This window comes from Ambystoma mexicanum, chromosome 1p (genome assembly GCF_040938575.1).
Source record: "Ambystoma mexicanum isolate Mex_15411 chromosome 1p, UKY_AmexF1_1, whole genome shotgun sequence".
In the NCBI taxonomy this organism is placed as follows: Eukaryota; Metazoa; Chordata; class Amphibia; order Caudata; family Ambystomatidae; genus Ambystoma; species Ambystoma mexicanum.
In genome coordinates, this window is record NC_090921.1 from 784,362,482 (window position 1) to 784,650,839 (window position 288,358).

At 46.6% G+C, this 288,358-nt stretch overlaps 1 protein-coding gene across 1 annotated transcript; it reads right to left on the reverse strand.

The window, feature by feature from the left end:
• Positions 1-71,852: 71,852 nt before the first annotated feature.
• RAB13 (RAB13, member RAS oncogene family) lies at positions 71,853-236,707 on the reverse strand. The gene is made up of 8 exons (XM_069651559.1): positions 236,544-236,707; positions 139,548-139,608; positions 137,816-137,876; positions 126,337-126,414; positions 126,019-126,108; positions 92,062-92,127; positions 91,270-91,320; positions 71,853-76,927 (listed from the first exon to the last, which is right to left on the reverse strand). Exons 1-8 carry the CDS (start codon positions 236,665-236,667, stop codon positions 76,850-76,852), a joined length of 609 nt encoding a protein of 202 aa, XP_069507660.1. The 5' UTR covers positions 236,668-236,707; the 3' UTR covers positions 71,853-76,849.
• Between the last annotated feature and the right edge of the window lie 51,651 nt (positions 236,708-288,358).

The following is a 288,358-nucleotide window of genomic DNA, read 5'->3' on the forward strand; positions in this document are numbered from 1 at the left end:
GAGTGTGGAGAGCGGCTATGTGCAGAGAGCGGAGGCACGTGGAGAACGGAAGAGCGTGCAGAGCGGAGGAACGTGCAGAGTGAAGGAGCGTAGATAGCGGAGGCGTGTGGAGAGCAGAGAAGCATGAGAGTGACTGAATGGGGGAACGACTGAGCGGGGGGAGTGACTGAGTGGGGAGAACGACTGAGTGGGGAGAGCGACTGAGTGGGGAGAGCGGATGAGTGTGCAGAGCGGTGGGGGGAGCGACTGAGTGGGGGAACGGATGAGTGTGGAGAGCGGATGAGTGTAGAAAGCGGATGAGTGCAGAAAGCCGAAGAATGTAGAGAGCAGATGCGTATGGAGAGCGGATGAGTATGGAGAGCGGATGAATGTCCAGAGCGGTTGAGTGTCGAAAGCTGATGAGTGTCGAGAGCGGATGAGTGTCAAGAACGGATGAGTGTCGAGAGCGGATGCGTGTCGAGAGCGGGTGAATGTCGAGAACAGATGAATGAGGAGGGCGGATGAGTGCGGAGGATGAGAGAGCTGAATAGGAGACCGAATTAATAACGAGGCTACGGAGAGCGGACGAGTGTGTGGAGAGCAAACAAGTGTGTGGAGAGCGAACGAACGTGTGGAGAGCGAACGAACGTGTGGAGAGCGAACGAACGTGTGGAGAGTGAACGAACGTGTGGAGAGCGAACGAATGTATGGAACGAACGAACGTTGTGGAGCGGACGAACGCATGGAACAAATGAGTGTATGGGTGAATAGTGCATAGAGCGGATGTGAACCAAAACACATAGAACGGACCTGACCGCTCAGAATCGCGCGACATGCTTATTTTGTTTTGGAATGCAAGGAATCTTTGAAAGAGCATACTGCATATCACAGCCCACGCTTACTCTCTCCTTACACCACCATTCAACTAGAACACAGAGATACTATGACACCATTCGGTATAACTGTTCTCATATCAACATCTGCCGCTCACCCCCCATCACTCTAAGTAAACATGGCTGGTCTCACACCCCCAGCCAGGTGTATCTCCTCAGGCCTAACGCCGCCACACTCGGTCTGGATAATTTCAGCCAGACCGAACACATATCCCTGATCTCTCAACCAGCACACCTACCGCTAAGAAGCAGATACCACATGAATTCCGCACCAGCTGCACACATACCGGTGCGCACACGCACCTTTGGACTCTCTCTAATCTTTCCACTGACCCGAACTTCGGTTCCCAAGGGCGTTCAACCTAACAGCGTCTTCAGACCATACCAATGGTATATAAGGCGCTATACAAATGCAAAATAACAATAACAATATGTTGTGGCCTTAGGGTGGGTCTAAATGTGGTGATTTGGGCGGGCATTGTATAAGCTTTTATATGGAGACTTCCTTGGCGCCGTGTAGTGGCTTGATGCCATGTGGCAAAGTCATTTTATGTTCATTTTTGGATGCAGATTTTGAGGTTATGACGTCATGGTTTTGGGCCATCATCTGAGTACCGGTTGCTGCGATAATTGCCTCTGGTTTTGAGGGGTTTCCATGTCTTTTCATTAGGGCTTCTTAGAACAGCCTCGGTCGCAATGGTACGTCTCCTGGGCAGTTTGCATGGCCCCGCAAAGCTGAGGGTCGGCTGCGAGCCTTCCTTGATAGAGCGCCCCCTGGTGATGCCTCAGGGTCTCCCACATCGCTGAGACCCAGGCTATTATCAACCACCTTTCTGTGCCCCTAGGCTGTGCCTGGTGGATTGTTTGACCCTCCATAAGGCAAGCTAACCATCTCGCTCTGTGTGCCCTCACATTTTAGGCCCGACACACTGGGCATTTGTCCTTAGCATTGTCACCGGGCAGACTTATTAGACATCCGATTGAATGTCCTGTGCATCATGCTTGCTCTTACAACTGAGGCAGCATTTGAAAGGAGTATGTTCCAGAAGTATAAGTTATCCCTGCTAAGCAAGAGAGAGAAGGGACTAGTCTCCTAAACATGATATATATATATATATATATATATATATATATATATATATATATACACACTTTGTTGAGGGGACGTTATGGTTAAGTTGTCCTACCAAAAACCTGTGTACCTCATTAAAAAAAAAAAAAAGAAATTCTACCTCCCCGTTATGGTTCAAAATAAAACCGAAAAAACCCTGAAATTCGCCAGTTATGGTAAACTAAGCCCCCATACCTGCCATTACCACTGTGCACTGCTAACACTAACACCCTTTTTCTATATAATTTTTTTTTTTAACAAACAAAACTAAAAAAATATATATAAATACATTTTTGTAAAAATTCGACCATTTTTTTTCTCCACCATTTGGTTTCGACCAAATGGTCATTCGATCATTTATTTTCGACGAATTGACGGGACACCATGTTAAATATGTAATAACTAGATAACAATTCAAGACTTAATACACACTTGTGCTAGTACAAACAATACATATGAAGACCAAATGCATACAAATCAAAGGCACATACAGGGAAACTCAAGTAAGGAAGAAAGAAACAGCATCATCAGAAGGTTTATCTTCCTGTATACAAATTAATTGAGAGTTTGAGGCCTGCTATTGCCCCATGCATGTGCATTATGAGCGCAGACCACACCCTAAGGAAAGTACTTTAAGAACACACGACAAGGTTACCGTTTTGATATACGGCACCTTTTCAATTTTTATATTGTGATTGTCAGTGAATAAAACCACCTGGCCTAGATTTTTCAATGCACCAAAATAAGTGAGGCAGGCATGTGATGTCATCAATGATATTTGTGATGTCATCTTTGATGTCCTGGGTGTTAGTCTTAGCAATGCACATAGATGCTGAGAGTTATGGTTGCTGAGCTTACCATAATGGGGGAATGTTCAGTGTTTTTTGGTTTCACTGTGAAGTATAACATCCCCGTAACAAAGGTTTTTTTTACTGAATGTACACATATATATATATATATATATATATTTTCAAAGAAACTGGCTTGTTGTCAGTCATTTAAGGAGCACTCTCCTTCATACCAGGCTTCAAAAAGTAGACGGTTACCAGCGTTCCATTAAAGGCTTCTTTATTTGTTAAAATACATCTTTCATTCTTCCCAAGAAAATCGACGCGTTTCGCAGCATTACTTGCCGCTTGCTCACAACACCATTTTGCCACCACCAGATTGTTTAAATACAAACATGTGCCTATAGACATAGAAATGGGACAGGGGAGTTCTACTCCAGTAAACATGGAAGATGGGACTTAACGTTGTTTAAATTGCTGTCGGACATCTTTAAAGGGTTTTTAGTCCCTATACATTTGAGTGACATCAATCGCGATCAAGTGATCAAGTCGACATGAATGCTAACCTCAAAGTAAATTGTCCTCATGATTAAAGCATTATTTTGATTTTAACAAAAGTCCTGCATTAAACATACTATGCTTAATCGAGTTACCATAAATATACACGCAACCTTTTGCCATTCTTTAAAATGAGAATGTACCTTTTCTACACACATAAAGTGCAAAATGCATTATAAAGTGACTAGTGCTAGCAGCTCACTAAAGTGCCTAGTGCTTTAGTGTATTTCAGCCTCTAATTTTCATAAAGTGCTTAGTGCTAAAACTTCTGTTGAGTGTGAAAATCTGGTTGAATATTTTAGACTGAGTTGCAACTCCCATTTTCTCATAATTGTCAATAGTCTGCGGCAATGTTTAATTTAAAAATACAATGATCAATAGTTAAAACTACACCTACGTGGTAAAATCTAAAATAGAGTGCCTATAAACCCAATTAACAACATACTATAAAAGTGCTTTTTTAAAAAAAAAAAATTATTGTGCAACAATTCATGGATTTACACTTATTTAAACCCAATTCATGAAATCACTAATTTGCATAAGTCAATCTATATAGGTAAGAGGTGCCAAGTGTTCTTATATAAGGGGACGATGCTTGTATTAGTGCCCTAAAAAAGTGTACAGTTCTTCATCTATATTGTGCCCTTTTGGCTGTTTGGTTTCAAAATCTAAAATGCAGCGGGTTTCTTGTTGTCTGAGCCTTTTTTCGCGATCACCCCCTCTAGGGCCATTCTCAATTGCACAAATTCCAAAGAAAGCAAAACTCTTCATATTGCTTTCATGGCATTCAGAAAAGTGTTTTGCCATAGGATAGTTCGCGTCTTTGTTTTGTATGGCTCTAACATGTTGCTGGACCCTTATTTTCAATTTGCATTTGGTACTTCCAACATACCACTTTTTGCATTCGCACAATAAGACGTAAACTACGTATTCAGTGTCACAGGTGATTTTTTCATTAATGTATTCGGTCGAACTTGTTACTGGATGTTTAAAGGTAGCGCAATTCATAGCAAATTTGCATATATTGCATCTTGTGCATTTATAAAAACCTTTCTTCCGATTACTCAACCAGGCACTTGCATCTTTGGCTTCCTCTTTACCCATAAAGCTATGGACCAATTTATCTTTGATTGAAATGTTTCTTCTATAACTAATGTCTGGATATTCTTTGAGCAAACCCCCGATATCCTTGTCGATGGTTAAAACTTTCCAATGTTTCTTTAACACCCGTTTGACCTCAGTTGTTTGGCTGTCATACGTTAGTATGAGGCGCACTTCCTCAATTTGTTTATTCGTGATTTCTTCTTCTTTATCAACCAAGAGTTTAAGTCTATCATGACTTCTAGCTTTTAAATATGCTCTTTCGATGACTCTTTTGGGGTAACATTGTTGTTGAAAACCTCTCGCCGTGATTTTGCTTTCTTCATCATATGTTTTGAGAGTTGTGCTGTTTCTTCTTATTCTTACAAACTCTCCATACGGTATACTCCAGATTAAACTCTTTGGATGCCCACTCTTGGCATGTAGTGGCGTGTTAGATCCCGTAGGTTTTCTGTGTAATTCACACGTTAGATTCTGTTCCACTATTCTTAAATTTACATCCAAGAAGGTTATAAATGAATAACTGTGGGTTTCTGTGAATCTGAGATTATTTTCATTTTGATTCAATAGTTTCACAAAATCACACCAGGCATTTTCAGTCCCTTTCCAGATTACAAATATGTCATCTATATATCGGAGCCAGATAACCACATTTTCAGTTTGTTCATGATTTTGTTCTGTCCATATTTCATCAGCTTCCCAGGCACCCATAGTCAAGTTGGCATAAGATGGGGCAAAAGTTGTGCCCATAGCCGTGCCCTGTATTTGCCTGAAATATTCTTCATTAAAGACAAAGATGTTATTGGTGAGACAGAGGTCGATCATAGCTATGATCATTTGCGTGTGTTCTAGATAATTAAGAGATCTGGTGTTCAAATATTTCTCACATGCTTTTTTGCCAAAGTTATGGTCGATTGACGTGTACAAAGACACCACGTCCATTGTTGCCATCATAAAGTTGGATTCCCAGGGTATATTGTTCACTCTTAATAAAAAGTCCTTTGTATCTTTGAGGTAGGAAGGTAGTGAAGAGACGAAAGGCAGAAGGATTTCATCTACAAATTTTGACATATTTTCCAATGCTGACCCTACCAGGGAAACAATTGGTCTTCCTGGTGGTTTTTTACTGTTTTTGTGTATTTTCGGTAGAAAATATATAGTTGGTGTAATGGAGTTGGTCGTTTGTAGGAATTTGCAATTTTCTTCGGTCAGCATACCTTTTTGTTCCCAAACTTCTATGAAATTCTTTATTTTGTCTTCTAATGCTTTTATAGAATCTTTTCCACATCTTTCATAGCATTCTTTGTCATTTAACTGTTTGTAAGCCTCCTTCACATAGTTTTCTCGAGTCATAAGGACTATATTGCGTCCCTTGTCTGAGGGCTTGATCACACAGTTAGGTAAGTTGCTCAGTTCTTTAAGAGCCATCCTGTCCTTCATAGTCAAATTGCTTCTTTCTTTATGATTTTTCTTTCGTCTCAACTTTTTTAAATCCTCAATCACGAGTGTTTGGAACGCTTCTATGTTGTTGGCAGTATTTACCATGGGATTGAATTTAGATTTTTGTCTCAATCGACTTTTTACTGTCCAATCAGTTCTTATGTCTAATTCATTAAAATCAATAGATTCGATCTCTGTATCTTCATTGGTTCTTCCACCTTTTTGGAGCTCTACTAGATCAGCAAGAACCCCCATTTCAGCAATGGTGATGTCAGTTTTCCCCTCAGATGCAGATTTTTTTTGTATCTTAAAATCAGTGCTGGCAAAGAATTTTTTTAGACGTAATTTCCTGATGAAATGGTCGAAGTCTATCCGAGTTTGGACATAGTTGAAACTTGCTGTGGGGCAAAAGTTAAGACCCATGCGTAACAGCTTAGTTTGATTATTGGTTAAAGTGTGGTTGGACAGGTTTATGATCTTAAGACTTGTCTCAATATCTTCACTTTCTTTTCCTACTTGCCAGAGCGTAGCAATCTGCCCGGGGTAATCTTCGGGGCATTTGTTTCCCCTCTGCCCCCTCCTCGTTTTCTTCGGCCTCCTCCGCCTCTGCCTTTTGCTGATGTTCCACCTCTGGCTTGTTTTTGCTTTTTGCCATCTTCGCAGAGCAGTCTCATTTCGTCTAAAAAATTAAGCCTAATACTTGGCTCTTCGTTTTCACTACCAGTCACATCCGATTCGGATGATGAGGAAATAGATCCACTATCCCCATCTCCTGTTGCTGATGTTATCTTTACAACAGGGATTGATGTCTGTCTTAGTTGTTCAAATCTTTTGGCGAACGTATACACTCTCCCTTTTTCATAATCTTCCTTATCTCTCAGGAATTTCCTTTGTTTCCTTTGTTTTATCTCTTCTTCATAATTGGCCATGTTTTTCGTCATGCTGTTTTTTAATTTTTTTGCCTCCTCACTCTCAGGTATCAATTTCAATTTATCTTCCAATTTCTGAATTTTGTCCAATAGTGTAGCTCTATCCGTGCCGGCATACTTGACTAATAACTTGAGAAAAGTCTTAGAGCATCCGTTGGTCGCTTCACTCCATTCAAGGAGCATTATATATATGGGGCAAGGAACGAAAACAAAGGGGCTAAACATGTGATGTCACCAATAACATTTGTGATGCCATCTTTCATGTTCTGGGTGTTAGTGTTAGCAGTGCACAGTGGTGATGGCAGGTATGGGGGCTTAGTTTACCATAACTGGCGAATTTCAGGGGTTTTTCGGTTTTAATTTGAACCATAATAGAGAGGTAGATTTTTTTTTTTTTTTTTAATGAAGTACACAGGTTTTTGGTAGGACAACTTGACCATAACGTCCCTTCAACAAAGTTTTTTTTGTAGTGAATTTTTGAGGTTTTTGGAACGGGAACTTAATCATAACATTGTGTGAATGAATTTGTTGTGCTGAATATACACGGTCATCATGTGATTGTGGGAGATATGTAGTATAATGTACATACTTGATATACATTTAACATAGAACATACAGAACCCCCTCCCTATTGATATTAGAAAGGGACGGACTGAGCGCCTGTTTGCGGACGGGATGAACATTACCCAAAGATGCAGGGGGTATCTGAAAATGTACTATTGTCTTACACAAAAAATCTGCAATGTAGAAGAAGGACATAAAGACATTATAAGTAATAATAAGTAAATATGGAAACCTAAAGGTGTGAAATGAAAACGACACATTTAATAACCATGTAGAATGAAATCGATGGTACCATAAATAAAAAAGGATGCCTCCAGCGTAAGCACTTCACAGAAACTCTGCAGCCTGGACCGACAGCGGACGGATGCAGTAGGACGAAGGTAAATTACATCAAAATAGTGAGTGAAGGTCATTTTTTTGTATCTGTGTGTAATTTTTTTAGTATGTGGTGTAGAAATAATAATTTCTTTCTGTTGTTTTGACACAGAAATGGCTAGTACTTTGGAGTGGCTGGAGGAGAATTTTCCGCATGTGAAATGTCTGAAGACAGCGACAATAATGGTACACACTGCTCTGCATAGGCAAAATACTGATCAGTATTTTATAGGCATTTAATATATGTATATTTCTTTTGTACAGACTAGGAAAGAAAAGAAGAAAGGCCAACAAACGAGACAGAAGAAGACAGGATGAAAAGGATTGAGCAGAAAAATTGATGTACTGAATGACCATTTTAAAAGTTTAAGGGAGTTTGTGGAGGACTATGTAAGAGGAAAAGTATGTTACCATTGTCCCATCTGTACCTGCCCCGCTTCTCCATTCCCTAGTGAACCATCCCCAAACCTTCAAGAAGAAAATAGACGTTTTGACGTAACATCCATCCCATCCTCCCCTCAGAAATCATCTCCTCATAACCAGCCCGTGTTGAATCCTAATTCCCCTAAATGTGTGTCAGTATCTGCTTCCCCCGTTATTTCTTTGGATTGAAGTGTGTGTTTGTCTGGAATGTTTTTGGATAGTAATTGTAGTTATAGAGTTTTGTGGAAAACATTTTTTTTAAAAAGACTTAAAATGTTGGCGAACAGCGCGCCTGTTCGATCTATCCGCAAGGAATGGAATGTGGGTGTTGTAAAGGCAGTACACCTACCCTTACGAATGTCAAGTAAGATGGAGTTGATGTTTGACCGCAACATCTGTTCAAGTTGTGTGCACATAAACAGAAAGGGGCCTCCTAAGGACATTATACCTCGCTGTGCCTCTTACAAACGAGATGAAACATGTTCATAGAACACACCAGGTGTCCGGGATGGTTGTAAATGAGCAAAATGGGAGTGTGTTAAGGACAGTATACCTGTCCGTATAGCCCGCAGCCAAAATGGTGGCGTCCGTAGAACAGGCACGGTGGCCAGAAAGTTCTAAGTCAAACAAAATGGAGTTGTCCTAAGGACACTGGACCTGTCCGTACAGTGAGCATGTCATGTATACACATGCGCAGTACAACCGTAAGTATAGCGAACATCGCGCCTGTCCCTAACTGTCTGTCTCACTTGTGTCGCACTTTGAATTAGTTTGAGAACCCGAACACTGTCCGTAGGACATTTGCGCACATGCGCACGTTTGTTACTCTGCATTTGCTGTCCAGCAGAATCCCATTTCTGTCGCAGATGTTTTCAGGACGTCATCATGGGACCGCACCCACGCTGAGCGTGTGGACTAATTTGCACAGTTTGTGTGCTTCCGCAGCAGTACAAAAGAACGTGTAGACACAAGGCAAAATGTTGTAGAGTGTAAAAATATAATTTCACATATCCCAGACAATAGCTTACCTGAGGACTTATGGTGTAAAATGTTCGTACTGCTTTGCAGGGATGAAGACGGTCACGAGGCACAACCCTCCACCTCTATAAATGGCCACACCCCCGAGTGCATCTTCATTGTCCTTCTAGCTATAGCAGATTGAGGTGTATTGCCTTTACTGCTGTAGTGACCAATATAAAAGTAATTGGCATTGGCTTCCATGGTTGCTGTTGGTTCATTAGCCTCTGCATTACCCCCAAACTCCCCCCACCACCACCACCTCCCCCAAGGGCATGCAGAGAGATATACGGGTGAGGATGTAGACAGCGAGGAAGAAGAGGAGGAAGAGAATGAAGGGGAGGAACTCCGCACTAGGAGCACTCGCCGGGAGTCGTGGGTGTGGCAGTTGTTTTCCGTTTATGGGAACGTACCAAAAGCATGTGCGAACCTGGTGAGGTGTAACCAGTGCGAGGTGGTGCTGAGTCGCAGGAGACCTGGTGCGTACAGCTTTGATACGACAAACATGAAGCGACACTTCACTTCGTTCCACACTGCGGACATTCGCAAGGTGGTGCCATATGAAGAGATGGTCGATTGAGTTCCTCCACAGCATCCTCCGAGTCCGATCCTCCCACCACAAGAGACACTCCTGTGGGGGAGCGCCTCCCTCCAGCTGCCTCACAAGCCATTCGCAATACTGTTGACCCTTACCTTTCAAAGGAGTTTGTTTATTTATTTATTTATTTATTTATATAGCGCACCAGACCCTGGAGTAAAAAGGGCGCTTAAAGACAGGTTACAGAAAGTACAATATATATAGAATTTGCAGTTATACATTATGTAGAAGTAATATACAATATGTACAGCGGTGTTAGAGCATACAATTAAAACATTTGGGTAGTATGTACAATATATACAGTAATCGTGGTCTTAGTCGGACTTGGGATTGGTTTTATCCAGTAGCCAATCAATGACTAGTTTCCTGAACAGTTGGAATGATGCGGCCGATTTAATATTCAGCGGTAGGGAGTTCCAAAGTTGAGGGGCAAGGATCGTGAAGCTTGAGCCGCCAGCTCTTTTAGAGGTGAATCTAGGCACAGTAAGACAAAGAGTGTTGGCGGATTTAGTGATTCTAGTGTTCGGCTTCAGAGTGAGTTTGTTGGAGAGATAGTGGGGGGCTAGGTGGTTTAAGGCTTTGTAGGTAAGGCAAAGAGTTTTTAGGTCAATTTTCTGTTGAATGGAGAGCCATTTGCAGGAAATTCTGATGGGGGAGATGTGCTCTCTCCTAGGGATGTTTAGTGCTGCTCGCAGCGCATTGTTTTGGAAAACCTGAAGTTTATTGATACCTTGGTTAGCGCCTAGGTAAAGGCTATTACAGTAGTCAAGCTTAGATTGTATGAGCGCCCTGGCCAGTGTGAGTCAGCTGTTCGTGGATAGAAAAGGTCTGCAAGCTCAGGTCTGCAAGCTCTAATTAGTTTCCCAAAGTAGGCGGTAGTTGAAGCAGTCATGTTGACTTGTTTAGAAAGGTTAGTATTTGCATCAAGATGATGTTGGTGTAGTCAGGGCTGAGTTTCTGTAAATTATTGGGAGAACCGAGCAGGAGGAGCTCCGTCTTCTCATCGTTCAGGCAGAGGCCATGTGTGGCCATCCATGTCTGAATGATGGAGAAGATTTTGTTAATCTTGGTGACGTCAGCTTGGTAGTTGCCAGAGATGGTGAGGAGTATCTGGGTGTGCATGTATTGTGACGTAGTACTCTGCAAGGGGGGGGGGGAGTAGTGCTTTTGAGGCTATGGCCATGGAGCGCCAGAAGATTTGCTCCTTACCTAAGTGAAGCTCACCCTATATCTTTCTCTGTCCACTTGCCCTTTCTTATCCCCGTGGCTGGTGTCCCTTCCTTACCCTCCTTTGGCCTCCTCTCCTAGTGTGTCGTGTGCTGAGAACCAATATACGTGAAAACAACAAAAATTACAGAAAAGGCTCTTTTCAGAGCCGCCTTTCTCAGTTTAACAATAGAACTATGAAGTGACCGTTGTAGAACCCCGCAAAGTTGTGGAAAAGTTTGCGGACAGTCGTAGGGAAAAAAAAAGGAGAGTGCAAGGGGAGCAAACACAATGAAGTGTACGCTGGTGAATGAGTAAGTGGTGTGTTGTGTGGGTCAAAAACTGTGGATTGGAGAAAACGGATTGTCACATAGGTTATTGTGAATCCAAAAGAGGTTGCAATGCATTTTGTACATTGCGAAGAAAAATCTGATTGCCAGCATATGTGAGATGGACTCCATCTGTGTGGAAAATTAAAGAGCTGCGAAACAAAATGTTTTCATTGTGGAATGAGGACATGCCAACATCTCTTAAACAGGCACAAACAGCCTTACTCGCATTGCGTCTCGCTTTCTCCATTTGTGGACCAAATGCAGAAGAACGCAGCCGTCTTTGTGTCATACGGGAAAAAAGTATTTGACAATTTGGAAAAATGTCCATGAGCTTCGCAAGTCCCTCCTTCATTGCAAATTTCAAAGAAATTCCAGAGACATGGCCTAAATTGTTTCCTCTGCAATTAATGATAAATATATCTGGAGGACGCTTTGTCAGTAAAGTAGCACAGAGAGGTATCAAGTCCAGCCACCTCATGCCACGCACGCCATGCCAGTGCACATCCACATGAGGAAATCCGAGATCTGCAGATAAACTGCATGCACCATCAACCAATGTATCCATGAGTCTCCCAAAATCCAGATCATCTGTTTGCGAATACACAAAGCCATGGCTGTGTGGCCTCCTGTCAGGGAGAAGACGGTCTTACTAAATCTCACCGTTCAGAACACACCCACTGAACTTTATTGACCAATCCCTAGGTCTGATCATTTTAATTTGCATGCATCTCCACCCCAGAATTCCCGTTGGTGATATGCGCTGGCTGCAAACTACCGCCATGTCGGCAGCCATGACGACGGTAGGTTAAAGTATTATTCCCTTTTTCCCCCTTTAAGGTGTGCTCTGAAAAGAGCCATTTTTTTAATTTTTGGGGAGACACCTTACAGACATCTGTTATTTTGTTTATTTTTTTGTATTTTTTTGTCCTTACTTTACTCCTACAACCATTACAGAACATTCTCTAAAGCAAGCCTTACGTTCCAAAGTAACATCGCATTTCCCAAAGAAGATAGCGCTTCAAAATAATCCACATTACTTGGAACAATGTTTTTGTGGCTGCAGAAAAACATACCAGTGCGTAACATAAATGCATGCATGCCGCGATTAATGATACACCTCCCAATACTTTGATCGGGACAGAAAAAATAATTGTTGTCCCATTGTACTCTACGGAGTAAACCGCCTTGAACTGCACCGTCTGCCGCTTCTGATTTTGCCGGTCTGCGGCCCTCCTCTGTCTCACAGTGCACCTCATCTGGTCGGCCCACTGCTTGCCTTGTGCTGCTTCGCTGGATGGGTGGATTTGCTGAGCCCCCCCTGAACAAGACAACTCTATAGGTGTGGACCCTCTTCCCCGATACAGATACACCCAAGGAGTCTAAGAGCCACAGACTACACGCCCTGCAGAGCTTGCCCCAGAATCATTCCATTACCCTTCTGAGGCATGCCAAATAAATCGCGTGGGGCTAACAAGGCGGGGGCAATGGACAAATATGCTAAGTCGTTTCCCAGACCAGAGCAGGGAGGGACTGCCTCAAGCCAAGACGACTCGGATCCGCCTTCATGCCCTCCCCAGCCCAACTTGACGACACTAATGGAAACCATGGCGAAGAATTTTGTGTCATTCCACGAGAAGCTGGATGACATTAATGCAAGTGTGGCCTCCATGAGGACCAAGCTTGATCAACACGGAACTAGACTGACAGAAGATGAGACTAGAATCTGGGCCAATGAGGATGAGGTACACTCTCTCCAAAACACAGTCTCTGAACTAGTGCGCGATATGAAGCAAGTCAAAGCGAAATGCGATGACTCAGAGTCCAGATCCCGGAGAAACAACATTCGCATCATGGGGGTCCCGGAGTCCGCCCTCAAGGGCAGAATGGAACAAACTTTTGAAAACCTCCTCAGAGACCTTCTGGACAATCTCCAACTCTCTCCGTTCTGACCCCCCACCGTGAGCCGGGCGACTTCCCTAGGCCGATCATCACTTAGGTCCTTAGCTATAGAGACAGGGACCACATACTACGCCTGGCCCGTGAGAAGGGGGAGCTGAAGCTGGAGTCTCAAACTATTTCGAATCTTTCCGGACTTTTCCGTTAGTGTGCAAATGGAGCGCAGGCAGTTTAATGGCGTGAAAAAGTTGCTCAGAGAGAGGGAAATTGAATATGCCATGCTTTTCCCGGCCCGATTGAAACGTACTCATCACAATAGCTATATTTTTTCACGGTGCCGGATGAAGCGGTGAAGTTTATCGAATCCCACATCCAGCTTCCTGATCCGGTGAAAGAGCCAATAGATAACGCCTGAGGGGGTGCACGGCGGCCTTCATAGGTGGGCCCTATTGGGCACCACCACTACACGCCCTGTCTAATCTCCCTCTTTGAACTCATGGACTTTTGCATCCTGTCTATCCCTTGCTAATTGTAACTCAATACACTGGTTCCCTTGAAATTGTAATGTCATGTATCGCTGCATGATCTATGGTGCACTGCACCAGTCTCTCACTTAAGTTGGGTTAACGGCAGTGGCGACCCCCAGTGCAGCTGCAATGCCATGTTGGACAGGTTATGACCTTTGGTTGTGCCCCAGTTGGGCGTATAGGCAGATGTTGCCTTATTGGGTATGGCACGCCTGTGTCAGGTCTTTGGGTGGGTTTTCTTGCACTGCTGGGTTGGGGTGGGCAGTGAGGGGGGTAAAGTTGTGGGACGTTATTTCAAAAATGGCAAGGAAGCTGTGGCTGGGAGGGCGGAAGGGTGCGCCATTGCATTGGCAACTACCACATGGCCAACAGGCAAGGCCACGCGGTGCTGGGATACCCCATAAAGTAGCAATATGGCCATTAGGCTAATGACATGGAACATCCGGGGGCTCAGCAATTTCACAAAGGCCCACAGGATAACAGCATACGCCCAGAGGCACGGGGTCAAAATACTCCTCTTGTAAGAAACCCACGCCCTCGCACATCTCTCATCCTCCCTGGCACCGAAATGGGGCTCCAATACATTTTACACTGCCTACTCCTTTCAGTCCAGGGAGGTCCTAACCTTGATTCATAAATCAGTGGAATTTTCCTTATGCACAAGCCACATAGATCAAGGGGGTAGATATGTGATCTTTCGCTGCCTGCTAGCTAATACAGAATGTCTATTGGTGAACACATATGCTCTGAACATTGATGCTCCCGAATTTTTTGATGACATCAACACCCTGCTTATGAGATACATTGGGGTCCCCATCATCTGGGGAGGGGACATGAATCTTATACTAGATAACGAGCTGGATATATCAGGCACTGCACACAGGACGATGTCCAGAGCCGGCCGCCGGCTCCATGCACACAAGGCCCCTGCTGGCCTTACCGATGCCTGGAGAGCGCTTTACCCACTTGCTAAGGAGTACACGTTTTACTCTTCTGTACATGCCATTCTAGAATTGACCTATTTATCCTGTCGACTGGGCTAATGGGGAAAACTCTCAGCATGCAGATATTACCGCGCACGCTCTCGGATCATTCCCCAGTGACACTGGACATTGCACTGAGACCTGCCCTCCCTCACCATTCCTACTGGCGCTGCAAGTCAGAGGCATTGCATGACATAACTTTTAAGGCCGACATCCTTGCAGATATTAATTCCTTTTTTGATAACAACAAACGCCATGACACAACTGATGGGATTAGGTGGGAGGCATTCAAGGTGTTCATCAGAGGGATGTGCATCTCTAGGGAAGCAGGGGTCCTAAGAACTCCCTACAACGCTCTGAGGCCAAACTTAAGGAACTAGAGCAGGAATAGGTCTCCGCCCCCTCCCCACCCAAGCTGGCGCAGATACGAGCGGAATTGGAATCCTTCAACTCCCTTCGAGGCCCATGCCCTCAGGGAGATACGATACTATGCCCAACCCATCGCGACGCGGAAATATGGTGAGGGGGAAAGACCGGGGCGAACCCTGGCCAGGCTGGCCCGAATCAAGGGAGGTAGAACCCGGATCTACAGTATCAGGGACAAGAACGGAGTGCAGCATTGGTCTGACCAGTCCATTTTGGAGACCTTTGCGGAATTCTACGCTGCTCTCTACGCCCCTCAGCGCGAGCATAGCCCGCAAGACCTGAATCTCCTCCTGGACCGTAGCCCCATGTCCTACATATCCCACCCCACTAAAGAGCAGCTGGACACTCCCATGACCCCCGATGAGATAACCACGGCCATCTCCGCCCTCCCTAAGGGCAAGGCTCCCAGCCCAGATAGCCTAACTGCTGAATTCTATCAAGAACAAATTGCCCTACTGTCCCCGCGCTTACATGAGGTGTGGACCGAGTCGCTCCGCCTCGCTACCTTCCCCCAGTCCCTGCGTGAGGCCATTATAACCGTGCTTCCCAAGCCGGGCAAGCCCCCGGAGGAGTGCGGCTCCTACAGACCCCTCTCCCTTATAAACACTGACACCAAAATATTCACCAAGGTCATTGCGAACAGGTTCCTCCCCATTATGACACACTTGATCCACCCGGACCAAAGTGGCTTTGTCCCTGCCCGCTCCACTGCTTTAAATATCCGGCGACTATTTAATGTTATCTCTAGAATTGATCCAAAAGCTAACGCGGTTGCTGTGACACTCGATGCCCAAAAGGCGTTTGATATGGTTTCATGGCAATACCTTTGGGTGGTACTGGAAAAAATGGGAATTGGTCCACGCATGCTCTCCTACATCAAACTGCTGTATACAAATCCAGTGGCCAGAGTCCTGGTTAACTCTCGTACGTCAGCTTCCTTTACCCTCCATAGAGGAACGCGTCAGGGATGCCCATTCCCCCCCCTTACTATTTGCGATGGCTATTGAGCCTATGGCGGATAGTGTAAGAGACAAACACACCTGCAAGGGGATACGCCTGTACGACACGCCCAAAATCATATCGCTGTATGCGGATCATGTGCTTCTGTATGTCAGGGACCCCTCGGTCCATTTAGACCCAATCATCCGCGAGATAATTAAAATAGGCACATTCTCGGGCTTCACTATAAACTACACCAAGTCAGATATCTTCCCTCTCACACCCACAACTCCCCAACCGACGTGTGAATTCCCACTTCGGTGGGCCCCAGAAGGCATCAAGTATCTCGGGGTCCAGGTATCCCTGTCGAGATCCTCCTTATTGGCTGATAACTATATTGCTGTGGCGCAATATGCAGAAGCTATAATGGAGAGGTGGTGCAACCTCCCCCTGTGCCTCTCGGGAAGACTGTCGCTAATCAAAATGATCATAGTTCCAAAGCTCCTATATATATTCGCTAATGTCCCACTCTGGCCCGGGAAACGCTATTTCACAGACCTGCACGCGGGGTGCGCCTGGTTCCTATGGCATTCTGGCACCGTCCACAGGAAGTGGCAGCACATGACTCTGCCCTATGAGAAGGGGGGTTTTAATGCCCCTGATCTAACCCGATACTGGATTTCCGCACAAGCCCAACATGCAACACACTGGTACAAACACATGGACCCTCCTCCTCATGTCAAACTTGAGATCCTGGCAACCGAGGAGGTGAATGTTATGTCCCTGATCCTCTTCCACTCGTATCAATCTGACACCCCGGCTGACCCAGTGGCCACCACGATCATGGCATGGAAACTGATTCTGCAATCCCACCCTGAACACCGCCCGTACTATAAATGGTTGCCCATATGGTCATTCCCAGGCCTTGCCCCCACATAGGATAAACTCCTTATGCAATACTGGCTGCACCTGGGGTATCGGGCGCTCTCCGACTTGTTCCCCGAGGGGAAATTCATCACCCCGCAGACATGGGGGCCAGGGCACTCCAAATCAGCACTGGAGTTTCTGGACTACTTTAGACTTAGAGCGGCTGTGCAGGACATGTGGCCTTCATACCCGGACAAACCCCCGAATCCCCGGAGATCTGCTACATTGCTAATTCTGCAGGGGGCAGGGGCATGACATCTGCCCTGTATAAAATGTTGATGGCACAGTCTGCAGAACCATTCCACAAGCTTCGGGACGCATGGAGTCATGAATTGGGGTTGGCAATCACTGATGTGGGCGAAAATGTGCATACACACACGCAAGGCCTCTCTCAACTCTAGATTTAGATGCGTGCAATATAAACTCCTTAATCGCCTGCATTATACTCCTCACGTGGTGGGGAAATTCGCGCATAATCAAATCCCATGTCTGCCAGAGATGCAGATCTAGTGGGGCGGATCATGCCCATATGTTCTGGTCCTGTGGGGCGCTGGCCCGTTCTGGGAGGCTGTGCTCGAGGCCCTCTCAGAGATGGTGGGGTTCCAGATTAATCCTGACCCCCTGGCTGTGCTGTTCGGACTGTGGGAGGGAACCGGGGCAAAACGGGTTGGTACATTTTTTAATGTGGGGGCTATAGTGGCTAAGTGATGCATCTTGCAGTGCTGGAAACGGCGCTAGAAATGTGGTTAAAGGCTCTTACCTGGACGCAGGTGTGTGAGGAGGACTATATCAATACACTACCTGTGAATGCTCACCCAAAAAATGTGTGGACAGAGTTTTGTAGCTATTTGAACAGTAAAGCTGACTTGGAGCTTCTATCCTTGCCTTCGTCACCGAATGAAGTGGATGTGCAACCCGGACTATGAGCAGCCGCACTAGACCTGCTTTGCTCTCGGAGAATGTGCCTGTTGTATTTCCTATGCACTGCTTGCCTTTTTCATTTCTTTTTCCTTTTCCATGTTCTTAAGCATGAAATGCGGATTGTCGATGTAATGTTTAATGCACCTGCTACTATTCCTTGCCAATAAAGAAAAGTTAAAAAAATAATATTTTTTTTAATGTTTGTGGTGGTGAATGGAGTCACAACAACCACAGAACGATATTTTAATGAAGAAGCATACAAACAAAATCAACCAAACACAATTGCCATCCATAGCAGTGGACGAGGGTATGAGAAAATCAATACTACCATCATGGAACAAGAAACACTGCTTAGAAAAGTATCCTCTGTAAACTCAGAATTACCTCTCAATTCAGCAGAACTACACCATCCAGTATACAAATGGCCGTGCACATCAATGTGTGCCATTCCAAACAAAGCTTTCAAATCATTACGTCAGTTCCTCAATCAGTATGTAAAGGGTAAAGATAAAAGTAAAAGGAAAGTGCTGCAAAATATGGATATTTGTCCAGTGCGCAAATACACAGGACTACAAGGACATTCATTAGCCTGAATTTCTGGGACTATTTCCAAAAGCACCTTCCATGATATCAAAAGGATATCAATACATCATTCAAGTGTAAGAAATCTAGTGTATATAATTTACTATGCAAAAACTCCAGCTTCAGAATTAGGCAATTTAAATAACACTCTTCTGCATGGTACACCCAAATACTTACAAGAAGAAATTGACTGTATTCAGAGAAAGTATTTAGAAAGTGAAAGCCACTTACAAAATGCAATAGTAGCAACAATTCTGCACATAGCAACCTTCTATTACACATATACAGAAAAGAAATAGTCAAATTTAAAAGGTCATTGGCTGAAGTACCAGATTCACTTGAAGGAGCGCTTTGTGGACTGAACGTGTAAACGTTCCAACGTGCGTGTATTTTCTTTGTTTCCCTGCAGCACTGCGAGCTCTGCTCTTGCTGCTCCCCCTGCTTCCTGGAGGAGGCGGGGACTTCTGCGCACACGTGACGCATCACGTGACTGGTACCGGCCACAAATTGCCGGCCCAACCACCCTTGCGGCGTTAAGCCCTGGAGGCAGTAAGGGCTGGAGAAGCTGTTTACTGTTTGGTTGTGACTTGTCCTTGCCCTCGTCCTGCGGCCGTGTGAGTACATCTGACTAAGCTCATACTCTCCGCCATCAACCCAATTTCAAATTGCAACTAGGGTAAGGGGGAGAGTCGGACTCTGGCCGCTCCTCGAGCTGTCGGGCGTTCCTTACCCTATTACTGAGAGCTTTTTAGGATCATCGCTGCTTGTCTCCCCTTTTTAAACAGATTTATCAGTACATATACTTGCTCCCTTATCCAGCTTTGAATTTTAACCCTATTCTTTGAAAGAGACCCAGATCTACTGCATTCTAGTATAGTGTTTCAAACTGTTCTTGTGGTGTTATTGTATGTATTTTTGCTAATCTCTGGGTTTAGTGCATTTTACACATTGCATAGCATTTTACTATAAGAGTGTACTTTGCCCCAGTTCCAAAGATGTCTAAACTTATTAAGCGCTCTTTATTGCATAGCAATTCTTGTAGCGCTTTTCAATCAGTGTTTTGAAGTGCATTTCTCTTCTCATTACTTTCACCTGCGCAGTCTATAGTGGTACTAGTTGCCCGTTATACACTCCAAGAAGTAGCCAAACTAGAAGGCTACTAATGTCTCGCATGCTGTATATGCTAAAAACAGACATGCCAGAGGTAGCCGCAGCAACTCACACAAGTAACACTTCGGGTGTTGATTAATAAAGCTACCTCTGAGACTGTGGCATCAAAGGTAATGCTCAAAACTCCAGTAAATGGTAATAACTTCAAATTGAGTGAGGAAAAAAAAGAGTTCCTCGCGAATTTCCAAGAAATCTATTATTCTAACTCCTGTTGTTAAAACACCCTCCTTAAATCAAGACATTAGGCATTTCTATGACAAAATAAATGATCCTGCAGTAGGGATCCATGCTCAAGGCCCGTTGGAAAGTGCGCTGCCGGCAATGAACAAACAGCCATGCGATTTCAACAACATCCCATCTTCAGGCCTAATTGAACCAATCCCTAATGTGATCATCTCTGATCAAACCCTACTCACCCTACATCAAACTCCCATTAAAACTTTTCAGGTTAATCAAATGGTAACTGTAGTCGAGGAAGAAAACCTGGACGACTCGGTCGAACTTGTTAGTGCCACATTTCAAACACAGTCTATTATCGAGCCTGGAACAATTTTGCAGCCCCAAACCTCCCACCCAACAGTAGGTGATACAGCTTGTGTGGATGTGTTTGAGATTATTGACGTGAATGCTAAAGATTCTGTAACAATCAATACACCCTCGCGTCAGTGTAATATTGACCTAGAAAGTTCGAGATTGTCTGTCATCACAGACTACAATCTTCCTGGCTCTATGGACTCTACAAGGCATGCAATTGAAGAGTCCTTTATACAACCAACCCCGAGACGCTGCTTGTCAGCAAAAACCCCTAGTGACTCATCTGTAAATCCGGCCCTCTTACAGATTACCTTAGGGGCCGTGAACACAACAATATTAAGTCTCCTCAAACTCTGAAGAGTTGGATCGAAAAATAGTGCTCCAAACAACTAAAATTGATCAAATTGGGGAGTGGATGCAACGATGCTCGCAAAATCCATCCTCCACCCCGACTTTAAACCTTATCATGGAGAGACTTACCACTTTAGAAAAATTGACCACCTCAAGCCTGTTGGCCTCAGCCCCTCTCAAGTCTACCACTCTGCAGAGTTCGTCAGGTCCGGAATTGAACAATAATTCGAATCCACGGTGCGCTAGAACCGTGTTAACAGTGGTTCCATCATTTGAAAAAATAATTTGTCCAGTGGGGTCCATAGATGCCATAACCATCCAACAAAATGATTCATGGATTAGCGTCGATTCCCCTCAGTCTTTTCCACGCACTAATGCTGCTAAAATCAGTAATACCAATGAAGGTCAGTCTCTTTCTCAGAAAAACAAGAGGAAAACCACAATCTCAAAACGGTCTAAATCGACAACCAAAGTAACAACAATGCGTAAGTCCGCTAAAGAACCTAATCAAAATCTACAGGTCACATGTCCACCAACTAGTTTGGTGATTGGTGCCTTAGCGCCTATAGCGCATCCCCCTCAAGGCTTGGGAGGAGTTATAGATCTTGTAACCCCCTTAGCGGTAACGGTTGCCTCCGAGGTCGCATCCAGTTCTGTCTCGCAAGTCCCCCAGGGTGACTATGCGCCTTTGAATGAACAAGTGGACCTTTTTGAACGCGAGGCTTCTTCTACCTTGCCCCCTAAGCCCTTTACTCAAGGCAGCACGACTCACTCCATCCCGACTGGTACTGATAGGGGCTATTCTGGTCCTCAAATACTTCCTATTCCATCTGCTGGCTTTGAAGATCGTCTATCCGCCCTGAAAACGGCGGTAGATGCCTATCTTGGCAAAAGACTGTCTGAGGCACTACCAGAGCCAAATCGAGCGGCTGGAATTCTAACCGTTCCTATCTTATCCAATTCTGTCAAAGCTCAAGAGGAGTGTCACCGTCATGATCCGTCTCTGGCCCGCCCAAGTAACGTCCAAGGATCAAGGGCCCAATCTAATCCTTCTTTCTCTTGCCCAAACATGAGAGATCCAAATGAGAATCCTGGTATGAAGTCCAAAATTCAAACTCATAACCAAAAAGGCATCAAAACACAGCGTTTTAATTCTTTCCACACCTTAATCTTAAAATGTCGTGAGGGCCCCTTTCCGAAATATGATTTGTGTCGCTCTAGTGTTTTGAACATCTTTGGAGACATTCAGTCCCTGGAGGACTTGTCCTCGAGTGATTTTGACCAGATTGAATTTATTTGCGAAAATAATCTATCAATTGTAAGATTATGGATCAAATCGGGATTGGTCCGGAACGCTCTATGGAAATCAAAAATGGACTTATTCAATCTGGGCTTTTTGCTTGCATTAGACCCTGCCCGTCCACCGACACAAGAAAATACAGTTCAAAACGAGATACCAGTACAGGTTCCGACCACAGAATGCTCTTGCACCTTTTGCACGGAGGTAAACTGTCCACAGACCAGATTGACATAAAAAAATATGTTATAACCATCAATAGTTGAGAAGAGAGAAACTATCTCTCTTGCTAGCTGGAATACTAGAGGGCACTCACATCTACAGTGGTCTGCGAATGCTCAATTAAACAGTTACGATATTATAGCCTTGCAAGAGACGTGGCTGGTACCTCCCCCACATGGGATGATCATATTATTTGTTCTCTCCCGGCAGTGTTTTCCAATAAAGGTAGACCAACTGCGGGCTTATTGGTGGCCGTTAAATCTAGCAAAAATTTCCAAATTGGGGAATGGCTGTCGCCGAATAGATTCATCCAGGTGGTCAAAATCACTCATGGACCGCAAGTATTTGCTCTCATAAACCTTTATCGTAATCCCGCAGGCATTACTGATGATGCTTTTTATCTTGCCTTATCATCAGTTTTTGAAACTATTGCTCTACATTCGATTTCTGGCTTAATGGTGGTGGGAGACCTAAACTTTGCATGTTTGCCTGCCCCTAATAAGGGGTTATGCAATGTAAGTCTGAGATGGAGCACCTTTATCAAAGATCTCAATCTGAAGGTGATGAATGGTTCAATTATGGGCGACATCCCGCCGCAAAACACGTGGAAAGGGGAAACTCTAGTTCCATCATAGACTACATCTATGCAAGTGAAAGCATATATGCTAACGCCATTAAGTTCAAAATCATAAAACAAACATAGTGATCATCACATATTGTTCCTGCAATGGTTGACTCCCTGTCAGACTGTCTCCACTACTAAACATTGGTGTAAACAATCACTGATACTTAACAATGGTAAGAATCGTTTTCATTGGTCCCCAGTTTTGTTGCAATCACTAAACACAGCTATTTTACGACACCAAAGCACAAATTCTCTATCATCTTATGTTGAGGTACTTGACACGTTCAGAAATGGTGAATTTTTACACATTAGATCTTCTCGCTTCCATACTCACGGCTTTGATTTAGCTTTACACCATTGTAAAGCTCAATTAAGAAAAGAGATACGTTACTCCCGAATCCTGGCGCTAAAAGAACAGTTCCAAGCAATCAAAACAGCGAAATGCTCATATCGCAATTGGACATGTGCTAGAAAAGCGCGTTTATTTCAAGTTGACAGTGAGAATTTCCTGTCTGCTTGCTCTTCGAAAAACTCAGCACAAGTGTGGCAATTATTGAACAAGTGCAATACCTCTTCCCAACTGGAATCCCAAATAAATGGTGTCGCAGAAACGCAATGGATAGAACATTTTATCCACCTATATGCTGACCATAACATGTCCAAATATGAATATATACAGAGATCTTCTGCTATTTGGTCCCTGGAATGCTCGATGGAATCTGTGAGGGATTTCATTAATAAGTCATCCTCCTCACGAGCGGCTGGGCCGGATGGTCTTACGAATCATATGCTTAAACAGAACCCAGAAGAATGGGCTACTATCTTGTTTAATTCATTTCGTCACATCTTATCCACTAAGATAATTCCAAAATCTTGGGAGTACTTCTCTTATAGTTCCCATCTACAAGAAAGGTGACCGTAAAGACCCAAAATGCTATCGCCCCATTGCCCTCCTAGACGCGCCGGGAAAACATTTTTCACGGCTGGTGTTGAAGGAATTTAACCAATGGACTGCCCAAACAAATCAGCGTGATCCGGCGCAGACAGGCTTCGTGGCAGGTATGGGCACTTCGGTAAATTTAATAACTCTTCATGCCATTAAACATCAGGCACAGTCCGTTAAACAGCCCATCTATTTTGCGTTTGTTGACCTACACTCGGCATTTGATTCAGTTTCTAGACCCCGACTGATGGATACATTGTTAGAGGCTGGGTGTCCGTCAACTTTAAGTGACATCATTTTCGCATTACACTCGAACACCTCCATCCGGGTAAGATTGAACTTTGAGGGGCTTCTATCATCGGACGTCCTTACCTACCGGGGGCTGAAGCAGGGGTGCATTCTCGCCTCGGCGTTGTTCAATTTTTTCATTAATGATGTTAGAAGTGCACTTGAAGAAGTACGTGCAGATGCACCAAAATTGAATAACATCGAGGTGAAAGCGTTATGGTACGCAGATGATTTAGTACTAATATCTAAAACTTCCATTGGCCTGCAAAATCTTTTAAAAAGCATTATGTCAATATTTTCGAGTGAATGAGTTGGTAGTAAATGACAAGAAAACCCAAATCGTAGTCTACACTCCGAAAGGCAAGCGCAGTCATCGCATGACCTGGAAAATAGAGCACATAAATTTAGAGGTGGTTCCCAATTATACATACTTGGGTATCCTATGTGACGGATCGTCAAACGCTCATTCCCAGTTAATGATAATTGAAGTTAAAATTCTTGCAGCAATCCGCCAGACTCGTCTAATCATGCATACATTTGGGAAATTCTCCATTAAACCTGCTCTGATCTTCTGGATTCAGAATGTCATCCCTACCATCTTATATGGTCTAGAGACATACAGTACAAGTGATCCAGTATTGCTACATGCTTTGGAAGCAAAATTTTGGCGTGCTATTCTACATCTGCCACAATGCATTCCAGGCCCGATCATTCGATATGAAGTAGGTTTGACCTCACTTTTAGCAATGTATAACTGGCGCTTATGCAGCTTGTTTAGAAAATGTCAATTATCTGCTCTTGATAAATCAACTTTAGCCACAGTTGCCAGCTATCTGATGTCTTCCTCTCATCTGTTTCCGAAAACATGGTCTAAAAACATCCTTACCATACTACTAAATGCAGACATTTCCATTGAAACTCTTGTCACCGATCCTGATAGAGCTAAGAAAAAACTCTACATGATGGATTGGATTGACACTAGAGATCTGTGTTTGAAGTATAAAGATTTTGATCCAGCTGTTTTCTCAGCAAAGTGTTATAGAGACATGGCCTTCTATTTATGCAAATCTCTTTCTCCTGCTGTTAGGAATGCTTTGTTACGCATGCGTTTTAATTTATGTCCTACCCGTGAAATTCAAGTCCGTAGAAAAGAAATCCCACGGGAATCTTCAGGATGTCGTTTTTACAACAATGCAAAAACTATTGAAACTTTGGAGCATGTTATTGTGGACTGTCCTGAACTTATGAACTTAAGACAAAGGGCCTCATTCCGAGTATGGCATTAAGGGATAGCGGCCACCGGTAACGAGACCGGTGGCGGTGATCCCTTACCGCCATACTCCGAGTTCCCTTTGCGCCCTCGCCCTTAACGCCTGCTTTGAGCAGGTGTTAAAGTCGAGGGCGCAAAGGGGCCTCCAAGCCAATAACGGTGACCGTAATGAACGGTCACCGTTATTTGCATCTTCCCCATTCCCATTGAGCCCTATGGGGGCTCATTTGGGAATGGGGAAGAGCCTTGGTGAATGGGGAATTACCGCCCCGCCAACCTTGGAATGGGGCGGTAATTCCGCCATCCACCAAGGCGCTGCCGGTCCGGGTACGGCGTCAACCAAGGCGTTAATAGCGCCATTGGTTAGCGCCGTACTCGGAATGAGGCCCAAAGTCACTTTAGTAAACATTTGCCTTACTTTAGCCAGATGAGACATGAGCATAGATGGCTTGCTATTTCCACTACCACCTGCATGATAAGACTGGTCACAATTAACTTTCTGCAAGCCTTAAATCTACTAAAAAAGCTTGATTCCTAACAATATCTGCTATATGGAACAGTGATTGTCATACCTGTTCATTGCGTATCAATCATTTAATAATGCAAAACCCAAATGTAACTATTATCAATGGAAGTGATGGTATGACATTTGGGGTGATTTGTAGGGTTTTATGATTGTATGTTTTATAATTCACTGTGTTTTATATGTAAACCTTTTGATAAATTCCTGTTTTAAATTGTAAAAAGTTGATTAAATTCAACTAAATTCATTAAATTAAAAAAAAAAAGAAGAAGTACCAAACCATGTGTGTGTGTGTGTTGCCGCAGAATCTTTTACAAAAGGAACACAAACTTGTAGACATAGCATACAAAATAGAAGACAATGAAGACTCTAAATGGTTTGAATTAACCCTCTTGCTTTTAGCAGAAAACAAATATGAACTAACTGAACGCCTAATATGTTGCAGTTACTGTACTACAAAATTAGACAACAACCACACTCCTTCACGTGCTATTATAAATTATTTGGAATTGTTCCCACTACCAAAAATCCTGCAACAACTCAATTTGTATGAGAGCATAATAATTCAAACAGTTCACCCATTTCAAGCAATTATACGCCAAAAACAGCAAAACTACCTTCCTCTGCATTGGTGAAAGGCATTTGTGGCAAAGTACTTTATTTGCCATTAGATCTAACGGAAAATGTACACACTCTAGGAGTGCAACGTTCAATAGAGCATTCTTTAATAGTCTTGGTAAATGGTGTACCAACAAAGGACAAATAAATTTGGCAGCAACTGGTGGATTTACATAAAGTTATACAAGCATTGCAATATCTAAAAGACAATAACGAGTACTACAAGGAAATATATATTGATGAAAGCTTAAGGGAAACAACTGAAATAATTGAAGAGCCATCAGAGACTGGACAATTTGAACTTCTGGATCCTGCTACAGTATCCACTTTTTTGGACCCTTACACAATTCATCCATTGCATTCCAATGAAAGCATAGATGATGCAATAGAAACTTACCAAATGCAACAAACCAAAGGGTCACCAATGAGTATAGGGGAAAAAAGTATAGAAGCACATGCTTTTCCACTGCTATTTCCTACTGGCAAAGGTGGAAGATACGATGATAGACACACTTAGATTGGAGCATCAGAATACAGATTGGAGCATCAGAATACCGCTCTTTACAAATGTATTTGCAAGATCCCAGATTTAGACAAAATATGGAATACATATTCCACCTACTCTATGAAAGTGAATTAGCAACACTATGTTACGGAGTTGCACACATTTTGAAATCTGGAACCTACTTTCAAAATATGTCAGCTATGCAGTTAATACAAAAAGTACAGGAAAAAGATGAGGTTTTACAAGCAAGTATAAAAAATGTGTTTGCAAACATGCGTGGTACAAAGGAATACTGTTTCCGATGGCACAGAGACGTGCGTTGTATGATCAGAAACCTTGGACCATCGACTTGGTTTGTTACGCCAAGTTGTGCAGAATATGCATGGGAAGATTTACATGAGTTCCTACGCATTGCAAACAGCAACAAAAACAAGATAGATATATTAACACCTGGAGAACTTTGCTCTCTAGATCCAGTTATGGAGAACTTTGCTTTCTAGATCCAGTTAATGTGTCAAGATATTTCCATCATCGTTTCATTTCCATGCCATACTTTATTTGCAATAAAACTGTTCCTCCCCTTGGAGAAGTACAACACTTCTTTTGGAGAAAAGAATATCAAGCGAGAGGAGCACCACATATTCACATGCTGTTATGGATCAAAGGTGCACCGAAATTTGGTCACGACAGCGATAGCACTGTTTTGCAGTTTATCCAAAAATATGTCACTTGTGAAATCCCTTCACAACAGACACATAGTGAGCTGCATGGGCAGATTTTACAATTTCAAAGACACAAATGTGGCAAATATTGTCGCTGCAAATACAAAAACAAAGGTAAATGCTACACCAAATGCTGCTTTGGTTTCCCTAGACCAGTTACAGAAACAGGTGAAGTAAACAACTTCATGTCTTCAGTTTCACATAGTGTTAAAGGTAAATCACCTAAAAACATGCATTACATAAAAATAAGGGAAGAATCAAAATATATCAATGATTACAATGCAATCATTGCCCTCTTATGGAATGCAAACATAGATGTGCAGTACATTGCAGACAATTCAACTGCTGTTGCACAATATGTTACAGCCTACTTAACAAAAGCAGAAAAAACAGAGCTTCAAGACCTCTGGGATGACCTCGCATCAGACAAAACATTATCACAGAAGTTGTATAGCCTAGGCATATAAATGCTCTCTCATAGAGAATGTGGTGCCTATGAAGCAGCAGATAGTTTAACCGGTACTGCTTTGTATGGTAAATCAGACAACATAGTATGGCTAAGTCTTGGTCCTGCAAAATCTAGAAAAAGAGTGTTGAAATCATATGAGGACATAGAAACAATTGCCAGAAATGATCCCAACAGCCAAGACATTCTAAAAAACAATTTACTGGACACATAGTATCTGAACAGGAGTAGCACTTTGGAAAGCATGTGTCTATACCACATAGCTCAAAACTGTGCATACAAAAATAATGTAAAACCCGATGAAGGCAAACGTAGATATAGAGTGACCGATTGTGAAGGGAGCTTAGTGAAACTTACCAAACGAAGCTTAATTAATCATGTAAAATTGTCATTAAAAACTCCTCAACAGAAAGAACTATATTACATTTCTCTGTTACAACTTTTCAAGCAATGGAGAAAAGAGGAAGACATACTAGAAAACTATGACTGCTATGAAGATGCTTTCAAAGCAAATGAAAGCGCCATCACCGATGTGAACTTTACGCAGTACAAAACAATGTTACACAATGAGCAGCAACAGGAAGAACTACTGCAGGCCCAACTAGATAAGGACTCTTCCGACAGTAGACAACCTTCTGTAACATGAAGTCAAGAACCACAAGGACAACCACTAATAGAAAATGAGGCTGAAGTAGCTATGGCAGAAGTAGAAAACACCATGTATCAGTATCAGTATCAAGAAGACTTAAATGTACAACAAGCAAAACTTAAAGATCAACGCACCAATTTTGAAGATGTAACAAAACAAATTGTACATGGTGTACACCACGAAAATAAAGAACGTACCTGCCAAAATTACAAACCTATACTGCTTCAAATACTCCTTCAACAATTGACAAACCAACTGTCAGCTGTTGTAATGACCCCCACAGGTTTCGCTGCCTACAACATAGGCGGTGTCACTTTACACCAATTACTACTGCTTCCAGTAGAGCATCAAAATAAATTAGACTATTACAAACTTTCTGCAGAAGCTGCAATGGGATTACGCAGAGTATTAAAAAATATGAAAATGCTACTAATAGATGAAGTGAGCATGGTCTCCAACCTAATGTTAGCTTTGAATCACCTCAGATTGCAAGAAGTACTTCAAAGTAACAACAAAGAAGTCTTTGCAGGGAAACACATTATAGTTTTCGGAGATCTTCTACAATTGACACCAGTGAAAGGTGAACCTTTACAACAATAGGTATAATTTACCATGCAGGAACTACAACCAATGCATGTCACTACACTGCATACATTAAAAAGAAATGTGGATGTTTCAAATGTAATGACAGCACCATTACTCTAAAGCAAAGATTGCCAGCTAACCTTACAAATGCCTATTTAATCTTCTTAAGCCAAAGATTTATAAATAATGTGTACTTCAAGATAGCCAAAGCATTATGTGAAAGACTACCAACAGTTAGAATACGCCAATAGGTATATAACTGCCGAAGAGGATATAACAATGACACAAATAAATGGATATCACAGATTTGTGGGAACAAATGCACAGTTAGAATACGCCTACAGGTATGTAACTGTTGTTAAAAATCGGAAGGAAGGCAACACATTTAACTTTAATCAGAAAGATGAAGGAAACACTCAAAGAAAACAAGGAAGTAGTTAGTACCATAGCAAAAAGGATTTTTTTTCCCACAGACCCAAGTATTAGAAAAGCAAACACAGAAACTGAGCACAATGCACAGTACACTGGTTTGTAAACTAAATATGAGGGTAAAAAAAAAGGTCAAATGACTAGTATGCAATGTAGTAAGTTTTTATAAAATGCAAAGACTAACATACCTTTTTCTTTTATCACAGAAATTAAAAAAGCGATACTTCCGCCAAGTACGAAAAGCATTAAAAAAATATATGTGGATTCTGAACAAAGTAAGGAGTAAGTATATTGGCAGTCATTTTGTACACATGCAAACGTACACGTCTAATCTATGTTAGTAATATGCTGCAGTGGCTGGAGGCTGGCCCTTGCATCTTCAGTGTGTAATCTGCGACCTACGCCTTACGACCAAAGTACAAAGAGTATACGTCCTAGCCACAACCATTGCTGCATATCGAAACCATGGTCCTTGTAAATTAGCTACTTATAAATTTACTGTTGGGACCACCGTCTGCAGCCATGCAGGCAAGACATTAGGGCGTACACACAACTAGCACATTACACCACTCCCATATTCACTTATAACTCCACTACTTATGACTTCAGTCTTGGGTGCATGGCCTTTGGGCATGCAGTCAAGACTCTGGGTCCTGCCTAGAAACACCACAGCATATCGGAACCATTGTGCCTTCTCATTTCACTATATCCAAAGTTGGTTTTGGGAGCATGCCTTTTGGCCATGCTCCCAAAATGCTACGCCCTCCCAACAACCATCTTAATGGTGTTGCATAGTACAAGTGTACCAATAGCTGTGATATGTTGCAGTAGTTTGTAGCCACAGGCTACAGACGTGAGTTTGAGGCCATAGAATTATCAATGTATGGGTGTACAGTATATAAAATGCACAGTTGCTTACAACTGCAGTTCTTATTACTTTGTTCAAATACTCTGCATCCTGGCCACTACTACCACACCATATGACAGCATATAAGTACACTACATTCAAATGTGCTTTTGGGGGAATGGCCTTCGGCCATATACCTATGATTGCAGCCCCTCCCTACATCCACCTGAGTGATGCACTACCACACCATATCACACCCATTGTGCCTTGTAAGTACACTACATAAAACTGTTCCGTTTGGTGCATAGCCTGCGGCCATACACTCATAACTGCAGACCCTCCCCACAGGCACCAGACTGATGTTGAATACTAGGGGTGTCTCTGTAGCTCTGAAATGCTTCACTGTTTGTGGGCAGGGCCTAAAATCTTAGGTGTATGTCCATACATTTCAATATATGGTTGTGAAGTGGCTTATAACTGCAGTGCTTACAAGTTCCCTTTTGGGTGCATGCTTGGGTGTTTGGCATACAGCCTGCAACCATGCACCCAAAAGTACACATCTTGGACAAAACCACCACACTAGATAAAACCCATGTGGGCTTGTAAGTGAAGAGGTTATATGCACTCAAGACTGCACACACTCCCCACAACCAGGCAATCGATAAGCATTACTATGGGTGTATCCATGGGAATGACATGCTGCAGTGTGTGTGGCCAGGGCCTAGAGTTTTGGAAGTAAGGCCTTTGGCCTTCAGCCAACAGCTATGCATCCAAGACTCTAGGCCCTGGCCACAAACACCGTAGCATGTTACACCCATGGCGGCGTACTAATGAATATAATAATACCCATAGGACAAAGTATTGCAATTATGGCATGTTGTCAATTTCAATGTTCGCTACCACTACGCGTCTCCTTACAACAGTAACAAGTTTCCTGTGCACTGCATGTACTGAAATGCTACCGTTATTACACCCCTCATTTTCTGTGCGTACAAGGTGGCCATAGAAAATACATCGTGAAGACTGACCCCAAGAACAAATGCATTGATCACCCATGTCTTACTGTCTGAACCTGTCCCAATGCTCTGTGACACAGCAAAAGAGTTTTATAAATATAGCATGTGTACACTGGTTGTTGCTCCGCTATCGGCGGATCCAAGATGTCGGGCGCAGCCAAACAATCTGACGCAGAACACATCTCACAGCAGCCAATCGGCAGAGACGTTGCGTGTCCGTGGTCATGACGTGAGCCCATAAGCCAACCGCGGAGCGGACATAGATATCACTAATTTTTTTAAACATACTTTTTGGTCATTTTAAAGAAAAATACTGCACGGATTGTCACCAAATTTACAAAAGCATATCTGCCACAAATTTAGTGAAAATCCGTCCAGCGGTTTGACCTGTAGCCGTGCACAAAGTTTTTCCCCCATTCAGTCTATGGGGAAAAAAAGACGTTTTGGAACCCCCCCCTATAACTTTTCCCACCCTGGACCAAACATCACCGAACTTTGCAAAAAAATTCAGAGTGGCCAATATACTTTTTTTTGCAAAGTTTGGTGAGGATTCGTCCAGGGGGAGTGGAGTTATAAGCCGCCCCAAAAGAGCTCTTCCTGTGGAAACAGCAACTTAACCATAACTACACGGCCACTACCATAGCCGTGTAATATATATATATCCTCCTTTGGCTCTACTTTGCACAGTCGTCGCTGAGGCAACAACTGGCTCTACTTTGCACAGTCGTCGCTGAGGCAACAACATCTATCTATCGTTACATTTTAAAGTCGCAAGGTCTCACTCGGATTGAGAACGCGGTGAAATTGAAGTAGGCGGAGACAATTTGGTTTCACTCATGACCACGCTAATGGCAGAAGGAAGCAGACATCTGAGAACATCAATGTGCAGGGCATCACCAGTACACGCGTAGCAGAAGGACAGTGTAGTATCACTGCCCATGTTTACGCACTTTAACTTTGGAGGCAAATAACGAGTAGTTCTCTGCACCAACTACCAGATGGCAGCCTATGAAAAAATGGGAGTCTAAACCGACGCAGCTTCAGAAAAGGAAACATTTGTAAAAATCCTGCCTCTGTTGTGCTCCGGGGAGCGCTGAATCTTTAATGCTTAACGGGAGGGTTTTTGCCTCGCAAGTTTTTTTCAGTGCTGCACTGGCACCATATCAAGCAGAGGGAACCATTAAAAACGAGTTGCCTTGTTAATAAGACCTACATGGGTAGATAGCAATCCACTGCATCCTGCTCAACTGACCGAATCCTAAGGTGAGACTCCCAAAGAGGCCAGCTGGGCTACTGCTATGCCTGGCCATCAGGACCAACTCATGTTGTCTCTGTCAATGGGGCATCTGGTAGAGGGGTCAAGAACAGCTTTGTGCCCAGAACCATTGAGATGAATGTGATGCTCCAGTGGCGGAGACAGCAGGGGAGTTCAGTCTGCGTGTCTGTCAGGTTGGCACACAGGAGCATTGAGACCAGCATGCCGTCACAGTGTCACATTGCTGAAGACAGCTGTGGATGCCCTGTGTGGCAGTGCACAAGTTGAGCCTTTAAAAAGTGAATTCCAGTTATTTAGAGAGCCGGTGCAAGCACTAGGCAAACTAGGTAGCTGCCTACGGTGCTGGCCAGCAGAGGGCGCCAAAGAGCATGTTTTTCCCTCTGCTTGCCTTAATTACAAAAGAGTAAATGTAAACCAATCTGAGTTAAAGTAGCTGCATGCTATTCTCCTGCAATTAGAAGGTGCCCTGCAGCAAACCACAATGCTTGCCCACATTTCTAAGGTCTCCAACATGGCAGTGGAAGTGGGATATTGCCTACATGTTGTATTTCTTGAGCTGCACAGCACGATTGCCTGACGCAAAAGCACAGTCCTAGTAGCAGGAAATGTTGGTAAAGCAGGGTCAGGACCTTTGCACGCCCATCACTTCAGTCAAGAGTCATGGAAAAAATTCTCCTGGGACTTCTGGAGGCAGAGCATAGCAGACGAAGTACATCTCATTGTTAGGTGCAGGAGTGAGATGAGGTAGGTTTAGGGGTCTCATGCAGGTTCAACAATGAAGAGTCAAAGGGCCGTATCCAAGGAATCTCAGAATAGGACAGTGTGCTGTGCTTGCAGCACATTTACTCTGTGCACCACCTAATAGATACAACTTTACAACTACTGCGTGAATAAACTATTTTGGCACGCACGTTATTTGAAAGTTGAAATTCTTTGTGTCTGGATGCAAGCATTACCTAGTATTTCTTGGAATGTTAAAGAAAGGATGCCCAAATAATTAGCAATTTTCTATGCTAACTTTCAAAGCAACACTGAACCGACCGGTCAAGCCATGCTGTGTTTGCCACTATAAGTATATCGGGTGCAAGTTATAAATCAAAGATGAGAATATCATAAGGGTCAGCGGTCGTCTAACAGCACCAAAACCATCACAGTGGCGCTCCAAAGTGGGCGCAAAAGTAGATGCACTTGTCCTTTATAGTCCTCAACCCCAGGTGCAATCAAGTCTTTAAGCGCACTGAATGCTAGTCTGCACCACAGCCTTCTTCACCATCCCTGTGGAGCTTCAGAATCAGGCAGGCATCTTGTGCTGGCTCTCCTGTGCCCCTGCCTCAGGAACTTTGAATACAACTAGGAATTTCAGACTAGGACAAAAGATCCTGTAGACTAGGCCCTCTCAACTGTGTACTTCATTCCCGCCCTGGCACTCCTATACTTTGACTGCCTTTCCTGCTAATTCGTTATTGTTATTTAGATAGCGCTTTTGCTGTATAATACAATACCGGGTCTGTGCTTTTGCTTTCGGGGGTAGGGAGAGGGGCGCTTAGCATCTATTGGAACGGCTCCATTCAGTCTTTTGTCTTGTGAGTCAGCAACTCCCACTGTGGCGTTAGCACCGACTCCCTCCCCTGTGCTTCAAGAATCAATCCCAATTCCATCTCCTCGAGAATAAGCCATGTGTATATACTGTGCTCGTTTGCCCTTCTTTCTGAGCCCCAGGCTTTCAGTCAACTGATACGTTGTGGTAACTGTAGCTTTTTTTTAATATTTTTTTTTGGAAGAAAATGCATTTGGGCTGAAGCCTGCCACAATGGTGGGGGAGGTGGGCAGTAGGGGCCGTTGTCCTTCAGTCCGATGTGAGCACTTATTTTTTGTTTTGGAAAGCACAACCTATGATCCGAACTATTGCATACGAGTACAACTGAGGAGCAATGGTATATGAGGAGGGACACAAAGGTGGTCAGTGTTTGCTTATTGACCCACCCATTGAATACCCAAGATCATGCTAATCCCTATGGCCATTCCCACCCAAAATGCATCCACTCCTGGGATGCCTTTGAGCTTGCTTTAATCAAGCCTTACCATACAAAACTCAGCATACCGCAAAGCAATCAAAACAAAACTCTTCATCTAATGCCACCCAATTGCTTTCTTATGTCTGACTAAACTTGGTATATGTATTACTGCTGATTTATGTACCTGCAATTAAGAGACCATACAGTCACATGTAGCCTTCCTACTGAAAAATGTTTATACACCTCATGTAACAGCGCCACAAAGCCTCTGGGCTGCAGGTGCGCTATACAAATGCAAATAAATAGATAAATACAATCTTGCCCTTGCAGTGCCTGCCAACTGTTTTTCAAAGCAGTCTTCTTAGAGTTATTCACTTAATTTGATGCGTACATGCACTACTGATATAATAAAAATGACTTACCAGGTCTGCATACAGCCACTAAATTTATAAGCACTATGCTGTCCTTCACTGAAGTCCTGTTAAAAGCAAGCATTGGCAAAGCCAACAGTTTTGACTTGTGCATAGGTATTAGGCATTTGCTAGGCACTGCAGTATTATGCCCAGGTACTCACATCATTTTGCACCTGCTACCATCAATGGGCAGTTAATATGCCTTTCCCATGCCTACAAAAAGGCCCTGTTGGCATTGCCAATACTGGTTTCTTTTATTTTGGTGATGTGGCACCCAATCTGGCAGGGCACCTGGAGCTGCTGTTTTGAGCTGCGCCACATTAGTTTGTTGATTTCTTTTTATGCTTGCTGGCCTAGAAGACATCCCTTCCTCCAGGGCAATTCACATCTCATGAACACAAGGCTGTGGGGGGTTTGGTTGGTGGGAAGGAGGTAATTCAATGAGAGTGAAGCCGGCAAGTGCCAACTGCTGTCTCCAGGCCTTAAACATGGGAACATGCTTTACATGACTCAGCTCATTAAAAAAAAAAAAAAAAATGAAACGGTTCATTATTTTTGAAATGTGGAAGTGGGTTTTGTTTAATTAAGTTGATCTACTTCTCAAATCTTAATTCTCAGCATGTGTCCTTCCTCGTTTTTGACATGCCACTTGGTAGAGGTACAGAGATATGTTTCTAATGTTTTGAGCAACCTATTTTACTGTGTTAACGTTTGAAGATATACATTTCCATCTGTGGTAATTTCTCTTCTAAAAGTGATCTGGGCATGTTTTGCATAACATGTTTCCATAACCTTCTATATTGTACATTCCCAGATTCACTTATGAGCCGGAGTTGTTTCCCAGAAAAGCCAACCAAATGTTTTGCTATGTTTGCTGTGGGAGATTTTCTGTAAGGTGAGTCTTCGAAAGGCAATGCCTCCTATTTGGATGGATCAATGGGATATTTGTGTCAAACAGTTGAAGGTGTATGCATGTAATTTGGCAACAGGAAAACTGGATCAGACAACTGGATGACCCATTTTGCCAAAATTGTGTGATCCTGAGCAAATCACAGTTGCTTTCGGACGCTCAGTCCACTTAAGTGTCTTAATTGTGAGTGCACAAACCCAGAACCTACATAAAAAAATATTTAGATACAATTATTACCCCACCTAAGCTGGTACTCATTATTGTCCTCAGAAGGATGAAAGTCTGAGTTGACCAGGCCGGAATGCCAACATGCACCTGCAGATCACACACATCGCAGCAGCGAGCGGCCAACCCACTGATCTATCTTATGCTTGCTTTCCTATGTTTTAGTTGCATTTCTAGGAGGTTATGTAGATGTTTATCCAATCCCGTTCCCAAAAGCATATTCCCCCATAGCCTTCAAGATGAAACTAGGACGGTGGGGGTCAGGGTTGGGATTTCAATAGCCTTCCCAGGAAATGCGGCAAGGGTTACTTTTAAAACTCATTTATAAAATCGGTAGATAGCTGCCGCAAATCCGATCTTTACACAGCTCATCAGATTGAATGGAAGAGGACTTTGTGGCACTTTTTCACTGAACCAAGCCATCATGCACAAGAATATAATGGAGTAGGAGGTGCTGTACAAATAACGCTGCCCCCAACACCTTGCATAATCTGAATGCAAGGTTGTTGGACTGACTAAATCCTACTTTAGCAAGACCCTTCAGAAGACTGTAGAGGGAAAACTTCAAGTTTGTCAACAACTTGAAAAAACATTGTGATTCTCTCCCAACGGCTGTTGTGCTTCCCCCATCCCACCGACCCACCCACCCACACAGCAGAGAGATTCTTTTTTTAAATGTCCTTATGGGATGAATGTGGATATATTTAAGAATTGTCTTAAAAGCTTAAACTTCCCTTATCATTAGCATAATGAGTTTATAACATCACCACATGAATGTAAGTACTGGGGTTTCTGCAGGATGTGGTGTATGGGGCTAACTTTGGGAGTTGGAAAGGTTGCTTTTTAGCAATGCTAATGAGTGTAGAGAAGATAGGCTCCATGTGGTGAGTCATTTTTATAAATGCCATGCCACAGAAAGCAATGACTATGTGTGTATGTTCTCTTAGAAACATGGGGAGAACACTGGATGGTTAACTTTTATTTAATGGAAGCATGAGTAATCAATTGAGTTTATATTTTTTCAGCTCGTGTGCATCATGGCAAATAGAAATAAATTGTCTGGGTCACAGTATATAAAACTCAGAAGAAAAAAGGGATAAAGCAAAACAAGAAGTATTTTCTTAAGTATTTTCGAGGTGATCCACTGCAAGATCAAGATCATTCAAAGGATCTCCCTGATACTGAAGTTGAGATGGCAGATACAGCTACTGCCTCACAAGTGGAAGAAGAATTGGAAGTGCAAACTTGCAATGTAGAAAATGAACCGTATGAACAATTGCAGGTTCAGATTTGAGAAGATTTGAAAGTGCTGCTGCCTCCATCAGCGTGGGTTATAGTGATCCTGCTACCTCTGACAATTTATGATCATGTCCGACAAATCCTGGTAGAACATGAGCCAGAACAGGATATGCACTTTCCTTTCCCTAAAGATAGAAACAAAAGAACGTTTTCCTCAAATCTTTACAAACGGAGGCTTCCCAACAGAGATTATGTGCACAGTCAGTGGCTACATTATTCCACATCAAAGGACACTGAGTTTTGCTTCTGTTGTAAGCTGTTTAGCAGCAATCCAACCAGTACATCATCTCTAATCAAAAGGCTGGAAAGACATGTCTACAATTCTAGCAGCACATGACAAGAGGCAGGGAGCATTTAGAAAATATTAAACAGTGGAAAGAACTGGCATTGCAAATGAAAAAGAAGGAAACAATTGATAAATAAAATGTGCACCTAATTAAGCAAGAAGAGAAGTATTGGCAGCAAATCTTAGAATGACTGATTGCTTTAGTAGAGTTCTTGGTATGCAAAATCTGTCCTTTCGTGGAACGCGTGCAAAACTGCATACATTTGTTAATGTAAACTTCCTGAAATCTGTTGAATATCTACCCTTGTTTGACCCACTCTTGGATGAGCATCTTCGTATATTACAGACCAAAAGACACACATTCACTCCCTTGGGAAAGAAATACAAAATGAACGGATTCAGCTTTTAGCCACAACTATTCAAGAGGAATTCCTAGCCTCAGTTTGGGCTGCCAAGTACTTTACAATCATTCTAGATTGCACACCAGATGTCAGCCATGTTGAAGAAACAGACAACAGGGGCTAGTATGACAGACACTTTTCTCCACCAATTACAAGACATGTCCTTGCCCATTGAAATCGTGCGCGGCCAAGGCTATTAACGGAAGCAATACGAAGGGGAAAGAAAATGGTGTACAAATAACTTTGGATGTAAATCCATGTGCTTGGAGTGTTCCTTGCAGTGCACATTCTTTAAATTTGGTTGTTAATGATGCAGCTAAGTGTTGCTTGGAGGCAACTGCTTTCTTTGACATGAAACAACGTATTTAAGTGTATTTCTCTAGTTCAATACTCCATTGGTAAAGTCGGGTTAACAATCTTACATTGAAACCACTGAGTAACACAAGATGGGAAACTCAAATACATGCCTTGTATCCTCTCTGCTATCAGCTGAGTGATGTGTATGATGCACTAGTTGAGATATCAAGGAACAAGTTACTTACCTGTAACTGTTGTTCTCCAGCATGGGGTCTGGCATGGATTCACATGCTCATGAATATTCCCCGTCGTCAGGCCGGGAATCCTCAGTAAAGAAAAAATCAGTATCAGTTTTGTTTCTGATCTGTCTTTCTCAGTAGTAACCAATCACTGGTCTCTGGGTCATACTGCCCCCAGCCAATGACTGCCCTCTCCCTACACCCCGCCTCTGGCAGCCATCCTCAGATTTGGTAGCACGCAAAGTGGCAGTATGACCAAGTGAAGAGCGGCAGAGGGGTAGGAGGGAGGGTTCGCATGTGAATCCATGCCAGACCCATGCTGGAGAACAGTTACAGGTAAGTAACTTGTTCCTTCTCCAGCATGGGATCTGGCATGGATTCACATGCTCATGAATATAAGAATACATAGCAGTACACACATGCACAACCAACGGGAGGTGGCAAAGGCTCAACATTAAGCCTTACATAAAAACTGCATACATTGCAGTTTTTGTGTAGTGCCCCCTTGTGACTGTCTTTTTTTAATAAAATGGTTTTGTAGCCAACCCATTAAGCAATTCTTACCTCCTTACCAGGCTCACCTTAGGCGAACAGGTTGCGCAGCACTGCTTGGCTGACCCTGGACTCCTCCCTGGAATCCCTGTTGACGCAGTAGAATCTCGTGAAGGTGTGCGTCGACCTCCACATAGCAGCCCTGCAGATGTCCAGCAGGGGCACACCAGACAAGAACGCCCTGGTAGCAGCGATAGCTCTGGTCGAATGGGCTGTCGGACGGCCAGGCAACGGTCGCTTTGCCGACCGATGACAGTGCAAGATGCAGCCAGAGAGCCATCTGGAAATGGAAGCCTCCGAGAGAGCCTTCCCTTGGTTCACAGGTCTAACAAGTTCACAAAAGTTCACAAATAGCTATGATGTCTTCCGAAAACTCTTCGTGCGGTCCACGTAGAACTTCAGCGCTCTAGCCACATCCAGCGAGTGCAAAGTCCTCTCGGCCGGTGACGAAGGGGACAGGAAGAAAACCGGTAACACCAAGGGCTCGTTGAGGTGGAAGTCCGACGGCACCTTGGGCATAAAGGAGGGGTGCGTCCTCAGCACCACCCTTGTGTCGTGAAAAGTCAAGTATGGAGGCTTGGGCCTGGATCTCTCCCACTCGTCGTGCAGAGGTGATGGCCCCAAGAAACGCAGTCTTCCACGACAGGAACTTCAACGATGCCGAATGCAGGGGCTCGAATGGTGCCCCCATGAGCCTGGACAGCACCACGTTTAGCTCCCACGCCGGGGCAGGGGCCTTCACCGGCGGGAACGATCGGAACAGTCCCTTCATAAATTCCTTCACCAGGCGATGTGACCACAAGGACGCCCGTCCTGTGGTTCTGGTGTATCGGGAGATCGCAGCCAGATGTATCTTGATGGAGGCGTGAGCCAGTCCAGCCTTGGCCAGCGACAGTAGGTATGGTAGCACTTGAGGGGCCGTAATCCGTAGAGGGTTAATCTTCTGTGCTCGGCACCAGATAGAGAACCTCTTCCACTTATGTCCGTAGCACTTGAGGACGCCCTGGCCTTTGCAAGGACCCCTCTGCAATCAGCCGGGATATCATACCCTCCAAACTCTAGTGCTGCAGGAGCCAGGCCTGCAAGTTCAGTGACTCTGGGTCATGATGAAGTATGGCGCCTCCTTCTCTGGAGAGAAGATCCACGTCCGTCAGCAGCTTGACTGGTGGGCATGCTGACAAGTCCAGAAGGTCCGGGAACCAGATCTACCTCGGCCACGCCGGTGCGACGAGGATCATCCTGCACCGGGACCTCTTGAGCTGGTTGACGAGTCGGAGCAACAACGGCAACGGAGGGAACACATATTGGAACAGGCCATCCCAGGGGAACAAGAAGGCATCGCCCATGCTCCTCGGCTGGGGGAACCTGCTGGCGAACCTCTGGCACTTGGAGTTCATCGCCGTCGCGAACAGGTCGATCTGCGGTTTTCCCCCATCATCGGAAGAGTCGATCCACTTGATCCTGACGTAGTTCCCACTCGTGGCACGAGCGCAGCTCCCTGCTGAGTGAGTCGGGGATGGTGTTCTTTATCCCTGCCAGATGAAAGGGCACTAGAAACATCCCTTGGGCGACGGCCCAATGCCACAGATCCTGAGCTTCCTTGGAGAGGGCTGGGGATCTGGTTCCTCCCTGCTTCCGGATGTAGAACATCGTGGTGGTGTTGTCGGTGAAGATTCTCACCACCTTGCCCTTGAGGGATGGGAGAAAGGACCCGAGGGCCCAGAACACTGCACGGAGCTCCAGGATGTTGGTGTGAAGCGGTGTCTCCTCCGGGAGCCAAAGGCCTCTCGCGTGAAGTTCTCCGGTGTGCGCTCCCCACCCTTCCAGGGAGGCATCTGTCATCACCGCTATTTGGTGGGATGGGGTCTGAAAGTCTCTGCCCGCCGTCAGATGAGCGCGGGTGCCCCCACCACATGATCGCTCGTCGGAAGGTGTCGTTGAGCGGGATCCTGTCCTCGGAGCTGCCCGTCGCTTGGATCCAGCGGGCGTTGAGGAACTCTTGCAGAGGGCGCATCCGAAGCCTGCTCAGGCGCACGAGATATATGCAGGAGGACATCATCCCGAGGAGGGACTTGATGGAACTCACCCTGGCCACGTCCGTGGCCAGCAGACGCTGCACCTTGCCCAGGATGGCCTTCGTCCTTTCCTCTGACGGCGAGGCCAGACGCGCCACTGTGTCGAGCTTGGCTCCCAGAAACAGTGCGACTTGCGGTGGGACCAGGTGGGATTTGGGAAAGTTGATGGAGAATCCCAGGTCCTTGAGTAGCTGGACGGTCTTCGCTGTGTGATCTACGGCGAGCTCCCTTGTCCTTGCTCGGATGAGCCAGTCGTCCGAGTAGGGGTAGACGTGAATCCCCTGCAGGTGCAGCCGCGCTGCCACCGGTGCGAGGCACTTTGTGAACACCCTGGGTGCCGATTTCAATCCGAATGGGAGGGCCTTGAACTGGTAGTGCCGTCCTTGGACCACGAACCTGAGGAACTTTCGGTGTCCTTTTAGAATGGGGTTGTGGAAGTACGCATCCTCCAAATCCAACGACGACAGGAAATCGCCCTCCTCCAGCTGTCCCAGCACGTGCTGGAGGGTGACCATCCGGAACTTCTGTGCCTTGATGTACTTGTTCAGTCATCACAGGTCCAGGATGGGGCGCCATCCTCCGATCTTCTTTTTCACGAGGAAGTACCTTGAGTATACTCCGGGATGAGCTTGATGGCACCTTTTTTGAGCATCGCCCTTAGCTCCAAAAGCAGTTGAGGGACGTGATTTTCTTTCCTGGCCACGGGTGGAATGCGGGGCACTTTTTTAAAAATTCGAGTGCGTGCTCCTGGGCCAGGGCGTCCAGCACCCAATGGTCAGTGGAGATGGACTCCCACACGCTGACAGACTTCGCCAGCCGGCCTCCCACCGGGGTGCTTCGGTGGGGGCCCCGACACCGCTGGCGGTTCAATCCTGCTTGGAGGACGCCTTGCTGCATTGGCCTCCCTGGCGACGAGGGCGGGGTCCACCCGACTTGCCTCGTCCTCTATAGGCTTCCTGAGACGAGGAGCGGGCCGCTTGGCGGTACGTAGAAGAGCCACCGCCGAATCCCTTGGAGGCACCCGGCTTGCCTCCGGTGCTCCGAAAGGATGGCCTTCGTTGCTGGAGAACGCCTAGGGCCTTAGCGGTCTCCGTGTCCGCCTTGATGGCTTGGAGGGACTCATCCACTGTTTCCCAAACAGATTGTTCCCGTCGAACGGCATGTCCAAAACCTTGGCTTGTACGTCCTGGCGGAAATCCGTCGCCTTGAGCCACCCTCGTCGTCTAAGGCAAACGCTGTTGCCTAGCTGGCGGAAACCGGTGTCGGCAATGTCCGTTGCCACCGTAATGGCGTGATCCGATGCCACTTCGCCTTCTTGCAAGATCTCCAGGGCCTCGGCCCTCTTGTCATCCAGTAGGAAGTCCAACAGGGGGGCGGTCTTGTACCATAACTCCCTGTCATAGCGAGCCACGATCGCGAGGGCGTTGGCCGCCTTAATCGTTGTTGCCGCCGACGAGATAACTCATCGTCCCATTGCGTCCAGCTTCTTTCCTTTGCCCTCCGGTGGGGGAAGTTGATGTTGAGGCCGATGCCCCCCACCGCTTTCTTCTTAGCCGCCACTGAGACGACCGAGACAGGGTTCGGTTGTGCCCTAAGGCACAAAGGGGCCGCGTCGGGGACCCGGTACCTCTCATCGTACCAATCCCTCTTGGCAGGCGTCGTAGACGGGTTCTTGAGAAGGGTCAGACCCTCGTCCCAGATGTCATCCAGCAGAGGCACGGCAAGGACTGTCTTCCTCTTGGCCTTGCGCCGTTGGTAAAGGAAACCTTCCTTCTCTTCGGGGCAGAGCTGAAAAACCTCGGATGCCCTGGCGATCATTGCATGGAAAGATCCGATTTTGTCGGGCGGGGAGGCCCGGGCTGGGGGCGATGGGAGCTCCGTCCCGTCATCACCGCCATCGTCGTCGGTACCTGTTGTGGCTGTGTCCGTTCCTGTGTCCTCCCCAGGGACGGGGGACGTGGGTGAAGGCCGAGCAGGCCGCAAGGGCTGAAAAGGCGGGGCTGGAGGGATCCGTCTTCTCTTGTTCAGGGGGCTTCCCGCCGGGCCTGGTTCTGGCTCCTCCGTCGAGCCTGGTTCCGGATCCTCCGTCGGTAGTAAGGGCAATCTCGTCCTTATCTCCGAACATAAGGATTGTATCGCCAACAAAATGGCTGCCGAGTTATCCGGGAGCGACGGGTGACTAGGACCCTCGCCAGTGCCGCCGTCACTCTAGTCGTCACCTTCGTAGGGATACCTCCCGTGGGGACGGGCCCCTTCGACGCCCTCGCAGAGGCCCTCTAAGACTTCTACCAGCTTCTCCTCGGATGCTGTGTCGGTGTCCACAATGGCCACCCCCCCTCTTTCTGCCAGGGTCTTCACGGGGGTCTTTTTGATGGGTCTGAAAGAGGCTTCCCTCCGCGGAGGCAGGGAGACTCTAGGCCCCGAGGTCGCCTCCACTGGTGTAGCCTCCACAGGCTGCGCCAGGGCCATCGCGACTTCCTCGATAGAGGCCTTGGCCAGGTGAATCAAGGCCTTTACCACCTTGTGTGGGCATGTGGCCTTCACCTTGGGGAGCGGGGGGGTCACCGCCTCGCTCCCCCTCGGCCGGATCCTTTGAGCTCCACCGGGGCCTCTCCACAAGCTTCGCCAGGTTCTCGGCCTTCCTCTTCCCTGAGCCAGAGCGTTGGCTCGTGGTTGATGCCGCTGGAGAGGGTGCGCCTGCCTGGCAGCCAAGGAGCACGACCGTTCGGTGCTCCCGGTACCCGCTGACTCACGGTGCTTTGCCTTCTGTTGGGCCCCCGTCGCCGGGGCGCCCTCACAGGACATAGAAGACCGCTCGGACTTCTTCTTCTCACCTGACAGGCTCTTTCCTTCCAGCCAGTTGGAGAGACAAAGGTGTCGGTCCCTGATGGTCCGTTCCGACATGTTCCCGCAAAACGCACAGTCCTTCTCCACGTGCGTTTTGTCCTCATGAAGGCAGTAGATACATTTCGAGTGCTCGTCCTCCTTGAACACATTCTGCAGCTGGCATCCAGGCCAAACCCTGAACAGCTTTCTGGGCGTCGAGCTTCCTTTCTCCTGGGCCATGTTCGGGTAGGCTGCAGAAACATCTGGACTCCTCCAAGAAGCGTAACTCGACGAAATCTTCACCCTTGAGGGGCGTAGAAAAATCTGACACGGATCCCCGTTACTCGGATGTAGAGACGGTGGAGCTTGAGGCTCTATTTGACCGAAAAATGAGAAATTCTCCTTGAAAAAGCGCGAAAATGCAGCAAAAGCTCGAGAGCTAAACACGAGGACTCCCAACACTTGAGCGTGCGGTAAAAATCTGAGGATGGCTGCCAGAGGTGGGGCTTAGGGAGAGGGCAGTCATTGGCTGGGGGCAGTATGACCTAGAGACCAGTGATTGGTTACTACTGAGAAAGACAGATCAGAAAGGAAACTGATACCGATTTTTTCTTTACTGAGGATTCCCGGCCTGATGACAGGGAATATTCATGAGCATGTGAATCCATGCCAGACCCCATGCTGGAGAAATTACATTACACAAACAGGATCATCTGGTAATATCTCTCGCATGGATGCCTTGCAAAGCGTATTTCTGGCTTCTGGTTTGTAGTTGCCCTTGTTGTGCAGCATAGCGTTCTCTTTTGATCTAAATGTGACAAGCAAACAACATCAGGCAAAAACATTTGATGTTCGTGATGCTATAAAAAGACTGGAAGAAACCACGAAGTTTCTTAGTGGGTGCAGGAGTGATGAAGGGTTTGAGAAAGTACTTGTCGATGCACATAAACTTGCAGAAGAGTTGGAAATTCCTTCGTGCTTTGAACCTGATCATTCTGTCTGTGTTCGAAGAAGGAAGAAGCAGTTCACATATGAAGCAGATGATGAGCCTATTGAAAGCCCCAAGGAAAATTTCTAAGTGAACTTTTGTTTTGCGATCATTGTCACAGCCCTTCAATCTGTAGAAGAGAGATTTATTCAAATGCATCAAATTAGTTCTGTCTTTGGCTTCCTCTATAACATGCACAGTTTGAATACTAAGGCAGCATATCAAATCTTTTACCACTGCTTGAAGCTAGACAAAGCTTTACAAAACAGGGACTCAAAGGACGTTTCTGCATCAGATTTGTGCAATGAATTGAAAGTTATTGCAAATAGTAAATCACCACAGGATGTACTGAAATTTTTATACAATAATAATTTGGCAGTGAGCATCCCCAACACACACACATCGCTCTCCAGATTCTCCAAACCCTGCCTCTTTCAATGGCAACAGACGCATTTCAAAGCTAAAGTTGATCAAAAGTTATATTTGATCTTTTATGATGCAAGAAAGACATGTTGGGCTAGCAGCCTTGTCAATAGAGCATAACATTGCTCAACACATTGATATCAAGAACCTGATTTCCATTTTTGTGAAAATTAAAGCTTTGAAAGTTTATTTTTAATGTGTATTTTCACTTGTTTTAACACACATCTAGTGCAAAGTAACATGCAGTCCTAGATATATGGTGTTTTAAATGTCTGGGTCACCAAAGCCATCATGTACAATACATGATGGCTTTGGTGACCCAGACACGTTTCATGGTTTGTCAACAGGTGGTCCACCACTTCTGCTCCTGTTTTTCTTGGGTTTTTGGATGGTTTTGGAGAGTCACTCACTGTTTTTAACTTTTGTAGGCATTTTAAAAATAATAAGACACATATTGTAAATTACTGTTGAATATGGGAATAGTTTCTTACCTGTAACTCCATTTCTCCAGCATTGGTATCTTTCATGGATTCACATGCTTAGAATATTCCCCGTCGTCAGGCTGGGAACCATTGGTACATTTATAAAAACGTTTCCCATGTGTCCCATATACGTCGTTTTGGGCCGCTTACGGATTCCCAAATAGGACGTAGCGGTATAAATGCCCCGCCCCCGCAGCTCCCTTCAGATTTTGACCCCCCAATGTAGGATGGGGTATATATTGTTTGCATGTAGGGGAGGCCGGCGGGCGCATGTGAATCCATGAAAGATACCAATGATGGAGAAATGGAGTTGCAGGTAAGAAACTATTCCCTTCTCCAGCATTGGATCTTTCATGGATTCACATGCTTAGAATAGATTGCATAGCAGTACTCCTGATTTGGCGGCGTGAATGCAAACCAATAACATACCAACCACATATTTTCTCTTTTCTTTTTTTTTTTAAACTTCAGCGGTTACACGTTACCTTAAAAAGAATAACAACAACCATAATATATTACGATATATTGATTAATGGCCATTCCCCTGAACAGGGCTTACCTCACTGAAACAGATGACGTAGGACTGCTCGTCCCATCTGTATATCGTCTGCATGCTGCCGTTCGAGGCAATAATGGCAGGTAAATGTATGTGGCACTGACCAGGATGCCGCCTGACAGATGTCTCCCATCGGAATCCCGGCCCACAACGCTGCCGAAGATGAAGCTGATCTCGTGGAATGGGATCTCGGACGCCTTTCCAGCGGCTTCCCCGCTTTCGAGTGACAAAAGGCAATTGTCGACGAGAGCCATCGAGCCAGTCCTTGTTTTGAGATCGCCTTTCCTTTTGCCGACGGCCCATAAGCCACAAACAGTTGTTTTGTATTTCTAAATTGCTGAGTATGATGAAGGTAAAACTTTAGAGCTCTTTTCACGTCCAATGTATGCAGAGCTTTTTCGACGACCGATGAAGGAGTCTCGAAGAATGTAGGTAGTACAATCGACTAATGTTTATGAAAGACAGTAGGAATTTTCGGTATGAAATGAGGGTTGGTCGCCAGCACCACCTTGTCCTTAAAAAATCTCAAGTATGGAGGATCTATGACTAATGCTTGCATCTCCAAGAGTTGTTGTGCTGAAGTGATAGCCACCAAAAAAGCGAACTTCCACTATAAGAATTTCATAGATGAGGAAGCCATAGGTTCAAAGGGAGCTTTCATTAGTTCCGTCAACAGTAGGTTAAGACTCCAGTTCGGAGGAAACTTCTTAATTGGTGGAAATGTGCGAAATAAACCCTTCATGAAGTGCTTTATCAGCCTATCACTAAACAATGGTAACGAATGCCTTCTTCGTGTAAATCTTGAAATGGCTGCGGGGTGAACCTTTATCGATGAAAAAGATAACCCACTCTCTGCTAAATGCAGCAAATATGGCAGAAGCTGTTCCGGAGTTATATCCAGGGGCTCTAACCCTGGCTGATCTTCACACCACATGCAGAATCTCCTCCACTTGTATGCATACGAAGTGTTCGTGGACGGAGCCCCGCGGCTTGCAAAATTCGACGGCAATCCGATGAAATAGTTAGGGTACCAAACTCCGAGAAGTCAGGAGCCATGCTGTCAGGTTGAGACTGTCTGGATCGTGATGCCACACTATTCCCTTGTCCCAGGTAAGGCGGTTCGGAACCTTCTGAAACCTTACTGGCCGCGCTATCGATAGTTGTAGTAGGTCAGAGAACCACACCTTCCTCGGCCAATAAGGAGCCACTAAGATCACTCGACATCGGTATTTGTGAACCCATTGCAGGGTCCGTCGTATGAGAGGAAACGGGGGAAAGGCGTATAGAAACTGAGGAGGATCTTGACAGGTCTTTTCTCTCCTTCTTTGACGAGGAGGAAGACAACAAAGTTTTTGTTTTCAACAAAGATTCTCTCGTGGAATGTTTTTCCGATGAGCCTTTCTCCATCGAACGCACTTTCTTCGCCGGAGGTTCAGCCGATACGGAATGGCGGGGGGGCTCTAGAGATTTAGCTATTGAGGCCAAGCTATGCGTGAAGCCTACCTCCGAAGGTGGGTACGCACCCGCTCTGTCATTCAACCAAGCTACCAGCCACCTATTCAGGTCTTTGAGGGTCTTCTGAGAGGAGCTTTTATAGATGTCACAATTGTCTGCCGAATGGTGAGGGTGGAGGCAATATATACAGTCCATATGGCCATCTCCTTCTTACACCTTCTTTAATCCGCATGTAGCACACGGACGAAAATGAGCTTTTCCAGACATTAGGAAAAACGAAAAAACAACCTAGCAAAAATAGTAGATGACGCGAGGTGATCCCACTACTTTGGAAGACGGTTGAAATCTGAAGGGACCCGCGGGGGCGGGGCATTTATACCGCTACGTCCTATTGGGGCATGCGTAAGCGGCCCAAAACGACGTAGATAGGACACAGAAGTGTCAAATCTTTTCCTATGGGAAACGTCTTTATAAATGTACCAAGGGTTCCCAGCCTGACGACGGGGAATATTCTAAGCATGTGAATCCATGAAAGATCCAATGCTGGAAAAATATATATATCATACTAAGTACGTATTTTGTACCAGGTAGTGTTGCTTATGTGCCTACAGGTGTCCAGTATGTATCACCAAAATCGTTTTCCTACTGTTTGTATTGTGTATTGCCTATATGTAAATTACAGAAATTACTATATGTGCATGCCTCACCATTACATTTGTTGTTACTATAGTATCATTGACTTATTTAATAAATCTGTATTTATAAAACACAGAGGCTTTAATTTGACTTCTGAAACCTAACACTCCAGTAGATATGAGGGTAAGGAAAGTGCAATGGGATCCTTCCACAGCAGATGACGTGAGCAATATGTTAGGTGGAGGTAATGGGTTTGCGACAATCAGAAACAAAATGAGGATGGTTGGTTGAGAAAGTTTATGATCTGGAGTGAGTGGGTGGGGGCGCGCAAATCTGAGTTTGCCTAGGGTGCCACAATATCTTGCAACAGCATTGTTAAAGCAACTAGGGTTGAAAGTGAACATAGAGGACGCTGATGATACTTTAACTGCAGTGCACAGGTGCGCCAAAGGGGCCACATATGCTCCTACCAAGCTGCATTGCCATGATGTTTTAGGACTTGCCCACAGCTAATCCCACCCCCTTCCTTGAGCAGCTTGAGATTGGCTAGTGGGCATACTTGGGGGTGGAGGGCTGTGTGTGGTGTGCAAGCCAACAAAAGCTGTGCTTACCACCCAATCTTCTTCACCTGGTCCTTCCACCCTCACAAGCATGTCCGGTAATGAGCTATTGACGAGTGCACCAAGCAGGCAGTTTTGCACAGTGCACCCCTGTACCAGCCCCACTCCCCAGGCAGCACATGATAACCAATAGGAGTTCCTGATGGGGGTACAGTGGATCTAGAGCTCATGCTGTACCTGTTCTTTGAAAGTGAACCACTGTCAATGTCTATGATGTGGAGGTTGTCAATTGAGGGAACTTGGACTGGCAATGGCCATGCTGCACCTGTACTAGTTTAAAAGGAAAACCTGCACTGGCCGTATACAAGCTGTACCTTTCCCAATGCAGAGGGAAGCTTGCAGTGACCCAATTTGTGTGTGTGCCATAAATGTACCAATTTGAGTGAAGTGTTCACAGGCCCTTTCAAACAGTTTCTCTGCCAATGATGTTCTTGAATGTATTTGTGAGGGAAACTTACACTGAACCTGGCATGCTGTGCCAGTACGTACATGCATGGAGCTTGTGCTGACTGTCCATGTTGTGCCAGTTTGTGAGGGAAGCTTCCCTGGCCCTACCCATGATGTCCATGTACCCAGGTAGGTAACAGACTTGTCTATGATGTACTTGTATCCCACGTGCGAGGGAAGCATGCTCTGACATGTCTTTTGTAGCCATGTTCTTGTTTGTGAGGGCAGCTTGCATTTACTTTTTTGTGAGGCAACTTCCACTTGAGAGAAGCTTGCTTTCATTGTATGAATGATGCATCTCAGATGGAATATTGCACTAACCCTGTCCACATAGACTAGATACTTGTTTGTTAGGGGGGCCTTTAGTGACCCTGCACATGCTGTACTTCTGGAAAGCCTCTACTGCCCCTGAAGTACCCGATTGGTTTTGAGGAAAGCCTGTGCTGTATCTGTTGTGGAAAGCGTCCACTGCCCCTACAGTAACTGATGGGTTTTGAGGAACTCTTGCAATACCCTAGTGTATTTTATACCAGTTTGAGGGAAGCCTGTGCTGGTCCTATGTATATAGTAACTGTATGTGCTGCATCTGTGAGTAAAGCTTGTATTTTGTAAGAGATGTAGCACTGCTGCCTGTGAACTATGGGTGCTTGTGGGAACTGCTGCTTTCCTTGCTGTACTTGTCACTTGCTCCTATAACCGTATTGTAACTAACCTATCTCATGTGTTGTACCAGGAGGACCTTCTTTGGGCAATTTGAGAAATGGGATATTTTAACAACATTGGGCCCATACAATCGGTTAAAACTCCCACCTGGCAGTGCGCTAAAGCCTTTTTATAGAAAACCTGGCAGAACTTTCACCATATTCGTTTTTGTTGTTTTGAAATCACCCCCGGTTCCTTAGAATATCTAGTACACACTCAGCGCCTGCTTTCTTCTTCCCTCCAGCCCACCCCCCCTCCTTGCCACCTTCCCTTTCCCAAACTGCCTCCTCTCTCTCTCTCTCTCCCTCCCTCCCTCTCTCCCTCCCTCCACTAGCCGATTAGTTTGTTCAGCCTCAATTAACCAGAAGCTGCCTTAGTTTAAAAACTACTGCAGCTGAGCCCTTAAGGACTATTTCTGCATCAGGTGAGCATCATCAGAGTGCCCTAACGATCTCATTTTCGTAGAGCCTTAAAATAAATTTGTTTTTGTTGTTTTAAAAATCGCACCTGGTTCCTTAGACATATGGTGTGCACTTGGCGCATGGTTTCTTCCTCCCTCTGGCTCCCGCTCCTTGCCACCTTCCCTCTTCCTCCCCCTCCCCCAATTGGCTTGTGCAGCCTCCCCCTGTGACCTAGAGCACCATTTCAGCAACACTCCCAGGGCAGCCTCCTGCGCTGCCAGCCCCTCGGCTAAGGACCCAGAGGCAAAGGACAGCTCCTGCAGAACCAGCTCCACAAAATGTTAGACTATGGAACCTGTAGCCCAACAAGAAATGACTGAGTAAGTGCGTTTACAGGCAGGGGGTGCAGCCTTTACTGCTCCCCACCAAACCCACCTTATCAACTCTCTAATAGTATAGGGTCCGATGTGGAAAGCCCAGAGTTTTTTAAACTAACCTATTACATCTAGCCCGATCGTACAAGGCAGCCTTATTTCAAATTGAGCCTGATTGTGCCAGAGCCTGATTGTGGGAATTCGCCTTTTTTGGATTTAACCTGAGTGTGCAAGATAACCTTGATTGTTCAAGTTAGCCATATTTCACATTTAGCCTGATCGTGCCAGATAACACGATTGTGTGAATTAGCCATTTTTGCATTTAACTTGAGTGTGCAAGATAACATGCATGATAGCCAGATTGTGTAAACAAGCCATATTTCGCATGTAGCCTGATTTTGCCAGACAGCCTGTGTAAATTCGCCACTTTTGCATTTAACCAGAGTGTGCAAGATAACCTTTATTGTGTAAGCTAGCCATATTTCGCACTTAGCCCGATTGTGTAAGCTAGCTGTATTTCACATGTAGCCTGATTGTGCCAGACAGCTTGATTGTACAACTTAACCATATTTTGCATTAAGCCTGATTGTGTAAGCTAGCTGTATTTCGCATGTAGCCCAATTGTGCCAGACAGCCCGATTGTGTAAACTAGCCACTTTTGCATTTACCCGAGTGTGAAAGATAACCTTGATTGTGTAAGCTAGCCATATTTCGCACTTAGCCTGATTGTGCTGGATAGCCTAATTGTGTAAGCTAGCCATATTTCGCACTTAGCCTGATTGTGCTGGATAGCCTGATTGTGTAAATTAGCCATTTTTGCATTTAACCTGAGTGTGCAAGATAACCTTGATTGTGTAAGTTAGCCATATTTCATCATTCCAATCCTAGGGGTAACTGGTTGTGCCGTAGTGCACCAATCTTAGGCCCTTCACCCTCTACCCTGGTGTCCCAAGCCTGAACTTTGCTGTGTTTGTTGTTGTGCACCATTCTAGGTCCAGAAACCCCAATTCTAGAAGCTACTTGTTTTACTGTTGTGCACCAACCTTAGGCCCATCTCCCTTTACCCAGGTGTGGCAAATTTAGGTGACACTGCCCTTGCATGTCTGCCCCCACTTTAAATCCTCCTTCCCAATCCAGACACACTAGCCACTGTTGCCTCGCGCTCCAAACCGACTACCCAAATCTAGCCCTCACATCTAAGGTAGTACCTCAGAACACAATCATCCCCGGATTTACCCCCACCAACCCCAGTGCCACCTACTCGCCCACCACCAGCCGCACCCTTACACGACCATGGCACACAGCATACTCCCAAACCTGTCACTCGCACTACCTAGTCCCCCTCCCCCTCACCTTCCTGTACATCACCACTGCACTCACCCAGACTAACTGATGCACACGCGATAATTCACTGCCACTCCCACATACACAAGCATCTCTCAAGCACTCTAGAACACACTTCCACCGTACACCACCCACTCTCGCTCCCTCATTCTCAAACCAACTATCACACTCTGCTAGATTCACCTTCCCCAGATCTTACCACATCCGCCCTACACCACCTATCCTCGCACTGTTTCCCGAACCCTGTACCACACACACACAGAGCCCCCACATACACTCCCCCCAAGACACACTACCCATCATTCAGTCAACGAGCTACAAAACACTCCCACTACACTCTTTCATCCCCCATGCGCACATCACACACTCAGTCCTGCTGCCACTTCAGACCTCACAAAACCTCACCACCTCTGAGGCTCTCAATCCCATCCCACACACCATTTGACCCATCGCAACCACCACCCACTGGACACACCCCAACTCACTGACCAGAGCAATTCCCTGGCCCACTTTCTCTCACCCACTGAATACCCACCTACCAATAACCACCGCTGGCTCCCATCCACACTCTCTGTAACAGCTGCCCTCATTGACAACCCACAGCCTCCCACTTCCTCCCAGTGCCGACCCTCAAACTCTCAGACCAAAGAGGCCCACTGGCACGCCCAGAACCCACAACTTCCTCCCAGTGCCAACTCTCAGACCAAAGGGTGCCCAGAAGCAACTGACCCCTCACTTCATCCCCGGCCCACCCCATCCCAGACCTCCTCCCCTCTCCACTTCCCCTGGCAGCCGGCCTCCTTCCCCCACAAAGCGTCCCACCGATAAGCATCCAACTCTCTGTCCAGAGGAGTTCTATGGTGCTACCAAAAATATGGCACCTGTCTGTTCACCCCTTGCGCCTTCTTTCAGAAACAAACCTTGCTCCTTTCCCACTGTCCCCAGTCTCCTAAAACACAAACGCAGAGTCCACAAGACCCCAGCCTCAGCTCATCTCTCACACAAAGGGAGGCGCCCCCTCAACCCAACCACCCCTCCATATCCCAAGCCCCTTCCGAACAGACACCCCCATCTCACACACTCTTGACCTGTCCCTCACTCTCGCCACTTCCACCCCAGAGGAACCTCGGGGGCGCTGGAAAAGCCTACGCCCTACCCTCTCCTGTCCGGCACTCTCCTGTCCGGCACTTCCTCCTCCTCCCTCACCCCATTCAACCCCACCTCCGCAAGCATTGCCCACCCACCTACCACCTCCTCCATCGACCACCCCCAAATGGCGTCACCTGGCAAGCCCCTTCCCTTCACGGAGCGTGGCACATCTTGGCTTCTCCCGAACCATCGCCTCTACCCCCTTTCCCGCTGACTCCCCCACCCTCTCCCACACGCCCTTAGCACCTAAATGAACAAAAGTCAAAGAGGTAGATGACCCTCTACTCTGCATGCCGCACCTGCCTTTCACATCTCAATCCACCCCCCTCCTGCCCACTCAACCACACCCCTTCTCCTAAATTGCCCTCCTCACCTCCTTAGATACCTCCCCCGCTTCACCCTCCCTTCCCAGCTCACCATCTCCTATCAACACCTAGCCAGACACCTCTTTACTAACCACCTTGTCCTATCACTCATGAAGCTTTCCCAACTGACTACTCACTCATCACACACAACAGACCTTTCAGAGAATGCAGACTAGCCATACTGCACAAACCTCAGATCACCTCCACTGAAACAGCACAGCCAGCTCACTGCGAATCCCTCCTAGTCAAACTCTCTCTCTTCCCACACAGCTTCCTACTCATCTATAGGCCCCCGGGCTACAACAGACACTATGCTAACAGCCTATGCGACTCTCTAGCAACCATTCTAATTACCCACCTGGCACTCACCCTACTGGGAGACTTGATCTGGTTCAAACTGACTCTGCCACTGGTCGACAGGCTTGAGGCACTCAACCTCAACCAGCATATCAGATGACCAACGCACACTGCTGACCACATGCCCAACACCATTTTCAGCTCTTCCCACCTCACCACCACTTCCACGCCTAATCTGGACAGACCCTGCTGCCATACCTTTCTCCATCCTCACACTGGTGCCACCTCCCAAGCCATCCTCTACCCAGTCATATCAGATCAAGTGCTGGAACAAGGTCAAGGTACTACCGGACAGGGCCGCTGAGCTACTAAGCACCCTCCTGTCACTCCCGGCCACAGCAGGACTCATACCCATAGATCTCTTCAACTCCTGGCTAAACAACTCCCTCATTGGCCTAACCTCCCTCCAAGTCTGCTCCCTTCCGCATAAGACCTATGCCTAAATGGTTCGACCCCCTCCTGAAGACTAAAAACTCACTACTACTGCTCCCTTGAGCACAAATGGAGAGCTTCCAGAGCCCCACAAAACAAATCAGTACTCGCCTGCCACCACAGAACTACAAATCAGAGATCCAAAAGGCCAAACGCATATTAGAATACAAGGATCCTGAACTGCCGTAGCAACAGAAAAGAGCTCCACAGGATCATCACTGAATTCCTGAACCCACCCCATCACTAACGCTCTGACATTCCCTGTCTGAACCCTTCCACAAAACAGCCCTAGACAGGGCGGCTACCATCAATGCCAAACTCTCCCTCTTGCCTGTCCACCCCACTCCACTCTAACAGACCCCCCCCCATCCTTCCACACCAGAAAACCTTCTTTCTGCTCTTTCCACCCTATCAAGTGTGGAATTCGTGAAACTACTATCCACCACCCAACCCTCCGGCTCACCACTGGACCCTTGTCCCACCACTCTCTTCAGAGAAATCTTCACATCCACCTGTGTGGGAGAACTGGCAAGGTCCATCCTCAATGACTCCCTCATCTCCCGCAAGTTCCCAGACTCCTTCAAAACTGCACATGTCAAACCTTTGCTTAAAAAAGAACCCTCGACCCTCTATTGTCAACCAACTACAGGTCAATCTCCAACACCAGATTCCTGGAAAAACTCGACCGCACGGCTACTCGCAGCTCAATGACGTTGTAGAATCTAACAATCTCTTAGACCCTGCACAATCAGGGTTCCGTCTGCACCACGGAACAGAAACCACACTGATCTCTATCTGGGATGACCTGAAAGTGACAGACTCAGAGGAATGCGCAGCTCTAATTCGTCTTGGACTCTTGACAGTGTTTGATACCATCAACCAAATGATCCTCCTTGACAGACTGCGTTCCTTAGGAATACGTGACTCAGCTCTCTCCTGGACCGCTTCATTCCTCTCTGCAAATAACCCAGCTCCCCCCTTTCCTCTCTGCTATACGCCAGTAAACACTGGAGTACCGGGGGGGGGGCGTGGCCTGGAGCGCCATCGATGTGGCAGCTCCTCTGATGGCCTCCATGTGAAGCCTGCATAATACACCTGTAAGCTGCCGTTCCTGTTGTCATTCATACAAAAGAAAAGGACTCTCTAAAACCGGAATGCCTGCGCTATAACCAGCTATGTTTTGAGCCTCTAAAGTTCTCTCGGCTCCGAGTTTGAAGTGCATTCCTGAAGGGTCCACCACCTTAAGTGAAGTGATCCAAGATGGCGATCGGACCAGAGGAAAGCAGCTGTCGGGACCTGAAACCCAGCTAGACCCAGCCTGGGAGTGCCAGGGGGGCCAAGCCCTGACTGACCCGCCAGCGTTCTGTGCATAGAGCCATATCACAGCTCTGGTCCCTACACACCCAGCACGAGTAGCTGGAAAAAGACCTCCCCCAGGCACAGAGATCTCACCTCGGCAGCCCATAGCCGACCGACCGGCCTCCCATCTGGGACACGGACTTCCTTCGACTCCCCTCCCCTGTGGAGAGGAAGGGAAATCGGAGGATAGCTGGTGGTGGGACCTGCCCTCACCGACGCCAATCCGCTCCCACAACGGGGGACAGAGTGCAACCTCTCAGCTGTGCTGGTGCGTGTGAACCCAGACCGCCATCTCTTGCTCTACTGCTCGGGTGGCCCTGCAGCACTGTAGACCCGAGGATCTCTCGCCCAGACCTCCCACATCACTAGCCGGGCCCAGAGTGGAAATAAGGTACGTGGCCTGGACGTAAACCTGTGCTACTCCAGAGAGGAGGCTAATAAAGAAATCTGGCTACCCACTACAGCCTCTGGAAAGCTACTCCAGCAGGTTAACCTCAAGCCCTGCCTCCCCCTACTTGGTGGGGGTTCAGCACTGGTCCTACCCGCCAAAGGTGTTCCGGATAAACTCTCCTTCCACCCCCTTCTTGGCAGGGCTCTGGGAGCCCCCACACGCTCAGCCGCAGCTGGGACCCCACGTGGACTCGCGCCCCAGTCTACATTGGGCACCTATAACACCACCAGGTACTGCACCACTTGCAACACCGATCCCTCCTGCTATCAAAACTGTCCAGTGAACTCAAAGACCGCACCACAGCTCATGCACGGAAGGGCTCCGCATCCCACACCCTAAGGAACTTTACTCCACTGGGGGCACACTGTGATAGCTTTGTTCCCCCCTCCCCCACCAGCCTCTCCCTGCAACACAGGCTCTGAGGAGAACCCACCTCGTACGGCAATACGCCAGCGATCCCTTGGCTTCCCGCTCCTTCGGACAAAGGGTTGGACCTTGATCCTTGGAGAAACTGCAACGCCGGTACTAATACCTGCACAATTTCTCTAAGCCTACCAGTCCCTCCAGGCAATTAACGCCCGCCAGGCCCCTGCTCACATTCTGCATCTACTCAATGCTCACAACTCGACGCAAGTGTCCCACACTCGCCTGCACTGCACTAGGAAATTGGATCCTCGCCGACTTCGCCTCAATTGGGAGGTCACAGCTCCATATCACAAGTGCTGAAATTGGCTTAAACATCCTCATCCTGAGTCCTAAGCAGCCGCCATCTAGTATATCGACCCGCCTATAGAGCCAAGGAGGTTCCTGTACCCCCCCAACCAAGGCAAGAAACATCACTGGACCCCCCCTCCCTCCCTCCATCCCCCTTTATCTAAACACCACCAGAGACGACTCAAGGGGTTCTGGACCAGAATTCACAGAAACGTCCAAGCATCTTAAGCCTGCCAAGGACTCCGACATCACCACCATGTTGCTCTCAGCTGACGGGGAGAAAATCGGATGCCCCAAAACTCACCTCAAAAGACCTCTGAAGAACGGGGACGGCTAGAAACCAAAGAAGACATTCAAGCTTTCATGTCAGATATAGAACTCACCACGAAGCTGGAACGAACAAACAGAACACAGAGTCACAAAAGCAGAACAAAGACTAAAAGAAATGACGGATCTGACGCAAGAAAAGTCTGCAAGACTCCTGGAAGTACAACGCTCTACCCAATCTACTTACAGAAGCAAACTTCTCAAATTCAAACAAGAGGACCTCGTAAACAGGGCCTGACACAACAATCTGCGGATTCATGGGTTTCCCTCCTCGTTCCTGGATAAAGACCTAGCCGAATACGTAGGTGACTTTTTCCAGTCACTGCTGCTGCAGTTGGATAAATCACAACTTATACTGGACCGCACCCACAGACTGCGCCCTCGCTGAGGCTTGGAAACAGAATGTAATAACAAGGGTACACTTCTACACCACCAAAGAAGCCATCTCTGCAATAGGGCGATCCCGAGACAAGCTGACGTTCCAGGGCTCCTCTCTCCAAATCTACCAGAATCTGTCCCTTGCAACGATACAAAAAAGGAGGGCCCTCAGACCTCTTTCACTCTTCCTTCAAGACAACCAAATTCGATACTGATGGCTGTTCCCCGACGACCCTGCAGTTCACCTATAAAGGAACTCCCCATAGGATCAGCCACCTAGAAGATGCCGCAGCAATCCTGCACCCCGACTCTCCCCGGGGGGGCGGAAGAAGCCCTGACTAATCCCATCGCTGATAACTCTGAGAACCCTCACGAAACCAAGGCACTCGGCCTGGACGATATCACCCCGGTCCAATGGACAATGGATGACGGCAGAACAAGGAGATGCAACGATACGAATGCGGGCTCCACACGGCCCATGGCCAACTCCAAGGTGCTTGTCACCGGGACACCCTTGGAGTGGGATACAAGGAAAAATTCTACCGACTGTTTTGGCCCCGCTGGTTATCGGACACGCCGATAAAATAAAACCGACTTCCTACAATCAGCCTTTATTGACTGTTTTAGCCCTGTTGGCTAGGGGAATGCCCGATAAAAAGAAATCAGCTCCCCAGGTTAATGTCTTAACCTCCCGTTGGAGGCTAATGTTAAAACCCGGGCCACATGATGAGCCCATTCTGATCAAGCTTCCGGACGATGACTGGGCTCTGCTCTGCCCAACCCCCACCCAGGGACCCACGGAAATCCAAGTCGCACCCCTTCTGTGCCAGAAACTGAAATTCGCTAAATGTCAGAGGTTTGAACCCCCACTCCCCAAAAGGAAATCCACGCTACAACGTCTACAAGACGGGGAATGCTCTGTTTTTTCTGCAAAAGACTCACTTAATCCCAGCAGACTTCACCCGCCTTCACAGCAGATTTTTCCCACTGACCCACTGCAATTCCTGGCCTCCAATGGCACTAAGAAAGGGGGCACTGCAATTCTCTTCGCAAGAGGGGTTAGACCACAAATTCTGGAGACCCTGCATTACCCAGAGGGCCGTTTTATGGTGGTCAAAGGTCTCATTTTTAGACAGCTTTACTCACTCATCTCAGTCTATGCTCCAAACGACAAACAGGAGGGGTTCTACAGAGAATTGGTGCCTCTAGACTGGCGGCAGGCCTTCTCCACCTATTACGGACCCTAGATGTAGTGGACACATGGAGAGTGCTCTATCCCAATTAAAGGGACTACTCCTTCTACTCATATGTGCACAGAACCTTCTCCCGGATGGACCTCCTGCTGGCCTCCCCCCAAATTTTAGCCTTCGTTGACGACATCATCATTGGCCCCAGGGTGCTTTCCGATCACGCTCCAGTCACCCGGACGTTCCCGGCCCACGACCCCGACTCTCCTCCCCGACACAGATGGAATCTGCATGACTCCATCCTTGACAATATGTCATTAAGAGACTCCATAGCTAAGACGATAAAGAATTTCTTATGGGGAAACCTGACTGAGTACACGTCCCCAGCTAACACCTGGGATGCTATGAAAGCTGTGGTGTGAGGAGAACCGATTGCCCAGGGAGCAGCCTTTCACAAACACAGGCGAAAAACCCGCATAGACCTGGAGAACGAGGTCCACGAAGCTGAGGCCGCCTGCAAACGCAAAGGCTAGACCCTGAAATCCCACCGGGCCCTACAGGCTGCGCAAAAGAGACTGGAGGCACATTACGCAGAGGACACAGCGCAGCTGCTAGCTAAAACCAGGCATGGGTACTATGCCAAAAGTAATAAGGCGAATAAACTATTAGTTGACAAACTTGCCAAAGCAAAAAAACGGTACACTATTGTGGGCCTACGTGACCCCCATGGCAAAGTCCAATTCGCAGAACAGGACAAGCTACGACTTGCGGTCGCACATCTCTGGGAAATAATGTCGGCACCCCCTAAGAACCAAGCAGAACAACAGGACTACCTCCGAGGTGCTGCTCTTCCTCACCTCAAGGACTCTATGAGGGAGAGCCTGGAGACCCCTATTTTAGGTGAGGAGGACGATGCAGCTATTAAGAGTCTGAAATCCAGAGCCCCAGGCCCAGACGGTTACACAACACTGTTTTATAAAATTTTCCGGACCCAATTTATAGCTCCCCCGACAACCCTTTTCAATTATTTTGCTACTTCAGAAACCATCACCCTCTCTATGCAGGAATCAATCACAGTTCTCATTCTTAAACCAGGGAAAGACCCCAGGGATAATAGCTCATACATGCCTATCTCACTACTAAACCTCGACGCTAACATATATTGGAAAATGTTGGCAAATCGCCTGGCAGGCGTCCTTCCCGATATTATAGACCCAGATCAGACGGGATTTATACTGCACAGGTCGACTGGGGACAATATTCGTAGATTCCTGAACTTAACAGAAGTCACAAATCAAGATTTGCGGAAGCTTGCTTTGCTGGCCCTAGACGCAACCAAAAGCGTTTGACAAAGTGGATTGGGCATTCCTGCGACTCTCCCTCGAAACCTTCCACTTTGGGCCATCCTTCCGAAAGCTTGTGCTGGCTAACTACCAGGCCCCAAAGACGCTTCTCAGAGTCAATGGCCTCCTATCTGACCAGATTCATTTGACCTGTGGAACCAGACAGGGCTGCCCCGTCTCCCCTGCTTTTTGCCCTGGCCATGGAAACCCTCAACCAACAAATCCGTCGAAACTCACAGATTAAAGGCCTCCAAGTGCCGATGACGTGCTACTTTCTATTACAGATATCTCTGCTTCACTGAAGCCAGCCCTTGCTGAGATTCAAAGGTTTGGGAGGGTAGCGGGCTTTTACCATTAACTTCGGGAAATCAGTGGCCCTGGGGATGGGGTGAGGCCGGGGGAGCGGGAATCCCTAGAAACGCTATGCCCGATTCAATGGAGTGAAAAGCCACCCCCCCCCTATGTTGGGGTCCAGATTACTGCCCGCCCGGGAGACGTCCACCAGACGAACTTCCCACCACTTCTCAAAGAGCTGGAGAGGGATCTTGTTGGCTCTCGGAGATTTCACTTCTTGGCTGCATCACCGCCTGCAAAATGAATCTCCTTCCATGGTTCCTTTACGCATGCTCATCCCTCCCCACCACAATCCCTCTACCACTGCTGCGGCGCCTGCAGAGGAAAATGTTGCGGTTCATTTGGAGGGTTGGAAATCACGAATCCCCCAGAGGACCATGATGGGCAGTTCCAGACTTGGGGAGGGGGGCGGGGCTTGGGGGTCCCTGACCTCCGGAGGTATCAGGTAACAGCAGAGCTGGCCCACATTCAGGCTTGGGTCATTGGCTCTGGGTGCCCAAAATGGGTAGAGATAGAGAAGTCTCGCCTGCCCCTTCCTCTGCGTTTCCTCCTATATCCCCCCCCTTGCGCCAGACTTGGCCGGGAACTCTGTATTCCACTAAACATACCTTGAAAACATGGGACTGGGCTCTGAAACATAAGGGCACCCGAGGGGCCTGGGCCCCTCCTCCCCAGTTTTTCATAACCCAGCCTTTTCACTGGGATCCTGCCCTTAGGAATTTTAGGAACTGGGTTGCGGGAGGCCTTGAATCCCTTGGTCAACTCTTTGAGGAGGGCCAGCCGTGCTCCTTTGCAATGCAAAGCAGCCTTTCAATTGGCAGAAACGGATAGGTTTGCCTATCTCCGACACTGGTGCTCCCATCCACTGACCCGATCACTGGCTCTGTGCGCACTCAGTCCCCTTGAAATCTTTGGTGGCAAAAATGTTGGCACATTCTGATAACGGAGAAAATCACTGCAGCCAAAGCTGGCTCCCTTCCCTTGCTTTTCGAACATTTGGGTGCCTTTCCTAGACTATGACCAGAACTTCCCGGCACCAACCCACAATCGCAGCTGGTTGCAAGCACCCTTCAGTCAGATTGCGAACAGCTGGCGCCTACCCATGCTCAACCGGATCTAGATGAAGGCGGATCCAGAAAGGGATGGGGGAGAAGCATAGGGAATGCTTGTAATTTGAACTGGAGTTCTTATTTTGTCTGTGGTCTGCTGATTTTATTGTCATCTGTGTGCTGGTTTAAAATAAACAAGTGTAAATAAAAAACATTGGAGTACCCCAAGGCGCCTGCCTCTCTCTGCTTCTCTTCAACCTTTACCTTACCCCCGCCCGCATCATCCGCTCACACAACCTCACTTGCTACAACTATGCAGCTGAGACACAAATCATCCTGAGAATTCCTAAATCTACCACCTAACCCAGCCATGACCTAGCAGCATGTGTCTCGGACATCGACCACTGGATGATGATTAATCATCTCCTCCTGAACCCAGGTAAAACGGAGATTATGGTATGTGGAAAATGTGCCCTATTCCCTTACCCGACTGTGGCCAGCCTCACTCTGCCTGCTCACCTCAACTACGACCACTGTAAAAAAAAACCTTGGCTGCACAATGGACTCGGACCTAACTCCGTCTCACCAGATCAACAATACTTCCAAAGCATGTCACTTCCACTGTATGCTCCTTAAGTACATCTTCCCCCACATTAGCTTCACCAACAGACTTGATGCAATTATGTATATGTCATTTATAACACACCTATACACAAGTGTTTCTAGGCGCGAATGTCCATCGTAATGTCCAGACTTGACTTTGCAAACTCCCTGTATCTTGGTGCACTGGCATAATTGTTAAACTCCAAAGAGTACAAAACTTTGCTGCCAGAATGCTTCTCGCACTGAGACGAAGGGACCACCTTCAAATTTCTATGTTTTACCCACTGAGCAGTACACAAAGTGGCCCCAAATTCCTACATAAGGTTACGCTTATCCACCCGAATCGAAGCCTTAGGTCAAGCACTGCCCTCCTAGTGGTCCTGACCTCAAATACAGCCAGGATCTGAGGGTCAGCCTACTCAACCCCGGCGCTGACTTTGTGGAATTCACTGCCTCCCCACATTAGACATAGCAGAGACTACATGACCTTTCAGAAGGCCCTCAAAACCTAGCTCTTCGCCTAAAATAAAAATAAATAAATTCAAGGGATTGCAGAGAACCACATGACCCACCACCGCAACCGTCACCTGGCGTGGTAACCTGATGATCACAGACCCTGCCTTAGACAGTCAGCCTGACGCTATCCAACTCCGCCTCCTAAAGCCTTCGCCCAGCCTTGGGAGCCTAACCAGCTACACTCCTCGAATTTCAGCCAACCTGCAAACAACATTACTCTCAAGCAACCAGCGCTGCCAGAATGCAGATACCATAGTCCATTGGTCTTACTGCACACATTCTACTGCCCTTACACAGCCACCGCACCACAGCTAGAGCTAGTATGGGCCTACACATTACCTATTACACTCTAGCTGCACACATAACGAGTGCGCCCATGCACATTGTACTACACTACTCACTCCCTTCATTGACCTGGACTGCGGTCCCCCGAGGGCGTTCAACCCACAGCACTTTGGAATCATAACAATGGTGAAAGGTGGTATACAAATGCCAACTAACATAACATCTCCACTCCTTCTGTTGGTGGAGGAACAACCACTGCCCCATTTTCATATCTGGTCCTAATGGCAGCCCGTTGGAGGTAATCAGCCTAGGCAAAGAATTTTCAACAGGTGGATTTCCGGAAACACCAGATGGTGCTTTGGGTAGTGTACCACCCGTTTGAGGCTGGCCCACTCCTGTTCTCTCTATCTCCGAGACACCAAAGGAATTCCCTTTGTGGGACTGTGAATGCACAATCAAGCAAAGGTCATTCCCACATCCCTTATACCTTGAAAGAAGATGCAATGGGGGCGACCACTTCCCAGAGCTAGAGCTGGTGGTAGCAAAGCTTCTGAAAGCCAGACACCCTCTCACTTTCAGTGACTCAAGCAGTAGTTACGGCCAATTCTCATTATTGAAAGCTTAATGGATGCAGCACAGAGGCAGCGATACAGCAAGCAAAGCTAATGGTAGTTTAGCCACCAAATTGAGGGTGCTTGCAGAGTCAGTGAGGTTGGTGGAAGGAAGCAATAGAGGGACACCGAGGGTCATGATTTTCAATTCTATCGATACATATTTTCCATGATTCTGCCTATTGGTATTGCCAAGTTCCTGGTCTGGATATAGCTCCTAATCCAGCCTGTTTTTATTTTATACTGTGTGTGCGTGTAAAAGAGAGCGATTCAGTTCTACCTGGTTAAGAAAAGGTCTACAACATGATTGAGAAATGGAAGCTTGTGAACGTAGTGGGCAAGACATGCATGTGAAGAGGCGAGGATACATCTGGGATAAGGAAATGGTATAAGGGCACATGGAGTTGGTAGTGGGGGCAGCAAAATTACCTTTCACAGAGTGGCAAAAAGCCTAACCCCGCCATTGGTTATTTAACAGGTCAATGTTGATATTTGTTCCATTTTTGTTAGAGCCAACATTCACAGTGCTTATATTTTTTTTGTATTTGGTTATTGTGAATGCCATTCCCTCCTGCTATAGACTAGCAGTCCGTTTATATGCAGACAGTGATGGGATGGAGGGTCACCAGCTGTCATGCTCCTCGGTTAGTTGTGTTTTACAAAACCACATTCTTGACACTAAAGGATGGGATGGAGGGGGCGAAAATCCTGGGGCACGGGGACTGCCAACCTCTCTCTCAGTGATGCAGGCCACAGAGGAAGTATAAGGATGCCGTGGTAAAGCTTCCATGCACACCGTTGTGTGGTTTCTTTTCCATTTTGTTTTTTTATTTATTTTAAATTGTTTCTTTTTAGTGTGTTTGGCTGTCCTAGCCGGCACGGGTGGCTGACCGGACACCGTTTTTCTCTAGCACTCCAATTCTTGCTTTAAATATATTTTTTAATCTGTTATTTGATTTGAATTATTTTCCTTGTATGCCGCTTTGCACAGCGCCCAGGGGAGACGGGTGGCTTGTACTGGCGTTTGCTTCCATTCTATATTTAATTTAGTTCTCCACGTAAACATTGGCTGGAAGTCTTTTTTCCATCTTCATAACGAGCTTTTGCTCAGGCTGATCTCGCCAACACTGCGCGAGAATCTGTTAATAAACACCTTAGGAAGCGCCGAAATCCTGCCAAAGTCCTGCTCATCCACGCAAAGTCCGAGTTATGGGGCTCTAAGCTCTGAAAGTCCATCTTGAGATTTGACTCCGAGTAATACCATTTTCCCACAAGGCTGGGTGACCAGAACTGCTTCTACGTTGGACCGTTCTGCTGAGTCCACATTATTTGCTTGCCTGCTTAATGCACACTCATTGGTGGCTCACAAATTTGATATGTTCACTCTGTTACAGGATACCGACCCAGACTTGGCGTGCCTGACGGAAACTTGGTTCACAGCTGTGCCTGGTCCAGAGATGGTCCATATCCTACCGGAGGGATATTCTTATTTTACATGTGAATCATAATGCTGCCCACCCCAGTGGGGGGCAGAGCGAGTTGCCATAATGTTTAATAACTGTAGTTGCTCTTTGGTACCATGGTCTTCTGACATTGGTACGAGTATCAGTTGATCCATCCCGTACATTGCACTTTCTTATAGTAGATCGACCCCCTTTCACTAGTTTAATGGGGTTTTCCCCCCGATCATATCAGCTACAGTTTTATCAAATAATAATGTGTGCATTTTAGGGGATTTAAACATTTGGGCAGATTCTAAAGATTGTGTAGCAGCAGCCTCAATTTGATCTTGTATGGAAAGTCTTTCCTTACCTCAACTAGTTGTGGAACCCACACATAAAGGGACATTTTAGATTTGATGTGTGCCATGCCAGTGTTAGACCGTATCTTCACAAGTCGGATATTATCGTGGATGGATCACTACTTGATTCCATTTAAAATCCTTACGGTGACCACTAGTAGTAGAATATCTCTGCTTAAAACACTGCAGAGAAGATGGCATTGTATTGATCCGTCAACACTTGCACAGCAAATCACATCGAATTGTCAAGGATGGTCTGAAACCCTTACCCCTGCAGTTGATCCGGCTTGTCACGGCCTGTATGGACAGAGCGGATTCCTTGGCGACCTTGAAGCTGGTTAGAAAAACTACTCGCCCCTCAGCCCATGGTATTCTTTGGAACCCTGCACAATTTGCGCGACAGTTCGGAAAGCAAGAGCAGCATGTAAGTTATGATCCATTGCTGAAACTCTCTTTTAAAATAAAAAGCTTGCCTCCTACCACTCAGGATTTGATGGCTGCCTTTAAAGCCGCCTTGGGGAAGCCATTCAAATGGCTACAAACACATCAAGAGAACAGTGAAGCATCTTTTTGCTCCCAAATTAGCAGCAGCAGCATCCCAAAAACTATGCAATGATTTATCGGATTACTTTGTACAAAAAATAGAGATTATTAGAACAACATCAGTAGCTATGTGCCCTATACACCTGTCACAAATAGAGTTCTGTTTTAGCGGGATTCAATTATTTTCAGACCATCAGTCCATCTGAAGTTGTAAAAACTGAAATGCAACTAAAATCGGCCTAGGAGGAGATTCCACTTTCTCATTTCAAATTGATAGCGAAAGACATACATGAAATTCTTGCAGAGGCTTTAAACACGTCCCACCAATATAGTTTTATACATGCAGTCTTAACACATGCATTGGCTATTCCACTGCTGGAAAAACCCACCTTGGATGCTGCTTTATGAAATTGCTAGAGCTTATAGTTACTCCTCAGCTCCAATCTTTTTCGGCAGATCAGCAGATCTTGGATCCTTTTCAACTTGGCTTCCGCCCTCTCATTGGTACGGAATGCGTTTTGGTCTCAGCTCTGGAGGACTTCGCTTGGATTAGTGATCAGGGCGGTGTGGCAGGTCTGATTTTATTGGACCTGTCCCGACGCCTTTCATACTATTGACTGCACCATTTTTTTGTCCAGACTGCAAAATGTTGGTATTGACGGCCAAGTAATGGAATAGTTTCAATCTTTCTTGGACTCATGCTGACAATCTATTTCTGTCCCCTTTTAGATCAACCCCAGTTGCTGGCACATGCAGGGTCCCTCAGGATTCAGTGCCTTCTCCTCTTCATTTTATTGTGCATGTTTAACCGCTTGCCCATCTTATTCGCTCTTGATTTTTCTTTTTTCTGATATGCAGATCTTATTTTCAGTTGGACTTGAAAGACGACGGCACTGCAATCCGGTTGAAAACCTGTCTAGAAGCAGTCAGTAATTGGATGGGTCAAAACTGGTTGAAGTTAAATGGTGAAAAAACAGAGAAGTTAATAGTTTGTTCACCTGCTTCCTCTCTGCTCTGGAAGCTGGTTTACTGGCCATTCGATCTTGGTCCTTTACCCACCCCAGTGAAAATTGTCAAAAATCTATTGTATTGTTTATTCATTTATAGAGCGCGCCAAGCCTGTAGGCACGAGTGGATCTCTGCAACGTTTTCATTAGAGGCACAGGTCAGCTCCATCTGTAGCTCTGGTTTGCTAAAGCTGAAACAACTGAAAAAAATACTTCCCTACATTCCTTCCCAGTTTCAGGCCGAGGTCTTTGCTGCCATGATAAATGGCAGCCATGACTATTGTAATGCCGTTTTGTTAGCCCAACCAGCATACCTACTAAGAGGTTACAAGTGCTACAAAACACAGCAGTTCGTTTAGCGAGGGGGAAACCAATATGTCTGCCAGTTTCAGCTTCATGTCGAAACCTACACTGGCTCCCGGTTGGAGCATGGACTGAGTTAAAATCTCTGTGTCTGAACCACCAGGCGCGCTATGCCAGAGACTGTCGTGCCTTGCAGGATAAAGTTGCTCCTTATTGTCCTGTTCGATCCTTGAGCTCAGCTTGAAGTTCCGAAATACTATCCTGAGAGATGTGGCGGACAAGCCTTTTCCTTGGCTGGTCCCAAATTATGGAACTCTTCTTCCATCGCTGGATGTTGATCTTTTCAAGGCACATTTGAAGACTTGTCTGTTTCCCTGAAATCTTTCTCACAGTATTCTTCGGTGCCCTGATGCCAATAGTGAAGGTTTTGCTTGCGCTTTACACGCATTTGATTTGATTGATGGCTGAACCTCCAGATCCCTCGCCCCATCGCAAGCATGGTGGGTAAGGCGGCTCCTAATAGCATGACATTTCTATGGCTGCATGAGAAACATAGGTGACGGGGAGGAAGCACAGAATTGGAACGAGAAGCAAGGTGCACGCAGATTTGCCCCTCCAAGCCATGCAGTACCGTTGGAAAAACATTGTTGTCAGGGCACCAGAAGTTCACAGGGATCATTTATGGGAAAACCTTCAGGACCCCACTTGTACCATCTTGCTGGCTCCTGCAAATATCAAAATAAAGTAAGGAACAATGCTGTACAGGGATTCAGGGTAGAAGTGGAAACAGCCTTCAGAGAGGTGCAGGATTCATTATTTTCTATTTTCTTAAATCACTGCATACCCAGAAAGGTAAGATGCCCGCAGAATGATTCCAAGACAGCAGACATTGTTTTGTAACCTCGTCTAGCAGAGCCAATGGGGGAGGTCAGATAACCACCACAAATCACCTGGGGAATCAGCAGTGTGCATACACAGTGCCCAATCAGAGGGCATGCTTGCACAAAACACACATCTGACCCCAGTTAGATAATTATAAAAGGATCATGGTCCTAAGGTGGTTTTAGAAGATTCAGAACTTGGGAGTACATACATCCTAACCTGACTGCCTGTTAACCAAGTAAACCTCTCTGCGAACCGTTACATGGTCTCAAGTCTTCCGATGATAGCTTGGCTTTGGGATGCCAGCTCTGTACTGTTAGATTGCATATCTCCTTGCCTGAACCCACCGTCAGGCTCCAGAGCCGTCAACAGTGTTTTATGCCACTAGACTTGTGTCCTCTGAGGAAAAGTGTACTGTGCTAACCTGGCAAAGTGGCCATCCAGCTGGAAGAGAAGAGCAAATCCAGAACATACTTGGCACATTGGTGATCCTGAAGACAGACCTTTCCATTTCTACAAGGGCTTATAGCAGGCATGTCTCATTTCACAGAGAAGCTTTGATAAATCACCATGAACTGCAAACAGGCCCGGACACGGACCCATATTTCAAGACATACATACATTATATTTCTCTCTCTAACTTTTAACATGTAGCCAGGTTAAGTTCAATGGTAGTATGGAGAGGCCTACATGCGGTTGACACGGCTCAACAAAACTAAGCTTGGCTACTCCATACCGCAAGTATACACACAAAGCAAGTAACTCTTCATCATCCTCAAGAGCAACTGTTGCCTTAAAAACTATGTGACCAAGAAGAATCAGGCAGCTTGGTACCAACTCTTCACACCACCTACGATAAAGCAATATTTCCCCAAAGACTGCAACAGAACCTTAAAAGCACTATTCTTCTACCATCTTGATCTGGAAAAGCCCTACCGTTCTATGTACCAAATATCAGACCAACCCCAGCCCGAAGTAAGGGTTCATTCTCACCACTGCAAGGTTAACCAAAGAAGCAGGACCACAGAACCCCCACATTGACAGATCTTCATTTGCTGACACTAGAAGTCTGCATCATTTTGAAGGCTTATTGGATCACTTACAAAGCCATATCCATCAAAATATCTGCCCACCAAGTAGAAAATCTCATCTACGGCGTCAACATAGCACAAGATGATACATCACCAAGCTGGAAACCAAGAAAGAAAAGAAGAAAAAGACTGTAGAAGAAAAGTAATTTTAGGTTATGGCCTTGGGATAACATCCACATCTACACTGGATTAGAACTGAAAAGAAGGTCATCAAGTAGCAGAAGTGCCTGCGCTTGGGCAGCACAGCCCAGCCTGTGCTTGCCCTCCAGACTCTGTACACCTGTATTGTCCTATATCTTTAATGCTCACAATCTCAAATCATTCCCCTTCTTGACTGTATGGTATGCACTTCTTCATAGGTGGTTTTGAGCTGGTTAGACATGTGGAGTGCGTGTGAGCCTTTACTGCATTCAGGAGCTGCTGGTCAAGAGACCAGGCCCTGCTACTCAGCTGAGCGCCCCACCCACCACCTATTTTACTAGTCCTCCTTGGCGTCCTCATTGCCAGTGTCCTCAAAGAGCAAGCTATCACAAGGCCCTAGTCCGTTTGTGCCTGCTCAGGCCACAGACAGTTCTTGTGACACACCAGGTAGCCATCACAGCCAATCCTCTCCAGGGTTCGCACAGCCAAGCGTCCAAGGCAGCCCCTTACAGCTACCTTGACGAACCTCAACATCCCCAGTGAACCCCTACAACCAACATGCACCCACTACCCGCACTTATCCCCTTCTGCTGATTAACACCCATTCTGCAGCTGATCACACCACATACATTTCTGACCTCCTATACTAGTATTATTGACACCCTTTTTAGCTCAGAAACATGGTTCACACCCACCTCTTTAACATCCCCCTACCTCATGGTTGTATCAAACATAGACCGCATGGGGGAATCTGGATATTGGGGGGCAGTCATCCATAAGATTGACTGGCCCTGTACCATAATCCAGACACCTACAACCAGCTCTTGAATTCCTCTTGTGCTGGTTCTCCTAACACGTAATGATCCGGTCACCTTCCACCTCATCTACAGACTATCTCCGGTGTGGTGACTTCATCAATGACTTCTCCAACTTTACTCTCTTCTCCGTAACCGTTTCCTTCTCCAATAACATCTTTCGCTGAGGCTTCCATGTTCTTGACTCTTACCCAGCAAACTCCTTTGCGACTCACTATTCTACGGAACCAACACCATGGACCTCAAAATAATCCTACACTCCCCCCACAAATGTCAAAGGACACATGCTCTACCTGGTCTCTGCTTGCTCCCCACGCATTTCCTGCATGGACCCCGCTCCCTCTTAACTGGACAAACCACACATACTAAAACACACATCATTGCCACATAAATCCCAGTCTAAACGCCCAGTGAGTGAACCCAGTCTTTCTAGAACTTCCTTATAGACACCCTATAGGCAACCTTCCCCATCACAAGGGTTAGCGCAGCCCTTCTGAAGTCATTCTGCCAAGGAGGTTGTCTATGCCTAAGAGTAGCAGTACAAAAGCCAAACCATCTGCACTGTGGTAAACACCCAAACTCGCCTCCAATAAACACTTGCGCTCTATCCGATCCTTGGAAAATCCCCTCGGCTGCATTGAATCCTTTTGACGATCAAACACTCCTCGCTGACAAGATGGGGTTCTCTAGTACCACCCCAAAAGGGTTTGCTTCCTATCTATGCAGCGGACACCAAGCAGCACAGATGGGTCCATTCAGATCTAAATGACTCCCAGTCAAGTGTGCCCCCCACTCTTCCCTCTACTACTCCCCACTCTCCTCCTCCCCCTCTACTACACCCTGCACCCTCCTCCTCCCCCTCTACTACAGCCCCCCACCCGCAACTCTCCTCCTCCACATGATCCTTGTGCAAGATAGCAGATGACCGGGAATTCACAGTTATGTCACAATAAACACACTCCACACTGCAGGTTTTTATAAAAGTTAATTTTAAAAAATACTGCAATTATATCTATGGGCCCACAATCCTACAAAGATGTGGGGCTCACAGTCCCCTCCAAACAAAGAGTCACACAGACAGTCATGTGAAATGGTATCAGGCACTTCAGCACTTAACAAGAATGCTTTGCAGAAATGTGAGGCAGATTCCCAGACCCCGAATTCCACACCACCAGGACCCCTTGATTGTAGGTTGGTTTCCCCATGCTGCCATCGAGCCACTTCAAGATACAATCGTTGGCTACCGCTGTGAACTTCCCTTATGCAGGCAGTGCCAACAGGTGTTGGCTCGTGAGCCACATGGCTCTTGGCACTGCTTGCTGGGCCTCATGCCGTCATCACAGACTGAAGCACTCAAAGGTCCCTTAAAGGATGTAGGCACTACGTAAAATCGCACATTCCTCCTCTAATTTACTCAAAAGTGCTCAAACTGTGTTGAGCTGACGTCAGCTGCTCTAAGCCAGATCGGACAACAGATACAATGGCACCTCTGTAACTCCCTTTTTTTCACCTCTGCTTTGCCAAGTTGAAAACTGTGAGTACCCAAGAGCTACCTTAAGAGGCATCAGGAACTACGGATGCGCGCTCCTACAAATAAAAAAGTTAACTCTTGGGGTGGATATTTGCTCCCAAAAGATTGGACTGTTACCCTCGCCTCGTTAGGTGGGGTAAACGCAACTTCTAAGCTCAGCTCGGCTACTGAAACGATACTCTGCTTGCTAGCTATCGCCTGCTGCCCCTTCCAGCTTTGATATACAGCCAAGGAGAGTGGTCATATTTGACGAGTGAAGCAAGATGGTTACAGACGGAGTCAACATACCACTATGCAATGCCGCCTGATGCTTTACCTTGCTTCATACCACTCCCCTCTACCCGACCCCCAATCCCCCTAATATCAAAGCAGTGAGGACGAGATGAGGGAGTAGATGGAACTCCCCGTCCAAAATGAAAGGCTGCGTTCGGGAATAGCGCGTGGAACCAGAGGCCTCCTAGCGACGAACTTATCCAAGCTAGAAGGGCATCCTTGCTCGACAAGGGGGCGGCCCCGCTTTACACAACGATGAAATCAAGGGGAAGCCGAAGAGGGACATTTGGGGCCTGGCAGTGTCTGCACCGAGTGTGAGGCGGGCAAAAACACGGACAGATGGCCTGCTTCTGGCCAACGCGTCCCTATTCATCCATTCTCAAAAGGCACTCCATGAAACGAGGCTTCTGTGAACGGGGAAGGCGCAGAGCCCAGCAGTTACAATGGGGCCTGGTCCGTCCACATTCCTGCGCCGTGAGATCACAACTGCAAATCCCTTCCTGAACCAACAAAAAAGTAACTCCCCGCTCCCAGCCCACAGCAGCATGATAGCCAAGAAAACATTGATTCGGACCAGGGTGCAGCCCCCGTTTGACAACGCTAAAGTCATCCTTACAACATACAAATATAAAAATGGCATATGGACACTTGTTAGCACATAATATAGCACCCCATATTTTAAACATATTAGATGTCCATTTTATAGACTGGGGCGCCCCCCCATGTGTTACAGATAAAGGGAACTGCAACACAGGGAGATAAAGTGACTTTCTAAGGATCACAGAATTTGGTCAAATATTGAAAGTGGGATTCGAAATAGTTTCTGGATTCCACAAGTGCACAACTTGCACTAAACCAGATGCGCTCCAGACATTGAATTAGTGATCCCCAAACACATTAGTAATCTTCCATTAGTAATCTAAAAACAAAAAGTTAGTGTTCAAGACTTACAAAGTCCTTACAAATTAACGTCTAGAGCGGCTATGCTGCCATATAGTGTCATGAAGCCCATCTCACACCACAGACTGCACTAGCGAGCAGAACTGCATCTCCTGCATAGTCCAGCTAGCTCTCGAAGACCAACCCCACCACAAACTCCAGACCTCCAGGAAAAGGACACATTGGCACTCAAATCCTTGCAGTGTTGAAGTATAATAATATGGGCCATTTGCATCCAGAGGAGAACAAAAAATGTCCTATGGGGCGTTACGATCACCCATTTTAATGAACCATGGAAAGTTGAAAGACAGCCAGCCCAAAATGGACACGAACGTGATGGATCTCACATGCCGCTTACAAGTGGTTTCTGCAAGCAACGACTCGAGAGGCTTCGTACTAAAACTCCCATAATCCCTCAACAGACTATGTGGACTACGTCTGATGGAAGTTACAGTCAAAGCCATCTGGAGGCCAAAGTTTACATATACCTAGCCAAGCAAGTTGCAGCTGCACGGGCCGCTCTGCTCAATATGCCATAAGAATTTGCTTATTTGGGCTGGTTGCACATTATGCTCACAACCTACAACTGGAAACCTAGCCATACAATTTCAATATGCACAGTCAGCTTTGCACCCCTGATGGCCCTGCCTCCCCTTCCTTCTCTCCAGATAGACAGTGGCCTTTGGGCCACCAGACACGTGACTGGCAATGCCCTAGTCCCAGAAGCATTCTCCCAACACCAACCTGTCTGGCATCCACAGATTCACCTTTGGATTGTGTGCTACTGTCCCCAGCATTAACCACTCAAAAATCGGAAGCACTTCCTTGGAGCAGAAAAAGTGCCTCTTTGGTCCTACACGGAGTCAAGAGCCACCATAAAGACGGACAACACACAAAGTGGTCAATTCGACCCCAGGAATGTTACAAGTTGTTCAGTCCTAAATCCCTACGCCTGGTCCATTAGGAATCCCACAGTTTCCCTCAAATGTCCAATTTCTATGTAATTGTTTAAAGGTGGACGATCACTGCTGCCCTATGCAACGTTACTTTGCAGAGCCAAGAGATTACTGTACCTCTTAGGTCATCCATTGTGGGATTTCCCCCCTCCCCCCTTACTACAACAACATACATCAAAATAAAAATATAAAAATCACAAGTTACTGATGAGACTTTTGTGGGGGGTGGTTGGGGAGGAGGACAAGTCCTTGGGAGTTGGGGAAGGAAAGTATATGGTCACATGATGTGAAAAGGTCAGTATTTTCAAGCGTATTCATGCCACACAGACAAAAAAGAACTCCACACCAGAAAATCACAACCCGGATTACAGTTCCCGAGAATGGCCATACTGGGCTCGGGCTTCACAAAGTTTCCAGTCCACCTCTTGGTCACCCCCTCAGTTCTGGCAGTGATCCTCCTTTCAACTAGGCTCCCACCTCTGCAGCCCAGGTTGCCTTTCAAACAACCAACAGAATGACCTCTTCCTTGGTGCTTAATTGCTATTTGACACGTGTACCCCACCGGGATCCGGGTCTGAGAGTCAATACTTCTGAGTATTCTACATAGCAGATACCCACAGTGCTTGGACATCCCAGATCCATAATTGCTCACATTTGCAGCTCTAAATCCGGAAGTGCTTCTGAGCTTTCTTCTCATGCACTTTGCACCCATGACAAATCCATCCTGTGCCGCTCGATTGGGACATATGGCACACAGAAGGAAGCCATCATTATTGAATTTGAACAGCGGGAGGCACGGGCTTGCATTTTATAGAAAAATGGCATCATGATTAGCTAGGGCTGGCATCTGGCAGTTCAACTCCCCCAACCGGACCATTAGTTTTATATATAAAGGCAAACCTTAATAAATGTCAACTAAATCTGGGAATTCTATCAGACTCCCCCTAGCCCCCAGAAAACCAATACATCTGAACTGAAAATAAAATGCAAAATTTGCATAGGTGAGCTGAGGCCGGGGAAGCAGCAGCGCCTTGGCGCACTTGGCAGGCACAAACAGAACAGCATCTGCAACAATTACAAGTCCAGGGAACTGCTGGCCGAGGCCATTGCATACATCAAAAAATGAATCCGTGCCTAGGGGTTTCATTCTTAAAAAGGTAGCAGTCACTGCAAGTGCTTTGGTCCAATGCACAACCATCTAACCTGGCGTTTGAGGGCTTACCTGGAAAAAAGAGTGCATGGATAATACTCCTGCACTGGCCACGTGTTTGGGCGATCAGTTGCAACTGATCCAAAAACGTACAAGACCAGTTGATTTGCAGGCGGGACTATGCCTCTCAGACTGCCTGTGCTGAGCCAATCACATGGGAGGCTGCTCCAGACATACCAATGACCCTTCCCATGGTTACCGACCTTCCAGAGACACGGTCCTGTCAGAAAATGTATATTTTCCTCATCGGACCTGTTCCCTCTGGTGTTGAAATTACACTGAAAAGAGAGGGGGCAGTTTTTAATCGTGTCCACTAACAAGTGACAAGGCCACATCCACATTATCGCCACTCCTATAGAAGATCAGCCTGAGGAGGGCCTCGTCACTCTCCCACTGACACCCCCGCACCTCGGGCCTGCCTACCAGATACCTCCGGTATTTGGCAACCCACCAGCCCCAAAGTGCGACCAGTCATGCAGACATCATGCAATTATAAGACACAAAGTAATGCCGTCCCTAGAAGAACTGAACGACTCCAGAGAGAAGGCATTCACAGACACTCGAGAGGTTCCTGTCCGCGGCTGAAGTCAAAGAATGAAGAAGGGTTCATGGCTGGACACAGTCCTTGGAGACACAGGGGTTCCACTGAGGGTTGCAGAGAAGGTTCCCATGTAGACTCAAGGTGGCATTCCCAAGAGGAGGCCCAAACTTCCAGAAGAGACTCAAATGTGACGCTCCCAGACAGAGGGAGCAATTACTACACAAGGTCAGCCACTAGACGTTCATCTCATACTTTCATCAGGTTTTTCCTCCAGTTGGTGCTTGTACCCTTCAGCTCTACCTTGGGCTCTTCCAGCAATTCAGGCTAAGCAGAAGGCGGCTCCGGGCTTGTCAGGGCTTCTAGAGACACCAGGTCTATGCAACCTGCTGTCCCTTTTGGAATGAAATGGGGATAATGGGCGTGACAGATCTGGCACAGATCACCGGAGACGGTGGGGCTCCCCACCTGGTCCCACCGTTCACAAGTTGCATCAGTCTTCTCCGGCTCCATGCCACAGCCTCAGACTAGCGCACATTTACCACTGCTGCTCGTCTTGCTAGAATTTTTTAAATCCACATGACCTTTTTGACCATGACCCTGCAACAACAACAAAAAGAAAGATATTAATGTAAGCTTTTGCATGAAGACGCGAATACAACTCAGTAAAACTAGATCATATGTAAATAAATGTATTGTATACAAGTCTCTTTCACGGCTTCCGCTAGGTACACAGTGTTCACTGCCCAGATCGCTTGGAGTGTCCCATATCAGTTGCGACTAGCTCACCCAGTCCTGGATATCCTCTTACATTCTGCGGCCTGGAGTTGTGTTACCTCCTGTAGAAACCTAGGACTGCGAGTACCAAAGCACAAAGGGAACAGCAGGTCTAGCCGAGTTCTCACACTGATCATGGGAGACGAGAGGTTTATTGTTGCGTGATTTGGGATTACTTTCCGCTTGGACTGCCACCCAGTTAGGGCCAACTCATCCTAGTTTCTACAGGCAACGTGCTACAAAATATCCAAATAAAGTACAGGTGGTCAATTCAGGGTTCATTTTATCGACTTAGAAACAATAAAATGTTTTGCTTGTCCCACTGGCATTTAAACCTCGGACCTTCATGCTGCTAAAATATTTCCCAAGATGATGCATTAGCGAGGGGACTTCGAGTAATGAGTGTGCTCCATAACTTTACCTTTCTGGCATTTGAGTCTCTCAGAAACGGAGGCTAGAGGACACCTAAAATGCGGCGAGGGCTTGCCGAAAGGGAAAATAGGCCGATGCACCCAGGAAAAAACCCAATCCCTGCAAGATCCCTTTCCATGGGCGCCATAAGTCTCACAACATGAACTCCTAGCATGACCCAAACATAACTTTCCAATCAAAAGCACACGCTCACTGCCCTCTCCACAGCCAGTAGTATTGTAACAGACTCCAGCCATTCTCCTCCCACCATAAATTCTTAACCATGTGTGACTCCTTTTCTACTTATTCAGAATTGTATTCTAGCACCATCCGAGCAGGAACCCAGGTGTCCGAGCACTTCAGCTAGGCCATGACAGATGGCCCTACCTGCACTCGCCGTTTGTGTGATCGGCAGGCCTGTGTAGCATGCGTGTTATTGACAAGTATACGAATAGGATATGTGCATAGGATATGTGCATGGATAACGTGTTGGTGAAACAGCCTGGAACAGTCCTTAGCGGGTTTTCCTTTTTTCCCCCCAGAATGCTCACTTTTTGCAATGGCTACATCAGAGCGGTAATAAAATAAAAAATAAAAAAAGATCGGGTCAGCATTGTGTAAACCACTCATTCACACCTTTTAAAGAGGTTGTGGAGGTCTGAATGAACAGATTTAGGTCACTACATTTGGCTGCAATAACTTCCAGAAAAAGAAAGTTTCGCTTGAACGAGAAAGGTTTGGAAAAGCATTGGTTTCCCACCACGGGAAAAGCTCAGCCAACCGGCTTGTTGCACCTGGAGGGGTTACGAGTCAGCTAAACAAAACTCTCCAAGAAAATCCAGCCAACTGAGAAGTGAAATGGTTTGCCGGGCTAGAAGACATTTAGACTACTGCAGGAAGGGGTTTCACACCTCATTTTGACCTTCTTTGTTCTCCCATCGGTACATGATACAATGGAGTAGGACAAGCAAGGCACTTGGCAGACATCTATGTCAGCATAGCACTCAGAAGGGTGGGTGGTGGAAAATTAGAGAATGTAGTCTGGGGGTGGGGGCGTCATACTGGGAAAAATCGTTGCAGATGGAGTTTGTGGCCTCAGGTGGAGTTTGAGTCTGGTAAGAAGTAAATTTGTTTCCAGAACTAAGAGCACGTGAATTGTTTCCCCGTAAGGAGTCTGGATAACCTTGAGGCTGTAACGACAGATGGATGGCTAAATTGGTGGATATCCTTAGTATTGTTCCGTTATGTCATGGCCAATCTTCCTGCCACTGTATATATACACACTCGCCAGCTGATGGGACATAGGTGCCCCACAATCCTTTGCTCCTCCTTGTAGCCATCAGTTGCCTTGCCAGTGGATTTCTAATCCAAGTGTTCTCGCATGCAGTGGAAAGAGGAGGTGGTTTATGCTGTCTGGCATTCTCCTCCCCTCAAAGGAGGCCATCTCTAATTGGCATCTTGTTTTTATCTGGAAAGGGTCATCTTCCAACTAAGAAAGAAGGGACGAAAACGGAGGGTCTAGGTTGACAGATAGTGACATTTGTGGTTCTTTGCCAGAGGGAAGGACGAAATTATAGGAGGATGTCAAACAATGCCAAAAACCATGTTTCTAGGGGTGTTGTTGTTGGTACTCTTGCTCCGAGGAGAAGTCACTTGCATTTTAGGGCTGGGCTGTCCTTGTGGGTGAGAACAGACAAACGCAAATGGCTATTTCTCCGGTTTCAGACCCACAGGAGTGGGAAGCATCCTATTTGGCTGGGTTTGTTCTCAGTAGATCTGCCACAATTTTGGTAATGTGGCAGCTGAGGCCCAGAATTGAACTCGCTCACGGGTGGTTTAGAAATCTTACTGGAGTCGTTCTTTAAAAGGGGACTTTGGTAGAGAGCCAAACTGTCTCTTCGGTACAGACCAGAGACCAGCATTATACGTTTGCTTTCCTTTAATCTGAAAGCTCAAGCAGCATGATTTTAACAAAAGTAACTACATTAAATGAGTAAAACTACATTTCTTATGCGCCCAGGGAAAATTAAGTAGTCCATTGGCCCCTTCCTTGTCCCATGTGAACTCTTCTGCGTCCTCGCCGCTTCCTCTTTCTTCACGGCTCAAGCAGCAGGTGTGTCACATTTTTTCTCGCGTGTATATTGCTTGAATTGCGTGCGTTTAAAGTATTTATGGGTGCAGACTATTCAGTCCAGACTGAGGGCAACTGTGTGAACTGTCACGTAGAGCATTAGAGGTGGGGGTGGGGACGATGCGTGGTGAAAAAATGGCAGGTTCCGATTAGGGCTCCGTAGCACAGCGACTGCATCCTGATGAGAGATCTTGCTGCAGCGTTTCCGGCCACTGAAATTAGACAAGAGTTCCACAACGGAACGAGAGGTGCCAGTGCCGCGGCCATTGCAGAACGCGGAAGCCCCCCCCCTCCCCTCCTGCTCCACTGGAATTTCGCTGTTAAGTGTAGAGGCCTGTAATGGCTGACCTGGGTGGCGAAGGATGAAAAGGGCAGCCGGTACCGTCTAGAGGTGGTCCGATGCGGTATGGGTGGAGGGCTGCGTGTCCGTGGGCAGTCGAAGGCGAGTCATATGCAATGAACCTTGGAGGCACGGTGATCCTGGTGGCATGGGTGCAGCCGGCCTGACGGGTCCATATGATATATATGTTTTAATTGCATCCAGTCACGACTGCCTCAATAAAAACAAAGGGGGGTCTGGGAATCTCTCTACCAGCACGAACACAGCCCAATGACTTGTTCTTGGGTGAATAACCCCTGGGAGAGACTCAACCAAGTCTTTAGCTCACTGTCCTTTTCACAGAGAAGAAATTTCCTCGCATATCAGCCTTTGTCCTGCCCAGGGGCAGTCCAGCGCCGAAATGCTAGGCAATTCTCCTCTGAACAAGAGTACCATCAGTAACCCCATACACGTGTTTCAGCCTTGTTGGGCATCATCAGTGAGGTGAAACTGTTGCCTCTCTAAGAACAGTGAGCAAGGGGTCCACGTCTGGATTGCCCTGTTAACTTAGGATGAAACCCAAAGTTAATGCATGCAAACAAAGGGGGAGGGGGGTCTGGGAATCTCTCTACCAGCACGAACAGGGCAATCCAGACGTGAATCCCAGTGTGTCTGCCAGGCACAAATCATTCCCGGGGAGGGGGGGGGGGGACATTTGTTAGGAACCTGTAGATTGTTCCTCGAGGGGGTTCTGCTTGTAAAGGCTGTAAATGCTCACCTTTAGGCTGCCACCAGTTCTGCTTGAAAAGGCTCACCTTTAGGCTACCACGATCAACAGCAAGAGATAGTATATCTCGGGAGGATAGCTCAGGGGCAACGTGCTCGCCTTGGAATCAAGACTACACAGAGCAACACAGGTTCGATCCCAGGGTCCGTGCTTAGGAACCTCTGGGTATTAAGCGTGACATAACTAACCTATCATATCATATGGGTTACCAATCTCCAGTACCAGGCTTGGGTCGAGATACGCCTGGGTTAGGGTGGGATTGCCGCTTCCTAGGTTAGAGATATCGGTATGGCCATAAGGCCCACTGCTACAAAGTTAATGTCCCTTGAATGGTACTGTGACCCACACGCCCTAGGGTTAAAACAACTGGGCCAAGTTGACCACGCCCACTTCAAAGTCAGGGAATGGAACTGAACAAGTCCCCAGACCTGCCGTAGCAATGGTGCAGATGTGTACAGGCGTGGAAAACAGAATATGCCTGGATCGGCACGACCATGGACATGGCTAATCCGACGCTGGCCAGGTTAACCTGGAAAAACGGATACATCCTAAATATTCAGAATGGACTGTCACCCAGAGTGACAGATTCCCTGAAGATGAGGAGGAGAAGGTCCCTGATTAGTGTCCTAGATAAGGAGGACTGTTGCAGTTCAGGAAACAGTATTTTCCGAGAGTAAGACATTAAAACCAAATCTCACCAACTGTCAAATGTGAACATCAAAAGCTGATGCAGATGTCTTAAAGCTCTGATTGTTGCAGAAACGGTCTTACCAAAGAGTAAAATGGGAGAATGAAAGCTAGTGTATGCTGGGAGACAGACTTATCAAAGGCAGAGTTCTTGTTGTCCAAACAAAGCCTTCTATAAGGCCTAGAGGAAAGTCAGCCTGACCAAAGACAAAATTATAACCAAATCCAACGTAATTTAAATGCATTCTAGAAAAAGAAGTCTCAATAAAGAAAGAATCATTGCTGTTGGCAAAGCGCAGAAGACCTTGTGATAAATCAGTCTAAAATACATTGGGCAATGTTTTGATACCTTCCTTGTAAAATCTGGATCAGATTTTGGATTTCAAGGAAGTACTTTGGAAGCATTAACTAGCAATATCGAGGAGACCATTCGCCAATGGCTATTCATTTTCTTTTAACCGCATGGTAGGTATGGTATTTTCAGAACTTGGTGGTCCTCTTGAGTTATAGTTTTTAGTATGTTTGGCTACAGGAATGTATTGAAAATTTTAGAGACATTTTATTTCACGATTGTTACTTTCTAACCTAGGTAGGATTCTCCGAACCTTATTTTGTATCTTTAGTGTCACGACACCCATTAAATCACACTTGACACCACAGGGCCTACAAAGGGTCATACGTAGGCATGAAACGCCTATGTGAAGCTTGTTTGGGCCTGTTCAGGCGTCTGCGTAGAATGCAGTTTCCCAACCTTGATATCCTGGTGAGTTTCATGGGGAAGATGCCCGTTAATACAATATATTTATTCGTTTGGAACTAGCTGACTCACATCCCTTTTACAGCGGAATCTGTGCATTTACTTGAATAGAAAAAAAAACGAATGGGAGATTTGATCGAATTTCAGCCGTACGAAAGTTTGGTACAACCAAAGTTTTCGATAGTCTCCCATTCAGTGTCATTACAGTGAACAACGAGAGCTGGGGTTGCGGTCCCCTACACCCTTGTTCATTGTAATGGCTCAGTGTGTGTCCCCTGCGTCCCGAAAAAAAAATAATAAATAAATAAAAAAAAAGGGAGGGCTCTGCGACAGCGGTTACCGATCAAGTGAAGGTAACAGGCATGCAGGGAACACAGCAAATCGGTGGCACACAGTGAAGTGTGCCGCCCATGGGTAAGTAAGGGGGCGGGAGGGAGTGGGTTGTTTGAAATTACAGCGGGTTGAAAAACTGGATGTTATTTTCGAATAAATAACTCGTTTTTTCCTCCCTCGGTCATTTCGTAATCGAATAATTCATGGTAAGCCTTTTATAGCCATTGTTCGTTTCCCTGGCCAGTACTTTGTTCACACTACTAGACACCCGTGAATGTTAAATTATAGGGAAGGGAGACATTCCATAACATTCCTGGGGGAACATCACTTTACATCAAATTAACAGAATAAAAAAGTGTTATGTAAGGGCTGTAGCAGATTAGGACAATTTACCTACGCAGTGGGTTCCCATTTCTCCTTTTTTGGACTGTGCACTTTTAAACGCACGTTGAGTGGTGGCAAATGCATCTCCCATTGAAGATTTTGTTACAGGAAATCAAATTGACAGTTTATAAAGGGGACCTGTCAGCTTAGCATTCACGCATGATGTGGCTATTCCAATGGCAGGGACTAGCTTTCACCCTCAAGCTGAATAACCCACTGGTGTTCAGGCTAGAGCCTCTTTAGTATCTCTGGGACTGTGGGAACAGAACATTGAGGTCTATAATTCCATTCCTGATAACCAGATAACAAGAGAATAGAGATATTACCAACCCAGTCCCACACCCGAAGAAAGGTTCTATCAATCGAAACAATACTCACTAGGATACAGCAGGGTGAGCGCAGCACCAACATAGCGAGTCAGCCCATGAGGAACCAGCATCAACCCAACCCACAGGGATACAACTCCAACGGAATCAGAAAGTACCTGAATCAGGACACAGACCCCACTAACCCAACCCTCAATATTCTGCATACATAAACCACACAACTATCTCTCTCCCAGCAATCTGCACGCACTTTACCACACCGCATCAACACCACAAACATCACCTACAGCACTCGAGGTCTCGCCAAATCCGATACTAGCACCAAAGCCCAGCACTCTGTGTATACCGAGCTGAAGCTGCCAACAGCACATCACTTCTCCCACTCGCCTGCTCCCCTCCTCCAGACTAACCATATCTGTCCTCCCCGTTTACAGATCCGCCAGAGCGCCTGGGGACCAATTCCGTCGGTGACGGTGCGCTATACAAGTACCTTTAACATAAAATAACACTAAAGAGTATTATAAAGACAGTGTACTTGTGAATGGTCACGACACCCCTGCCATTAGACATTGGGCCAGTATAACTGTGGTAGATGAAAGTTTTTTTCAACCTGAGGAAGATGCTAAGGCTCCCAAAAGGCGTACATGTTAGCATGAGGTCCAGTCAAAATGTGCCCAGTATGGACAACTATCAATAAGTGTAATGAGATGACTCTAAATATTCCTTAAGTAGACGTGCCAGGAAGAGTGCTGTTGGGCAATGATTTGAAGGCCTTTGGTGTAGTCTCCAGCACACCCAAACCCCCCCTCTAAGAAATGAAGGGAGTTTACAACAAAAGCCAGAGAGGCAACGTTAAAGGATCTTCCATCTAAGACAAAGGGGAACCACAGAGTCGCCCAAGGAAAGAAGGGCCCCAAGCCCAAAACCTCCACAAGGAAAAACGTTCCTGTTGAAAACCTAGAGGTCACCCTTGTGACCCCACCACCAGCTGAGGCTGAGTTGGTGTAAAAGGAATCCCCTGAAGAACCTTCTTCTGAGGAGCCAGAGGAAGAGGAGATTCAACCCTGTCTAGAAGATCTGGATCCTAGAGACCATCCCTCAGCTGCAGACTTTGCTTGCAGGACCCTCAAGGACAGACTTAAGAAGGGGATGAAGCGAGGCTCCCCCTCTAAAAGGTCTGCGTCAGCAGGCATCTTCCCAGAGTTAAGGGCAAGATCCTGGGAAGCATAGGCTATACTGGGAAGATGGACCTCTATTCAGTGAGCCTATGGAGTCTATTCCAGGAGACTGGTGGTACCCCAGGAATTGAGACCAGCATTCCTACAGTTAGCACATGAAGTCCCACTGGCTGGTCACTTAGCTCTTAGAGGACCAAGGAGAGGATGTCATTGTACTTTTACTGGCCCAAGATGGGTGCAGAAATTGAACAACACTGTAGGAGTTCTCACACTTGCCAGTTATCTGGCAAGAGTGGAGCGAAGAATGTGGCACCCTTAGTGCCTCTCCCAGTTATGGGAGTTCCTTTTGAGAGGGTGGGGATTGACATGGTTGGTCCCATAGACCCTCCAACATCTTCAGGCAACCAATGTATATTGATTGTGCTGGACTATGTCACCAGGTACCCTGAAGCCATTCAAATGAGACCTGTTACTGCTCAGGGAGCAGCTAAAGCCCTAATTGGCATTTTTGCCGGAGTAGGATTTCCTAAGGAGGTTGTATCCGACAGGGGGTCAAATTGTGTGTCCTACTACATGTGGAAAACCTGTGGGGTCACCTACACGTTCTCAACTGCCTACCACCCTCAGAAAAATGGGTTGGTGGAGAGGCAATAGACTAGTGATGAATTGTACTAGTTTGGTTCTTTTTATAGATTGAGACACGGCAAGGGATCATTGTCTCACCTGTATATGCTATGGTGAACTGAAAGGTGGACGATACCGAAGTCATTTTGACATCGGTTCCGAATTATTGCAAAGATTGTAAAGGTTGTTAATGTCACGAGCACTGTCTTTTAGTAATGTTTTGACTTTATATTTTTTTTATGACGAATACAATGTGATATATTTCTTGAGATTTGTGGGTAAGCGGGACCTTCTTCTGGCATGCCTTTTATTTGCCTACAGAGAAATTTGCCTACAGAGAAGTTCCTCAAGCTGGAGTGGGCTTTAGCCCTTTTGAGCTACTTCATGGTCATCCAGTCAGAGGCCCTTTGGCCCCGATTAAGGAGGGCCTGGAGAGTGCTCCTTCCCTCATACCCTGCTAAGGACTACCGGCTATGTGCTTGCCTCAGACAGAGTATGGCACTCATGATGACAGAGGCTAGTGAGAATTTGAAAGCTGGTCAAACTCTGGAGTTTACTCCAGGGTTACCACGTACTGGACCATAAGGGTGGTCAAATACCCAAATCTTCCCTTGGATATTGTGTCTTCACGTTAGCATTTGGGCAATTTTATTTATAATATTATAATAGTTCCTTAAAAAACAAAAAGGTTTTAGAAACACTTCTGTTTTGTCATAAAAGGCTGCCCTCAAGATGAAGCAACATTGACTTTATTAGGTTGTCCCTTGAGGGCAGGTTCTTTCTTTAAAAGACCCCCACTTATCCCTGAATAATGTATTTTCTGGGAGGTGGGTATATTTCGTATATCTGGGACCTACAGTCCTTGCGTCAGCTTTTTTAATTTCGGTTTTGTTTTTTTCTTTCATCTTGCTGTTGTAATGTAGAAAGTTTTGCCTATATTTCTGTGTGTTTTACACACAGTAATGATCCTTGATCAGTCCTTATCTTCATTAGGGTTGATCGTACTGTATTCTGACATATTGCGTTCAAGTATGCAGGTACAGTGTTGTGATGAGCCGACCAGTTTCAGTGGTAGGAGACCACTTTCATCAGGGCTGAAAACAGCTTAACCATTTATGTTGCTGTTGGCGTTTTGAGGGCTAGAAATAGCTTCCTTACATGCATGTGGACCAGTCCCCCAATTATTTGGTGTCTTCTCTTCTTGGGAGGGTCCTAGATGTATAGATGTAGGCTTCAGTCCTACTGCAGATGCAGCTGCTGGTGTCCGTCCTGCTGATCCTAGAGCTGAGCGGAAGCGGGTACTGTTCCTCCACAGGTACCCTGTGCAGAAGTCTGATTCACAGTGGCATCTGCAGTAGTCCCGAGACTCGTTGTGTGGTCTGCTTTGCTCGTATTGTGCTCTCATGCTCCACCTTTTATCCCTGTGGGGAAGGGAAAGGGCAGTCAGGTGTGTGATTCTGGTCAATTGCCTGACTTTGCCAGACTCTTGTGATGGGACATGTCAGGTAGACGGCTCTGGTGTTTGTCGTCTTTCATGGTGCGCGAAAGTGTTTGTGTCGGAAAAGGGGGTCAGGGTATGATTATAATACCAGGTAGGATGGGAAAAATGTGTTATAAGGGGGCATACCGCCTCTCACTTGTCGATCTCCCACTGCCACTCCCTGAGGACACCCCATCCAGGTAATCCTCCTTCACTGGTCCACGCCAAGGAACTGGATCTAACAGCAATGGCCATGTCCTGGCCACCTGGATAACAGATCCCAGGGGACTAGTCAGGGAGACACCTTCAGGTTTCTCACAGTGGGCCCTGAAGAAATTCAGACTATACATCTATGGAACTAATTTCAAGCTTCAAACTGACCACCAACCCTTAAGGTGGCTGATGTAGATGAAATGAGGAACCCCAAAATTGCTCAGGTTGTCCAGAAGCCTACAAAGCTTCGACTTCCGCTATTTAGCACAGGTCAGGTACCCAACATAAGAATGCTGATGTCTCTCCAGAAAGTATAACCGACTGGATCAAGAGAGCCATCCAGGAGTGGATTAGATCCCCCCGGGCCCTAGTCTGAGGGGTGAGGGGGTGGGGGGGTGTTAGGGAGATCATTTTTATGCTTCATCCCCTCACCTAGTGAGACCCCCCCCCAGCACTTTTTGCTGGCCTTCTGGGCCTTTTTCTTTCAATCCTGAAAGAGTGGAGCCTTTTTCCTCTCATCATTCTTGTGGGCTCTGTCTTTTCGAACTCTGTTCTTTGTATTCTACCTGTACTAAGGAATCCGTCTACTCCATAGCTCTTAAAGGCATCTGTGTTTTTACTACTGCAGCACACAGCTCCTTATGGGCAGTGTTGCTGGGGACCCATAGGGTCCTACTTTAAGATTTTTTTATCTATATCCACAAGTAACTACAGTTCTTAGGAATAGAGAGATACTTAGTTTCCCTCCCAAAACTGTATAGTCTGAGAGATTGGCACACCCCACCTTCAGTGGAGTGCCAACTGGATCCCTAGTATCCCCCTTATCTCTGCTCCTGTGACGTTTCAGTCACAGACAATCGCCTAGTTATGGCTGGTGGCAATGGACGTGTTCTACCAACTATTGTGTATTTTTTGTACCGCAGGCTATGTCGATAGCCCCAGTAGTGCACAATAGGGGCACCCAAGTACCAACTTGGGGCCTCCCTTGTTTTTCGCCATTACTAATGTGGCTGTTCTGGGTTAGCCCTTCTTGTACCATTCTGGGAAGGGGAGGTCAGTGTGTGCGTTTTGCCTTTGGCAGGAAACAGTAGGTATCCCTGCCTAGGCTCCAGAGTCTCTGGGCAGGCAGGAAGTAGGGGAGGAGTTTTGCACCCCCGGTCCTTTGTCTGCCAGAGTGCCTGAATAGGTCCAGCTCCCACAGGGGGTCTTGGCTGTCATGATTAGACATCCACATGCCCCTTTCTGTAAAATACAGATAGAGATTGCTGAGGAGTGTGTGCTGTAACTGTATAAAAGGTGAGGCTTCTGGAGGGACAAGCAAGTCGACCACTGGAAACAGAAGTAACCAAAGACGAAGACGACAACCAGAGATGCCTGCAGACCCTCTGCAACACCGTGAAGCAACCACTGCTATCCTGACCCAGTTTTCTATGCGAGATAGGAGCTCCGAAGAGGATGACTCCTTCCCTTTGGCTGGTGGGAACAACCAGTCCCAAGACTAACTTTGAAACGAGACATCCCCCGAGGTCTGAGGAGTTTCCAGAGCTGCAGAATCCCAATACCAGGAGACCTGCTGCCCATTTCGATTGCATCAATGTGGAAAGGACAAATCCGTCCAAATCTCTGCTGAACCCGGAAGGACAATCCAGAGATCTGATCCAACTCACCCAGACCCCCTCACCAGAGTGTGGGACTGCAGGAAGTGAAGAAGATTGACCGAGCGATCCGTGCCCTTTGTTGGAGCTGCAGAAAGGGCACCAAAACCGCAGCGTGAACCAAGTTGCTGAAAGTCGTGCCACAGGTCCTCCCTCGAGACTGCTGCTTAGTGATCCCGTCCATTGTGTCACAAGACCAAGGAATCCAGAGGTCGGGTCCAGAGCTACAACATTGCAGAGCATCCAGCACAAACATTTTCTTCAAACCTAATGTACTGTGGGGAAAAAGGTATTGCTTACCTAATTCCAAAAGTCACTGCAGAGCGTTAGGAGTGCACCTAGAGGTGTCCAGGGAAATCCCCCCCCCCCCACACCTCTCACCCAAACCGCTGCTTGCGTCCCTTTCGAGTCCATTTTAAGGTCTCCTTTGTTAGTTAACTTGCTGCTTCAAAAACTCTAGGAACTGGAAGAAATCCACAGGAACTCTTCACTATTCATCGATTGTGAAGACTTCAAGCCCGCTCCGAACTGCCTTTAGCTAGGGTTGCGTTGTCTGGACTCAAGACGTCTAGGCGAAGAAACCATCTCTAGAACCTTGAACTAAGCTCATGCTACACTAACCAACCATTTTCCTCCCTTTAAGTGACTTTACTGTATGTCTTTGCTGAGTAAATGTATTACTGTATAAACCACTGAAAACCGCATGAGCGCGCAATAATCGATAACATTGTCTTTTCCCTTTCTAACGTTGCTACAAATGTAACCGCGAACAAATACAAAGGTGAAAGTGTCCTTTGAAGTGTATTATCAAGTGTTCGAACGTAAATATCTGAAGTATTTAAAGTGATTTTTTTGTGACTATAATAAATGTATACTTTTTATATTATGAGTGTAAGTGCTCCTTTGTTGTGCCTGTCTAGCTAAGATTGTGTCCTTACCTACAGCTCACTTCTTCCTCTTAAGATGAGCCTAACTGCTCTGCCACACTACCAAGGTCCTGAGGTATTACAGACTGATACTAAGAGTTGGGGGGGGGGGGGGGGAATCTACAAACCACTGGGATATCTTACTAAAGTCTTACTGCCAGTAGGACTTTAGTAAAACTCCCCTAACACCTCCCGTCTTACTAAACCATGCAATATACGAAAAGTTCTATCTTGAACAAACAATGAGCAAATTTAAAGACTGCCTCTCAAAGCACAAATCAGATATTCACAATAAAAATGTTAAATCTCGTTTGACCAGACACTTCACAAGAAACTCACAAGAGAATGTACAGTATTCTGGAGCCCATAGAAGCGACCATTATATAGAGTGAAACAAAAGGCTTTAAAGAGAAGCTTACTGGACCTCTTCCTTGAAGACTCTTTTTCCATTTGGGATGAATGAAGCCATCAACTGGCATTTGCTTCTTTAATCAGGAAGAAAAAACTGGGATATTCGTAAAAATAAAATTCCCAGCATTCAATGTCTGTCCCTTTCTCCAGCCAATGATAGTGTAGCTTTATTTCCATTATGTCAGGTTGGTGAACAGGTCATAGTTTGGCTTTCTGTCTCGGTCAGACCATTCCTAGTTAAAGCCCCATACTGCAACCAACCCATAATTCCCGCTGGATGGTCTCAATGGCAACCATTGAGACCAACACTTTCCAGGCATTTGTAGAATATTAACTTTCCTTTTTGCTGTATTTATTAGAAAGTTTCAAGACAGAAATCATTTTTATTCTTTCATTTAACCAACCAGCACTGGAAAAAAGACATTAAGTCTATAGACATGGTGTGCAGTTCATTGACAAAATAAAATTGGATGTTTATTTTTAATGGGTGTGTGCTTTGAGCAAAGAAAAGCCAGTGTTGCAATACACATTTGGCGTGCCCTCGAAGACAAAGCTGATCAACAGAGTACAATCTCTGAAGTTGAAGCCTATATTGTGGGTTGCTCTCCACAGATCACAACACAACGTACCTGAGCAAATGGGCAGAAGACACTAAATCTCTTTAGTTAAGGGTGGAGGACTACTTATCAGCTCTCGACTAGCGTTATTCCATGTATAACTGGAGAGGCTTTGCTACGACAAAGTGGCAAGAATACATAAGGGGACTGGACCGTAGAAAGGCCGGAATCAGGGTGGGGCATGGAAAGGTTCATGAAGTTTCCATGTTTGGCAAGTTTCTTATATACGAAAACCTCACTAAACAGAACTTTGGGGTTTTGGAGAGCGTCCTCTACCCCTCTGCAACCCCGCCCACCCCCAACCATGGACAGAGGATGCTCTTTTTGAAAATAAATCAACAGGTTACATGTTCTCCTAGTTAAGCAACATTCTTAAACCTTCAAACAGGAACACTTTCCTTTGTCAAGGTTGGGGGTTGAATGGGAGGGCTTGGCATCTTCCATCCTAGCCAACAGTCCTGGCAGATATCTGACCAAGCAAAGATACCTGCACATTTGTTGAAACCTTTACACTGCATACAGCCTTGGCATCAAGTAAGACTTGCAGAAACAATACTCTAGTAATCTAGTAATCTCAATGTGTGTTGTCCCCATATCCTGATTTAGTGAACTCTTTATTTCAAGGCTATCAAGTAAATATTGGAATGGTCGAAACTGTACTGCTGGTGTGCATGGTCCACAGCAAAGATTAAACTGTGCAGAATAGCCGTAAACATACGAAATCCATAGAGAATAATCAGGGGCATGATAGATATGCATATATGAAGTAGCCAGAGGCTTTTGCAAAACATTCACATGACAAGGGCTGCATATATATTTACTGGGATTAACATATCAGGTGTCCGCCAGTCTAGACCTCAAAGGTCACACCCAAGAACAGTAGGGTTCCAATAGGTCATTTGTTCAAAACAGACACGAACACTTACCGATTTCTTGCTTATTTTCAATAAGATGTCACGAGCGAGTGCATTGAAGGCCTGGGGAAAGGAGAGGAAGACTGGTCAACAGCGCACCCAGATTACACCCATATTCCCACAACACCTAAACCAAACCCAGAAACATTCACCCACAAAAGAGATTTGTTGGCACACGTGGGGATGCAGAACTATAAACATGAACATAACGTGACACTGGTCTGTCACTTTAAATAGCAACAATTCAGAACCTCAGCAGTTCTTGGGCAGTAGAGAAAAAGCTGTAGAAAAGGCATGAAACTAAAGTGGAAGGTTTTCCTGAAATGCCTGCTCCTCTGAACGGCCAATAAGGTTGATGAGTCAGTCAAGTGCAAGTTATGCCTGCCATGTTACCCATTCTGCTCCAGCTCTCCCTGCCCTTCGGCAGGGCTCATCAATTGGGAATTTTCCAACCTTTTGCTATAAGCCAGCTCTTTTGGCAATATACTCATGCAACATCACAGCAGCAGTAGAAACATTTAGCAGAGGCACCGAAGAAGCAGCAGCAGCATACAGAATGGTCACTAATGATTGCTCAGTGGGTTGGATCATTCCAGGTATTTACTGATGAACAAAAAAAAGGTTCTCAGGACAAGGTAATATGACCTTAGAAGCAGCAGTATACCTTTGGGAAATAAAAAGTGCTTGGGACAGGTTATTCCCGCTTTAAAAATATTGTGTCCAAGACCTCATTATCCATATATAGAAGCTGCAGGATAACCAAAGGGGGCAAGCCTGGGCTACACGGCGACACACTCCACTCACCTCTTCCACGTTCGTGCTGGATTTGGCACTGGTCTCAAAGAATCGAATGCTGTGCTCCTTCGCCAACTAGAAAGAGCACACATGCATTAGATTAGATCCATCAGATCCATCACCAAAGAGGTCCTCTCAAAGGCATGACTGAATGCCCACATCTCCCACAGGCATGTCAAATTCAACCACCTCTACCAAGAGCACATCCAAGGCACCTACATCAGACCCACTCAAGTCAGTGACAAGTATGCTCCCCACACTGGCCGCCAGTACACCAGATTCCCTAGATTCAACCACCACAGTTTGTAACTGGCATGCAAGACCGCAACCATAAGCAAGGTTAATATTCCATTGGAAAAGCACCAGAAGTAACAAGGAAAGAGTGGATCATCAAAGTCACATATTCATGTTTTGTTTCTCTGTTATTTGTCACATGAGCTCTAAAAAATAAAAAAATACACAGGATACATTATTCATCATAATTGAATTTCTGATGCTTTTATCTGCTTATGTTTCCATGCTATGCATATGCCCACATCTAGTTGTAGCTGCAGAGTATTACATTTTTTGTTTTCGAAACTCAAAAAGGGATGTCGACGGGGCATGCTAGTATTACTATCCCTAGTGCGACGTCTACTGTACCTCTGGTCCTTCACGCGTCGAGGTCCCTCAGATTGCTTTGTTTCTGACATGAGGTAGAATGAAGTGTAGCGTGCGTATAGATGTGTAGGTAAAGCCAGAAAATATCTATGCACCTCCTACTCCACAGGGGAGGGAGCAGATACAAGCATCAGAAATATGATTACACTAAGTAATGTATCCGTTCTGAGGCTTGTGGATCTGCTTAGATCACATGATATGCATAAACTAGCAAGTAGTGTCTGGAGAAGGTGGTGGGTTGTGAGAATGTACAGCAGAAAATTATTTTAGCACCACTTGTCCCACCTGTGAATCTGCTTTAGAATGTGTGTCAATGCAGTAACGCTGATGTAAGGAAATCCATGTAGCTGCTATGCAAATGGCATCAAGAGGGATGTTGCAAAAAGGCCAAAGTAGCTACTGTGCCCCTGGTAGAGTGAGCCTTTGGGGTGAAAGGCAGCGTTTTGTTTGACAGTGAAATGCATACAGCTTTGCTACTCTCTATCCATCTGGAGATGGAGTTTTGTGAAATGTTATCACCCTTCCTGCCAGGTGCTATGGAGACAAACAATTGGTCTGTTTTCTTAGCGGTTTTGTCTTGTTTACGTAGTAAAGAATCGCTCTCCTTACATCTAGTGTATGAAGGTTCTTCTCAGCTGAGTTTGAAGGATTTCGAAAGAAATTGGCAATGGATTGGTTTAACATGGAACTAGGATATAAACATAGTGAAAACCTAGGGTGTGTTCTTAGTACCAACTTGTCTTTGTGGATAACAAAGAACGGGTCTTGCACTGACAAAGCTTGTAGCTCACCGACTCTTCTTATGGAGGTGATGGCCACTAGAAAAGCTATTTTGTATGTTAGCTGTTTAAGGCTGGATTTGTACATAGGCTCAAAGGGAAGACCTATGAGAGTACCACATTGAAATCCCACCCTGGAGGCAGGATGAAAATTGGGGGTTGGGGGGTTAACATCTCTTTACTCCCTCCTTGAGGGCCTTTTCACCAGGACACCTTGTTTTGTGAAATGGTGTAAGCGGATAGAGCCACTAGGCGAACCATGATGGAGATGAATACTAGGCCTGCGTCTAAGTGGAGCATGTAGTGAAGAATGTGTGATGGAATACATTCATTAGGGTTTACATTTTTTGTAAAGTAACAGTGTCTGGTGTTAGGTTTACGTGCCTCCTTGAGGATTTCCAAACACCTTTGAGGTGGTTTTGAATGACCAAACTACTTCAGGAGCGAAGCTGGCAAGTTCATAGATTGAGGATGTGGGTGTAACGTTCTCCCCCACACCCCCCGTGTTGGGTGAGCATGTTGCATGGGCACAGGAATTTAATGTTGTTGCACATCGCCAGTTTGAGCAGATGCAGAAACTAAGTTTCTCTCGCCCACATGGGAGCAACCAGGATTAGCGTTGCTTGTTCCTTGTGCATTTTGTGCACTATTCTCGGTGGAAAAGCATAGGCAAATTTCCCTGACCAGCTCATCCATAGGGCGTTCCTCTTGGATCTGGGTTGGGGAAATCTGGATGCAAAGTCTGGGAATTGTGTGTTTTGGTTTGTGGCGAACAAGTCTAAAGGAGGATATCCCCAGAAGAAAGAGATATCATCTAAAATTCCTCTGTTGAGTTGCCACTTGTGTTCTTCGGGTAGGGGATCTCGGCTTAAAGAGTCTGCTAGAGAATAGAGTTCCCCTGGAATGGGTTGAGATATTAGGAACACGCTCCGCTTGAGTGCCCACTTCCAAACGGTGTAGGCTAGCCTGGACAGACTTGGAGAGTGGGTGCCTCCCTGCTTGTTTATGTAAAAACATGGCAGTGGTGCTGTCTGTGAGGACTTGCACCGTTTGACCCATTGGATGCACCTGAAAAGCTTGTAGGGCCTGGAGTACTGCTAGCAGCTCCAAAAGACTGATGTGATTTTGGGCTGTGATCTGTGTCCACAGGCCATGCGCTGTGAAGGTAATGTGCTCCCCATCCGGTGAGTGAGGCATCTGTTGCAAGTAGCGCTTGCACTGGAGGATTGTCAAAGTGTTTTCCCTTTAACATATTTGAATTTGTCCACCAGCGTAGCGCTTGAACGAGTTAGCGAAACAACCACTTAATTGTCCCACTGACCGCTTGCCTGAGACCACTGTTTCGCTAAGGAACAAGTTACTTACCTGTAACTGTTCTGCAGCATGCGTCTGGCATGGATTCACCTGCTCATGAATATTCCCCGTCAGGCTGGGAATCCTTGGTAAAAGAACTTTCTCCTATAAACCAATCACTGAGCTCTGGGTCATACTGTGCCCAGCCAATGACTGCCCTCTACCTAAGCCCCTCCTCTGGCAGCCATCTTCAGATTTGGTAGCACGTAAAGTGGCAGTAGAACCAAGAAGAGCAGCAGATGGGCAGGCGGGAGGGTTTGCATGTGAATTCATGCCGGACCAATGCTGGAGAACAACAGTTACAGGTAAGTAACTTGTTCCTTCTCCAGCATGGGGTCTGGCATCGATTCACATGCTCATGAATAAAGAATACACAGCAGTACACAATACACAACCACAGGAGGTGGCAAGGTTCAATAGAAGCAATCTCTTACCACCTCACCAGGCTCACCTTCAAGCGAACAGTTTCCGCAGCACTGCTTGGCCAACTCTGGACTCCTCCGTGTAATCCCTGTCAATGCAGTAGAATTTTGTGAAGGTGTGCGACGACCACCACGTAGCAGCCCTGCAGATGTCCAACAGGGGCATACCAGACAGGAACACCGTCATAACATCGATCGCTCTGGTAGAATGGGCTCACGGACAGCCAGGCAGCGGTCGGTTTGCCAACCGGTGACAATGAGTGATACAGCCAAGAGCGACTTGGAAATGGAAGCCTTGGGCAGGGCCTTCCCATGGTACACAGAACCAAAGTTCACAAAAAGCTGAAGGTTTCCAGTAATTCTTAGTGCAGGCCACAAAAATCTTCAGTGCTCGGGCCACATCCAGAGAGTGCAAAGTCCTTTCAGCAGGTGACAAAAGTGTCAACAAAAAAAAAAACCACAGGTAACACCAAGAGCTAGTTGAGATGAAATTCCGACTGAACCTTGGGCATGAAGGAGGGGTGCGTCCGCAGCACCACCCTCATCTCGTGGAAAGTCAAGTAAGGCCCCTTGTAGGACAGGACCTGGATCTCACCTACTAGTCTTGCAGAGGTGATGGCCACGAGGAAAGCCGTCCTTGCATGATGGCAGCTTGAGCGGGGCTGAATGCATAGGTTTGAATGGTGGCCCCATGAGCCTAGTCAGCACCACGATGAGTTCCCACGCCGGGGCCAGAGCCTTCACCGGCAGGAGAGAGCCGAATGGTCCCTTGAATGAACTCTGACTAAACGGTGCAACCACAGAGAAGACCGCCACGGAGACCTGGTTTAGCGGGAGATAGCCACCAGATGTACCTTGGAGGCGTGTGCCAGCCCTGATTTAGCCAATGACAGTAAATACGAAGTACTTGAGGGGCTGTGACCCTCAAAGGGTTGTTCTTCTGCGACCGGCATAAAGTCACAAAACGGTCCATTTTCCATTTCGGTCCATAGCAATTCAGAGGTGTCAACGCCCTGGTTTTGGCGAGTTCCTCCCTGCAGTCCGCCAGAAGATCGTAGCCCTGGAACTCTAATAATGCAGGAGCCAGGCCTCCAGGTTCAGAGAGCCTGGGTCGTGGTGTAGATGCGCCTCCTTCCCTGGCAAGAAGATCCACGACCACTGGCAGCTCGACTGGAGGGGACGCCGACATGCTAGAAAGGTCTGGGTACCAGATCTGCCTCGGCCACGCCGGTGCGATGAGTATCACCCGCACCAGTGCCGTCTGAGTTGACTGATGACTCGAAGTAGTAGCGGCAACGGAGGGAAACACATAAAGAAACAGGGCTTCACAAGGGAATGAGAATGCGTCCCCCTATGCTTCCCGGCTGGGGTAACCTGCTGGCAAACCTCCGGCACTTGGTGTTCATCGTCACAAGCAGATCGATCTGGGGACTGCCCCATTTGAGGAAAAGGTTGTCCACTTGATCCTGCTGAAGCTCCCACTCGTGGCAAGAGCGCAGGTCCATGCTGAGAGAGTCGGCAATGGTGGTCTTTACTCCTGCCAGGTGAAACATGATGAGGAACATCCCCAGGGCAACGGTCCAGTGGCACATTTCCTGTGCCTCTCTGGATAGTGCTGGGTATCTGGTACCCACCCCCTGCTTCTGGATGTAAAAGTTTATAGTGGTGTTGTCCGTGAAGACCCTCACCCCTTTGCCCTTGAGGGACGGCAGAAATGACCGAAGGGCTCAAAACACTGCCCGTAGGTCCAGGACGTTGATGTGTAGCGTCTTCTCTTCCAGCAGCCATAGACCTCTGGCATGAAGACATCCGGTGTGGGCGCCCGATCCTTCCAGGGAAGCATCCGTCATGACCGTCTCCTGTTATGGAGGGCTCTGGAAGTCCGTGTCTACGGCGATGTAGGAGCGCATGCCCCACCACCTTATCACTTGACGGAACTCCTCGTCAAGCACAATTTTGTCCTGGAAGCCTCCGTACACCTGGGTATCAAGGAATTCCTGTAGTGGGAACATCCGCAATCAGCATTGCCAAATCAGGTATATGCATGACGGCATCATGCCGAGCAGCAACTTGATGGTCCCCACCATGGTGCTAACAGCCGTTGCACCTTTCCCAAGATGGCCGCTATCCTCGCCTCCGACGGTGATTCCAGGCAGGACACAGTCGAACCCAGATCCCATGAACAGCGCGTCCTGCGATGGAGTCAAGCAGGACTTTGCATAATTCATTGAGGATTCACATGGATTCCTTGCAGTCGTAGATGGACCGCCACCGGAGCCAGGCACTTGGTGAACATTCTGGGCACCAACTTCAGTCCGAAAGGGAGAGCCTTGAAATGGTAATGCTTCCCTTGAACGATTAAGCGCAGACACTTGCGATGTCCTTTGTGTATGGGGACGTGGAAGGACGCGTCCTCTAGATCCAACGACGACAGAAAATCCCCTACTCCAGCTAGCTGAGCACATGCTGCAGTGTGACCATCCTGAACTTCTGGGACTTTATGTACTTGTTGAGCCGTCGTAGGTTGAGAATGGGCCTCCAACCCCGGTATTCTTTCTTACGAGAAAGTACCTTGAGTAAACTCCAGAGCCCCGGAGTCGCTTTGGAACCAACTCTCGCCCCCTTTAACATGGCCAGAACTTCCAGCAGGGATGTGTTCCTGCTGGGTCACCGGTGGCATTTGCGGACACATCCGTTGAAATTCTAAAGTGTGTCCGTGGGCCAGAGCATCCAGCACCCATCAATCGGTGGAGATGGTCTCCCACACGCGGACTAAATTAGCCAGCCGGGCTTCTATCTGGGATGCAGGGGTGGGGGCCCGACGTCTTGGCCAGGTCAGTCCTATAATGGCGGTTGGCGCGCTGGCCTGGGAGCCTTGACGGTGGCCACCTCCGAAGGCCTTGGAGCGACCCCTGTTGGCTTCCTTGGTCGAGGACGGGAGCTTTGGCTTATCGGTCGACAACACAGTCGACTGTTGACCATGGGGGGTGTGTTTAGTGTGGCATGCAGTGAGTTCCTGAGCCGCCAGGTGTCGTCTCCGTAGCAGACCCACCAGACTGGGAGTAGGAGGCTCGCATGCGGGAATACGTCCGGTCCCGATCGCCCTCAGCGTCACGTAAGACGCTGCCATTGCTGGAGGCTCCCTCAACGTCCATGGGGGTCTCAGCCTGAATGGTGTGGTGGGCCCAGCGTTTCTTGGGGCCCAAGACTCTAAAGGATCGGAAGACCAGTTTGCAGGACTTGTACTGTTTTTCAGATTGGTCCCTAGGAAGGCAGAGATTACACACCCTGTGTGAATCCTTCCAGGGAAACCTCCTGTTACAGGAAGGACAACATTTAAATGGGGTGTTTTCCATTGTATGGAAACATGGCAGCTCAGCGATGTAAAAGGAAGAATAGGTAAATCGGTATTCTCTCTCTAAACAAGAAGAATTATGACCTCCTCCCACTCTTCCTACTGTGCAGGGCCCAGGCACGTTTGGGACTAGCTAGGCTGTAGACAAAGTTGGTTGAGATGGGTGAGTCGTTGTCGACGAATGGTCTTGTCCTCGAAAGCCGTCCCCGGAGATCTTGCGGTGCAAGGCCATCGAAAGGATAGGAAAAAAAGTCTACATTTAAACTTCGTATAAGTAATGGCGTTAGACTGACGCAAGTTGCAGAGTTCCTTCTTCTGGCTATGATGGCGGAAAAACGATCTGAGGGACATCGACGCGTGAAGGACCACGGGTACAGGAGACGTCACACTAGGGATAGTATTACTGGCACGCTCTGTCAACGTCCCTTTTCAAGTTTCGAAAACAAAAAATGTAATACTCTGTGGCTACCACTAGATGTCGGCCTATGCATAGCATGTGATCTAAGCAGATCCACAAGCCTCAGAAATATATATTACCGAAGCCTCAGCAATTACATTACAACGTAAGGGCCTGAACTCTTCAAAGTATATTTATTTTGTTAAACTAAGGATGACTTAGAATTGGACACACCTGAAGTCAGTGTATGGGGTTCCTGTTGGTACTCTTGTTCAGAGAGGAATTGCCATAGCATTTTGGTGCTGGACTGCCCATGTGGGTGGGACAAAGACTGATATCGAAATGGATATTTCCCATCTGTGAAAGGTACAGTGAGCAAAAAGTGTGTGCTGCAAACTCTCTCAGAACAGGTTATCATGCCATGTTATTTCTGGAGAGGAGCGCCTGCTACCTTTTTTGAAACACTTGAAGTCAGAGATAAAGAAAAATTAAATAAATAGGACAAAAGTGTAGAAAACCATACTAGCAGCACCTAATTGAATTGTGTAATGTGTGCATTTGATTAAGGGAGACAAAGGCAGGGAAGCGTACCCCACAGATTACAGGTATCTGCATCGGTTTGTTTTTTTCATAGCATTTAATATCAGTGTTTAATCTTGTTCAATCAGTGAAATGGAGCTGCTGGAGATACAATTATGTCTAGGATCAGTGCAGTCTATTGGTGGAGACAAGAATATAACACATGGTTTCTGGTGCCACAATTTAACACAAGTCCACATCTCCTATCATTGAATCAAAGGTGATGGGGGGGGGGGATTTCAGGTGATGGGGGAGATTTCAGAACACAGATACCTACTCACCAATATTTAACCCATATGACCAGTGTTTTCACAGAAAGTGTAAAAATATGAATGAAACAAGGCAAAGACAGTATTTATTATCCCAGTTTATAAACAAGAATATCAGAAACAGTCACAGGGTCCAGGAATAAGGGACAGTAAAAATGAGTTAGAACTCTTATATTTATTTGTATTAACAGTGCTTCAATCAGAAGATGTGTATAAGAGTAATTAAAGCAAGGAAAGCAATCCAGTTTCTGGGTACCTGACAAAAGACAATGAAACGGGGATGGACAATAAGCGAAGATGGAGGAGTTGGGGAGCAGGAACATGGAATAGTGCTGTTGAGGGAGTTTTCCTAAAGTCCTAGTGATAGTAAGACTTTAGTAAGCTAACCCAGTGGTTTGTAGATCCAACTCTTAGTATCAGTCTGTACTAACCAGGACCTTGGTAGAGTGGCAGAGCAGCAAGGCTGAACTAAGAGGATGATGTGAGCTGTAGGCAAGTACACTGAACCCAGTTAGACCGGTACATCAAAGCAGCTAATAATTTATATAAAATTATATATTTATTATATTTACACCCGAATCAATACGCAATACGTTTACACTACAACACTTTGGAACACTTTGAAGTATATTCTAAAGGACACTTTCACTTTTGTTTGCAGTTATATTTGTTGCAACGTTAGAAAAGGAAAAGTCGGTGCAGCCATTCGTAATGGCCGCCTAAGAGCTCAGTGACCGCCATAAATACTTACTGGAATTTGCCATCTCTCGACAAGAAATATCACTTTAAAGAAGACAGCCAGACACATGAACTGATTGTGCACCCGATTCTCGAGGCGCTGGTGAAACCGCACGCCACAGCCAGACTTACAGCTGTTTCGGAAGGGACCGGTGTCGGACAGGCCTGCGGCACGGGCTGGGACGTGGGAAGGGCACGCACACACCGAACAGAGTGAAGAAGCAGGGAAGAACAAAGAACACCACACTGTGACCAACTACTGTTTATCAGCGAATCTCCTTGAACACTGCACAAAGGAATCGAACCACCCATCCGCACCCCCCCCCCCCGCCCTAGTTAGGGCGCGCACAAACCAGGCCGTCCCGCCACGGCACCACAACTCACTGGCGATGATCATCCACATGAGGCAGGGTGCCGCATTGGCCTGACCCGGGCCTGGATTTCGGGTGGCGCCCTGCCACGGACGCCTGGATGGACCGTCTTCAGCAGTCCACCTGGACCAGTCTGCTCCCCGAACCGAAGGACTGTGAAATACTCCTGCAACCGAGGTGAATCAGTGGCATGAGGGCACGCATCCTGCTGGGCCGCTGAAGACGCCAAGAGCACAAACCCCTTCACGAAACAGTCTACATTAGGCAGCCTCCCGCCTTCAACACAGACTGAGATACTCCGCCGGACACAAGCTGAACGAAGGACATGATCACACAGTAAGAACCCTTGCAGCTATCGTGCACAACCTGCTCTGTAGTTCAGAGCCCAACTTTGAGTCTATGCGACAGCCCGCTTCCCGGACACACCGGCCCAATAACCATCCCAAGGGGCCAGCAGCGTGCTTTGATTAGAGGCTGCCAAATAGGTGTGCACCCAATTAAGTATGGATTCATAACCCTACGCTTAACCACCTGAAGTTATAGCTGTTTCGGAAAAGACAGAGGTCGGTCAGGCCTGCGGCTTGGGCAAGGACGTGGGAAGGGCCACCCCACCTAACAGAGTGAAGAAACCAGGAAGAACAAGGGGCACCACACTGCGACCAACTCCTGTTCATCAGTAAGACTCCTTGAACACTGAACAAAGGAACTAACCATCCGCACCCCCGAGAGTGTGCACAAACCAGGCCGTCCCGACACGGCACAGCGACTCACTGGTAATATCATCCGCATGACGCGGGTTGCCGCATTGGCCTGAACCGGAACGGGATTTCGGGTGGCCCCTGCCGCCGACCATCCATCGGTCCACCTGGGCCAGCCAGGGTGTTGCCTCCCCGAGCCACGGGGCTCGGAAATATTCCTGCAATCAAGGGGAATTAGTGGTGAGGGCATGCGTCCCACGGGGTCTCAGAAGACGCCAAGAGCACCCACCCCCCAATCACGAAACTTAGACCACGCTTGGCAGCCTCCAGCCCTCTCCAACACACACTGGGAAACACTGCCGGATACAAGATGTACGCAGGACACGATAAGAGCCCTTGCAGCTATCATACACAACCTGGACCTTGGACCCATTTTGAGTTCATACAACAACCCGCTTCTCAGATACACTGGCCCCACTAACAATCCCATGGTGTCTGCGGTACTCTTGGATTAGTGGCTGCCATATAGGTTTGCACCCATTAAGTATGGATTCATAACCCCACACCTATCCACCTGAACCAGCACGGTCCCTCGAACCATAATATAACAATGACAGCGCCCACACAGGATAGCCGTATGCCTCCGGGGAACACAACTCAGCTAGCCAGTGGGTCACGCTCCGTCTGAGCCCCGCCGCCACAGCCATCCGACTGTGAGGGAGGACCACTAACTAATAGAACACAGCACACCGCGACTGCAGCAACATTATAGACAACTGAAGCTGGGGGGTGCACTAGTGCGTACAGTGATAGCAACATGCACTTGACCACAACGTTAAATTGGGGCTATACATGGTTCGCAGGAAGCTCCAGGCAATATACGTGGACCGCACCCCATGTGCTGATCATAACGCAGTGATCTGCTGTGTGAAGAGTATTGAAGCCCTTATACCACACGACCCACACTCTGATGCGGCCTGAAGCGTCAACACAAAACATTGCTCTTGGACACAACAAAAAGTCACCGCTATTCGGATCCTGCATATAATTAACAATACTCTGAGGAAACGAATAACAGTGGACATTGAACCACTCCAGTAAACTGAACCAGCCATCTCCATAGCCTCCACTGAACCCGCCATAGGCACAAATCCTCCAAGCCAGACAAACAGCTTTCATTGGCGCAACCCGAGTTTGAAAGTGCGGGGCTAAGGTTACCACACAGTATATCAGACACGCTGCCCGGCAGATGGTCTGATAACCCCTGAATTGACCAGAGTCTGGGACACACTGTACGTCATCGTGGTCGCAGTGATAAGTGCGCCCAATAACAAATTAGATGAGGCAACAGTCGAGGAGACTAGAGACGTAACCACTAGCTGGACTTGCCCACCCAGGACCACATAGAGAGTGCCCATGTAACCCACCGCCAGTGCACATACGCCCAACCATGACGTAATAATGGGAAATCCCAAGGCTCATGACCATACGGTTGGTGATAGAACCTAACATCTAGCCCTCCTCTGCAAAAAACAGCCAGCATCTAGGGGGCAATATAAGTGGCGCATAGTTAGCAGCTACTTTGTTCTGCTTTTACATCGAAGACTTGCAATACTGCCTCGAAAACAGCAGGACTTTTCCACCTAGACTAAACTACAGACCGGTCAACCATCTGCTTTATGCTGACGACCTGATAATTTTAGATCACACACAAATTGGTCTACAAAGAGCTCTAAATTAGGTTGAAAAATATATAGAAAACAATGATCTAGAAATAAATGCAGATAAAACCGAAATATTAATATTCGGTGATAAGATGGAAAAAGACTAAAAATGAAGAATGGAAAGTTAACGAAACCTGGATAAAATCATGTGATGAAATGAGATATCTGGGAATACAAGTAAGTGGAATAAAAAATGAAGAGCCCTTGAAAAGGATGCTAAAGATAAAAACACAACAGCTAACAGCCCAAGCTAACATCATCAACAAAAGATATGGTAAATTTTTCCTTCGACCAGTGATAACATTGTACAGGCTTAAAGTAATTCCAACCTTGATATACGGAGCGGAAACTTGTAAGAATATCCCAGAGAAGTTTTGGACCACTTTAGAAGGTCTCTTTTGGAAAAACATCTTACCGATACCGAAAGCAACTCCAATGACGGTAATTCGACATGAACTGGGTTTAACATTGCTATATATACACATCCGCTACAATAAACTGATGTTGTATAGAAAAACAATGAGTAATCTGATGCCTCCCCAATTTGAAATATTTGGCAAATCCAATAACTACGAAGAAAAAGTAGTAGAAGACTGGAAAAGAGAAAATGAACAAACTGACAGAATTTGCCCTCAAAACCCAAACATTAGCAGAAAATCCAATAGCTGTAAAAAGAGCGCTTTGGGCTGAGGACTGGTTGAACACTGAAATGGAAAGAGCTCTGTCAAAAACCCATACACTCCTGAAATCCAATTGTGGGGTGATGACTATCATACCAGACTATTTGAGAAAGTTCCCAAATTCCAAACAAAGAGATCTGTTATTACGCTTCAGATTGAATACCTTGCAAAACAAAACAACAAAGGCAAGATACACTAAAGAAAAAATATGCACAAAGTGCAGATTGTGCAAAAGAAGTGAAGAATCATTAAATCACTTAGTGTTATTCTGCACTAAACTGAGAGACCTGCGAAATGTGTACCTAACTAGTAATATCACTGACTTATGTGGCCTAGATGCGGAGAAACGGAGTATAATTTATGCTTGCCAATCTCACAAAATTTATTTTTGAACGGTCACATTTCTAGAAAACACCCTTAAAAGGCTAGACCATACCGATGAAGGAAACGCATCGTAAATAGTGAATTGAATGGTCAAAAGGATGCGTTGTGTTAGTGTTTAATGTTCATCTTTTACTGTGAATCATTAATCCAAATTTTTATCTTTATTACTTTTTTGAAAAACAAAACTTATTTTAAGTATCCCGCTCGAATGTGAACGGTTTTTTAGATTTAGTTTAGCCTATTCTGGACTTTCTAGTTTTTTTCTACTTTTGACCGCTGCTTTGTACTTGTTCGATGTTGATTTTGTTATGACAGATCTCTTTGCGAAATGAAATGCTTTGCCGATTGTGAAAGGTTTGTAATAAACCAAAATCACTTAATAAAAAAAAAATTACAAAAAATAAGTGGCGCATTTATATCGGACCCCTCGGCACACCTAACCCAATGACAAAAGGCACCAACGGCAGAAAGAGAAAAGGGCCCGATGGACTCCTTCAGTGGTCCTAGACCGGCAGCGGCTCCCGCCTCTCCTCCTCCGCCGTCCCCGGCGATGGAGGGAGGCAGCGACTGTTCCAGAGACGACCAGCTGCTCCAAACTATGCAAAACAGCTTTTTAGCCATCAATGTGTAACTGGATAATATCGTGGGTACAATAGGATCACTAAAAGCAAAGATTGAGAAAAAGAGTTGAGGCATCACGGAAGCTGAAACACGAATTAGTACAAAACAAAGCCATAATATAGCGCCACGACCGGGCACTAAATACCATCGAGACTGAACTAAAAAGAATGGCCAACAAATGTGAGGATTTGGAATCACGATTGAGACGCAATAACATCAGTTTGGTGGGAATTGCAGAATCGGAGTGCAAAGGCTCAATGGAATTGTTCAAGAAACTGCTCAAAGATATGTTTGACCCCTCAAAGCTATACCCCCAGTTCCTGGTCAAGAGGGCGCACATACCGCAGGCTTCCCCTCCATGCCCTGAAGCCCCGCCAAGAACGATAATAGCACGATAACTAAACTACAGAGATAGGGACGCTATACTTCGACTGGCTAGAGAGAAGGGCTCTCTACGTTTTGAATTCAGCACCATACATATATATCCAGACTTCGCTGCCAGCGTACAAACGCAAAGAAGTTCCTAAAATGCATTAAAATGCCTACTTGGAACCCAGAAAAAGTGCCATACTCCCTCATATACCCTGCCAGGCTGAGGATACAACTTGGAGGGAACGCGCACTTCTTCAACAACCCCGAACAGGTGCTAAAGTTTGTGGAATCGTCGATATCCTTGCCCCCGCGTCAGCCGCCCATGGAACAGGAGGAGGCGCAGTGCAATGATTGACCCTACTGGCCCAACAAGGACTAGAAGGAAATGCGAAGTGCCTGATCGATTACACACTCTGCCCATACTCGGAGATGTTGACTAACAGTAACTTCTGATCAGGACACATCGAGCCGGACGTTGGATCCTAGACTGCCAACATACCTTCCCTAGGTTTGACCAACAGTTCACAAAGGTTACATCATCATTTTGGGGTTGATTGTGAGGGCGGGATGGTTATGTTGTTAAATGTTCTAGCAGAACTGGGCCAAGGAGAGCCCTGTAGTTGCAGGGGGGTGGAGGGGTAGTTGGGAAAGCAATGGCAAACGTTACACAGAACTGGTTCTTTTTGAAATCGCTGAGACTGGGTTGTAGACACGGCAAACATACGCGAAACTGCAAGACGAAATGGCATTACACGTTAAAATTATGTTGTGGAATGTAAGAGGCTTAAACAACCCGATTAAAGTGAGAAAGATCTGGGCATATCTAGAGCATCATGCTCCCAACATAGTAATAGTTCAAGAAACTCATGCACTTGAGGCCACACAAACAAATGGCACAGAAATGGAGGAAAAACACAGGTTCTTCACAAACTATTCGTCAAAAGCGAGAGGAGTGGTAATGCTAATACACAAGAGCATCGATTTCAAGGCCGGGTCGTACACATTGACCCAGAGGGCAGATATGTCAGTGTCAGACACAATAAACAATAGACCGCTAACCTTAGTAAACTCATATGGCCCAAACACTGATTAAATCACATTATAAATAGCAGCCTTACTGGCTCAGACCCCAGACACTCCAATGCTATGGGGGCGGGGAAGACTTCAATACGATACTTGATTCAAATACGGATAGATCCAGTACAAAATACAGAAACACAACCGAGGCTACTCTCACTATCAAACAAATAATTACCCAATACGAATTAGCTGATATCTGGCGCGTAAAACACCCTTCCACCTTGGAATTTACTTATTACTCCATGGTGCACGGTGCAGGATAGACAGGTGATTCATATCCAAAGCTTGGGTTGGGGAACTAACAGAAACCAAGATACTACTTCCCCAGTGGTGCTCGATTTAAGACAATCGCAGGGACAGGCACCTAGATCAGCCCACATATGGAGAACGGCCCCAGCCGCTTTACAAGATGACTCCCTGGTGGAAACTCTCAGAATTGACATTGAATCCTTTTTTGTTGAGAATGAGGGTACAGTAGATAAGTTCTCCACGGTATGGGAAACATTCAAGGTATGGTTCAGAAGAAAAATGATCGGATCTACATCTCGTATCTTAAAAGCCTCTAGACGGGAGCTAGGGGAGGTAGAGAAGGACTTCGAAAATAAGTACTCAAGAACACATAAGGCACTGCTAGGCATCATTTAAGGGATTAGATTAAGGTTTTGTCTAGGAAGGTACAGTCCAGACGATATGGGGAGGGCCATCGACCCGGTCGATTACTAGCGAACATACTCGGAGGGGAACGCGAGCCACAACATATTAACGGGATCACTAGACCCAACGGCTCCACCACCGTTGATCCCCTGGAAATCAACAAAATGTTCAGAGAACCAAACGCTATATTCAAACAATGAGATGGTGACAGAGGAAGAGGGGAAGAGATACTTAGCAAACGCACACCTTCCCACACTAGATAATACAGCTAATGAGAAACTATGTACCCCAATCACAGTAGAAGAAATCACTGAAGCAATAACCTCATTAGCATCTAGTAAGGCCCCCAGACCAGATGGAATCAGTATCGAATTATATAAAGGTATATAAAGACATCCTGGCCCCCAAACTACTAACAATGTGGGAGGAGGCATTCACTGCCGGCTCACTACCACCTTCCCTCACAGAAGCAGTCATAACAATCCTGGCAAAACCTGGGATACCCCCAAATGAAATGTCCTACCGCCCCCTCTCTCTGATAAACTCGGATGTAAAAGTCTTTGCAAAAACATTAGCCAACAGGCTGTTACCTCACATGACGACCCTAGTCCACCCTGATTAGTCAGGGTTCATCCCGGGGAGGTCCACGGCCCTGAATCTATGGAGACTGTTTGGCACCATGGCACAGATCCACCCAAAGTTCCCAGCAGCTGCCATGGTGCCAAACAGTCTCCATAGATTAAGGGCCGTGGACCTCCCCGGGATGCCAAAAAAACATTCGACTCGATCTCATGGAACTTCCCATTCAGGGAACTCAGGCCTATGAGAATAGACGAATTTGTTAAATTATTATACCATGACCCCAAAGCTAAGATACGGACTAACGGGAACCACTCTGAGGAGATAAAATTAAGCAGGGGGAGCTGCCATGGTGTCCATTCTCCCCCCTGCTTTTTGCTTTAACAATAGAACCGTTTACAAGCAGAATAAGGGTATTCCATGAGCACAGGGGAATACGCATTCGAGGATCTCCGCAGATATTATATGCAGATGATACTTTAGTATATCTAAAACACCCCAAAATAAACATTGAACCAATACTTGAAGAAGTCAACAATTTCACTGCACACTCTGGCTACAAGATCAACACACTGAAATCAGAAATGTTCCCACTCCATGACAAAACCGCTAAAACAACACACATCCATGGAATGAAATGGTATGATGAGAGTGAAATACCTGGGGGTTACAAAGCCACAGACACAGACTCCTCTGACAGAAACCACAGCGAATATCTCAGTACACTAGAAAACAAGCTCCACCTGTGGGAAAAGTTCCCATTATCACTGCTGGGCAGGATAGCCATCTTGAAAATGGTCGTAGCCCCCAAGCTCCTTTATTACTTCAACACCATACCAATATGGCCTCGATGACAATTTTCTAATGCACTCTGGAAACTATCAGTGGGATTCGTCTGGGGAGGGGGGAAGACTGCTCGGACGAAATGGGAATCTCTCGCCGAGCCATACAACAGAGGTGGACTAGCGGCCCCAGACTATGAATTATACTACCCATCAGCCCAAGCGCAGCATGCGAGCCTGTGGTAGAACCCCGATAACAGATTCTCACATACTGACCTTGAGAGGCAACTCGCAGTACCAAACCACATACGGACCATCCTCATAAGCGAATTTAAAACAGATCCCTGTGCCTTCAACCTGCTGAGTGCCACGATGGAAGCATGGAAGCGCATACGGAACAAACTACATCGCCAACCCATATAGCAAACACATCCCCCTATGGTATAACCCAGACGACCCCCTCACAATGGACACAGACATCCAAAATGCATGGGACCCAGACAAAGATAAAACTAGGTGACCTATTTCCCCAAGAATAGGTTTGTCACACTAGAAGAATTCAAGAACAAGCTAGGAAATAACCCTGTGGCAGTACAATACTATTGCATGAGAGCTGCGGTAAAACGAAAGTGGCTATCATACCCGGTGGAGCCTGACTCCAACGAATGCTTGGAAATTATAATATTAGCCGTTAATGAGAGAAGGTTATTGTCTAGACTATACTCTAAAATACAACAAAGTACGCCCACACTAAGCACAATGAGAGAAAATGGGAAAGTGCTACAGGAACAACTATAGACGAATATAAAATGGGAGAAAATGTGCAGTCTGACCAGGAAAGTCTCACTCAATGCACGACTGCGATTGATAAAATATATGGTCCTCAACTGCCTTCACTACACACCCATACACATTACCAGGTTTAACCCTCAACAAAAACAGCTATGCCCGAAATGCAACTCCGACAATGCAGACACAATACATATGTTCTGGAGCTGCCCCCCCAATCGCTGATTACTGGCACAACATTGCACAAACACTGCATGGAATGACTGGCATATCCCTGACACCTCTATCACAGAAATACCTGCCAGGTGATATAGGCAAAGCAGATACCAAAACTCAGACTTTTCAATCTCGGTTGTATCATTGCAAAGAAATGCATACTGTTAAAATGGAAAGCAAGGGAAGCCCCAACACTGAGGCAATGGTACACTGAAATGGCCAATGTAAATGACAATGAAGAGAGCTACATACAAACTGACAGCGGCCTCGCACCCAAAAGATATGTGGATATGGAGAAAATCCTTAACAGATAAAAGTGGACAATGCAAAAATACTGTGGACTAACCCATGTAGAAAATGACAAGATGTCAAGTTCAAAAATGTATACATCATTAAAATGTATATATCATTACTATGTACGACAAAACAGACACTCTTGAAATGTAAGTGGATGGATTTCTTGTATGCGTTTGCCATATGTTAAATAAAGTTTAAAAAAAACGGGAAAAGACAATGCTATCGAATTATCGGTAATTGCGTGCACATGCAGTTCTTGGTAGATTTACGTTAAGACATTTACTCTGCAAGTAACTTAAAGGAAAAGGGTTAGGTAGAGCAACAATATAACATTCGCAAAGTCCGTTCCTCTCTCACCTTCCATGCCACTAAACTATCTCCTCCCTTACCTTCACTCGCATCTTCTACTTCTCCTCTTTGCTCTTTGGACTACCTGCAGCTCATCTCACCCCCCTCAAATCCCTCTACCACTCAGCTGTCCGTACCCTCTGCCTCCTTGCCCCTCATGACTCCATTTCCTCCCCGCTTTCTTACCTTGGTTGGCTTCCCTTCCACTCCCAACTTAAATTTAATTTTCTCTGCTTTGTCTTTAAATCTCTCCATGATCTTGCTCCCCTTACCTCTCCTCTCTCCTGCTACACCCCTTCCCGTTCTTTGTTCTGCTGATCTTTTCCTTCTCACTGTTCCCCCTTCCCCATGGGCCTCCTCCCATTTCCGCTCCTTTTAGCTCCTAGCTCCCCTGCACTGGAACTCCCTACCTCTCTCTATCCACTTCATACCTACCTTTTCCTCATTCCGTACTGCCCTGAAATCTCTCCTTCTCCACCTCCCACCCCGATACCTTCTCCCATTACTATCTCCTTTCACTCACATCTCCCCCACCTTACCCTAACCCCCCTTTTCCCTTACCCTCCTTGCTTCTTCACCCTAATGCCCTTTCTTTTCCCTCCTCCTTCCCTCTTACCCTCACAGATGAATTGCTCTACATATTGTTTTATTGGTTTGATTCATGTTTTGTAAATTGCTTCTACTGTTAAAGAATGTTTTATGTACCTTGTTATAATGTACAGCGTTTAGGATTAAAGTGCTACATAAACACAATAAATACAAACACTAGTCTGGTTCAAGGTTCTAGAGAGGGTTTCTTTGCAAACAGCAGTTTTTGAAGTCAAAAACACATCCCCAGCTAAAGCCAATTTCGGAGAGGACTCAAAGTCTTGACCAGAAGCCAAATATGAATAGTGCCTGTGGATTTCTTCCAGTCTCTAGTCTTTTAGAAGCAGCAACTTAATAACCAACGATGGAGACCCTAAATAGGGCTCAATGAAGGACACAAGCAGCGGCTTGAGTCGGAGGTAAGAGGGGCTGCCCTGGATACCTATGTGCACTCCAATGCTCTGGAGAGACTTTCTGAAATCAGATAAGCAATACCTCACCCCTCCCCCACAATACCTTAGGTTAGAAGAAAATGTTCATGCTGGATGCTCCGCGATGTTGCAGCTCTGGACCCGACCTCTGGATTCCTTGGTCTGATGACTGAAGGCAGGGCACTGGATGGGATCTTTCATCAGCAGTCTCGAGAGAGGACCTGGGGCACAGCTTTGAACAACTTCTTGGTTCACTCTGCAGCACCAAAAAAGGACATGGATTGCCCGGTCAATCTTTGCTTCCTGCATTCCCATGCTCTTATGAGGGGGTCTGGGCAAGTTGGATCGGATCTCTGGAGTGTCCATGAGGGATCAGCAAAGATTTGGACAGATTCTGCCTTTCCATGACGATGCACTCGAAATGGGCAGCAGGTCTCCTGGTATTGGGGTTCCGCAGCTCTGGAAACTCCTAGGACCTCAGGACATGGCTCAATACAAAGTTTGTCTTGGGACTGGTTGTTTCTACCAGCCAAAAGGAAAGGAGTCCTCTCCGGAGTTTCTCTATCGCACAGCAAAGGGGGTCAGGACAGCAGTGGTCGCTTCCCGGTGTTGCAAAGGGTCGGCAGGCATCTCTGGTCGTCTTCTTCGGTTACTTCAGCTTCCAGTGGTAGACTCGCTTTTCACTCCCGAAGCCTCACCTTTTATACAGTTCCAGCACACTCCTCTAATCTCTCAGCATTTTACAGAAAGGAGTTTTTGGCTGTCCAATCAGGATAGCCAGACCCCATGTGGGAGCTGGTCCTATTCAGGCACTCTAGCATACAAGTACAGGAGGGTGTAAAACTCCTACCCCACTTCCTGCCTGCCCAGACACTCTGGAGCCTAGGCAGGGACACCCAAGGCAAAACGCACAAACTGACCTCCCCCATGCCACAATTCTAGAAGGGCTAACAAAGAACAACCACTCTAGTAATGGCGAAAAAATGAAGAAGCACCCAAGTTGGCATGTGGGTGCCCCCATTTGCACTACCGATGCTATGGACATGGCATGTGGTACAGAAATTGCACAATAGTTGCTATAACACGTCCACTGCCACCAGCCATAACTAGGAGATTGTCTATGTGACTAAAAAGTCACAGGAGCCGAGAGAAGGGGGATACTAGGTATCCCTTTGGCACTCCACATAAGGTGTGTGTGCCAATCTCTCAGACTAGTTTTGGGAGCGATATTAAGTATCCTTATGAATTGTAGTTAGAGGATATAGAAAATAACCTTGGAAGGAGGACCCTAAGGGCCCCAGCAACAATGCCCATAAGGAGAGGTGTGCTGCAATAGAAAAATACAGATGCCTTTAAGAGCTATGGAGCAGACAGACTCCATAGTACAGGTAGAATACAAAGAACAGAGTTCCAAAAGACAGAGCCCACAAGAATGAATGAGTGAAAAAAGGCTCCACTCATTCAGGATTTAAAGAAAAAGCTCCAGAAGCCCATCAAAATGTGCTGTGGGTCTCACTAGGAGAGTGGATGAAGCATACAATTATAAATCTACCTAACAAGTTCCAATACAGATTCCCAGTATTTACTTATAGACTTCTACAAATATGTACAGGTGGGAGCAGGGTGCACGACCCGGGTTTCAGAGGGCCCTGTAACCTCATACATAGCCTTCCATGGGATAAGAAGAGCTTTTTCAGTGCCAACTGTATGGTTGGATTCTTAATTTCATGCGGCATGGGCTCCTGTGTTAAGGGGCATGCAGGTTAAAGGCACAAGAGGCAGTACTGGATGGGTGGAGAACAGTGAGAATGAGTAGGGCTAGAGAAGCCAGAGAGCGAGGAGAGTAGCGCAAGATGGGTGGGGCAGCAGTCCATGGATTGCGTACACTACGAATTTTAAGAGTGACTGAAGGGTCACCCCAGTAGTAGGCAGGGGGGGCAGTAGTCCAGCATTCTGAGCGCAGTAGTAGAAACAGAGTTTTGTGAAATGTTATGTGAGGCTAGGAGGGATTTTGTAAATGTTAAGCTGGTTAACGAAAAAGTTCGGAGTTTGCAGTAAAAGACAACCCAGAGGTTGCAAGCATTGTGTGATGGGCTGATGCGAGCAGGGGGTGCGAAGTTGGGGCGGAAGGGGTAGGGGGATGATCAGGGTAGACACAAGGACCACTTCGGTTTTGGATGAGATGTGCATCAGGCAATGGAGCGACAACCAGTAGCGAATAGGGGAGTTGGAGATGCGAGTGGAAAGTTCAGGGTTGAAAGTAAGAAAGTGGTATATGATTTGGTGTCAGAGAAATAAGTGAGGATGGTATACCTTTGTCTTGGGTGTTCTGAATAATAGAGCATTGAGTGGAAATGGGGGGGGGGTAGCGGGGACCAGGAAGGAGGCAGTGAGAAGAGGAAATTCCAGTGGTTACCGCTTGTGAAACACTGTTAGCTCAGTTTCACAACCAGTTTGCCAGGTGTGTGATCCTAGGCAAAACAACATTTTCCTACGTCTCAATAGCCTCTATCCACCATAATTTGTAGTGCTCAGAAAATGGTGCCCTGCAACCCCTCTATGAAGAAATCGCTCTGTATTTTTCTAAGGAAGGTGGAAACGCAATAGTCCCACATGACAGCATGGAACGTTTTAGAAAATAGGAAGGGGGCATGAAAATCAGACTGATGTTTCAAAAACATGTGAAGGGACTAAAATGTCTTTGCATCATTTTGTTCTGGGAGAGAATATCCCCAACAAATTCAAATTTTTTTGTGGGTCTTACTTAGCCATGAACAGAGGCCGCGATGAACAAAGGCCAGCACACATCTGGGGATGTGGCCAACAAGGAAAAAGGAAATTGAAAACTAACACATCCTCTTCAATTCGCTTTCCAGAAAAGGCTGGGAACAGGGTATTCCTTTCTTGTTTGTAAATGTCTGGCGTTCATCAAGCAAAAGCAGAGAGAAACTCCCGAGAGTAGAGGTTTCAAGAAGTGTTGCACTCACGCCATTGAGAGTCAAGGCTGGCAGGTACTTTGTGATCTTGCAATGGTTCAGTCGCTTGAGGGTCGCACAATTTTCTAGTGTAAGGGGCGGTTCTTCCGAAAATGCATGCTGGCGATCAGAGATCAAGGTTTTTGTTCATCCCCATTGTATCAAATTCAATTTCAGGGAATTCAAGCTATGCCATTCAGTGCATTTGATTGTTGGTTTTCTGATCTATTTGGGTCGGGGATTTGCAGATATTTGTTGCCGACCTGTCAATTGCAGTGTGTATATGTGATACATTACTCACTGTAATCGTATTTCTGATGCTTGTATCTGCTTGGATTCACATGCTCTGCATAATCCGAAATCTAATGAAGTCAGAGTATTACAAGATTTGTTTTCGAAACTTGTAAACTGATGTTGAAAGGGCGCAATTAGTAATACTATCCCTAGTGTGACGTGTACTTTACCCATGGTCCTTCACGCGTCGAGGTCCCTCAGATTGTTTCTGACATGAGGTTGCATGAAATATAGCGCGAGTACAGATGTTGTAAAGGAGAAACCGAGATAACCCAGAAAACATCCACGCGCATGTTAATCTAAGCATATACAAGCACTAGAAATACGATTACAGTGAGTAATGTATCCCTTCTGGAACTTGTGGATCTGCTTATATCACATGCTCTGAATAGATCAGCGAGCAGTATCTGGAGAAGGAGATGGGAAGTTAGAAGTTACAGTGGCCAAGAGAGGTTTTGGAACCGCTTGTCCCACCTGTGAATCTGCTTTAGAATGTGTGTCAATGCAGTATAGCTGCGTGAACGTATGGATGGAACTCCATGTAGCAGCTTTGTAGATGGCGTCCAGAGGGACATTTGCAATGAAAGCTAAAGTAGCCCCTGTACCTCTGGTACACTGTGCCCTTGGAGTAAAATGTAGAGCCTTTCTGGATAGGGAATAGGAGAGATGTATGCAGACTATCCATCTGGAGATGGTGCTTTTTGATATACGATAGCCTTCTCTACAAGGCGCTATGGAAACAAAGAGTTGGCCTGTTTTCCTTAGCGGTTTTGTTTTGTTCACATAGTACAAGATTGCCCTCCGTACATCCAGTGTATGGAGGCTTTTTTCTGCCGAGTTTGATGGATTCTGAAATAAGGGGGGGGGGGGTTATATGGAATGGTTTACATGGAACTTTCAAATGAACTTAGGATCAAAACCTAGGGTATTTTTCAGAGGACACCTTGTCCTTGTGTATAATGAAAAAGGGGTCTTGTATGGACAAAGCCTGTAGCTCACCAACTCGTTTTACGGAGGTGATAGCTACCAGGAATGCAGTTTTATAGGTAAGATGCTTTAGGCTGGCTGAACAGGTTCAAAGGGTGGCCCCATGAGCTTGGAGAGCACAACATTGAGATCCTAACCCGGGGGAGGGTTGGAAATTGGGAGGCGGTGGCGTACAGCCTCTACCCCTTCCATGAATGCCTTAATGACAGGGGCTTTCCACCAGGACACCTTGTTCTGTGAAGTGGTGCAAGCTGATAGGGCCGCCAGGTGCACCTTTTCAGGAATTAAATACTAGGCCGGAGTCTAGTAAGTAAAGCATGTAGTGTAGAATATTAGCTGGAGAACATTCTAATGGGTTTAACAATTGTGATGTGCACCATATCACAAATCCTTTCCACTTATTAAAATATCAGTGCCTGGTGTTGGGTTTTCGTGCCTCTTTAAGGATAGCCATACACCTTTGTGGAAGGTGTAAGTGGCCAAACTTTGACTTAAGGAGCCAAGCTACCAAGTTCATTGATTCTGGGCGTGAGTGGTGGGATGCCCCCTTTTGTTGTGTCAACATGATGTATGGGCACAGGAGTCGCACATCGCCAGTTTGAGCAGATGTGGAAACCAAACCTGTCTCGCCCACATAGGAGCAAACAGGATCAGGGTTACTTGTTCCTGATATGCATCTTGTGACTATCCTGCTCAGGGGTGGTGTCAGGGAAGGGGGGGGGCCCTTAGCAAATTTCCCTGACCAGTTCATCCACAGGGCATTCCCCTTGGACCCTGGCTGGGGAAACCTGGACGCGAAGTCTGGCCGTTGTGCATTTTGCTTTATGGCGAAGTCTAGTGGGGGGTGACCCTAAAGGGAGAATATTCTGTTTAGGATATCTCTGTTCAGTTGCCACTCATGTTCTTCTGGCAGTGGGTGTCTGCCAGAGAATGGAGTTCCCCTGGAACGTGTTGAGATATTAGGAACATGATCTGCTTGTGTGCCCACTTCCATATTTTTTGGGATACCTTGGAGAGAGTGTGTGCTTCCCCGTTTCTTCAGATAGAACATGGCTGTGGTGCTGTCTGAGGACCTGCACCGTCTGGCCCTGTAGATGTTGCTGAAAGGCCTCAAGAGCTTTGAGGACTGCTAAGAGCTCCAGAAAGTTGATTTGTCTGGGCAGAAGCTTGTGTCCACTGTCTGTGGGCTGTGTGGTGGAGGAAGTGCGGTCCCCAACCGACGAGTGAGGCATCTGTAGTTAGGATCGCTTTGGCTGGTGGCGCCTGAAAATTCTTCCTTTTAACAGGTTTTCCTTAGACCACCAGCGAAGAGTCTAAACCAGGGTTAGTGGAAAACAACCACTAGATCGTCCCACTGTCCGCTTGCCTGAGACCACTGTTCGCTAACAATTCCTGCATTGGACGCATGCGCAGGTGCGCATGAGGAACCAAGTAAATGCAAGAGGCCATCATCCCTAGCAAGTGCATTGCTTTGCGCACCGTTATCTGGTGACCGACTTTGTATTGAGGTACCTGCAACAGCATATTTTGTACTCTCTTGTTTGAGGGGAATGCCAGCTCCTCCTTTGTTTATAGGATAGCCGCAAGACATTTTTTTATTTGGCTGGGGACTAGACTTGATTTTTTCTTGTTGATCGAGAAACCCAGATTTAAGCATAGGCTTATTGTCTTTTGCGAATTTAATTTACAACTTTGAGGATATTCCCCAGGGATTACCCAGTCATCCAGATAAGGGTATACTGGGATGGACTTTCTGCGGTATCCCTACAAAATATCCCCACCAAAAATAATCGCCGTACATATGGCCGTTTGTCTCGCCATAGGTGATATTTTTGGGGGGGATAATTTGTGGAGCAGGGGTTGTGGGGGTGTTCCCTGCACATTTTAAATTAATGCAGGGATGGCCCCCGCAGGGTCCATGGGTCAATATTGCCACAAAAATACTGCAATATTTTTGTATCGCAATATTTTTTGCTGGATATCAACACATGGAACCCTTTCTTTACAGGTGTGCAACACTTCTGTGAGCACCTTGGTGAACACTCTTGGTGCTGAGGCGATGCCGAATGGGAGTACTTTGAACTGAAAAGCAGGTATTTTCTGTCGCCGAGTGCATTAAAATATGAAAGTATGCATCTTTCATGTCCAATGTAGCCATCCGGATCCACCTGCTTCAGGAGTGGAATCACCTCCTGAAGCATGATCATGCAAAACTTTTGAGGTTTGACATTTGTTTGCGGGTGCACTTCTGCGGTTAGTTTCTTTGGTCTTGGTGGGCATTATGGTGGTTTCTGAAGCAACTCGATGCAGTACCCGCCTGCCACGGTGGACAACACCCACTTGTCTGATGTTATCTCCTCCCATGCATGGGTAAATTGAGTGATTCGGCCGCTTACTCAAGTAGCATTGGAGGGGCGTGTCATTGTTTGGGAGGGGATGAGCCTCTCCCAGGTGAGGTTCTGCCTCTGCCTCTTTTAATCCATCTTTGAAAGCTGGTTGCAGAACCTTGGCCTCGAGGCTAGTTCCAGAACGAGGACTGTCCTCTCTGGGACTAGCCCGAGGAATGCAGTCCACTCTGGCCCCGAAATCTCTGAGTTTGGGGAAACCTGTTGGGAATAAGGTCCGTTAGTTAGCTGGCCAAGGGAGTGTCGTACTCGTCCTTGGCACTTTTTAGGGCGTCCTCTACAGCCTTACCAAATAGTACGTTTGGCTCTAATGGCATGTTGAGGAGAGTTTCTTGGGTCTCTAGCTTAAACCATGACTGCCTAGGCCAGGCATTCCACTTAATTCATGTCCCTTCTGCATGTCCCTTCTGCTATGATGTGTCCTGTGTTATCGGCCGCATTGAGGTTGTTTTTCAGGATGCAGCTTGTGATCAGTTTGCCTTCTGATACAGTCTTAAGCAGTTGGGCCCTTGGTGGTTCTGGGACAGTTTCTAGTTGTTCCAGCTCATCCCATTTGTGGCAGCCGTAACTAGCCAACAGTGTTGTATGGTTAGCAATTCTTGTCTGGTACGCTGCAGAGGAAGCAACTTTTCTCCCAAACGTATACATATTTTTACTCACCTTGGCTGTCGGGGCTTCTGCCAATGCCAGGGGAGTGCCTGCCCTTTTTCTGGTGATGGTAACTACCAGGGAATCTTGTCTGAGCCGGCCCCCAAGGTACAGGGGGTCAGTGGGTGCGGGCCTGAACAGCTTTTCGATCCTTGGGTTGACTGCCCTTGTCAGATTAGGTGTTACAGACAGTTGAATAAGTCTCTAGACTGACTGCAAGAGAGGTTTGAATTGCGTGGTTGCCTTCTTGTCCCCCAGGTTATCTTCCACAAAGTCCTTATTGACTTGTGTTTCCTGAATGTCAATGTTGAAATGTTGCGCTGCCTTCAGTAACTCGTACTGGAGTTGGTGGTCAACTGGCGAGTCTGCAACCAGCTGGTCCTGAAATCTGGCGACTATGTAAATGTCATCATCGTAGTACTGGTCTTGATCCTGGGTATAGAGGGCCCCCCCCCCCCCTGCCGAGACCCTGCTGGGTCATCATAATACAAGTCTTGGTAATGAGTAGTGCCTTGTGAAGCCGAGGCCAGAATGCCTAGAGCAGAGGTGCTCGGCTGTGGCTCAAGGTCAAACTTTTGGGCAGGGGGTGGCTCTGTTGATGCCCCTGGCTGGGAGGCATGCCTAAGTGCCGTTAGTTCGTCAGGGTGTTTGTCCATAAAGTTCACGAAACAGGGCATTCTCCCTAAAATTATATTCAATTGTTCTGGTGTAAAATGGCATTCTGGTGGGAAGCCTGGGATGACAGGGCCCTGGGAGGGAGTGGCATCTTTAGCAGGGGTGGGCTTTGATGGAATGGTATCTTTATGGCGCATAGCCGCACAGAGGGTGTCTAAGGGAGTAGAAACATCCGTCTGGGTGACTTTGGCGGTGAGAGGTGTCGAAATTGTGTCGACAACCTTGCCTTTAGCAGTGAAGCACTAATGTGTTTTTTTTAATTAAGGCTTGTATTTTCATTGCTTTTTTAAAAAAAAAAATATTTTAGGAGACACCGAGATGTCTTTCGACACCTGTTCTTTAGCGCACAAAAGGAGGGCTTTTTTTATGTGGTGTCTGAACAGACCTTCGCTTTCGGTTTTAGGGAATTGTCGGTAGGCGAAAGCGTGCGTGATAGCCCAGAGGACAGTGAGGAACCGGAGGCTTTATCACCAGTCACTGCATGGGCCTCAACGTCGTTGAGAGTTGGCCATGGGATATGTCCTTAGCGTGCTTGCGTTTGTGTGTGCCGTGGCCCGGGAGACAGTTATTGCACACCGGTGCGTGTCTTTCCACAGGAATTTATGGTGGCAGGAGGGCCAAAATTTAAATGGGGTTTTGTCCACTGTGATTTAAAAGGACAGTTGGGTGAGAAAAGAAGAAATGGGATAAGGGGATAAACAGTATAGAGAACCTCCCCCTACTGTAATGGGCCGAGGCCTGTAAGGCCGTGTCTGGGCATAGATCGATCAGTCGTCGAAGCTGTGGGTGTTGGTCAGGAGCAGTCGAGTGGATGAGGAGCCGTGCGGCAAGGTGAAAAAAGGAATACTACAAGTATAACTTAAGTAAATAAATCAAAGGCATCAGCCTGGAAGAGAACTCCACATTTGCGACTGACTTCAATGGCGGAAAAAAACAATCTGAGGGACCTCGACCCGTGAAGGACAATGGTTACAGTACACGTCACAGTAGTGATAGTATTACTAATCGCGCCCTGTCAATGTCCTTTTTGGAGTTTCGAAAACAAATCTTGTAATACTCTGCGACTTCCACTAGATTTCGGACTATGCAGAGCATATGATCTAAGCACATCCACAAGCTCCAGAAATATTTTTGTAAGTGTTTGTGAAGGCGTGTAGCCCTGGAGTAAAAGGATTTAGCCCAATGTCCGGACTGGGTGCAGTGTCGGACTGAGCGGCTTTGTGTCGCATGTGCTTTTAACAGCCATACCAAAAAAATCCAAATGAAGTTGGGCCACAAAAAGAGCATTTATTAAACTACTGCAAATTAAAATATTTCTGCTGGCCCACTTAAAATGGACTCATCACATTGCACTACAGGCAGAACACCCTCTAGGAGAAAGGAAAACAAAAAGGGGTGCTCGCTGTTGCAACTGGGGAGGAATGGGACCAGCTGGACATTGGAATTTGCCCCCAGTAGGCTATAAAAGTATGCAGCTACACCTCTGCACAGCGCAAATGCACCCCACATACACCCACCCCACACATGATCAGTAAACCACTCAAGCACTTCTCCTCCGTCTCAGGATTTTCAAGGTCGACATGCTACAAAAGTCACAAATTATTTCTTGGGGAAACAGAACTCTCGATTTTCTCTTCAAAATGGCTCACCTGCTCCTTCTACAGGGTACTGGCAATGTGCAGCATGAGGAAAGAAGACACAAAGAAAGGGGACAGTTTACATACTGCATTTGGAAAAATAAACTGATTTGTCGGTTGGTGCTTTATCTACCAAGTTGGCATCTGAAACTGTGTCCTGCATTTCGTACACAGATCTCTTCAGAGGCCCTTTAATTCACTCATTTGTACTTGGCATGTTCAACAGTTTGCTTTTAAATATTAAATATAGAGAATGTAATGCTTATTTAATTTGCTAAATTGGCAAGTGTCGATTTAAAAATAGGCTTTATATAATTACTCATAATTTGAGATTTTTTACAGGGGTGCGTTTTTTCTCCCCTCTTCTGCCTCCATATTTCATGTTCTTGAGTAGATTTCAGAAGGGTATGGGTCCTTCCTGGTTCTAATCCAGGCACCCAGGGGTGGAACTTTTTCCAGAACGGAAGGTGTACCTCCCATATTGACGCTTCCAGAAGATTACAGGGTTTCTTCCTCTGCATTAAACAGACTTTTCCTTAAACTGTTGGTTACTTACTAGGGCGAGTTTGTTATGTGCGTTTTAAACACTAAAAATAGTTATTGTTATATTAACTTTAGACTGGCAAAAGGTTTGTGTATTGCCAGAGTAATACCATATTTTGATCACCACGGAACGTCCAGGTGGATTTAGCTTAGACTCAACCATCCCTTAGGCTGACTAGGCAGGGTTTGGCAATGAAAGCACACTAAGAGAGCCCCCCATAGATTGACAAGACTATGTAAAAGTCCCCTAACTAGGAAATCATAAACACATTTGTTTTTGTTTCTTACAAAACATATTGCTTTTGTCAAACATGTACTGACAATCTCCAATATTATATGATATATATATGATAGGTTATTTATAACGTGCCTAATACCCAGAGGTTTCTAAGCACGGACTCAGGGATCGAACCTGTGTTGCTCTGACGCCTTGCTTCCAAGGCGAGCACGTTGCCCCTGAGCTACCCTCCAGAATCAATGTTACAGGCAATCATACTTGCTGCGCTGTGTGTGTGATAAGCATGGGTAAAAGAACCTAGCCTGATCTACAACCAATTCTAACACTTCCCCCACCCCTCCTTTTTTTTCCAGCCACATTCGACCGGTCCATGATGTACCAAGCATCTTAACATATGCATGGGTGCCGGGTGTGCTCGACCTCATCCCTTTTCTTCTCAGGCATTCCATATCTTGCTAGGTTTCAGAAGGCTGATGCCTTGACCTATAAGCCCTTTATGTCAAATAAATACATCTATCCGTCCAAAATGCACTAAACAACAAAGTCACAGGCCTTCAAATCAAAATTAAAAACAGGAAAGACTCCCTCACCAAACCCACCAACCACATTAACACCCCCCCAGCCCTTCACCCACATACCCTACACCCAACACTGCTCGCTTCAGCTTCTCCAAAGTCTCTATTCTCGAAGTTGAATAAATAATTCTCAGCCTTAAACCATCCAACTGTAAGGGCGACCTCTGCCCCCCACAAATCATTAAAGATGCAGCAAGAGACCTCTCGCCATTCATCACCAGACTCATCAACGCCTCATTCTCCTCAGGAACAGTCCCCACTAACCTCAAAGAGTCTTGGGTCCCCCCCCCTCCTCAAAAAACCTTCCCTTGACCCATCCATCCCGACCAATTACAGACCCATTACCACCGTCCCATTCCTGCTCAAGATACTAGATAAGACAGCATACCAACAAATCCAAAAATATCTTGAAATAAACCACCTCCTAGGCATGCGACAATCAGGCTTCAGACCCCAACATGGGACTGAAACGGCCCTAATTGATCTGAAAGCCCAAATAGACACCCTTAGAGACAACGGGAAAACGGCACTACTACTCTTGCTAGACCTCTCCGCGGCGTTTGATCTAGTTGACCATAAAATCCTCTGCAATCATTTAGACTCAGCTGCCCACTTCTCCCAAGAAGCCATCGGCTGGATTGAGTCATTCCTCAGCAACAGATCCATGCGTGTCTTTTCCACCTCTGCCGCTGCCGACCCCATCCCCATCACATGCAAAGTCCCACAGGGCTCCTGCGTCTCCCCTACTCTGTATAACGTGTTCACGAAGCCCCTGTTTGATGATCTAGATGGCCTGGGTATCACCTACACCAACTACGCCGATGATACACAGATCCTCATCCCGTTGGCGGGAGATTACAACCAGGATTGGACCTTGGTGAACAAGGTGTACCTCATCATTCAGGCATGGATGGCTTCGCACAGTCTATGCCTGAATGATGACAAAACTGAACTCATCATCCTTGGTTCCACCTCAAACCTAACCAAACTTGACCACAACTACACCAACTTCATCATAGGCGGGAACCCAATAAAGGTATCCAAAGAAGTGAAAACATTAGGAATATATCTCGACTCCTCCCTAACCTTCCACAAACAGGTTAGCTCTATGGCATCCTCCACGGCCTACACATGTAAGCTTATAAGAGCAGCCAAACCTTTCTTATCCACCCAGAGCTGCATTACACTAGCCAGAGCCCTGGTATTATCGAAACTGGACTACTGTAATGCCCTCTACGTAGGAGCCAGAAAGCAAATTACCAACAAAATTCAGATGCTACAAAACAACGCTCTCAGAGCAGCGATTAGCATTCCCAGGAGAGAACACATCTCCAACATCAGGAAATCCCATAACTGGCTCAACACATCAGACAAAATCCTGCTTAAAGTAGCATTGCTAACCCACAAATGCCTGAACAACGCTGCCCCACGCTACCTGGCAGACAGAATATGCAAATACACCCCCAAAAGAACCTCCAACGCAAACCTGCTCATAGTTCCCAGGTTCAAACGTACCAAAATGGGCGGCAAAAGCTTCCAGGTGAAAGCACCCCAACACTGGAACACCCTACCACCATCCCTCAGGACACCCCAATCTTACACACTTTAGACGCAACTATATCCACTGGATAAAGAACAAGAACCACTAACACCACACTGCCGCAATCCTGCAATGTATGTTTATCTGTAAATTTATAAAATATTTGCACTGCATTATATCCTTCCTGTTAAATTGTACACATTGTCCCTCATTGTCACACTGCAATACTGTAATGTAACGTATAAGCAACCTGTAACCAAGCTTCGAATAACCATGCTGCTCATGCGCCCTCATACCCTTGGGTCTGGTGCGCAATACAAATGAATGAATAAACTAAACTATCCAGCCCTTCTAAGTGGACAGTGTGTGGGTCTCCCTCATAGCCACTCTGCCCCATTTCACTTCAATCTCTCTGAGCAACCACCAATGCCATCGAGACAAAGCATTTCTCAAATCTGGATTCCCCCAGACTTACAATGAAGCCAACCTGGGAACTGTGTCCAAAGGCTTCCCCAGTATTATACCCTTTACTGCCAATATCTTCGTATCTTGAGACAGTCCCACAACTGGGGAAAAGTAAGAGCCTTTCTTCTGTTTGCATCAGGGACACTGTAGACTGGGCGCTCTGACGATTGTATGTAGAAATTCTCTTGAACAGTGCACCCTATTGTAGCCCAAGGCCCAATAGGGCCTGGCTAGGGAGGGCTACATGCTTGTCCCACAAGGGAAACCTAGAAATAAAGACGCAGACACCAGGGTGTGTAAATATAATACTTTAGTGTTTGTAGTGTATATACCAACCCGGTCTGATCCATCCAACCCACCATGGTGGCTGGGTGGAATTTTGAGGGGGAAAAAAAAGACCACACAAAACAGAGGACAGAAGTGGGCCGAGAAGGGGGAGAAGACGAAAAAGGAAAAGTTTAAAGGGTTGGAACGAAAAAGAGAAAGAGGTTGTTGAAAAGAGAGCCATCTCTGGGTGGAGTTTGGTGGTGCCGAAAGAACTGCCAGCTGGGTTGTGTGGAGGGGTGACCCAGCTTGCTTGCCGTGGGCAATGATCAGTCTGCCCGTGGGCAGGGCTGGACAGGCTCAGCCCTGAAGGTTCCAGGCAATCTGGGATAAATAGCCACCCAGTCTAGGCCACATGCGTGGGGCAGCCCGAACTGGGCGGCCCGGCCATGCCTGCTGATGGCCCTCCCATGGACAGGTGAGGTAGGCCCTGAACATTAAGCCTGCCGGGTGAAGCAAAGCCCGGCGCTGCTGTCAGGTTTCAAGGCTTGGCAGCCCGGGTGAAGATGCAGGCTAGGGCACACAGGCCGGAGTGCCAAGTAAGACGTGAGCCACCCCCTTCATCACTCTTACGCACTGCAGCGGGGGCGGGATCATGAGGCAGGGCCGTGGGCACCTGAAGAAAAAGATGGCGCTGGGATGATCGCAGGTTGCCCAGACGAGAACTGCTTGGTGTGTGCTGGGCGCCGGTTGTGGGGAGACAGGGCCACCCAGAAGAATAGATTATGGGGAACCGACCCAATTCAATAAGGTGTAAAAAGCTAGACCACCAGGACAGTACCACAAAGGTACTGAGAAGGAGTGGCTGACTGCAGCAGTCGCACCATATGTGAAACAATGTGTTACATGTTCTTTATGTCATTGTTTGATGTGTAGAATTCGTTTTTTGAAGCGTCAGTGTATAGATATAACATGTATAGTGTTTAAATGGGAGGAATGTTTTCGTGTTGAGAAGATAAGGGGGTGAAAAGAGTATCCTGGCATGAGGGAGGTAAGTAAAGTGGCAGGCTGCCTCGAAATAGTGTTTTTGGCCTTTGGTTTGGAAAAGAATGGCTATTCCCCCCCCCCCCCCCCAAATACTTTTGAGGCCGCTACGTCTGCCAAAATCTTCCAAGGGCCTTGTCCTTCTCAGCTCCCCGTAAGAAGATCAAGAAGTCATATACATAAAGAGATCTAGTCCTCTACATCCCTAGACCACCCAAAGCATTTCATCACCAGGTCCCTTATAAGCCATTCCACTAAAGGCTCTATTGCCAATGTAAACAGCAGGGGCAGCAGGGGTTGCTAAGTCTAGTCCTTTGCAGTGGAAGCTACTGCGACTGAAGTCCATTAACCTGCATTCTTGCTGTCAGATTTCCGTACCCAGGACATGAAACTTTATTTGGGTCCATTTGACACAGGTCCAGACACAAGCACACAAGCACCCACAGCTGCATACACACACTCATTGATGGCCACACGACTGCACCAACGTCCAATTTTCCATTTACGTACCTTTTCTGCACGCTCCTTGGGCACCTTCCGTTTGCTCTCTCTGTCGCATTTGTTACCCAGTAGTAACCGCTCCACCCCAGCTGAAGCATTCTGGGAAAAACAAAAGTCAACATGAAAAACGACCTGATGGAAGGACCACTGGCTTCAGCCCTACAATCATAGCAAAGCATGCTGAAAGTACAAAAACAAGAGAAACAGGACCCCATGCCCACAGCAACTCCAACCCCAATCAACTGCAGATCCATGCACCAGAAGGTCCCACCATAGTGACCATACTGCTCACTGCACCCACTGATTAGGAGTTTATTCACGACTTGCCTCTTTTATGCTTTTCATCCAGTTTTGAATATTTTCATATGATTTGTCATCAGTGATGTCATAGACCAGAATGATTCCCTGTGAAAAGGCAATGTCAAAGCTGGTTAGCTTTGAGGAATATACACATCTACACGGTACATATAAACACAAGTTTTATGTAGCTTTCAACTTAATGTTCGGACTCGTGTGCAGCAGGCAGTCACACAATACATTGTGTCAAACCTTCATACAGTGCGACTCAATGGCCTAATGATGTGACAAATGATCTTTGCAGCAGCCTTGTGCAATATACTGCAACAGACAAACCAACCAATCCTATAGAGAGGGGGGGGGATCCCACAACTCAGATCTCTATTACCAGCATTCCGGTTAGTCTCGCGGTTTGCTCTAAGCTAATAGACAACTAGAAACTGATAACGCAAAGTTAAACACTGGTTGAGCTACAACCAAGGACTGGATTAACGTCAGCTGGCCTACTCAGAAAAGCCTTTGAAGAGCAAGCACAAAAAAAAAAAAAAAACAAAAAAAAAAAAAAAAAAATACTAAGTGACTGACCACACACAACACCACCACCACCACCCTTTATGTAAAAGAGTGATTTGATCCTCAGCTTTTTCAGGCTGTATGCAGTCGTCAGCCTCGCAACCTGCTGTAGCCCCTCCTCCCCCACTCCCCATGTAATTGTGTAGGCTTAGAATGCTGTTTTTTTCTATTTAACTGTCTAGTAATGGGGACGATATTGCCTGGGATCCAACGCGAAGCTATCAGAGGACTAGTTCCGGTTATCACTGATTTTCCATACTCTGAGCTGATGGTCAGACATATAGAAGGCCATATAGTGACGGGGACAACTATGTGAGCTGTAGCCAAACAAGCGCAGGTTGAGTGGTCTATGCTAAGTTTATGACCCCTTGAGGGAGAGTAAGGGGGGCTTCCAGATGTATGGTTATTGTTGAAGTTGCCCGTGCCGTAATTGTTTTGACCGGCACAAGCTTGTCCTCGAAAGGAACGCTGAGAGTTATTACCCCTCTGGGAAGAGGCTTTTTATGTAATTTGCTGCAGAGATTTCAAGGTCTCATGCTGCTTCTTGGCTGTCTCCAAAGCTTCATCAACTGCTTTCCCAAAGAGGTTTGACTCTTCGATGGGCATATTAATGAGGGAGGCCTGAGTCTCAGGTCTAAATCCCGATGTACGCAGCCATGCGTGTTTATTCAGAAGAGTCCCTTGTGCAAGGGATCTGCCCAATGTTTCTGCAGTATCTAGAATGTTTTTGACCACATTTTGGTTAACCAGTTTTCCTTCCGCAACAATGGCCAGAAGCTTGGTCCTGGTCGGTTCCGGGACCTCTTGAAGGCCTTCTTGGAGCAGGTTCCATTGGGCATCGGCATAGCTTGCCAATAACGTAGTGTTATTAGCAACCCGAATGGTAACACTTGTGTATAGGCGCGTTACAAATGCCATATCATATCATATCATATATCATATACGCCGCTGCTGATGTGACACGTTTGCCTAGGGGATACAATCTTTTAGACTCCTTGTCCGGAGTTGATTCTCCAGTGGCAAGGGTAGTGGTGACCACTAGTGAGTCTGGGATGGCATGCCCCTTGATATAGAGGGTCGGAAGGAGAAGGCCAAAATAATTTTTCGACTCTCGGGTTCACGGCCCTCGTCTGGGCAGGTTTGACTAAAGATGGAGCAATCCGCCTCTTAACAGAGTTAAGGAGGGGAATGGATTGACTTGCCGGAGGTTTTTCCTTAATAATGTCTTTGACAAAATCCTGCTCAGGCAAAGCCTTATGAGTGGCAATTTTGAAGAACTCTGCTGCCTTTTTCAACATGGTGTTGAAAGCCATTTGGTCATCCACAGGGGAGGCCTGGCGAGCCAGGGTAGAAGGGGGAGAATCGACACACAAAATATCAGAGTCCTGATCTTGATGTGACCAAGGATCCTGTCCTTCCTGCTGCGTTTCCCCCCAGTTCTCCGTCGTCTCCTGTGATCCTCATAATTTGAGAAAAGAGGATTCCTCTTCTTCAGTATAGATGTCCTTCTATGTGTCCATGTGGGCCACATCTTCCTGTTGGAAAACCTGAGACTGAACATCTTGCATTTGAAGGTTAGGGTCTACCCGAGCCTTTTTCGGCAGAGGCTGGTCAGCAGAACTAATAATCTGCTCCAGCCGATCCATACATCCTCAAACTTTTCGGTAGTCCATTTCGAGGACCTAAAAGGGCCTAGGTGGGGAGAAGCAACATTCTCCGCCCTTTGGCGTCGAGAGGAACTTCTCAGGGTGTCTGAGAGAGGCTCTTGACTATCCACGTAAGAGTCATCGGAATTGCGGCCCAAGTCTGTCGAAAATATTTCCCCGGCTTGGCCCATAACTTTCTGCGGGACCGGGATAAGGCCCACCGCCGCTGCAATCCTACCGATGCTTTTCCAGATAGTAACTGAATCGTCGTGAGACAAAGCCTCCGATGATGTAATGGTAGCCGAAACGCCGTCCGCTGCGCCAGAAGGCCCAGCGGTCGGAGTGGCGGGTAGGGGCCTAGTCGGACTCCAAAACTTCAGCGCATATAGATTTGGGAGTAGGGCCCTTATCAATATTCGTTTGCCCAGTCGTCATGCGCTGTTGCGGATGCGGGGGAAGGCCTTGGATCCACACGATCCGAGGGAACCGGCGAAATTTTCGACAGACCCATTGGCGCTTTCGCCTTTTTTGGCAAAGGCGGCGAAGACGGCGTAGGGGTTGTGTTTTTAGTGCAATGTTTATGTACGCCCTTGTCGCCGGGTGTAGTCCCTGTAGCAAGCCCAGTCTCGAGCCTGGAAGGGTCGGGGACGGGGTGGCGGACCTAGAAGTGTCCACCTCAAGGTCTATAACATCCGCATTGGACGTTTGGTCATCCGAAGTACCTCCATCACTTTCGACTGGTGTTGCGGTAGGGGAGGAAGGCTCGACGTGTGACATGCCGTACACGGCCCACTGCTTTACACGGCGATCCTTAAGTGTTTTTGGCTTAAGGAGTTTGCGTGCCGAACACCGCTTTTCGTCATGCTCTAGGGGGAGACAGGCGTTACACGTCCTGTGCTCGTCCTTCCAAGGATTTCTGACCCTACACTTGGGGCAGAATCTAAAAGGAGTCCTTTCCATAGCAAAAGGGAAGGATGACCATACCCGAAAGGGAAAGAAGTGGAAAGGAGGAAAGACATAACCATATGGCCACCCCGAACCCACTCTCCCTGCTGTATAGGTCGGCCAGAGGGCCCGACCATGTGCAAATCCGGCCACTGGATCTTAGGTGCCGAGACCACAGCTGTAGATGATTCCTCCGTAGTCTTTGTCGAAGATGTTCTTATTAGGCGAAGTGACTTAACGGGGCATAAACCGAATCTTTGGTAAGATAAGCAATGTCTCTAGTAAGAGCTCCGCTGTAGGGCGACCAGTTATCTGGGTGGAAAAAAACAATCTGAGGGACTATGGCGCGTGAGGGATTTTGGGTACTACACACGTCACGATAGGGATAGTGTTACAGACACGCCTATGCCAACGTCCCCTTTCGGTCCCCGAAAGACAAGATGCAATACTCCGCGGTTACCACTGGATGTCAGACCATATGCACAGCATGTGATTCTAAGCAGATTAACAAGCATCAGAACCTCCGATACAGAATCATATTCTATCTACTTTCGAGAAGACGGTCTTGCAGGACTTCAAAAGGATACAATTTAAAACTGACACGAGGCAATTTCTCCAAAAGAGAGCGGAAGACACTGAAAAATCTCTTGGATAATCAGGATGTCATTTTTAAACCAGCAGTCAAGGGAGGAGCCCTCGTACTGATGAATAAACAGGATTATCTTGAAGAAATCGAGCGACAACTGAGAGATGAAGAAACTCACCACGAAGTTCCAATGAATCCCACAGAAACAGTACGAGCCCTTATCAAAGGAGTTCTCGATGAGGCTGAAGAGAATGATGTCATCTCAGAAAAAACACGACGCGTCGAGAATAAATATCCTATCATGCCGGTGATATATATATTACTCAAAATACACAAGAGATTGATAAAACCTCTGGGACGCCCCATTATAGCAGCGACAGACAGTATCCTTGAACCCCTTGCTCAATATCTGGACAAAATCCTTCAACCTCTGATTCAGGAAACGTCAACATATGTCAAAGACACAATGCACCTTCTGCAAAAACTGAACGTACAATTTGTGCGAGAAAGAGACCTACTGTTCACCATGGACGTCACGTCATTATACACGAACATAGCCCACAAAGCCGGATTGGAAGCAATGGAATGGCTCATATTAAGATCAGACAAGTGCCAAGGAGACAGACCTTTTGTTCTCACCCTCTTGAAATTGGCACTTAGAAACAATTTCCTTAAATTCCAGGACCGATTTTTAATTCAAACATCAGGCACCAGCATGGGTGCGGCTATGGCACCATGCTACGCAAATGCGTTCATGTACTACCTAGAGTATGAACACGTTCTAACGTCAGCCAGATGGATGAGACATCTAGCACTATACGTCAGGTATATTGATGACGTCTTTGGGATATGGACAGGCCACCCCACGACGAATTGGAAAACTTATTTGAGATGAACCCCCGGATTAAATGTACAACGGAGACAAGCAGGACAACTATCCACTTTTTAGATGTGGAGGTTTACGTAGCCGAGACCAGACTTGAAACCAGGATCTATACTAAAACAGACCCGACAGAAACAGCTTACTACTGGCCACAAGCTTTCACCCAAAACGAACTGTCGACAGTGTACCACTTAGCCAATTCCTACGCTATAGAAGGAACATTTCGGAGAACACAGTCAATCCTCCACATTGGAAACCAAATTTATAGCAAGAGGTTATGACCGCACATTGATTACCAATGTAGCGGAAAAAGTCAGAAATATAAACCGAGAAACACTGTTGGTACCCAAACCAGTGAAATCTGAATAATCATTTGTGTATGTCACCACATAATCTGTGCAGAGCATGAGAATCAAGGGAGCCATAAAGAAAGAACTGGCCCATGTTGCAATTGGATCCACAGCTACAACATCTGTTTCCGGACTTCCCGATGTTCGCATACAGAAACAGTAAATCACTACAAAAGAGCCTGGTGAAAGCTGAGATTCCATCTCCTGGTACTTCGATTCAATTCAAGGGCACAATCCCGTGCCACAACTGCCAGCATTGCAGCAACATTATCAAAGGCAACTATATTACACACCCCCATTCTGGGAAACCCATAATTTTAAGACACTCTTGCACCTGTGATGCCCAGAACGTGACATATGCACTAAAATGTCCATGTGGACTCTACTATGTAGGAAGGACGACTAGGAAGGCGAAAACGAGATGGACTGAAAACAAATCCAATATTCGCACCAAGAGTAAAAAATCACCAGTGGCAGTCCACTTTGTAGAAGCACGCCATACTGTTGCGCAGCTAAAATGTGTAATCCTAGAGCAAGTAACAGCAGGTAGCAGAGGGGGGGGTGATGTGCAACGTAAACTGTCACAAAGGGAAATCCTATAGATTGAACTTTGACTCATTGAGCCCCCGAGGCATGAATACAGAGTTTGATCTAATGTGTTTTGTGTGAAATTTCATTGTAGAACCATGGTGCTGTGCATTTTGCAAATTCTATTAATGCTGCTTTGTGCATTGTTTTCAATTTGACTTTCTTAACTATGGTTCACTTGATTTTATGCCCAAATATTTGGCTAGATTGTTTGCTCGATTCCTCTCTGTACCTGAATTTGGTCTCATTGCTCAGCTGAAATTTTCTTTAGGCCCTGTGGCACAAAGAATGTGGACAATGGACATGTAGGTTGAAAGTATACGTATGCTGTATTGCTGTAGTGCCACTGCGAAATATCTAATTGTTTGTACTGTGGGATCTAAAATGCCGGACTACCGGTCAGAATAGCGGCGGCTAACGCACGACCCCCCCCCAGAAGCCCTATATTGAGTAATGCCAAAGATTGATGCGCCATGGGGGCACCCCGCGGATTCTGTTGAACCGCGGTTGTGCCCTCATGCGCATCACCCAAGACCTATTTCTGTACTGCACACTCACACTAGATATCTTTGAAACTCATACCGTCACAGGGACCTTACAGCTCTACGGTTACCAAACATGAGGCATACAATACAAGCGTGATGCTGGTTTACATGGGATAGCCATTTTGGAAAGCACAACCCCTCAAGAAGTCCTATATTGACTAATGCCAAAGATTGATGCGCTATGGGGGTACCCCACGGATTCTGTTGAACCGCGGTCGTGCCCCCATGCGCATCACCCATGACCCATTTCTCTGTTGTACATTCACACACGATACCTTTGAAACGCATACCGTCACAGGGATCTTGCAGCACGACGGTTGCCAAACGTGATGCATACAATACAAGCGTTATGCTTGTTTACATGGGATAGCCATTTTTGATCTCTATGACAACAGTGCTCCAGTCGAGCGCCCACACCAAGATGGCCACCGCCCGGCCACCCTGTGCGCATGCGCGGGGTTGAAGACAACATAGAATGCTACCCTCTGTCGTGCCGCGCTCATTGCAGCGGTTGGTGCGATACGAGAAGCTCTTATCAGTTAAGCGTCCCGATTATGATTAGGAGTGAGTTACACAACAGCTATATGGAGTCACCGAATGTGCGTTACGCACTACGGGGAGACAAACTCACAGTATCGTTTGGATGCTACTCCATTGATTTCTCTCCGACGACCAGGGCATGGACTGGACAACAGTCCCTTGCCTCGTGGTCAGTGATTAGCACATTATGTAGGAATGGGTGAATTGACTAATTTAGGGGTAATCCCCTTGGGAATTGCCTCAAACAAGATATTTAGTATACTCTTTCTAGGGTTTGGTCGACCATGCTTTGCCGCTTCCCAGCCTCCAGAGATCACGATCAGAAGACTGGGTGAGTTTATGGGTCTCACTTTAATTATGCTATCGAGTAGCCTGTACATAGATTAGAAGGTTCTTACACCTTTTTCTACTTTCTCCCTTATCCTTGATAGGTCAAAATTTGGACCTCACCAGTCCCTCGGAAGAGGTTAGTGGCATTTGCCTCTTTTTTGCCTTTTTCTCCCCCATTCAGCTTTTTTTATATTAAAAGCCATGACTAAACCAAATGTCTATTTGAATTTCCCACAGGAACAGAATTAATGAAATTTCCTACTAAATAGCTCACCTTGTGTAGGAACAGTGAAGCCCCTACCCTGAAGATGGATCTATGATCCGAAACGCGTTGGTTATTTGTAAAACACACAAAGGGCTTCCCCGGAGGGAGTTGACCACTTCATGAGACCGATGTCTCCAATAAGTCATGTAAACACCAAAATAATTGTGTATTCACTGACATGTTCACTTTACGTTATTTGTGTCTTGTAAATATATATGTGATATTATACCTGTGGAATATATCAATCTTTTTGAAAGTTTGATGTTGTTCAAGGTTGGAGAATTAAAATGAACCGATTCTCTAAATAAGTCAAAGATTGATTTGTATACTGGATCTATTGAAACACTTTGTTCATTTGATGCTTTACTGAAAATTGTGTGAAATAATCACTATAATTTAGAAACAAAATTTAGGAATTTGCCTATGCTAATACAAGCCCATAGGGGATAAAGCTTACTTGTGTGACAACGAATGAGCACAGTTCAGGTTTTGTTCAAGTCTTGTAAAAGTGTCAATCTGCTACACGTTGCTACTCTTAACTCTCGCTCCTCTGTTAAATGCTCCGCTGGTAAACACTCCTCTGACATCTGCTGTCTCCTCTAAGAGCTTCATATGGATTTACTCAGTCTCACCAAGACTTGGTTCACGGCCAGTTCTGTCACGAGCTTTGACATTCGCCTTGCTGATGGCTGCAAGCTCCTCTGTGACCCCAGAACCAACTGTCCTGGAGGTGGAGTAGCCCTGATTTTCCCCAGAGTGGACCCTTGCTTCCGTCATTCCTATGCAGGCCTACTCCTCCTTTAAATGCCTGGTCTGCAGGGTTCCATGTGTTAATATCTCCGCAAAAATATTGTGATACAAAAATATCACCATATTATTGCAGCAATGTTGAGGCATGGACCCTGCAACGGACACCCCCGCATTATTTTGAAATGTACAGGGGACACCTCCGCCATCACCCTCCCACAAATTATCCCCCCAAAAATATTCCAGACTACCATATATATACGGCGATATTTTTGGTGGGATAATATTTACCCGATACCTTCTGCAAGCTCCATCTTTCTTGGCCTCTCTCATTGTGGCCACTATCTACGAGTGGGCTGACCTCTCCTCCTCCCTCCTTACCTCTACCTCTCAACTTCTCCTCCTCGGATATCTTGGATGCTTCTAGCCCCTCCTCTGGACTCTTTCACAAACTCTGCGACTCTCTCCTCTATTCTTCCCTCTGGCCTGACTCACTCTGCAGGGCACACCCTGGATGTTTTGATCTCGTCAGGCCTCCCCCTCTCCAACCGTCTCACCACTCCTCTCTTGAACTGACCACTTTCTTCTCTCCTCTCACCTGTCGCTCTCTTCCCCATCAGGCCAAGCCGGCCCCAGCACTGCCACCCACCTTCTCGGTCATCCGGCCCATGTAGGATGTGTTGGTGGACGCTTGATTTACTTTCTCTTACTCCTACACCTGCAGCTGACTCGCACTCCTGCACAGCCCTTTCCAACATCTCTCAATCTCTAATACTCTGGATGTCCTTACCCCTGTCATGAGGATCCGTTTGAAGCCTGCATCCAAATGCAACTCTTGGTAAGATTCCGCCCACACATCTCTCCCCCTCCCCCCCCCGCACCCCACAGGGGACTACCCTCTCTCCCGGCCCTGGCTCTTTAACCACTACCTGGCACTTCTGGCCCACCACATCTCTCCCTTCTGTTCTAACGTTCAATGTTATGCAGATGACACTCCGCTCTCCATGCTCCCTTCAGCCTCTTCTGCTCCTTCTCTCATACTGGACAGTCTGTCCGCAATTCTGGAATGGTCTCTCATACCAGACAGTCTGTCCGCAATTCTGAATGGTGTGCCGCCAACGCTCTCTGCCTCAACGCCAGTACGTCTGAGATCCTCCTCATTAAGACACCTGCTCCCGCCTTCCCACTCTCACTCTCGCCGCCAACCCTGGGTCCTCTATCTGCGCCTTACTGCGAGGCCAAGAACCTTGGTGTCATCTTCGACTCTGCACTCTCCTCCTCTCCCCACATCTCGGATGTCTCTAGGAAGTCACACTATTAGCCGCACCTCCTCAGAGGTATCCTTCCTTTTCACTTTGCCCCAGAAGCTCAATGTCTCTAGAGCCCTAGTTCCCTCTAGGCTAGACTACTGCATCAGCCTCTTTCTAAATCCGCCTGCCTCTACTCTTCGCCCTTTACAACTAATCCAGAACAGGACTGCAAGACTTGTCCTTGGCCTCAAGCCCAGGGATCTTATCTCTCCAGCCCTGAAATCACTCCACTGGCTCCCGGTGGCTGCAAGGATCAAGTTCTAGACCCTTTGCATCATCCACAAGGATTTCTGGGGTGAGGGGACCACACTAAATCCAACTTTCTCTTCCTAAGCATCTTCCTTCTCGAGCCCTCTGCTCATCCACCTCCAACTCTGAGGGTCAGGCGCTTCTCCAGGCAGAGAGTAGGGTTAGATCTCGGTCCTCGGCTGGGGCCTCTCTGTGGAACAGTCTCCCTGCCCCTCTCAAACTTGTGCAGGACCACCTAAGGTTCCAGAAGCAACTGAAGACCTCCTTTTTGCTTCCGCTTTCTCTCTCCCTCGCCGATGCCCCAGTCTGCTGCACAAACAGGTTACCTGGCCACCCACTGAACTTACAGGACCAGGCTGCTGCATGACCAGTTGCCCTTGCACTGTCTCCGGTCCTCCCTACCACTTAGGGACTGTATCTGCAACTCTACAGTCCCCAGATTCCCTGCACTCACGAGCCACCTCCCTTGGCAGCACTTACACGTTCCATTGCACTCTCCCCTAACCCCTTCCCCCCCCTGGCACTTCCCGCACTCCCTCCCTTGCGCGATCTTAATGACACAAGGTCTAGTAAATGATTGTTTTGTCCCCCGATCTTCCCTTCCTTGTCGCGCCTAGAAACACTTGTGTACAGACGCATTATAAAATAGGTGTATCAAATAAGCTGTCACATGCTTGCGGGTGTTTGAAAACCACTATCAATTTGGTTTTACAATTAAACTGAAAATGCAGCACCACGCTAACCAGATGCAGAGTCTGCATACACTTAAAACTACCACCCTCAGTTCAGAAATGCCTTTAACCTACATCACATGAATAAACAGTCCCGAAAATACAGAGTTGTAATCAGCATCAGCCTGCAGACGGATGGTCCCTGCTTTCATCCTACAAGCCTTTTCTCAGGAAAATCTAACCTCTTAATCCGTATGTTATGGCCTACACTCGTTTGGAATGGGAATTTTGAAAGAAGGATACTCAGAGCTTCTGTTCCTTTGCCCAAATCAGTGCCCTCTTCAGCACCTGGATACTTTAGGGTGGTTTGAATATATCAAAATATAGCATGGCATGGCAGGCCCACCCACCACCCGCAAAAGAGGAAGCAAACAGCCCTCCTGTGAATAGATTTGAAGCTTGCATCCGTGTTCCCCGAGTGCAAAAAATATTTATAAGCGGCATACATATTTCTTTGCAGTTGATGCCCCCCCCATTAGCTGTGCCACCAACAGGCAATAGGTAAAAGAATGCAGGGTTTGAAATCGCTGAGAGCCATTTAGCTCCTGGTTAAAGCCTAGAAGACATTTAAAGCATAATTGCCGATATATATTTAAGTTCTCGTTTGCACCTTTTATGGTAGTCACATTTACGAACACTATATAGCAGCTCGGGGCCCCCAGAGTTGGCTCCTGCTTACTGAGTGACCCTAAACACCCAGAATCTGCTTTCAGCTCCCGCTTGTCAAACCTTTATTTCGATAGCTGGAATAAATTAATTTTTCTATCCTGGGCCTTCTACATATCCCTTTTATAATGCCCTCTGTCCCCTCCTCCACCAATACATGTCCCCACCTACCCATGGTTTCGGAGGACACATCAATGTGTTACTATGTCCTTAGCACAAGGCCATTCTGAACCCAGACACTCAATCCCAGACCATTCCCGTCTATAGCCACTTAGCACATACATATTACACATCATGGGACCACAGCGCACACACATTCCTTATCAATACCTCCCAGAAAACACCCATTTCTTCAACCATGGGCTTCCCTGCACAGGCACATTAATGCGCCCTCTGCATATGAACAGGTGCCCATCTTGCCCTAGTCTCACACAACCCTCCCTTGACCATGGCACATCCACACCCCTTACAAGAAGCCATCAGTGCACACACATTTTATTTAGCCTCTAGGAAAAAACACACATGCACATCCCTCCCCCCTCCCCACAGCCTTACCATGGCCCCTCTGTAGTAGGCAGTTGTGATGGTCTTAAATCTCTCCTGCCCTGCAGTGTCCCTGAAACAAAGGAGGGTTAAAAATGTTACAACAAAGATACTTATCAGAAAAGGCCCTTCAATGGGAAAATTGCATCTCCCCCAGACTTGATCAACATCTAGCGCCACTCCTCACATTACTCCAATTTCGTATGTTGGCCTCCACTTTTGTTAAATGTTGAATGAAAATATAGTCTGGCCAGATTGGATGCCAACACATGGATTGCCCAGTTGCCAGTCTGTTACGTCCCTCTACTGGGTCCAACTGCAATCTGCATGGACTCATTGGAGCTTAAAAGAGCAGTAAAACCGAGGCAAGAGGGGACTACCTTCCTTCCTCCTGATCGGCTCTCAGCCCACATGCCTTAAGTTATCCTGGCTTCCTTCTCGATGGCCACAAAGCCTTGACCCTGCTGGGAAAGGCGGTGTCAGAAATCTGAAAACCCTACGCTACCGAAACCCCCAGGTGTCACAGCTGTGAAAGCAGTATCCACAAACCCACTTATTCTGGAGTTAAACCATTTAAAGTGCGTCAATGCAGATCAGTAGCTCTTGCATTTAGGCACCACTGCATTTAAAAAACATCACCACAAAAGGGCAGCATATTCCAATTGAGTAAAGATGTACTTAGTTTTCCACCTGCTAATAAAAGAACAATCTAAAGCACTGTGTATGGGACATAGAACACTCCAAAACATATTGCTATGCATTCAGATGCATTTCATCATGAAGCCACAAGTGGAAGTCATGCACTCGAAAAAGATGGTTTATTTAAAAGACAACAGCAAAACACATTACTGACAGGAAACTCGCACTACAATCGCAGTCAGTGTGAATTCAGGGGATGGGCGTCAAACTGTGGCTTCTATCCCTGCCCTCTCCGTGGTGGAGGGAGCATCCATGCGGGTGATAAGGAAGCTTTGCCACCAAGATTCACTTAAAAACAAACAAATAACACCTAACCTTTCTGGAAAGATCACTTCTAATACGGGTAACCGTGTTCTCATGCGAATGAAAGTGAGAGGTCACCTTGGATGCTCGTAATGAGTTTGCCTTTTTCCAAACAAATAACCCGGGGATGAACGGGAACTCCGTTACTTACAAGGTGAGCAACTGCATGCGCAGTATTTGTACTGGCTGGCCTTTCCTGTGCTATATTTAGCGTATCTCGTTTCTAGCATACTCTAGCATACCAGCTTTCCCTCAGTTCTCCCTGGATATGGCCACAGGCAGAACAGCGAGAGACTGCCACAGAGTTTCTTCACGCCAGACTGCAGGTAATCACACTGAAGCAAGCCTCCCCCCACTTCAGAGCGTTCGAGGTCTCCATTACTACATCAGTCCACGGAAGGTGTTGCTGGGTCTCCTTCCGGGACAACTTCGCAAAGAGCAGCAGGACGACTACAGGACGTAATAAACGTAGAAAGGATCCGCGCCAAACCTGCGAGGTTGGATCAAGGGGCTGGCTTCAATTTGTGCAGAGGTTTTTCTGCCAGGCATATTTTGTCAAAAGGTTGGACTAAAACTGGCCCAGAAGAGCTTCTGAGAAAAAACTAATACCAGAGCTCTGTATGAAACAAAACTATTGTTCATACTTGGGAGTGGTTTGTCTAGGGTTGTATGCTGGGACTGTGGACAAGTGGCAGCCTGTATGCTAGGCTTGTGGAGGGCTCACCACTAGAGGCTCACGTACCAGACTTGTAGCTTGATCTTCTTGCCCTCTATGTCAACTGTCCGGATCTTGAAGTCGATGCCTGAAAAAAAGAATGATGGTAAGGCCTGGGGTCTACAAACCGGTCCATAAACCACCGAGAGACCTGTAATAAACAGCGAGACCCCATGCAACGCACCCCACTGTTTATATAAAGCCTATACATTATGCATGCATTATACCATTCCTGGAACGCAAAGGAATCCAACATCAACTGAACATCAGCATATAAATATAAGGTTCGTTCTAATAAGATTATTCTTATTTTCGTTGCTGCTTAAGACGTCTGTGCGAAATGATGGCTCCATGGTTAAGTTTGGATGAGTGACATTTGCCCAGGTGGTAATCTGAACTCACAGGTTGCGCAGCGATCACTCCGAAATATTTGTTTTTAAAAATGTAGGCTTACACCTTAGGCTAAATGTTAGAAGTAGTGGCTAGTGATTGGGGGAATACTAGAGGTTACAGTTTGGGGGTGGAAATTACTGGTGGGGCTAGAGTTCACAATTTAGCACTACGTGTTGGGCGTTAGCGCTCAAGGTTACAGGTTGGGACAAAAGGTAACCAGCTGGGGCTACATGTTGGTGCAATGGATGATGGTGAATGGGAAAACGCGGTTTGTGGCATGTACCGGAAAAGGCAAAGGTAAAGTTGCATTCCCCAAAGGGGTTTGCTGCCCAAAAGAATGGGTTTATTAAATGTAGGAGTGCCTCCAACTAGGGCGGATGGGTGGACGCCAGGCACCACTCACTTTGGCATGGGTCAAATAAGGCATATAAACTACTACAGAAATATATAGTGATTAGTCCGTGGTAGTTAATAAAGTAATCGAGAACAACCACCCACTTTCACTTCAGGGAGTCCTGGGGATGACTGGAGGTAGGAAATGGGGATATGCTAGTCCAAAGGTTTAGCAAATAAAATGACTGCTTGGTTAACTTATCGAATGGTTTATTTAAAGGGAGTGTGCAGCTGCAGACTGACCTAGCCAAAAGTGTACACACAAAACACAATCGCTGGCCAACTTAAATATCTGGATGGCACTGCTACTCTAAATGCGTAGCATGAACCTCTCCTAAACCAGGCACATTCTCATGTCGTAATAGATGGTTCACAGAACACATGTCGGGAAGCAGACCCTACTTGGGTTTGGGTGGATGTTGGCATCTTCTCTTGGTAGCGAGAGTGCAGTTGAAGGACTTTGGGGCCAGTGTTACGGTTCTCCTTTTTTCTGGGATCAGAGTATGCAAGCCTTAGATTTTATACCATATATGACAAACCTTACTTACCCAGTAAACGTCTTTCCGTGGCTTATAGCGGCTTAGAACAACATGCTTTGTTTAGTTGTTGGGTCAGAGTATATCTTGTTTTTTTCGAAATTGAAAAAGGGGTCATCGATGGTGGCGTTCATCATTCTATCCCTATTCTAAGGGTGTAGAAGGACTAGGCGGACACAGGGGTGGCATGGTTGTGGTTACATACTTTTAAGGTAGAAAACATCACTTTCCCCTGCCTTGAACTAAAGCTAAAGGAACTGTCAGAACATCAGTCGAATCAAAGTTCCACCGTCCTGGGTCATACGCCATTCTAAACCTCACACTAAAACTAAGAAAAAACGAATAAAAAGTTCTTCCTTCAAGAGAATGGTTCCTTTCTCCTGGTTCTTCAGCAGTGTCCAACAATTGTTATCTCAATAGAAAATACCAGGCGTAATGACCCTGGTCTCATGGCCCAGTCTTTTATCATATAGGGTCCTTGATCAGTTAATCCATAATACCATGAGCTGCAAGGATGCTACATTATATATTGTCTTTGTAGACTTTACTAATGCATTCGACCTGGTGGGCCGGGACATCTTATGGTCAAAATTGAAGGGCATGGACTGTCATAGGTGGATCTGAAACATACTGATAGCATTACATAGTAACACCACCACTAGGGCACGACTTAATGACCAGGGTGAGGTCACAGAGGAGATCTGCATTAATATGGGAGTTAAGCAGGGCTGCGTAACTGCGCCCATGCTGTATAATCTCTATATAGCTGACTTATTGGATCGTATAACATCAAAGTCAAATTGCCCACCTAAATTGAGTGAAACACTCATTACGGGAATGCTTTATGCGGATGATCTAATCCTCTTTGATCGCACGATGTCTGGTATGAAGAACTTACTAAATGAGTTATTGGTGTATTCCACTCAGTTGGGTCTGGTCATAAATCTGGAATCTGACTATTGCAAGGAAAGGGCCTAAACGAACAGGTATTGATTCCAACGTAGGAACAATAGCGGTGGTGGAGCAATATTCGTATCTGGGTTTAGATTTCAAAGCCCTGTCTGATTACGAAGCAATAATAAGAAATAAAAAACGGAGAGCAAAATTGCTCACCCTCCAGGCCTGTAGATTTGCAAAAGGCACCGCTGGTTTTAGCATGGCTGGTATTCTGAAACTGTGTACCAACAATTTTATACGGCCTGAAGGCATTATCCATGCAAGACCTTACCTGGCTTAACATTCTAGAAGGTCACTATTGGCGTACTGTCTTCGGACTGGGACCTTCTTGCTCAGTACAATATTTAAGATTAGAACTGGGGCCGATTTCCCTGAGAGGGATAGCATTACATGCGCGAGGCTCTTTATCTGAAAGCCCGTGCAAACCCCTGTTGAAAATTGCTTAGGTTGACAGGGCAAAGTTTTGATTCGGAAAAACATCCGAGGTAAATCATATAAAGACCTGAATGAATCATTATTTGAAGAAATTGATTGGCCCTATGAAAAATTGAAACATCTGCCATATATTCACCAAAAAAAAGCATTCGAAGATAAATTGAATAAGTGGGACTGGTGTATGAACACAGACCACTTAGCTTTGCTTAGTGGGTATGAGGCAGTTTCACACGTCACTCATAGATACTTAAAGACTCAGGCCTACAGACGGTTCCTACTGCAATTAAGAACAAATCAGTTACCGGTCCTTACTATTACTGGCCCTCGGTTGAATATCCCTCGAGAGGCCAGGATTTGTCGTATCTGCCAGGGGGCAGGAGCACTGGAATCCACCCGACATGTCCTAACACTCTGCCCAAAATTGGGCCCTATATATATATATATATATGGGTGCATATGAAAAATGGGTGCACAATTATGAGGCAATAAAAGAAGAAGATTTCTGGTATGGTTGTCTGAATACAGTCTCCTTGAGCCTTCAGCTAGCTCTTTTCAGGGTATGGACCCACATGAAGCCCTTACTCCAGGTATAAATACAAATATATCTGGAAGTCGGAATATTACCCTGACTTTGTGACTGTGTGAATCTGCGGTTATGTAAATGCCTATAAACTGTTGACCACGACAAACCATTACATTTATTCTATTATAGCTGATTGTCTATTGATCTTAAAGATTATAGGTATTTGCCTTTGTATGGTAGTTTGTTACCTATGTTGAATCTTGTTTTATTCATCTTAATTTTTCTATATATACTTTTGTTTTATGCTCTTGTTTATTATGTATATGAGAAATGTATGAGTTGTGTAAAGTCCAATTTTTGGATCATATCACAATGAAGTATTTATCAAATCTCCACGAGAATGACTCAATTTTCTTGGATTGCACCATTGTAATTTTCAATAGGACCAGGGAGAATGACTCCCATCCCTTGGCTCGGCCTCTCTTTAAGGTCCCAGACCCTTCACCGATGGTCAGTTGTCTCTCCACTGAGACTAGGAGAAATCCTCGGATGCCCCCTTGGCTTTCTTTAGGGTCGCAGACAGATTTCTCTTAAGTTTGCTTTGCAGAACTTCATAGGGTCTCAGACCCTTTCGGTTTCACTGTACTGAGGAAGTCCACCTCAGATGAACTCTGCAATTTTCTATGGGGTCCCGACCCTCCTTAGCCCCTGCGAGAGGTCAGAAACGTGAGGCAGACAACGTTGATGATTTCTCAATTTGGGCCATTTTATTAAATTAGAAGTTTCAAACGCCTCATTAGCCCTACCCGGAGGAGGATTTCCCTGCCTATCAAAATCTAAAGGAAACACCAACAAGGGATGTCTGGCTCTCACACTTCAGCATAAAATATACAAGAACATATATGGCAATTCACAACAATTTCAACCACTCTAATATATTCACTGTCTTTCTTGATAACTTGGGTGAATTCCCGCTTCCTCAGGTTTCAAGTTCGATTCAGTTTCAATGTTCAACAAAAAGAATCATGGAACTCTGGGTTCACAAAGTTTCAATTCAGTTCTTGGCTCCCTCACTGTGTCAAAAGAAAATTCTGATAACCAATGTTCAACCAAAAGAAAAAGGTTCTCTGCTTCCTTGAACACTGATTTTCCATTTCATTAAATGGCACCAATGATGTTCCAGGTCAAGATGCTTTGCCATCACTCACAAATGTCAAAGAAGAAATCCAGTTCCTTGTTACGTTCAAAGCGACACCACCTCTGGCATGGTAAGAGACACAGCTTCTGCTAACACTTCACAAGTCTCCCTTTATACGATTATGAATCACAGTTTATATCAGGATGACCTCACAGCACTTCTACTTTTCAGTGAATGGCTCTCATATCAGGTTAATTTCTGCATAATTCACTATGTGGGTCTACTCGCCTGCCCTCTAGTGTTCTACATGCAACTGTGCATCCAAAGTTTTAAATCTACTGGCACCCATAAGTATTACTTTCCTTGGGCAATGCTTGTTCTCTAAACTCACAATCTAAGTCACTTAACTTCAGTGTTATTTTGTTCTTGGACTGCTTTACAATTGATTCTTAACTTCACCTTATAATCACTTTGGTACACACGACTACTCATCTCTTTTCAGGATGTATCAATATTTAATTAACAGGTTTCAAAGGTTTTGACTATTACACGAGTAAAGGGAATAAAGTTCACTCATAAAAGTGCTACTCTTCATACTTCCATTGTCCAGCAATCAACGGTCACGTTAGGATAGCTTTCACTCATATGCAAGTGATTCTACTGGATACAGTTGCCTGCCTTTGTTCGCGTAAGGCATCAGAATGCTCGGCAATACTCACTTGCTCCCTTCACGTGCTGCAGGGCTTGGGCTACACTTCTGCCTTCTTTTGGACAAACACCCCTTTTTGGTGAAGGTGTCTTCAGTCCTGCCACATCGTTAAGTTAAGGAGCTCCTCCCCCTCATGGGACCCACGGCTGCACAACACATTCCAGCCACGGTCTTTGTCACGCTTCTTGCTGCACAATCTCTGCAATTAGATGCACATGGGGAAAAGCAGTCTTCCTTCACGCTGTCCTCTGCACTTCAGATTTGGGGAAACAGGACCCTCTCAGGACAGGTAACTGGACTCTGCTTGGTCAAAATCCTGGCGGGTCTTCTTTTCACCCACTTCTTCTTGAATTGTCAACACTGTTATGCTTCTGCTGCTGCTGCTGCTACTACTACTACTGTTACTGCTGTGACCACTGACTTCACAGCTCCATCTACATCTAATGGCCTGCATCTGACGGGGCTTTTTAAGCCTTTCTGCCTCCGTCAGGTGTGGGTTGTTAAGCTTAACAGGCTGACTACTCCTGCAGCATTGCTCTTGAGCCGCCTTCTTCGTCCAAGTACTTAATGGATTATGGGGCCTGTAGTCCCAAACAATTAGGTTTTCTTGTTATCTTATAATTTTTAAATGCATATCTATTTTTCTTAACTGCATTTAAGAAAGAATCACAAGATTTTACTTTCACAGTACCTTTGGGAGTAAAAGGGATGTCATGGTCTTTCCTTTCTTGGGGCATTTGAAGATGTCACACCAGCTTTACCCACATCCACAGATCTAATGTGTGGCTCAGATACATCACAACAATAATAAGCCATTACATAGCTTGATACCTTTAAAAATGTTACCTTTTAGAAATGAATACTGTGTCTCATCCCACGAGATCTTACCACCATGGGCATTGTGTCCTCCGAGGTTATCCTCCCGCAGTACACCACCCCCAAGGTCAGGATCAGTAAACGTCTGCCTTTCCCTTTAGGCAGGTGTTTAGTGAGGGATCCGCAGGATCCATCACACCCCTCTCTGGGCCTTCGCTCATAGTTCTCAAAGTCTTACAGTGTCCCAGACCATCTTTGTCCCCTCTCTAGCCCTTGCCATTCTCACGGTGTGCTTCAGCGACCCTCCTAGACTCCCGATGTGCCTACTGGTCCGCTTGTAGCGCCCATTACCTACGAGGACGCCAACATACAGCGGTGAGTCGTCCTGGGACTGAAGTCTGCTGTCTGTGCACTCTGTGAGCATCTGCTTCCTGCATTGCGAGATTCTGGTTTGGCTCCTTGCATTATCAGTACTATTCAGGAACCTCTGCCTTAGGCAAAGCCGTGGTACAACCCCCAGGATTGTAGTGCCAATCAACATATGGTCCTCGAGAGCCGCCTTGTGCTTCCCGCTGGTTGCTTCTGCTCTCCGGTCTCTGCCGTTTCTCCGCTCCAACGTCTGACAGTGTCCTTCCCTTCTGCTGCTCCGGGGCTGGCTCGACATGCCGAGCCCTTCTTTGGTTTATAAACTCTGCCAATGTCCAATCCCTCACAGAAGGCTAGAATGCTGTTCCCAGTTTCACTGATCCATCCTCATGCCTCTGCACATTCTCCTTGTGTCAGTACTTGAGAAAAAGGTATTATTGTTATTTTTATATTCTTCCTCCAGTGCTTTGAAGAGGATCCATCTTGGAGGTACTATTATAGCACAGTTTTACGCTCAATACGAGCTTGTGAGATGGTGTGAGGACTGTCGCAAATGTTTGACTGGACACTGGTGTTGCGACTATAGGGCCTGTACCCTAGGTGGTTGTCTTGGTCCCCAGGAGGGGTGTTCCTCCCTTTATGATATATTTTATTTGTATCGCGCTCGTACACAAGTGTTTCAGAGCGAGACCTTTGAGGTCTTCCTGCATCATACCACACCTAGATGGGGCAATTGGGTAGTGGCCTCACCTCATGAGAAGGGACGACGCCTAGTGATTCGTTGCACTACCTCTATAGGCACCCATGATCCTTCATGCGTCGACATCCTTAGATCTGACATGTCACATGTATGTACTGCATGAGTGTAGCTGTGTTTTGAATGGAGCCTTCTGTCCCTCGTGGGGAGTTTGGGTGGGTGCATTCTAAGCAGATACAATACACAGAAAGACTATTATTGGGTAAACGTTTGTCTTCGGAGGCTTGTGGATATGTTTAGATTCACAAAGGTTGCATAGATTAGCAAGCAGCAAAGGCAAGGTGGTGGGTGAGCTGAAGGAACAGTTGAAAACGGATCCTTTAAAACTGCATGGCCCACTCCAGAATCCACTTGCCTGTGTGTCCACCAATATTGAGAAAATATGTACTGATCTCCATGTAGCAGCGTTACAAACTGCATCCCACAGTACGTTTGCAATAAAGTCCAGTGTTGCATTTAGAGTGCGATTTAGGGCACATGGAAAAGGGTTGGTTAGAAAAGCTCACTATACCCCCAAACCACCTTGCAATGGTGGCTTTGGTTACTGATCTCCTTCTCATCCTGTTGCTAGCGAGACAAATAATTGGTCCGTTTTTCTCAGATGTTTGAAGGTGGTCATGTCCTACCAAAACGGAACCAAACATCAAGTGCGTGGAGCTCCTTTTTTCCCGTAGTTGTGGATTGGGGGAAGAAAGCTGGCAACATACGGGAGTTGTTTTCTTAAAACGTGCTCACTTTTCTGTATGGCGACAAAGTGTTAAGAAACTGCTGCAGTTCACTTGTCCTTCTGATTGAGTGGTTGCAATCAAAGAAACTGTGCAAGCTCCTTTAAAAAGGGCTTTATGCATTGGTGCTAATGGAGTTCCCATACATTTTTGAGGGACTATGCGTAAGAACCAACCAGCTGGGCGGGGAGAGAAGCGAGACCTATGGATACATTTTTTTCGCCTTTGATTGTCTTCTCTATAGGTACTCTTCACTATAACGTCTTGTGTTGTGAGGTACGGTTTGCTGCCAGTTCGGCCAAGTGCATTTCACCTTCCGTTGTAAACTACGCCAAGTAAATAAAGGACGTAGTTACATTATCTGCAGGCGAGCAGTTAATGGGATGCATATATGTTTTGGCACTAAATGACAAAGCTCTTTCATTTATTGAATTAGCAGCGTTTACGGTTGAGGATCCCTGCCTCCTGCAAGATGTCCATGCATCATGAGGGCAATTTAAAAAAAAACAAGTTGGTTGTGTGTGGCCGTGGGTGTGTAATTTGCCACTTCTGCTGATTGATCAGGTAGCAGACTAGGTGGAGTGTGATTGGTGGGTATACATCGGCATGCTCAGGAGGTGGGTAATACCACGGCTGCCATGTTCACATGGTGCAGCGGCAATCATTGTTAAGTCTTCCAGAAGTAATAAGACGTCTTCATATATCCCAGATCAACTGATCCATTGTGCCTTGTTCAGGGACCCCTGTTGCGGATACCTGGACTAAAGCTTGGGCATTCAGCATTCTCAGGTGTAGGCGTACCCCATACTTCAAAAAACTGCTTGTGCAGAGTTCCCATTTGTGAAACGCTTGCGTTCCCCTGGCATATACTGTTCCTGGATGAACAGGTTTCTCTTGATGCAGCATAGATCTCAGCTATATCTTCTATGACAGAAGAGAAGCTCTTTGAATACGAGCCACGTTGTTCGCGGATGTAAGACATGGACTCTGATAATGTGTTGATTAGCTCACTTGTTTCAAAGAAGTGCTTGAAAGACCATCTTGACCACCAGGAGCACCAGCAAATGTAGGTTTTGAATGGCCTGTTGCTTTGTCCATCTGCCTGGTGAGGTCTTGAAAGTGCGCTCCCCAACTGGTCAGTGAGGCATCAGTGGTAATGGTTGCCAGCACTGGCTGATTGGTGAAAGGTCTCCCTTTGAGTGCATCTGCCTCCGTCCACCATTGGAGTGCATTTGCCACCTTTTGCGTCACTACTACTAAAATCGTCCCACTCGCCTGAAACGTGAGCCTATTGTTGGAATGGGCGCTTGTTGAAACATGCACGCAGTATGATGAAACTGTACCAAGCCATCATGCCCAGCAGCTTCATAACACATCTCACTCATCGGCCGACTGGCTTTGCAACAGTGAAGATAGGCCAACAATGCGTGAGCCCTTTCTTAGAGGGTAAGCCATTATTACCCTGAGGGTATTTATGACAGCTCCTAGAAATGTGCCTTGGTACAAGGCTGGATTTCTGTTGGCTGATGGAAACGCTGAGTTGGTTCCGTAGACCTATAGTTTCTTATGTGCATTTGTGGCAGATTTCTGGGTTCTCTTTTACTAATCGGTCACCCTGATAAGGGTGTACTGGTATTTCCTGCAACACAGATGTGCCGCCGCCACTGAGAGAACTTTGATGTAAGCACTTGATGTAGACACGTGCTGCCAATGCAATTCCAAAAAGGAAGCACCTTTAATTGAAAAACGCATATTTTTGGAATGCCCTAGGAACATTGAAATATGAAAGCATGACTCTTATGTCTGATGTTGCCATGTAATTCCCTTTTAGTTTTTAGAAACAGAATGACCTCGGGGGGGAGGAATGGGGGGAGCATTTTAAAGCTTTGGGGTTTTACATATTGGTTTGCCGGCCCAAGGTCTAATACTGGCCTTTTGGTTTTGCCCTTTTTTGGCTATACGGAAATATAGTGAGTACACACCAGTTTACCCTATTGCCTGGTACAGTCTCAGTCGCTCCATTCTGCAGCAACGCTTCCATCTCCTTTTAGATGTAGCAAAAGAGGTTTGCGCTGCATTGTTTCGAGCACGAAGAGGCAAGTCGCAAAGTTTGGAGGGCAGTTCCACACAGTCCTTTTTTTTAACCGTACTTAAAACCCACTTGTCGGAAGTAATCCCCACACACCCACATGCGTGGGTGAAAGAGGTTAATCATCATCCGGCTGGAGAACCATGACAGGGGACCGGAATCTTAGAGCGACTGTTCCTTTCCAGAGGCTGCTCCGGTTGGGGGGGGGGTTGCCTCCTCTGCATGCCCATCCACATCCCTACGGATGCTGCGAGGGTGCATAGCTTAACAGTTGTGCTCCCGTGTTGGTGACCCATCCACTTCCTGCTGCATGGCTCTGCGGACTTGAGGCTGGACCATAAGTATGTGGACAAAATGTACCCAGATTGGTGTCGGTCCCCAGTTTGCGATATGGTCTTCCTGCAATTTGGCCTCTAGTCTTCAACATATCACTCCCGTTTGAGTGAGTTAACCAAACAGAATGGACTATTGGGTTTTTCCAACAAGTGTTTGGGTCTCAAGCTTGAAGCCCGCAGTGTGGAGCCAAGCATACCTTTTGACAACAGTGGTTACCACAATATCTCTGCCTGTGAGAGGGAGAATTCTCATTTATGGCTAATTTCCCTCACCTAGTGATCCCCCAGCAGCTTTGCTGGACTTCTGGAGTTTATTTTTTTCCACTTGGTAAGAGTGAGAGGTTTCCCCCCCACTCTTACCTATGTTTTGCCATGTGTATTTCTCAGTTTTTGTGATTGTGGACTCTGAAGTACACCACTTCAGTAGCCCCCTTCTTTGTGCGTCACAGAGCACCTTCAGTGCCGTGGCACAGGGTTGTCTTTCAGTCTTCCCCCGACTCCATTTCTGAGGCGACTACCGTCCCTCAGAAAAGGGTAAAGTTACCATTAACTTTACTTAGTCAGTCAATCTACCACAGATCCAGTACACCCCATCTTCCATGGAGTACGGGAAAGGGTTCATTCGTATCCCTTTTTATCTGTACCTCCTAGAGCATTGTTTCGCTCTTTTAACATTTAGACTTGGCTGGTGGCAGTGGTATCAACCCTAACTTTTCTACCGCGATTATATTAGATAAACATGGTACTGTTCTTGGCTATTATATTAGCCTCGAACATAAACCCCCTTGACCAAATCGTCTTTCTTTTGGCTCCGGTTGGGTTTATTCACCATTTCTTTTTGTTAAAGTCCTCCTTGTGTTGTATTTGTATTTATTTATTTATAAAGCGCAGCCAGGCCCGGGGGCATACGGGCGCGTAAATTAGATCTGGTTACAGTTACAATTAAACAGTCAACAAAGGTTACGTTACAGTTACAGATAGGTGCAAACATAGTATTGCAAGTGCGTAAATATACATTAAATTACAAGGTGTGTCAGCGAAAGTCAGGAGGTTAGGCTATAATAGAGTCTAAATTATGAAGCCAGGACTTAGTGTTGTGTTTAAACAGGTTGAATGAGGATTCTGCTCGCAAGGATGCAGGGATAGTGTTCCATAATTTGGAGGCTTGTACAGGGAAGCTAGCTCCACCCGAGTTATGAAGTTTGAATCTTGGTATGGTCATGGTGTTAGTTTGTGCCGCTCTGAGTGGTCTTAAGGAGGTGTGGGGTGTAAGTTGGTTCGTGAGGTATGCTGGCGCAAGGTTGGCCCTGGCTTTGTGAGTAAGGGCCAGCGTTTTAAGGGATATTCTGTGTTCGACAGGGAGCCAGCGTAGTTTACGTCTGGTCTCAGATATATGTGCCTTTTTGGGAATGTTGAGGGCAGCCCTGATGGCATTGTTTTGGACAACATGCAATTTGTTGATATTTTTGTGACTAGTGCCCAAGTAAAGAGCGTTACAGTAGTCTATTTTGGATAGGACTAATGCTCGGGCAAGAGTAATGCAGTTGGGTGCAGAGATGAACGGTCTACATGCAGTGATCAACTTGCAGGTGTATGCAGCTGATGATGCTACTGCATTGGTTTGGTTGGAGAAGGATAAGGTGGCATCGATGTAGATACCAAGGGTTTTAGTGTTATTTGACACTGGGATAAGATTGCCATCAATGGTAAAGGCTTTGAATGAAGGGTTAAGATTTTTGAGTTTAGCATGAGTGCCCAGGATGATCAACTCGGTTTTTTCGTCATTGAGACACAGTCCATGGTGTGCCATCCATGCTTGTATTACAGAGTAGATTTCATTAAGGGTGGTGCTGTCAGTTTCGTAATCACCCGTGATGGGAATGAGTATCTGGGTGTCATCAGCGTAATTGGTATACATGACACCCAGATAATCAAGGATATCGAACAGGGGTTTTGTGAATACGTTATAAAGTGTCGGGGACACGCAAGAGCCTTGCGGGACTCCACAGGGTACAGGTGAAGGTTCGGCAGAATCCGTTGGGGAGAAGACCCTCATGGTTCTGTTCGTCAGGAAGGAACTAATCCAAGCCGTGGCTGCGTCTGAAAAGTGTGCTGCAGATTTCAAGTGGTGACAGAGTGTTTGGTGATTGACCAGATCGAAAGCAGCTGACAGGTCAAGCAGTAAGAGGAGTGCGAGTTTGCCATTGTCTTTCAGGATTTGGATCTGGGTAGTAAGGTCTATTAATGCAGTTTCCGTACCGTGTCTTGGTCCGAAGCCTGATTGCCTGAGTCCTAGGAGGTTGTTTGATTCTAAGTAGGCCCGTATTTGTAAATAGGCTGCTCTGTCTAGTATTTTCAATAAGAACGGTACAGTAGTTATCGGCCTATAGTTAGACGGGTTGGTTGGGTCAAGAGTAGGTTTTTTGATAAGTGGAATGACCCAGGCGTCTTTAAGATTGTCAGGTACTATTCCAGATTTGAAGGAGGCATTGATGAAGTTGGTAATGAATGGTGCCAGGTCGTGAGCTGCCGCTTTGATGATCGGGGCAGGGCAGGCGTCACCTTGGCAGTTTGAGGGTTTAAGTTTCCTGATGATGTTTTCTACTTCCCAGATTGAGAGGGGTGAAAAGCTAAAAGGTTTGCCGGTTGATTTGAAGGTAGATGGTTTGTTCGGTAGTTGTTTATAGTCCGGGTCAGCTAGTAGTAAGGATTTTTTAGCGTTGATTTTGGTTTGAAGGCGAGCTATTTTATCTAATAATGCTTTCTGAATATTGCTACACCATAGTGTGTCAGTAACACATTTGTCTGTGGGGGCGATGTGGGATCCTAGTTCTTTCAGAATCTTAAAGAGTTCCTTTGTGTTGGAAACCGCTTGTGTAATCCTTTTATTATAGGTATCTTTTTTGGCAAGAAGTATGGCTTCTTTGTAGCTAGAGGAGGCTAGGGTTAGCTCAGTTTTATTAGATGTTGTGGGGTGTTTCTTCCAATGAGCCTCAGCGGTTCTTTTAGTTTTGCGTAATTCTCTCAACTGTGGCGTGAACCAGGTGTTAAGGTGTCGCTGTGATTTAGGTTTCTGCAATTTTAGAGGGCCGATGGTGTTCAGTGCTTTGAGAATAGCTTGGTTGTAGGTATCCACTAAGACTGTGGGGTCGGCGTCTGAGTCAATATTATTCAAGATAGGGAGTAGTATAGGTATGAGATTGTCCGGAGTGATATCTTTCTGGTTTCTCGTGCAAGTGGCAGGGGCGATGTTGGGCACCGGGAGGGGTGTGTTGGCTTTGATAGTAAAGGTTAATTTATGATGATCCGACCAGATGCAAGGGTCATTGGATAGGAGGTCAATGGGGCAGTTGAGGTGGGAGAGCCAGTCTAGTGTTCTGCCTTTGATATGAGTAGGTTCATGCATAATGTGTGTGTGGCCCAGTTCAGATAAGGTGTTGGCTAGGTCATGGCCGTTAGAGTCCTTAGGGTCGTTGAAACCTAGATTAAAGTCCCCAAGTAAGATGGTTTGGGAATTAGGTTTGGTATTTATGGTTATAAGTGATGCAATGTCCTCTATAAAAGAAGAGATGGGTCCTGGGGGGCGGTAAATAAGGTGCACAGTTGCCGTGTGGTTGGGTGAAAGAGGTAGTTTAATTGGTAGGGATTCAGCAGAAGGGATTTGGGCGTCTTGGATGACTTTAATGTCGAAGGTATTTCTGAATATGAGGGCGAGTCCGCCTCCCTTCGTTTGAGTGGTGTTTCTATCAGATCTAATGATGGCATAATCCTTAGGTATGGCGAGGGCCAGAGATGGGCCGGATGCAGCATTGAGCCAAGTTTCTGTGACTGCAAGGAGATCAAGATTTTCATAAATTATAAAGTCAGCGATGTCGAGAGCATGGGCAGGAAGAGACCTAGCATTCACCAAAGCTGCTTTAATTAATATCTTTTTTGGGAGATTTTTCAGATGGTATCGTTCGACTATGCCGAAGGCTGTGAGCTAGATTGTCTGAGTCAATGGAGGAATTGCCAAGGTTATGGTCAGTATGCAAGTGTTTCATGCTACGGGATCTTAGTCTAGAGTTTCTGGATAAGATGCTAGGGTGGTGAGAGTAAGGGGAAATGGGTGGGCCAGTTCTAGAATTCAATCTAGCGTTTCTATTCGAAAGGCTGGGGTGGTGAGAGCATGGATAAGTAGGTAGTCTAGTTCTAGAATTCAGTCTAGTGTTTCTGGTGGCAATGGAGCAAGGTTGGTTAGGTGTTGGTTTAATTGCAAAGTGGCGTATCCAGAGTGCAGGATCATCCAGGTATGGATTTGCGGGTGTCATGGTGCTGGGCAACGATGAACTAGTGGATGTGTCTTGATTAAAGTGTGGGTTGGGTTGACTAGACCAGTGTCTACTGTAGGTGTGCAGTAGGTGGATGAGAGTCGATAGGTACCAATACATGATGTGGGTGGCGTCGCTAGTACACAAGATAGCAGATGCGGTCTGTTAGCGAACAGAAGCACAACACTGATCAATTCAATGTGGTCAAAGGGTGACCACGAGGCACAACACAATAATCAATATGGTCTGTAGGCGACCATAAGGCACAATAAGGCACACAATAAGGCACAATAAGGCAGTAACTAATGGGGTCTGTGGGCGACCATACTTTGTGCAGCAAACTAGGTTTGCCTTCTTTGTTCACTGTCTTTTGGCGGGCTTCTGCTCAGAAGCCCTCCTCAAGGTGCCTGGGTGTCTAGGTGGGCTGAATGTGAGAGAGGGGTGTCGTCACCCCCTGCACAGGGTATCCTAGGAAACCCAAGTCGCACTTTGTCTTGATTGGCCAGGGTAGCTGCTGCTGGTTGATTGACAGCCAGGCTGTGTGAATGGGGTTTTTTCGCATAAAAGGCAGGTCTCTTAGGCTAGAAGTCAGAGAGTCGCCACTGGAACTACAAGGAACCGAAGAGAAGCGGAGAGGACGGCTGCTGCAACTACCCCGTCCCGGTGAAGCCCTGCTGCAGTCCTGAGCTATCTACCCTTCAACGACTTAGAGAAGATCCAGTCCGGAGTCTTCTTCCCTGGAGCTTGGTGGGGATAACCAGCTCATCTTCTACAGCCAGAGTATCCTCTTCCTTGGTCGAAATCGCTGCATGCTGCTGTAGTGGTCCGGATAGCCATCTGAAGAGCCTCTCCTGTCTTTAAGGAGCACACCTTTTATTCCTCGTCGCTGCTGCCACCTCATCCCCGTGTGGTGCAGACCCACTTCAGACGTCCTCCTTCACAACGAAGCTCCAGGAATCGTGGGTCTGCGGGAAGCCAACAGGAACAACTGCCAGCTGCACCATTGGAACAAGGTACTGTGTTCTGCTTGAGGAAACTGGGTGAATCCCTTTTCTTCATTTCCAAGGCTTGCCCTTGTCTTCCCTCCTTCTTAGAACTTTTGCTTCCGAACATTGACAATATCTAAGTACTTTTGGCTACGTTGAATCGAGAACTGTCTGGCTGTGTCATCTTCGGCAACAGGCCCCCGGTGTCATTCGACCCTGGCTCCGGCCCTTTGACTTTTGAACTCCTGTCTCTGAGTGTTTCTCGATTCGGTCTGCCTAACCAAAATATTGCCTGTGATTTTTGCCTCTAACTCCCTCTGGGTATCGCAGGTGCTAAGTGTGTTTTTGCCCCGGTAGCATTTAATGTCACGGATACGCGTTTATTTAGTAGACCGAACTGTCAAAAAGTGATCGCAATCGTATTCGCGGTAACGTGTTTTGTTCGTAACACCGGTTCATTCAAACACAGGGTACTTACCTTGAGACTTACTGTACAAAGTGAATTGGTTAGTTGTAGTATATTTAACGTGTGGTTTTTGTTTAAGTTTAATAGAAGTGTTGTGTTTATAACGAAGGGTTTAAAAATAAATGTACTTATATTTTTCTACCTGAAACCTTGAGTTAGTGTTTGCTTGAGTCACAGTGATTGTGGTCCCTTTGTATAATCTCTGCTACTGCTCATATACTCTTGAGATAAGCCTGGCTGCTCCGCCACTGCTACCACTCTGACATAGTAGTACAGGCTTGTACCAAAGGTAAAACTTGTATTGCCACCTGTAGTCTTAATTGTGTGCAGTGGTCCCTAAGGGCACTGCACACGATTCTGCCTAACAGCCTGCATGCAGTCTCTGGACATTTTTAAAAAGAGTGCTAGCTGGCAGTTGCCCTGCTTATAGAACTTTGTAGAAGGCTAGCTAGATTGCTTGTGGCAACTCCTGGACCAAGTCCTCCAACATTGAGGCCAATTGCATCGTGCCATGAACGCTGCAGCTTTGGAGATGAGCACTACATGGACACCTGAGGTGGTCTTTCCCTCCCAAACTAGTATATTTTCTTACTTTTCCTCTAGGTCTACGGACTGTACTGTGCTGTTGAAAGGGCAGCCTTATTTCTTTTAGGTACCATCACAACTGCTAGGAATCTGGAGCTAGCGGTCCTCTTATGTAAACCAGGTCTGCCAAGAAAGGCTCGTATTTTATTTTCCTCCATCCATGGGGTCGACTACTTTTGTGACCACATGATTCTTGAGCCAGGGAGTCATCCTCTTTTTAGACAGACTTCAGTAGAGAAAAGCAATAAAAGATTAGCTTTTCTCCGCAAGGACGTCCTCGAAGAAATCTAGGTCCTCATCAGACTTGCCCCGATCCCAAAGCCTCCGACTGCTCTTTTGTAGAGAAATTTATTGAAACTGGTCTTCATTTGGGGAAGTTGCTGCTGGGGGTTGGGTTCATCAAATGAGGTCAGGTGAGGGCATAGGGTACACTCCCCGGTCAATTTCACCCTTATCTTAGTGGGAACTCTCCCATGTCATATTAGTCATCCACCTGTTTAATTAGATCTTCACCCTGTGTGTCTGACAGTACTCATTGTGCTCTTGCTTTTTTTTGGTGATATACAACAATAGGATCTGGCAGTTTTCTTTGGGCCTTACATTGATCATCTCCCATAAAAGATACAATTTTGGCCATAAGGGCATTGAAGACCTCCAAAGACCAACCCCGTTGGGGTTGTGTTGTAAGATAGTCCAGGAGGCCCTTTTATGATTAGAGGTGGTTAAGGAACGTACCGCCTACATGTATTGTTCCCACTGTGAGCCAACCTCAAGTTGTGTCAATGCTTGATGTTTATGTACCTTCCCTCCCTACTGTGGGTAAAGGGTTTGTTTTTTCACAGCACGATTTTCGGCCAGTTGCGCACCAACCAATTTGAGGCAGACATCAAACTATCAGCACTATACTTCGTGTTGCCCCTATATGCCTTCAGCTGTATTTGGGTTTTTAGGCAGCAGCACTGTGTACGCCAGGGGCTTTCTCAGAGGTGTGACCAGACTTCTGCTCTAAGGAACTGGAGGCCATCTACAAGGATTTGCCTACTGGCTCTTTGATATGTAGCTCTTCAGAATCGCTGTCCATCAGGATGCTTGACCTAGAGATCCCCCGAGGTAGCAGTGGCCTTACTCTGCACTTTTACGGCATGCATGGAGTGGAAGCCAGCACTTGATATGGGATTTTTAATGTTATCGGCTTAAATTGGCTGCACACCAAACACTGATCTTTATTACAGTCCCTTCGAAGGCAGCCATTGCACATGTGGCGAGTGTTCTTCAAAAGGAAACTTTGGGTTGCGCCTCGGGTAAAATTGAAATGAGGTATTCTCCGTGAGTGTCAACAAAACCAAGCAAGCTTGTAGCAAAAATGCTAAAGGGGGGGGGTCACAGTTGGAAGAGATACTAGAGGCATTCTAGAATGATAATGGGAATAATCACATCCTTGTCTTCTTACCGTGATACTGTACATCAAGAAGGCGTCGAGCAAGACCCTTGATCTGCCCATGTATGGTAGCTTAAATCAATGTTGAATCAGCAGATACTGAGAACATAAGAGGAAATCTTCCTCGTCACAGTGGAAAAGAGAGAACCACTGACCATCAGAGATGGGTCTGGGACTCCAAAAAGATTTGGGACTTTGCTAACAAAACAGAGTGGCAAAATGTGGCAAAATGTACATCAAGTTGAAAGCAGTGAGAAAGAACTGTACCAAACAATACCAGTAAAAGGGCATCATTCTCCTGGTACCGAACCAGGAGTTGTGTTAAAGGTGCCAGAGGAAAAGAGACATTCCCCCTGGCTTTATTGAAAACTGTATACAGCTACACCAGGAGTAGGGAGTCATTCTCCTGGAGGCAAACCTTGTATAAGGGCTGCGTGAAACGCACAAGACAGGTAAAGGGAGGCATTCCCCCTAGCATTTTTCTTTGAAAGAAACCATTTATTTGGATGCTATCCAGGAGAACTTGTTAGTGTAGCCTTTAGTTACAGTGTGAGGGATAGAAGAAGTAGGTTGCGACACAGGACGGTGAAGTTTATTTTGACTGAGATTGAGGGACCCTTTAGTATTCGCTTTGAGGCAAGCAAACCCCCTCAGAGATCAGGATACATAGGTTTTTGGTGCTGAAAATAAAAAAGTCTATAACCACCACCATGCCACCTTTGTGTCAGCTTCCTTCTTTGACACCCTTACAATATATTATACATACATATTTACACCCCCCCCCCCGCAGGCAGTGTGCTTCTTTTGTGCTCCAGGGTATATGGGATGTGCATACTGATTTGCACTCCATGGAGCATGCTCATCCTCAGGCAGGTAGTGGTAAACCTTTTGAGGTGGTCAGGGTGCCGGGCCCAGCACAAGTCTGCGCTGCCTGCAAAGTCATCGGCTCGTCAGCTGTTTGGCTCTCCACCAATTCCTGATGTTGACACTGCTTGGACCTCAGGGCCTGGGGCCAATGTTGGTTTTAATGAGGCTTACACGTTTAACTTTGAGCAGAGATCGATTCTGCACTCCACTCCATATAGTCAGTAGCTCTTTCCGCTGTAACCCCCACCCATTCCTTAATTTGCAGTTTCCAGTGGTAGCCCCACTAGAGCCTTTACAGTTTTATCCTATCCCTTTTCCAATTTAGCATTTAAACATCCTTGGCCGAACATCTCACCTCTGTGTTATGCTCCTAGCATCACACCCACTCAGGCCATCATTCACCAACATTTCATCATAACAATAGCACACCCAAACGGCTATCTGCCCCATTTTGTTTACTTAAAAGCCCCAGCCCCTCTGTATCTGTCAGCATGCATATATACCATTATTATCCATTCCGGAGACAATACTCTAGTCCTCATTGTAACTTTGCATTCTGGGACTTGAGGCGATCCAGGGCTTCCAGGGCTACAAGTCCCAGAATGCAAAGTTAACTGGATGGAATAACATCTTCTGAACTAAATTAATAATGGTGGCTTGTATGCCATGGTTCTACTGCCATTGCTCAGTAACAAAATGCCAGTCTGAAGTTTGAATCAAGGAGCTGCCTTAATCTGTGAGTGCACCTTGGCAAGCCAGAGAGTTAGTGGAGTGGGTGGGTGGGCATTTTCAGGCATGCAAGACAAATGCATCAGGCCAAGTCCTTGCACTCTTTGCGCCACTACTCGGCAGGTCCAAATCCAGCAAAGTTTGTCTCTTCACAGACCTGATCTTTAACTGGTATTCAAAGAGCCTTTTTAGGTCGAGGCCTTGTGGTCCCACGGTTTGCACCGGTCTGCTGTTCGAGGCACTGGGACAGATTTTGAGGGCAATTGGTAGCCCTAGCCCCATTCACCTGACAAACGTTTTTCTTTGAACAGATGGCAGAAAATACAAGACGACGCTCTGTGGACAGCACATATCATGTTAGAAATATCTTGTACTTTGCCAATTTACCACCCTGGTGGTCTGAAAGCATGGGAGCGTGTCTGGAAGTTAGCATTTTGTGGGCCCACCAGAGGTACCCAGAGAGTATTCTGCAGAGGAAGTGAAAAGGGAAGGAATAATGTGGCAAGGACGGTACCGATAAAACAAACTGGGGGGGGGGAGGGGTTCAATCAGAGATGGGGCAGATTAAAAAAGAAGAACAGATGACTTGCCCCTGGTAAATTTCTTTCTACTGGAGGTTTCCCCTCCCACGGATTCCTCATCTTTGAGATACCGATATCCTGCTTGCAGTTCCTGAAACATTTTGACAGCAGGGGGTGCTGGGTGTTGTCGGGTCAGTGTCCCTCGGCAGCTCCCACCCCTGCCCTCAGATGAGACATCGGCATTGGTATAAATAGCATGCACTGCGCCAGTTGCCTCAGTTCTGATTATTCCTCCTTTCACACAGCCGACTTGAGGATACATAATCCGCATGAGCATTGAAAGAGAGAGAAGTACATTAAACAATTCACCCGCAAGTCAGAGGGGTAGGCGATGTGGAATCCGTGGGAGGAACATCCAGTAGAAAGAGCATTACCAGGGGTAAGTAATTTGTTCTTCTAATGGATTGTGTCCTCCCACGGAGTGCTCATCTTTGATAGACTCCCATAGGAGGTGGGAAAAAGTGGATTTCTTTTTACTGGTTTACATTGTGTAAAGCTTTCCCAAACCGGTACACCTTTTTGCAGAGCCGAAAGGGTTGCCACTCCTCTGGTGGACATGCCCTTTGATTTTCAGGCACATCTTTCCCAGCCAAAGAACAACATTCTGAAACACACAGAATTTAGTGATTTAGTGTGACAAGATCTACTTAGTCAAGGCTTGACCCAGCCTGTGTCCAATGTACTGTGTCCAATGTAACCGACAAAAAGTTGATCATCTTGCCTGAAATTAGCCAATCTGGCAATATAAAAACTCTGAGCCCTTTTTGGGTCAAGTCTGTAAAACCTCTATTCCTCCTTAGAAGGATGGAGGTGGATAAAACGCAGGCAAGGTCATCTTTTGTGTAAGATGAAATTCAGACACCACCTTGGGAAGGAAGGAGGCACTTCTCCTTGGAAAATGTAGTGAAAGGAGGTTTACATAAAAGAGCCAATACTAGGAAGATGGTCTTGAAAGTCAAAGAGGACAGGAATGGCGAGGTTCAAATATTAACAAATGTTAATGGCAAGCTCCAATCCCAAACCAGTACCATGAAAGGGACCGGTGGAAAAATATTTGTCAGTCCCTTGAGGAGCTGAATCACATGGGTATTTTAAATAAGAGCCTTGCTCTGTCGGGCGTTATAAAATGGATAATGACAGCAGGTAGCCCTTGGCTGTAGCCCTTGGTGGGCTAGGTGTCAAAAAAAGGAAACACTGCAGTTGTATCACTAGTGAAAGGATCAATATCTTTAGCTCTAGACCAGCTGCAAAACGGGTTCCGACAGCAGCAGTATAGTGCTTTTGTTGAAGTCTTCTGGCCGAAAGCAACACCTTCATTAACGTCTTCCGGGATGTCCCAATCACTGTAACCTCACAGAAACCAGGCGTGAAGGTTCTGATTTCTTGGTGAAGAGACTCCCTCTTGAGTAGGTCCACTCTCTGGGGAAGACAGAAAGGAAGGTGCGGTAAGTCAGAAGGAGTTTCTGGTGGCATTTTAACAATCAGTTTTTCCCAATCTATCCCTAATAGTATGGGGTTTGCCCTACCTAATGCAAATACAACTAGGCTGCTCGTCGTCCGTGAAAAGTGTCCAATGTAATAAACTGGCCTCTGTCCCCAAACTCCCATATTCCGTCCCTACTACTGTTCAAAAAGGCTCAAAGAAAAGAGGCTCAGGACAATGACTCCCTTCTCCTGGACAGGCTTTTATAGCCTCAGCAAGTCTTTTTTGGGATGGCTTTTGGTGATTCTTTGAACAAGTACCTTTAATTCTTCAAAAGGGCATGTGTCCCTCGGGTTTCCCCCATTTCCTACTACTGGCACAGTTCCTTGTTCAAGTACAAGCTTTCGTAGCCACCGATCCTGGTCTCGACTATCCTTCAAGCCAGTAAATGTCTCCCTGTTCCTTGTCAAAATACTTGGGATCTTCCCCTGTACTGTGGGTTTAGTTTCACATACAATTCTTCCAGTATCTGTGGACAATGTATCCCTGTCCACTTCCCTCTCTCCCCAAGCATTTCCCGGTCCTGTATAGTTTCCTTTCTCTTCCCAATTGTGATTAGTACTGGGAGGAGTTTGGTCACACCCTTGGTTATCTTTACAGGATTCACTTGTACTGGGATGAGTACAAGTGGTCCCTTGGTAATCTTCATTCAATTTGTGCCACTGCCCGCCCTAACCGCCTCTCCTGCCACTGCCCCACCTAACCGCCTCTCCTGCCATTCCAGTTACCTCCGTCATACAAGATAGCCGTCACTGGTTCTTCCTGTGGGGTCAGGTTTGGCTCCTCTTCCTTACGCTGCTCAGCAGAGCCGTTCCTGGTATGGTCTCTGCGTTGTTCACGGACCACTCGAACCCCCCCCCACGCTCCCTGGTCTGAGTGATGGCACCACCTCCAGGCCTCGGATGTTAAAGTTTGTGCTTACCTAAGTCTTCTCTCTTCCCCTCGATCTGGGCCGCAGGCTCCACAACAGACAGCCGGGTGCTTGCCAACTGCTTCCTTAGCTTCGGATTCCAATTCCCCCGGCTCTGGAGAGGATATCACCTTCGATTGGTCCTTATAAGGAAGTGTTGGGCTCTCTCGGGTGTAGGCCCGCTACCCTTTGTCTCTTTCCATGGTACATTTGTCTTGCTTTGCCCCATCGTCTTCGTCTCAGTGTGTTTGGTTGCCAACCACCGACTACTCTTCATGGTTTTCCCATTCTTCATTGTCACACTCCGAGTGGTTGGTGAAGGTTGATTACTGATAACATTGCAGTAGCAAGTGACTGGTTTGGAGGGAATGTTGCGACTCCTTGAGGTTATGGTTACCTCCTCAGAAGAGGTTATAGGGAGTTCCTGGATGGAACGGGAGTTCTGGTCCCCAAGAAGAGTCTCTCCCTGCAAGGTCCCTCTCAAGCCACCCTTGGGGTGGGGGGGATGGGGGGGAATTGTTGAGTAGCAGACCTCCTTAGCATCACAGGGAAGGGCTTCCCTCTAAGGCTAAGTGACAACATCCAGTGAATCGTCACAAGGGTAGATGGATATATCTAGAAGGTACAGGTACCATGTCCTTCTGGCCCAATCTGGAGTAATTAGGATCATGTCCTTCCTGAACTTCCTCAACCTCCCGATGACCTGAGGAATGATTGGGACTGGCGCAAATGCATTCAGGTGTGCAACTTCTCAGTCCACTAACGCGTCTCCCAGAGCTCCACTCTGAGGAAATTCCCTAGAGCAGAACAGGTCACATTTCCTGTTGACAGTGGATTTGAACAGATCCACTTGAGGGGTTCCCCAAAGGGCAAAGATCTCTAGAAGTACTTACTGAGCTAACTCCCACTCGCAAGAGACTGTGCTAGACCTGCTCAGAGAGTCCTCCGTCATGTTCTCTTTTCCGGCTAGGTGACGGCCGCCAGAGATATTCTATTTTACAGTGCCCAAAACCAGAGCTGCATTGCCTCCTTGCACAGTGGTAGTGGCCCTACACCTATCTCTCCTGTTGAGGTAATGCACATTATCAGGACATTCTTCCCCTGTATGGACAGCAAAAAGGCCATCAGTGCCAGTCTGATTGCCCTAAGCTCCAAAAGATGTGTAGTCTGGATTCCGATGGGGACCAAAGACTGTTGATTGTAAGATTGCCTATGTGAGCTCCCCAACCCGCGAGGGAAGAATCTGACACTACTGTCATCTCTGGCCAGGGTTGCCAAAAAGGTTCCCCTATCATCACATTCTCCCCAGAGGCCCACCACAGGAGATAATGTGCGACCATGCCAGAAAAATTGAAGATAGTCCATCATCCTGCCTGAGAATTGTGACCATTGGGATCCGAGGGCCGACTGGTGGGACCTCATCCTAAGGTGGACCCCGTGGCACAAGAAAAATGCAGGATGCCATGAGACTGTCATGCTCACCTGGTCTCCACGGGGGCGTAGCACGTGGCTGCACGAATGATGTCTGCACTGGCATGGTACTGCGCAGTTCATGATGCTTGCGACTTCTCCCTTGTATCACCCCAATGAGGCGTTTGTCTGCAAGATCCGAATAAGATAGTAGCTACTGAGTGGGGTTGGAATGGACCCACCTCCTCAACTACCTGATGCCCTACTCCTCTTTGATCTCACCTTAGAGTTTTGTAAGGTAGACTGTCCGTCCTGCAATCTAGCAGGGGCGCAATAAACACAGTCTTCCCCGGGATCGAGTTACTTCACTGATCCGGTGAGCGGTTGCCGAGTCTTGGAGAGTTGGGTTAAACAGGTAAGTCTCTATGCCAATGGTTGCTTGGTATAGGTGTTTGAAGTCTTTATTCCCCCCCTGCCCCCCTAAGTCCTTTTTTGGTCTGTGTTTTTGTCTTTTAGTTCAGGCACGGTCTCAAGCGGATTTTGAATGGAGGATCCACTCTTCCAAAGATGCTGAGCAGATTTTCTTCAGGTGAGTAGAAGCACAAGAGTGTGGTGCTGAATGTCTGAATAACTGTTTTCCCTTCAGTGCGCGACTAACCTGCTGTTTCTTTTCCTTCTTTGCAGAAGCGGCGCGGCTCCGGAATGAAGAATGGAAGAACCGCTCCGAGGATGTTGCGGAAGAATGCTGACCCCAGGTGAGTATTAGATGCCTGAGCGGATACCTTCCCTTCAGCTGGTGTGGAGGTCCGGGGAACGGCTGAAGGAGCAACCGATGGATGGAATGCTGCAGGTAAGGCCTTTACTGTTGTACTGACTTTCTTGTCTTTCTTCTTCCAGGTACCGATGGATGGATTTCGGGACGAGCGTGGCTGTAGCAGTTTGAGGACAGGACAGACAGGGTGAGCGTTACGCTGCAGAAGTGCAGAATAACGCGAAGCGTGTTCTGCCTGCAGGGCGTGGCTTAAATAGCCTTGCAAGTAGTTCCAGGTAAAGTAGTCCCTTTACCACACCCTGCCTTTCAGGTAAAGTAGTCCCTCAGCCACACCCTGGGTAAGCAGAAAGGCTCAGCCTCACTAGACTGAGTAAGTAGTTCCATGCGATTTAACCCAGTTCCATGCGATTTAACCCATCTTATGAGCCTGGCGCCACTGGCACCAGGACTGAGTCCAGGAGGTTCTGGGACACTCTCTTGGGGCTTGATAAGTCCTTATGGGAGTCAGTGACTGGGGTGGGCCCATCGGATCCAGGGGGTTTTGAGCATTAACCATGACAGAGACCAGGCAACCTAGGCAAATCGAAGACCGGTAAATGTTCATCACCTATTGCAAAATATGCTGAACCTTCAACTTGTGTGGCGAAGCCTTTCCTGAGGAAGAGTCCAGGACTGCTCAATGAATTGCAGCTTTTGGGAAGGCATCACTCGGGACTTCTTGAAGTTGAGGGAGAGGTCCAGTTGTAGAGAGTGGGGTAGGTGCTGTTTATATGTTACATAGCAAGTTTGGGAGAGCAAGCTCTGATCAGTCAGTGGTCTAGGTAGAGAAAGACGCGAATCCCTCCCCTCCTTAGATTCACTACCACCACCACCACCATTAACTTGGTGAAGGCCCTCGGGCGCAGGTGAGACAAAATGCAATATTCAAAACTGAAAGTGAGAACTGCCAATGGTGACCCTTCCTGTGCTTCAGATGTATAGCCACATGAAAGTAAGCAGCCCGAAGATCAAATGACAGCATCCAATCCTGGAGCTGAAGGGCCTGGAGGGTCTGCAAAAGAGTGACCATCTTGAATCTGTCCTTCCTGCAGAACTTGTTCAAGTGTGCCAGGTCTAAGATGGGTTGCAGTCCGTGGTCTTTCTTGGGAGGCAGAAAATAAGTTGAGTACCAACCTTGGTATTGATCCACTACAGGTACCCTTTCTACAGCACCTATCTCCAGCAGAAGGAGCCGGACTGGTTCCCGAAGAGATTGCTCGCTTGAGAGACAATCTGGGGGTCTTTTTAGAAATCGAGACAATACCCTTGAGCTACTGCCTGCAGCACCCAAGCATCTGAAGTAATGTGCTGGCATTCTTCTAGATGCTCAGTCAACCTGCCTTCCACCAAGTCTTGTGAATAAAGTACTTGTGTTCTTGGGGCTGTGTCGGAGGGTAATGAGGAGGTTACTGCCTGAGCCGTTCTTCCTCCACGACCTCTACAACCATGTGAAAATCTCCTTTGCCCTCTTTGTGCAGGCTGGACTCTACACCAAGAGTAGAAACGAAAGGGTCGTCCTCTTAAACTTTGAGAAGGCAGTTGCTGCTGTTGAGGCTGATGGGTGGCTGACCCCAACGATTTTGCAGCTGCCTTAGAAGCTTGGAGCTTCTCCAAGTGGTCATCAGAGTTTGCCCGAAAGAGGTTTGACCCATCAAAAAGTAGGTCTAGAAATCCAGATTTGCGTAGCCATTCAAACCTCCCAATAACTGCACTCAATCCCATACAACAGCCAACACAGTCTGATGCATCCAAACCCGATGAAAGATTGGCATGCAGTTTCATTAATAATGTTGTTGAAGCCATCCCTCATTTCCCCTTCAGGGATGTTGTGGGCTGCTTCAACAACTACATTCCACAAAGTGAAAGTGTACTTTGCTAATGCGCAAGACTCATTAATGGCCTCGAGTGCCATACTCCCGGCAGAGAACATCCTTTTCGGCAACAGACTTCTTGTCATCCCGGCCAGGTGGGATGGAAGGATATGCAGCTGCTTTAGAAGTGGAAGTCGCTGCCTGTACCACTAAACTCTCAGAAGTAGGGTGCCTGGAGAGAAAATCAGGATCAATGGCTGATGGTCTATACTTCCTAACCAACTCCTTATTGACTGCCGGATTGGTATCAGGTTTCTGCCAATTCTTATAAATGTAAGTGCAGAATGGAAAGGCAGTACAAGTTCTTTGGGTGGACCTTTGTCAAGGATAAACGTAAGGTCATCCTGCACTTTGTCCTTTGCAGGACGTCCCTAACTCAAATACTAAGTGACTCTGTTCATCACTGTAATGTGTGCAGCACTTGGATGAGCAGTGGTGTCATGAGAAGCAAATTCCACTGCTAGGGGAAGCATCTGGCTTCCTTACGGCACATAGTGAGGAATTCTGCTTAGACGAACTGGCTAAGTTCCTCAGGGACATTTGGTGCGCCAAAACATTCATACCCAAAATGTCATCTTCAAAAATGGATCCAAGGACAAGTCTTTCTTTAATAAAGGATTAAAACTCAAAGATGGATCCGAGGAGAACGATGGTTCCAACGTCTAACCCTTTGATAATGAAGGGGTCAAAGGTTTAGGCTTAGATGCTCTCTGCAGTCGACGCCACTCGAGTAGGCATCAGAGGATTTCTGGCCTGGAATTTTGGGCATGCGGGTCGAATCCTTAAACTATTCCCTGCTGGCTTTTGAAGGTGCAGTGGGATCGTTAGCCATTTTTGGCTCTTTCGAAGGACCACCTTCGAAAAAACATCCAGCACCTCTTTTTGGATTTTCTTCAAGAAGACGATTATGAACAGTGACGCAAATCACTCCCTAACCTCGAACGGTTGAAACTTTTTTAGGCCTCGGAGGTGATTTATCCCTAAAACTCCTCACAGAATTTCCTCTTTTATGGAGTAGAGGGAGGGGATTTTTATACCGAATGTCCAAGGACAAGTTTAGACTTCCTCTCCTTCAAGGCTTTGGCTAGTCATTGACTGACAGGAGCCACAGTCGTCGACTTCATGCTCCTTACCGAGACACACAGCGCCTTCTGCTGTCAAAAGGTTGCAAGCAGGATATCAGTATATCAAAGATGAGAAATCCGTGGAAGGACACAATCCATTCAAAATCGCGTTTGGGATAGATTGGATGCATGTCACTCCAGCCAAAGTAGATCATTTGCAAGAAACGGAGTGTTCTGTAGTGGCCAATGGAAGATTGGGGGCATGACAAAAGAAGCAGGGATTCTTGTCTTTCTGTTGGCTGGGGCACATTTAAAATGCATAAAAATGCTTTCCATTTTGATTGGTTATGTTCACACTGAAGTGAACTACATCCATCAAAGACATTGTAACAGATCAGGCCTTGCCGTTTTGGGGGTGTGTTGTGCATCTACATTTAACCATGACAATGACGCATAGTGATGGCCTCCAAGCAAGACCAAACAGAGCAAAAATTCCACTCTCTCCTCCCATACTTTATTAATACCGACGTCCAGGTATCACTGAAGGCTGCAAGCTAAACCAATAGTTTGGGCAAACCGGCAATGCTACAGCTCCCACCCACATCCCCTTGAGATCTTCCCAGAGTTATCCCAATCCAGGCAGACTTTCTTCTTGCCCACAAAAGATTGTTGCGAGTGCCAGGAGGCCAGGTAAGTGGACAACATTGACATGTACAAGTGTATTCAACATAACTAGTCTCCTTCGGTGCTAGGATAGTCTGCAAAACCATAACCAGCTGGAAAACATGCAACAGGCAGAGGGCCCCTTGGAACTACTGACCCAACAAACATCAGTGGCATGTATTGGACATCCATTGTGCATGTCACATGTGCAGTACTATTATCTGCTAGGTCAACTCATTTTGCAACATGCAATGCATCCTTGACGTGAGCACTAGTCCAAGAATGCCGCTTGGACTGAAGTTAACAATGTTATCAACCAATGCTGTGTCATGCAAGACATACAACTTTATTCTGACACCAACACCCAGTTCTCAACCTTGCATTCTAACCACCACTCATGCAACTCTACACTAGAACTCTGGCCAATCCTCAGTATTAGGGATCTGACCTCTCGGCAGCCTTCATTTCCATAAATTACAATATACTGCCATTGTGACTGCAAGAATAAGGAATATCAAGAAGGCTCTGGATTTAATTAGATCAATTCTCGCTGCTAGTACTCTGTTACCTTTCCACCCATGTCATCATAGTCTGGTGAGGATAAGTGCACAGTTCTATTTTATTCAATATCCATTAAACCTTAGACCTCCTTGATTAGATTGTTTGGCCTAGAATTGTTTAAGTATGCCAACAATAACACATCTTCTGCTAGTTGCTCCAGGAGTAAAAATAAAAAAATACAGCCAACTTTAAGTGTATCGTGCCCTTACATCATCAATGGAACAGAACTTTCAAAAATTCAATCCCTCCAAAACCAAGATTCTGGTAGTTGCCTCCCCTTCCATAAAGATCACTACTCCCTGGTCCACTATGGCATTGGCCTTAATAGCCTGCTACAGGTAGTAAAAAAGCCTGTGGGTGTATCTTGACTAACTAATCTCAGGCCCAAAATGTTGGCCATGTCACGAAAAAACAATTTCCATTACAGTTTACTTTGGCAAGTCAATTGTAATACACTGACCTGCCATTGGAATGGCCCGCTTTGTGCCACAGGCTGTCTCGGAGTGTGCACTTGCACTGATCTGTGACTAAGAACTGTGGTACAATATTGCATACACACATTGCAGACAGGTGTGCATTTCAACAATTGGAAAGTTGGGTTAGACGCATTAAGATAACGCATGATCCTTTTACCGTGGAACACATTTTCTTTTCAAGAGTCAAGATGTACGGTTGCAGGCTGGTGTGCTGGTAAACTAACACTTGCTGGGCTTGGATGTGTGCACAGCAGAGTAGTAGCATAAACGATCAACCAAAATAGATTGCCTCCTTCACTACTACCTCCCAGACCCTCTACTCTCATTATCCCATCACCCTCCAGAGCAGTTAAAAACACAGGGTCATAGTGATGAAATTCGAGCTCTCATGGCCCTGGCAAATCATAAAGTGACCAAAACTAGATTATGCCATCTGAAAATAGTTATTGGCAAAAAACATTTCCAAAAACGAATCAGGGAATTGGTCATAAATAATCTGAGTGTAAACGACACTAATGAACTGTACCTCAGCTGACTTGCCTGTCTTCTAGCCAAACTCAGTGAAGAAGTTATTCCTTTATCCGACCTATACTCCTCACCATGTCGAGGGGATTATTGCACTACCCGAAAAATCCAACACCATCAACTTTCTTCATCAACAAGATCAGCACGATCTGCCAACACACAAACGACCCAACTGACAGCACATTACACATCCCATCTCGCAAAACCACAACTACCTGGACAACTTTCAAGACACTTCACTAACACGCTAGCATTACTGAAGGCCTCATCATAAGCAGGGGGCATCTTCTTTGCCTCCATACTCCGGATCCTTCAGACTGAAGCACTCCTGTCTCACCTGACAAACACAAACTTTCCCCTGGACCCTGAAAACCAGACAAATCCTCCTGCATCTCAAGAAACCAACACTGGACCCCTACGACCTCAACAACTACCGCCCCATTACTCATCTTCCCTTTCTAGGTAAGATCTTTGAGAAAGCAGCAACCAACCAACTCCCAACACATCAAAGCCAACAACCTCCTTCAGTCCTACCAATCTGGATACAGACCCATGTGCAGCACAGAAACTGCTACCATCAAGGTGATCAATGATGCCTTGAAAATCCTTGATGGTCATCCTTGCCCGCCTGGTTCTCATTGAACCCTTGGCAGCATTAGACATAGTAAACCACAAGACACTCCCCGACCATCTACATCACTGCATGAGGATCAGCGAGATAGTCCTAAGACTATTCAAAATCATACCTTGCTAATTACCACCAGTTCCTACGAATGGATTCCTCCAGATCACCAACTCTACCTATCACTTGTGGAGTCCCACAATGATCTATCCTCTTCCCAGTGATCTTCAATCTTTACATTGAACCGCTCTGAACCCTCCTGTCTTCACAACATCCACCAATACGCAGATAAAACACAGCTCTACCTCAGGATATGTTACTTGGCATTTATATATCATTGGTATGACCTCAACGCGCTGGTAGGTTGAACACCCTCGGAACCGTAGTTCTGGTCAGTAGAGAGACTGTCGTAGGGTGCATGGGTGCACCAGAATATGTGTGCAGCTGATGTAATTGCCGGGTGGTAGCTGCATCCTAGCATTAGGTGTGGTGCTGGAGATATCAGTTGGATGTGTGCAGTCTGGTGGGTGGACGCCCAGACTGGGCTCTGGCTGCGTTAGGCCTGAAGGATGCCTATGTGAGCGACTAGGTCGGAATGTGCTCAGCTAGCTGCATTTTATTAGGGCGATGAGGTGGTCATGGGGTAATATTCGTATGTGAACAGCTAGGCCGAATTATCAGGGGTATAGCTGTGTTCTAGATTAATGATGGTGTATAGTAGAGAGTAGTCGTAGTGGTGCGATATGATGGTTATCTTTAAGCGCCTGAGACAAAGCATGTGAACAGGGTGGCAGAGAACATAGGGACACACGGTCACAGAGACAGGGGGCTGGGTTTATAGCGACGGGGGGCATACGGATATAGCAACGGCATGGGGAACAGGAAGGCAGGGTAGACAGTGACACGAGTGGGCATGCTAACATTTTCATTTGCATTTCTATCTAGATGCAATTCAGGCTAATGTTCACTACTCCACCCAAGGCTAATGGTCACGATTCCATGCCACCATTCACAATTCATTTTAAGCGAGGCACATGCTACATTCACAATTCCATCTAAGTGTGGGGAATGTTGACAGTTCCATTCTATCTCGATGCGACTTAGAGATGAGATCATGGACGTTAGCCTAAGTGTGGCGAACAAGTTACTTACCTTATCTGGTAACATTCTTTCGATGGGATGTTCCTCCCGACGTATTCCACATCTATGGCTGTGGTCATTACCGGTCATAGATGTGGAATACGTCGGAGGACACAATCCCCTCGAAACATGTTTACAAACCTGAGGATGTTGCTAAGGCACCCAAAGGCCTCACCAAGCCATCCAATTACTTGAGACATGTCTCACACTGATCTAGTTGCAGATGTCCAGTACTTACCTGAAGCTCAACCCCTCAAAGACTGAATTCCTACTGCTGTCCAACAACACTGGACACCTAGACAGGCAGACCTCTCTCTCTGCTATGGGCCTAAAGGGCTTCACACCCCAGCTGGCCACCTACACCAAGTCCCTTGGTTTCGACATTGACAGCCACCTCCATTTCAAACAGCACACAGCAAGAAAGACACAAAATCCTGTTTATCAACTTTCTCTCGTGGAAAAATCGAGCCCTTTATCCCAGAAAACAATTTCAGATCTGCTGTCCAAGCCTTGGTCCTCTTCCACCTGGATTGTGGCACTGCCATTTTGGAAGGCCTTTCAGCGACTACCCTGCCACCCCGGAGACGGATCCTGCAAAGGATGCCGCAAATTCGACCGCATCATCCTGCCCCCTTCACCAAAACTGCACTGGCTCCCGTTGAAAGACTTATCTTCACATCCTGCTGCATCATCGACAAGGCTGTCACAATGAAGTCTCCAAACTTCCTCGCTGAGAAACTCAGCATCTCCGGAGGCCTAGGGTGCAACAGAATAAGGACACGTGCAGACTTTAATTCCACCATGTTGTCCCGGTCTATGCCCCCAATATTCTGGAACCACCTCCCGTCAACATCAGACTCGCCCCACTCTTCTACAATTCCAAAAGGAGCTGAAGCCCTCCTCTTCAATGAAAAGCTCCTCCTCCTGCGACAGGTCCACACGCCCGCCACCCTACCCAAGACTGGGTGATCTGCTCCTCACTAATTCCTCCCCCGATTGCTAATAGATCTCTTGCTACCAAACTACCTACCCTCCTCCCCACACTCTGCTACTTTTTTCTCCGCTTCCCTCACAATGTTCTTCCCCTTAGGATTCGCTCTGTTGCTTCCCAAAGCTAGGTCCATGCTCAATAAATGTCATTAAAATAGTAAGAATAATGATAAATGCTTTCAAACCTAGATCATGTAAATATGATTTACATCAGGTCACTAAAATATTTCTAGAGACTGCAGAGGCAGCTGCTAAGTTTCTTGCAGATCCTCCAAATTTCACTTCTAAGATCACGCCTCCATTTACCAGTAGATAAATCACTTTCAGGTACTCTGCGTTACTGTTCGGGAAATGCCCGATCTAGGACCACCCTTTCTAAAAGAAAAATGACCACATTAAACCTCTCGGAAACCTACCGGCTGTAACTCCCAGTTTCAAGAGATCTAGAAATGGTGGCAGGAAATACTCGTTCCTGGCCACACTTGTGGAACTCTGTCACAGCACCATAGGAACACGGAGTACCACTTTCCACTAGGCAGATTACTGGCCCACTTGGGTTTTCAACTCGTAACATTATCAATACACTCAATTTCGGTAAGCAAGCAAACATTTCAGAGCCATGAGGCCAAGCTGTTAACAGTGTATGCTATAAACCTCTGGAATATCATAATGGAAGCAATGAGCGCAAACCTGCCCAACCTCTACACTTAATGACAACCAAGACACGCCCCATCATCAACCACACATAGACGATACTCTACACCAACACCCAGCAAAAACTCAAACATACACAGCACTAAGGCAAAAGCAACGCCTGGCCTGCCTTGGCCAACTAAATTGCAATATTTACTATGCGTTTATTCACCTACCCACCCACCCACATGCCAGTTTTTCCGAGCAGAGTTCAAGGTGCCAAGAGGCAGCTGCACTACCATAAAACCTGGTAAAATGGCAATTACAAATAATTTCTCGTGCGTCATTAAAATCAGCAAAATGCTGCAGCCAACGCTGCCCAGTTATAGGCAGATTATATAGTTCTAAAATTATTGTGCTTTAAATTTGGCAATTGTACACATTTTCTCTAGTCTAAAATGAAGACTGGAGTTAGGAGAGCGAATTTCTAATCCAACAATCCCATTGTATGAAACTGGGGAAGTGTATTTCCCTCCCCGTGCCTCAGTTACTTGTACCACAATGTGTATAAACAGGCTAAGTCCCAGTTGTGAAGAAGAAAAAAAAATAAATAAACACACCCAAGGCATTTTCCGCCATGCCCTAATCTGACAAATTCTGCACTTTTTGGACACAGACTAGAGATCTGCAAAACACAATATCAGGTATGGTCAACTTGGGATGGAGGCGGGGCAAGGGTTGTAGATGTGTTTGTGCAGTGTACACTGACCCCCTTCTCCAGTTGCACATTTGGCGTGCAACTCCAATATGGTTATTTCACTGGGCTCCCATGTACTTAACTAGCTGGGTTCTGCTGTGCGCCATCATGGCCAAACTGCCAGCAATATCTTGCTGGGGTCTTCTCGGGAGCACTAGGACAGTGCTAGGGCACCCCACTTGAGATTCCAGATAAGCAGTGTACCAGCCTATTTTAAATCCTAAAAATCAGCCCAATGCTCTCACGGCAGAAAATGACGGGGCCAACGATAAGCATGGGCCTGGCCCTTGCACTGCTCTGGTGATACTGGAACCAGCGGTTCGGGCAGTTAGTCACAGTAAGTTGTGCTATTAAAGTAAGTGTTCCATCCCCCCACCACCCCATACTCCCAACCCCACAGTTTTAACAGCGTTATCAACCCGTAATTAAAGATGTGTGGGTTTGCTAGTTATTCTATGCCGAAAACTGTTCTACACCCACGGCTTCCATTATTTTTTCCCCATTATTGGCCCTCTGCTAAGCTGCACTCCGGTGCCGTTCTCCAGCAATACAAATGAATTAGATATGCATGTGTTGATAATTACTTTAAAGCTTTGCTAAAGCGCACATGAGGCCGACCACTAACCTCACAACCTGCCTTCAAACATTGGCGAGAACTCTGAAGGTTGTGTACCTGCAAACAGTAACTTGCAGACATGTTGGGAATTACTGGGTTAAGTATTTACTGCACCAAGTATTTACTGCACCTATACATGTCAAATGCAATTAACAACTACACTACAACCGCCAAAAAACAAAAAAGAAAGCACAATGGTGGGAAGTCAGTGGGTTGAGAACCGGTTGCAGAGATTGGTTTGTAACCAGCATATCGCTAGCAAAGAAAGGCCTGTGGAAGGCCGCTCCAGCCGTTAACGTTCCGAGTCTCTAAAACGTGTGCGACGCAGTTGGGCAATCAGAACACCATGCATAACGAGCGAGGCGGCGAGGGACAATTCGTTTTTTAGTCCGGGTTGCATAAATGGTCGAGATAAATCAGCTCCGAGGCTGCACGGGAAAATCTCAGGCCCTACACTACACAATAGAGAGCGCCCGGACGGATGGGCCGGCCTCCACACAATAGACAGGGCCCAGCTGGAGCGGCAGGCGCATGGGAAGAATACGCAAGGGCGCGCGCCATGCGCACACAGTATGTGCATTTTCCACATACTTTGCAAAGGTCAGCCCTTCCTGGGAGGGGAATGATGAGCGGGCCATTTGCCCCTCCCACCACCAAAAATGTGCTTAAATGATTTCCACCACCCTCCTGCAGTTTTCGGTGGCTAGTACTAGGAAACGGGGAAGAAATCTCAAATGAAGACGGCAGACGGTAACATTTTACATGGAAATGCAAGGGCATGCTTGTTTTCAAGTAACAAAGGGGATTTTTACACAGCTTGACCACGAAACTAGAGCCTTTTATTTCTGGCACAAAATTGCTGACTAAGACGTTCCACAAGGTTGCCGAAGCTTCCAGTCAGACTAAGCCAGCAGGCTAGAGAGTGAAGGTGTGGCCGTGTGGGTGGACTCGAGAACATGGCACAGGGGTCGCAGGATGCAAAGCAATATGCACGTATGCAAGGCGCTCCCTGAACATCCCTTTGAAGCCCTCAGACTGCCCTCGGCCCATCCCCTAACCCGACACAGGAAGGCGCTCTCCTCTTCCTGAAACTCCATCTTTACGTTTTCATCACAGGAAACAGGATGCAGGCCAATGACAGGATCCATTCACTGTTGCACAGCACTTCCTACTATCGCAACGCAACGCTTCCACCTCACAAAGGCCAAAAAAGGAAAAACCAGCGAATGTACCCTTGCCTGTGGTAGTAGCACCATTGGAATAGGGCACAACCAATCAGTGGCAAAATGAACACAGCCTTAGTTAGAGGCACACGTCCACGTTCTCTCACCATTAACTCTTCCTGCTAATGCGCTATGCCACTTCCCCTGCTCTAGCTCCACACCCCTCCAACACCTGCCAGCACCCATTTTTGTACGCGCAACGCCCCACCGCCTTCCCAAATCAATAGGCCACTATAAAATTGAAGTGGGGCTCCACACAGAGACCCATCGCTTCTCTCGTTTATCTTTGCCTGGTAATTCTTTTCTTGGGCAATGCACCCCAAGAAAAAAAAGTGAAACAAAAGAAGAAAAAAATAAATACACCATTTAAACAGCTGTTGATGGGGATATAACCCACTCTGGCAGGCAGGCCAAGACGGTAATGGAGCCATTGCTACGCACGCGCCCTTAACACAGGTGGCAGGTCCTTAAGGACAGGGTAAACCTGCCAACCATGGTTATATAGCCTTAGTAGAGGGATGTGACGAATTGAGATATATATATATATATATATACACACACACACACACACACACACGTGTAACAATTTCGTGAAGATGAAGCGAACCTACATTATCAGTGACCAGAAACGGAGGCTATCCCTTTAAATCAAATTCTCCAAGGGACTGTGCCGGGGCGACTGAAAGGGGAAGATGCCAAAGAACCAGTAAACGTGGAAAGCCGAGAGTGAGAGAGGGAGAGGCCAAGAGAACCAAGGGAAGCCGCCTGTACATAGCAGAGTGGAAGGAGGCGGGGCCACAGAACATAGAGCCTGCATAAACCAGAGCAGTGTGAGAAATGTTGGGAGACCGGAATGGGAAAGCGGAGGAAATCTAAACACAGTCGAACAGAATTCGTGGGGGCTTGACCACAAAGCTATCATGGTGGGCAGCCTACCGTACAACGACGCAGACACCACCAGCGGGAGGAAGAACTACTGATTCAAGTCACTATCCAGAAAGCAAGAGCAGGACGCAGAGGAGAGACGCTCTGGAGCTACGTCCTACAGGTACCAGCGTCGTTACACCTGAAAACAGAAGGTAATACGGGTGTAAAGAGACTCAGAAGTTAAACGGAACTCGTCCCAGTACTAATGGGAACATCTGTGGGAATAATCTGATAAACCAGAACTGTGTTAAAGAGATCAGGAGAAAGACGAAAACAAGTAAGGGGAAAAAGAAACAAAGTTGGAAACGTCTTACCCTGGAAAAAGCCAACCCATATCCAGACGATAAGAAAGAGCATACTAGAGAAAGAACAGAACTGTATTACTGAGGTAAAGAGAAACATAAGAACCATAGAGTGCAGGGTTCAAAATTGCTGGGAGCTTTATAGGTCCTGGTTCTAGCAAAGGGGAGCCTGATTAGCTTGAAACCAACAGCTACGCGGGCCTACTTTTGAATCCTTATACAATAGGTCGTATACAAACATCACAGTGTGATATTAACAGTGTAGGTTTTCGGAATGTGTTTGAAGGAGACTAAAGGACACGCCTCAAAGCATGTAATGTACAAAAAGTTAGAGATTGTATCTTGCAGTCATGTTATATTTGCTACACTCTGTGGGCAGACTCCTGGTTACCCAGAGGTACAGGTGATGCCAGATAACCTTTCGACCCCTGGAGAGGGAGAGAAACAGAACTAGAATCTTATCAAACCAGAACTGTGTTAATGAGATGAGGAGAAACCTGAAACCAGAGAGCGAGAGAGATAAAGTTGGAAGCTTGATCGACTAACATCGCGAGGACAAGAAATTATACATAATTATGAGACAGACTTGGGCAGTACAGATCTGTGGGGTCAGAAAAGTCAACGCATATCAGGTGGATAAGAAAGAACATACTAGAGAAAGACACTTGGAGAATAAAGACCATTGAGCACAGGAAGATGAGCCTCGTGCATGAAACGGCACCCTGGGAAGAGGTGGATGATAATGGGAAGCAACCAAAATATGAGAGAGGAGAATAATATACAAGAGGGTCTCCAGCCCTACAAGAGAAAGAAGGAACATGAATAGAAACAGGACAATCTCCAAGAAAGAGGGGGAAATACCAGTCCCCTAAAAGAACTTCATTCAGAGGATAACAATTATTTACGAATGGCCTATTCAGTGGAACAATAGAATCAAGAAAACCATAATAGAATCAAGAAAACCCCGTGTCAAAACACAGCAATTAGGAAAAGGGAGTAATTCTCCTGACCTTAGTTATATTAGTGGTAGGGTCAGAGATTTGGATAGTGAATTAACTTGTTTTGGACATTCACCCTGACTGACGAGCACCTTAGTAAAATAGGTAGGGAACACCCCATAGCCACAAGGAAAGACCGGCCCCATTTTACTTTAAATAAACTACATAGTGAAATTGTCTTCACAGCGTCCTCGTCCTCCTGATTCTCATCAGGGGACACACCTTCAAAGAGATGTTGCACACCGACAGATCCACTTGAACAGGTGATGGAAACTAAACTCCCCTCTTACATCAAGCAGGATACCCTCAAAAGAGAGACTGAAGTTTCCTTTATAAGCCATAGGCATTTGGGGTCTTGCCAATTACTTTTAAAAGTGGAAGCTCGAACTTGGTTCCATTGTCTCCTGGCTCATTCTTTTGTTGCATTACTGGGATGTATACCTCGCACGGCTGCCATTTACATGGCATGATCCGAAAGAGAAGATGTGGGGTTAAGACTAGTTGGGAAAATTCCTCCTAGAATGACCACCACCCACCTCCCCTGAAAGTGAAGGCTTCTGTGTAGGAGAAAGGATGTGGCACACTGCTCTGGTCTCCTGAATTCTAGCCTCTAAGATAACTGGCAAAGAAGTAATCAAGGAAGACATGAGTGAGATTTGAGAACTTGGCTAATAAAGCACTGTATGTCGGTAGGTTCCTTCTATATGGAGAAGAATCGCTCTATCACTTTCAGCAGTCCATGGAACGGGCTGAAGATTGCACATGGACCTTCATGTGCAACTTGGGCAGGGACACCCGTTTCATGAGTCTCATTGGATTTCGAATTCTTGGCGCTTTCCCTTGCAGCAGAGAAATTAAGCCTGTAAAGAAATTGCAATATTTACAAGTAGGACAAGACGGCAAGAAAACATACAAAGACAGTGAAAAAAGAAATAACTGCTTTATGAAGGGCCAACCGAATTTAACACTGGATGTTCAAACGGAATGTGTATTTATTACCAGATATAAACACACCGGTGCACGTGGAACTATTCCAAATGTAACGTTCATGGTACTTGTCTGAATTATTTAATTAGAAGTGAACATTTAAAATCCTGACTACAAAAAAAAAATGTAAAAAATTGATTAACTATACACGGGAGGCAACTTGAAAACTATTTTTGGGATCATAAACCTGTGTTGGAAATATTAGTAAGATATCTTGTGGTTTCTGGTTTGGAAAGTATTCTCTTTCAGGACAAACCTGTATGGGTAGGGCAGTCATTCTCAACTCTGTATCCGAGCGCTACTACCAACAAAACAAAAGAGCACAAAGCCCACGTGAGTGTCACTTGCGTGACGAATAAACTAGGGCAGAGAAACCAAACTAGCCTCTGGAAAGAAAAACCCCAGAATCCGCAAAGACGATACCCCGCCCGAGAAAGAAAATCCTAAAAATAAAATGAAACCCAGAGCCGAACACAGAAGAGACAGCCCAAACCAAGCAAAGTAAGAACTACCAAGGCCCCAGATAAACAAGTAATCCCTGCAGACTTCAGATAGAACCAAAGCAGGAACATGCTGGAGTTGTCAGAGAAAGGCAACGCTTGTCGATGGAAACAGGAACATGAAGGATAACCATGTGCAAGCGATTCAAACGAGCACTGTCAAATCCAAAAGTTATGGCTCATGTAGGCATGGGATAGCCATTTTCCAGGCATTGACAGAATAGTGCTACCTGCTCATGAGATGGACACTGCTGGCAAATCGTAGCAGTGCCTAGCACATGCCTATGCAAAAGTCAAAACTGTTGTCTTTGCCAATGTCTTAGCACAAGACCCACTTGTTTGGATAACTCCCTTAATCTAAGCCAAACCCCGCCTGAAAATCTGTAGATTCATGTTGTCCCGTGTTGTATAATGTGATTCTGCGTGTACATGTGGCGTCCTGATGCCTGCAGGCGGTAGAAATAAATAAAACAAAACAGAACAGACATGGACACAAGTTCATGAATGAAGTGGCTCGAGTCACGCTTGGCTAATGCATTTTTATTACATTTATTGCTGCAATTAAGCCATTACCCTTTAGGAGGCTGCTTGGATTGCATCCCCGGACAGAGAGGGGGGGGTGGGTATTTGGTCAAGGAGGGCCAGGCTGTTGGTGGGAATGGCCATAGAGGCTAGCTTGGCCATGGACGCTCATTGGGAGGGTAGAAAGCCAAACGCCCCGATTCTGCGTTTCCCTCCTCACACTCCAGCTCTCTCCCATCTTCACTTCTCATAATATTTTCTGCTTTTAGGTTGCGCATAAAGTGGCACCAAAAGTAAAAGTATGCATTGGTCAGGAATTAAATAGAGAGTTTCATTGTGGGAAGCCCTACACGAGTAAACATCTGTCATAAAGCGCTTGTTTTCAAGGAAGGGGTGCAAGCGAGGCCTGCCAATACCATCGGTACACACGCATGCAAGCTTCAACAATGGGCAGAGGACAGAATGCCTGGAAGAGTGTTCAAGCATGGACCCCTAGCAGGAGGCGGCGGCTCGGGAGGACAGGCACAGACTAAATGGCTGAAGTGACCCCAGCGGGAGTGCAAAGCAGCACAGGCGTCTCTAGGAAAAGTAGGAAGTCTTAAAGCAAACGGGCCAAGAATGTACCCGTCTTGCTATTTTAGGTCATTAGAAATAGACAGCATGCAAGTACTACCAGAACATCAAATCCGTCATTTCCAGCCTTCTGCAAGACCACAGACCCTACTTCAGTCTCGACCACGGTCTTTATTTAGGACCACTTTCCAGTGTCTTTTCTACACCTTGTGCAATTATTTTACTGAGCTTCGTTTTAAGACTTCTGCTGGAAGGCAGATGTCAATGTACTTCACGTTTGTCTGTACAGAATTGCGTTCGGTTACACGGCTTCCACCAAAAGAAACATCTTTGGGGCCCTATACTCTGTAATCCAACATACACTCGAATAAACGCATCCTTATCATAGGTATGCTACACAGGTATATGAATGTTGCCATCCAAACTTACTTTACTGCCACTCCTGTACTAGGATTAGAACCCTGGGGCACGTGCACAGAGCCCACCCCACCACCCCCGGCCCCTGCCCTGCCACTTACTGCATCCATATAGTTGACCTAAGAGGTCTATCATATCATCCTTTGCATACTACACAGATAGGCGTCCTTGCATAAGACTTCTGCTGCAGACTTTGTACCACTTTGGAAGCTGTCCTCTGGGTGGTCTCCATTCATTTTATTTCTGATACGTGGCCTCCAGGAAAAGACTCAAACCAGATGAGGTTTTACCAGCGATCTATCCGAAATACTAAATAACCCAAGTTCTGGATGTGTATTTCCAGAGACCCTGGTAGTTTCAAGCAGAACATATTAGTCTAGAGGCGGCCTCTATATCTTCTTTCAGGAATGAATACACCAAGTCAAATGTGCATGGGAGACGGATTCTGCCCAATATGTGTTGGGTGTACATATGGAAAGCTTGTAAGTGCCCAGAGAAGACATTATTCCATGCACCAAATAAGCAAGTTACTTGCAGAACAGTCCGATTATTCCCAGCTGCCCCACATCAACTCTGCTTAGGGGAGGGTTATGGCATAATGGGTAGGAAAGAGAACCCAAACTGCATGAGGTTGAATACATCCCTTTACCTCATGTATCGGGGACTTCTTCTGTTTCAACTGACTGACCCAAGCGTAGTCCTCAGAATTTAAACATTTCAGGAGTAGTTCCAGGTGGGAAATACCCCCGAATATCTCCTACGAACCTCAAAGATGTCCTACTTGAGCGCCCAGTATTTGCCACTAGAGGTGCTGCTCCTGTGCCAATTATTGGCACATCATGGTTAATGGAAAGTTTGAGGATTAATAGCATGTTGGGCAATAAGATGGCAGTGTGACCAACTGCCACCTCTACCAAAGTGTCCCTTAAGAAAAGAAATACAAGGCGAGTGGGTAGCAGAATCGAATGCACTGGAAATAATCCAAAAACCCGTGGTGATGTCAATAGACTAAATTATGTTTTAGTAGGATTGTGTGGATTTCAAATATGTAAATGATTGACGATAGAGTATGAAGGTGTGTAATAAACCATGCATACTTAAAAAAGAAAACAAATCCAAAAAGGAGTGCGTGTGTGACGACTCAGGAGTCATGAAGCAGAAGAACATTCGTCCCCACCTGCAGTTTTTTCCTCAAAGGTGGCCTAATATTGGAGCACTACCGGCTAGCTGACTGTGAGATCAATCGCATTACCTTTCAAAGTTTCCCTTTAACATGCAACACACCTTTGGTTGGTCATTTCTTTACGCACAAATGTAGCGTCTGCTGGGGTTGGAATGTTATTCCTAGAGCTAAACGTGTGCAAGGGCGGGGGAAATCTTTCCCAGTAAAGGCAGCAAAACGGTGGAACCAATTGCCACTAACTCTACGACTAGAAGAGAATTACCGGAGTTTCAGGAAATCTTTGAAAACCCACCTCTTCCAATGATAATCTCATTATCTTTCCGCAGACCGCCCCCGATAGCATATAATATTATGCGCACTGAATTACCTCAGACACTCCCGCATCCCGATGCCTGCGGGCTATCGGCGCGTTATAACAAACACATAAGTCTGTGCAGGTCCAGTGCTGCCATTGGCAATCACGGTTTGAATGTAGTTGGCAATGGGATGGTTTCCAGATGTGCCTGGGTTGACTGCTACCCTAGTGTGTCTGGTTGAGGTGAAAAGACAAGGGAAAATTAATATTCGGAGTGGATGCAACCATGTTAGCGGTACAGCATTGCCCCCTCCTTTTTGCAGTGTTTGGTGGGCACATGCTGGCCAGGCATGCCCCGGGCCAGAGCACCATGCTCTTCTCTACGCATACTTTCCTAAACACCATGGCAACTATGATCATGGTGATCCTTGCCACTCCCGATTCACTTTCCATTTTCCAACAGGCAAACTTCGAGCAACACACATACTAGCTATATGCATGTGTGTAGATTGAACCTTCCACAAAACGTGGCCATTGCCCCCACACACCCCCACCTCTACAGTTTGCTCTTATGTTACTTGCTTTCATTCATCCCCTGGCAGCTACCATAATGGGCAATCATGTCAACACTCTTGGGAATTGAGTTGGGCACATGTGTGCTTTGTGGGCCCCAGTCTACCCAGTCACTTGGCATTCTGGTTGGGGTGACCCAGCAAGTCGGTGAGGAGAACGAGAGCAGAGCGGGTTGGGGAGAAGAAGAGGTAGGCAGGTAGACTACTTTTCCTATTGCTGTCCAGCTCCCCCCCCCTCATAGACCTTCCAGTATGCAACTCTGGGATATGCAGTCCCACCAGAGCAACTGGCTGTACATTCCGAAGTCCATTTTTCAGAAGGAAAGGAGGAACAAGAAGAGAAAGAAGATTGAGCAGGACACTGAGGGAGGGGGCGGAGGTGGGGGGTGGGCTTACAGCTAGACCACACCTAATCATACAATAACCTGGGACAGTTCTGGTCAAAAACACAATGGTGCAGGTTAAATAAGCTGGCCGAGTGAAGTTAGCAAGGAATTAATCAATAGAGGATTGATACTCCGATCTGCTGGATCCCATCCCCAAATATTCACATCTAGACTGCGACGTTACTGCCCCATATCAGGCCATACTAAGATTATCTCCCTGCCCCCGTAACAGCTTGTGATGGGCAAGGCTCCTCAGAGTCTTTCCATCAAGGTCAAATTGCTGAAGACAGTCCTGCTGCAGCCAAAAAGGGCTCTTCCAAAAGGTAACAAACCTTTACGGACCCTTGGTAGTTGCCCACCCCCCACAAATCACGCTTTCTGAACCTTGTTTGCCGATTACTTGTATTGAAGACCCCCACACCCCAAACTTCATGCAGGACTGTCCTGTACTTGAAAGTCGCTTCCATCTCGCACGTTCACCTTCTTTTTTCTTTTATGGAATCCCTCATCCTCTGAGGTTCCCCTCTTCTTGACCGGGTAACATGTCTCCACCAGAGAGCCAATTAGCAGAGCCACAGGCAAACCCATATCTAAATGCCTTCACAACCCACCTACACTTCAGGAACAGTATTTGGTTATTTAGGGCAGCTGGAAATCCCAAGCAAAGGTGTGCAATGTGGTCAGAAGGCTCCTGTTTAAATTGTGCAGGTTGAATTGCATTTTGCCTGGGCTGACGTCATTGCATTGCCTTCAGATCAGGCACAGTGACTTTTAAAAGTAAGTGCCTAATCGCTATATGGCAAAAGATTTAACAGCACCGTCACAACAAATCCATTCTTATGACCCCCCCCCACAAGAAAGTTATACCCACAGAGTACAATTGTTTCAAAATGTAAGAGCCAAATCTGGCAGAAGACGTTTTGTGTCCTTGGCCACAGACATGAAAGTCTGCATGCTGCACCTCTTTAGACAGAACCGGATGTCCTGGATTCTTAAAATTGAATTCCTTTTGTTCTTCACATAGTTGATGGTCTTTCCTGCTGTTCTGTCAATCCCTGTTCTGCTTGGTTTGGTCTTCAAGAGTGCCATGATGCATATTTAGCATGTTCCCACATTTAATAAACCACCTCCCACACAAAATACAAATGCATTTTTTCGTGGTATGTTATAAATACCAAAAACAAATGGATGTAATCTAATGTAACGTAGTGGGAATTCATTTTAATGCAACACATGAACTAGTATTTTCCATGGTTCCCAACCGCCCAATGCCCAGGAATGAGACTTGAGACAGGGATGAGCCTCGATAGGTTGAAGGGCCTTGAAGGTGGGGGCGATGAAGGTGGTACAAAAGCAAGCATGGGTTTTGGAGAGGAACAGGGGGGTGGTCCTGGAGTGAAGTGTGGGGATAGGCCGAAGAAGAATATTTGTAAAGTTGACGTTGACTGTTGAGAGCAGTGAAACATCTCTCCAACAGGGAGTATGGCGTTCCAATTAGCTGATTATTATTTGATGATCGGCTAGTGGTGATCTCATTGCTAGCCAATAAGATTGTGAACTTTGATTTATGTTCATTACTGTAAGATACACTTCTCGGTACTGTGGACTCTAGAGGAACCCCCGTTTCTGTATATTTAGAGTGCTTTTTACCAGATTTAATGGAATAACATCCAACAGGCCCTTGCTCCATGTATCCGCTTTATTGCATTGCTATGTTGCACTCAAGTGTTCATTCTACCCTCACCTGCCTCCCAGGATCCAGGCCTATATTATTCCAGCACCTTCACCCAGAGGTAAATGAAGGATGAAAAACGGCCTTTGCTTCTCTGATCGTACGGGCAAAGTGAGCTGAGGGGTCTGGCGTGTGCCGGGGACTGCAGGAAAGGTCATATTGTAGCCTCTGGGATCACATGTTTTCCGTTGATCGTAATTGGGACCTGGCCCATACCTCCAACTCAATCTGGACTGCTAAACAAAGCACACCAAACGGCAATGGCGTGAAGCAAACTGGAGAGAGTTTCACCTGGCATACTACAGGAAGGAAAGTTTTTCTAACTCGTGCCAAGCAACTGAGCGGTCCGGCCATCAGTGCTCAGTGTTTTGCATCTCGCTTTGCCACATGCAGGTTACTTCACTGGCCTGCACCCAAATATGGATGCATGGATCCTTTTTTCAAATGGTGTTTGACAGCTGATTTTAAAGGGGTGCCGAGCTCCTACTCTGGCTTTGGGCCCCTCTCAGCCGCTGGCAAAATACACCAGCCTGTAAGATTGAGAGAAAACCTCACACACAGCAAACACCCTACACATTCTTTCCGGCTCCCTGCCGTATCAACTAAGCTCTGCAATACGTGAAAATAGTGTGAAACGTTTGAAGGCGGTCACACAAGAATCATGTGCGTGACAGAGGCAGCACCGCAGCAGGCTCAGGACACTGAGGAAGCGGCAGGTCTGATGAACAAGGAGGTCTGGCACCCTAAACTCACAATGGAACGCCACCCGGCTCTGGGCCGGACCAACAATGGTACCTATTGGATCTGGGTTGGGTCGCACTGGCAAAACAACTAGAGACCAGCCAAATAGATCAGGAACCTACCGATATGGGCTAGGTGTCTGGGACAAAACAAGGATATACTTTGAGTGCTCAGGATACCTACAAGGAACCTTGAAGTCAGAGTTTGCTTGAGTAAGCCTGCTTGCATCATTAAATGTAGGGCGCTCAAGCATGAGGACTGCTTGGGAGCACGAGCCAAAGTAATATCACACAGTGTCACACAATGTTTCACTTTTCTGCCCGGCCATTCCCGAGTTCTGGACAGCAGCCGATCCAGAAATAGTTCCAAGGCAACAATCATACGATGAATGTGGCAACTGGCAAAAGTCACTTTCTCACATCTGCTGGCCTTCGCACTTGCCCAGACTATCTATTCATCAGAACAAAGTCACATTTGTAAAGGACGAGTTCAATATCCTTTCTGCCCTTCAGTGCATTAAATATTAGCCCCACGTCTTACCATGCTGTCTGCATAAATTAAAAAAAAAATAATAAAAAATTGCTCTAGCGATTGCCTCCAATTAGGAAAAAAGCCCATTTAATACAGGTTGAGCATTGGGAGTGTTTGGGGAAGGGGTAATTCCATGCTAGAGGAAGAGGCGGGGAGTCGAGGGTAGCTCAAACCATGTGGCTTTCAGAGTTGGGGTGAAGGGTTTATTTAGTCTTTAAAGACCTGCTCCCCCATTCTTATACCACTCTTTAAATCATAAGGCATTCTGCTTTCCTGCTCTCTGTTTATTGCAGAGTGTCCTGCCATGCATACCCTCTAAACCTTACACAGGGATGCCTTCTGGAGCAGAGAGACATGTGCCAAATAGGCAGGGGTACCCGCTCAATAACCTTGAAGAAGCTTCCGTACAAACTTTGAGCCCTGGCCTAGGGAATGCCATGGTGAGGCTACACCCCTCTGCCAGTATACCTTGTGCGGCACTGGCAAACAGTACTGTTGGGACGAGTAGACTAGAATGAACAGAACATGCATTTCTTTTAATCTCAGTTAAATTTGGGGTAACAGTCACTTATTTTATTATTGCGACATCCATTTCACGATCACTTTGTACCAGTTCGCACATTATGGGGCAAGCTATTGCAAGCATTTGTTTTTTCCTTACGCAGAAATCTCATGAAATAGGTTTCGGTGTAGAAGAACTTTCCTTTGAGTTAACCTTATTTCCAGAGCCCATAGAAAACTGGGCATGGCCAGGCTGAAAAAGACTGCTGTGCGGTTACAGTTGCACTTGCATCACACAAGACTAGTGTCTCCTAGGCCATTTGCCATCGGCAATTGCCTGTAGTATGGTTCTATGGCACTTCAAGCTTTGTACAAGTGGGGCCCTCAGTTTTTGTATAACAAACTGCATCCCCAACTCCTGGTCTGCAACCTTTTACCATCTTGTACTAAATGGGCCACGGTTCTTCCCTTTCTGAAACAATGATACAATGATGCTTGACCCACTAATTTTTTCCTGCCGGTTGACCCAACCTGGGAATGACCTGCTAGGTTCTTTGAAAAATATTGAAGACCTGGGTCACTTAAATTTTTTTTTAAAAAAAGCAGCTCGAGACATTCACGTTAGTTGAATGTCGTTGGGTATCGGTTTTGATCCATGTTTCTGTCGTTAACGTTGAGACCCCACAATGGGGCGAACACTGCACTATGTAAAAACATATCAACATAACATAATATTCCAAGACTCTAGCTGCAAAGCCTATTAAAAAGTTGTGGAACCTTTGACTATTTTGCAGAAGCTGGCCAGGACACGCGGTGAAAAAAAAAAAAACAGCCACCCTCCTCCCCACCAGGACACTTGGTCACAATTGTCCTAAAGGCGAAAGCCTAGCAGTCTCCAACTTTTGCTTTTCAGAATCCGGTTTATATCAGTTTATGTCATACAGAAATGTAGAACCCTGGATTGGGCACTCGGTCAATCAGGCTGCTCCAAACGCAGACTGTATTCACGAGTACAAGTCTGTGCTGGAAGCAGCCGAGAGCTGTGCAATACCAATGCATTGCCATGCTCCATGCTCAGCCGCCACATCCATTTGCGTAGCATTAGGTGGACTGGGCACCTAAAACCTCTCTCTGTAAACAGCCAAGTAGATTTAACAGCATCACTTGGAATAAGCTTCCCAAACTATATGGTCCTGGCTAGTAAGTGCTTTTGTCAAGAATCGTCTGCATCAGTGCTGGAAATTTACAACATTTACTTGGGGGTGGCGAAGGGGGGGGGGCAGGACGGGACTGGGAGTGGAGTGAAGTGTGGAATGATGTGCATGCCCTGAATTTAGGATGCTGCTTTGCATAAAAACAAAGTGCATTTTGGAAGCATAAGACTGAGCACTAATTTATCACACGTCTCTGCTAGTAATTCAAACGTTCATTCCTTCTGAGCATGCAATGCACATGTGGTATGGTGCTCATTTCCTGTCAGAATAGTCACCCGACAGTAAAATGAGTGCAAAGCATGAGACACATACAGCTGTAGACGGTTTTAATCGTTTCAGTTTGAGCTGTTGAGTTAAGGACGACTTTCAGATGCAGTCTGAAGTCGTTGCATTTCGCGGCTCAGCTGCACGCATAGAAACACTGTGGAACTGCGTCTCTATGCGTGCAGCTGATCATCAATCAACGAGCACTGTAAACCCCCCACCCTACACCTCAAGTTAAGGAAAGTTCTCTGCCTTTGACTGCTGCTCCAGGCGAGTCTCTGGGCAGTTTCCAGAACGCTGTGTCTTAGACAAAGCGTGCAGGAGACGTATGGCAGTCAGGGGGCAGAGAGAGCTTCTGCAACTTGGTGAGGTTTGGGCCTCGTGTCTACACGGAACAGCGCAGTATATACAGCCCCTTAGCTACGAGACACCGCTCAAACATCCCGCCTTCTGGCAGAATCCCGAGAGCACGCTCCTACAGGGATTCTGTCCCGGTCAGGTTTCTGAAGAGTAACGTTACGGATTCCATGGTGGAGGATTCCTGGTAGTGGATAACTTCCATGTGAAAAATGCAGAGCAAGGAGATCCCAGTTGAGAGGTAAAAGAGGGCCGTCACTCCTGCGGAGCGAGAGGGGGGGCATCATGACATGGGGATGGTAAGACTGGAGCCCAACGAACTGTAGCGTGACACCCAGAGACAGAACTCCGAAACAGGCGGGTCCTCCTGTGGTATGAGCAGGAGATACTCAGCATGGTCCACACTTACAAGGGAAGCATGGTTGCCGGGCATATGGGGAGCAGGGCTCCAACAGAGGAATACAGAAGCAAAAGCAGGAGGGATCCTTCATCTGCCAGTCCTCAAGTCTTCCACGGATTCCAGACATCCAGGGAGAAAGGAATGAAGGTAAGAGAAAAGCACAGGGATAGAGCATCACTAGCTAAAGTGGTGTCCCGAATGCCCAGTGGTTTCCGCAGGAGACAACCTCTACCTCAAAGGCCCAAGGAAAGCAACATTTACTAAAGCAGTTGAAGCGTTCTATGGGTATGGGGCTTCCCCTACTCCCCGAAATCAGAGAAGATCTTGACAGAATGGGCAGAGCCAAATACAGTGCCCAGGTCATGATGAAGCAGCATTAGCTACAGGGAGAGGAGGCTTCATTGCCCTAAACTCTTCATAGGAGTTTCTACCAAGCTTGGTAGACAGACCATCAGTGGCTCCAGAAGAGGCAGTAGTGAAGGACTCAGTAGACCAAGCAAACTCGACCTTGAAAAAGGGATACACAGGCGTGCATCCACCTCCCAGATGATGTACTTGGTGTCATATACGGCAAAGACATCCTTAGGAGGATTTTCTCAACTAGCAAAGGCCACTGAGGAGGACACGGACAACACTTCCAACCAATCACACCTATCGGGCAAAGGCAGAACTGTTATCAGACCTAGCATAGGATGGTCTTAAGTCATCAGTACTAACAATGGGGACAACAGTGGCAGGCAGATGGCACATGCCCTTAGAGGAGAAAGGCACACAGATAATCACCATTTTAAGATAAGAGGTGGTGGCAGAAGCCGGAGCTTCAGCAGACAAAGCCATTCCTAAAAACCTCCAATTAGAAGCCCTGATGCCAGGCCAGTAGGGGCAAGGCTCTGCTGGTTCTCAAGAATGCAAAGACCCTGCATCAGGCAGTTAGGTAAACAGTATAGATATGGGAATGGAATAGAGTTTTCAGCTGTTTCAGAACCCTGAGGACAGGTTACAACTTGCTGCCAAGAGGTAAGAAGAACACGAGGCAAGGATCTGTGGAATACAGGAGCTAAGGGAGAAGGACTTGACTGCCTGTTCCTCCCTGCCCCCAAGCAATAACAGAATCCCTGCTTCTATTCTATTATCTTATTGATCCCGAAACGGAAAACGTGCTTAGTCATGGCTCTGAATCACTTATTTCAAAGAAATTCAAGATGGAAAAATTGCAGAACACAATTCCACTGATCAGGGACCTGGATTTTCTGGCTTCATAGATATGCAGGATCCACATTTCTTTCTTGCCAATGCACTGAGCTCAGAGGTGTCTGAGATGTGCATGGCAGGTTGTCTATCATGCAGTTCAGGGTACTTCCATTTGGATGCAAACAGCTGCATGCAAACAGCTGCACGTGTGTTTGTTAAGCCCAGTAGCAACTTGGCAACACGGCAAGGGCATACAGGTCTACCTCTAGGACTGTACTGTTAGAGTACCACAAGAAGTTGTTGGAAAACACCAAGATGGCATACAGAATACTTCCATGTTTGGGGTGCCTGATAAGCCACAATAAGATGCTGTCCTCGCAGGACTTGGAAGTTCATCGAGGCCAGGTTTAGGTACTATTGCTGCTCCAGCACTGGGCACACAAGACTGCACAAATGCCTAGTAGTCCTATTATAGGGTTCTCTGGGCCATATTGCACAAGAGACCTTTAATAGACCAGCTCAGTCATTAGATCCCAGAATCCAACAATTTCCAATCCTAGATTACAATAACTCAGATATTGAGGCTCACTTTGTGGTTGTGGGTCGACACCAATAATCTACTAAGGGGTGGGGTTACCTCAGACAAAGCTCTCAGAGACCATACCTGCTAGAGGTGACAGGGCCACACCTATGTAGGGCCTTTGGCAGGAGAAACGGAGCCAGCAGGAGGCAGGCATGTCCTCCAAATGGAGGGAACCAGCGGCTATCCTTAGCGCTCTCAAGAGTTTCTCGCCTAAAATCAGGGGCAGGTCCATTACACTGAGATCAGACAATATCTTGACTTGAGTGAGCAGGCAGGCGGCACACAGTCAACATCACTGAACATTGTGGCTTCAGAGCTAGATTAATCTCCACCAATTGACCCAAATACGGTCAGAGCTGTACATAGCAAGGGAGTGGGCGTAGCAGGGTCTTTCCTTCCTTAGCATGGGAGCTTGGGACACAAGTTTTATGGTAAGTCTGCATAAGGGTCTGGGGATTCTGCATCTTCTTACCACCTTCCAGAATATGAATGTGTGACAGAATGCCATCTATGAGGATGTAAAAGCCTATGCTTTTTTTGGATTTTTATTAATTAGAATATGGGTAATTCTATTTCTGAAAGGGGTGGCTGTTATCAGTCAATCTTCAATAAAGCTCCATGCAGTAAAATGCCTTTGTTGTACCAGTCTGCAGAACTGTACAGCACAAGCCTTGCAGTGGCAAAAGAGCAGGTTTAAAAGTCACGTGCACTCCTGGCAGCTACTGAAACACAAAGTTCCAACAAGCAGCTGCACCTGATGCAAAACATCATTGTGCATCCTAGTCAGCCTGGTGGCACATTAAACTGCAATATAAAGCATGCCTGGTTATGGCATTTGTTTAGCCGCAGCAATTTCATATCATACTAGTGTCACCTTTGGGAGCAGTGTTCAGCTATAAACAGGGATGTGTATTAGCTGCCTTGCTCGCCAACAGCCATGTAGGGAATTGGACAATAAGCTGCCTTTTAATTCTCCAGCAGGAAGAGAAACACCTTCCTCCCTGGGCACACGAACCCTCCCCAGGAGATAGCAATTGGCGCTTCAATGACAGCATTGACATAACAGACTCTCACACCAGGGTGCCGACCACTGCAGCCACTTTGAAGTCAGCAGACATGGGAAGAGGGCAGAGATAGAGTAGCCAAAAGAGAGAGGTAGGTTAAGAGAGGGGGTTGCAGCACTTTGGTTTTTACTATGGCTCTCTACAACTTCAAGTCTTCCCAATTTCCTTTTGACAAGGCACTCCGAGAATGATGTAGAAAGACAAAGGACACTTACTACAACAGCCTGGATTGGACCTGCTCATTTCCGGCTTGCTCCAGACAAATCTCCTGTGAGGCCTACGGGCTACGGCAGTGGGGACCTGCCTTTTTTTCTTTACTACTATTAGGAGATGTAACTAGCGTATTCAAGATTGCCTGTTTTTTTACACTTGGAAAAGAACCCTGCATTATGGACTAACTACATGATAGTGTCGCGTGACAGTTTTAATGTGCTGCTGGATCTTGTTATTGGTGCATACGGTTTTAAGAACATGATTTTATGATTATGCCATGTATTTTCTTCTATTTATTTAATGTGCATTTTATGGATTATATTTATCTGAAATAAACAATTTACTCATTCAAATCTCTGGTGACATTTTAGCGTTATAAGGCCGGGAACCCCACTCCTTTGTCGATCACCTTAAGGATTCACTGGATCTCTGTTGGAATAGTCTATTCCAAAGTCCTCTGCCATAGAGGCAGAAGACAGAAGGAATCCAAGCCAGAGGCAAGCTCTGCCCCCTAACCATCGACAGGGAACACAGGGGGTGCCACTGCTATGGACCAAGGCTTCTCTGCTGCTTGTGCGCTAGAAGTGAAGGACCACCTGTAGGCGGCAGACAACTTCCTGGAAAGTATATGCAAAACCCTAAAGATCCCCCCCCCCCCCCCCCCGGTCTCTGGAGAATCAGGACTGAGCCTCCCAGCAACCCAGAAGCAGCGGTAACCTTGTCGCAGCACAACACCTTTGAGTCAGTTCGACCATGCCCGACACACTGAGCCACTAAAGAACCTGCTATGCTGCTTTTGGCATCTTCAAACCACGTACCTGCACTTTGACCCATTGATGCCGACCGCCTCCTCTCAACTCTTTGAACCTCAGCCACTCGACTGCGTGGAAGCAACAGATTTGAACGCTGATTCAAACTGCTGGAAGCCATTGACTCACCTGTCTTTAACACTGACTCAACCCAAGGAGAGCCTACACATCAAACTGGCGATGCAGACCCTCCCCCCTCCCCTGGGATCGCACGAGTCGAGGATCTCAACATTGGCTAGATCGCAACTAAGACCCTAGAAGCCCGACTTGAGGCTGTCGAGCACCAAAGAAAAAAATTAAAAAAGGTATTTTGAAGAGGTCCTTCACCATGGTACACTTTAAGGGAACAGTTTTAAGCCCTCCACCTTTTTGCCTTTTTGAGAACCTACCAGTTAACATTGATTTTGCTGCACAAGCCTTGACGAGAATGCCCCGGCTTATCAACCTAGCATATCTCATCAGTCTGCACTCAGTTTCTCTTACTGGGGTGGGTCTTTATGGTTTTTAATTGCTGGTTTTTATTGAATTTCCTATTTTTAGAAAACCTTAATTGGACAGTCTTATTTTTGTACCACCATACTATTGTATCTGTTGGAACTATCAGCTTACAACCCTACTGAAGATATACCCTGCCCTTAGCCCACATTACCAAAAGAATAAATGGAGGTATACCGGTCAGGCTGTGTCTTTATTATGATTGAGATCACTACTGATTTAGTAGTAGTGTGGAGCCGAGTAAGCGGTTTAGCCACTACTCATCCCTGTACTCCTACAGAGCAGAAGGCATTTCAACACAGAAGGTTCTTTTGTTTTGCTCCAGGCTGGAGCAAAACATCCAGGTTCCCAATGGGGATATATGATATATTGCATTTATAACGTGCCTATACAAAAGTGTCTCAAGGCGAACGAAGTAAGGGGGAGTGAACAGGGGGAAGACAGACAATGATCCTACTAGGCCAGGCAACATTGAGATTGCACAAGTCCCGGGGAGGGTGCAGTGCAGTACATAGGATAACAGTAAGTAAAGAGATGTGCAGCCAGCTGGTGGCCAGTGCACGATAAGTGCAGACATCGGTTGTCAAGGGCTAGTCGGAGCTGTAGAGATAAAACAGTCCCCGGGTGCAAGGGAAGCCAGGGGGGGGGGGCAGTGCAGGTGTGCAGCTGGCAGGGAGGGGACCTGGGCCAGAGATCAGAGGATAGCCAAGTAACCAGTGCAAGTTCAGATTCAGCCAGGAGATCAGCAGCGGAGAGGAGAAGAGACAGCACAAGCAAAGAGGAAGGTCTTGAGGTGCTTCCAAACTGGAGATGGTTCTCCTCAGGTTTCAGAGAGGCAGGGAGGCTGTTCCAGAGGGAGGCCCCAGCAGAAGAAAGATCTACCACCAACTCGCTGCTTGGAAAAGCGACTAACCCTGAGGGAGTTGGAGGCGGATGAGCAAAGAGCTCGAGAAGGTAGATATTTAGGAAGAGAGTTGAAGGTATTGAGGTCCCAGGCCCCAGAAGGCCTTGTGGACAATGCAGAGGGTTTTGAACGTAATCCTCGCCGCCACTGGGAGGCAGTGCAGAGATTGCAGTCCTGGAGAGATACGATCCCTGGGCTTGAGGCCAAGGACAAGTCTTGCAGTCCTGTTTTAGATAAGTTGCAGAGGGCGGAGAGTAGATGCAGGCAGATGGTTTGGGAGGCACAATGAATATACAATGGCTTAAAGGACTCTTGAATGCTTTTCCTCCTCACCTTCTTTTTCCCAGATTGCTTGTCACGACCGGGGACTTCGATGCAGAAGCGATATGGATTGCTCTGGTATGGCCAAATGGGCAGTGACTCCTGTTGGGTTTTGCGCGGACCCTTTAACCGCCTTCAGGATAAATCACGCGGGAGCCAGGGTGATCTGCAACTTGTTTTATTTCTACAACGGCAGTAACTGCCGGAAACCCCTCGCCCCCCTCCCTAACCCCAACGTCACTTCCCTTCTCGGGAGATTGACCACAACGGCGGTCCACCCACATAACGATGTGGGCTGGTGCAGTCAATGCGGGAGCAATCTGACATCTCCCCCCTTTTTAAAGTACCAGGTCCTCCACTCTTCTCACTCCCTCTCTTCTACGAGTCTGAGGTTTCATGCGACTCCTCTGTGGTCGCCTTGAGCTATGAGGCATCACCCAGATCCCAGGATGGTCCATCTGACTGTCCTCACCCTCGGAGGCCTCCTTGTCCCCCAGATAGGGTTCGTCTTGTTGCCTTTCCTCAGCGCTATTGCTCCAGGCATCTTCGGGTTGGTCGTCACACGCTTGAAGTGTGAAACGTTGCGGGTTATTGCAGAGCGATCCTCTTTGTGCCGTGATCATTGTTCTTTTCTTTTGGATCACTGTCAATGGTTCCTTTGCAGACCTGGCATCCTCTTTTTGTTTCGGTTGACGCATCCACACCTGGTCCCCTAGTTCCACTGTCGATTCCTGAGCTCTCCTCTTGTGATCTGCAGTGTCCTTCATCTTGGCCTTCGTGGCGGCGTCTCTTTCTTTGGCCTCCTGTTCTAGCGGGGTTGCGCCTACGGGGCTGGGGTCTTCTGGTAGCCAAGTTTTGACTGGTCTCCTAAACATCAAGTCGGCTGCGCATAACCTGGTCGTGCTGTGAGGGGGTGTGCCTGTAGTCCCTCAGAAATTGGTAGAGGGCTTGTTCAAACGGCTTGTTGAGAACTGTAGCCATTTGTAGTGTTCTTTTGATGTTGGCCATGAATCTCTCAACGATGCCATTGGCCTGCGCCCATCGGGGTGTTATTTTCCTATGTTGAAACCCCATGTATTTGGAGAAGTACTCAAAGTCCTGACTTATGAATGGCGGCCCGTTGTCGGACTTTATCAGTCTTGGAATTCCGTATGTGGACAGCATGCGATCCAGGGCCGGAATGACGCTTGAGGCGGCTGTGCTCTCCACGATTTGCGCTTTGGGGAATCGGGAGTGTTCACCGATTAACACTAGCACGTAGGTGCTGTCTCGCAGCGGTCCGAAGAAGTCCACCGCCAATTCCTCCCATAATTGTTCTGGTAGGGGTGACATCTGGAGCGGGTTCGGGTATGGTGGTGCTATTTGTTCACACGTCGGGCATTTCCCCACTATTTCTTCCACCATGGCGTCAAGCCTCGGGAACCATACTTTTTGTCTTAGTAGCCGCTAAGTGGCGACCACCCCTCTGTGGCTTTCATGCGCTATGTGTATAGTTTTTGCTCGCAGCGCCTCCGAGATGAGTACCTTGCATCCTTTTAACACGCTGTGTTCATCCACTATGGACAGTTCCTCTCGGACATGGTCTATCCATCCGATGTCCTCTTGAACCGCCTCAGATTCCTGTTTAGCCTGTTGCCTCATGTGTGCTCTCCTTTCCTCCTGTATGCAGTGTCAGACTATCCAAAGGGCCGAGTCTTGTTCAGATTGTGTGATGTCTGCCCACCCCACTGGCAGGGGCTGTAGGTGGTGTACTGCATAATTGATGTATGCGTCCGCTACGGATGGCTGGGGGCTTGCCGGTCCCGTTGGGAGACGAGACAAGTAGTCTGCCGGGTTCTCCGCTTGTCCTGGGCAGTGTTTGATGACAAAGTTGTAGTCTTGCAGGCGTAATCCCCACCTGGTTATCCGCGGAGGCATTCTTGCCTTCGGGTCTCCATATATTGTGAGCAGGGCTTGATGGTCCGTTGTGATTGTGAACTCCTTCCCATACAGAAACAAATGCAAGTACTCATACGCCCATACCACTGCTAAGCTTTCCTTTTCTGCTTTAGAGTAAGCTTGTTCTGTGGGGGTCAGGCTTCTACTGGCGTATGCCACTATGTACATGTTTGCAGGTGCCTCGGGGTCCCTTTGTGTGAGGATGGCTCTCAGTCTGACCGGGCTGGCATCGACTATTACCTCTGTGTCCCTTTTTGCATCAAAGTAGGCCATGTCTTCTGCCTTTGTGATGGCATTGCGTATTGCTTCAAACGCTTTCTGGCAGTCTTCAGACCAGGTGTATGGTTGGTCTTTCCGTGTTAACAAGCGCAGGGGGCTGCTGAATGTTGCATAGTCCTTTAAATATCTCGAACAGTAGCTGGCTAAGCCGAGAAACTACCACAGTTCTGTTGCAGTTTTGGGGGGCGAGGCTGAATTGAGGGTGCCCACCTGTCTGGGTCCGGCCGCATGCCTTTGTTGGAAAATATATGTCCGAAGAAGCGTAGGGAGCCTTTGCCGAATTCACATTTGGCTTTGTTGAGTGCAAGTCCTGCTGCGACTAGGGCTTCACACACCCTGTGTAGTGCATTGTCGTGTTCCTCCTTGGTTTTTCCAAAGACTAAGACGTCGTCCGAGTAGTTTAGGCAGTTGGGTACGTGCCTGATGACTAGATGGATTTCCTCTTGGAAAATCTCAGCGGCGGATGAAATGCCAAAACGGAGTCTTTTGCACTGAAACAGCCCCAGATGTGTCACAAAGGTTGTTATGCATCTTGATTCAGGGGCTATTTCAATTTGATGGTACCCTTCTGTTAAGTCCAGCTTGGAGAAGAGTTGTGCTCCGTGGAGAAGGTAGATCATGTCTGTGATCCTGGGTGCTTGATGTCTCTCTCTCAATCGCTACGTTTGCCCTTCTCATGTCTTCGCACAGGCGTATTGATCCGTCCGGTGATTTCTTGGGGACCGGGACTATGGGTGACACCCATGGCGTTGGTCCAGAGACTGGCTCGATGTTAGGAAGAATTCTCATTCTATGGCTAATTTCCCTTACCTATAGAGTCCCCCAGCAGCTTTGCTGGATTTGAAGGGTTGGTTTCTTTTTACCTGCTAAGAGTGAGACTCTTTTTCCCACTCTAAGGCATTTTTTCTATGTGTGTTCTAGGCTATTTTTTGTGTTTAATGCCTATGGGATTTTCTCTCCCCATAGGAACCATCTTTATTCACATGTGTTACACAGCACCCTCAGTGCAGTGACACAGGGGTGTCGTAGCGACCCCCAAACATAGACTCCATACCCTGAGACTGACTACTCTCTCCCAGGGCATGTAAAGTCCCCAATGACTTTACTAGTCAATTCTTATGAACTTAACCAGTACTACCCATCTTACTATGGAGGTACTGGAAAGGGTTAATAGTTTTTCCCTTAGGTTCATCTTCGAGGGGGTACCGTAAAGTCCCTCTCTCTAAAGTTTCTGGCTGGTGGCAGTGGTTACTACCATAAATATTCGACCGCAAATATTTTCCTATGGGATTTTCCCATTGTTCGAGGCTACCACTTTTACTGACAGCCTCTAACATACTGCCGGTTTATTTTATTATTAACTTTACTCCAGTAGGTTTTATTTACCAGAACTATAATATAAATTATTTTTGGTGTCTTACTCTAAACTCCTAACGCAGGTCGGGGATCCTTTGATCATCCTTTTGGCGGGCTTCTGCCAAGAAGCCCTCCCTTCGGTGCCACCGAGTCTGGGGTGGGGCCATTGTGTGGGAGGGGGATAGGGCCCCTGGACACGGTTGCCTCCGCAACCCATGGCGCACTCTATCCTGATAGGTTGGAGGGTCTCCCGCCAAGATAACCACGCCACTGTGTGAGTGACAGCTAGGCTGTATGAATGGAGTTCTTTTTGCATAAAAGCAGGGTCCCGAGGACTGGAAGAGCAAGACATTGCCACTGGAACTACGGAACCGGAGGGGAGAGAAGCCACGGACATCTTCAGCACCTGCACCACCGGTGAAGCCCTGCTGCAGAGTATCAACCCTTTTTTTTTTCACACGACGAGAGGAGATCTTCGCAAGAGCCTTCTTCCCTTGAGCTGGTGGGACCAACCAGTTCACCAATCGCTTCCTCGGACCTGCCTTGGTCGAATCGCCAGTGCCCAGCACTTGGAGGCCAGATAGCCAGGCAGCCATTCACCCGGACTGCGATTTAAAGGAGCGTACCTTTTTTTCGTTGGGCAGCACCGCGGCTGGTTTCATCCACGGGTAGTGCAGTAACTCGAACCTTCCTCCACGACGAGAGCCTCTCTTCCTCTGCTGGATCCCCCGAACTGCAGGAACTACCAGGAACAACCGCCTCCGCAGGAGCCACTTCTTCATTCAAAGGTACTTTGAACTAAGAAGCTAACTCGAAATGCTTTTTTAAATGGTTATTCTGAGGGCGTTAGGCGAGGTAACCAGGCGCAGCATTTCTACTTAGATAATGCTGCAAATAGAAACGCACACATTTCATTTGATGTGCATTGCAGCCCAAGCAGCATCTACCCTTCAGGCTGTGCCTCTGCCATTACAGCACACGAGTTTAAGCAACTCCAAGATGGCCGCACGGGCCATTTGATTCCTTCCCTGCACCTACTTCCTTAGCAGACGGGAGGCGCCTGATGATTGGCCCTAGCAGCCTACTTCCCATCAAATCCTGCGCCGGAAGACGTAAGCCGGCCCTTCCAGGAAAGGCCCTGAGGGCAAGGCCTACAGCTGTCCAGAGACTGTCCTGAGCTTGCCAGAGCCCAGGGCCATACCCCCTGCTTGTTTTGAGGCTGTGACTAACTTATACTTGCCTTAAGCTATACTGCCTGCTCCTTTGCACCCTATCCTCCCAAACGGCTCTCCTCATTGCCTTTCTAGCACCTGTCATGTGCTGCAGTCACTGCACGGGACATTAAGGTTGCTTAAACTGCCACAACAGTGCACCACCATAGTCTGCCTTATGTTCACCACACCCTGATGGGCATCACTACTATGCCCTCTCATCCTCTGGCAATTCACATTGTTGTGTTTTTTGCTCATACACTTTGATCTTGTGTCCCACTGCATTTTAAGTTCATCCTGCTAAATTTGAATCTAGGTACCCCCGATTCATGCATTTCATTTGTATCCCATTACATTTTGAGCCAGTGCCTTTTTGGCTCCTCCTGCTAAATTCGAATCTAGGTACCCCCGATTCATGCATTTCATTTGTGTACCACTGCATTGTTAATGCATCGATTCATGTTTGCATGATTTGATCTAGACTCGCACCCCTGATAAGTGCCATAGCTGTGTCCACATATTTAGGCCCTAGTTTTCTCGGTGCTACTTATACCCAGGTGTTCATGGTTCACCTTATTGTGTTGTGCCTTATGGTCGCCAACGGACCACTTTGCCCGTGTTGTGCCTTATGGTCGCTAACGGACCACTTTGCCTGTGTTGTGCCTTATGGTCGCTATGGACCACTTTGCCTGTGTTGTGCCTTATGGTCGCTAACGGACCACCTTGTCTGTGTTGTGCCTTATGGTCGCTAACGGACCACCTTGCCTGTGTGGTGCCTTATGGTCGCTAACGGACCACTTTGCCTGTGTGGTGCCCTATTATCATTAACAGACCATGCACTCTAGCTCATACTGTGTTTCGTGAATATCATGCCCCTTATCACTAGGCGCAGCCCTGGCTTCAACTAGCCACCTGCACTCTACATTGCGTCACCCTAGCCAGACATCTTAGCGAAGTAAGGGAAGTAAATTGCATCAGTTAACCACACCAACTACCATGTGCAGAAACTTGACCTCCCTGACGCTCCTAGTTACAATCATGACCTTTGCTACCTTTAGCACTCGTCCCCCCCACAGACAGAAACCTGAGACTCAGGGCAAGATTACCTTGCATATACGAACCCAAAAGAAACAGTACTAACAATACTGCTAGATTCCCATCTATACAGACACACATGGATAAGCAAACTCAAGCTACGACACCTTTAACTCCAACCCCAACTCCTACTCACCTCCACAAAAAGAAACGCCAGAGTCAAAATAAGAATACAGATACACTTGCAAGTCATCCTATTCCCAAGAACACCCCATCACTTACTGTATCCCTTATCAATGCCAGATCCATGGTAGCCCATGCAACTGAAATTGCTGACATACTAAACAGTAGCATTGACTTCCTTGCCGCAACAGAAACCTGGCTTCACGAGGCAGCAGGACCTTCACTGATGTTAGCCGTACCTGACCACTACCAGATCCATAGAGTAGACAGACCCAATGCTAAAGGCGGTGGCCTAGCAATCATCGCGAAAACCACTTTGCCTATCAGATTCACCACCTCACCCCCCTGTGCTTCCTGCGAAGTACTCAGCAAAAATGCAACTCTCCAATAACCGCACGCTAACCATTCACTTGATCTACAGGCCCCCAGGTCCCTTGGGAACCTTTGATGACCTTACCACCCTCATAGCGAACAATACCCAAAATCATTCGCAAACGCTGCTGCTGGGCGACTTTAACATCGGCTTTAATGAGCCAGACAATAAAAATGCCCGCTCTATAACAGCTATCCTAAATGACCAAGGCCTTACCCAAAAAGTCCTCTCCCCCACACATGCTAAAGGCAGAACCCTGACTGGGTATCAGAACTCAACTGCAACATAGTCATCACTGCCATCACCCCTCAACTATGGACCGACCACTTTCTAATAAATTTCACTGCCACACTTGACCTCCCCAGCCCTAAAACTATCAAAATGATACCACCACTCCCTACCAGAAGTAAAAAGGACATTACTACAGAAAAACTCATCCCCCTCCTCCTGCCTACTATTAACGGTCTGAAGGACAACACTGACCCAGACATACTAGTAGACACCTTTAATAAAGCTATGTCTCACGCACTAGATACCATTGCACCTGCAAAACTACGCAAAGCTAAGCAAGATGCCCACCTCAATGCCTGGTTCACCCCCCAGCTTAAGGACCTTAGAAAGCAGAAACGAAAACTCCAAACTATCTGGCCAAATCGAATACCAAGAACTTTTTGCCATCCTCCGGGAAATCGAATCCCCTATCCAACCAACTGACACGGTCCCCAAGGACAAGATATGGTGCACTAATATACAGAATGCCCTATCGAACAAAATCTCCACCCTCCAACTTAAAATAATGAATAAAAAAGACACCCTCTCTCCTACTGATCAACAAGTTCCTCTAGTAACTGAACCTAATACTATCCCCCCTTTTAGCTTTAAACCCATCTCCATCATCGACACTGAAAAGGCTATCCTCTCACTGAAGCCCTCCAACTGTAAGGGCGACAGCTGCCCAGCTCAAATAATAAAGGACGCTGCCAGAGATTTAGCCCCTTTCATCTCGAAGCTTATTAACTCATCCTTCAAATCCAACACAGTGCCAGCCAACTTAAAAGAATCCTGGGTCCTCCCCCTTCTTAAAAAACAAACCCTCGATCCATCTATCCCGACTAACTATAGTCCTATCACCACGGTACCCTTCCTACTAAAAATTATCGACAGAGTAGCCTATCTCCAAATTCAAGAGTACCTAGAAGCTAATCATCTACTAGGCTTGCGCCAATCGGGCTTCCGCCCTCTCCATGGCACTGAAACAGCCCTGATAGATCTCAAAACTAAAATGGAGTAATTTAAGGATAATGGGAAAACAGCTCTGCTACTTTTACTGGACTTGTCAGCAGCTTTTGATCTGGTGGATCATGCAGTCTTATGCAACCACCTCAAGCTGGCTGCCAATTTCACAGGAGAAGGGTCCAATCCTTTCTAGCCAACCGGACCATGAGAGTGTTCTCCTCTTCCACTTGTGCCGATCCCATCCAAATCACATGTGGAGTCCCAAAGGGCTCCTGTGCTGTGTCTCACCCACTATGTACAACATCTTCACCAAGCCATTGTTCGACAAGTTGGACAGACTGGGAGTCACCTACACTGATTACGCAGATGACACCCAGATCCTCATACCCCTTTCGGGCAACTATGGAGTGGACTTGGCTCTGGTGAATAAAATCTACATCCTCATTCAGGCATGGATGGCCACTCATGGCCTCTGCCTGAACGACGATAAAACTGAAATCCTGCTCCTCGGTTCAGACCACAACCTATCCAAACTCACCCCGGACTATGCCTCATTTAACATTGATAACAATACTATTAAGGTTATGCGCGAGGTCAAAACTTTAGGTTTTTACCTCGACTCAGCTCTCACCCTCAAAAAGCAAGTGAACTCCCTCGCCTCCTCAACCACTTACACGTGTAAACTCATCCGTGCCGCCAGACCCTTCCTGTCCAGTGCCAGCTGCCTCACCCTGGCCAATGCCCTTGTCATGTCCAGACTGGACTATTGTAACGCCTTATACTCAGGTGCAAATAAGTGGGTCACTGACAAACTCCAGAGATTACAAAATAACGCTCTTAGAGCAGCTCTGAACATCCCACGCAGAGAGCATATCTCCAAACACCGGACAGAAGCCCACTGGCTAAAGATAAAGGACAGAATCCTCCTTAAAACTATTTCCCTCACTTCTAAATGCCTCAACAATCAAGCACCCCCCTACCTAGCGGAAAGAATCAATTTGAGACCCTCTAACCGACTGACGAGATCTGCCAACACCTTCCTACTTAAAGTCCCTAGATTCAAACTTACCACGGCGGGCGGAGCGAGCTTCCCAGTTAGAGCTGCACAATCATGGAACACACTCCCATCTGACTTTACCTTACACTAGATTCAGATCCTACGCTCTCAAATGGCTGCACAACAACGACATGCAACGATCCTCATCCTAGTGGAAACGTTATAACCTGTTAAGATGTTATTCTTATGCGCTTAACCCTTGTTATCCTATATGTATTGTATCACCTTATACCACCTGTTGTAAGCGACCACTGTTTTTCTGTAATAGCCTGTGTCAGGCATTGTAACTAAGTTTCGAGTCTTCTTGTATTGTTGCGCCCAGATGCCCACGGGCTTGGAGCGCTTTACCAAATAAACAAACAAACAAACTTTGTTCCGCCAGGCCTCCCTTTCTGCGTGGTAGCCCTAAAGGTGGTTTAAATCCTTTATCTACTTGTTGGGTTGGCCGCCTTTCGTCTAACATGGTCTTTCGCCTTGCATCTACCTTTTCACCATTCGTTAATCAAAGACTTGACTGCAGCTACAAGAAAACTTTTGCTCCTAAACTCTTGGTCCTGTACCACTGACTCTGGCTCAGGCCTATTGACTCTGGCTGACTGCTCTCACTAGATTGATTCTCAATGAGAAATTTGTTGATGCTCCTCAATCTCTTAAACACCTCTTCCTACTGGCTTAACTTGAGTGCCATTTTGCTCAGTTTTCAATTACTTATCTTTCTGCTAAAGTATTACTGTGCATTACTTGTTCACAAAACGTTAGGGAAAACTTGCTAGGGGGTGTTGGAAGAGATTTCGGTTTAACTTGTGCTTTCCCTCCCTTTCGCTAAATTGTTATAGTGCATTTGTAGTTGGTTTTCACTGTGCCGTTTTGCTCAGGTTTCACTCTACTGCAAACTTGTCTACAAGTGACTAGGGAGTTGTATATACTTTCCTTGACTAAACTTAGCTTGCTTTATCAACTGTGATTGATGTGTTGAACTAGATGTGTATAAAATAAATCTATATATTCTCTTTTTGATACAAAGCTTTGGTCAGTGTTTCATTGTGCCATAGTGCTGGAATACCTATTGTGTAAACCCTGAATACTGCTCATCTCCCTCTTGAGATAAGTCTGACTGCTTAGCCACAGCTACCAACTAAATCTTTGTGGTACAGACTGATACCAAAGGAGATTTTTCTTGCTCATACCTGTAGTCTTAATCTTCTGTAGTGCTCCCTAAAGGAACTGCACAGGATTCTGCCTAACACTGGATGACGTTGAGTTTTATGAGCTTGTCTAGTTCTTCCTCTACTTGTTGTTGGATGTTCACGGGAATGCCGCGATAGTGTTGGGCCACCAGTGGGACTTCGGGGTTGATGTGGAGCTGTACTTTCCTGTGTTTCAGCTTCCCCAGGCCTTTGAAGAGGTTTGGAAAAGCCTGTTCTACGGCCTCCGGTCTGGCGAAGTATTTGTGGGCCATTAGTTGGTATAGTATGTGGACCAGGCCCATTTCTACCACTGTTTTAAAGCTTAGGATAAAGCCACTCTTGGCTTCTGTCTTCAGTATGTGTAAGGGGATCTTCGCGGTGTGAGATTTGTGTACGCACCATGCTGGGATTGTGACTTTGCAGGGTAGCGGGTCGTCGCCCCGTACGGATAAATGTCTACCGTAGCCTTTCGGATTTTTGGTGGACTAGTGAGGGAGTTGTACGCTTGTTCACTTATGATGTTGACTGTCGCCCTCATGTCGATGAGGAATTCTAGGGGGCTGCTGACTTGTAATGGGAGGGTGGTGCTGTGCTGGGTGGCCGTGGCGTTGAGAGCCCACACATATCCTTTCTTCCTCTGGTCCTCTTCTGATGATTGGGTTTCGCTGCTGGATGGGGGTCGCATCTCGATATATCTGACGAATCTCCTCCTCTGGGACCTTCCGGAGCTGTCCGATGGACTTCCCATGCATATGAACTCCTTCGGGCTCTGTCTTCCCGTCTTGGTGCCGCCTGTTCTCCTCTGCTGGCCGGGGGGCTGAGGCATGAGCTTCTTCGTCTCTCCTGATGCCTCTGTCTGCTTCTTGCAGACCGCTCTATAGTGGTCCATTCCGCCACATGCAGCCTACTGCGAGGCATTCTCCGGTGTGTGGATACTCGTATCCGCTGCGATAGCATGTGGCGTTGCGAGTTTTCCGCCTTGAGTGGGGGCGCTGTACAGCTTATTGATCATGTCCGTATTTGATGTCGGCTGTTGAATGGTGACTTTACCCAAATTGTCCAGTTGGGATTCTACTGCTGCCTCCATCCTGGCTAATGCAAGTATTTCTTCCAGCGACCATTGCTTTTAAAGCAGTTGTTTTCTGAAAGGTTGTGATATGCAGCCAGCGATCACTTGGGACCTAAGCGCCTCTTCATTTGAATATTTGTGGAATTCGCAATATTTTAACTTGATGCGAAGGCGCATCACGAAGTTGTCCATCGATTCCCCTTTTTCTTGTCTCGTGGTGTGGCATACGTGACGCTCGTAGTCAATGTTAGTGTGGGGGGCAAAGTATTCCAAGAGTTTGCCATGAAGTTCCCCGTAGGTCACCGTGTTCACGTTTAATAGTTCACCTGCGATGTCTCTAACAGCCGGGCCTACGGCCATGAATAGCATGATCTTGAGTCTTGCGTCGTCTGTGAGGCCTATTGCTCCTTCGTAAAATTTAAAATCATGTAGCCATATGACCCACCTGGGTCCTAGGTTGGAGGTGTCTGAGCTCAAAAGGGCCTGGCATGGGCATGTTTTGCGATGAGTTTTCTGCCCCTTGAGCCTGTTGTGTGTCATCTGCCACCATTCCTGCGCCGCCAGATGAGGATGCCACAGGACTTGATGGATTTTACATGGCGCCGTGCATGGGGTCCCGAGGCTCGCGCCTCTGGTAGCTGTGGTCTGGTCCTGTGCGCCTCTCGGGGTGTTGTTCCTGGGTCTAGCATTTTCTCCTCCCTTCCTCGAGGCTTGCGTGCCACTCTCTGGCTGTGTGCACTACTCTTTACTTATGTGCCCCTCCTGGTTGCTCCTGGTTGTGAGCCTGTCGCACGTGTCTCCTCTGCCTGGGATGTGCTACACGTGGCCCACGTGTGCTGTGCCTGCCGTTTCTCCAGCCTTCCCTGCACGTGGTGTGAGGGATGATGGCAGCCTCTGCGTGCGCACAAGTCAGGGCCTCTTTAATGAGACTGTGGGGCCTGTGGTCTCCCCGGTTGCTGCATGGGGCAGGGCCACTTACTTGTGCCAGTGCGCGCCTCTGCGCAACACTCCTGGGCCTTTCTGCTGCCCCTCACTGCGTCTTCCTGGTGTGGAGGTGCGCCGACGCGCCAAGCCGCTCGACTGCAGACTTTGCGACGGCACGAGCGGGTGTCGGACACCCCTCGTCACCAATTGTTGGGTTTTGCGCAGACCCTTTAACCGCCTTCGGGATAAATCACGCGGGAGCCGGGGTGATCTGCACTTGTTTTATTTCTACAATGGCAGTAACTGCCGGAAACCCCTCGCCCCCCTCCCTAACCCCAACGTCACTTCCCTTCTCGGGGGAATGACCGCAACGGCGGTCCACCCACATAACGATGTGGGCAGGTGAAGTCAGTGCGGGAGCAACCTGACAACCCCTGCCGCCGGAACTCATTTTAGGTCTGGTTTCTCATTGCTTCATTTCCCAACCCAATAATGAAACTGTCAGGGAGGAGGAGCAGCAAAATATCCAGGGGAGGGTTTTGGAAATGGAGAAGTAGGGGTGGCAAAAACAAGGTTCAAACCCCGAAATTGACTGAGGCAGTACAGTATGTAAGGAGGCCAGCTACACAAATGGCTCATGTGGCACACTGGAAGCATTTTTACTTTGCATCGCCCGCTACTATTTTGCCTCAATCTCTACTCTTTGCTTTTTATTTTATTGTGTATTGGTTTCTTCAAACCTTACACAGTTAAACACATTTAATTCCTATTTACATATCTCACAAAACACAATTGATAAAAACCATAAAAATTTGGACAAATTCATCTTTTGTTACTTCATACATAGTAGATATCTAATTTGTATATCTGAAATTACAATTAATTGCAGAAGATGAGTGTTCATTTGTAAAAAAGGTATAAAAGATAAAGTTAACTGGTTTTAAAAAATATATATATTTTATTTTGTGGTATATCTCAAAATGTGTACTTTTCACACATTACAAAAACACACACAGCGATCAAAACCATAATTACATCAATGAAACACACTTAAAACCAGTCTGCGTTTACTGAGAATTTTTAACACATTTAAAATCCAACCGTTTAAAAAAAATCTAAACTTTAGCAATAAGGACATTTCATTTGTATTTAAAATCCTGCACCAGAGCTCATCCTCATAGCCTGGCTGGCTCCTGGCTCATCAATGATTATCTTCTTGTTCCTTCGTAATTGAGCAAGAGCTGGGCACAATAAGCAAAGATGTTTTAGAGATTCGTCCTCGTTTAGGCAAAAGCGACAAACGAGAGCCCCTGGGACATTGCCCCCCCCGCCCAGAACCTCCAATCTCGGAAGGGGGTTTAATTTTAATCTCAGGACATTTCCCCTGAACGCCCTAGATGAATGCAGCTTTAAAATTCAGACACTCCATTCAAAGGTTTAATTGACCACATAAAATGGTCATTGAAATAATGATAAACCATTGCCTCAAACCATTGTTCAATCTAAACATATCTGTACAATTTCATTTTTGTTCTATTCAGATTACCCATCAACTCCTCAGATGAGTCCATTATTAATAAAGTTTCGGTATACTGTGAAACCCATTGATCCAAAACTCTACAAGAGCAGTTTGACCACATACCATTCAGGTATACAAAGAGGGAGGTAGCAGGGGGGCACCAAAATGTTTGCGAACAATTGTAACTTCGCCCAATTTTAACTTCCCCCCACTTGGATCAGGAGTTGGCACGGGAATTAGGGAGGCCAAAAACCTTCTCCAACAGTAGGGCTTCTAATTTATACTAAGGGATACCGCTTTCCTTATCACTTCGACATTCTGCCCGTTCAGGGACCATCTAAAATATTTCCATTTAGAACAGCCTACTTTAAATACCAACATTTTAGATTAGCTGCATTGACAGGTCAAGGTTTCTCAGAAATGCCAGAATAGTCTCCAGTACCCACTGAAGGCCTATTGGGGTCATATCCAAAATACCCATGTCGTCCGCATAGTTTAGACATTGTACTTAAACTCGACCCAGTATCAGCAAATTTGTCCTTGCCCTTTCCCAGCATTCCGCCATATCTCTGATGTAATAATTAAAAAGGGAAGGGGCAAAGACGCGTCCCTGGCGAAGACCTCTATTGGTATATATCCATACAGAGGATGCCCCATACAAGTCTAATTTTTATTTTCGACCCCGGATGTTGGAATCTTTACATGTTAATTGGCCAAGGGCACCCATCCTCATTAAGCTTTTGCCACAAAACTGCCATATTAACATGGTCAAAGGCCTTCGAAATGTCCAAGAAAGCCACAAAGACAGGTCTTCTGGCCTCTTTTGCCTGCTTCGTCAGTAAAGCTAACACTAAGCTGTTCAGAGAAGCCCCCACACCTTTCTTGAAACCCGACACCAGTCAATAGCGTCGGACCCTTTGGCCCAAGTCTGGAGTTCTTTCAGTAACAGCCTAGCAAAAATCTTAGAGACATCCAACAGGGAAATTGGGAGGTACTGGGATGGTGACATATGAGCTCCGCCTCTATCAGTGCCCCCCACCCCCAAGATCCTGGACATTTCTGCTGCACTAGATAGAATATTCCCAAACAATTTTGGAAATATTCAATTTCAAGAAAACCCACGACTGCCATTATTAAAGGCATTATTGTGACCATTATATAACCTTTCCCAAAATTCATCGGAATCGTGCACAAAACTTGAGAGGTATTCCAGTCCGAAACTCTGTAGTAGGGGACATTTTACCAGCATATGCATCAGCGATTCTATGCCTGAAATGTTTTGACAAAATCTGAAGATAATGTGAGGAGGTGGGCGAGGTGTTCACTTTCAGTGCACGAAAATAGACCGACAGCATTATAAGCGCTATGCAATCAAAAGGTTATGACAGGACTTGGTCCCTGGAAGTCGATGGAGTGGCAGTGGTGGGTGGGGGCTGAGGGACACGTTTAAATGCCCACTATTCAGCACGAACAATGATGAACTAATTAGGGATTGAAGCTGAAAGCGAGATTTCAAACTCACTTTAACCTATGGGCGTTGAAACGTTCTCTGCACGTTTTCTGAACTTAAAAAGCACCACAGAAAAGGAAAACTGAAGCATGAAGTGCTGGAAGACCAGGAAACAAAAATAACTTAAGATAGATAATGCAGACAGTGCTTGCAACCCCACTCTTGGAATGACGTCTGCGCCAAGGCCTGAGGCTTTTCTGCAATACACCAATACTTCTGACTCCACAACAACACATCATCAAATAAGGTAAGGGCACAGGGATTCTCAGTCCATGACCGAACTGCAAGACACCAGTGTGAACCAGGCACCCGAATCATCGCGGTAAGGGGGTGCAGTTTCTCGAAATATGGTGTCTCGAAGTGGTTAGAAACAGAAGTGGCTGACCTGACCCTGCCCTTCTTTTTTTAAAGTCCCCAGGTTGTCAGCAAACACGCCTAATGCCATCTAGACTAGGGCCCCTCTGTACAAGATGAACCCTGAACACGTGCATTTGGAATGAAACAAGCACTCTGGTCAAGGGTAAAAAAACAAAAATATATATATTCCCTAAAATCATGTATGTATGGGACAACCACTGAAAACACGAACCGAGCTCATTGCAGCTGTTCCTTGCCTGGTTAACGAGCAGTTTAGAATTACTGGGAATCAAGTATCGCATTTTTCGCAAACGCGCAACGAGCGGCTCTGCCCAGCTGTTAAAACTGCCTGGTACGAAGGGGGCCTCCGATCACACCCACCATCCACAGAGGAAAGGCGAGAGGATGGGTTCATCAGAGGCCCTGCCAACCTCTCTGCCATAGACCACACGCGGGAGAAACAATAGCATCCGAGTAGTAAACTGCACCCCACCATATGTCCAAGATCCATATGTTATGTTATAACAAAGGTTCTTATACCGCGCACTGTCGCCAGCTGCGTGTATTCCAAGATCTATACTCGGGCGACAGCGCCAAACCACCCTGTCTCCTTGGTTTACAATCATGAAAAACCCTCAAGCTTCTAGTTGTAAGGACCCCTGAACACCACTACGCCCAAACCAGAGTGTCCCAGTCTGCACTCTGGAGGAGAAATAATAAGGCTTGTGGGGTACAGAACCAGAATACACCAGTCTACACATAGTAGAGATGCAAGAAAGGGACCAACTCACTTCGTTGAGGCACCATTTTATACCCCTTAACCTTCTTGATGATCATCGGGAGGGGTTCAGACCCAGTCAAGCCATAGGAATAGCAATACTGGATTTTCTGAGGAAAATAATATTAACCCAATTACACCTACCAGCAACTTTTCGCTAAATCGGGACATGCCAAAGGCCTCGAAATTGCTGGGAGCTAGTTTTTTTTTTTTTAAACTGGTTTTATTAACATTTTCTGGCCCAATGTATCTTCAAAGGTTATACAATCAACTGGCCCATTGACTTCATCAATGGCTATCTTGAGTCCACCGTCCCCAGGGCCTTGGGCGCCCGGATTGCATTCAGCTCTTCCCTGTTCCCCCCCCCCCGGGCCTCGAATCGGCATCAGCGGACGTCCCATCCCCAAGACTGCTGTACCCCATACCAATTTTCTTGGAATGAGCCAGAGTTGTTATTCATCATGGCAGTCAGTTTGTCCATTAGGCTAGGAACATGTTCTTTACTTTTTTCAGCCAATCCTCTTTGGAGGGGGCTCCGGGCTCTTCCCTTTCTGCGCCAAGGCCACCCTACCCGCCCTCAGCATGGTTTCCCACATCCTTGGATACCTGTGTATCTCAGTTTCCTCCGGGGGGAGGCCCAGCAACATCGTCAATGGGTTCTGGGGGGAGTAGTTCCTCTGAGACCTCAGCGATCCAGCCCCTCACCTGCCCCCAAAAGTCTTGGACTTTTGGGCAGTGCCACCACATGTGGCCCCTCGTTCCCACCTGGCCGCATCCCCTTGGACATTCAGGAGACACCCCTGGGAACATCTTTGACAGTTTAACTGGGTCCCTGTGCCACCCCTGCAGGATCTTAAAATTGTGTTCCATGTCCGAGGTGAATAGGTTCCCGTGGAATGCTATTTTAAATATCCGTGACCAGGCGTCCCCCGAGATGAGTTCTCCTGCTAGATCGTTCCAAAATGAGCGGAAGCCCCTCCTTTCCACTAGGTTGTTAGTGTTCAGAATTGTATACATCTTGGACACTGCCCTCTTCCTAGAGGTCGCTGTGTCAAGTAGTTTCTCGGAGGGGGTCAGCTGTCTCTTCAAGTTTTGGCCCCATGACTGGTCACAGAGGATGTCCTTCAGGTGCAGGTATTCAAATATGGAGAGAGACCCCTGCCCTAGAGCGTCTCTCAAGTCCTCATATGCTAGGAATTCCCCCTCTCTGAGCATCTGCCCCGCCCATTCCATTCCCTTGTCTGACCAAGCCTGGGCATTCCGGAACCCCCTCCTGCCCAATTTGAGGGGGTGTCCCCAGAGGGAGGACATCGGGGATGGCCACAACGTGAGGTATGCAGTCTGGGGGCCCTCTTTCCAAATGCTGGGAGCTATTTAGATGCTGCTCGCAGTCTAAACGATTCTTGTAAGCTCGACACCACAGCTACTTTTACTGCGAAGATAAGGCGGCAGCTGCAGTGATTATTTTTTTTAATTTTTTTTTCTTCTCCACGTCACCATAATCGGAGAGTCGACACTGTGTAGGGGGAGCAGGCTGGGGGGGGGGGGCGGGGGGGAGTGTCTGCCTCCCAGTCACTGCAGAGGATCCATTTGCAGAAGGGTGGAGGGGGGGGTTTGGAGCATTGCCCCCTGGTGGAATTACCCCCCTGGCACCAGAAGCGGCGGGTGGAGGGACGGAGGCCGCCTCACAGTGAGCCTGGATCGCGGTCTGCGGTGCCGCGCGGCCCGTGTGGGTCGGGCCCCTGGCGATACCCTTGCCTCCCTGCAGATACAGGCGCTCCTACTACAAGGGACGGACGGGAGAGCGGCTCTCCCCCAGAGGGAACTGTGAGGACTTCAGTGAGGCGTTTGAAGGCGGCTGCCAAGGGGGTCAGTGTAATCTGTGGTGCCCCGGGTAGTTCTGCGGTCCTACTGGAGGGGGAGCAGGGGGGGCTTCGACCCAGCACCTCTGGCGACCTTAAGGATTTAAGGATTTGAAGGGTCTCTTGCCTGTTTTTTTTTTTCCACGACACTACCCCTGGCCCCCGGTGAGTTAAGAGGAGGGATCCGTGGACTCTAGCTCATCCACGATTCCTGTTTGGGACAGAGGGGACAGCGGGGACTGCTACAACATGGCCACCAAATCCAAAAGCAAAGGCGGGAAGGGGGCACCAGCCGGAGGTGACTTAGTTGGAACACTACCTGCAATTTGGCCGGTGCATACCCCAAGAGAGGGCCCTGGAGCAGCCTGGGAGAAGTCGGGCGAAGATGCAGATCAGGAGATGGGGGAGGAGCGCTCGATGATGACTACACAGGAATTCTTGGGGGAGCTCCATGCCTTACAACGGAATTTAGCCAAGACCTTTCAAGATCAATTTCAACTAATGAGAACAGATTTGAATGAGGCCCTGGGAGAGAAGGCAGGAAACGCGCCAATTGGGGGAAAGGACAGATACCCTGGAAAAGGGCCTCCAAGAGATAGAGGAGGAAACCACAGCCAACAGTGAAGCCATAGAGAGATTGGACATGGCTACGAGGAATCTGGAGATCCAACTGGAGGACTTAGAGAACAGATCACGTAGGGTTAACATCAGAGTGAAATCTTTACCAGAATCTGTCTCAGATAAGGATCTAAAGGAGGTTCTCCAGGGCATCTTTGACGAAGGGAACCCTGAGAAGATCGAGTTGGACCGGGTTCACAGAACCGGGTGGTTTCTCAAAAGCCAGACAGCGAGACCCAGAGATGTTCTGGCGGCGTTTGGTAGATATGCCCAGAAGGAAGCAATCCTCCGTGCGGCGAGAAGGAGCGAACCCCTTATGTTTGAAGGTCAGCAGATTGCATGGTTTCAGGACTTGGCAACTAGCACTCTCGTGAAGAGAAGGCAAATGGGACCGCTACTGAAAGTGTTGAACGAGAAGGGCATTCGATATAAGTGGACTTTTCCGTTTGGGCTACTCTTTGAATGGGAGGGAGCCCAGAAGCGAGTGACAACCCTGCAGGAAGGGGCCGACTTACTTCACATTGAACTAGAGGAAACTCCGACGAGCTCAGGAGCTAGGGGAGCAATAGGACGCAACAGGCCGAAACCATGGAGCTGGTCGACTGTGGGAGAGAAGAAGAGGAAAAGTGGCAAAGATGGTATGAGGAGGCAAAAAGGAACACCTAATGAAGAGCGGCGTAGTTCTCCCAATGTCTTATAAATCTGACTCGAAAGGAGGGGCGGTGGGCCTATAGAAGGAGAAACGAAGACATGGGTCGGAGGAGGAGCAACCATTTTGGGTACGGAAAGGGCGGGGATGCCCGAGTTGGGAGTGGTGAGCAGGCAGGAAAGGGAGGGTCTTCCAGGGAGGGGGAGGAGGTGTTTGGTGAGGGAAGGTGGAAGGGGGGGTGGGAAGGAGGCGCGACATTCAAGGAGGAGAAAGGAGAGAAGACAGTTGTTCAGAGGAAGATCTCAGTCGTAACTATTAACCTCTTAAGTGGATAACGCATAATGTGCGTGGATTAAACTCTCCCCTGAGAAGGAAGAAATTGGAACTTTTTGTGAGAAAGGAGAGACCCGATATTATGGGACTCCAAGAAACGCACTTGCTATCCAAAGACCAGGGTCGGTTGAAGCTGAGAGGCTTTGATCAGATATTGCATGCCTCAGGTCATAGTAAAACAAGGGGGTAGCACTGGCTATCCGGAGCACAGTTAATTTCAGAGTGGAGGCGGTCACGAGAGATAAAGAGGGGAGATACTTGGTGGTTAGAGGGGAATGCCAGGATACCCCTTACACAATAGCGGTGGTATACAGTGCCAACTCTGGTCAGGAGCAATTTCTACTGTCGGTGTTGAAAGTGTTGGAAGAACAGTCCTGGGGGCAAATTGTCCTATTGGGAGACCTGAATATCGCATGGGATGGGGTACGGGATAGAAGTGGTTACGGATCCAGGGGTGGAGGGGCTGTGCTGTCGGCAGAATTGAAGGATAAGATTAGGAACCTGGGGATGCAGGATGTGTGGAGGGAGATAAAGGGAAATGCAGAGGGGTATACCTTTCTTTCTGGGGTCCATGGATCTCAATCTAGAATAGATTATATATGGGTCTCGGTTGGGCTAGTGGGTTATATTCGGGAGGTACAGGTAGGACCGATTGGAATAGCCGACCATAAGGTAGTATCAGTGGTGATGGATTTGGGTAGGAGGGGGAGGGGTGTGTGGGGCTGGAAGTTTCCTAGTGCGCTTTTGAGAGACCCGGTAGTTCGGGGAGAAATTGAGGAGAAGATTAAGACCTTCTTTGCTATAAATAGGCTGGAGGACACGGGAGAAGGGATACGGTGGGACGCTTTTAAGGCGACAATCAGAGGGGATCTAATTGCTGCATCCGCTTTTCGAGTGAAGCAGTTAAGAGCTTTGGAGGTACAATTGGAGGCGGAGGTTGAGGCAGCTAGGCAGGTAGCAGGGACAACTCCATCCCGGAATGCTATGTGGGAATATAGGAAGGCGCTGGGCCAGTTAGAATTACTACGTACCAAGAAGGCGGAAGGGGCACTCCTAGCCGTGAGACAAAAGTATTATGCAAAGGCGAATAAAGCGAGTACGCTTCTGGCACGGCTACTTAGGGGAGCAAGGGTGAAAAATGCCATCACGGCCTTGAAACTGGGCAATGGGGTGAGGATAACTGAGAAGAAGAATTGAAGGAGGAAGTAAGGGGGGTGGTCAGGGCTCTTCCAGTAAATAAAGCGCCCGGCCCCGATGGTTATACCGCTGCCTTTTATAAAATGTTATTACACAATTAGCCCCGCAATTGACCTCCCTATTCAAAACGTTTCGACGGACAGATAAAATTTCCCCGTCGATGGAAGAAGCAAAGGTGACCCTCGTCCTCAAGCCGCATAGGGATCCAGAAGAGAGAACAGTTTACCGCCCCATTGCTTTGATTAATATAGATGCCAAGATTTATACTAAAATCTTGGCGAATAGGTTGAACACCATTTTGCCCTCTCTCGTGCATCCCGACCAGACGGGTTTTGTCAAAGGCCGGCAGACAGCAGATAATATCAGACGGGTGGCTCATTTAGTTGAAAGTCCAAAGGACATCTCCCCGAGCGGTTTTGGTGGCGCTTGACGCGGAAAAGGCCTTTGACCGTGTGGAGTGGCCTTTTCTGTTTCACGTAATGGAAAGGATGGGCATTAGGGGAGAATTTCTCACGATGGTCCAGGCCAATTATCAAGCACCATCCGTTAGAATAATGGTTAACGGGTCAGCTACTAGAAGGGTCAACTTACAGAGAGGGACTAAGCAAGGCTGCCCCCTATCCCCTATTCTCTATGCGCTGTACCTGGAACCCCTTCTGCAAGCGATTAGGGAAAAACCAGATATACGAGGCATCCCGTTTGGGGGGGTGGGGGGGACAACAGAAGGTTGCAGCTTTTGCTGACGACATGCTGCTGATGTTGACGGTGCCCAAAGAGTCACTTCAGGTTAGCCTATCCCTATTGGAACAATTTGGGGAGGCCTTGGCTCTCAAGGTTAACGCTACCAAGTCAGAAATCCTCAATCTAACGCTTAGGGGACTAGAACTTGAGGAGATGAGGGAAGGTACTCCCCTATTGTGGAGTCCGGGTGGGATTAAATACTTGGGGGGTAATGATTACGGCAACAATCTCAGGGTGGTACTCAGCGAATTTTCCCCCGCTCATTAGAGCAATTCGCAGTGACTTTTGTAGATGGCGGAGCCTTAGAGTGTCCTTGCTACGGCGGATCACAGCAGTGAAAATGGTTGTGCTCCCCCGGCTGCTGCATTTATTCCAGGCTATCCCACAACCTGTTCCACCTAGCTTCTTTAGGGAATTGGGGACTCTGACGAGGGATTTCGTGTGGGAAGGGAAAAGACCGAGAGTGTGGGGCGGTTTGTTAACGGCATCTAGACAAGAGGGGGGCCTGGCTTTGCCGAATTTTCGGCGGTATTATGAGGCCACTCATTTACGAATCGTCAGGGAATGGCTGCAGGGAGAAGAGAGCCAGCGAGAAAAAATTTGGGTGAGAATGGATAGAGCGGTAACCCACCGTTGTCTCTCGGAGGTCCTATGGCTCCCGAAGGAGCATAGGCCGCGGCACCTATATGAAAGCACCATCACCAAACTAATGGTGGACATCTGGGATGCCATGGTACGGGCCAAGGGAATTACTTCTTTCCCGTCTCCATTTACGCCGCTATTTGGAAAAGGCGATTTCTCACCGGGCTTGGGAGAGGGGGTTCTTTTGAGTGTTGGCAACAAGGGGGATGTGGGAAGTTGTGACATGTTCCGGGAGGGGGGAATTGTTATCATTCGAGGACTGCAAGAGTGTTTTTGCAATACAGGAGAAGGAAAGATTGCGCTACGCTCAAATAAAGACATTGGGTACTACATCGGGAAGTTAGGAAAGCGGCAACTAGGGGGCCGACAAAATTTGAAAATTTTCTGACCAATGACGGTGCGAAAGGCCTTATCTCCAATATTTATAAGATCCTGAATAGTTCTGATTCCGATCTTCAGTGGCCATATATGCAGAAATGGGAAAAGGCCCTAGGGAGGGAAATCAGTAGAGAGGAGTGGGAAAGTCTTTGGAAGAAGATACCCAAATTAGCCAGAGCCTCCCAGCTCCAGGAAGCATGGTATAAGCTCCTATTCCGATGGCACTACACCCCAGCCAAACTGCATAAGATTTTTCCCACGAGCCCGGATGGGTGCTAGAGGGGGTGTGGGCAGGTAGGCACGGCAGAACATGTTTGGTGGCAATGTCCCAAGATTGCATCTTTTTGGGCCGAGGTACAAAGGGCACAGGAAAGGCTTTTTGGCCCAGGAGACACACGGACCGCGATGCAGATCCTCCTGGGCGTCGGGGGATTTCTGATGGGGGGAGGATGGGGGTTAGGGAGAAAGCAAGAGTTATTTTGACGCTGGCAGCCCTTTTGTTGATAGCCCAAAGATGGAGGAGCCCTGAGATTCCAAGGGAACAAGACTGGCTGCGGAAAGTTTGGGACATAGTAGCCTTGGAGTGGGCAACATATGCCATGGAAAATAGAGTGCAAAGCTTTGCTGCCGAATGGGGAGAGATTATGTCTTTTCTCAAGGATGACTACAGAGTGATATGGTGTCCTCAGCAATTGAGACTTCTTGAGCTACAATAGGGTGAGGGGGAATATGAGGGATTTTGAATGCTCGTCGTCCTGGGGAAGGGGGTGTGGGGGGAACATTTTCTAATCTGAAAAGTTCAATAAAATGTTTTCAAAAAAATAAAAATAAAAAAAATAAAAACGAACTACTGGTATTGACTGCACTGTCAACATTCGGTCTTCAAAAAGCAGACCGGGAAACAAGAATGCAATTTACCAAGCAAGATTTCTTTCAAAAGGACACTTAGTCTCAGAAGGACTTTTTTGCTGGAACATCCGATTTAACAAATGGAAGAGAAAGCTAAAACAGGGGAAAATGCTTTTTTTTTTTTTTTTTTTTACAAGAAAAAGAAAGAAAAACTGTTTACTTTTACAGGACAACAAATGCATCCTCATATGTTACAGTTCAACCAAGTTTCAACCAACTATTTTATTGCAACAAAACAAAATAAAACTGCACTAGGTTTACTAACTCAGTTGCCCATTTACCCTGTATTCAAGGAACATTTCTTACTTCACCACCACAACAAATATTGCTACCACCACAATGCGTCAGACCTTTGGAGGAGTCAACCCATCCCCAACTTGCCCCCAGCTACGCCTTGGCCCATAACTTGGTGGTCAGTCTTTAGCCCAAAATAATAACCCCTCCCTTGGTGTAGAAGGCTATATTGGTAGCATTGGGCCGAACACTGGTTCAATCCTGGGTCCAACCAATATAATTCAAAACCTAAAGAACACAAAAGACTGACAGCCCTCTAGCTACCACACAGCCCGGGTTGTAAAAAAAACACTCTCTACTGGATATGGACAAAAAGGAAAAAATAAAGTTTCCCCAAACTGCACTTGCCCTGTTGGAGGCTAGAATGGGCCATGCAAAGGTCCCACAACTCTTATGAACTTGTGATTTCTTCAACATTTACAATGCTTTTCAGACGCTCCAGTCATACGACAGGGTCCTGAAGTGTCTGCCACCAAATAAAGTGGTTGGTAGTGATGCCCAGCTCCTGCACTGGGGTGGACTAGTATTTTACATCGGGTACTAGGGGGTTTTGAAGAATCCTTTGGTCACCCGTCGATGTGTGGTCTGGTTACTAGAGCTTCCCAGTCTCTTCCCCCTACCCCTTTCCCCACTAAACTTCACACCGGCAACGCAGACTTCAGTCTTCCAACAGCAAAGTAAAAGCATACCAATAGCATTGGAGACTGGTCAGAAGGAGGTTGACTATTCCAAGTCCTGGAAAGCTTCCCCCTAGCCATCGAAAATATACATTTTTGGCAGGCCTTTACAGTATGCATTTGCATCAGTGCATTGGCAATGAAAGAAAAATAAAGGGGTGGGCAAGCCCCTGTTGCCACCTTACATTTTATTTTTTTCTGAATTGCTTGCCCATTTACAGGTGTTTCGCGTGCTCCCTGAAAATTGACCACAACCAAAATAAATGCAGAGGTGCAACTATCCCGAAGCAAATCCACTGACAAAGACGTGTCATCCATTACTTGCCATTATACAGAACTGCCTGCACATGGCTGCCACATTTTCATCTAAAATAGGTCAACCTGCCGTAGAATATTGTAATGTCATGGAATACAAGATAATGTGTGCACAGAAGACAATCCATTGGTCCAGGTGAAAAAGGGGTGCATTGAAAAGGAATCTCTTGAACATCACGGGGCAGATTAATCTCACAGGCCGGATTCTAGCTCCCACACTGGGTAGTTGTCTAGTAGGTCTGGAGCGTTTGAAGTTAAAATAATCCGAGTTATTTCTCCAGATGGAGTTACAGTAACTCTAAGAAGGATTTAATGCAGTAAATAACTCATGGAAGACCGCCAGTACCCTCCAAACTGGCACCAGTGCACAGAAAATCCAAGAGATCAGCGCCGATCAAAAAGACTGAAAATACCACCGGTAGTAGACTCGGTGCAAGCCTAATGGGGTAGCCAGCAAAAGCTGCGGAGCCTCTGCAGCCTTTCCTTGATTTCAAGTGGTTCTTTAGTGCAGCCGTGCCTGGTTCTCCAACTCATTTGACTTGTAGCAACTTCTGAGATGCTATGGGATCAGCAGTGTTATGGAACATCCCAATAGTGATGAGAATCCATCATCCTGTATTTTCGCCCGTGTTTCAGTGAGAAGAAAACTGCAAGTGTGTTTTGCTTTGTCAATGGCAGAGCTTGGGAAAGAATGTATCACCTGTGGTGGATGATGAGGCCAGATCCAGCAGCTCTTTGGCTCCAGCCAATCTGCAGTAACCATAGAGAATCCCTCTATACCTTAGAGGCAATACTAATGGAGGGTTTCGTTGGTCCAGAAAACCAGTATGTCGTTTCATCAGCCAACAGGTGAAACGACATTTGGGAGGCACATAAAAAAGTGCTGTTCATGCTTTTGCCAAGATGAAACATGGTTTACAAAATTATTATTAAAAGCATCTTTTGGTGGGATAATGAGAATTTGGTGTTGAGGCAGATGCTTATTTTGTTTATTACAGGTGACGCATTGTGCTCTGAAACACTTGTGTATGAGTGCGATACAAATAAAATATCATCTCATTGAGACACAGGCCAAGGGTTGTGTGATGAATGTGTGCAATTGGTCCCTTCTCCCCAGAGGGGAGCAACCCCCTTTGAGGCTAGGGAGCTGAACCCTCTATGCAAGACCCTCTCGTAGGGGTCTGAGCAAGTGGGACCTCACTGAGAGTGACTACCTTCTCGGGGGACAAGGACCACCATTCCAGAATGTAACTCCTAGTACAAACCACCTAGTCTGCATATATGACTATGGAAACGAGTTTCATATCTTTACCTCTCTTGGCTGCAGGCAATGCTGAACACAACCGGAATACCCTGGTCAATGAAGGTGGCCACAGTTTCAGCTATTTCGGTGGCGTGTATAAGAGGACGGATTGTACAGCATGGTGGTGGGGAGGAGGAAGACTCCTGCGAGACAGGCAAACTCCTACATAGAGGTGAGCCTTCGCAGTATTGACATCCTGGTGGGACAAAGCCACTATGGGCCGCATGGCCAGTGGCAGCAACAACGATGAGGAAGACACTGAACCCCTTTCGGATTGGCATTCTATCCGACCGAGAAGCCCAGGTCGGGACGGAGAGTTCTCAGTCTGGTGGCGCAACCACGAAGCAGCTGTGGTGACCTGGAAGACCAGCAACGGACGCAGAGACCAGGCCTTATGAGGGAGCTCTGATCCCTGAGCTCTGCATACATCAGACCATGGTTGCCAAGACGTTTAGCTATGGGGAAAGCAGACAAGGTTTCGGGGGCCTGAGAAACCTGACAAAATCATTACCGTTACAAGCTACGAGCACTGTTAACGATTGGAATACATATCAAGGAAGTTTACGGTAAACCAGAGCGTGGAAAAACCCTATGAAAAGGGGGAATTGGGAGAAATACAAGCATCGTTAATAACTGTGAGAATCCATCAAACACTATCTGAAATAAAACAGACGGGCGGGGCAGGAGCATAGTACCGAAAGGACGGAAAGAGGTTTTATTCACTTCTCACCTGGGGAGTGTCCAGAGTATCAAAGGGACAGGCCCGCACCAGCAGTCATGGGGACGGTGGCATCTTCGGTCCGCTGCAGGCATGGGAACCGCTGGCCCGGAGAGGCAATGTTTTCCTGGTGCAAGTCGTGTTGCCTTTACAGGCGACAGACAAGTCTTGCTGCGACAGACAGCAGACTTCCTCCAAACACAGGTCTGACGGTGGGAAGAGACAGGGGAACGGAGAACCGCATGTTAGGCCCCAGGGAACACAGAGAAGCGAAAAAGGGAACCAGCATGGCAGCCGTTCATACAAACAAAGTGGGTGGGGCGTACTGTTTGCATACCTGTCTATCAGTGCAAAACCAGCAGTAATTAGACAAGAGGGGAGATGGGAGGGATAAAATGGAAGCAACCCGATAGAATGTGTCACTCTGCCCCTCTACCTTCTAGGGAGAGGGCATCTGCTTGGACGATTCGGGGAGGAGAGAAAGAACTGTGAGAAGACTGCAAAGGAAAAGGGGTCAACCTTATTGCAAAAGCTCTGGCAAACCACTTTAGTGTTCTGAAGAGAAATCCCTAAAACTGTAGAAAAGGGAATCTGGGTGTTTCTTTGCCTCAATTAATTTTATTAAAGAATCCTTCATTTAAGCATTAGAATGTATATCTGCCTCTCTGTTGATTGGAAAACATATCTGTTACAGGAGCCTGAGAAATCCGAGAGTAAAAAACCCTAGCAAAGGGGGACTGAAAGAAAGATAAAAATTGAAAATAACGACTGGAAAAGATATCCAAGTTACAAGAGCCTGAGTAACCAGAGTGTGCAAACTCCCTATGAAAGGGGGTGTAAAGGTAAAACAAATACTGTTAAAAACCACTGGAAAAATCTATTCCAAGTTACAAGAGCCTGCGAAAACAGAGTAAAAAAATAAAATAAAACTATGAATGGGGGACAGAGAAGTATCATCACTTTGAATAACTGCTGGGAAGAAATTTAGGGGGGGGGGAGATAATGGGGGTCATTATGAGGTAGGAGGTAACCATGCCGACCCCCTTACCGGGTACCAGGTCCGGGTTCCTTAAATGATTAATTCCTCATTCAAGGAACCCATCCCCATTCCCATTTGAGCCCCCATAGGGCTCAATGGGAATGGGGAGGGTGCTAACAACGGGCCTGTTAATGCTCCCTGGTCTGCTCGCGGGACCCGCTAAGGACACCTGGTTTTACAAGGCGTGCTTAGCGGGTCCCGCGAGCAGAACTCGTAATGAGGCGGTAATGGGTTGACGGCTCCGGCACCGTTAACCCCTTACCGCCTACCTCGTATTGACCCCCAAAGACTTTGAAGTAAGGCTAAAAAACCCAGAGATGAACTTTGAACAACCAGGGTGGACTACCGCCGTTTACAAGACCTTTTTTGTGAAAGAAAGCAAATGGTCCGAGGATTGTGACATTTTGGGGAGTCCCAGCGCTTCACAAGAGGAAAAGTTGTTTTTTTCAGCAACCCTCGAGAAATGGGATTGTTTGCTTCATGAAACAGTTTTCTTTAACAAGGAGAGACTGAAACCCTTAACTTAATGTCACAGCTGGGAAGAGTATCCTGCTGTAAAAAAGGACATGGCTAAAAAAGGACAGTATGTCCGGTGTAAACTGGGCTATACAGAAGTCTGGATCTGTGTGATCATTGGGGAAAATAAATGCTGAATACAAAAACACCACTCCCCCCTACACATTTCCCGGCAATTATATGCGATAGCGGGGGCCACACCGCAGCCGCCTCCCAAATCATCCCCTTGTATTTTTTTTTATTTCCCTAAACCCACCCTCTACCCCCCAATAGAATTGCAGGGAAATCTGCATTTTGCTATTTTTGTATTCACCATTTCCGTTGGGGCACTATGACATGATACCCAGAAGTCGTACTGAGGACAACGTTCAAACCCTCCCTTTCTTCCTTTTAGGTGTTTTCTAAAGTGGTAGGTCCAGTTAGTTGGCTAGGATTAAAGAACTTCATTTTTTTACTTTAACATATATTGTTAGTTTTGTTTTCTAAGTATGGAACTTCCCTCATAGAAATGAAGCAAGTTTGGTGTCTTGACCTTTCCATTTTGAATAAGAACGTTGATTCATGAGTCACAATCATCCAAGTCCTCCTTCCGGTTCACCACAGTTGTTGACAAGACATCTGGAGACCAATGCTGGAGCCTCTGGTTAGTGAGAAGAATCTAAGTTTGGTCTTTGATGCGTTTTTATCTAATTTTTCTGCATAAAGCAGTGGCCTGCTCTCATGCAGGGGTTTTAGGTCTCGACGTTAGGCAGGGTCTTTTGTCCATCCTTTGATGCATCACCTGCATTTGAATAGAAGTCCAAGGAGCGTGGAGAGGTGCACATGGTCAAATGTACAATTTGAAGCTTGAGGTGCAGCGTGAAGGACACTGCTTACCAGGCAAAACTAACCACATACTAGGTTTCGAATGGAAGATTAGGCATCTGCCTGTGAGCAAGGAAGCGATCCAAGTTAATGTGGAGGTTTGTATGCTGTAGCACGCGAGTCATGCTCTTCAACATTGGATTCTCCTATGCAAGGTCCCCGTTTCCCCCTGCCATTTAACGGTCTATATTTTAATTAATTATGTGAATGTATTGGTTTAGACCGTGTATTCTGAATTCCAATGGTGTAATTTACACTCATCTTATGTAGATTCACCTAAAAAGAGAATAAAACCACACACACAAAATATTACATACCATTCTGCCACACATTCCCAAGAGAAGACAAAAGCTTTTTTGGTGACATGAAGGGAGTTTGCTGTAACCAAGCTAGGCCAACCCTAAAACCTAAACTGGGTGCTCGACGCGGTGCACAGAATTCATGCCTCACCAAACCTAACAGTCCTCGGAGGCAGCAGAAAACCCCAGAGTGGGACACTCCTAAATCACATTCTAATTCCAGACTACATCTGATGTGGACCATACCACAGCGTTATGCCGATTTAAACCACGCACCGCTGTCATTTTCATGGTCTCCAGGTGCCAACGTCGCTCTGCAAGGAAAAGTGGGTAGGGTTGGTTAGAGAAGGATAGGATAGATGTTGTTCTCATTTGTTGATATGTGCAGAACTAGGAGCAACTAGCCTCTGTGCGTGTGAGCTTTCTGGGTGCGCTCTGTTTTGTTCAGAGGGCTTGTTGTGTCCGGATGGGCAGCGTCCAGTGTTTGACTTTGTTGTCTGAGGTGGTTAGGTTTTTAGCTTAGCTAAAGTGATGTGTGGCTTGGATGTTTTGGTGGGTTCACTCACTAGCCCTCTGGGCTAGTGTTGTAGGTGTGGCGTATGGGAGAGAAGAAGTGATTAGTGGGATTTGGGTGATGTCTGGTTATTTGTAGTTAGGTTATTGTTTTCCATTTTAAATATATACCTTATTTCCGGCTTATGGTTTGTAGAACAACAAAATGACTTTCCCCTGGTAATGTTCTTTCTGCTGATTCCTCATCGTAGATACCTATTATCCTGATTTACAGCTCTCAGAAACGTTTATCTAGCCGGGGGTGTCGTGCGTGTCGATTGCCATCGAGTCGCTGTCTCCGTGACCAGACTTGGATGTGGGCACAAATAGCGCACTTGGCACCCTGTGACCTCAGTTGTCGTTTTTCCCCATTGCACAGTGCATTAGGGATTTCAGAGAAAAATTATTATTAGCAATAAAGGAGAGTCATCGTATAATTGCATTGAAGAGCTCTGTAACTGCGTGTTAGGTTCGGAGGGCCATGGGGAATCCATGGGAGAAACAGCCAGCAAAAAGAACATTACCTGGGGTAAGTCTCACCAGAGTCTGAAAAATCTGAATTCTTCTGGGATGTTTTGGCCTTTCCTTTCCTCAAAGCCGCCCTTAGAAGAGATGGCGCCTATCCTCGCATGACACCACAGTGACCTCCAATAAAAGAACCACTGGTCGGACACTGGAGGCCCGCCAGAACGCGTGCAACGTCTTGAGGGAAATGTCCAATAGGCACAAAAACCCTCAGTCAAGCAAGTGTAGAATACAGGCCGTTCAGTTTGCTCGCACTGAACGAGGCTGATTGAAGGAGGAGTAAAGAAATCCAAGGAATGCAATATGCCGAGAGATCCCTAGCGAAAAGAGGCTGAGGTGCAAAAAGAGGGGAGGTTCTTGAGAAGCAGCACCAGAGAATTGTAACTGAAAGCAGGGTCCAGGAGGAAGGGATACAGAAGGCGGGAGAAGAGCAAGAGTCAAGGCTGCAGCACAGAAGGGGGTAGCAGAGCAAAGGAATGCAGAGAATAGAGAAAACTAGCACTAGCGTCTTACTCAAAGCCTGCCGAAGCAAACAGGGTTGCAACGCAATGCGCATTGTGTGTTTGCCGGTAAATGAGGAACTCTGGAGGTCCAGCGGCCATCTTGGTAATAGACTAGACTGTTGTTGAGGATTGAACAGCAATGTGACGGAGCGCTCCTACATCGTATTCCTTGTACTAAACACAGCGTTCTGCGAACTCTACGCCATCGATGCCACAGGGAACAGTGGGTCGCTGTGACAGTAAGTAATTTGTTCTTCTAATGGATTGTGTCCTCACATAGATTCCTCACTCCCAAAGCAGTAAAACCATTACAGAGGAGGGAAGGAGTAAATTTAGGTCACCATTTGTCAGAGGAGAGCCCTGCCGAAACGAGACTCATTTGTGGATATTGTGTCCAGGCAGTAGCGTTTGCAAACGTGAATGGAGGACTACGCTGCAGCCCAACAAAATCTTTTAGCAGGCAGCCAGACAATTATCTTTAACAGGTGCCCCTTTTTGGAGAGCAGAGATGGCTGGCACAACTCTAGTGGAATGAGCCCTGAAGCCTTGAGGCATTTGCTTTCCCGCTCTGGTGTAGTACTCCGATACATAAAGCACAATCCATCGAGATGGTTTGCTTTGTTTTACCCTTAACCATTGCCCATTTATCCAATGAACATCTGGTCTTCCGGCCTAAATTGCGTTGTCCTGATGAGGAATTCAGAGCTCTTTTGGGGTTGAGCCTATGCAGATTTTCTTTTCCTTGGATGGATTAGGAAGTGGATACAAGGCTGGCTGATAAATGTGGAACTCTGAGATGACCTTCCGAAGGAACGAAGGGCACACTCCAAGAGTCACTTTGTCATTGGAAAAGACTGTATAAGGTGGTTTACAGGACAGGGCCTGCAATTTGCGTACTCTTCGGGCTGAGGAAAATGCAACTAAAAAAGGCAGTCTTCCAAGATAGTAGCCTCAGAGGACAGGAAAGTCAAAAGGAGAAGCCATGAGAAAAGTCAACACAAAGTTCAAATCCCAGGCCGGTTCCACAAAGTGTGTCCCTTCGGTTGGGGGGTGTTAGTCAGGCCTTTTGAAATGTGCACCACCAAGGGAATTGAGAAGTACAATCCTTGCTTTGGAAAGTTCTTAATGACGGATAGTGCCACTTTATAGCCCTTTATGGTGGAGACCTGAGAACCCTGTCTTGCCAAATGTAGAAGTACCACACCTTTGAGGGGGGTCACATAAAGGACCACTTCCTGTGCTCTGCACCAGCTGCAGAATATCTTCCAACGGCAGCAGTAAAGAGCCTTTGTTGCTGGCCTTCTGGCAGAAAGCAACACCTCCATCACGTCTTCCAGAAGGTCCCAATCCCTGGACCTTAGCCTTTCAGAAGCCAGGCATGCAGGTTCGGGCGTCTGCATACTCGGGTGAAGAACCAGCACCAGAATTGGTGGGAACGCATATAGTAGCTGGAAATTCCAGTGTACCACCAATGTGTCCCACAGCGCTCCTCTCGGGGGGGGGGGGAATTCCCTGGAGCACAAAAGTTTGCACTTAACACTGGAGGGGGAACAGATCCACTTGAGGGGATCCTCAGAGGGTGAAGATCTTCGGGAGACAGAGAGCATCACCTCTCTGCACATGGGGAGTGACCCCACACTACCTCTCATGATGTTGTGCATAGCCACTGTATTATCCATCATGATCAAGACAGACTTCTCCTATATGCAGGGAAAGAAATGCATCAGCGCCAGTCTAAATCGCCCTCAGCTCCAACAGGTTGATGCAAAGTTTTGGCTCTGCCAGGTACCATAACCCACTCACCGTCCACTCGTTCAGATGAGCGCCACAGCCTTTCAGAAATGTGGGTCACAACGGTCGTTCGCAAAATGGTTCTCCTGCCATCACATTCTCTGTGCAAGTCCACCAAAGGAGATGCTGAGCGACTCTGTACGGGACTTGAATCAAGTCAGTCATACTGCTAGAGAACTGCGACCACGGAGTTCTGAGAGCCCATTGGAGCGATCTCATTCTCAACAAGGCATCTGGCACCAGGAAAATGCAAATGCCATGAGGCCGAGCAAACGTAGGAAGTCTAGGGCTGTAAGGTAGGAGTTCTGATATTTGGTGACTATCTGCAGGCTGTGTAGAGCCCTCTCCTCGGGAGGAAAAGCCTGGCCTGACGGAGAATCCAGGACCATTCAGATGAACTAAAAGCATTTGAGAAAGTGTCAGTTGAGACTTCTTTAAATTGAGGGGGACACCCAGCTTGTGGAGGAGATGATCCAGGGCTTGATCCAGAGACCGTGCCCCATTAACAAATCATCCAGGTAAGGAAAAGACATGAATCCCTCCCTTCCTGAGACTGACCCCAACTACCACCACCAGCTTGGTGAAGACCCTGTGGGTGGAGGTAAACCCAAAATGCGTTGTGTAAAGGAAGGACATGCACAACGGATGTGCCCTTTTCTAGAATGTCAGACTAACCTCATTCTGTTATTTAACCAGATGGGGGGCCCCAACCTAATGCATCCGTTACTTTAGTTATCATTTTCCTGTATGCCATATTTGTAAGGGCACTAAAAATCACCCTGTGGGAATTCCACCTCAGGAGAGGTGTGCAAGCCACTTGCATTGTGAAGGGCTGAAGCTAAATCAGACAACCTCCTTTTCTTGTCCTGAAACTCTTCAGGGCATCGAGGATACTCAACGTTTTAGGCTGCGATGCCGATGGAGCAGATAAACGTCGTAAAACGCAACAGTCGAATCAAGGACTTCACTGGTCTCAGGTGCACAAGGTGGTTGGTGAGGCAAGACCCCGACGGCCTCGTCGGAAATGGTGGGCTCAGAGGTCTTCCCCCCCCCCCCTACTCCCCCGGAGGAAGAGATAATGGGCGGGCCCGCTTTCTCAAAGACCTGCCTCATCTTAATGCAAATCTCTTCTCACTTTTCTGCTGAGGTGGATTTAAACAGGAACCATAACTGTCGCTCCGTGGCTGAGTCGGTCGACAAAGGTCTTCACCTCTTCTTCGACGAGAAGAGGAATGAAGAAGTCACAGGATCTTGGACAGTTTTTTTTCTCTCCTTCATTTTATCTGCCGCAGAGCTCTTTCTATCAGGTCTTCAATGGTTTCGTACTAGGAGCCTCTTAAGATGATCAACATAAGGCCTTTGGTGTCATAACTTGACACTAGTTGCAATCTGCCACTATGTGGTTGGTACTGAGGCACCACAGACAGATCCTTTGGAGAATCAATAAGCAAAACTTTTGTGCCGCAATCAAAGCATTTCACAATAGGCATGTTGCCAAGTCTACCAAACAATTTTGATGAAAAATATGATTTCTGAAGCAAAGTTCCCAAATAGCGTGCTGGGCATGCGGAAAAAAGGAGCTCAGGTCTTGGGGCGCCGAGCGCACTATTTGTATCCGCATCAGCGTCACTTCCGGTCACACAGATGACCACTGGACGGCTATCTTAACCAGCGCACATGTCACACCCTGCTGGGGAAAAGTTTCCAAGAGCTGTAAAGCAGAAGAATAGAGATCCAAGACGAGGAACCAGTGGGGGGACACAATCCGTTAGAAGCAGGGATTGCATCAGTTGTGTGGGTCCGCTCATGGAGCGGCTGTTAAGTGGTTGATTGGCATTTATCTCAGCGAGTTGAAAAGTCAGGTTTTTAAGACTTTTCCTGAAAGTGAGGTGGTTTTCCCGTCTCTCTCATTTCCTTAGGGATCGAGTTTCATAGTTTGGCTATCAGATAGGAAAAGGCAGTTCCTCCGAAAGTTCATCTCTCGTAGTGTCTGGTTTGTATTTGGAGGTCGGTACTGGATCTTAAGTCTCTCCTGCTGGTTTTGGGCGATTTTTATTTGGATGAATTTGGCTCATTGTATCGATATATGGGCAATGCAGAGCACTTTGAAGTTGATGCATTTCTTTACTGGTAGCCAGTGTAGACTTCTTGGGGCCGGTCTGATGTGGTCTCTTCTATTTAATATCAATAGTAGTCTTGCAGCAGTATTTTTTATGTGTTTTAAGTTTTTTTATGCAGCATTTGGGCATTCCAAAGGTATAGACCATTTGCATGGTCTATACTTAATACCAAGGAAATGATTGAGAGGATTCTGTGTGTAAGTTGAGGTAACAGAGGATCCCTCTTATTAATCGGAGGAGGTAGTAGCATTTTTTAGCTATTGCCTTGACATGTGGTTCAAAGGGGAGGCCATTGTTATCGTTACACCTCGAGTTGGGTTACCAAGGTCGGGGGGGGGGGGGGGTATGCGAGGGATGGCTGTCTTGGACTGTTTTCATGTGGGGTGATTATTATTTCTTTGCAGGTTGTTTGCCATCCAGGTGTTTATGTCGGTGAGGCATTTATTGAGGGAGTTGTCCGTCATTATCTTGAAGATGCGCTGGGTGTCATCTGCATAGTTATAAGCTGTTAGTCCATGGGTTTCAATTAGTTTAATTTGGGGTGGGGGGGCAGGGTAAGTCATATAGATCTTGAAGAGGAGTGGGTAGAGGCTTGATCCTTGTGGTACACCGCTTGTGTTCGATGTGGATGGTGGAATTTGGGTTTTCGGTTTGGTCGTTGAGGAAATTTTAGCCGTTGTAGTGCAGAGTTACGCCGGATTCTACCAGTCTCTTGATTACGATTGTGTGCCGGGTCGTATCTAAGGCAGCCAATATTCCAGTAGTAATTGTCCCATATGGAGACGAGTGCCAATTCTGTTCCTCTCATGGGTTGAAAAACCGGCCTGGGATTGGTCAAGTATTCGGTTACCTTCTACATGAATGAGTAGTTCTTTGTAGACATGGTTTGCTGGGAATGGTGAGTCGATATGGGCCTGCAGTAAGCAGGGTCATCTGCATATCCCCATCTCATCTTTTAGGAGATGCTTGATGTATGCGGATTTGAATGACTTTGGCACTATAGTACCGTTTTGCGATAGTTTTATTTGTAGTTGGATGTAGAAGGCTGGTGTTTGAGAGTCGTTTTTCATGGAGATATCCGGTGGGCATGGGTGACTGGGTGATCCGGCTATTTTGGCATCTTTTGTAGATTTCCTCGCTTCTAGGTTCAAATCGGGTGTTGTGTTGGCTGTTGGGGTATGGGTTTCTGGGATGGTGTTTGTGGTCCTGCGGGATGTGTCGATGGCCTGTTGTATTGCTTCCAAGTTTGCTCTTAGTTGATCCATGATGCGGTCGCAGTGGGTTTGCTAGAGTACGATGTTGTTGCATGAAGTGTATCCAGGTACGGATACAATCTCATGACTTCAGACAGACTGTGCCTCTTTCACAACACACCTGCCATTCTCAACATGCACCATACTATTACCACAATACCTGTATCCCCCCTCACAGTGACACTATCAAAAATCACAAGTGTAATCCTAACTCTTGGATTTCAAAGTCTGCATTCCATCAGACTTGAAATACTGAATTGCCATAATTCCTTCAAAACATCAGTATATATATATATATATATATATATCTTTTTTTTTGTTTTTTTTTTGTTTTTTAAACAAAGAAAAATAACAAATTGGCATGTGGTATGTTAGAACAGAAGCCATATTTTTAACACCCATTCCAATTTTGATCTAATATTAGACCATATTGTTATAGTTCTTCTTGAAATGTACTCCTATATAATACATAGCTGTCCAATCTGTACTCTTCTTGCTCTCTAAATATTTGCAGAATCTACTGTGTGTGCCTTTAAAGGATTCTTAATTTTTTGGCTGGTTCACCACTAGATACTAGTGTTCTCAATATATTCGCTCCCGGTCTCGTGTCCGGCACCGTACCACTATCCAGAGCCAACTTCAAGACTCCACTTTTAAAATATGCCTGCGATCCTCAACACATACCTTAGGGTCCGGAGGGGGGCTAGGAGCCATTCAGCTCCTGCCTAGTAGCAGAGAAGAAACTCGTTAGCTTGATACCAACAGCCACGTTCAGCTCCCCAGACCAAATGATGACAAACACATTTTATTTTATATATTTATTTATAACAAGTTTAACTGCGTTTGAGGCCATCTATAAATAAGCATTGGCACACATCTAAGGTACAAGGGGTCATACATAAACAGTGGCCAAAATTATGTTTCCATTTTATGTGCAAGTGCGATTTACAGAACTCAATTTTTACTAGTTTCTGGTTTCCCCAGTGGTAGCTTTGTTTTAATTCTGGACACCCAGGAGCTGCCTTAACTCCTGTCTATAGAATCTTAATTTCGAACCCTGTACCTGGACAATAAGATAACTATAACTCTATCCACCTCACAGCAGGGGATGTGCCGCCATCACAAATCATTTGCCAAATTCACATGAACCTTAGGTAACATTCGGCCTCTGAAAATACTCCTGCCACAAATGTACTAAAAATATACAAGTTTGGCATATATGCGAGGGTGGGTAGGGGGTTACATTGGACAAGGAAAATAGCACCATTGCAAGTCACCTGCTAACATCACAAGCTACACCCGCCCTCCTGCCCCACCCCACAAAGTGTTATAACAGCGTACCCCACCCAGGCACAGACTGGCCTATAGGTCAATAGGGCAATGCTGAACAAGAAATGCAAAATGCTAGTGAGGGGCGTTTTTTTTTGGTCCAAGTGGGCCAGTTTGACAGGTTACTTCACTATGTGGCTAGCAGTTTTGACCATTGTTGCTGAATAAATATTCTTTAAATTGCACAATGTGCATTGCATTGATCAAAAAAAAACTCCCCCCTTGGGTACTATTCAATCCTTCACAAAAGGAATGAATTGCCATTTGGGCCACTTTTTAATTGGTGCCTGAGACAATTGTATGCCCCAGTCCGACCCTGGACCCGCCCACTAAAGAAACTGAAGATGCAACATATACTGCCAGAACCTGCTTTAATTGTAAATAAATAAGTTCCAGGTCCCAAAGATTTTCCAGACCCTGAATGTGTCTGCTTATTGCCCCCGACTGCAGAGGCACAGCGAATCCAGAGTCATACTGACACTGGCCTATATACATAAGCGTGCTAGCATACTCGTTGAACTAGTAAACTTCACCTGGTTCCATGGCTGCCGGGCTTCTGCCCGCAGCACTTGCCCAAGCCTCTCACCCTGCTGCATCTGTGCTGCTAGTCAGTGAGGATGGCTGGAGTCGTTTTCTGGCACAACCAGAGATGTCACCTTCCAGCTCATTTTATTACATGAGACTGGACATTTAGCACAGCAGCACTGGTGCAGCTCACACCAATTTTGCTTGTTGTGCAACTACGACTGAATGACAGGTTAAAAAAAATTAAGTTACCAAAACACAGCATTATAATTGATCTACGTCTCAGGCAATAAGTGCTGGTGCTCAACCCTGGCACCCCACCTCACCCCCACACACAAATTAAGCACTACCAGAACCCAGTTGACAGTGACAGCCACAGAGCTTTCTGCACGCAGGAGACCTTCACTGCCCACACTATTAGTCGTACTCGCACTGATCTGGCCCCATTTTAGGAGTGGCTTCACCACACTCAGTATTCCTGTTGGGCTTTTGTTGGCAGAGCACGCCATTTTTAATGCGAACCAGAAGCATGACAAACCTAATGTTAAGAGGAAGGCCAGCTCCCGCAGGAAAAAAACTGGCTGCCACAGATAAGTCACGGACAGCAATAAGCAAGAAGCTGGACGTCGTGCCGCACTGCAGGGCTTATAAAAAGGGCCTATCAAAACCAAGGTGTACATAGGATTAGGCTTGCTTTGACCAAAAAAGTAATGAAAAGGGATGTCGTGCCCCCATCCTGTATACATAAAAGTCCAACCTGCTGCGCAACCCATTTGAGGGAGGAGACTAGATTGTACGGCTCTCAGCAGCATAGAGCAGAAATTACCTTTCATTTGAAAGAGGCAAGAACTTTCCATATCATCCTAGTACACAGAGTACATACGTTTATAGAAGGTTTACAAGCCCATAAAGAAGTTCCACAGATTGGGTCTAATAATAGAGGAATGAAACATGTCGGGCACACTATGGATCTCTAACAGAACAATTGCAAGTTTTGCACAATTTGTAGGTGTTGTACACAATTGGAAGTATTTAGCACGGTGACACTTTTGGCACATTGCACTTTATATTGGTGTTACTATATGTGTTTCACATGTACCGATGTATATCATTTTGTCTCGTTAATATGCAACTATACCTTCATAATAAACCGAAGGGTGAGACTGTTTATATCGATTGGTTATTAAATTTCCAAATGAAACGAAATTCTGAAAGTAATATAATTGTTTAACTCTACCTATACTAGCAGTCCAGGTAGGTTTTTGAGTTACCAAGGATAACCTGCCTGCTGCTATACCAAAGACTGTGGATCTCCCATAGTTGAATTAGGTTTAAAGGGTGCACATTGGCACAGTGCATCACACACGTCATGCTACGTTAGGCAGGGAGGAGCTGGCCCTGGCCATTTTTGTGTGTAGTTGGCTTGTGAAAAGAAGGGCAAGACTCAGACGGCTATTTATTTATTGGGTGTTTATAACGCGCCTATACGCAACGGGTTGCATGATAGGAACTAGGAGTCCCGGGTTGCGGACAGCAAATGCTATACCATCTGAATGTCTTGAGATAAAACAAGTGCGGTCACATGTAGAAGGATATATTGCAAGGACAGAAGACCGCTGGCACGTCAGTCACAGTAGTTTGCGACACAGGAGCAGAGTGGAAAAATATTGGTACGGTTTTTATGTTTGAAAATGCAGTCCGAAAGAAGTGGCTGCATCACTGGTGTATAGGAGGGGACCTCCAGGAAACTGCAAGGTTAAGGGCAAATAATAGCGTATGGTATAGGAACGGTTTAGTAAACCTTGCAGGACAAGTGCACGATACACACATTATAACAGCTAAATTGTGTTCCAATCATCATAGGTCGATTTGGAATGTCGAAGAACAATCACCGGACATGTTCACCAGCAGAGAGGGTAGCTCCAACTGCGCCAGTGGTCACATGTTTGAGGAGGAGGCCGAGCTATGGGCATTCTTTCAAGAGAGAAAGTGAAGGCAATGTAAAAGTTGGGTAAAATAAGTGCTGGAGGAGCACGAGGTAGTTCTGGCCCAGATCTGCCCACCCATCTTGATAGACACCCACCGCCGATAGAGATGCCCGTCAAAGAGTAACCAAATAGAAAGAGGGCAGTGTGTCAACTAGGGGTGTGCAGCCACAGCAAGGTTACAGGAACAATCGTTTTTTGCAGGTTGTGGTGGATCCCACACAAAACGATGGTGCATAGCAGCTGGCAGAGCTGACAAAAGTTCATGAGTTGAGGCAGGGGTCAATAGGTGAGGCATTGATGCCAACAGGTAACGAGTGGGGCAATAAGTGGGGCACTGGAGCTGCCAACATGTAATGAGTTGGGAAAAGGGCAAATAGATATGGTATTGGAAGAAATAGGGAGGTTGTTGCGGGGTGTGGTGCAGCCACCTAGGGAAGGGGCCACTATTGAGACTGCAAGGAGAGTTTGGGAGGGATCCTCAGTGGCAGCTACGATCGTGGGGGTCACAGGGGCACCGACCACCCTTGCTGCCGTAGGGCTGTCTGGCACAACCAAGGTCATGTCGGCATCATTGCAGCAAGAAGGATCCACAGGATTGGGTGATTTAGGGGGACATAGGGGCAACAGCCACAACATTGGTCCCGAGGATGCCCACACCATAGCAGTCAGATGCGATGGCGTGGTGCAAGGACCCACTGTAAATATTGAGGGTGGACCCGACGTGGGTGGCACCCCCTTAGTAACCATCGCGCCCCTGCTCTCTGGCAAGTCCACCCTAGCATGGCACATTCCCAGGCAGGTTAAGGAGCGAATATGGGCGAAGGAGTACTTCAACCTAGCTTCAGTAGACAGCTGTGCTAGGACATTGTGCTAAGGAGGCTGGGACTGCTATGGTGAATAAACGGGAAAACGCAGTCACTGTGGCATGCAAAAAGAAAAGATGCACTCCCCCGCAATCGGTCATGATCTAACGTTGTCACTTTAAACGTGGACTAGTCAGCCAAGAGGTCACTTGATGCGAGTGTGTTATGTCAGAACTCATCCAGTCCCACTGGTTACATTTTATAAACGAGAAAAAGAAAACTAAGAGTACCAGAACGCACTCAAATAAAACCGGCCCGCCGCCCTCGTGAAGTATCGAGAACTGACATGTGACAACATGATCCCTCAGTAGTCAAAGACAAACAGCTAAAAAAATATTTGGAACAATAGCAGACTCGGGGTCTCGTCAGAGTGAAGCAGCCCTCAGCCTTTTAGGAATGTGCTCGAAGGGTACTGAAGACAAACAGTCTCCATTATAGCCAGTCAGGACCATCGAGGCCAACCCTTCTCACACTGCAGGTCCGGTTTCCTCTCCAGCTCCGTCATTGTGCACACATTTTTTTTATTGGCACCTAATTTAAGTGCGGGAAAAGAAATGGCATCGTCAACGTGGAAATATTAATCACCACCATGATTGCGCGGGGGGGGGGGGGCGTGCAGTTTCTTTCAGCGAAGGGAATGGTGTCCTGTAAGATCCAGTGATCAATGACTCACTGACAGTGACGTTTCATTCTCAGATTTCCAAAATTGTCTCACCAAAAGCGAGTAAAGGAACAGTGTATAGCACTTAAAAAGCGCGTGCGCACATTTGTTCGATGCATTAGTCTTTTGTTTGGTTGCTGACGTGTTGTTTTGGTCATCAACTTTTAGGAACGATTCAGCACCATCTCGGTATTCTTATGAGTAAGAGGTTAAAGTGGGTGGGAAATGTTTAGTATGGCTGTGGCATGTTGGCACAGGAGTGTGACCCCAGCTAGCTGTGTGGGGGGAGAGGAAGTGGTGCGGCGAACGGACGGGACGGAGGCGTGTGCACCGCCCGGAGACGGTTGCGCCGGTGTGGAAGAGAACGCAGTAGGGGAGATTATAGTTTCGGTCCATAGCTTTAGGAAGCAGGGAGAGGTACAGCGGGTACTAGGGATGCAACAACTTCACGCGGTGGGAGGGCAGACGTGTCCAAAGTTTTAGACAACAACGGTAAAAGTGTAGGAACTGCGACCGCAATATAAGAAACGGGGGTGGATTACAAGGAACGTCATTCTCAGCTGAGGTCCGCACCGGCTTGTCCCGGACCCTGTCAGCTAACTCCCTAACCCTGAGGTATGCCCGAATATATGCTGCCACCCGTGCTGTTCAAGTTGTGCCGCTCAGCGCCCCTCACCTATTGTGGAGATGTACGTGCTGTTGAAGTTGTCCTCTGCGAAGCGGATGATAAGGCACGTCTTGCCCACCCCGCTGTCCCCGATCAGCAGCAGTTTGAAGAGGTGATCGTACGCCTTCGCCATCTTACAACGGGGAAAGCTGCACTGGAGGGGGAGGAGCTGCCAGCGGAGGGACAGATGATATAGAAAACTCCACCCCCTCTAGAGGTGGAGAAAACAGAGCGGCGTGACCCCTGAAGAGTGCCACCCACGCCCCCAGAGGAGGAGTCCGATACAAGGGATGGGAAGCCCAGGAGAAGGATCAGAGCGAGGCGTTAAGGGTCCTCGAGGACGAAAAAGTGACAACTCAGCAACCCTCCACTTGAGAAACAGAGGTAGAGGATCCACCCCAAATAAGAAAGTGGTCAGGTAGTCACGCCCCAATGGGGAGAAGACTGCCTGGTAAATTCCGTGGTAACACCTTACTAAAGTTTTTTTTCCCCTAGATTAGAGCAGTCACAAAACATGGCATGTGTAGTTCACATTCGAACATCCACGGATAATCCTAAATAGGATATTTGCCCAAGAGGGATCACACACTTAAGTGATGATGAAGCTTTTATTTCAGACCAGTCTGCAACTAAGGGACTGGTCCTCATATGTCCTTGGCCTCCTAGACTCCGGGGTGTTGTGATATAAAGGTGGTCCAAGGGGTTCAGCACCACTGCCGTGATGTCCCAGCCAGCCTACACACTCAGACGCCAGTTACTGGTCACTCAGGCGCCCACATGTCGCTGGCAGCCCAAGGGCTCCAGGCAGCAGTGATGAAGAAACAGTAATTTATTTCATTACAGCGACAGCGGCCTATGAGAGCCGAGTGCCAACATGGCTCTCTCCCTGCAGTCTGAACTGTAACCCATCAACATTCTTAGAATAACATTCTTAGAACTTAATGAGCTCATAGTGCAGCTCAATGCTTAACTAGGATAGTAATACATTTTTATGAACTTGTTTTAACTTACACTTACATCATAACACATCTCATCCCTTATGTGCATACAGCTCTTTACTCCACATAATAATCCTTAAACCAGCTGGGTTTGTTCTTGACTCTATTTGAATGTGTCTCTGCTGCAGACCTTGAATTGTTGTCATCCTTGGAACACTTATCTATGACACTAGAGTCTCTGATACTGTTATTAGCAAATTCACCATTGTCATGTTTATCATGTGCATTGTCCTTCACGCATTCTGGACATTTCACAATTCTGGACATTGACCAACACTCCCCCCTTCTACAATTACTACATTGTTTCTTACTGCAGATATTTTCTTGGGACCAATGTATTTGCTTTCTACACATTTGGGAGTGAATCTAGGTTTCTTTATGAGAATACAATCTCCCACTTTCCAGGTATTACTTTTGACACTCTTGTCCTCATCAAATCTTTCTTTGTACACATCCTGTGCTTCTTTGATGAGAGTCATAATTCTCTCGCGATCAATGTTGGAACTCTTGGCTAAGTCCATCCACCCTGGACATAGTTTTGTTCCAGGTTGTCTCCCTTTCAATGACATGAACGGAGATACATTTGTAACTGAGTGTGGTGTGGTACAGTAGTTCCATATAATTTCTCTTACTACACCAAACCATCTTAGATTAGAAGCCATGGCCAATTGCAAACCACCCTTTATGAACCTATTGGCTCTCTCAACGAGGCCGTTGGCCCTTGGATGATATAAAGCAGTTCTAATGTGTCTGATGCAAAATTTCTTCAAGAAAGTTAACATCCTTTCAGAACAGAATTGTACTCCGTTATCAGTGATTAATTCCGTTGGGAAACCCTCCCTGTAAAACACTTCCTCGAAGAATAACACCATCTCTGCAGTGGTTACCTCACGCAAAGCCTTCCATTCAATCCATTTGGAATGGTAGTCTACTAACACAACAATGTATTTATACCCATTGTCAAGGTTTTGTAATGGTCCTATCAAATCAACTGCAACTTTTTGCCATGGTTCACTCGGTACTTTGACAGGATTTATTGGTACTTCTCTAACCATCTTGGTCTTGTCACTCTTACCACACTCTCCAACCCCTAACACACTTCTCTGCATCGCTGTCAATCCCCGGCCACCAGAAATATTGCCGCAAATATCTCTTTGTTCCTCCCATGCCCAGGTGACCTTGATGTGCTATATTTACTAAATGAGATCTGACTCCACTGGGGGGTATTATCCTATTTCCTTTTCTAAGTTTACATCCGTCCTCAGACATACTTAACTCGTCCTTCACACCAAAATATCTGTCAAACTCTTTTCCCACAATATTCCTGTGAGGCCATCCTTCTCTGGTCCAAATCATAACTTGATTCAATATTAAATCCTCCTCACCAGCTCTTATCCACATCTCTTTATCAGTGGCATCATGCTCAATTTCTGCAATGCTCACATCTTGAAATTCAGGTGCTCCTTCCAATTCACCATCACACACAAGTAATCTGGATAAACAATCTGGTACCACATTCTCCCTCCTGGGAATGTAACACACCTTGAAATTATAACCCAAGAGTTCTACCATCCACCTCGGAACTCTTGGAGACCCTTTGGCCCACTCAGAACCGTTCATCAATTGAACCAAAGGCTTGTGATCTGATCTGACAATAAAAGGTCGACCCCATAGAAAGAACTTGAAGTGCGTGACTGCCCAAAATACTGCTAGTGCCTCTCTTTCAATGACTGAGTAATTTTTTTCTGCTCCTCTAAGTGGCCTGGATGCAAATGCAATTGTGTATTCAGTTTTACCTGAGTCAAACTGAGTCAAAACTGCTCCTAAGCCAAGGGTACTAGCATCAACTGAAAGCAACGTTTTCCTGCCAAACATGAATCCACTTAAGGATGGGGCCTTGACTATACAATCTTTGATTTGCAAGAATGCTTCCTGACACTCTTTGGACCATGTGTACTTCACGTTCTTTTTTAGTAACTCCCTCAATGGAGATGAGATGGATGCAAAGCCATTCACAAATTTATGGTAATATTCCGCTAGTCCCATGAAAGAACGTAGTTGGTCCTTGTCTTGGGGCTGAGGAGTATTACTAATACTTTCTATGAGTGACTTTTTGGGAGAAATACCTTCTTTCGAAACTTTGTGTCCCAGATACTCCACTTCCTCAACACTTATTTTACATTTGTTTCTTTGGACCGTTAACCCAGCCTCTTTCAGTCTGCATAGTACTGCCCTAAGTACTCTGTCATGCTCATGCTCATTACTTGCAAAAATCAGAATGTCATCTCGAAACACCTTAACATTTTCCAACCCTTTTAACACTTCCTCCATCACCTTTTGGAACACAGATGCGGCCGAGGCCAACCCAAATGGCATGTGATTGTATTTATAAGTGCCTTCAGGTGTGATAAAGGCAGTGAGATGTTGCGATTCTCGGGAAAGGGGAACTTGGTGATAGGCAGCAGAGAGATCAATGACAGAGAACAATTTGGGTTTGCCAAGAGTGGAGAGTGTCTCGGAAATGTTGGGTAGGGGATGTCTCTCCACCAGAATATTGTGATTAAGACTGCGCAAATCTACACAGAGTCTTAATTTACCATTATTTTTGGCCACTAAGACAATGGGGGACAACCACTCTGTGGCCTCAACAGGTTCAATGACACCCTTATCTACTAAGTTGTCGAGTTCACTGCGTAGTTGCGCTCTCATGTTTAACGGCACATGTCTCACTTTATGAACAATAGGCTGAGATTCTTTCTTTAGTCTAATATGATGTTCGAAGTTCTTGAGTCTGCCCAGACCTTCGGTGAAGACCTCTGGGAACTCTCTTGACCACATATCATCAATCTCGGCAATGGTGACAGGCTCAGTGGCACTAGCTTGCACCCTGACTCTCAACTTCCTTTGTTCCTCCCAACCTAAAAGGGAGGCTCCCTTTCTTGCAACCAAAATGTCAGCTATGCATTCTCCACCTCTGTATTGCACACTTGCAGTAAACTGTCCCAGCATCTCAATAGGGGATTCCGCATAGCCGCAGGGCCGAATTCTTGGTGGATCCAGCATTGATACATCCTTTTTTAGAACATCTTTAAATGTCTCTTTAGAAATGATGGTCCATGGGGAACATGTGTCAACTTTCATGAGTATTTCTTGACCATCAATTACAAAAACATCTGTTGGACCTTTGCTGTCTCCTCCTCCAATGGTCGAAATCTCGAAGACATGTCTGCGGTTATCTTGCAAGGAGTATACCTCCTGTATGTTGTAAGCTGAGTGAGCACCTTCTTCTTGGTTGTCTCTGGTTTCTAAGAGATTTATTGATGACCTCTTGCATACATTAGCAAAATGTCCTCTGGTCCTACACTTGAAACATTCAGCATTCCTTGCTGGGTACGAAGGGTAATTCGGACCATGCTTGACACTGCCACATCTGGTACACTTCGCACTCCATGTTCCTTTCCTGCTTGTATTGACATTAAGTCTCTTCCTGTGATCAACTGCGCACACAGCTTGGGTACTCTGTTTGTCAGACTTCAGTTCTTTGACATATTGTGAGGTCTGTTCTATGCTTCTGGCTAGGTCCACTGCTTCATCCAACTTCATGTCTTTTGCCAACAATTTCTCCTGTATCCTAATATTATTTGTGCACCTCACTAACTGATCTCTAATTAACGAGTCAGATAGATGTTCGAATTCACAGGAGTGGCTTAATGGTCTTAATGAGGCTATATACGATTCCACGGGTTCTGAGGACTCCTGCCTACGCTGAAAGAACTTGTGCCTCTCGAATGTAACATTTTTTTTAGGCTCAAAATGATCCTTGAGTTGTTTAATCCCAAGGGCATATTCATCTGTGTCCTCCGCTTCACCAGCTTGTGCGCTGCCTAACCCATCAAACACTGCACGGCCTTCCACACCGAGATTGTGAAGTAATAATGCCTTTTTGCGAGTTGAGCTGAATCTCTCTCCTCCCATTGCCACCAGGTAGTTTTCAAACATGTCTTTCCACCTGTCCCACCTAACTTGGGGGCGTCCAGGTTCATTCAAAAATGACATTGGCGGAGGTATTGAAGCTGCCATGTCTTAAGCGGTAAAAAAAAAAATGGTAAAGAGTGGGCTTGCTAGATGCAACCAATAGACTCTGGATCAGTTCAAGTATCCCCAGTGGATGCACAGACTGACCAGTGACAGTGCTGTGCTATGCAGACAAAGGGATCAGTCTTGTATGAGTACAATCCCTTGTGTATGATGTCACAATCCTCCTTACATCAGTCTGAATTGGAACGTGATGGCTGCTCATCCACAGAATGGATACATGTCATAATGGCTGGCTCCTGAAACTTGCCAGAACTGCATGGGCAGGTTGCTCAGCAACGATAATGTCAATGCTAGGGAGGCCACGCCCACTTCCTTGCTCAGTGACTAGTACTCGAGCCGGGGATCCTTGAAAGTAAACATTGTTGCTTTGAGACAGAGTCAATACAGTAATGGGGAAGGCAAGATTACACCCCCAGGGGACGCGCCTGCTGACCTGTTGTTCCGCTCCTCCTGACCTTCCTGCAGCGTCCGCTGTCGCACGGGAGTGTGGAATAATGCAGGCCGCGCTATGACGAGACTTCAAAGGAGTAGGGAGACACTGCTGATCCCATACTCGTCGCCAATGAGGAAATAAGGGATCCAGGCAGCAGTGATGAAGAAACAGTAATTTATTTCATTACAGCGACGGCGGCCTATGAGAGCCGAGTGCCAACATGGCTCTCTCCCTGCAGTCTGAACTGTAACCCATCAACATTCTTAGAATAACATTCTTAGAACTTAATGAGCTTATAGTGCAGCTCAATGCTTAACTAGGATCTGGTAATACATTTTTATGAACTTGTTTTAACTTACACTTACATCATAACACTGGTCCTCATATGTCCTTGGCCTAGACTCCGGGGCGTTGTGATATAAAGGTGGTCCAGGGGTTCAGCACCTCTGCCGTGATGGCCCAGCCAGCCTACACACTCGGTCGCCAGTTACTGGTCACTCAGGCGCCCACATGTCGCTGGCAGCCCCGCCGGATGGGACAACTAACTGGAGGGCAGTGTCATGGCACGTTCTACCGCCCCCTCCGCGGCAGCAACAAATCCTCGTCGCCAGTGATATAAAGGCGGTCCAGGGGTTCAAAAGTACCGGAGCCGCAGATATAGTTAGTATATCTTTATTCTAGGTACAGCCAAGTCCTGGGTAAGGAAAAATACTGGCGGGCTAAGCTTTCCAACCGCCACTGAATGGAACACCTGCACGTCATGCACAACACGCCAGCATCCACACGATCACAGTCGCACCAGACTACCAAGACTAATTACAACACTTTGCTAGGGGGGCTGAGAGGGCTATAGCCCCATGTATTTTGGTTGTACCCCTGTATAGAAGCGCAGGGCCTACAAAGTCCCGACAGTGGCAACATTAGCATAGCCCGGATTTTTTCCAGTCCTAGCAACACCGCTACGCCTACTTGGTAGAAAAGTGTTCACTGAGTGCATTACATGAATATTCTGCTTTAAAGCGATTACTTGAAATGTATACATATGATATAAATCAACTTGACAAATGTATAAACCCCTTAGAAATATGTTAAGCAAAAATAATATCTTTGTACCTGCATCCCCCATCTTGATTGGAAAACGACAGCTACCAGAATGCAAAGTAATGTGCGCCAGGTAAATTGTATATTACTGTAACAGGAATCCTCCGGATATTGCTCTTTTGTGCAAGGACTGTGATGTCTAGGTGATTACACGTCCTCCTATTGAAGCCACACTACCTCCTGTTTACTATGCACATTCTCTACTTCTGTTTGAAGTTGTATAACAGGGAGGAACAGGGCGGTCAGCTGAAGACAAACAATTCAAACAACTATACTGGTATGGTAGCTCAGTAAGTTTGATGTTCCCTGACATCGAGGTGCCTCCACTAGAAGCAAGTTCAAATCTCTGAGGGTGTACTTAAACCCCCCACCTCCCCACAAAACATTTTTAGGTACACCAGAAATCTTCAGGTCAATCAAGGAGGTAAAGCATCTCTGAGATGGAGTCAATACACCTGGTGGGTAGGATAATTCTCAGAAGTCAATACTTTTGCACAGTGCTTTAAATGGAAACAAAGAAGTGCAGGTACTCACCAAGCTACGAAGCCGGACATTCCGGGGCAGCGATTTTGGGGAAGGCTGTTCCGGCGCGGCACCTAGGACACAGGTCCCTTTTAGGCGCACCCTGTTTGCAGGCAATGCCCAGTGAGATTAAATTAAGTGCCAAGGATCACACACTTTGGTAAAGCAGTGTATCTGGGATCCTTTCACACAAACTTCCACTTTGTTGTTATGTATTGTGTTGAGAAAGTTTGAATATCTATATAAAATGAGACTTTCTTTTTTCGCATCAAACTAGAAGATGTCATAGCTGTACACTAGGCTTTAGAACGCGAGTTTTATCATTGCTTGCTTCCATTGGCTAATAAGAAATTTGGTAAGTAACTGGAGCTGCTTGACAGTTTTCAGTTGAAAACGCCCCATCACAACTCCGATTGCTTAAACATTTACATGTTAGAATAGGCACTGCTAATAACAAAGAACCATCTTTAAAAAAGTAATTTCTCATGGTTTTCAAATCAATCCCTGCTGATGGGGTAGGGAGGGCAGTGGTCAAAGAGTGCGGGAGCAGCTGGGAGCGGTGCTCCTCTACTTTTTAAAACAAAGTTTTACTTTTCCTATACTTTTATTTTGAGAAGAAAATGTTTGGGAATGGTTTTGTTTTAAAATAAAAGTGTAGGAAGCAGTTGAAACTTGCCCTTCAGTGCACTGCGCTGAACGTTCCCTTAATCAGCAGGCGCACGTGTTTCAGGGTTTGTATTGCGCGTGGGAGGGGGCATGGGGATGGGTTTTGTGGGGAACATGGGCAGGCCAGTAAGGAACATAGTTCCACTACTTCTTTACTTACACTTCGACCACTGAGGAGGAGGGAGAGGGTGCTGCTTGCCCCAGCAAAGGCTGCAGAAGCGTAGTCCTTTAAGTTGCGATACATTATAATGAAAAGCTTTCATTTTCACCTTGCAGCATAGTTGAGTAATACTCTCTTTCAGGCATTGAGAAGTGCAGGTACTTAAATACTCAAAAATAAAAAGTGCAGGTACTGAGGGCCAGTTAGGACCAGCCCATTTAAACCATGCCTTGTACAGGGGAGCTAGAAGTACGGATGTATCCTGGACAGAACATGGTTAATTATCAGCCAAGTTCCGTTGCCACAGAGAGACGCAGGACCAATATAAATGTGCATCCCCTGCACATGTGTGATAGGGTTTTACCGCGCTGGGCATTCACAGATGTAGCCAGATTAATGAAGGTCACATATGTTGTGGGGCACTGTGCGGCCCCGCGATGTTCCGTGAGCCCCCTCCCTCCTCCAGACACGTCTGCCTAGTTCGGGCTCCCTGGTCGCTCTGCGCGGCCAGGAAACACCCCCTTTATTTAAAGGCATGCGGCTGAGTGCAACGCCACTCTGCCGCATGCTGAAACCCTTAAAGGGGCAACACCACACTCCTCCTTTTTCATGAGGACAAACAATAAACAATATAACAATGCTAACACTAAAACACAACCCCCACAGCAAATCATATCACAAATGGACCCCTTTAATCACAGCCACCCGGGTCCCCTTACCACCGTCGCACCCCACCGGGGCCACTCAAAATCACTGTTCGAACACATAGTCACTGAGGCGAACAGGTTTCCCTCGCCCTGTCCTCAGGGGGTTCCTCCTGCTCACCTCCTGGAGAGGGGATCCCTCAGCGGCCATCACGCTGACCGGAGAGCAGGGAAGAGGGGCCACACCCCTGCCCTCATCTGGAACCTCTGTGATGTCCTTGTCCGGGGGCACCTCTGCCCAAGGTTCCCCATGTCTTTTAAAGAAACGTACGTTTCGGGTGACAAATGCCTTGCCATCGGAGGCCGTTACCATGGGCCGCGGAGATCTTTTCCATGGCCTCCACCGCATTCTCAAAGGCCACCGACTCAATGAACTCGACCTCAGGGTATCTGGACCATTCGTCTACCACCACTAGAGCCCTGTGTCGTGGAGCCAAAATCTGCATGCACCACTTCCCATGGTTGCGTGCCTCGGGGCATGGCTTCGATGGAAGGCTCTCTGCGCAGGAGACGTCGCCTGGCACCATACACATGATGCCACAAACTCCTCCACACGTTTCTACAGCTCGGGAAACCACACCTTTGGGCGCAGACATGCTTTCATCTTGGCACCCCCTTGATGACCTTGGTGGGCCAATGACCTCCTGGACCTTCACCTGAGGGACTACGATCCTGTGCACCCAAGTAGGAGGCCAGACCCGGAAAATGACAGTTCATCCTTCACCTTCCATAACTGTTCAAGCGCAACCTTCGCCTCCTGCGTGCGCATCACCAGAGAATCCAGCACCGCCTTCCAGGATCCCTGCTGCATCGCCGATTTCAGGATGAGAAAACACTCATCCTGGGCCGCAGCAACCTCATGGTCTTCCAACGGCAAGGAGTTAGGAGTTGCCACCTCCACCACCAACCAAATGTGAGCGTCCGCTTCCTCTGCACAGTCGTCCACCCAGCCCTCCGGGTCCCCTCTGGGGTGGCGAGACAGATAGTCAGCCGCATTGTTGGTGCCCGGCCGATAGACCAGCGAGACAGCGTACTCGAGTAGCGCCAGCATCCACTGTTCAATCCTCGCCGGTGGTTTCGAGGATGAGCTTGCCAGATGGGCAGCAAAGGCTTGTGGTCGGTCACTACCATCACAGGTCGACCCAGAATATATAGCCGAAAATGCCTGCAGCCCCATAGAACAGCCAAGGCCTCCTGCTTGATCTGGGAGTATTGTTGCTCAGTCTCAGACAGTGCCTTGCTGGCATACGCCACTGGCCTGACACTCGAATCGGCACCGACCTGTGTCAACACAGCCCCCAGACCAAAAGGGCTGGCGTCCACTACGATCTCCGACTGGAGGGCGGGATTGAAAAACGCCATGGTGTCCTCTGCCGTGAAGGCGCTTTTGATGTCTTCAAAAGCCGCTTGCTCTAGCGGCCCCCATTGCCACGTGGTCTCCTTCTTTGTGAGGGCTCGCAGAGGCTCTGATCGAGAGGCCAAGTTCTTTATGAAGCAGCCACAGTACGTCACCATGCCCAAGAAGCTCCGTACCTCCGACACATTCTCCGGTGGACAAACATCCTTGATGTCTTTGACCTTGCAGGGGTTGGGTGACACACCTCCCTCCTTGAACATGAACCCAAAGAATTTGATGGTAGACTTCAGGAATTCACATTTTTCACGGTGTAACGTCAGGCCAAGGGACTGAAGCTGTTCAAAAGTCTTGGCGAGCTTGTGCAAATGTTCTGGTTCTGATTTTGAAAACACCAGGATGTTGTCGCTTATGTTCAAAACACTGTCTAGGTCTGCCAGGGCACCACAAATGATGTTTTGAAACACCTCTGCTGCAGAGGACACCCCAAAACTCAGTCTCTTGTACCGATACAGCCCTCTGTGAGTGGTGAAAGTTGTGATGTATCGAGATTCAGGGTGCAACACGACCTGGTGGTACCCGGCACTGAGGTCCAATTTTGAAAAGAACCGGGCCCCTTGCAGCTCTGTGATAATGTCATCAATGGTAGGTGTTAAATGCCGCTCTCTCTTGATAGCCTTGTTGGGGATCCGCATGTCAACACAGATCCTCACCGAGTTCGGTTGCTTTGGCTTTCGTGCAATGACAATGGGGGATACCCACGGGGTGGGGCCTTCAATCTTCTTGATGATATCAAGGTTGACGAGATTGTCCAGTTCTTTATCTACTAACTCCCGCAAGTGGAACAGCACCCAGCGGTGTTTGAGAGCGATGGATTGCACAGATTCATCAATATGCAGTCTCACCGGATCTCCTGCCATCTGCTCAATCCCTTGGAATAAACAGGAGTATTTTTCGAGCAACGTTTCAATGTCTTCCACGTACACCTGATACAGAAAACTCACAATCCCTAGGGCTTCAGCCGCCGTACAGCTCAACAACGTGTTGGTGCTTACAGGTGTCACGTAGAAGCGTGCCCTTATTTTGGCGTCACTCCGCCGCGTGCTGAAACCCTTAAAGGGGAAACACCACTACATCCACCCGATCGTCTCGGTGTCCTGTGCTTGTACATGCGTACACCCTTATGATTGAATGCTTCTGCGCACACTACATTTCCTCATTTGCAGTCCCTGCCCTCCTGCACGGACAGTATAATGGTGACAAAGAGGTGATTTTCGGCCTAAGATCGCATGAACCCCTCCGCCAGATCTACTTGATGACTGCACTACGTCTTTAGACGGAGAACAGCTGTTAGACCACGTAGGTGCCACACCCTTTCCCCAAGAAAATAAATAAATAAATAAAATGTCATACAACAAGCAGCTGGAAGAAGATACACCTTATGCTGCTGCTTTCCCCCGACCTGCGCCATTTTACATCACTGATAAGCAGGCATTAAGCCCTTTATGGGAACGCTGGCTTTGCAGGTTTTGTAATTACCTGGCCACTTACAATGAGGATGCCCCAGACAAATTCACAAGGAGATTGCTGATCAATCTTGTGGTTGATGAAGTCGAGCTTCTTCTACCCACTTTCCTGCCTTTCCTGCCAGAGGAAGTTGACTCATACAAAGGACTTAAGGAAACTCTAAGCAACAATTTTAACCCACAGAGAAACATCGGCCATGAGCGACACACCTTCTACACCACATGCTAGCTGACGGGTGAGTCCATGGACACTTTCCCTAACCGCCCATGCAAGCTAGTGGCACATTGTGAATTTCACAAATGAAGAAGCAATCAGAATGCAAATCACAGGAGGATGCTTATCCTCTTAATTTTAGAAGAAATTACTCTGAGAGCCACTCCCTCTTGCTAACCATACTTCAAATGGCTGGAACTGAAGCACAAACTGCTTCTCAAGCGTCCTAAACAGAGAACAGCAAAGGAGCAGTGAAGGACCAGGTTTACAAGATCATGCAAGGATGTAGGAATAAATACAATAACAATATTGTGCCAAGGAAATACCAATCGTCAGGGCGATGCTATCGCTGTGGGCTACCATTTCTGCATAAGGAAGGAGTGAGGTATCCCGTATTTGGACAAAAAGGCACAAACTGTGGGAGAGAAAACCACATGGCGGCTGCCTGCAACTCCCTGCCAAGTAGACCGCAAGGAAGCAGCTTCTCCCCAACTCAGTGAGACCCTCGAACACGTGGCCCCTTACCAATGAGAAGAGACCTGAATGCTAGACGGGACTTTGTGAGTCATGTGCACCAGATAACTGGGTGGTCTCCATCAGCCCCACTATCCAGAGAGAGAGGTGAACATGAATATGCATATCTGATGAATGACCCAGCAATGTCACTTGAAAGTGAGGTGGACATACTGGTTGGGGAACACAAAGCAAAGTTCATTATTGACACAGGCCCAACTTTGAACATCATTTGTATATCCAAATTTCGCAGGATCATTCACTCACCACAACTAACATTATCAGAAATCAAAGTATTTCAGTGGGCTGCGAAAGGGCCGGTACGAAATCATGGAAAATTCTCAATGACCCTCAGCTACAAAGGTAGATCGGCATTTGCTGAGGTTCATGTCCTTCAAGGGAAAGTCCCTGCTAGCAACTGCCCCGTGGCCCTCAAGATGCATATTGCTGCTCTGACCTATGCAATGCAGCATGAAACAACGATAGCACAGAAATTCCCAGCGCTATTCAAGGGCATCTGATGCCTGAAAGGAAAACTAGTAAACCATCATATTGGCGAATCTGTAACTCAGTGGCACAACACCCGCAAAGAATTCCAATCCATCTCCAGTCTCAAGCTGAAAGGGAAATATGTTGTCTGTTAACAGAGGACATAATTGAACCCACCAACGGTCCAACACTGTGGGTATACCACATTTTAGCAGTGCCAAAGAAAGGATCAATTGATAACATCTGTATATGTGCTGACATGAGGCAAGCCAACAAGGCCATCGGGCGAGAACGACACCCTGGGATGCACCTGGATGATATGATCAGTTTACTAAATGGGGCGAAGGTATTCTCAGAACTTAATCTGAACAAAGGATACCACCAAATCAAGCTAGCCTACTACTCCATGTATATAACCACATTTGCCACTCATATGGGCATTTATAGATACAAAGAGATTCAGCTGTGACATTTCATCAGCCGCTGAGATCTGTGGGATACATTGACCCACTCAGCAGAATTCCCCTCCATCACCAAGCTGCACTTCAGCAGTTACCAGCAAAATGGCTGCGCTGGCTCCTTTAAGCACCATTGCCTCGCATCAAAACTGCGATTGCAGCTACAAAATGATGGCTGCTCTGTCTTGCCAAGCACCTATGGGGCAAGATGAAACAGGGAGCACACAGAGAAAGACTGCCAGTGTGTGTTCTTAGGTGCACCAAAGAAGAGAATTGAAAAGCAGCGCTGCTTTGCTGCTAGCTCCACATTTTCCCTTGAAAAAAGGAAATATTTTACATTTAAAATGATGCCGCTCTGATGCTCTTTTCATCTGTTCAACATTACACTGCCTTTATAAGTGAGACCCTGCTATGCCCATCCATATTCAGATTGCGCTACAGCAGAAGAGAGCATTATCACTGAATGACAGGCTGTGTCAGGAGAAATCTGTAAAATCACAAACAATTTTACTCTCAGCCGTATGGAAAAACGCTTGACTTTTGTGCTACAAAATGTCAAAATAAACCCTTCAAAAGAAACCCTAGCCCTCTGTGCATATGTCAATTTCAGTGGACCTGTGCCTTGAAGAGATTGCTGTGTCAGGGAAACTGGCTAGGGCTGCAAACAATTCTTGGAATCCAGATGAAAGAGAAAACCGAATTTGAAAGGGACATCCCAGCTGAATTCACTATGTGTCAAAATGTAATGTTGCAAACCAGAAAAATGCCTGTTTTAAAAGAGTAAGTGAAAAATGTAAGGGGGTTTGGTTAAACTATAATATAATGTTTTATTCTAACAGCCTTGCCTTTTGGGCTCAGGAAAATGAAATCAATCAATATGTACATAAATGCATTGGCTGTGCTGTGGAAGCCACAGAACAGGTTTTTCTGCTGGCAACAGGAGTGGCCTTCCCCCAAAAGGAGCCACAATAGATTCTGGGACACCTACATGTTAATTGTGGCCTTTGGAAACTTTGAATGGTCTAGGAGGATGCATCTCACACGCTCGTCAGACTTGTGTCTGTGCTCCAGCTTGACACAATAGATTCTGGGACACCTACGTGTTACTTGTGGAAATAACACCTACCCACAGCTTCAACTGGGGGGCTTTAAAGCCAACTCCAGAGCAGCCTTGTAAGCTATGCCCTTATTTGGAAGACAATGCTGGGCATCTGGCTCAAAAGACAAGTTTATTATTAAAACTTTGAGACTTTTATCTCCGCAATTGGACAACGCAGAAATGCGAAAGCTTCACAGTTTAGATGCAATTTTGGTGGCTTTAAATTAAGACACGGTAGCCTTCACTGGCATATTGGGGACGGAAATGGCAGGGAATTGGATATTCTAAGGAAAGTGTATATGGTGCCACTTTGAAATTCAATACTAACATGCCTTATGATAATATGTACACCTGTATAAAGTTATAGAATTTTAGGTATAATATTTGTCATTGAAAATGATGGAACATTATTAGACAGACGAAACAAAGTCCTACAAACTTGGGAGTTGGTCTGTCATGCTCTGTGTGAAATATGTAATCTGCCTATGTAAGTTGCAAAAGTGCCACAACTGTACAAATGTGTGATTTATGTTAAGATTGATTTTTGGCAAACAAGACTGTGGGATGGCTTTTTACATCATAAAACACAACCCCATAAACTGAGTCGCCTCCTTAAGGAGGGGACCAAAATAGGCTGACCTATCCGGTTCTTAGGGGTAGGTCTAGCTTAGTTCTGCCCAACAATAAATCCTGTGATTTCACCCGCCTTTTATATATGGGGGGAGCTCACAGGGACAGGGCTCTCTTTCCAGAATTTTTCAGCGCCTGCGTATCCAGACATTTCAGATCCACTTTGCAAGATTCCAGACTCCATTGCCAGAAAAGGGATAGTTGGTTCAGGCCCTCTTATCCAGGCAGAACCACCCTTCATAACTAAAACCCTATAACAAAATCTCAATAACTCAGGGAGAAGGGGGGAAACGCTGTGGTACCCTTTTGGAGAGTATCCTGTGACCAGACTGGTTTTTACCCCGCTACCTGCATGCCGCTGTGCCGTGACCAGACAAGCCCAGCTGTTTTCTGCTAGGAGAGCCCCGCAGTGACCAGTGACCAGATATTTCATTGAGTACATGTTAGGGAGAATTCTCTGTTTAGGCTGAATTTCCTAACCTAGTGAGTCTCCCAGCAGCTTTGCTGGATTTCTGGAGTTTGTTTTTTCTCCTGCCAAGAGTGAGACTCTTTTTCTCCCACTCTTGGACATGATTTCTGGTGTTCCTTTAAATGTTAATGTGTTTTATGGGCTATGGGGTCCTTTACTCCATAGGGTCTCATGTGTTTTTTCTATATGTGTTACACAGCACCCTACGTGCAGTAACACCGGGGTGTCATAGTGACCCCCCACCATAGACTCCATACCCTGGGACTGACTACTGTCTCCCAGGGCATGTAAAGTCACCATTGACTTTACTAGTTCCAAATTACTAACAGAACCAGTACAAACCATCATATTGTGGACGTACTGGTAGGGGCAATTCGATTGCCCCTGGGTCTGTTATTCGAGGGGGCACTGTCCCGTCCCCCCTCATCGAGTTTTGGCTGGTGGCAGTGGATACTACTTTTTATATTCAACCGCGAATATATCTCTATGGGATTTTCCCATTGTTCGAGGCTAATACTTTTTAACATAGCCTCGGACATACCGCCGGTTTATTTATTCAATATTAATTCACCGGTTGGTATTTTCTGCCAGAACTCGGTTTTAAAATGGCGTTTGTGTTCGCCTCTGTAACTCCAAACCAAAGGTCGAGCCCTTTGTTCCACTTTTTGGCGGGCTTCTCCACAGAAGCCTCCAAAGTGGTGCCACTCTGTCTGGGTACCACATGGGGTGTGGGAGGGGGTTTAGGCACCCTGGACTGAGTTACCTTGGTAACTCAAGTCGCACTCTTGTGTGATTGGCCCAAGTGGTGAGCCGGCCGGCTCACCACTTAGCATGTTTGATTGACAGCTAGGCTGCGTGAATGGGGGTGTGCTGCATAAAAGCAGGGCTTTTGGGACTGGAACTTCAGAAGTCGCCACAGGACCTGAAAATCTGACGAGGGAGAAGCTGAGCCGACCTGCTACGACGAGACCACCGGTGGAGCCCTGCTGAATCGACTCACCACTTCCCAACGACAGAGGAGATCGCCCTGCTGGAGAGTCTTCTTCCCCTGAATGGCGGGCACAACCAGTTTACCTTCTTTTCTCGCATCCCAGGACGTCTTCTGGTCGAATTGCCCGTGCCAAGCACCCCGGCAACCGGATAGCCACTTACCACTGGACCGCGAATAAAAGGACCGCTCCTTTTAATTGAGAACTCCGCAGCTGGTTTCTTCCCTGGCAGTGCAACGGACTCCTGCTTTCCTCCCAATGAGATCCTCTCTTCCTCCGGACGAAGCACCGACTTGCACCCGCTGCCAGGAACAACTGCCCCCGCTGGAGCGTTCTCACCATTTTAAGGTACCCTGTCCGCCAGGCCTCCCTTTCTAAAGATTGCTACAAAGTAATAATAATCCCTTAACCTTCTGGATTGGGCTGGCCGCCTTGACCATCTAACTGGTCCCTTTCTTTTTGATCCAACTCTTTCTGAACCTTGTGCGAGACTTTTGGGCACTTTCAACCGTGTGACCTTGAACACATTTCGACCGGAGCCTCTTAAAGTGGGTCCGGCCTTGTTAACTTTGACTTTACGGTTTTAACCTGCCTTCTTCTCCTACTGTGTTCTTCCGAAAGTGTTGGGATCTGTTTCTATCTTTGCTCTGCCTTTCTCTCCCTTGTAAACCGATTGATTAGAGTGCCATCTTCGGTAAGCGCTCACCGCTGTCTGAAAATAAGTGTTGCTTTACTTAAGACTTGTCTAACTAATCGTTGAAGGGAGTGTATATCTTTTAGTGACCGTGTTTTTGAACTGCTTGATATTAGTGCCAGTGTGTTTTACTAGATGTGGTTTTAAATAAATAATTATATCTCTTTTACACCAAGCTCTGGTCAGTGTTTGCTTGTTCTACTGTGTTCATTTGACCTATTGTGAATACTCTGTATACTGCCTAACTCTTCTTGAGAGAAGACTGACTGCTCAGCCACAGCTACCAGGTACATCTGGGTGGTACAGACTGCTACCAATTGGGTTTACTGCCAACCACCTGTAGTCTTAAATCTTTTGCAGTGGTCCCAGTGGGAACTGCACAGGTTTCTGCCTAACACTGGTGTACAGCGGTGGGATTTGTATTGAGTATACACTTTAGTGTGCTTTTTGAATACTTTAGGACAACTAACCACAAAGCGTAGCACTAAAAAGCTGATGTTCTAACTATGTCTGCTATGGAGAGTTATACCCTAGAATCATTGTCTGCCAAAACTGCTGATTGCTTAAAAGTATTGTGTAGACATAAGAATCTCTCTGAGAAGGGCAAGGAAATGGAACTTGTAGAAAGATTGTTAGAAAACCAAAGTCTGGGTGGTACAGAGGAATCTACCCCCCCAGCAACTGTAGAAAACAGTAATGGTATTGATCTGGATCAAAGTCTTGATAATGAGTCAGAAGAGGAAAGTGAACCTAATGAAGTTAACCTAATGAAGGTTACATGTTACTACATGTAACCCTGCTTATTTTGAACTTGAAAAAATGAAGCTTGAATTAGAGTACAAATGTTTTATCGCTCAATCTGAACGAAACCAAGAGCTAGATTTCAGAAGAATGAATGCCCAGGCTGAGCAGAAGCAAGCTGAGTTGAGACTCAGAGAACTAGAGCTTACTCATGAACTAGAAATGAAAAAGTTGTCTGTGGAAAATGCTTCTCTCTCCTCTGGTTCCTCTAGGAGTTCCAGTCCCAAAAGACCCCAGATGCCTAAGGAATTAGTGGGTATGTATGAACATAAGTTGGATGTGTTAGATTGGTTAAAAATGTTTGAGTATAATCATGGGCTCCAGGACATCACAGGGAATGAGTTACTTCCCTGGTTGTTCTCTAGGCTTCCCCCTGTTGCAACTGATGTGGTAATGGAGTTGGGGGAGGTGGATAAGAAGGATTATGAATGTGTGAAACTAGTTTTAATAGCTAGATTTGGGTAGACCCCTTCCCAGTACCTTAAGAGGTTTAGGACCCTCAAAAAGAATGATGGTACCCCTTGGGCTACCTGGGTGAGTGAAAGTTTGAAGAACTTAGAGGGATAGATTAAGGGTTACAGGGTTAACACTTATGAAGGAATGAAGAATCTTGTAATGCTGGAGTCAATTTATGATGCCTGCTCTCCTGAGCTCAGACAGCACTTGGCTGATTCAAAGGAATTGGATTCCAGGAAGTTAGCTAAGGCTGCTGACTTGTGGGTTGCCAACAGGGCCACTCACAAGGATTATGGGGCTACTCAGAAAAAGGATGAGGGAAAACAGCCAAAAAAGGACTCCAAAGAGAATTCTAATAATGCCAATTCCAAAGAGGGCCCCAAACAAAACCAAAAGGGTAAGCCACAAGGGAAACCAAATCAGGCTAGTGTACCTTCTGGTGCCAAACCAGAAGGAGGTCAGAACAAGCCACCGTTCCAGAAAGCATTTGGTAAATGCTTTGTTTGTGGCTCTACTGACCATGTGAAAGGAGATCCCAGATGTAAGGGTAAACCTTCAGGGGTCCAGCTTGTCTCCTTAGCCTTCGCTCTAGAGGAGGAAGTACAAATGGCAAGTGGAAACTTTCTATTACTGGCTGATGAACCCACTGGAGTCTCAGCCAGTGTTTCTTTAGTGTCTCTGGGTTTGTGGGAACAACAGAACTTAGATGTCTATAATTCTATCCCAGATAATACTAAAGAGTATTATAAAGACAGTGTCCAGGTGAATGGTCAGGAGACTCCTGCCATTAGGGACACTGGGGCCAGCATAACTGTGGTGGACAAATCGTTTTTTCAGGCTGAGGATGTTGCTAAGGCACCCAAACGCCTCACCAAGTTAGCTGGAGGGCCTGTGCAGATGCTTCCCCAACTACCAGTTCTCATCCAGTGTAATGACATGACTGTGAAGATACCTGTCAGCATACAAGGTGAGGTACCAGGAAGGGTTCTGTTGGGTAATGACTTGAAAACTCTTGGAGTAGTGTCACATACCCCCAGACCTCCTAGTAAAAGGTTACAGGAGCTCACCAGACCTGCAAGGGAGAGAACCATGAGAGGTGCTCCCAAGGAGATGATGAAGAAAGAGATCACTCCTGCTCCACTGGAGATGTCAGCTGCTGTATCTAAGAAACTAGAAGAAAAAGGGAAACCTAAAACTTCTAAAAAGAACCCCACAGCCAGCACTCCAGTGCAGCCAACAAGGACTTCCCCTCGGTTGTCCAAAGTTACACCAGTAACTCCCCCTCCAGCTGAGGCTGAGAGGAAGGTACAACTCTGTGTGGTTGAACTAGACTCCGAGGAAGAGCTAGTGGAAGGCCAGGAACTCATTGAAGATCTGGATCCTGTTGACCATCCTGAGCTGCAGTCTTTATTGGCAGAAGGTGGGCCCAACAGGGCAGACTTCAGTAAGGGACAGAGAGAATGTCCAACTCTGGAAGGCCTTCGCCACCAGGCAGATGCTCAGGCTGAAGGGCAAGAGCCTGGGAAATATAGGTTACACTGGGAAGATGGCCTCTTCTACATTGAACCAACGGAGTCTGCACCTGGGGACAACAAACGACTTGTAGTACCCCAAGAGAACAGACCACAGTTCTTGCAGTTAGCCCATGAGATTCCTTTGGCTGGTCACTTGAGTTTCAAGAAGACTAAGGAAAGGCTCTCACTCTACTTTTATTGGCCAAAGATGGGGGCTGAAGTAGATAAGTACTGCAGGAGCTGCCACACCTGCCAGACTTCTGGTAAGGTTGGCTCCAAGAATGTGGCACCTTTAGTGCCTCTCCCTGTAGTGGGAGTCCCATTTGAGAGAGTAGGGATCGATATTATTGGTCCCCTTGATCCTCCAACCTCCTCAGGCAACAGGTTTATACTTGTTGTAGTAGACCATACTACTAGGTACCCTGAGGCAATTCCTATGAGGACTGTTACAGCTCTGGCTATGGCTAAGGCCCTCCTTGGTATTTTTTTTTTTTTTTATTTTTTTTTATTTGTATATGGTTTTATTAAACCTTTACAAAAAACATCAACACATAGAATCAACACATAGTATAAATAGATACACAATTATAAATTTACGTAATTACATATTTAGAGTATTACAAAGGGTTAAGAGAATTAAAAATTACAAGAACAAACAGGAGCAAGCGCAGTAGCAGCAAATTAACCTATATCTTTAACATATATGTATATCTTGTGACATCATGGTAACAGCAGATATATATCTATTCAAGATGGAGGTTCCGGATAAAACTAGATAAGGCCAACCCTTCCCTAGTTGTTCCAATACACAGACAGCGTTGCCATACTAGGTCAGTCGAGAGGCCTAGGAGTTGTAATTTTAAGGCATTCAAACAGGAGTCTCTCAGTACATGGAGATGGGTACAGAACAAAATGAGGTGTTTAGCCGTTTCAGGGACTAAGCCACAAAATCTGCAGAAACTATTAGCCGCTGTAATCTGTTTCCACCTCAGTTTAGTATCCAAAGTAGGTAGGATATTCCACCGTAGTTTGAGTAGTGTGTGTCTGTGTTCCCGATTTGGGAAGATTTTAAGTATTGAAGAAAGAGTACCTCTTTTTTTATGTTCATGAGCCAAGTGTGACATTGAAGTATATGCATGAAAGGCATCCACAGTCCGGCACCAGTCAAAGTCCCACAACTTCATTTTGGTTTTAGTGGGATTAGTGATTAGTTGCTCTAAATCTGAGCCGATATTGGCCAGAATATCTTCACAAAGCATAGCAAATTTGTGTAAAAATCCGGATCGGAAGATGTTATTGCCAGCCAGTTCATATAGCGTGTTGGCAGTCGGGGCCTTCAATTTAGCATAAAGCAGCAGCTTCCTCCAATCAACTCGTGCTGTTAAAGAGATATAGCCCAGCTCGAAACGAATGGCGGCCAGGGGAACTGCATTGGGGATGAGTAAAACCCGTCTCCATATGTCCCCTTCAATACCATCCAAATTAGCGATGGTTAACCGAGTAGCGAGCTCTAGGCCATATGTCAATTTCGGTGCGATTTTCCCCTCAAAAAAGAGTAAAGCAGGTCTAATAGAGAATCGGCCATATTTACGGTCAATTTTAAGGACCTGACTGGCCAGTGCCTTAGCTTTATGCAGGAGAAGGAGGTTCTGCCCTTTTGAGCCTCTACTTGCTCCCAGATAATAGCCCAGGTAAGTAAGGGAAGTGGAGCAGGTTATAGTTGCACCTCCTAACTTCCAGAGGTTAGTTTTCTTCCTAACAACCCCTTTAGATAAGGCAAGGATTTTGGTCTTCGCAGGATTAATATTCAGACCATTGAGTTGGGCATAGTTGGCGAATACGTCCAGCAACCGCTGTAACCCCACCTTAGTTAGATCGAATAGAACAAAGTCGTCTGCATACGCCAACCAAATAAGCTTCAAAGTGCCAATACTCGGCGCTAATAGCCCCTCTTTCCCAAGGTGCTCTGCTACGTCTGAAACATATTGATTAAACAACCAGGGGGCTAGCACACAACCCTGTCTAACCCCACAATGAGTGCGAACAGCATCAGGCATATCCCCCTTTTTGTTTAACCGGATACGAACGGTAGAGTTATTATATACCCCCTCCAGTAAGCCAATTAAGCCCCTTGGCAGGCCCCAAGCGTGGAGTTTTTGCCAAAGCCTATTTCGGTCAACACAGTCAAAGGCTGCTGAGAGATCCACTGAGGCCATAAAAGTAGGTCCCCTAGTTGAGCTCCAGGCAGTCTCTTGGATGCACTTAACTACCAGTCCATTGATGTTAGTGGAGTGGTTTTTACGGAAGCCCGTTTGAAAGGGGCTCAAGGGATGGCTAGTTTTTTCCCATTCCCTTAAGTGTGAGAGAAGAAAAGCAGAGAAAATTTTACAGTCCGCATCAATCAAAGCGATGGGCCGATAGTTTTTGGGATCGGACCTACTACCGCATTTGAAGATCGGAATCACATATGCAGTGGACCAAGAGATAGGACATGACCCAGTTTGCAAGATATCCCGAAACTCCATACATAAAAGATTGGCCCAAAGATTCGGGTCTGCTTTGAAGGTATTGTTCGTTAGCCCATTCGGGCCAGGGGCTCTTGATCGCTTACACCTATGAATTAACTCCAGGATTGAATCAATCTCTAACGGAGGATCCCATTTAGGGTAAGGGGCTAATGGGTCATAGTCAGAGAAGCTGGTCATTGCCGCTAAGGGGGTAGGGGCGAATCTATTTGTATAAAACTCCAGCCAGCCTTGTTCCGCAATTGGATTAAGTTCAGCAATGGCCTGGTTACCATCCTGTCCATTAACAATCTGCCAAAAGGCTCCCACATTAGCCTTCAGGATGACCTGTAGCATTAGTTCCGAATCTTGTTGTAATAACTGGTGTTTAATAGTTTTACAAAAATTCTTGTAGGTTTGTTTAACCTTCTTCATAAGGATTAGGCGAGAGGACAAGTCGCTTATTGTAGTTTGTAGTTTCCTAATGTTTTTGTTCTTAATGGTTTTTGGTGCTGCCACCTCAGAGTTATATTGATGTAAATGCCTAGTGGCTGGAATTCGGCTTACAAGACTAGTGCCAATATCATCTACTGCCACTTGTATTAGGGTAGTGACCATTGCAGAGTTAAAAGTAGCCAATTTCCAGTCCAGAGTAGTCTTATTAAGCATGTCCCATAGTTTGGCATTCAGAATTTCAATGTTTTTAGGGGACCACCGAATAGCAGAACCTGATGAATTTGGAGAGACCACGGTCGAATGGCAAAGCCGCCCCTTTATCAGGCAGATGTTAAAAGTTGCCGTTAATATACCATGGTCACTCCATGGATTCAGGAAAATTTCAAACTTCGAACATCTTGTAAGAAGATAATCATCCACAAAGATGTAGTCGAGCATAGAGGTGGACAACCCCCACCGCCAGGTATAACAAATAGGAATTGAAGAGGGTTGGGAGAGATCACGTAGAGGTTGTAAACCTAGATTGCCCAATTCAGTGTACCAAGTTTGACTAGCCAGTTTTTTCCTATTATCACATCGAACAGGGGGATACAGCTCACATAATACCCATGGAGAATAATTGAATAAACAATCACAGTTCAAATCCCCAGCTAGTAGTACATGGCCTGAATCATTAGCCAGCATCCACTCCAAAATAATCTGCGAGATAAGAGACACAAACAACTTAATTTCACCAACCCCTGAGTGCCAGTAGATGTTGATGATTAGTAATTTTAGTTGGCCAGTACTTGAATTCAAAGCAACCCCCAGTGCGCCGTAGGGGAGGCCCAAAAGAACCTTGCCGGCTAGCCCAGAGCAGTTATCCACTGCCACCAATAAACCACCCGAAGGTCTGCCCCTCAAATTATATTGGGCCGGCTGATCGAAGATTTGGAAACCATCTAAGCAAGGGGTTGAGGTCATCCAAGTCTCTTGGATACATATAACATTTGCGACTCTCAATAATTGTAGGCACTCCAAATTCGAGAATAAATGTTGATTGCCTCTGGAATTCCAAGATATTATGCAGAAGGTCGGCTGAGTATCTGGGGTCAGATTTGGGGGGGTAGGCCTAAGGCACAAGTTTTTGCCACAGGGTGGAGATGATGGCAGCCCAGTCAACGTCTTTATTTTGTTGATTCAAAGAGGTTAAAGGAATGGGCAGGGAATTCTGGCCACCTGCATGGGTCCCTAATGATTTAACTGATAATTGTGGGACAGGGGGCCCATTGGTCGACAGTTCCCATGCAGCAGCTGCTTCAACTCTGAATCCCAATTCCTTCAGAGCGTCTTTTTGAGTGAGGATCAGTTCTTTGACAAGTGGTGACGCAAGGAACAGCATGCTCATATCCAAAGAATTACAATCAAAGAAGGCCACTCTATCAATATCCTTAGAGGAAATAAGAGCAAGGGCTGGGATTTCAGAAAAGATAGATAATAAATTACACCGATTCAAACAGACAGGCTCTTCCAATTTCAGGAGGCTTTGAATCTTTATCAGGTGTAAAGAATTAGGTTTCTTATTGTTCGTAAATTCCTGGCATGGTAAAGTGCTCGCTGTTAGGTTTTGAGGACCCTTGATGGTTAAATCAAGATGTTTGGTGACAGCAGGGGGCAAGGGTCTGGCCTGTGGTTTATATAGGCGATCCACCAGGTTGCGAATCCCAGCAGAGATTGTGGGATGGGTAGAGGCGGACTGATAGTTGGTATCTTGAAAAAGTCTCCTCTCCAATCCCACGTCCAAAGGGAGGGGAGGGAGCAGGGGCTGGTTAGATATAATATTCGTAAGAGGTTGCAGATGAGTGGGGACCCAGTTAACCGGGATTTGATTAGGCCTTGAGACCGGCAAACTCTGTGAGAGATTTAGATCGGTATCTTGGGTCTTAACACAAGGGAGAGAAGTTACTTCGAAAGTTGTAAATTTTCCAATACCGCACCCCTGATGAAATTTAGTATGTTTTACACCTTGTGGAATGGAAGGAATAATAGGAAGTTCATCTTGGATCTTAAAATAGCCAGTACCACTAGCTAGAGTCACGCTAGGAGCCATCGGAGCTGTTACGTGAGTTTTAAGTTTACTAGTATCAGCTACAGATTGTGGTTTGCTGGGGCTTGCTGCTTGTGGAACCATTGGAACCATTAAAGTTTGCTCACTGGACCTAAATTTGCCTGTGCCACATCCCTGTTGAGGTGGTAACAGAGGGCACGGTTTTGGAGTAGGGGAGACGTGAAGAGTTTCACTTATGGATTGTTTGGAGGGACCCAAACAGAATTTTGGGGGGTTTCCTAGCCCCTTATCTAAAGCATGAGTAACCGGAGGGTTGCAACTATCGGTTTGAGCCAAGAAATCAACCAATTTGGTTGTTGGAGGCTTAAAGATGTTCGGTGAATTACCCTTAGGAATGGAGGCAGAATTCAAGGAAGTAGAGACCTTTGCAATAGATTTAGTGAAGAGAAAGTTGGTTTGTTTTGTAGCCAAGTTCCGCTTGATAAGGCGCGTTTTGCGTGGGGCCGTCAATTTCTTGCGGGCTGGATACTTAGAAGCATTATCTTGTGTACGGTTAAGCCCCTGAATTGTGGGCAAGCTTGTTATAGGATTGGGCTCTGTCCGCTGAATAGATTTTATAGTATTAAATGGATCCTCAGCAGTATTGCGGGGAAAAGCCGAAGATATGGGCTTAGTATGTTTGGTAAGAATTTCTTTACCAGTAGCATTCACTATAGAAGATGGGGGCAGGGTACAGTTAGATTGACGCGGATTGGGGATCTGAATAGGCAAACTTTGGGTAGGATCAGCCAGTAAACCTGTAGAAATGGCAAAAATGTCAAGACCAGCCGGAATTGCTGGTAAATCTTGAGCAAGAGCCGCAGCAGTATTAGGGGGTTCCACTGGCAAGGTGTTGTCTGATATCTCTATAATTTGGGTATTAACAGTGGGTATTTGACTAGGGGGAGTTGGAGAGCTTTCACCTTGAGGAACTTGCACCGGGCACCTCTGAGAAAACTCAGTGCCGATCCAGTCCACTTTATTATTAATATCCACTAAGACATCTGTACCAATACAGTCAATTTTCAGATTAAGTTCTGTCATAGCGATTTTGATAGATTTGAGCTCGGACCAAACATTGTCATAGAGATCGACAAAGGAGCTCAAAACAGCGTTAAGGGCTGAAACTGTTGGGTGTGTCAATCGAATCCGTTCATCCACATCTTTTAATGTATGGTGTAATTGTGGAGAATTTGCTTGATTCTGATCTGTAGGCAGAGGAGCTAAGTCCGGATCATAGTCCAGTATGTTGTTTTCAGTGTCTTCAATAATGTTAGTAAGGGCGGTAGGTGTGTTATCAGCCATTGGTTCATGAGAAGAAGATCTAGAAATTTCCGGAATTCCGGTAGTAGATGGCAGATTCATCGCTTTATCCGCACACTCGATTATGCTAAGATCAGTGATATTATTATTACCACCAAAAAAAGCTTGTGTGGACATTGCTGAGTGGTCTAGCATAGCATTGCCTCTAAAAACTTTAGGGAGTTTTATTTCTGTGCTGGTTGAAGTTGCTTTTAAAATATATTTGTCCATGTATGTTTGCCCAAGTGCTTGTTGATATAGTTTAGGCTTTCTAGGAGTTTTATGTGTCACAATATCGCCTGTTATAGAAACAGTGGTAGTGGCATCTGCAGTCTCAGGGTTATGAATCATAGCTTTATGCGTGACTAATGGAATACTAGGTTCCGGGGTGTTTGGAATAGTAGGCTTTAGCAAAGTGAGGGTGCAAGACATGGCATTATTTGAGGGAGAGGTAGATTCCACCGAAAATGGAGCAATGCAAAGAGACTTAGAAGTGATTGAGGGCACAGTATTAGATAATCTGCACTTAGCCATGGTACAAGTGGGGTCAGCCTGTAAAGTCGGATCAGCTAAAATAGCGTCTGATAAGAATAGAGGGCCTTTTTGGCTGCGTAAACCAGATCTCATCGTAGGTTGAATGATATCAGTGTTATAACGATGAGATAACGATATAAAAATAAAACTTTGGCACCAGGTTCCCCCAAGAATAAAGAAAACTAAGTTAATCTTAAATCTGGAGAACCAGGGTCTAAGTATGGCCGGATATCAAAAATAGCAATTAGTATGAGAGATATTGGTCTGCAGCTCCACTGTCTCTAAAAGCACAATTTACTATTATTGAAGGATAAAGAAAGTCAATGACAGTAACAATATAATTAATATTATGTCGGTGCACAGAGTGCGGCCCAGCAGATTAATAGGTCCGGAGGAAAGAGAGTCTTACTAGATGGAGATCGCCGTCCACGCCGAACAGCAGAACAGCGTCTCCAGCCCTTACAGCCTCCAGGGCTTAACGCCGCAAGGGTGGATCAGCCGGCAATTAATGTTGGTTGTAAGTCACGTGACCAGTCACGTGTGCGCGCTAGGCCCCGCCTCCTCCAGGAAGCAGGGAAAGCAGCAAGAGGTCGACTCGCAGTGCTGCTGGGCTCACGCTGGAAAAGACACAATACCAAAAGGCTTCGTTCGTGAAGCGCAGCCTCCAGTAAATCAAACACACGCCGCAAGGGTGGATCAGCCGGCAATTAATGTTGGTTGTAAGTCACGTGACCAGTCACGTGTGCGCGCTAGGCCCCGCCTCCTCCAGGAAGCAGGGAAAGCAGCAAGAGGTCGACTCGCAGTGCTGCTGGGCTCACGCTGGAAAAGACACAATACCAAAAGGCTTCGTTCGTGAAGCGCAGCCTCCAGTAAATCAAACACACGCCGCAAGGGTGGATCAGCCGGCAATTAATGTTGGTTGTAAGTCACGTGACCAGTCACGTGTGCGCGCTAGGCCCCGCCTCCTCCAGGAAGCAGGGAAAGCAGCAAGAGGTCGACTCGCAGTGCTGCTGGGCTCACGCTGGAAAAGACACAATACCAAAAGGCTTTGTTCGTGAAGCGCAGCCTCCAGTAAATCAAACACACGCCGCAAGGGTGGATCAGCCGGCAATTAATGTTGGTTGTAAGTCACGTGACCAGTCACGTGTGTGCGCTAGGCCCCGCCTCCTCCAGGAAGCAGGGAAAGCAGCAAGAGGTCGACTCGCAGTGCTGCTGGGCTCACGCTGGAAAAGACACAATACCAAAAGGCTTCGTTCGTGAAGCGCAGCCTCCAGTAAATCAAACACACTTACCAATACTTGGTATTTTTACCAGGGTTGGGTTTCCTAAGGAAGTAATCTCTGACAGGGGGTCGAATTTTATGTCCCACTACATGAAAGCCATGTGGAAAACCTGTGGAGTTACTTACAAGTTCTCAACAGCATACCACCCTCAGACAAATGGGTTGGTCGAAAGGTTCAACAGAACCACGAAGAGCATGATAGGTGCTTTAGAGGACCCCCTTAAAAGAAAGTGGGACCTTCTACTGCCATGCCTTCTCTTTGCTTATAGAGAAGTCCCTCAGGAGGGAGTAGGTTATTCTCCCTTTGAACTTCTTTATGGTCATCTGGTCAGAGGTTCATTGGCCCTGATCAAGGAGGGGTTGGAGAGTGCTCCTTTCCCCAAGCCAGTCAGAGTAACTGACTATGTGATAGGTCTCCGAAGGAGAATGTCGCACATGATGGCAGAAGCAAGTGACAACTTGAAAGCTGGACAAGCATTGGTCAAGCACTGGCATGATCAAAAGGCTTACATGGTTCAGTTTACTCAAGACCAGCTAGTTCTCATTATGATTCCAACATGGCAGAGGGCTTTGCAAGACAAATGGATGGGACCCTTCAAGGTTGTGGATAAACCTGGAGAGGTCAACTATCTGGTGGACTTGGGCAATCCCAAGGAGGCTCCAACAGTCTTCCACACCAACAGACTAAAAGCATATGTCTCCAGACCTGATGTAGGAGCTTTGCTTCTAGCATCATCGGAGGAAGACGAAGAGAGGGAAGCTCTTCTTGATCTCCTCAGAGGCTTACCTTTAGACGAAAAGATTGAAGGAGTAAATCTCTCTTCAAATCTGACTCCTGAGCAACAGGAAGAGTGCAAATCTATGTTAAATCAGTTTGCCTCTTTGTTCTCACTTTCACCAGGCTTGACCCCTTGGGGACAGCATGACATACTCACTGGTGACTGTCTGCCAGTCAAAAGCAGAGGATATCGAATGTCAGAGAATGTAAGAACCCACATCAAAGGTGAGGTCAACAAGATGCTTGATCTCGGGGTAATAGAGCCCTCTGTTAGTCCATGGTCTAGCCCAGTTGTGTTAGTACCAACGGCAGGATCTAAAGAACTTATATTCTGTGTGGATTACAGAGCTCTTAATGCAGTCACTAAGACTGATGCCCACCCTTTGCCAAGGACAGATGAGTTTGTGGATAGATTTGGTGCAGCCAAGTTCCTCAGCACATTTGACTTGACGTCAGGCTATTGGCAAATAGCCCTGACAGACCATGCCGAGGAGAAAACTGCATTTTCTACCCCAGTTGACTTACACCAGTTTAGGGTTATGCCTTTTGGATTGAAAAATGCACCTGCTACATTTCAAAGGATGGTGAACCAGGTTCTGAATGGGATGGAGGACTTCTGCATGGCATACTTGGATGACATAGCAGTGTTCAGCAATTCTTGGGAAGAACATGTGGACCAGTTGAGATATGTTTTGCAGGCTCTTGGAAAGGCCAATCTGACCATAAAGGTGAGTAAATGCCAAATTGGACAGAGTAAAGTGGTCTACCTTGGACATGAGGTAGGAGGTGGAGAAATAAGGCCTTTGCCCAGTAAGATTGAAGCTGTACAAAATTGGACAAAACCTACTACTCAGACCCAGGTGAGAGCCTTCTTAGGCCTCACTGGGTACTACAGGAATTTCATAGAGAACTATGGGGCCATAGCTTCTCCACTGAATGTCATCTCCTCTCCTAAATTCCCTAAAAAGGTTAGGTGGAATGAGGAATGCCATCAGGCCTTTGAAACCCTGAAAACGGCTCTTTGCCAAGCCCCAGTACTCAGAGCTCCTGACTACCATCAAACTTTCATTGTGCAGACAGATGCTTCCAATGTAGGAATAGGTGCAGTCCTCAGTCAACTGGATGGGAAAGGCAGGGAGCACCCCATTTGCTTCATCAGTAGAAAACTGAAGGATCCTGAAACAAGGTGGGCAACCATTGAACGAGAGTGTTTTGCTATTGTGTGGGCTCTGAAGAAGTTTAGGCCATACTTGTGTGGTTCTACTTTTGTCATTCAGACTGACCACCAACCCTTGAGATGGTTAATGCAAATGAAAGGGAAAAACCCAAAACTATTGAGATGGTCAATCTGCCTGCAAGGGTTTGATTTCACCATTGAGCACAGGTCAGGGTGTCACCACCAAATGCTGATGGTCTCTCTAGGATGTATGTCATCGACTAGAGGTATGATATTTATCCAGGAGTGGATTAAACCCTCCTGTCCCTTAGTCTGGTGGGGGGGGGGGGCGAGTGTTAGTGAGAATCCTCTGTTTAGGCTGAATTTCCTAACCTAGTGAGTCCCCCAGCAGCTTTGCTGGATTTCTGGAGTTTGTTTTTTCTCCTGCCAAGAGTGAGACTCTTTTTCTCCCACTCTTGGACATGATTTATGGTGTTCCTTTGAATGTTAATGTGTTTTATGGGCTATGGGGCCCTTTACTCCATAGGGTCTCATGTGTTTTTTCTATATGTGTTACACAGCACCCTCCATGCAGGAACACCGGGGTGTCATAGTGACCCCCCACCATAGACTCCATACCCTGGGACTGACTACTGTCTCCCAGGGCATGTAAAGTCACCATTGGCTTTTTTTTAATTTTTTTTAGTTTTTTATTTATTGTGGACTTGGTCTGGACTGCCCTGTCCTTTGGATCTTTTTCTTCACAGCGCCGACTTTGTTTCGCGCTGCACCGCGCTTCTGCCTCCGGTTGCCGTGTGTATGGCTTGGAGTCCCTGAAAGCCAGGAGGACGTCTCACTGTGTTACACACAGTTTGCCTGGCCCTCGATTGAGGAAAGGAGGTGACTGTTTCTTACTACTCGACTTGTCCCTGCCCACGACTTGTCCTCTTTCACTTGATTTGTTCCCTGGGCAGGGAACCTTTCTCGCTACTCTATCTTTTGCTGCCTTATTGCTCTAAGTGTGTATCTCCCTAGCGTTTCCCTGGAGGTGTGGCTTAACGTTCTCCCTTTTGTGTTCCTCCCCCTTAGGTTTCCCTTTCAGAGGAGGCCCCGCCCCCTCGTGTCGTGTGACGCCCAGGAAGCCTCGTTAAAACTCAGCCTCCTCGCGCACCCGCGCCGCGCACCTGCCAAGTACAATCTAAGTACTGTTGGCTGTTCGCGGTTCGGGGGGAGCGCGGAGGGCGGAGGCGGTTTTCAGGCTTCCTGCAGCGTTTTGCATGGCCTAGTGTGGCGAATGCTTTGATATCCTTTTTTTTCACAAACACAGTGCAATCCATTTGACACTTTTTGCTGCGAACTTTGATACTGTGGTCTACCATTTTGAGAACCGGGGGGAGATAGTCCCTGGGGAGGTTCCCTGTGTGGGGCACCTTCTTCATCGTGTCCAAGACGTGTCATATGTGTAACAACTCTGACATAATTCTAATATGCTACTTTTATGTGTTTAGAGGCTATGTTTACCCTTTGGTAAATCTCTTAGTGAATCTATAGAGGACATTTCTTGAAGTGTGGGCTTGTGTTAGTACAGTATCTGGCATTTTGTTGTTTGGCACTACCCTTCTCCTTGGGCAAAAAGGGGTGGGTCTTACTGTTTGGTTTTGGGGTGTGTTCAGCGGTTGAGTATGAGCCCGACTTTAAGAAGTGGCTGTAAAACCGGCTCCTCTCCGCCAGAACCCGTTAAAGAGTCTGTTACTCACATCCAATTGACTCCTCTTCCCCTGTTTCTGGCAGCATCTGCACCTTCACTACCTATGTCAAACCTCTTAATAGAGAGGGGGGTTGGGCTGGGCCAGGTGGGGTGTAACGAGACTGTCATATCGGCGGTACCATCATTGGTTATCCCCGCCTCTTCTCATGGACCGCCTCCATCCCTGGCTGTGTCAACATTCTCAGTCCAAGAAGCCAACGACTTTGTCGGAGATGAGGGTGTCGTGTCTAGTCACGGCCTTGATTTAGACTGTTCCTCCATACAAGGCCTTCGAGGCCTCCCGTGTATCACTGACACGTCTATTTTGGCACCTACCATTGTCAGCGAATTAAGTAAAAGAGTGCGGCTCTCTTTGGGACCTTCGTCTCCTGCGTCGACTGCGTTTCCCTTTCGTGAACAAGTTCACTTTCACCTCCCCTCTGAAACTAACAGTGAAAGGGTCTTGGAAGGGGGCCCCGCCTCCCTCTATGACAACATTCAGACTGGCGGCGAGATGTCGGTAGGGCCTTTCTCTGTAGGAGGTGCGGTCCCCTTCTCTTTAGTGAATGAAGAGGCAGACCTTGCAGCTCTAAAGGGAGAAGTTAGATCGGCCTCTACCCCAGAGGACTTCTGCTCACATTCTCAGCTCAATGAACCCTTTAACTTCCCAGTAATTTCACATATTCTCAACTTGCTGGACAAGGGGCATGAGCTGACACATTGCTCCATAAGAGAGATGCAGTCTTCATTATCTCTTATGAAAGACAAGATGGCCAGACTGGAAGGCTTTATTCTAGCTGAAGAAAATTCCAGATCCTTCTATCTGGCCAATCTGGAAAAAATGCTGGAGAATATTCCAGCTAGACCACCTCAGATCCCTACCTCTATTTCAACTTTCAATCAAGGTTCCCAGACTGATCCGGAAATGTGTTCCATAGTCTCCCCACAGACTTCTTGCTCCCAGGTCGTGAAAGGGGTAAACCCGGGTATGTTGGAGCATGCAAATTCGGAGGTCATAGACTTGGTGGAGGTTCTTAAACTCCAGCATGAACGTCTAGTACAGGTAGAGCAGCTTCTTTATAAGCTAGCCCCAACCCAACATCAACTGGACCCAATAGACTCCTCAAGAGAGAGATCCGTGGGTACTCAAGGTTTTGCTGCCCCTCCGGACAGTCCCTCCGCCCTGACTGACATTATCGAGGCCCCGCCTAGTCCTGTATCGACGGTGACAGATTTATGTTCAGACTTGGAGGAGGGACCTGTGGTGCATGAAGGAAGACACTTTGTCTCGCGTAAAGCAAGGAAGTCCTTCCTTAGAGCTCAAAAACGCCTAAACCTTACTAAGGCTAGTCAAAAGAAAGCTAGCTTTAAAACACCAACCCCGGTTTGCGCCCACTCGATCTCTGAATCTAAAGTAAATGTGGGTATTGGGAATTGCCACGACGACTTAGGTTTAGCCTTATGTGATCTTGACGAGGAAAGCAGGAAACATCTGCAAATTGCAGCCTTGAAAAATGACAATACTCAGATCGCCCTTCGTGCCCCTCAAGGAACTCCCACGGTCAAGCTGCAATCTCAGCTCCATTCCTTCTTTCCTAACATCCAACCTAGAAAGGCGAGCACTATGATTCCAGCTGAGGCGACAGTGACACTTGCTGTGAGCCCAAGCAGTGCTCCCGTACAGTTGGAAGGGTCTTTGGTCGGTAAGGATGCAGCTGCTACTCCTTTAGCACCTCCTGTCGCCGTAAGTGAAGATCGCGCTTGTCCTTCCCTGCTTCCGGAAGCGCCTGTGATTTTGGCGTCTCCGGCATGGCCTCCCAATGTGGAGGCTATGCACCTCCCGCATATTGCGGTTGGAAAATCTTTTCCTGACGCCTTGTCCTTTACGCATACACCAAAGGACATGAAACTAATCCTTGGTTGGACTAGTATTTTAGAGACAAACGGCCCGGCTCGTATAAACAGGTCATTTCTGATGAATTCATTTTTTCAAATTCCAGCTCTCAGGAATCTTTCATCTAAGGACCTTGATTGGGTCAAATTGGCAACCCATAACAACCATAGAGCCCTCTGCAGAGTCCAATCGCAGATTATAACTAAAATGCTGTTGGAGTTTGCTGAGGATTTTCACTCCATTGGTCTTACACCATGCCTATTTCCGGATATGGATAGTGCATGGGCTTTTCTTGACTGGGTACCTCCCACTTTGCCAGCATGTACAGTGGGGCTAGGTATAGAGTCGTCCGACTCTCAGGTTACTCAATTATCACTTCAATTAGCATCACTAACCCAAGTACTGAGTGGGCTAGCTTGGCTGGAACCCCTGATAAAAACAGCTGCAGCCATTAAGGGGCCCTCTCCAGGCTCATAACTGGCCAGTCTGACTATCTCATCCTGGAATTGTTGTGGCCTGGGCAACCTGGTTGAATGGCATAAGCGGGTTGCCCCTGACAAGAAACCCGACATACTTTTCCTTCAGGAAACGATGTGCCTAAATGAGATTTCTCTCGACGGGTATTCCAGTTTTTCTGTTCCAGCCAGCCGTTTACTTGCAGGCCGTCCTTCTGGGGGTATTGCTATTCTTATTAAAAATGGTTTAAAAACAGTGGCTTCTATTCTGGATACTTCGACATCATGCATCTTAGTGGAGCTGTCGTTTGAACACGCTAAGGTCTTGCCCTTGCTTTTAATGTCGCTGTATTGGAATCCTAGGTCAGTCTCCCTCCCTTCTCTCTTGGAGGATCTTGACAGAATTTTGGGTCATGCTTCAGTCTCATGCCCCAATCATGAAATTGTGATCGGTGGTGATTTAAATTCATACCTCCAGTTTTCTAATATACTATGCTATCCTACTTCTTCCTCCTCTTATGCTCAACAAGCTTCTCATAGAGGGTACCAATTGTCAAGTTTCTTTGAGAAATGGGGCATTTACCCGATTCATTTGGCACCTCACTCTTTACATATTTCATGGTCACGGGGCAATGCCTCATCCCTCATTGATTATGTCCTTGCATCCAAAGTGTGTTCTGGGTTGCTTGAACCAGTTTCAATTTTGGATCTGGGCCTGAGCGACCACCATATGCTGTGTTCTGAACTCCATATGGGGTGTGATGTCTATATGTTTTCACCTCCTGTCTGTTTGGCGGCTCCCGACAGAAACTCCATCTCTGTCAACTGGAATCCTGTCGTGTGTAGGAAACCGGCGTTCCTGGTGAATAGAGATCTCATATCATGCCAAGATGACCTCATATCGCTGGCGAATATTGAAAAAATTAACGAAAGAAACAGCAATATGATTCAGACACATTTAATATCCCTAGTAAAGGACACCTTGGGTAAAGATATCTTTTTAGGTGCCCACCCAAATTTGAATCAGATAGCAACCTTAAAAAAGCAAAAAAATCGGGAACTGGCTAACATTAGAAAAATGTCACTCAGTCCTATCATCTATCATTGTGAAAAAAATTACATCATTAGGGGCTTTAAGCACCAAATAAAGCATCTCCGCCAGGCTGCCTACACCCTCGCCAATCAACATATGATTAGTCTGCTCTGCAAAAAAAAAACTCGAGAATTATGGGCCATTTTAAGAAACCCGTCAGGCAAGGCGGATACTCGTTCTGTGGCGACCATCTCGGGAATCGAATGGGAGAAGTTTTTTTCCCAAAAATATGCTTTGCCAACTATGCATTCCAAAAAAGAAAGTAGAAATATGTATTTGCCCTTTCCGCGAGTCTGTCCCTGGGACATAAAAGATATTATATGGGCAATCTCCCAATTGAAGTTTTCAAAAGCAGCTGGTCCAGATGGGCTCCCCCCTTGTGTTCTAAAAGACGATCCTCATTTCTGGGCCAGTTATCTCCTTCCTTGCTACCAGCTGATCTACAAAACTGGCAAAATTCCGACATCATGGCTGACCGCCATAATTATTCCAATACATAAAAAGGGTGCGTTAAATAATCCTCTAAACTTCAGGCCGATTGCCCTTATAGATACAGCTGGGAAAATTTTCGCACGAATGATCCTTTCAGAATTGGAAGTCTACATACACGACCTAAAAATTCTGTCCAAAGCCCAGGTTGGTTTTCGAAGAGCAATGGGCACCCAACTAAATGCTTCTATTTTAGCCCATCTTCTTCGGAATGCACATTCTAAGTCCAACGGCACCATATACATGGCGGCTTTGGACCTTTCGGCTGCATTTGACAATGTACTTCGCACCCGGCTATGGCAAAAGATGCTGGCTTATGGTATACCGTCTCCACTAGTAGCGTTAATCGCAGCATTACACCAGAATACATCCTACCGGGTCCGTATTACTGCGGAAGGGCTATTGACTGACATCATACCTACATATATAGGTGTTAAACAGGGCTGCAATTTGGCTGCAGTCCTATTCAATCTTTACCTTGCCGATATCGACAAGATTTGGCAGGGTTCCAACTCTTTCCCGGTTATACTGGGTTCTATGCGGCTCCATTGGCTAGCATTTGCCGATGACATCATAATATTCGATAGAGTGCCGTTTGGACTCCAAAATAAATTAAATTTGTTTGGTGAATATTGTAAGCTGAATAACATGACCATTAATTCAGCTAAATCACACATATTGGTGTTCACTGCAAAAAAAAGCTTCCTAGATTCAACCTTACAATAAATGCCCAGCCGATTGTGAGAAAAGAAGAGATTCAGTATCTGGGCTATCACTTATCGAATGGGACGTCTGCTAGCAAGTGGCGTACAGTGTTGAACGCAAAGTTTAACCCACTTCTGGCCCAAATGAGAATTATCTTTATCAAATATTGCCGTTACTCCCTCCTGCCTCTCATACAATATTATACTATGAAAATAGAGCCCATTCTCCTATATGCAGTCGACATGTGCCTTCTGAACTTGGGGCCCCTCTTAAATCTCCTACAAGGCAAACTCTGGAAGAAGATCTTGGGGCTTCCTGGATATCTACCCAACGCTATAATCATACATGAATTGGGCTTATATCCATTAGAAGACAAATACCTTTGGCGGACTGTATCTGCATTTTCTAAAATGATCTCTCCACCCCCAAACTCACTCTATGAGGACTTTCAGGAAATGCTTGCTGGAAAGTGTCCAATTTCGATCCTCAAGGTGAAAGAGACGACGCATGCGATTTTAAGTTCATTGAATATGACGCAGGATGATTTGATAAATACCCCTGCCAAAGTCAAAAGGCGCTTCTTCAAAAATTCCTGGGCTCATATTTCTGATCAGATTGGAAGCTACTCCTCCTTTACTGAATATGCCACTTTCAGGCATGCAGTTGCACCACGGTTACCATATATTTTATGTTTCCCAGACAAAGTAGCAAGAAGGTCCTATATGCGCTTCCGCCTGGACCTTATCCACACGGGTGCTCGTATTAGGAATTGGGATTGTTATAGGGCTTTGGCAAAATGGGAGGGATGCAGATTTTGCCTAAATACATCTGAGCCCGAAACTCTGGAACATCTCTTTATGTACTGCAACTTCTTTCTCAAACAGAGGCAATGTTGTCTGGTCGCATATCTTACTTCTCTCTCTCTGTATGAATGTCACTTAGTATGGCTGAGATGTATGCAGGGAAATTCAAACTCCATCATACTAGCAACTGTCAGACTTGTTACATTAATTGAGGAGCAATTGTTGGCTCTCAATAGGACCATTTGGAGTGGGTAAAAAATTTTGGGTGGCTGAGATTTTGTTATTCTTATGATTGATGGTATTAGCCAACTGTTTGTGGGAGTGTTTAAGCTGGTGGAGGGTAGCGATGCCATACCATCATTGTTAGCTTATGTTAGGCAGGCTATCTGTTGTTGTAGACCTCCACTTGTGATATTTGATCATTGATGATATATTGGAAATTTACTCAAGTGTTTTTATTATCTTTTAGTTACTCAAGTATTGACTAACTTTGGCTGTTTTTTTTTACTTTTATATGATATATGTTTTATATGTGCTATGTACTATTTGTCAAGGTGTAAATTAATTTTTGCTACCAAAACAAATAAATAAATAAAAAACTAAAAAAAAAAAAAAAAAAAAAAAAAATTGGCTTTACTAGTTCCAAATTACTAACAGAACCAGTACAAACCATCATATTGTGGATGTACCGGTAGGGGCAATTCGATTGCCCCTGGGTCTGTTATTCGAGGGGACACTGTCCCGTCCCCTCTCGTCGAGTTTTGGCTGGTGGCAATGGATACTACTTTTTATATTCAACCGTAAATATATCTCTATGGGATTTTCCCATTGTTCGAGGCTAATACTTTTTAACATAGCCTCGGATATACCGCCGGTTTATTTATTTAATATTTATTCACCGGTTGGTATTTTCTGCCAGAACTCAGTTTTAAAATGGCGTTAGTGTTCGCCTATGTAACTCCAAACCAAAGGTCAAGCCCTTTGTTCCACTTTTTGGCGGGCTTCTCCACAGAAGCCTGCAAAAGTGGTGCCACTCTGTCTGAGTACCACAGGGGGTGTGGGAGGGGGTTTAGGCACCCTGGACTGAGTTACCTTGGTAACTCAAGTCACACTCTTGTGTGATTGGCCCAAGTGCTGAGCCGGCCGGCTCACCACTTAGCATGTTTGATTGACAGCTAGGCTGAGTGAATGGGGGTGTGCTGCATAAAAACAGGGCTTTTGGGACTGGAACTTCAGAAGTCGCCACAGGACCTGAAAATCCGACGAGGGAGAAGCTGAGCCGACCTGCTTCGACGACACCACCGGTGGAGCCCTGCTGAATCGAATCACCACTTCCCAACGACAGAGGAGATCTCCCTGCTGGAGAGTCTTCTTCCCCTGACTGGCGGGCACAACCAGTTTACCTTCTTTTCTCGCATCCCAGGACGTCTTGTGGTCAAATTGCCCGTGCCAAGCACCCCGGCAACCCGATAGCCACTTACCACTGGACCGCGAATAAAAGGACCGCTCCTTTTAATTGAGAACTCTGCGGCTGGTTTCTTCCCTGGCAGTGCAACGGACTCCTGCTTTCCTCCCCAACGAGATCCTCTCTTCCTCCAGACGAAGCACCGACTTGCACCCGCTGCCAAGAACAACTGCCCCCGCTGGAGCGTTCTCACCATTTTAAGGTACCGTGTCCGCCAGGCCTCCCTTTCTAAAGATTGCTACAAGGTAATAATAATCCCTTAACCTTCTGGATTGGCCTGGCCGCCTTGACCATCTACCTGGTCCCTTTCTTTTTGGTCCAACTCTTTCTGAACCTTGTGCGAGACTTTTGGGCACTTTCAAACGTGTGACCTTGGACACATTTCGACCGGAGCCTCTTAAAGTGGGTCCGGCCTTGTTAACTTTGACTTTACGGTTTTAACCTGCCTTCTTCTCCTACTGTGTTCTTCCGAAAGTGTTGGGATCTGTTTCTATCTTTGCTCTGCCTTTCTCTCCCTTGTAAACCGATTGATTAGAGTGTCATCTTCGGTAAGCGCTCACCCTGTCTGAAAATAAGTGTTGCTTTACTTAAGACTTGTCTAACTAATCGTTGAAGGGAGTGTATATCTTTTAGTGACCGTGTTTTTGAACTGCTTGATATTAGTGCCAGTGTGTTTTACTAGATGTGGTTTTAAATAAATAATGATATCTCTTTTACACCAAGCTCTGGTCAGTGTTTGCTTGTTCTACTGTGTTCTTTTGACCTATTGTGAATACTCTGTATACTGCCTAACTCTTCTTGAGAGAAGTCTGACTGCTCAGCCACAGCTACCAGGTAAATCTGGGTGGTACAGACTGCTACCAATTGGGTTTACTGCCAACCACCTGTAGTCTTAAATCTTTTGCAGTGGTCCCAGAGGGAACTGACAGGTTTCTGCCTAACAGTACAGAAACCCGGCTGGCTGTCCCAAATTCCAGACTCCAGTGCTGATTGTATTTCCCTATCCCATAGCAACACATAGCCTACCACATCTTGATAACTTGTCTTTGTCTTACTCTCTAAGTAATCATATCCATACCCTGGTAACAGTTCCAAAATGGTCAGAATTCTCTGTACATCCTGTCTTCAATTTTCTAGTGTTAGCGCAATTCTTCCATTCATTTCTGTCTTCCATAAATCCTTAGTCATATTTTGAATAATTTAATTAATGTCCACATAAAGAGACACGCGGCATGAAGGAGGTTAATGCGGCCACTTAACCTGTTTCATGGGCAGCGCTATCTTCTTGATAATCTAGTTTAAGTAAAAATTGTCCTTTCTTTCTAAATCGATTTCTCTTTTAACTGCTTTATTTTACCAAAACCGAATTTCTTTCACCTTGAAAATCTCATCCAGTTCTCCAGCTAGAGTCACTCTTTCACTTTCCTATTGTCCCTGTGATGTGCATCTATCACCCAGCCTAAAAACCGCATTCCGATTCTGTTTATTTCACCAGTTTAAAAAAAGAAAACGTTTTGACATTTAAAACTGAAAAAGGGTTTGAGGGAGCATTGCAGGTGGAAATCGTAACTCAGGTGCTATCTACCCAAATAAAAAAAGTGTTCCTATTCATTTTTGTTTTGGATATGTTATAACAGAAGCTCCAACTAATTGTATTTTATCATTTATTCTGTAATTATCACCCCATTGGTGATTGCTGCCCAATATTAAAATTGTGTGATCTCATTTGAATGTTAAAATAAATAAATATTGTATTCCCACCTACCGGCCTGGGTCATGGTCCATTGTGACCAGGGCTATTTGTAAAAGGGGGTGTGAGATGGGTTGGGTGCCAGCTCAATTCGAATTCGTAGAAAATAAACAAAAAGTATTCTAATTGAGCGCTCCATCAGAGGCTAAGGGCAAGAGTCCTGCTCCGGTGTGTGATGCCCAATTGGAATCCTTAACAGATCTTCCAAGCGAGTGTCAGGAAAGTAATTTGCCATGCACAAACTGCTTTAATTATAGTGACAGCATTTTAATATTTGGTGTCAACACTGAACAACACAATCAAGCGCTACAGCAAGCATGCACTGCTTTGATGGAAGCAGGCCTAATGCTAATCCACAACAAATGCCTGTTTCACAAGGCACACCTCAAATTCTTCGGTCACATATTCTCGCACAGGGAATTGAGTCATGACCCTGGGAAGGTGGCTGCCATTTCAGAGATTTCATCCCCAGAGGACATCAGTGAGGTCAGATCCTTCTTAGGGATGCCCAGTTACGGCAGCAGGTACATCAGGGACTTTGCCACCACCAGTGTCCCGTTCAGAGAGCTCAGCAAACAAGGCACAATATTTCACTGGTCTCATGAATGTGAAGAAGCGTTCAACCAAATGAAAAGGGACATTGTATCTGCAGAATATATGGCATACTTTGACCCAGCCATGTGCACAGAACTGACAGTAAATGCCAGTCCAATCGGATTAAGCGCGATTTTAGCTCAAGATAGGCCGGGATGAGAAGCTCTGAGGATAGTCATTGTGTATGCTAGAAAAAGCTTGCAGATGTTGAAAAACGATACTCTCAGCCTGAAAAGGAAGGACTAGCAGTAATATGGGCCTGCAAGCACTTTCAGATATTTCTCCTGGGTAACCCATTTACCATAGTGACTGACCATCAGGCTCTGGTGACCAGAGAATGTCACCTCCCAGAGATGGGGTTTAAGACTACAAGATTTCAATTTTACAATTGTTCACAAACCAGAAAAAGAATATAATCCCACGGATTTAATGTCACAGCATCGACTACCTGATCCATCGACCACACTATCTATGGCTGAAGAATATGTACATTTTCTCACGCAGTGTGCCCCCCCCAGCTCTTTGACACCAACAATAGTAAAGGATCATAGTCTACGGGACAAGATACTGAAGAGAGTTTGAGCACTGATTGAGTCACAGAGGTGGAGAAATGTACTTCCTGAGTTGGTTAAGGATAGAGAGATATCAATGTCAGATCTGCGTGCATTTAAGCAAGTAAGGAATGAGCTATTTTTAAAAAAGCTAATTTATTTGCATGATGGTTAAAAAAATAACCTTTTGCAAAAAAAAGTAAAAGAAGAAACATACAATAAAAATCACATAGTTACCATACAGCATTAAAACATTTCTTACAGAGAGGCCAACAAGGGGCGCGCTCATGACAGCAGCGTGAGCGTGTAGCTGCCGTGTTGCTGGCCTTTAGGTGTGAAGAGCCCTCATCTAGACCCCCCCAGGTGGATCACCGGTGGCACCACTTGGGTGTGAATTTTTGAGGCGCATTACCGCAAACTTTGATCGTGTTTGTGCGCTTCCCGACGGAGTTATGACTGACTGAAGCCAGCCGCGGGAAATTTTAAGTAACTTTGCCCGACGCTGCGTTTCAGCCCGAGTGAGCAGCGTGGCTGCAGGAGCAACATGAGGCCTACACATGGAGGCCCGGGCCACGGAAAGGTGCGCACTCAGCAGAGCATGGGAGGACCAGGGATCGGAGGAGCTGCCGGCGCACGTCCAGCTATCCCGAGAGGTGGGGGACCTGCAACAGCAGCGCGTCTTCAGCGGGACAGTGTGACACAGCTACGGGGGTGAGGCCTGCCTGGAGACGAGGACCACAGTAAGGACTGGCCCCCTGAGACGTGAAACTGCAGTAAGGGTTAGGCTGAGTAGTGTGGGTTCCGCCCCTGCTCTTGTACCTGAAACCTGTCACTTGTGATAATGAAATGATAGTACAGACCATATTCTAGCTTTGTGGAAATATTGTGGCCGTAGGCCTTTTTATTTTTTACAGAAATAATGCCACACAATAATCATGACAGCCAAACATCCTTATCAATCGCTTTTGGGCACCTCGTGTCCAGGGTTATGGATGCCGAGCCTTCCCTTAGGCTAGTTTTCGTTGCCCTGTGACATCTCTTCCTGGACACGTGCCGCCGCCTACGACTTTTTCTTCTACCATGTACCGATGAAGAGTACTTGGCGCTCTTGATCCTGTTCCTTCTTCTTTTGCCGGGTGGGTTGGGTGGTAATACGTTTCCTTTTCCCCTTTCCCAGGTCCGGGGAGCCTACCCGAGTGAGGTGAGCTCCGGACCTGTTTGTGCCTCCTTGAGTTTCACAGGGGTATTTATCCTCCCTGTCCCCTTTGATGTGTTGCTGGGGGCCGGGCTTCTTCCTGCCCCCCCTGCTGCTTCCTTCACACCTATTGGTGCATTCCCCTGGCAGCACCGAGGGTGGGGGCGCCGCTTTGGCTGCCCCTCCCTCTTTGTTTCCCGCCGTTCGTCTCCCCCACCCTGCGCCTAACCCCCCAGGCCCTCCATCGTGTCATACCCTGTATGGCACGGGGCCTGAGGCATAGGCTGAGTACTGTGGGTTCCGCCCCTGCTCTTGTACCTGAAACCTGTCACTTGTGATAATGAAATTATAGTACAGACCATATTCTAGCTTTGTGGAAAAATTGTGGCCGTAGTCCTTTTTATTTTTTACAGAAATAATGCCACACAATAATCATGACAGCCAAACATCCTTATCAATCGCTTTTGGGCACCTCGTGTCCAGGGTTATGGATGCCGAGCCTTCCCTTAGGCTAGTTTACGTTGCCCTGTGGCATCTCTTCCTGGACACGTGCCGCCACGCCTGAGTGGGTGTTGCCTAACCCGCTCAGGTCCCCCCAAACAGCGAACCTATTTGCATCCACGTGCTGCTAATGCTTGAAATATGTTGTCCGCAAATCTGCCCATCCCTTTATTGGATAAGTGCACCCCGTCCTGATGAAACCACTCTGGGTCATTTTGTGACAGCCCATGTTTTATGAAATGGAGACCCGTGCTCCTACAGTATTTTTCTACAGCTTTGTTCAGTTTTTTCCGCGCTGTCTCAATGGCCTGCCGTCTGCGTGCCCCATACCAAATTCTGCGGGTAATTATCTCTGACATGAAAATTTCGGTTTTCCACCAACAGTGGGCTATTGCCCTTAATGATTCGCATATGCTGCGCATCAGCTCACCCCTATTTGTCTTAACCAAGTCATTTCCCCCTAAGTGGATGACCAGGTATTCGGGAGGGTCCCTGAACCCGATCAGGTCCGATAGCCGACCAATGCATTCCTGGGAGGCCCCACCAGGACGTTATTGTCCGCTTAAAATGTAAACCTTCTCTGAAATCTTCGATCCACCTGCCTGCTCGTGTCACGAATGAATGGCCGACTATCCATGCCGACTTGTAGGGGGCCTCATCTGCATGGGTGGATGGAGATAAATCATATCAAATACTCTCGCACGTATTTTTTGAAACATTGTGACTTCCACCCCCCAATTTTCTTTACTCCTTTCGCCCTAGTCCCCCTGCCCATGCAGAGGTGGCTGCCCCTATCCTGAAGGAGTGGGTCCCAAACTCGGCTGCGTCCCACCTTGCTTTTGCTATGGTTTTCTTTAGCACGGCTTGGAATTGATACCTGCTGAGGGCTTTGCCGTCCCTATGTATCAACAGCTGTCCCCCGACCTCAGGTCGTACCTTGAGAAATTGCTCAGTAATGCACCTGGGGCAGTGGTCCCTTTCCTTAATACAATTTAGCTCGATTGTTCGCCCCTTCCCTCCTTGGTCTGTTTTTGATCTCCTTAGTAGTATGGACATACCCTTAGAACCTATGCTGACGTCGCTCCTTGCTAGCCCGTCTCCTGCCATCGTGCTACTTGCTACCAGCTCCCCGACCCTGAATGCACCATACTATGCCAATGCAAATGCCGCCCTGAACAGCATACTCTCATAGCTGTCGCTACATGTGCTATGCAATAATTGTAACAATTTTACTACTTTCAAACAATTCAGGGGCCTCCTGTTGTCTGGTTTCTTGCTTTCTAACCTAGCCCACCCCTTCATTGCGTATTTTAACCGTGGGCTTGCTGTCGGGTCTGCCAACCCAGCAACTTTTGCTGTATACGCGACTGCAGCCAAATGTGCTGCCGCCCAGCTTTTCCTCTTCCCCTGTGTAAATGCACTCCCCAAAAAGTCACACAAATCGGAGACTGTGATATCCCCCACCTCTTTCACTCTTGATTCTCTCAACACATTATTCACATGTTTTTTATATTGCTCACCAGTTTTGTATGTTATGGCGTTTCTGGCCAATCTCTCTACTACTTGCTCTTGTGGGCTTTCCTCCTCTTCCGAGTCAACCTTGTGGCTAACCGACCCTTTTGCCATGCTTCCAGTGGTACCCATGCCTTTTTTGGCATGGGCGTTTTCATCCTTCTTGCATCCGGCCGTAGTTCTCTGAACCTGCTCCACTGAAAACGAGAAAAGGCATCAGCGACCATATTTGCTTCACCGGCGATGTGTCTCGCCCTTATGCTAACATTATTGTTCAGACAAGCCAGCGTTATTGCCCTCATTAGCTCCAAGACCAGCGGGCATGAAGCGTTGCCGTTATTTATCACATGCACTACCGCCATGTTATCTGACCACACGTTTAACTCTTTGCTGTTTAACTTTGTTTCCCATGCACACAGAGCTACCCAGATCGGAAATAGCTCCAAGAGTGTAATGTTATTTGTCCATGCTGCCTCATGCCATGCCTCTGGCCATCTTTCTGCGCACCATTCTGTACCCAATATTGCACCAAAGCCGAAACCCCCAGCAGCATCCGTGAACAACACCCTTTCGCTTTCTTTGTTTATAGGTGTGCGCCAGATCACTGAACCATTGAACGATTTTAAAAATTCTTCCCAAACCTCCAAATCTTTCTTTATTGCTCCACCGATCCGCACCCTGTGGTGCCCCACCTTAGCACCCTTTGTTCTTTGTTCTACCCTTCTCTGGAATATCCTGCCTTGCGGTATGACCTTCTTTGCAAAGTTCCATTTCCCTGCTAGTGATTGCAACTCTCTTACTGTGGCCTTGTTTCTCCCTTTCAGGTCTGTGATTGTGCCTAGTAAGTCCGCCACCTTTTCCTCCGGGATCCTGCACACCCCGACCCGTGAGTCAATTTCGATGCCTAAGAATTGTATTACTTGAATTGGTCCCATCGTTTTTTCTTCTGCAAGCGGAAAACCCCACTCTTCTGTTAATGTCTTAAATTTCTTCAATGTATTTTTACACAGCTCGGAACCTTTTGGTCCCACAAATAGAAAATCGTCCAGGTAATGGACTACCGGTGCCCCCTTCATTTCCTTTGTAAGAGCCCATTGCAGGAAAGAGCTCACTTTCTCAAAGTACGCACAAGAAATGGCGCAGCCCATAGGGAGACATTTGTCTACAAAGTATTTGCCCTCCCAGTGCATGCATAGCCATCTCTGTGATTCGCTCTTCACAGGCAATAGGCGAAATGCTGACTTAATATCTGCTTTCGCCATCCAAGCTCCCTGCCCCGCTTTCCTCACTAACTGCACTGCTTCCAGGAAATCTGAGTAATTTACCGACGACGCCTTTTGTGTGATGCCGTCGTTAACCGAGCCCCCTGGCGGATATGACAGATGGTGAATCAGCCGAAACTCGCCTGCCTCTTTTTTTGGGACTAGGCCCAAAAGTGAGCATATATATTCTTCAAAAGGAGGAGAACTATATGGGCCTCCTATCCTCCCTAGTTCAATTTCTTTTCTGATTTTTTCGTCCACCAACTCCTTATTTTCTAAAGCGGATTTCAGGTTTTTTGGTGTGTTCTGCGAACCTTGCCCCTTAAATGGTATCATGAAACCTTCTTGGATACCTCGCCTTATTATTTCTGCTCCTTCCTGGTCTGGAAACACCCTTAGCCACCTTTCCATATTCTCGATTTTAACTGGTGTGGCCCCTTTCTCTTCTTTGCTCCTAGTTCCGTTTTTCTGGGACCCTGTACTTACTGGGCGCTGCTCTGGTGCATTTGGCGGTAATATGCTCTCCTCCGCAGTTCTCGCATCTGTGATTGAATTTACATTTCTTCCCCCAGCTGCATGATATTCCCTTCTCAAAATTACGGCATTGTGCTGTCTCTGACCTTGCCGTCCCGTTACTCCCTTTACCACCCCCTTGTGCTGTCTGGGGTATGTTGCTCTGCCACCCTCTCTGTGCCTCGTATTGTCTACTCCGAAAATTCTGTTCCCTTGCTCTGTCATAAGAGTTATTGTATCTCCTGTTGCTGTATCTGTACTCGCTTCTATAATCGCTTTGGCCATACTGTCTCCTATAATAGCTCCCCGCACTATACTGATCCCTGGTATCCCATTTCTCTTTTAGTACGTTAAATATGTATAGGTTGTAATTTTCTTCATCCCACCCTATGTCCGGGAAGCAATCCATTTCTTTCCTGAATTCATGGTCGTATTCCTTCCATGCATCACCCCCAAATGCTTTGTACACCCTCAAGACTCTCTGTTGATATGTTACTAGTGATGGGCCGTCCTCGGGAAATTTCTGCAAGATGATTGAGGACATAATCTGGAATGCTGCTGTCCAGTTGTCAAAATTCCTTGACACTGTTGCTCTTTTTAATAGGCCCTTTTCATCCTCTCTTATGTCTTCCTTTGATATATCATGACCCCTTTTCTGTACCTCTAGCAGGGAGAAGATATCTATCAACTCTTTTCTCCATATCTTCTCCTTTACCTTGTCACTAATGTACCAAGCTTGTGCTTTTAAGGACCGACCTTGTGCATCCTTGCCTATCGTGGGCCTGCCATATTTAGTCATAACTGTGGTAGGTTCTGTTGCTTTTACTAAGGGGGGTTCTATCATAGCTACTGGTGTATTGGAAGGTGACCCCTGGGGACCAGGATTTTGGGGAAGCCCCTGAGCGATAGGAACCCCGCTGTCTGTTGGCCCTTGCCCTCCTGCCCCCTGATCTACACCTGCCATATCTGTTTTCTGCTTCTCCTTGCTTATTACCCCCTTCGTTTTCACCCAGGCCTGAAGGTGGTCCCTCTCCTCGTCTTCACTACTTTCTGTATCAGATGTCACACTTTTGTGCTCTTTTATTCTCCCTTTACCGGCTCTGGGCGACTTACCCTGAGCCTTGATACATGGATTTAATACTTTTACCATTTTGCCAATATTGTTATTCAATTTTACAATACCTTTCTTGGTTCCTTTCCTCCGTTTTATTTTAGGCATCTCTGGCTCTTGTGACTCCCTTGTGATCTCTCTTAGCCTCTTTTGGCCTTGTGGTATTGCAGCTTATTCGTCGCTGCCAGCGGACTCCTCCAGCAGCAAAGGCGACATTGCCCTAGCCCTTTCTTCCGTCTGCACCACGTCCAGCACCCATTGTGCTCCATACTCCTTCTCTGCCTTTTTGGCCCATGCACTGAATTCCTGTGCTCTTCTCGCTCTTTCCTCTGCCATTCTTGCCTTATCGCCCCCTGCTTTTCCTTCCTGGTTGTTGATTCTGGGGATTGACTTTTTGGGCCCCAATGTGGAGGGGACACCTGGATTTGAACCGGGGACCTCTTGATCTGCAGTCAAAATGCTCTACCACAGAGCTATATCCCCGTGCTGTAATCCGCCTGGTGCTTTTAGCTCCTCTGTTTACACAAAAATGTTGGAGCTGGGGGTTTGACTCGAACCCCCAACCTTTCATGTATAGTCACAGCACTTATTGACTGTGCCGCATGGCCAGCGTTACAGGCTCACTGGTTGAACAGCTGAGCCTCTGCCGGCTTTTGTCAGCCGTAATAAAATACACGCCGAATAGTTACATGCACGCCAAGGAGGTTCCGGAGGTTGGATTAGAACTCAGGTCCCCAGCATTCCAAGACCAAGCACTTACTAGTTGAGCCACTTGCGACTGTACTTCTCTTCCGGCTACGACTTTAAATCGTAGCCCCGCCCTTTTCTTTCCGTACCGATCCCTTTGCCGGCTCGTGTTCTCCTGTTGGCGCCGGGCGGGCGTGCCTGGAGCTGCTCACGCCGCGTCCCCGCTCCAGCTGGCGTCCTTCTTCCTGGTCCGAAGCTGCTTCTGAGAACGCCAGACTTGCGAAATCTTCGTCGTCGCAGCTCGCCGATCCCGCTCGTCTCCCGCGGCACCACGTCTCCTCAGGCTCCTTCGCGCTGTTCCGACGGGCTTCAGCTGCAATCCGACGAGCCGTCACCTAGAGAAGGGGAGAGAAGACACAGAAACGGTAAGCCCGCCGAGGCATACGTTTCCTTTTACCTCTTTCCCAGGTCCGAGGAGCCTACCCGAGTGAGGTGAGCTCCGGACCTGTTTGTGCCTCCTTGAGTTTCACAGGGGTATTTATCCTCCCTGTCCCCTTTGATGTGTTGCTGGGGGCCGGGCTTCTTCCTGCCCCCCCTGCTGCTTCCTTCACACCTTTTGGTGCGTTCCCCTGGCAGCACCGAGGGTGGGGGCGCCGCTTTGGCTGCCCCTCCCTCTTTGTTTCCCGCCGTTCGTCTCCCCCACCCTGCGCCTAACCCCCCAGGCCCTCCATCGTGTCATACCCTGTATGGCACGGGGCCTGGGACAGGAGTGTGGCAACGGCTGGACCAGAAGGGAGTCGCCCTCCCCCCGGAGAGACAGTGGTAGATTCATGGACAGGGCTCTGCCTTGCCTGGGAAGGTGTGGGCCCGAGGCTATGGCCAGGGCCGTGTGCCCGCCTCCTGGGTTAGCAGAGGTCCCCAAGTAGGTACGACTGGCAGGCGAACACCAGACGATGGCCTACTGGAAGACTGGGGGAGCTGCCCTCGGGAGAGGAGGAGCTGGCCCGTGGAGAGCCTCGGAAAGAAGTGCGCTGACAGTCCAGACTCGGCACTGAGCAAACACCTGCAGAAGCGGCCCCGGAAAGGACGTTGGGACCGGTGGGTGACAGGAACCCGGCAGAACCAGAAGGCACAGAGGCACAAGGGTGGACTGGAGTGTTTGGGGAAGCCAGGCAGCCAGTGACCCCCCGGACCCACTGTAAGGAGGCACCCCTGCAGAAGAGTGGAGACTGGTGGGGATTCCTAATGGAAGGGTAAACAGGGGTCGCCCCTGATGCCTGACTGTGCCGGCTCCGGGCAGAGGGATTGGACTTTCCCATGCACTTACAAAATATCAGCACTTTTAAAGTTTGGTTGTGTACAAAATAACTGCATTACAAACAATGGAGTCTATTGCAAATGGTAAAGTGACTAGGATGAGCTTAGAGGCTCTCCAGAGTGCTTGTGAAGCCAGGGAGTTAGACGTTGTGGATAAGTCTAGGGCTGAGCTGATAGCTGCCCTGGTGGACTACCAGACTGATGGTGAAACACTTGATGAGGGGGGGGGAATGCAACCAATGAGGACTCTGCCCCTGGGGGTTCTACTGAATCTGTTTCTGGGAATGCCACCATTCCTGCTGCCTCTGTTCCGAACCCCAGCACTGCTCTTCAGGGGGAAGCCCTGAAGATTGAACTTTTAAAATTGGAGCTACAACGGGAACAGTTAGCCTTTCAATACAAAAAGTTGGCAACCGAAGCTGAGTTGAAGAGAGAGGAGTTGGCACAGCAAGTGATACTCAAATATAGGGACACTGAGCACCAAAGAATCCAGCTAGAGAAAGCTAGAGTGGAGACTTCAGCTAAACCAGTTGAGAGTAGCAGGTCCCCAGCCACCAAGTTTATGAAAGATTTGGTTGGTGTGTTTGTGGAGGGTTCGTATATACTCCAATGGATTGAAGCGTTTGAAATGGCTTGTGCAATTCATGATGTTGACAAAAGAGATTGGGCTAAGTGTTTGTTAAGCAGAGTGCCTCAGACTGGTTATGACTGTATTCTGAAGCTGAGTGTGGAAGACAGGGGTCAGTATGAGTGTATGAAGTCTGCTTTAACTGCCAAGTTTGGCAAGACACCTACCCAATACCTTAAAAGGTTCAGGGATTTTAAGAAAAGAGAGAATGTGTCTTGGGTTGACTGGGTGAGTGCTGCGCACATGAACATGATGGGGTGGATTGATGGTTACAAGGTGAAAACTTTGGTTGAATTGTCCCACCTGTTGTTTTTTGAGCATTTTTCTGAAGCTTGTTCACCGGAGCTGCGTCAGTATGTTGCTGACCAGAACATTTTGGATCCCTTTAAGCTGGCTAGGCTGGCTGACAAGTGGGTCTCCCACCGGGTGTCCCCTAAGGACTCCAGTGGAAAGGACAAGGACAAAGAAAAGGGGGCCTCTCAGAAAGCTGAGGAGTCCCAAAAGCAGTCACAGTCGGGTAAACCTAAACCCTCCTCTCCTAAGACCCAAAAATCTAGTGGGGATAAGTCATCTGTGGGTGGGAATAAGAGTAGGTACTGGAACCACCTGCTGCAAAGCAGGCTTGCAGTGGTTCCAGTACCGTACCCCACACTCCCGGCACTTGTTGGGATTGTGGGGCTCTGGATCACAAGAGGGGTGACCCCAAGTGTAAAGGTAAGGCACTTGGAGTACAGGCTGTCAGCCTGACCTCCCTTACCCCATGTCTGAGGTGGAGGCCACTGTCCTCCCCTCCTCTACAGGGATCACATTTGGTGCTCCTGTAGAGATTTCCTTATTGTCCCTTGGGGCCTGGGACCAGTACGCCGAAGTACTGGCGACTATCCCACAGAACACCCATAGATGTTTGAGAAGTGTCCTCCTGAATGACCAGCCTTCTACTGGTTTGAGAGACACTGGGGCAAGCATGACAGTGGTGGACAGGACCCTGCTCAAGCCAGAGGACCATGTAGGTGCTCCTCTGAGAACCACCAGGTTAGGTGGTGGGCCTCCCAAATTATCGCCTGTAGCCTTAGTCACACTCCTAATTGGAGACAAGACAGCAAAGCTTCCTGTCCTGGTTCAGGACAATGTCCCTGCTAACATTCTGTTAGGTAATGATCTAGTAGAGTTGGGATTGATCTCGGATGGTCTTCCCATGACTGCTGCTGCGGTCACTAGGTCACAGGTGACCCCGGGTCTGGCTGTGAGTCAGGTACCCGAGCCAAAGGCGCGGCCTAAGGCAAGACGAAGGAAGAACAAGAAGGCCACCTCTGTGGAGGGAGCTCCTTCTCTTCCTGCTGTTCCTAGAGCACCCATTGGGATCCATGCTCCAGACGGGCTGGGTCCAGTGGTAAACCCTGTCTCAACTCCTGTGGGAGAGGTTCTAAACCCGGAGGATCATCTTGATCTTCAATGCTTGTTAGCTGAAGGGGGACCTTCCCGGGCAGACTTCTGTAAAGGACAGAGAGTGCCACTCTCTCTCGAGGGCCTGAGGAAACAGGCCCTGTCCCAGGCACAAGGAGAAGT

What these genes read in the sequence shown, in the direction of transcription:
- RAB13 (XM_069651559.1), bottom strand. Translation starts at nt 236,667, where the DNA reads ATGGCGAAGGCGTACGATCACCTCTTCAAACTGCTGCTGATCGGGGAC. An exon ending in AAGATCAAGCTACAAGTCTG is followed by an intron (nt 137,877 to 139,547) that starts GTACGTGAGCCT and finishes CCTTTGTTTCAG; the next exon opens with GGACACTGCAGGGCAGGAGA. An exon ending in GGATGAAAAGCATAAAAGAG is followed by an intron (nt 126,109 to 126,336) that starts GCAAGTCGTGAA and finishes TGTTTTTCCCAG; the next exon opens with AATGCTTCAGCTGGGGTGGA.